The sequence below is a fragment of the Melozone crissalis genome, unplaced genomic scaffold (assembly GCF_028551555.1).
Source record: "Melozone crissalis strain CALT ecotype California unplaced genomic scaffold, PUWL_Pcris_2 ptg000045l_1, whole genome shotgun sequence".
Lineage (NCBI taxonomy): Eukaryota > Metazoa > Chordata > Aves > Passeriformes > Passerellidae > Melozone > Melozone crissalis.
The window spans coordinates 9,307,288-9,570,028 of record NW_026535823.1 but is presented as its reverse complement, the minus strand read 5'-3'; the positions used below and the strand labels follow the sequence as shown (position 1 = coordinate 9,570,028).

Here is a 262,741-nt window from a genome sequence, read left to right as displayed (position 1 = left end):
CCTGCAGAGGAAAACTGATTATAGCAGCACCAGAGGCAACTAAAACACCAAAGTATGTCACCATCTATGTTGTAAGAGCACACCAGTTATCTTCTTCAGGCACCAGCTGGGTTTCTAAAGCCATTGGCATTCCTAGGATTTATTTTATTTTGTCTTTGGACACAGCTTCTGCATATGGAAAGTGATTGTCCAGGAGTTGCTTCAGCTTGGAGTTAAGAGGAAAATAACTGACTTTTAGTTACTTCTGCAGGAATTTTCCATGTCTTTTGCATGAAGGTCTTCTCCAGGTTAAACTTAAGAGTTCCCTGGCAATGAAATAACATCTCAGAGCAGCTTCTTGAGCACAGGATCTTGAGCTGTGTGACAGCTGTGTGGCCAAGGATCACACATTCAGAAGGTGAAGCACAAGAGGTTGTGTTCTTGCATGAGTAGAAGAATGGGAGAGAATCCAAAAAACAAAGGTGGAAATGAAAGACCATTTAAGCTTTGCTATCCCTGGGACTACAGTGGGTGTTTCTGTGGCTGTGGAGCTTGATGCTAGTTTGGCCAAATGTGCTGGGAGGCAGAATGATCCCACAGGGAGTCCTGCACACCCTTGGAGGAGGTGTGTCACTGTCACATGGAGCTCTGCAGGACACCTTTATCCCAGTACAGCCAGGGGAGACTCAGCACCTGTGGGTTTCAGTCATGGAGAAAAAGAATTTTTCTTTGTCTTTCTTAGCATTGTCCCCTCATGGAGGAAACCCTTGGCTTTACCCTTCATTTTATTATTTCTGTGCACAGAAAGAGGAGCCTCATAACTTGAGCCTCCTTTTCTATACACTGAAAACTGCTGACCCAGGCTCCCCAGGTCAAATTGGGGAAACTGTGTCTGAAGGCTTTGATTTGTTTCTTCTTGTGTCCCACTGAGAAATGATTTTATAGGCCTTTTTCCAGCCTCCTTAGATTGTGGTGATTCTTTATTTCTGAGGGAAGAAAAACAGAGAAGAACTAATAATATCACAGCACTGTTTGTCCCATAGGTATTACAGTGTAAACACAGGGATGTTAAATAAGCTTGGAGCCAGCTGTGCTGCTCCTTTACATTCCACTGAAGTATTTCTCTCTGTCAAGTCAACAACACACAGACTGAAGCCTCTGGTCTTCCAGGCACTGAATAAAGATGGGAAGAGACTTCCCACAGAAGTCTATCAGTTCAGAGCAGTAGCTCATTAACATTCCTGAATCCATAGCATCCTGGTCCTGTGCCCAAAGTGCTCAAGCATAACTCTGCTTTAAGTGTTTGTGATACATCGTGGAAGTGTGAGCCATGGCACTGCTGCCAATCCAGCACTTATTTCAGCCCAGAAGATTTTGCAGGCTCCGTACTGCTATCTTTTAGAGTTTTTTGGGTTTTATTTACCAAGCACAGCTTGATAAGTTTCACTGAATGCCCCTGACCAACAGCAGGTGTTTAAAATCTGGAGAGTATCATTTTGCAGTAGGTTATTGTTGCAAGCCTCTCCTCTCTGCAGAGGGATGTTTGCATTGACGCTTCCCCACCGAGTCAAGGATGACAGAAAAGCAAAGGGCTGTTTTGGCCCGGCTTTGACAGCAGACTCTTACATAAGGGAGCCCTTGCTCATGCACACTGTGTCTCCTTGAGGCACTGCTGGCACCATCTCCCAGCTCTCCCAGTGCAGCCTCACTGTTTGCAGCACACACAGAATGTTTTATGCAAAGAAATGCTGGTGGGGAGGCAGGAGAGCCCTGTTGGGTCCATGAGGAGGAGCTGTGCTTGCCAGCAGTGGCCAGGAGAGCTCCCACAGCCCTTTGTGAGCCCACTCTGAGCCCAGGGGGCTGTTTGGGCAGCAGCTGCTCCCCTGGGAGTCTCCCAGGGCTCTGGGGCACTGCAGGAATCTCTGGCTCAGCATTGTCTCTGCTTCCTGGGCATGCTGGCATGGCAGTGAGGACAGGCCAGGAAAAGGGGTGTTGCTTCCACATCTTAGGCACAATCCCACTCCCTAGAAAGTGGCCCTCAGCATCTCTACAAAACACTTGAGTTTCTCAGAAATCACTAGAAGGAAGTTGTGGGTTCTTGCAACCCATCCTTGATCTTGGCACAGTTTCCACAGGATCTCTTGCTGGGACCCAGCAGTTAGATAATAACACTGCTACTGCTAAAGCCAAGCCATCTTTATCTTCCTCTTTTCTGTCAGCAAAAGCTTTTTTGTTTAAAACGGTTTTTTCCTAATAAAGAATCCATATGAATTTATTAATGGACCTACTAGTGTTGCAGAGCTATAGGAATTAGATGTTTAATAGCTTGTCCAAGAAGTTTTCAGCAGATTTCAGTAGAATCTAACTAGCCTGCAAGCCATGTCCTGTGTACATGGACAACTTGTTAACCTTCTCTAGTCCTCCAGGGCCAGGACCCAAGGGAAGGCTGGAGATCAGGGAAAGGCTCTTCCCCAGAGGGTGCTGGGCACTGCCCAGGCTCCCCAGGGAATGGGCACAGCCCCAAGGCTGCCACAGCTCCAGGAGGGTTTGGACAATGCTGCCAGGGATGCACAGGGTGTCCTGAGCCAGGAGTTGGACTGCATGACTGATCCTTGTGACTCCCTTCCCACTCAGGATATTTCATGCTTCTAAAAATAGCTGCAGCTGCAGCTCATATTTCAGAGTATCCAGGGAGCTGATGGCTTTTCTGTTTCATTCCCTCATTTCTCAGATGCTCCCACTGAGACCCCAGATCCCTGCCTGCAGCAGACCTCACTGAATTAATGATGCTCTGATTCCTGCTCAGCTCCATGCTGGGTGTTGTGTTTGCAGCACCTGACAGACAGAATCCATTGCCTGATGCCTCGTTAGTCATTCTTTGCACCCCCACCTGGCTGCATGTTTCTCCTCATGTATCTTGCCTGGCCATTGAGCTCTCAGTGCCAATCTAGAATGGCTCTGCTGATCTTTTTCACTGCTTTTTTATTTCCCCTCTTTCTCACTGCTGTAGTTATCTCAGCAAATTTCTTACTATTGTTCACTGCCCTCTTGGCCCACATTTCATACCCTTAGTTACCTTCAAATTTATCTTTCCATGCTATCTGGAAATGCCTCTTTCTTTCCAAGCTTCCTGTCTTCTGCTGGGGTGCCTGGATGTTCTATGAAGAGCCATCTATGCCTTTGCTCTAATCCAGGTACTAGCTGATCCTCTCAATTCCACCAGACCCATTCCATTTACCATTAAAAATTAGGGTAAATTCTGCAGCAAGTCTTGTGCCAATGTCCAGCCAACAGAGATTCACAGGATATCCTGAGCTGGAAGGGACCCTCAGGATCATCCAGCCCAACCCTGTCCCTGCCCAGACACCCCAACAATCCCACCCTGTGCATCCCTGGCAGCATTGTCCAAACCCTCCTGGAGCTCTGGCAGCCTTGGGGCTGTGCCCATTCCCTGGGGAGCCTGGGCAGTGCCAGCACCCTCTGGGGAAGAGCCTTTCCTTGATACCCATCCCAATCCCCTGACACAGCTCCAGCCATTCCCTGGGTGCTGTCCCTGTCACAGAGAGCAGAGATCCAAAGGCTGTCTCTCCTGGAGAGCGCTGCCTTCACAGGGCAGGGTGGCTGTCACCCCCCTTTCCATAACCCCAAACTGCCCCATTAACATCCGGCATGGATGTTCTGGATAAATCCCCGGGCAGAGCTGGCTGGAGCTGCTGGCTGTGTCTGCACCAGAGGGCGCTTGGAGACTGCCAAGCCGGAGTCTTCCTCCCCTGGGAGTGCTGGAGCTTTGCAGAGCTTCCCTTGCACACCTCACCTGCTTCTCCTAAACAAAAGGAGGGGGTAAACTCTGTCAGCAGAAACACCTGCCAGGGCAATTCTTCCTACCTGAAGGAAATTGTATTACTTAAACCTTCCCGGAGAGGGACTTTGGGCAAGGGAATGTTGTGACAGGACAAGGGGAGTGGCTTTAAGCTGACAGAGGGCAGGTCAGATAGGATATAGGGAAGGAATTGTTCCCTGTGAGGGTGGGCAGGCCCTGGCACAGGGTGCCCAGAGAAGCTGTGGCTGCCCCGGGATCCCTGGCAGTGCCCAAGGCCAGGCTGGATGGGGCTGGGAGCAACCTGGGACAGTGGGAGATGTCCCTGCCCATGGCAGGGGTGGAATGAGATTGTCCCAAAGGTCCCTTCCAACCCAAACCATTCTGGGATGCTGTGATTCTAGGAAAAAATCTGAGATGGAACAAATCCAGCAGAAAAGCAGCGTGGAGCAGTGGGTGGAGTCCTCCTCTGTTGCTGCCCCTTTCCCCCTGCAGCACCCAGGCAGGATTTGGCATGGCCTGAGCAGCCAAGCAGCTTTGAAGTGCTGGTTTTCATCCTTGGAGTCCTGCCAGACACACAGACTTCCCATAACAGAACCATGGAAGCATTTACACTGGAAAATCCCTGTAAGATCACTGAAATCAACCATCCCCCAGCACTGACAGGGCCGTCACCAGCCCACATCCCCAAGTGCCACATATACACAGCTTTTAGATCCCTCCAGGGATGGGGACTCCACCCCTGCCCTGGGCAGCTGTGCCAGGCTGGACAACCATTTGGATGAAGGATTTTTTCCTAATATCCAGTTTAAACCTCCCCTGATACAACTGTGGTGGCTGTAAAGAGCAGCAGGGATGTCTCCTCAAGCAAGGCCCTCCTTGGGTTTGGTACCACAGAACATGAGGGAATTTGGGTCTGTTATGGGGAGTTTCAGGGCTGCAAAGCCTGGCACTAGGAGATCCCAGAATTCAGGGTGCTTGTGCATCCTGAACCTGGTCTTGTCATCCTGGACTTGATCTTCTTGTGGATAAGTGCTGAAAAGTCCTTTGCTGTAGGTTTTAATACTTATTTTTCCATTTGGTAAATGTGGAGTCATTCAAAAGTCTTTCTTCTCCTTCTCATTAGCATGTTACTTTATAAGTTATTAATCAAAGGGTGTCTGGATGTGACACTGAACACAGAAGTCCTGCCTTTGGGGTGTTCCACCGGAATCTCAAACAAAGCATAAATATTAGTGAGCTGCCAGCTCTGTAATCCTGTGTAATTAGATGAGGAAATTAGACAGGGGTGATGCTGCTTCCTTTTGCAGACAGAGATCTGAGGAACAGAGATTAAGACTGTAAGTGTCTACTAATTTCCAGTGTTCAGTTTCAGATAAGGAGAACTTAATTTTTAAATTTAATTTAATTACTCATGCCCAGTAATTCTACTGCCCTTTACTAGATCAACCTGCTGTGGATGCAATAGCTAAACCATAAAGTCTTCACAACTTCAACAAAACTTCACTTTTGGGGACTAAACTGGCATCTAAGGATGTTTTTCCCCTTCCCAGAGTAAATTTGCAATTTCCCTTGTATTGTGATGTCAGTGATTTGCTTACCTCCATGCTGGATCCAGACCAACTTTTCCACGTTGGTTATTGGCTGTTAAAAAGCAAAACAGAGACAACTGACGCATGTGCTGAGCCCCAGCCCTGCTGCTGGCATCTCTGGGGTGATAACACCACATCCACCTTCCACTGCTTCTTTGCCTTGGGGGAATCAGCCCCCAAAATCAGCATTTGGCAAACATGCTGCTGTAACCAAGGGATTTTTCATGGCAGGGGGAACAGGTTGAACACCTCCAAGGATGGCAAAATTAGGAGCCCTATGGAAGAGCAGCTCACTTGTGTGTTCTGCAGCTCTGGTCTCTGCTCCCTGCGCCCGGAGACAGGACCCAGGAAGGGCTGGAGCTGTGCCAGCTCTACCATGGCCAGCAGCTCCTCCATCCCACCTTGTCCTGGCAGGGAATGAGGGGTTCTTCTTTCCCTGCCTGTGGTTTTGGACTGAGGGCTGCAGCTCCTCCATTGGCCAGGCTATATTTAGCTGCTGTGTAGTAGCATTTCCAGCTTCCTATTTTTGTAAATCCTCACTTCCCAGGAAAGAGGCTGAGCCCCAGGGGACAGGAGATGTGTTTCTTCTGTGTGACGGCACCTGTGCCAGTGCTGGAGCTGGTGCCTACAGCTCTGCCAGTGGGATCTGATGCCCATCCCGCAGCCATTCCTCCTTCCCTTGCAGTGCCTGCAGAGGTTTTCCCCCTCTGTGCCTGCATCTCCCCATTGCAATCACACATGGAACAATTTTCTTTCTCCTCATCCTCCCTGCTGCCATCCCTGCTAAAGCCAGGGCACTTCAGGGCTTGATCCTGGGTCACACTGCATTGCTTTCTGCCCACATGGGGTTGCACAGAGGTAGATGCATAAATGTAGTATATAAATGGCATGATAGATGGTATATAAGAAGCACAGCAAGGTGGCAGGAAAATAACAGCAAATAAATTCAGTGTGGGGACATCTGTACAAAAAGTTCTTTGAGTTCCCTTCTTGGTGGACAAAGAGTTTTAGCCTGTGCAAGGTTATTCCTTAGACACCTTAAAAACCATGTGCTGGCAGCAGTGTCCCCTGGAAAGACCATGTGCTTGTGGGGGGACCCTGGGTATGAGATGCATGAGATGGGGAATTGGGATAATTTCCCCAGGGAAGCACTGGGCACCTTTCCAGCTCTCTGTGATGGTAGTTTTTCAGCGCTCTCCCCAGGAAATGACTCCAACATTTATTGGGTTTTCTTTAGTGAGAAGGGCCCTTTCATGTCCAGGTGATGTGCCAGCCCAATACAGCCCTGAAATGCATCACAGCACGCTTGGCTGGTCCTTCAGTCTGGGAAAGGAACCTGAATCTCCCATTTATTTCCATGTCTTTCATGCAAAGCTTTTCAAAGGCTTTGCTGTGAGAGGTATCAGGATGGACCCAGACCCCGTGAGGCTCCTGCAAAGTCAAGAGAGGAAAGGGAGAAAACTGATGTTCAAAGCACAAACACTCTTTGTGGGGTCCTTGTGGGGTTTCTCTCTAGTGCAGCATCTCCTTGGCCTGAGAATAACCTCACAGGTCTTTGAACTTGTGGTCAATGGGCTCTGGCCAAATAAATAGAGTACCCAGGAGAGCCTCTCATTAGTGCTGAAGGGAATCTCAAGTTTTCCTTTCTCAGTGCTCCTGAAAGAGCACCTCAGGCTAAAGCTGTTCTAGGTTGGCACAGCTTTTTGTGCAGTCAGAGGTATTCATAAGTATTCCTAAATATTAGATATGCCAGTGTAAGCCATGGAATTGAGGAAAGAGGAGGAGGCTTTGGGTTGGTGACTTGGTTTTGCCAGTGCTGGGTCTCAGCAGGGTGGGGTAATTCAGCCCTGCAATGAATAACTCACACAAAGCTTGGATTGCAGAGGGGCTGTATGGCTCAGGCTTGAAACCTGGAGGAGCCTAACACTGAAAATACAGCTCAGTGATTACTCCAAGCCCTCTTGAGCTGATGGGGACAGCACATAATGACAAGCCACCCACCACCTGATGGCCATCATCATCCAGACAAAGCAGAGGGCAGAACACACCCAGCTGGATCAGAGCATACAGGTCTGTTTTCAACAGCTTGTATATTTTTTGTACCTGGCAGTGTCAGCTCATCCACACAAACAGTACACTGAAGATGAGCAGCTTAACCCAGCTCTTTCCTGAAGCTGTATTTAGTTTTTATGCTGTTTTCCACATGAGGAGGTGCTCAGGAGGCCCAGCAGTTTGCTAGTTGAGTTTACAGTCATTTCAGAAGCTGCAGTTCTTGTAATCTGATTTACCTGCAGTGAAAAATGGAGGTGGGGAGGAGTGAGCAAGTTCTGCCCTGGATTTTTCCTTCTTCTTTGCAATAAACTGTACATTCTGCTTCCAAACTGATGTGTTATGATATCCTTTTCAATTGCACTCTGAGGTCAGCGCTCCATGGTGTACACACCATTGAAGCATTCCTGAAGTCCATCTCTCATTTGCTTTGATGCTTTTTTCCTTCTTAAATTATACTCCATGGGTTTATGACACAATGGGGTTGCTGAACAGTTCCAATATGGGGATAGAGCAGATACAAGTGTAGTTACCTTGTTCTGTGCTTATAATAGACATCTGAGCCCATAAATGATGATATTTATTATATAATCTGACCCAATAAGTTATTGTTGTTTCCTGCACCCACCACAAGCTCCACTTGTCCACCTCTCCATTGCTCACAAGCCTCTCAGCTGGGAGAGGTTGTTCCTTCTCAACCCCAGTGAGCAACACATGGAAAAGCCAGAAACCACCTCAGGATTTAAAACTGGTGGGTCCATTGTACCTTCCTCTGCCCAGATAAATTTCTTTTAGCCCTTCTGCTTCTCCTCAGACAACATTTCTTCTGATGTTGTTCCAGGGCTGATACCAGCCTCCTTTGATGCACTGAAATTCTCCAAAGAACAATACCCAACACTTATCTGCATGTATATATATTCCTTTTCTCTGCCTCCAAGGAATACTTTCCTATGATCTTCCAATGTTTATTTAGGTCATTTTTGTCTCAATCCAGGTTTCTCTTTGGAGAAGAAAGCCTATGTGTTTCTTCAGATGTCACTCTCACTCTGTACAGTCGCCGTAAATATGCAGCTGTGAAGTCTTTCCTCTGTGTAAACATTAAAATATAGAGAAAGTATCCAAATTATCTCCAGGATTTACCCTTGGGGTACCCCTTCCCCTTGAAGTCTGTATTAGCTTTGAACACTTCACTTAGAAGCATTAACCCAACACCAAGGCAATTTCCAAAGCCTCCACCCAACCTTCTTCTACCAGGGTTTGCTTCTCCCAAAGCTCCCAAGACAAATTCTGCACATTTCATGCTAGTGCAGCAATTCATTGTATCCACAGGACCTTAAAGGACACTTTTTGCAGATCTGATTTCAGCTAATTTCTGGGAATGAAACTGTCTGAGAGCAGGAGTGGCCCCAGTCAGGAGGCAGCCCTGTGCTGCCTCTCCCTGGGTGAGGTGCCCTTGCCTTGGTGCCCAGCTGGCCAGCTACTACAGCCACCATGAGGCTGCAGAAGAGGAAAACAAGGCTGGTTTTGTGTCTAGTTATCAGACAGTGAAAGGTGTTTTGAGGCTGCCAAGCCAGCATTAGAGGTATTTGCTGAATTTCTGCTGGTTCCTGCGATTTGCCATGGCCCAGGTACCACTGGCACACTCAGAACCAGTTTGTCCTGCAGTAAAACAGCCTCCACAGCACCCAGCTCAGCAGGAGCAGGGCTTGCTCACTGCCTTCCTGGCTCCCAGGGCAGAGGGACTGGAGCAGAATGGGTCTGGAGCCAGCTTTTCCCACGAGGGACAAAGAGCACAAATGAGCATCGGCACCGCTCGGCCCCAGGGTTTTGGGAGATGCTAAATGTCTGCCCAGGGCTGCTGCTGCTCTTTTGTGGGCACTAATCTGCTGACATGGCAACTGGATCCACTGGGGTGGATCCTGGATAAGCGCAAATTTCCGTGGCAGGAGACTGCATGGGCAAAGAACAAAAGGCCCTTGGTGCCAGCAGAGCCAGGTGCCAAATTCTGCTGGCTGTAATCTCTCGGTGAAACCGCTTATCTGAAAAGGCAGGAGGAAGCTGGCTCCAGTCCTTTGCATAATTAAAGGCCTGGTGCTCTGGGCACGTATCTTTGGAGTAGAAATCTTATTATCCCACTTCTCAGCTGCCAAGGAAACATGGTTTAGCTGGAGTGACTTTGGGATGTATAGGATCAGGATCTATAGCCCTTGCTTGCCATCTGATGGGTCCAGAGCCAGCTCCAAACCAGGTGGGAGCACACCTGATATTTCAGGCATGGGTATGAGCCTGGGAGATGAGTATTTACATCTCATCATGTGATTTAAAAGCTGCTTTAATTTTTGGGAATAAATAGTTATGTATTCATACATACATATCTGTGTGTGGGTGTGTGTAAAAACACACAGGGGTAGGTGAGAGAGGGGGCTATTTATCTCAAAAGCAGAATTGGTAAGGAAAAAAAGTATTTCTGAGTGTCTGGGAATGTGTCAGTATTGGCCTCTCAATGCCTTGTCCGCTGGGAGTTTTTTCTGACAGATTTTACTGAGAAGTTCATTTATTCACTCAGAGAAAAGCATTTATTTAACCAAACTCCTGGCAAAGAATAAAGGTTGGACTGTCCTACTTACATCAAATAATTTGGGTTTAAAGGTTTTTTTATTCCTCTGGTGGACACGAGCGGTCAAGTTTAATAATCTTTTTTAACCTCTATTTATAACTTGTCAGAGCAAGGTGAGCAAAGGTCTTTTTGTGCTCCTGTGGAGAGCGATGCAAACTTGAAGGAACAATATCCCATCGCTCTGTTATGGTTCTGCTTTCTGCTCCAGCAGCTGTGTGACACAGGCTCCTGGCTTGTTCCTCACCATTAGTTTTACTACTCATGGTCCCTGTTTTTTTTTTCATGGCTGTTCCCCTAAAGGGGACATTCCTGTGCTTTTTACCCCCTATCCATAGTTTTTTGCCTGGAACCTTTCCCTACAACACCTGCCCAGGAGCACAACGCATTCCTGTAAGGCTGGGATGGGAAAGGCAGAAGTTATAATCAAATATAGTGCCAAATTGTGGAGGGGAGCTTTGAAAAGAGAGAATCACAGGATGCCAGGAGGGTTTAGGCTGGAAGGGACCTTAAAGATCACCCAGTCCTACCTGCCCTGCCATGGGCAGGGACACATCTCACCAGACTTCCAGCACGGAGCTTTTCCACAAGAGCTGGAATTCCACCACTGAGGTGAGGACCAGCATCTTCAAGACTTATCTGTGTGGTCCTACCCCTATGAGTGCTAAAACTCAAGCTGTTTCAATGTCCTCAAAATGCTAGACCAGCTGTAAATCTGGTGGATGACCCCATCCAAAGCAGCAAATCTGGATGTGCTCTGGCTCTGGCTGGAGCAGGGTGAGGAAGCTGCTGATGGGCCAACACGTGGGCTCCTTCACATGGCTCTGAGCTCCACAAGGAGGTGGGTTTGGATCTCTGGAAAGGCAGATATTGCTGAGCTGCTTCCCAGCTGCTGCTGGTTACAGGCTGAGGAGCAGCCCTCACATGCTCACTCATTCAGACAAGCTATTTTTGCATGAGTAACCCCGAAACTCTGCATTGAAATCTGGTGATAAGAAGGTTGTGTTCTGCATCCAAATGCAGTTATAATTTTGCTGCTGGGTAGTTTGTATTCAGGCACTGTTGCTTAAGGACGTAGCTGTAGAATCAATGATCTTAACATAGCAGCAAATTAACCAACAACTCATTTATAATGTCAATTCTGTCTGGAAAAGTGACTATTACTGCTGGGGCTGGAACAAGCCTGATTGTTCAAGGGGGTAGAAATGCATCTCCTGTGTCCTTTGGTGGCACAAAGGTGACACCTCAACTGACAATTGATTTCATTTTAGACTGGCTTGTCTTATAACTGAGGGCTCATCTTTGGACTCTGTAGGTGCATTCAGGTCTTCATTTTTCATTTAAAGTTATGTTCATGAGCAGAGATTGCTTTGCAACAAACTGACTGAAGGTCCAGCATGGCTGATGCTGTCAGTACACCAGCTTGGGGTGGGGTGAACGAAGCCTTGGCACTTGTGGGTGGTTCTGGTCCTTCCCTTGGTCCCTTCCTGCTCTGTTGTGCTGATATTTTGCAGACAATAAACAGAAATACTTGCAGGGTGACTCTTTCCACTGACATGCACCTCTCAGGTGCTCAACTAAAGTCCCAATCCCAAATCCCTGTTAGAGCAGAAGAAATCTGCTCCTCAACACTCTCCTCCATAAATCTGGCTGCTTCTGTGGTGCCTTGCAAGGTTTTACCCCACAGGTCTGGGAGACACCTCTGACATATACAGTGGATCTACTTTGATTTCAAAATAAATCCCCTGCCTTGAGCAGGGCTGTTTTCCAAGATGGGGTTTTCACATGTCAATATCAATGCTCTCAGCATGGATATCTAAAACCATTGTTTTAGAGTTCATCCAAGATAAATAGAAGGAGAAGGTAATAGTATAACTGATGCTTTAAGTTTTAGCTTTCATATTTTTTAGATTCTGTACTGCCTTAGTGTGTGACTCTGAGCTGCATATAAAGTGTTAGCAAGTTCTCTTCACAGTTTAGTTAGACAAAACAATCCTTTTCCAGCTGAGAACCAAGGACAGTGTTGCAGTTTCAGGCTCAAGAAGTACAAACAACAGTGAATTGAGGAGAGCAATCTGAAAGGATAGGACTGCATAACCTGAAGCTGTAATTGGACAATTGACCCCACTATGGAAATGGACCAAAACTTACAAAAGTGGGAAAATTTGTGACTGGTCATCCATTTTGCATCCTTCTTGGGCAGAACCATGACCAGGCTCTTATATTGACCAAGGTGTGTCCTTTGAAAGCCTTTTAATAAATTCCTCCTTTATTCCTTTATTCCTTTAGCTCTGTCTAGCCTCTGTTCCAGGGCATCACAACAAGGCAGCTCCTACTGGCTTCAGAGGGAGCATGGATGCAATCCAAGAGTGTTTCAGTCCCACAGAGCTCCTTCCCTCTGACTCCAACAGCCTGTGCATGCCTTGCTGACCAATGCACTGTGGTGCATTACTGCACTGGAGCTGCTGATCTCCAGCTGCACCGTTTGTGAGCTCCAAGGTGCTGAGCAGAACCAGCCCTGGTGACAGTCCCAGGATGGGAGATCCCAGGGGCAGGTGCCTGTCCCAGCTCTGGGATGCCATTGCTGGGTGCCCATCCTTCAGCAGAAGGGAGCAGCAGGAAGTGTGTGGTGCCCAGCATCCCCTTGCAGCCATTGGGATGGGAACAGCTCCAAGAGGGAATGCTCAGCAGATGAGAGATGTTTGTTTCCAACGTCATCCAGCTCAGCTGAGCTAATTCCTTTTGTCATCCCTCAGACCCAGGAGTGGCTGTGTGATGAGGCCTGACAGGGAAGCTGTCAGAACAACAGGGAGAGCAGAGCACTGCTGTCAAACACTTGACTCCTCGGTCCCCCTAGGTCTCTGTTAATTCTCCATTATGCACTTGGGCCATCAGTCTAAAGAGCGGTGACTGGAGTGTCCAGCATGTGAGCAGGTTTGAGTGAAGCCTGTCCTGGGCATTCTCTGTCAGATCAGCAATCCCTCATGGAATATGGATCTTCTTGCAGACCTTCTAGCCCACAGCCCTGTGTGTCAGCAGCCAGCATGAGCTGCTGTGCGTGGGGGCACAGCTCTGGGACACAGCTCCCCAGAGGTGGAAACACAAAATGGTGTTTGCTCCAGGAAAATGGAAAAGGAACCTGCCCACTCCAACCTGGCAGTGAGTTTCCAGGTCACAATTCCTTCTTTTACTGGTACTGAATTACAGAAAAGTCCGCAAAGTAAATTTAACCAACAATAAAGATTTTGTGTACCCACCTGCCCAGCTGGTTCTACCCATGGGGGAGCTGAAGTTCCTAACCAGTCCCCAGGGCTTTTTCACCACCACTGAAGCACAAATCCAATGGGGAGCAGCTGAGGGAGCTGGGAAGGGGCTCAGCCTGGAGAAAAGGAGGCTCAGAGGGACCTTCTGGCTCTGCACAGCTCCTGACAGGAGGGGACAGCCGGGAAGGATCAGACTGTGCTCCCAGGGAACAGGGACAGGATGAGAAGGAACAGCCTCGAGCTGTGGCAGGTGAAGTTCAGGTTGGATACCAAGAAAATTTCTCCATGGAAAGGCGTGTCCAGGCCTGGCACAGGCCGTGCAGGGTAGTGGTGAAGGCTCCATCCCTGGAGGTATCTAAAAGCTGTGTAGATGTGCACTTGGGGACATGGATCAGTGGTGGCCTTGGCAGTGCTGAGAGAACAGCTGGAGTTGATCTCAGAGGTCTTTTTCAGCCTAAGAAGTTCTATGATTCCATGACTTTTCAGTCTGGAGTGTTGCTTACCTTGACTCAGGTTTCTGAGGGCTTTCATAATAACCTCACTCTTGGGTACATACCGTATCTGGGGACCAAAGAAAGAGACACATTCCCAAAGCTGGCCACAAAACCCAGAGCAACATCTGCCTTGAACATGTGCCTAAGATGTCCCTGTTCTGTGCAGGACAGAGGTTGATGTGACACCCATTCCCACCCAAGAGACATAAGCTGGGACCAGATTTAATCCACTTCTGTAGCCTGAGAAATCCATGGATGAGGTTAGGATCTGATGCAGAGCGAGCCATCTTACTGCCCCTTGCAGAAAGGATGAAAATTTAAGGTTTTTGTTATTCCATTCCCTTGTTGTGTCAGGGCAGAAAGCACTCATCCTTTCTTTTTCCTAGTGGATATTCCAGTAGGAACTCTGACACTCCAGAGCAAGCCACCATGAAAAATTAATGGATGTCTTACATCTGACAGTGAAGATATTTGTTCCATGTTCTACACTGATGCACAACAATGTGTTAGACAGACCCTGCTGGTTCACCCTCCCCTCAGGATGCCCTGGCTGAAGCCTGTGTTTCAGAGGTGGGAAGACATTCTCTCCACAAGTTTCAAGCACAACAGAGTGGTAGGTCCAGTCTAACAAGCCCTGTAAAAGCTCTGAGGGCTTCCTCCTGCCCTAGACCAGCTGTGCAGAAACATCTTCCTAAGAGAAGTGCATTTTTACTTTGATTATGTTTTGGTTTAAATAGCCTTTGAGGCCTCAGTTTGCCTCTGAGCCAGGTATTCCTGCAGGCTCAGTAACCCCACCTACAAAGAAAGAAATATCCTAAACAGCTTCTGTATAGGATGAGATTCCCAATTCATGAGCAAACAAGGAGAAGTAAAAGAAACTTAGAAAAACCCACTGTTTATATTGAAGCAAAACCTTTCTGGGACTTAAAACCTATTTTAATGGCCTAATGGGGGATTACCTTATTAGCTCTGGTGATGGGGGATGCAGAGGATACTCTGCAGGTGACTTTATTTTATCATTTGACTCAGCTTTTTTTGGATGCACGCATTGGCAGCACAGGAATTGGAGGCCAACTTGGCTTTGAAAGAAATGCTGTGTTCTTCATCTCAGCACTTCATCACTACAGCAGGTACACAAGAGAGCCTGGGAAATGTGGAAAGCCAGAGTTTGCCCTGCTGAAGCCACACAAGCTCAGAATCAATGCTGGGGAAACCAAAGGGGATGATGTGTGCATTTTTCATCACAAGGATGGACACATCCCAGGGCACATGGCATCCAGGAGCAAGGGCTTGTCTTCAACTCCTTGCTCACACAAGCTTCTCTCAGCTCCAAAAAACTCATCAAAGCCCATGAGATCATGGCTGGAACCTGAGCACTAAAAAGCTATCAGCAGTGATAGTGCTTAAAGAATAAACTTCCAAAGGGCAGGTGGGGAGAATGGAAATGAGGCAAGATTTCCTTCTGACCCCTGATGTCATGGACAGCATCACCCTGCAACGTGTCTGCTTCTGCAGCCTCCAAAGCAGGGCTGGGGAAGAGCAGGGCTGGAAATCATTTATCTGAACTCTCAGCAGCTGCTCAGTTCAGCCACGCTTGAACCTCTCACTTATTCTTTGCAAGCCATCTGTAAACAGCCAGGGAAAGGGTTTTTTGTTCTCACAAAACATTTGGGAAGTGCCTCTGTGTGCTAAATATCCAGAATTGTGCACATACAAAAATCTGTTTGTTCTTCCATTGACAGAACCTCCCAAACATCATTCATAAATAGCAGCTGCCATGACTGTGTGCTTTGAGAACTGCTGAAAATGGGTTTTAATAGTTCCTATCTTCATGCTTACAGAAAGAAAAACATTCCAAAAACTAAGAGGAAATCTGTGAAATAAGGGATTTTTTTTGGTGCTTTGTACAGCTGCCAGATACTACGTGCAAAAAAACCCCAAACCAGTTTGAGGTTCCCTGTGAGGGTAATTCAAAGTTCATGTGCTTGTGGGGGCAATTTAACAAACTCCTCAGCTAATGTCCAGCTCCAGCAAGTCCCCCTATGGCTGCACCTTTGTCCATGCCTGCTGAACCCAGTTTAGCTGAACCCAATTTATTCTGACTGACAGAGCAGCCGTGGTGCCCATTCAGAAACCCATGCCTGTTTTTGGAACCCAGTCATGTAGGACATCCCCCTGCATTCCCTGCCAAAGCAATTGCCCACTGCAGCACCACTGGGATTGCCAGGGGTGCTCCCAGCCCACCATTGCTGTGGAGTGGTTTGAGTGATGAAAACAGGCTGCAAAAACCCAGAAATGCTGCAGAACAGCAACAAAAAAATCAGTTTATCCACATTTGTGCTTCATTATTGCCTGCCTAGTGCAAAGATTCCCTTCTCCCCACATTTTAGGGCGTGCTGCTCCACAGCCTCATCTCTTCTCATGCAAATAAGAGCTCCCTGTGCATGAATAAGCAAAGAAGTTTGTGTTTCCCTCCTGCTTTAGAGAATTCAGCCCGTCTAGAAGCAGGAATGATGTTACTTAGGTGATGGCACAGGGCAGGAGGAAGGAATAGCAGCGGCAATGGAGACGTGTCTGATGCTGAAGGAATACATCCAAACTACTTCACAAGCACTTAAATACTAATTAGCAAGTCAAGATGCATCAAGGACGGCAGTTCTAATTAAACAAATAATTTGTCTGCTGAGGCTGCAGGGCTTGTTGTAGTACAAGCAGTGCCTTTTCATGGCACCAGACAGGAAATCTGCATTCACATCCATCCTCACTCTCCTTCCAGCTCCCTCCAAGCCATGGGAGCAACTGTTTGCTTCCAGGGTTTTCCACCTTTTTGTGCAAGAAGGAGAAGGGAGGGGAGCTGCAGGTGGGCTTGGGCTGGCATCCAGCTGGGCTCTGTACCCTGAGGTGGCAGCAGGATGTGGGGCCACTGCAAACAGGGAGGATGCACTTGGGACACAGATCCTGCCTGGCCCCACTGCTGCTGTGTTTCCTCTGAGGTGCCATTCACTGCTCCTCTGCATTGGCCTCATTTTCACTGAGGAGGCCAGCAAGGACAGCACTTTGCCTTATTTCCATGCAGAGGACCCTGTTTGGTGTCCCCTTCTTCCAATTTCCTTATCCTTGGGCCAGGGATACCCACAGCGCACATCCCCGGTTGCTTGTCTTTACAGGAAACCATTTGGTAATGAAATCCAGCATTTGGCACCTCTGATTGATGGGGTGAATCCCTCCTGTCTCCTTCAGTGTGGTGGCACCTACCCAGCTCCTTTTTCCTGGTTTCCTTCTAAATGCTTCACACAAGCTGGTGTTTGCCTGGTCAGGTCTGGTAAACTCTCCTGAGGGACATCTGACAATGAACAGGCAGCTTCCAGGAGCGGGTCCTTCCTTCTCCTCCCAAAGGTGAGGAAATGTGCAGGACACTGCCCCTGGGGCATCCCTGGCACCATGGGAGCTAATCCAGAGGGTCTGGAATTGAGGGAACTCAGTTTGATGGTGGCCCTTTGACACTGAGCTTGCAGTAGCCACCCTGCTCCAGGAGATGTTGCTGTGCTTTCAGCTAAAGGCCTGGAGGAGAAGCAAACAGAGCATGGGGATTGCACAGAGGCAGGGAAAACATTCTGAGAGTGCTCTTGGAGCAAGTAGAGCTGGGCACTGTGACAGGACGAGTGAAAGCTGTGTTTGGAGCTGTGTTTGGGGCAGTTCTGCACTCCCCAGGAGTGGAGATGAAGGAGGCATCTAGTAAAAGGCAGATGGGTGTTGGCATCAAGGGTTGGGTCCCTGTTTTTGGGTTTCTTTCACATCTCAGATGCTGCTTTTCCATACTTGCTGGTCTGATGCCATGCAGGAGGCAGATCCCTGCCTTGAATAAAAAACCCAGTTCTTCCCAATTTCCTTTTGACCTACAGCAGGAAAAACATCCCACTGCATGGCCAACTAAACACAACTCTCTAGAGAACAAAACAACAAAAGGGGCAAACACTTCACCCAAGCATTTAAACAAAAGTCTGCATCTTGTGATAGCACCAAGGCTGTGAGGACATCCCTGCAGTGAGGAGAACCTCAGAGCTTGGCACTGCTTCAAGCACTGTCTCCAACCCTGTGTTGAAGGAGCCACTTCCCTGAGCCATGGCTTCGTCCAAACAGGAGCCAAAATCCCTGTGAGAGCAATGGAAAGAGTGTTTGGGGTAATTAAACCACTCTGTTTGAGTCGTGCTCCCTGCCCCAAGGAAATTGCCATCTCATCAGGGACAAACACAGATGTCACAGCAAGAACTACGGGATGATGATAACAGGCAGGGACACAGGGCTGCTCAGAGGGTTGAGTCAGCATCCATTTGCCCTCAGCAGCACAGGGGATAGGAATGCTGAAATAGCTCTTTGTGAGGCCAGCAGCCCTCCAGTGCCTAATGCCTGTAAAACTCCACTCCATCTGCACTGCTCCCAGGTGAGTGCATACCTGCAGGGAGGGGGATCCAGGCTCTGAGGGTCCTCTTCATCCATCCACTTGTGTGCAGAGTTATGCACATGTCCAGCTCAGAACCTGAGGAACCCACTGAATGCTGTTATTCTTAGCAAGGGTCTGAGTGTACAACGCTAATGACAAAAAGCCAATAGTGTCTAGACACAGGTCTGGTCACAGCAGCTCTCTGTTCTGCTCAAGGCTGCTGTGGAGGGGACAGGATGTGTCAGGAGCACAAGATGCTGTTTGTGCCCATGAAACTCCTTGCTGCAGATGGGAGACAGTGCCTGAAAAATTCAGGGCACCTCCATGCTTGGCACAGAGCTCTGATCCCCAAATGGAAATCACTCCTTGGAACTGAGCCTTGCTGCTGCTGCCTCCCTGCCCAGCCTCTAACCTTCCAGGTTTTACTAACAATATGTAAAAAATAGGCTAGAAATACAACCAGGATATATCAAAAAGACTGGAGAGGAGGGAAAAATGTGCTGGTTTTTAAGTATTCTGCTTTCCTTACTGAAGGCAGCTGTGGGCACAAGGGATTGGATGCTGAGCAACATAGAGAATTGAAATCTCCATTTGCCATCAATTCTGCCCATCCTGATGTCTCCACCTGGGGACATGGACTAGTGTAGGAGGAGCAGCTGGCTCCAGAAGCATGGCATGAGAAGGATTAATGGAAATATATCCTTTGTGGTCACCTCTGTGTTGGCAAGCTCTGAAAAGCACAACATGGACAGAGTGGTGGACAGACACTGGGTCAGCCAGGCTTGAGCAGCTAGGGTGCAGGTGGGTATCTGGATTGGGAAATTCATTTGAAAAGTGTTTGCATTCACTGACGTGTCCCAGAGTTCCAAACAGCCTCCAGGATGCTGCAGCATTGCAGCTGGGGCTCCAGAGGCTCCCAGTCTGTCCTAGACCAATTAGCTCTGCGGGAACAGCTCTGAGCAACCTGGTCTGGTGGAAAGTGTCCCTGCCCATGGCAGGGGGTTGGAATCAAATAATCTTTAAGGCCCTTTCAAGCCAAGCCATTGCAGGATTCTATGAAACAGGGACTGTTTGATCTTTAGTGATGCTGAGGTCTCAGCTTGCACCAAATATTGCTTTTCCAAGCAGCATATGAGAGAGCGGGAGCCCCAGGCTCACCCCAGAAGGCATCTTTTTCCTTTGTCCACGAAAAAATGGAGCTGATCCATGCAAAAGCATGCAGGGGTTTCCAGGTGTGGCCATCCTGGCCCCACAGACAGGCAGCAGAGGCCTGAGGCAGAGCTGAGTTTACACCATGACATTTAACATGCGTGGGCAAAAACAGGAGTTGAGCATCAGTTGTTAAGATTAGATCCCAACGTCAAAGAGTTTGGAATTAGAAGCACAGGCAAAAGGCAAAGCAGCTCTACCTCACAGCAAGCTCCTGTTTCATTCTTGAGACACTCTAATTGCTGCTATTTTTAATTGCATATTTATACCACTGGCTGTTTCTTTCCCTTTAACGAGACAGGAGTGAAATCAGCTTACAATGTTTCTACGTCTTTGCATGAAGGTGTTGAAGGAACTGCCTGCTCATTTTCACTTTTTTAGGGCTGCAGGAAAAGGGAATTGATAATTGCCAAAGGAATGGAAAGTCAGAGTTCCTTCCCAGCTGGGAGAGGGGGTCCAGGTCTGAACCCATGGCCACTTCTCCAAAACAGGTTTTGACAGAGTTAAGGAAACAGCTTCAGGACACCTTGGGTGTAAAAAACATCCTGGTGCTCCCAGGCCAGGGGGTTGGTGAGAAGGCTGGGACCAGTTTTCCGGTAGGTGGAAGTTCAAGTGGGAAGGCATGGCAAGAGAGGTGGTGCTGCCTCTCCTCCTCTGTGGCTGGTCCAGATGTTCACCTCCCAGATGTTTCAGGGTGGATAAGGTGAGGGGAAGAAGGCAAGGCAGGAGGAAGCTCCCTCCAGCTCATAACTCTTAGTGCATGTAGGAGTAATGAAATGGAATGAGGAAAAACACCCCAACCTAATATTTTAGCTTCCAAATTTTAATTTGTTTAACTAAAAATACAGAAAATCCAAGTTTTCACCATTTGTGCAAACAGCTGTAAATTTTGTTGAATCTTTTAAAGCTGAACTGTTACACTGGAGATGCCCAATTGCATTCAGGAGGGCAGGCAGAGAGACAAGGAAGAAACTTGTTTGAAGGGGTGCCTTGGGGATAAAATACATTCTGGGGGTGGCCTTTTTAGGGAATTGGCTAAGGCAGGTGGATAAAATACCCAGTGTGGCCTGTAGAGTGGTAAAGCAAATGAATGGATATGTTTGAGATTATTTGGAGTGGTTTTTGTGTGTTTGGGGGTTTTGCGTCTGTGTTTTTTTGGGTTTTATTTGTGTATATGTGATGGAGTTTTGTTAAGGCCTTATAGGACCAGCCCAGCTCCTGGCCCTGCACTCTCCCTGAGCAGTGGGATTAAAGGGAAAAGCACTTTAAGGTTGTAAGTCAGGCTGTCAAGAATCAGCTACAGAAGCTCCCAGCCACAGGAGCCACTTGGAAGTTACAAGGAGCAAACTGAACTTCAGGGTAACAAAAGCTGAACAGCAACAAAAAGTGCCCCAAGATATAACAAACCCTACAAGCAAACAGCAAAACCCAAAGAAAACCTCACTCCAGAAAAGCCGGCCTGTATAAATAATTCACAAATGGTCAAGAAAACAAAACAGGGAACCACCCACTTCCCCAGACTGTCAGAAATGGAGGGAAAACACAACAACAGAGTCAACAGCCATCCAAACAAACGGCCCCAAACCCCCAGGAACAATAATCCCCTCCCTCCCCAACCTGCTGAAAAGACCCACAGCAGTAATGTTCCCTGCTTAAAAGCAGTCCAGAAAAAAAAAAAAATAATAAAGAACAAAATAAAGACAGAAGCCAAACAATAGTTTGTTGGTTTCTTGGAAATATTTATGAACAATATTCAGAGGAAATGTTCTCAAGGGGAAGTCACGTAACCAAGTGCAGAACCCAGGCAGAGATTGGGAAAACAGATGGATCTTGCTCTCCAGAGGGGATTTCTGATGCCTGACCAGTCCAAAGCTCCATTCCTACCACATACATACATCAAGGCTCTGAGAAAGAACCACCTTGTACCTTACTGGCACTCCTGGTCAGACACAAGGCTGGCAAAGCTTTGATTTATCAGCCCCAGAGATGACTGATGCCAGCAGTGTCTTCCACTTTTTCAGAGGGTTTTCCAATCAATTTCCTTTTTTCAGCTGAAAATTTCAAATGTTCTTCAACTAAATACCCACTGGATGATTTGCTGTTAATGGTCCTTGCAAGAGAGAATTTTGCACCAGAGGAGATGATTTTTGCACAGAAAGTAACAGACCACAAGACAGGCATCGATAAGTTTGAATAAAATAAGGCAATAGTGATGAGTTCTGGTCCATGAAAAGAGATCTTTGTCATTTAGCGTCCATTTGAAGAAAATGTAATTAAGCACTGAGTTCATATGAAGATTTTAGTATTGTGTTGCTTTCATGTTTTGTTTGACCACAGGTAGAAAAGAATTATTCAGAGGATATCGCATTAGAGCACCTCATCATAAAATCCATGTTCCTAATCAATACTGACATTGAAAACCTCTCTGGGAGCTTCTGAGCAAGCAGGGACCTCACTCCAAATGTCTACTGGGGAAATAATAAATGAACAAATTCCACCAGGAATAAAACATCAGCCTCAATGAAGTCTCTGTTGACACCCACACAGCTTCCCATGTATTGCTCAGTAGTGGTGCATCTCCCGGCCACAGAAGACAATTTATTTGGAGGTATAATTGCCATCTTTAGCACTTGTAATTGTCTCTTCCCCCCAAATTTTGGCAGCTGAGGTGATGAGTGGCCACCCCCTGTTTTGCATCCCCCTGGGGCTGTGCAGGTGAGACCCCAGGGTGGTTTCACACCCAGCTGGGGCAGGACACTGTGACAGTGTTCACAGGGGTCTGAGGATGAGGGAAGAGACAAGGATCTGACTCCATGTTTCAGAAGGCTTGATTTATTACTTTATGATATATATTATATTAAAACTATACTAAAAGAATAGAAGAAAGGATTTCATCAGAAGGCTAGCTAAGAATAGAAAAAGAAAGGATGATAACAAAGCTTGTGTCTCGGACTCTCTGTCCGAGCCAGCTGACTGTGGTTGGCCATTAATTAGAAACGACCACATGAGACCAATCACAGATGCACCTGTTGCATTCCACAGCAGCAGATAACCATTGTGTGTACATTTTGTTCCTGAGGCCTGTCAGCTTCTCAGGAGGAGAAATCCTAAGGAAAGGATTTTTCATAAAACATGTCTGTGACAGGGCAGTGTCCCACTGCACGAACGTGGGCTGAGCTCCTCCTGCACTGCTCTGTGCCCACCAGGCTGAGCTTGCTCCTGGGTGTCTCCAATTGCTGCCCCAGCAAAGCCCCAGCAATGATTGCTCAGCATCCCAGGGTGTCCTCCTGCCCCCACTCACAGCAAACAGGGCAAACAATTCTTCTTGTAGCTGTGCCTGGAAACCCTCTGCTGGTTCTCCTTAAAATGTGGCTCCAGAGAGGCCTCACCAGACTGGGGTCCTTGTCCCCTCGTGTCCCTGCCCCTGCAGGGTCTGGGACATGTTCCATGTCCCAGAGTGAGGGATCTGCTTACAGGACACCCCAGATCATGTGACACAGCTCTGGGCACTTGTTTACAGTGAGCAAACGCAGCAGACCTGTTGGGACATTTATAATTGTGTCACCAGGCTATGTGAGCCCTGTCCCAGAGCAGGACAGGCTGTCCTCTGCCCTTCCCAGCCTCTGACCCACAGAACTTAACTGGAGGGTGATATCACTGCTTTGCCCTATTCTTCACCAAGAGAATGGCATGTTTGCATCCGGCACAAATGCATGGAGCAAACGTGCTGATTGTCACAAGTAATATTTGATTTGGGACTTTCAGCCTCAAGAAAGTCACATGATCTCCAAGGAAATTTAAATTAATTCCAGGCAAGTCTCCACATACACAGCCAGCCAGTACTCATCAATCTTAGGAGCCATTTAAAAGTTCTGCAAGAATAAAAATCTGATTTTATGAACGTTTTAAATACACTGTACGTTTGATATCCTGCATTAAGTTTCCAGGAGACGTTCCCGCATTGTTAAAAATCTTTTATCTCTAAGTAATTCTCATTTTTCATTCACAAGTTACAGTACTACTGAGTCTCTTACAGTGCATTTTTCTTAAGCTCCCCAAGTGTCTAAGCCAGGGAAGAAGGGAAGGTCAAAAGAAACTAAGCAACTTGCTGAAGGTCCCTAAAAAAAATAAGAAGAAGCAAGAAAAACCAGGTGTCTCCACATTGGCTCAGCACTCTTATAAACAGATTCATTTTGCTGCCCTTCAGAGGTCAAAGCCAAAAGGAGATTGCAAGGAGACAACAAAAATACATGTACACAGAAAATTTTGCACACCACACCTAGAGTTCTGCAGATATTTTAAAAGCCTGAATAAAAGCACTATCACTTGTTGACCATCAGAGCTCAGAGCCCTCGTGTTTTTGGAAACACAGATCCCTTCTAGGTGCCTCCACAAGACTTGGTGTTGTACAATGGCTGAGAGCAGAAATATCCCACCCTCCTCTTGAGTAGTACCAAAATCATTCTTTTTGTCAAGTTGCACAAGAGGCAATCCTGTTGGTGCTCGAGCAGGGAGTCTCAGGCACCAGAGTCAAGCCTTGGCCACCAGAAATAAGCATGGAGCCTCAGCACCTCTAAGCTTCCAAAGGATTGCCATCTTCCTGAAGAGTTTGTTTTCCTGAAGAAATAAGAAGTTCGACTCCTTTGCTAAGATAAAAACCCAGAGAACAAAAGCCAAAACCCAGTGCTGAGTCAGAAATCTCCTGTAACTCTGTGCTGGAGAGATCCCAAGGGTCTGCACATCCCTGCTCACATTGATACCTGTGAGGCAGCACAGGAGCAGAGGGCAGGAGGAAAATCAGAGCACTTTAAAGACCCAGCAGTCAATGACTCAGCCTGCTGTGACATGGCAGCAGCCAAATTCTCTGATACCCAGCAGCCCAACCTCCCCAGCAGCAGATGAGAGCTGGGAGAGCTCTCATCCCAGATGGTACACTCTCATGTGCCCTCCACCATCTCCCGAGTTCCCAAAAAGCCCATGCAATTTTATTCTGAGCTTTATCACACTTTAGGCCAGGCTAACAGAGCTTCCATTATTATACCTCCCCTCCATGCCCTTTCTCTGTGTCCCCTGGCAGAATGGGAACACCTCCCATGGCAGGGAGCATTCCCAGCCCCTTGGAACACCCACACTCACAGCAATGGGAGCCCCTGCACAAAGCCAGTACAGCTGCTTGAGTCAGAGCTTGGCTTTCTGGATGAAAGCTTCCCACAGGCTCTAATTCCACTCTCCTTGGCCCAGCTCCTTAGAGCCTCACAGCCCAGCAAGGCTCAGCCCTCCCCAAAAGCTGCAGGAATTTGTGAGAGCAGGAACCTGCCGCCGCTGGGAGTTTTACAAGCCCTGGGCTGCAACACTCAGGGCAGCTGATTCTCACAGCCTGATCCTATTCCTAAAGCTGTCCCAGCCCTGAGGAGCACCACAGCTGAGTGCTGGGGAGCTTTCCCTCTGGGAGAAGGCAAAGGCAGCTCCTGGTCTTTGGTGACATGACTGGCACTGGGTGTTTGAGGTCTCCTGGAGCAGAGGTTGAGCTGTAACCCAGTTCATCAGCCAGCTGCCTCCAAGCCACCAGGTCCTGCTGGCAGGGACACGTTCCAGGAAGGGACACTCAGTTTGGATGGGTAAACAGCAACGGTTGCCAGCAGGAGAGATTAAGTGCTGAGGTGGAAAGGTTGTGAGCAGAGCTGTGCTGAATGTTCCCAGTGCAACCTGAACCCCAGACACTGCCCTGCCAGCCCAGGTGAGCACAGGAGGAAGCACAGCCCAGTTTGGTTTGGAGATGCCCCATTTCCTCACAAACAGGGACGTGGTTTGGAGAGACCTGCTTTGACATCAAATGCTCAACAGCAAGTGAGATTCATGCTGAAACAGACAAAGTGTTGGATGGTTAAATGCAGCTGATGAACTTGAGCCAACATCACATCTAGACAAGTGCTACATACCTTCCTCAGAAGCCACTTTGCAACCCCAAAATTCCCGCAATTAAGGACATACAGGGCAGCATTTCACAGAAATGGGTAACTTTTGAAAGACTTCTTCTGCTTTGTTGTCTTCCAAGGGTGAAGGACACAGGCTGGATAGCTGTTGGTTTCCATTATGAAACTTTCCTATATGTGAAGTTTGAGTCCTCTATATGTGCTGGCTTTTCCCACTGCAGCTGATCACACACCTCAATATCTGAGCTGAACACCATCCCTGGGTGCTTGCTGCTCTTGCCACCACCCTCCTGGCAGAGCAATGGGATCAGTCCAAGGAGTCAGATGTGGGAGCTGGAGGAGGGAAGAGTGAATGGGAACAGATGCAGCATAATTCACATGGCTAAAATGTACCCATACGTTTGCCATGCTTGCCTTCCTTTATATATAAATATATATATATGAAATAAAGCTTGGCAGCAGTTCAGACCTAAGATTAAAATAATCTCGTTGTGTCATCCTAAAGCGAGAGCAGAGGGCACATCTGTGCTTTGCCAGCTTCTCTGCCCCTGCTGCCAGCACAGACTGTGCAGCCTCCAGCTCCTCCTGGACAAGCAGGAGCCAAGAAAGTTCCTTTTTCACAGTCATTATTTGGAGATATGCACAGAATCAGAGGATCCAGAATGGTTTGGGTTGGAAGGAACCTTAAAGTTCCTTCAGTTCCACCCCAACATGGGCAGGGACACCCTCCACTATCCCAGGTTGCTCCAAGCCCTGTCCCGCCTCACCTTGAACATTTCATCCAGCCCACAGATTCAAGCTCTTCCCTCAGGTGTTCCTTGCTCCACTGGGAAGGGTCAGTTTGGGAGATTTTTAAAACCAGCTACCAGTTCCTAAGCTCAGGGGTGACAACCTGCACTACACCCAAGTCCAGAGGGAGAAGATCCACCTCAGGTGGTGGCAATAACCTGCAGGGGTGTTCAGTTCACCCCAGGAGAGTTATGAAACATGCTGTCAGCTTCTCTAGACTTGCTATTGCCAGAGAATCTGACTTTTCATTTGGAAATAGATTTATTTCCACAACTATGAGGGCCTGAGTGTTTGAGAACAAGAACTCAATGTTTACACACCAGTAAGCAAAGAAAGACCCTGAGGTTTCATTGTATTAAAGAGACAAAAAAAAAAAAAAAAAGGAAAAAGGAAAAAAGAAGTTATGATGAGGCCTGATTTGTAATTTTCAAATTCCTAGAGGCAGCAAACTTAGTATTCTGTAGTCTCTTGTAGATTGGGTTGTTCATGAGTTTCCCTGTGCGTAGCTGACAGAAGTTTCACACAAGACTTTCAACCCCATTGCCCTGCTCCATGGAAATCTGTTCCATTGAATGCAGTCCAGGAAAACTGGTCTGTGACTTCCACAGGAGATGCTCATGAATAATACATCTAGCTGCTTTCAGCAAATCCAAACCTCTGATGAAAAGCAGAGGCCTATTCCCAGTTTGAGCCCCACTGAGCACCAGATCAGACCCTGGTGATGCAAATCCACGGCCAGGGGCAGAATGCAGAGCTTCAGCCTGCCTTAACCCTGAGCACAAAGCCAAAGGCTTCTCTTTAAATGTGCTGCTTCACCTTTTAGAACAGGGGTTTATAGATATTGGCTTATACAATTGGATGTTCTCTCCAGCACAATCAGCACAGAGATTTTTATTTGCATGCACTGCTGCATAAAGATTTTGTAAGCAAGGTTTTTTAAATGCATTTTTAATGCATATAATTATAGGATCACTGACTGGTTTGGGTTGGAAGGGGCCTTAGAGATCATCTTGTTCCATTCCCTGCCATGGGCAGTGACACCTTTCATTATCTGGCTGCTCCAAGCCCTGTCCAACCTGGCCTTTGACCACTTCCAGGCATGGGATGTAAATTTTTTTTTATACATATACAAAATACTTTTTATCTCCACTGCTGCCCCATGTCAAACACCTGAGGCCATGCAGTGGTTTAGCAACAGGAGTCTAGAGGAGTTTCTGACTTCCAGAGGCCCCAGGATGTCCCTACCTGAAGCCTGACACCACAGCAGCCTCTCAGCACTGGCTCAGCCCTGTCACACATGGCTCAGCAGGCTGGGTTTAGGGGTCTCTGTTTTAGAATCAGGGCTGAGAGCTTTGCTTTGCCCCAGGATCTCTGCTTCCTGCCCAGCTGTTATTCCAGGTCCTGCTGGGGTCCTGCATCCCCACTGCCCAGCCCTCTCCAGAGCCCTGCAAGTTGATAAGGCTGCTTCATGATCTATGGCTGCTGGTTTTAATTAAAGCTGCCTCCTCTGCATCACTCCCAGCCTTGTGCAGACAGCAGCACAAATGATTTCAGCCTCTGAGCCACCAGATGCCAAGCTCTTCGTTACAAGCTGACATTATTCAGGAAAAATCTCCCCCTGCTCCCCCTGGCTCAAGGGAAGTTAGAAGCAGAAAACTGAGGGGAAGGTGCACAGTGATGGCAAATAACCTCCATGTCACCTTCAAACCTGCCCTCCTGGAGAGGAGATGAGGAGTCAGCCCAAGTGAGCCCTCTCTCACAGCCTCCTTCAGGGATGCAGCAGTGCTGACAGGTCCCAGTCAGGAGAGCACAGTGTTTCCTACCTGTGAGACTCCATCCTGAGTCCCCACTGACACACTCTGGGAGTGGGGTGCAGGTTAGGGCTCCACTTACACCTGGAGTCACTCCTGGGGTTGTCATTCCCTCATTCCCCAGCTTGGGGCTGGGGGCATGAATGGGCTGTGAGTGCCCTGACCACCCCTCGCTGGCACCCACAACTCCCTGCCCTCACAAAGGCAGGCCCAGAGAGCTTTCCATGGGCTGTCCTCACCCTCATGCTGCTTCTACAGCATATGAGGGTCAGGCAAGACATTTTCTCTTCCTGGTGGAGGGGGAAAAAGGAAAATCCACAGAATCCTGACCCTGCATTCAGGTGGGGATGTCCAGCACTTGGACCTTGCTTTGAGGAACACCCTTGGCAGAGACAGTGCTTAAATTCTGCAGTACCAGACCATTGACAGATAATCTTGTTTGCAGAGTGGGAGGTTGTGCTCTTGCCTGTGATAATCAGGAGAGCAGAAGACAGGGCTGCCACCAGCTCATTCCTCACAGGCTCCCTTCACCTCAGGGCTCCTAAAACTGGGATCAGAGGGACCACAGCTACAGCCAGCTCAAGACTTGCTGTTGAAAGTCTTGGAGGGAGATGTCAGGCTCAGGTGCTGTGCACCAAGACACCTGAGTCATGCAAATAAACACAAATATTAATTGATGAGAGGGCTTTATGGTCACTGCAGGATTGCAGGCAGCTTCAGCTCTTTCCTGTGTGGGATGTGCAGTGTCTTATTTCCCTCATGTTTCCAGTGTTGTCATAGAAGCAAGCAACATATTTTCTGGTACACAGATCTACTCTGGTACATCCCAACTGGTACATTCTGTGCTTTGTTTGTGTCTCCAGAGGACAAGAGGAGCCATCCTGAACCTATGGGAGCTCTTTGAGGATGCTGCAGCATGCTGGGTGTTTTCAAAGGGCCTGTGGTACCCATCTGCAGGAAACAGCTTGCCATGGCAGGGGGTGAGTGGTGGTACCAGAGAATGATGCTGCTCCACTGTTAATGCACAAGTGAAACAATTTGTGTGAAAATGCCAAATGTTTTTAGAAATTATTTGTACATTCAGCCTTTGATAGAGGTGGAGGAGAAAGATGTTTCACGACTACAATTGATGAGGAATTTGACTCCAATGAAGAAGCTGAACAAACCTAAATTCACACTTAGAATTTATTTAAGTTAAACAAAAATGGGTGCAGCTCTGAAATATTTTCCCATCATGGAAGTGGTTCAAATCCAGTTAATTCCGGGGTTCTGCAGCCAGTTTGCTCCCACTTGTGGCACTCAGGGATCCCACAGAAGCACAATTCAAAGCTGGGTGCTGACCCAGGGCCCTGAGCTCCAGCTGTGCTTCACAGGGAAGCCTGCTAAGAAGGGGGCTCTGCAGACACAAGGCACCTGGGAGGGTATTACACCCACCACAGGGTCCCTGTGCTGCAGCTGGGGCCAGCAGCCCAGCCTTTGCTCCAAGCTGGATGCTGTGGTGGCTCAAATGAGCATTTCTGCCTGTGGTCTAGCAGAGCTGCACACTGTGCTGCTCTCTCTCTGTGTGTCCTAGCTGAGGAAATGCCTCCCATAACAGACGGAGCTCCAATCTATGTTTATAATAAGGGATGTCACTCTGGAGCACAGCACTTCCCCCCATGCCACAGAGAAAACAGCCACCCAGGAGATGAAGTGCTACTCAGAGCTATCTCAGAAGCAAATGGTTTTCTTCTCAGTGAAATGGAAATGCAGCAGGATTAGGACTGCTAGCCTGAACACAGAGCTCTGTGTGAAATTCATACAAATTTGGTTTCCTGGGTCCTTTCCTTCCTTCTTACTTGTACAAAAGCATCAAAGCACAGTGAGCAGCACCCAGCTGATCCAGCCCCTTCACCAGGAAAATCCCTTCATCCTGCAGAGCTTGGAAAGTGATGGCTAGAGATGCTGGCCCTCTCTGGGGGCAAGCAGGCTTTTGCTCTGAGCTCTGCCTGGCCAGATATTTGCAGCTCTCTGGTACCTTCAAAAAGACCCTGATTCCCCTGTCACACCTCTGCTCACACTCATGGTGACTCTGCAGGTACTTATCAAGCTGTGCCATCCCTCCATGGGCTCAGCCTGGGAAGAGCTTCCCTCTATTCTGGCAGGAGTCCTTGGGAGTTCTGCTTTTTGCTCTCCCTCCTCTGCACCTCCCCGGGGCCATGCTGGTTCCACATGGCCCTGAGATCACCCACTGCCCCAAATCACCTTTTCCTGGCTGAAAAGAACATCCTCCTGCCCTTGGAGGGTGCCAGCAGTCTCCTGTCCCCAGCCACAGCCTGGGATCTCCTCCATCTGCAGCAGCTTTGGGTGAATCCAAACTTGGGAAAAGTGCTCTTGCGTTTCCCAGGAGAAAGTTCTGTTGCTTCCCTCTGACATAAAAGATGATGGCTGGGGCTCTTCTGGAGTCACAGATGATCCTAATACAGTTACAGCTCCTGTTTTAGCAAAATTAACCATGGTTCTCCACATAAATCCTCCTCAGGTCCAACCTTCATGTTCATCTTCCATGAGGAAACTTTGCTTGTGTCTCTGTCCTACCTAAAAACAGATGGAAAGGGGTAAAGATGAATTAGGGTCTTCTCAGTGGTGCCAGGACAAGAGGCAACAGGCACAAAGTGAAAAGTGTGAAATTCCACCTAAAAATAATGAGAACTTGTTTGTTGTGAAGGTGGGTGGACAAAGCACCAGGTTGTGAACTATGCAGCCCTGGAGCACTGCCTGGATGCAGCCCTGGGCAAGCTGGTCCAGCTTTGTGGAGGGCTGGATTAGACACCTCCAGAAATACCTGGAGAGGTCCTAACCTCAAGTGTTCTGTGATCCAGTCACCTATCACTGTAACTTCATACTTCCCAGCCTTCTGGGGAAAAGCTTGGCTCTCCAAGGGGACACCATAGCTGTGCCCCTTGCCCTTAAGCAAAGTCCTCTCTAAACAGAAATCTAGATCATAGTTTAATTTTTTATCTCATGAAATAATGTCCCAATATTTTTTTTCCCATTTTCTGCATGTGGCAGAAGGCAGAAATCAGGGAGAATGAAATCCAAACATGGGAGAACTGGGAAGCAGCTTCAGAGCCACTGAGTTACCTCGGGGTTGCTGTCAAATCCATTATTATTCATTCCAGTAACCTCCTGCAGACTAATGGACATGTGTCCTATTAGTCCTGCAGTCACCCTTGGTAAAATAAAAAGCTTTGGACAGTTCCAGGAAAGGTCTCAATTTTAAGCCAATTTTATATCACAGCCTATTTTTGGTCGGTGCTGCTCACTTGGGTCCTCCTCAGAGCTGCTGTTATGGGAACAGAGTTTTTTCCTTAGAGATCAACATCTCTTTCCTTACAGTCAACATCTCTTGTTGACTGTAGCTCTGGGTGATAAAACTGCAGGGACTTGTATCAGAGTCAGGCTGGAATCCAGACCTGAGCCCTGGTGAATTCAATGGGGCCAGAGCTACCTAGGTGGCTCTTCAAACAAAAATATGTATTTGGGAAATTTTATTCAATATTTTATTCTATTCAAAACTTTATTCAAAATATGTATTTGGAAAATTTTATTCATTCAATTTTTTATTTATTTTTATTGTATTATTATTTATACATTCCATCATGTTTCAACATTGGACATAATTAATTTTTATATTTATTTTAGTTTATATTTATTGTACACTATCTATTTTTTCTTAGAAAATAATTTTTTAGCAGAAAACATGTCATTGTTCTGCAAAGCTTGCTGACCTTGTGCTAATTAAGCACACTGGTGGGCACACAGCACAACCTCATGCTAAGCTAAACAATGAGCAGCCTATAAATAAAAAAGACCTACTGCTAAATTTCACATGTTTGGCTTTAAACTCAAAGACTTCCAAGGGGGTTGGAGGTCGCCTCACTCTATATTTATCTCTTTAAAATTAACAGAAAGGAAAAAATAGGCCCCTTTGCCCTCGGACTGGAACATAAGGTCAGGATGACAAGTGGCATGGGCAGGGCTGGGGGAGTCACCACGGATGCTCAACACTCTGCATCCATCAGGAAATGGTATTCCCCTCGTGTCCTGAGTCACTGCCCTGAGATTTTACACCCACCACATGCTAAAAAAAAATAGCATGCTCAGTCTTTCCTGCCAGTTCCTGGCATGTACTTGCTAAAAAGATCAGGGGAAAAATACTTTCCATTTGTTTCCAGAAGCCCTGGGGAACGAAGATGTGAAACCTGGGAGTGGCTCTTGGGCTCTCCTAGGAAATGGCCCTTGTCACACAGGCAGATATTCCACAGGGAGTGGTGGTGAGGGGACAGGCATTCCCAGCCCTGAGCTGTGTTGGGGTGTCCGTGCTCTCCTGTCCCTGCCGTGCTTGGCCGTGCTGGGAGCTGTCCTTGGGTGGAGGGAACAGAGACCCTCAGGCTCTCCTGGTGTCCCTGCTCTCCTCTGCTCCTCCTGTGGCCCTGCTTGGCTCCAGCCAGGCTGCTGAGGGACCATCTCCTCAGGGAACCTGGCACAGAACCTGCCAGAACGTGGGCATGGATGCTGAACTGGGCCTGCCCTGAGCTGGTGGTGCCTCAAATGCCATTCCAAGGCAATGCTTCATCTTGGATTTCTAAACTAGGAACCTAGGCCTCCAAAAATAGCTATTTTTGTCTCTCTAATGGGGTGGAGAGGCCCTGACACAGGGTGCCCAGAGAAGATGTGGCTGCCTCATTCCTGGCAGTGTCCAAGGCCAGGTTAGACAGGGCTTGGAGCAACCTGGGATAGTGGAAGGTGTTCCTGCCCATGTTGGGGTAGGATGGGCTTTGAGGTCTCTTGCAACCCAAACCATTTCATGATTTTATGACATTTGGACACTGAAGTGTCCCAAATGCTTGAGCAACTGACAGAGAAATCATTAGAAAGTGGATCCTGTTTTGATAAACTGATTTTGGTGTTAAATCATTCTTCACCTGTAAACTTTGACTCAATCTCAGTTGCAAATCCAAGGTAGCAGGTCACTGGTAAAACAGGGGAAGAGAGGATGGATGTGGAATGAGGGTTCTTTGACACTAGTCAGAAACACAAGTGAAGGCAAACACAGAAGACAGTGACTTTGACAATCTCAATCCTGAGAGGAGACAAAGGGCAGCAGGGACCCTCACCACAAGTCTCACATCTGTTGATGGAAAATTGCATGGCAGGATTTTTCCAGAAGCATCCCAGGTTAGTCTTCCTGCCTGCAGGAGCCTGTGGTCATCCTGCTGTTCCTGCAGGAGCCTGTGGTCATCCTGCTGTGCCCAGGAGCCTGTGGTCATCCTGCTGTGCCTGCAGCAATGTGAAGCCCTTGAGAACCCAGCCATGAACCCCTGGTCAGTTCCTCTCACCTGCTGAGCTCAGCGACAGGGAAGATGAGAACACTGAGGATTATCTGATGAACACTGAGCACCAACTGCATTCTTTGATCACCTTTGGCATGGCTAACACCCATGGCACAATGTAAATTGCTGAAGATACAGCCACACTGCCTGGATCTGTCCCAGGGACTGAGGAACTCGAGGACACTGCTTTTTTTGTCCCTCTCTTGCTCATCAAGTAATGCTTGGTGTGCTGGGCAGATGTACAACATCACTGCAGTGCCTCAGGCACCCAGCTCCAGTGGAAAAACCCAAGAAGTTCATATCCATGTCATGCTGAGCTCTTTCCGCCTGTAAATGGCCCTGGAGCACCCAGGGGAATGGGAAATAATAAATATTCCTTCCCCTGGACACTGCTGGGCTAAAATGCATCATCCAAAGGCCCCAGTGCAGGGTGAGATTCCCCCAAGGGGCTGCAGATGAGGATGCTGGGTTTGAGGCTGCTGATTGGCATTTGGAAGGAATTTGTTCCACCACTGGAAACTTTTGTGGCTGAAGAAGTTAGAGGGGGAAAAGCCAGTTAAACTTTGGCCTTTTTCTATGGAGAGTAAACTTAGAAACATGACTTAGATGCATAATTTAGAAAACCAAGATAAAAGCCAAGCCAGCTGCTTCCCCCAGAGCTGTTTTTATGATTGCTGCTTACCAGGCTTAGCCACAGGGACAAAGTGCCATGTTTGGAGTGCAGACTCTTCTGGCTGGTAGCCATGAAACCCACCACGTGTAATTTTTGACCATGTAATTCATCCTCCCTGAACAGATTCAAAACCTAGTGAAGCAGGAAGGAATAGGATGTGAATTGCAAAGCATCTTTGTGCACTCAGCCTTTGGTGACCAGTGATACCCTTGTTGTGGTGTGATTAAATTTGCCAAGGGGTTTTCTGGTGAGACAATATCAGTGGATGATAAAGCTGAAAGCCTTGACACATCAGTGGAGCCGTCTTTGTGTATGGACAGTGAAAATAGATTTGCCACTCATTTTGTCTTGGTCTAAACTACACCAAAATTAATGCCACGGCCTCATCTCACCCTAGATTGGCTTCTAGTTAACAGCTCTGAATAATTCAGGAGAAAGTCTCTCTCTCCTGCCAATTACTGCTGCAGACAGCACCTCCAGCCCCTTCAGTGTGCACAGCCCCAGCTCTTCTCCCCTTGGCAGACACTGCCTACCCTGGGCAGGGTGTAAAAATGAGATTTCTGTCTGCTGCATTGTTAGACACTTCCGCATGATAAAGGGAAAAGGGAAATTCCAGCTCTTCTTCATCATGTTAGGAATAAACTGTTGGTGAGTGCCTTGTGTAGCTTTAATAAATTCATAGCTGCAGTCTCAAATCTCTCCTACTGAGTGAGGTTGTGGTTAACAGGACAAATTACAAAAATCTGTGCATTCCCACAGATGCAAATCAATAGTGGGACACTCTCCTGCTCCATGTTGCTCCTTGAGCACCTCTTGTGACAAAGAAGTTTTCTGCAAACAGAGTGGGAAGGGCATATTGGGACGTACTGAAATATCCTCAGTCAAGTTTTGTACTGGTGCCTGACAACTTTTTAGACATTTCATCCTGCTCTCTCACACTGTCCCAATAGTGTGAGAGAAAATGTTGAAACCCTGGTTCTTTCCAGACCTCTATAGGCATTGAGAAATCGATCTCCCCAGGATTCTGGGCACTGTAATTAATTTGTTCTCTTTCTAATGTTAAAAACTTTCTTTGTGATTTCACTGTCCCAGACAGACATCATGGAAAAAAGGGTGTATGTCCCATCTCTTAGTGCATTAAAATAGACTTGAAGGTACAAGGTAGGAACAGAAGGCTGTGAATCAGATCATGCACAAGTTCTGCAGGTTTCCATTTCCTTTAGCAGAAGCCTGAGTCCCTTCCAGAGCACAAAAAACTTCATGCCAAGCCCTTGAAATGACTGTTTTAACATCTTTCCATGGTGATTTGCACAAATCCAGGCAGCTAGAGCTGTGGGCAGGCAGGTGCCACCTGCTCCCCTCACTGGGACTCCAGCAGGGCACCCCTGCCAGGCTCTGGGGAAGCCAGGGAAGGATTCTGTCAGGCTGTTTGCCAACTGGCCCCCAGCACCTTCTTGTGCCTGGAGTTGTTGCTCCAGAGGGGCAGGACCTTGTACTTCTTGTTGAAATTTGGGTGGCTCCAGCCAACCCATTTCTCCAGGCTGCTGAGATGCCCATGGAGGGCACATCCATTCCTCCCAGGTTTGTGTCACCTGCAAACTTGCTGAGATGCTCTCTGCCCCATCATCCATCACTCAGGGCATTAAGGCAGAGGTCTGGGCAGCACATGGAAGGATTTCAGCCACCTTGGTAGCCCAGGTTGGTTCTGATGGACTCAGGGTGGGATTTCTGGACACAGTCAGGAGCTCATCTTCCTTTTAAAAAGCCTGAACATTTGCAAACTTTGGTGTTAAACAGGGTCTGTTAGATTTGCAAGTACAAGCACTTCAGAAGTGCCAGCATTAAAGTTTCATATCCAGCTTAAATCAGTTCTCTCAGCTGCTGTTCCCTGGCTCACAGACACTTTTCCCTGGAGCAGACAGAGCTCAGGAACGTGGGGTTAGCGTGTGCTTTGACATGACACTGCCTTCTGCTGCAGAAGTGGAAAATGGGCCCAAAACCGCTATCACCAGCTAGTCAAGGACTTCCTCTGGACCACAGAGTCTTGTCCCCAAGTGGTGCCAGCAAAGCTCTTGGTAAGGCCAGGCTATCAGATCAGTTGTGGACATTGCCTGGTTTAAAATGTGTGACGAGGAAGAAGCAGCCTCCTGTGTTGACTTGGCATTAAGTGCTCCTCTAAAGATTAAAGCAAGGGTTCCACTTAAAAACTGGATGAACTTGCAAGGGAACTGAAGCTGAAATGAAGTTGTGACAAGCCATGCCCTTGTCTAACTTTTGAATGAGTGACTTGTTTTTGGAGCTACTAATGAAAATAAGTCCAATGGCCTGTGGCTTACTTTTGGTGACTCCTCTGCATTTTGGGAGCAGTTAGTAACGGATCAATGTAAGGAGAAGCCAGCATGTGTCATTGCCAGACACTTCATCCCCATGGAGATCTCCTGCCAACACCTTGTTTGCAGTGAGATCAATGACCTGGCAGCTCACCTTTAGGCTCCATGGGAAAGTAATTTCAGGAGGAAGAGTGGGAAGGTCTGCCTTTGTCAGGCAGGCTCTGGCAGATTGTCAAACTGGCAGCCTCCAAGTGCAGGTGAGGAGAAGGCTCTTAACCTGGTTTCCTGTGGAATTGAGGCTGCTACCATCAGCCTGTGATCAGCTTAATCAAGGGAGTAACCAGGCTGCAGCACAGAGCTTAAAAAAAATAAAGTCCTCTAAACTTCAAAGAATAGAGAAGCACATAGAGAAAAGAGATGTTGTTGGTGCTGCCACAGAGGGAATGACAGGGGCGACTTTCCTTCTGGAGATTGCCTTCAGCAAATGCTGCTGGCCATGGATGTACTCACCAACTAATCTATAGGAATGAAACTGAAGGGAACTGCTTGTGCAGTCATCTGGCTGGGTGAAGAGAAAACATTTTCTGTGCTGGTCATTGGTGACATGAGAGAGGAGCTGATGAAATAAAAGATCCAGGAGAAGAGGAGAGCAGAACTGAAGCTGTTTTGAAAAGAGCACTGGTCTATGATTGTGCATTGTAGGAGGTTTGCTGGACCTGGGGCTACAGCAGTGCAAGAGGTGCAGCAGTCTGCAAGAAACCAGGATACATGAGTTCTTTTTAATAATTTTGATAGCTTCCACAGTAACTTTAGTGCCATGGATTAATGTTTTTGCAGAGGAAAGGATCTGAAAGCTGGGTGACTGGTTCATGGGCCTTCCTGCATCAGCAGAAATACATCTCACATTCAGCCCCACTTGGCAAACCAAGTTGTGTTTAGCTTGTAGCTAGAAATGTTTATAATTTGTTTTAATATTTGTAATTTGTCCCTGAAAACTGCACTGAGCATGTCATCAGGCTGGAAAGTGTTCAGCTGGTGTCAGCTGAATTAAGGGAGATGGGCAATTATCTTGCAAGGAGTCTGTGGATTCAGGTATTAAAGCGCCCACCCCTGCTGCAGTGTGGCCCATGTGAAAGGCTCAGCTGCTTTGCAGTCTATTTTTACAGCTCCTTGGGGTCAAATCATCTCTGCAAAGGAAAGATTTAATGGGGAGGACTGACCCGTTTTACTCCTCCTGCTATTCAACAATGACATTTTACCCAGCTTGTCTTCTCCTCAGAAGACAAACCACTCCTCAGGCCCATTTTGTATCATGGGTATTTCCATGAGATGGCTATGGGGGTTCCAAAGGCCTCTCAAGGAGAAGGATTTGCCTGGCACTGGTGTTTCCTGACTAGCCAGCCTTGTCCCACAATGGCATCGGTGCAACCAGGCATCAGCCACCCTGCTCTGCCTCAGGAGCCTGTGGCAGGAGAGGAGAGCAGACACATTTCTCCCAGAAAAACACGTCCAACCCAGCAAGTTCCCTGTGGCAGCTCCTCAGGATCCCCACAAGACAGCTCACTCTGAAACCCAGCCATCCAAAATCCCGGGAGGAGTGAGAACGTGCAGGCAGTGTCAGTCTGATCTCACCAGTGCCCTGAGACTTGCTCTGAGGGCTCCGTGGCACCTCTTGCAGCCAAGCATTTTCAGCCACCACAGGAAAGGGATGGGGAGAAACAGGCTGTAATTCCTGCAAGTCCATGAGCTCCTCCAGTCAACTACAGCACCTTTGGAGCATCTTTGACTTGAAGCTCTGAGCATCTGGAGGTATCCCTCCTTCTCCTACCAGGAGAAAGAAATGTTCTTGCTAAAAATGGGGGCTGGGGTGGGGTACATAGAACCACAAAATCTTAGAATCGTTTAGGTTGGAAAAGACCTCTGAGCCCATGGAATCCAACAGCTGCCCCAGCACAACCACAGCCACAACTAAAACATGTCCACAAGAGCCACATGGCTTTGAAATCTCTCCAGGGATGGGGACACACTCAATAACTGCCCTGGGCACACTGTACCAGTGCTTGACAACCTTTTGGACAAAGAAAATTTTCCAATATCCAACCTACAACGCTCCTGGTGCAACATGATCTATTTTCTCTTGTCCTGTTGCTTGTTACTTAGGAGAAGAGACCAACATCCCCAAACCTGCCCCTAAGCACCTTCTAGCCTCTCAGGACACTTGCATTTGAACCTCAGCTGCATCTTGAGTTAGAAGGAGGATGCCCAGCATAAACCTTAAAGCAGCTTGGCCAGGTCTGTGCTCCTCCTCCCTCAAACCCTGAGCTGCATTTTCCTGCAACTGTGACTGTGCCATCAGATGGTGGTGGCAGCTCTCCATTTCAAATAGTTACTTTTGCTTTATGAGATCAATCCCTTCAGTAATTTGTTTTCTGCCATTACTCCAGACAGCAATGATCAGAATATTTAAAATATTGGACTGCAGCTTTTCTGTAGTGGCCAACAAAAAGTAAATCTAGAATACCAGAAGGTAATGGCAAGGTGACTGGATACTAGGGTATTTCTGTGGTAGGCAGAGTTCATATTCCTGGCCTTGATTTGGTTTATATTAGGCAGGGAAAATGAAGTTTTAATTTAAAATTTGAAGGACTTGTGGTCCTGAAAGCAGAAAAGTTTCTTCTAACTCCATCTACCCTGAGAAAAGATATTCTCCCCCAGTGTTTTGTGTTCCCTGTCCAAGCAGACAAATCTGAAGTTACCCAGACCGTGATCTTTGTAACTGCCTGTGGCAGCAGATGGCAGCCCAAAAGCAATGCTCATCCAGGGAGATGCACCTGAATAATTTCATTTTCTTTGGTACTATCTTTACATTGCAAAATTATCCAGTCTTGTCTATTTGTGGTCTAGGGCTTAACATGGCCCAGGTTTATATCATCTGAGTAATTACCAGGATTTGCTCTGTGAAGCAGAGGAGTTCTGGGCAGACATTTTAATTTCCATCAGCTGTCATACCCTGGGAAGATAATTAAACACTCTTCATTTTCCATTTTAAATGATATACAAACGCCGGACATTAAACCCAGAGAGCTCTCCAAAAGGGAGCATGTGGGTAGCTTCAAACTTTCCTTTGGCACCCAGCCACCAGAGAGGGTCAGCCCAAGTTCACCATTTCCCATTGTGTAAGGCTATTTGTTTAACATTTCTTTTGTCTGAAGTGGCCTTGTCAAATGAGATCTCCACATAATTTTCATTTGGCCCTTCACTCACATCTGAGCTGTCACTCCCATGGATGCAGTCTGACTTTGAGCTTAACAGGAATGCAGGCATAAGTAGACAAAGCTTTAAGAAATTAATATAAATTTTCAGCTTAACCATAAAGGGATCCCTAAAAAAAAGGAGTAGGCAGCTTCAGAATCTCATGGTGTAAAAATCCAAATACACTTCCAAGCACCAAGTCTCAATAACTTGGTTCATTCTGCTGTTGTAGACAGGCTGGCCCAGGTTTGCAGCCAAATTTCAGTCTCTGTATTTTGACTAGATTAAAAAAATAAGCCTCACACTGTTCTGAGTGGGGGACACATCCTCCTTCACATCCTGTCCTGCATGGCACTGCTGAGCAGGGCTGAGGGCTGCCCCTCCTGCAGCGTGAGGCCACCACGTGTCACAGGTGCACGTCATCCCCGTGCCCTCGGGGTCCCTGTGACACACCGCATCCATGTGTTTGCTCCCTGCGATGCAAGGACATCCCCTGGAACAAATTAATGTCATCTCCTGGCCGGTCTGTGCTCCAGGTTTTAGCTGGGGGCTGGAGCTGCAGTCGCTGTTGCTGTTCTGGTTAATCCTCCTGGGCTGCAGTTGTGTTCCAGGATTTCCAGCTGGGCTCATACCTGCTCAGGTACTTGCTCACCAAGCTGCTACTGAACAGGAATGGTGGCAGTTTCTCTTGTTTTAAATCTAAATTGAACACAATATGGAAAGGGATGCTGCTGAGCACTTTTATAATTACAGGTGATATCGCCGAACGCTGTACAGATCCACCTCTAGTGGTATTTGATGTGCAGATGAAAGAGACCACGTTGCTGTTGGCACAGAAACACAGGGGTTGTGAGGGGCCTCCAGAGGACCTCTACTCCCTCCCAGTTCCTCATCAGTGCAGGTACAGAGAGCTGCTTAGAACCATGTCCAGTTAAATTTTGGATATCTCCAAAGATGGAGCTTTTACAGCCTCTCTGAGCAACTGAAGTCAGGTTTTCTCTACCCTCATGGTAGAAAATTTTCTTCTACAGAGCTGGAATTTTAACCTGACATGTACAGCAAGAGGAAAAAACATCAGCTCTAGCTGCAGCTAGAGGCTACACTAATTTCTAGAGTGGTTTGTAAACCCCTCAAAATTTCTGCTTCCTCCTTAGCATTTTCCCACTGCTAACAAAATAACATTTCTCTAATCATCTCCATTGTCCATGAGCTCCATTTGTGTCCTGGAAACTGCCAAGGTTGTGTCTCATTTCAATTTCTTGATGGCCTTGCTCAAAGGCCAGTTGCCATTGTATGGAAGTCCAGTATATTTAAAATAATCAATTAGAGAAAATGACACAGTTCCAGCTGCCTTCCAGAAAGCTCCTTTGGCAGGAGCTAAACACTGCAGCAGGAGCACATACAGGGCTGCCTTCTCATGGGTAAATGCATACAAATATGAGAGTTAAATCAGGAATATGTATTATTTCAGTGAGATTTTTAAAAGACTTTTTTTAGTTAATCATGGCATTGTGGAGGAGCTTTGAACAATCCCTTCCCCCCTCCAAATCCCAATCACATCTTCCAAACATGATGTGGAGTAACAAGGATGATTCAGATTTAAAACATCTGAAATTATTATTGAAAAGGAAAGGTTTTATTCTTCACTTTTTTTAATGCGGAGAATAAAATACTATGCTAAAGCAAACCTTTAATGCAGCACATTTTTCATTTAACAAGAAAAAGCAGGCAATAATTTCCACCCCAGTGGAAGAAGGGCAGCTCTTTGCACGGTGTTCTCAAGCAGGCTCCCTCGGTGTTAGCATGCACCACAAGCTGTAGCTATTTTGATGGTTTTTAGCTTCAGCATTCCTACATGTCATTGAAAACATCCGGCTTTCCCCTAAACAAATCTGTACTTTATTGAGGTATCTGCCTAGAATACATATTTCTTCCCATGCTATCAGATAGGAAGTTTGCAAATGGAACAATAAAATACACACAACCCATTCCAAAGATGAACATCCTGCCTCCATGGTACAAGGCTCTGCTTATGCCCAGTGTGGCAAACTGTTCCTTCTCTTTCCACAGTTGTTTTATTACTGTCTGCCTTTTTTCAGGGCTGATCATAAAATCTGATCACTTCCCTGGTTCTCTATCTATGTGACTTTGCCTTGGGGCTGTGCCTATTCCCTGGGAGCCTGGGCAGTGCCTGCCCAGTGAGGGACTGCAAAGATACCTGGGCATTTACAGCATCATTCAAGATTTCGAACTCTGCAGCAATAGACCAGCTCAATGTGTAATTTTATGAAGAAATTCTCTCTTCAGGTCTCAATATGTGTATGTCTCTGCCAGTTCTTCTCTTCTTTGCAAATGAAATTTTTATCTTTGCATCAGTTTCTCCCACAGTCGGGTTGCAAAGAAGGATGCTCAGTTATCTAAACACTGAAGCTGGTTTGGGCGCTTGCCAGCTTCAAAGGCATCGTCTTCACTACCCACTGGACTGCTTTGAAGGATGCCTTTCTTCTAAAATACTACACCCTTTAGAGGTATATTTTATTTATATTTTATTGCGTCTTTATTTCTTGAAGTTTCTTCAAGACTCTCACTGGCATCCAGAGGAAATTTTGTGTCAGGGATGAGGTAAATTAAAACCAGCTATCAGAAGGGAAGGGTTATTTCTGCTAATGAAATCAGCAAATGCCTTTGTCAGGAAGACGTGGATCCCAGGAAGGACAGTTGCTTCCCATCAAGCAGGAATACTGGGTTTCCTTAGCACATTTTAATCCTTGGGCAGTGGTCACAAGAGATGCCAGTGGACAATAACAGGGAGGGCTCAGGACATTTCTGGTCTGGCCCAGAGGAGATGCAGCATCCTGGGGTCATGGGAGGCAACACTTCCTTGTTTTCCCTTTCAGCTGAAGATCAGGAAGCAGCAGCACATTGCAGCCCCAAGGTGTGCACAAGCAGGAGCTGCAGAAACACAGGCAGCCCCCTCACACCATGGACACAACTGAGAGTTCATCCACTGCAGGGCTGCCAGGGGAACTGCTCGAGCCAGCCCACCAGAGCCAACCCACCAGCCTTCCCTGAAAATGAGCCAGAGCTGCTCTCCAGACTCAGCTGCCTGAGGTGCCCTGCCCTGAGGATTTACATTTGCCTCATGTTCTGCAGCTCAGAAGAGGTGCTGTGAAAGCATCCCTGCTCCCAGCCTGCAGCCCACGTGGGGACAGGAGCTGTCAGAGCTGTCCGCAGGGAAAATGCACCTGCTCACATTTCACTGGGCTCTGCTCATTCCTGTGGAGTCCCTGCTCCTCTGGGCACTGCTCTGCACCAAGGTGTCTGCTCTGCCAGCAGCTGGAAGGAAGGCATGGGTAAATTCTTCCAGCGCTGGGTGATGCAAGCCTGCAAGTTTATTCACACTCTGCAATATTTCTTCACTAAGAGCACCGTGAAATCCTGAAGCCAGGGAGATAACAGTTGCTGAACTAAGTCATTCCGAACAGGAAATTTTCACCTTGTGCCTAAGACATGGTTTTTCTTTATTTTAGGAATAAAGTTTTTCACTACGTTGTGTTTTTCACTAGTTTTTTCACTATGTTGTTCACTATGATGTCTTTCATGACATCAGTGTGGATTACAGAACCTAAGGACACAGTCTCAAGATGTGCCAAGAGAAATATAGGCTGGATATTAGGAAGAAGTTTTTTACAGCAAGGGTGATAATGTTCTGCAATGGTTTCCCCGGGGAGGTGGTGGAGTCACCATCCCTGGATGTGTTTAAAAAAAGCCTGGATGTGGCACTCAGTGCTATGGTCTAGTTGAGGCCTTGGGGCATGGGTTGGACTTGATGATCTTTAAGGTCTCTTCCAACCCAGTCATTCTGTGAAGTCTGTGAATTATCAAAGAACTGAGTAGAAGCATCAGATGATGCAGAGGTCAAAGTGTGTTTTGGTGGTTGAATAGAAAGATTGGAGTTAAGAGTTGAAATAATCTTCCTGGGAATTTTTTGCCTGGGAAATATTGGAAAAGTGAAAAACTACCATAGATGATTGATAGACTTGGTCCAGTGTAGATTAAGTTTCTGAAATTCATATGAATAATTTGTGTCTGTAGTTTTAGATTTCACCTAAATCTCTGTCACTATGCAAAAAACTCTGAATGATAAAAATGCTTAGAAGCATGATAGAGGACTATTTTGCCATGACTTTTAAAGATAGAAAATATTAAAATATGTGAAGTAACATGAACTTAATCCCAGTAACATACAACAGACAGAAACTGGCAATGGTTACTGGCTAGAAATGGAGAATTTTCAGTAGTAGAAGAACAAGTTCTTTCTTGTGACCCTGTCTAGCAACCTCTGCTGTGAACAGAACTATTGATCCAGGGAGGGTGTTTTGCTCAGAGGCTGGAATTCAGCCTCTCTGTGTGCAGGCAGCTCTGCTCCCAGCCTGCTGCCCAGCAGGGCTCCAGCCAAGTGGAGATGACCTTGCAGTTCAGTCTCTGTTTTCTGACTGATAAACCCAGGCCCAGCCCAGGCACTGGTTTCCCTTTCAGCTGCACATGCACAGGGCCTTTCTTCTGCATCGTTTCAGAAATGCAGCTCCTCTCTCTCACATTGATCCAGATTTCAGGCCAGTTTTCACTTGCATTTCAACCTTCCCGTCATCTGCAGCTGAGTCATCTCCCACGTTTCCTGTAGTCTGGATTAATCCCTTCTTTGGCAGATGGGATTTCCACTCCCACTCTTCCTCCACAGACAACTCCTTGTTGAGCAAGTCATCTTGCTTTTCTGCCTTGGCTTTTCCATCTCTAGCATGGGAATCAGGATGCTTTCCTTCCTTGGACCAATTCTGAGAACAAATCCACTTCTGTCTACAGAGTGCTGTGATGACTGCCCCTGAAAACTGCAGCGTAATCAGCGTCATCCATAATGTGCTTTCACAAGGGTAGCCACGAATAAAGAAATCCACTGTATTCCTCCTCCCAGCTAACCACACCCTAGGAATGGAGAATTACAGTCACAACTGTGTTATTATAGCACAGATGCTGAAGGACAAGTATCAATTGTACCACAGACAGGGGCGGTGTGGCAGGAAAAGGACAAAAATGGAATTCTCCATGTGGAGCTGAGGATTTGTGGGGCTCAACCTGAGCCCACAGAGAAGAAGGAGGAAGAGAAGAAGCTTAATGGACCAAGCAGAGACATCTGGTTTCTGGGACAGAAGCAACAGTGATGCAGAATAAAGCTTGGAGAGCCATTTAACATCATTGAGGAAACAACCTGAGATTTTAGTAGGCAGCCCTATAAGTGCCCTTCCTCCACAGCCTTGGTCACACTCTGGTGACAGAAAACAGTCTCCTGGGGAAATCCACGGAGCTGGAGAGCGCTGAAGTTAATGAAAACATCATCCAGCTCTCCACCTGTCAATATTGACCAAATTGCTGATGATGTTAAATAGACTCCCTCTCATTTGAAATGCAAACAGGTAAATATTAGTGCTACCTCTAATGAGACTTGGAAAATGTACACACCAACCCCTGCTCATTACCCTTAGGCACAGCCTGGAGGGTACAGAGCAAGGGAGAGGCTGTGCTCTGTCACAGCTCACTTAGACCCAGGTGCAAGAAAGCTAAAAGCAGAAAGAGCACTCAGATTATACTGGACACAAGCCTGTGCATTGGAAATTATTCCAGATTGCTCTGTATTCATGTTTCATCTGTATTTTCTCAGCTCAGAGTAAGGCCTGAACAACTCCTCCTGCAGTCAGAGGGGTGTGAGGACGCTGCAGGATGGACGTGCCTGAGGGATCTCCCCGTCCCTCCCGTGGAGAGTGGGACCAAAGGACACCTGAACTCCCTTCGCTTCCTGTAATGCTCCAATTTGTTTTCACAGCCACACCAAACCAAAGAAAACACAGCCCTGCACACCCTTTGTATACATTCCTTGGACTCCTTCTTTGGAGAGTAAATAAAATATTTACAGTCTATAAATCTAGGAAAATCGTTTCTCTTTCAGCAGCAGATTGACTTCCCTGGTCTGCTGCAGGGCAAATTGTGTACCAGTCTCCAACTCATCTCCTTGCCCGCAAGATTTATGTATTTTTAGAGCATCTTGGAAAAGATTCTTGTGATTTACATATGATTTTTTTTTTTTGCCAGAGAGGATACTAGGGGCTTGTCGTACAATACAAATTATATTCTGCAACAATTGTTATGAGAGTCTTTTGCAACACAACTTTGTAGGATGCAGACTTTCTTTTACTGGCTTTATTTACATCTGCTGTGTTTTATGGGCTCTGCAGCACTCATTGATTTCTGAATCACTTGCATTGTTCCTCATACCCTTTTGGCTGAGAGCAGTGCTGGGTTTTACACAGCACTTTATAAGCAGGACATGCATGTTGAAACAAATCATAATGCTTGGGATTTTTATCCTAAAAGTCCTCTTCAAATACAGACAAATCCAGCTTTGCACCATTGGGTAGGGAACCAAGAAGAGTTTATTGCTGTTTCAGTGGAAATTGAGTGGCCAAAGTGACACTGTGTCCCCACAAACCCAATATGTGCCCAGGTGGGACATCAGTGCTGGCCCCCACCATGCTGAGGGAAGAACAGGCTCCTTTTATTTTGGAAATGGTCAGTCACACTCAAAGGAGACCTAATGCTCTTTTGGACCATAGAAACACAAGCTTTGGTGTATTTCCATGCAGTCTCAGAAGTTACTGGGCTGATTTCCTCCCTGTCCGACACCACAGAGTTGGGCAAGGCTGAACCTCCTTCAGTGCTTCTCTGGTTGTACACACAAACACATAATGAGATTATGCATGGTGTGCAGGCTCCTCTCTGGTCACAGTACACAAAATATAGATAACACTTAATCCAGTTAAATGGAATAAGATTAATGGGGCAGTTATTTTCCAAAAGGAAGTACAGGAGTGCAGGTGGTTGCAGAGATGAATCCAATAGTCTCATTCCCCAGCTACTGGGATGTGTTTTAGGACATTTAGGAGTCTGATTTGATCCTCATTGAAACAAAAACAGAAAAACAGTCATCCTCTGTGTTTTGATAACTGGGATGTGCTCAATCTCTTAGTTGCTCTGTTTTTTCCTTCATTTAACTGCTCCACCACCAGCTAAAGTCACAAGCATGGGCATGTGCTAAAAGAGTAAAATAGGTAAGGCTTCTTCCTCCACCTTCTGCACGTTAAATGAACTAATGAAATGCGAGGTCCTGCTCATCCAGACACCGCAAAGCCTGACAAGGAGTAAGGAAAATGTCTGAGGGCAGACCAGACTGACACCTGCTATGACAGTAAATGCCACGGCCACTGCTGACAGATGCCTCTAGACCCTGTGTTTTCAGCTGGTCTTTACCTTTCATATTCAATCAGGCTTTGCACACCACTCAGACATATCTGGAAAGGAGATGTACAAGGAACTATGAGAAAGGTTTCCAACAAAGCTGATGGTACAGTGTTCTTCCATTTGTGAAAGCTTTGCTGGACAGACACTGGGTACTGAGAACTGCCTTCCTCTTTTTGGTTGAGGGCACAAGTCACAAATAGCATGAGCTTATGTTCAGGTTTGTCCCACACTGGGGCAAGGCCAACAGCAGGTCACAGAGGCAAGCACAGCCCCAAGGCCACCAAGGGAGGCAACAACACTTTGCATTTCCTTACCATAGCTGTGCAAAGGTGGGAAATCTCCCTTTACCATGGCATGGATGATGAAAATCAAGGGTTTTTAGAAGCCAGATGAAGTGGTCCATCCCTGAACATTAGCAGAGACTTGTTTAAGGATCTTTAAAGTGTTTTCTTTTAGTGTGGTTCAATCCAACTTTTCTTTAGCATGGCACCTGGGCCTGTGAGTCACAGTGAGCTCCAGAGACTGGCAGTTCTTTCCTTCCCTAAAAAGCGCGCACACACACACACACACACACACAGACAGACTCAAAACAAACAACAAACCAGTAACAGGTGTTTGCATGGTCTCAGATGTAGCATACCCATAAAAAATGACACTGCCACAGTCCTTGGAGGCAGGTTAATATTTAGTTTGGCTTACAGTTCCTTCAGACTCCCAGGGCAAGAGTAACCTTAGGGGAGATGCCTCCATAATTTTTGGAGCCTGAAGCACCACATCTCAGCAGCAGCAGACTGCAGATGCTGTTGGAGCTGATGCAGAAGGGTTCCAGCTTTCCTTTCTTCTCCTGTAGCACTGTCAGTAAGACTTACATCTCTTACCCCCAGCCAGAAAATGCTGCATTATCTCTGTATTTATCTGAGTGGGTGTTAATACACAGTCATGTACCCAACTCCTGCCTCTGCTGTGGCTCAGCAATTTAGGGAAGTTGTTAGTGACCCTCAGCTGTTTTGTAAAACTACAATTAACATGGACTGTCACAGGCTCAGTCTGTGCAGGAAATGTCTCTCTTTTATTCCTAAGATCAGATTCCCTTCCAGTCCCCATGGTCACTGGTGACTGACATTCTCCTGGGTATCCATTGTCTTTTTGTCATGAAAAGCACCATTTGACCCACAGGCAGATTTGCATCTCTCCTCCTTGCAGAAATGTTTTCTGAAGGGGGTGACAGGAGATTGGCACCCCACCCAATCCATTTGGGACCCTGCTCAGGGATAAGGGACATCTGTGGATTTTCTGTGCAGTTCTTCAGAGACAGGTTTTACCAAAGCAGACTCAGGCAGGGCTGGGCAAGATGTTCAGTCTTCTCCAGATCATCCTGTGAACCTGTCCTGGCTTTCCCCTCAGCTCTCCTTATTGTTCAGCAACAGAAGAAGCTGGTGAGAAGACCCCACTTCACAGAGGTCTTTGGACTTCAAAGAAATAAAATATAGTTGAATTTTGTGATAACAAATAACACAGAACTGCATATTGTTACTGCCTTTCACTGGTTTGATAGGGTCCAGAATGTTTTAATATCATTTTTAACCAAATAGCCTCTATCTCTCTCTCTGGGATGTATAAATCTTTGAAATGGACATTGAATCTGAATTTCTCAGTCCACAATGGTCTGCATTGTCCAGACATTATGATGGAAAGCACATTTTTCATTCTGCTTAAACATGCATAAATAACACCCAAACAATGTGTCATATATGAACACATTTCAATTTAAACACTTATTCTGACATGTCCCTAAACCAACTAAACTTACCTGGAATGAACTCTTAAGTGATTTGCAACTTTAAATCACCTTGATTTTCTATTATGACTTAGTGGAATACTTGCCTTTCAATGCCTCCTATTGCCATCCCAGTTCCTCTCTCTGTGTCTAACCTACAGAAATGATAAAGACAAAACTGCTGGCGATACCATCGCTGCCTTTTTGTAAGGAACATGCTTCTCTACTAACTTTTTCTTTCTTCCTCACAGACAGAACCTTTTGAGCAGCCTAGGGAGCAAGGGAGTTTGTTTTGATGATGAATTGAAACCCCTTTTTTCAGTAGCTACTGCTGAAGTGGGAGCATTTTCACAGATCTGCAAGTTGAAAATGACAAGGAGGAAGAAGGATAGATAGACACTAAAAATGTAGGGGAGAAACAAAGGCAAGATTTTTGATATGTTTATTGAGGGGAAGCTCCCAAAAAATGATGAGGAAATTATTGCCTTCCTAAACACCATCAAATTGCCCACGAGTGGATTCACCTTACATGGCTCAGACATCAGGATGTGGGTGTCTGTGCTCATGCCAGTTATCCCAGCAAAACACAAGGCTCTGGGAGGTCATTCACTTCTTTTCAGCACCAACCAGCCTTTGGAGGTCCTTGTTTCCCTTCATTGACTCTAAAGGATCATGGAGGAGTTGCTGCAGCACAGGTATCTCACCCTGAGATGTCAGGAGAAGGCAGGAACTCCTAACCCACAGCTCTGTATCATCACCTGTATGTAAAAGCTATGATGAAAGTGCATTTGTGATTAATCACATATCCTTACAAGCTGGGGATTTCCATGGAATAGTTCCCTTATGAACCATAACACACACTTCCTGTCAGCTTAATGTTTTCTCCAAAGGTGTGCAGCAACAATTGCTCCAGAAGAGCTCAGTGTTTTGGACCAAGTTACAGTTTCTAAGGGAATCATAACTTCGCCTTGATTTGAATGCAATTAAATTCTCTGCCATAATAGCAGCACAACGACAAGAATATTTTTTCTTTATTTCCTCAGCTTGGAAATTAAAAGGGAATAACACACATTGGTGCACAAGGAAATAGACCTTCAATTCCATACAGACAGCAGGATTCTCAAGTAAGTGTGTTCTCCTTTCTGCTATGGAAAGGGATGCAGGAAAACCCAATTATATATTTCCTTTTAATGCCCACATCCTGTGCATGAGAAGGGGGAAGTTGTGCCAGCAGTTAGAACACGGACTCAGCCATGGCTTCTAGCTTTTCTTCTCAGCCCACTCTGGCCTTTAGGCTACTTGTTGAATCCCTGTTTGCCAGCCTGAGATGTTGAGACCTGAGACTTGATCTGATAAAGGCTGTGTACAGGTTTAAGTTTGCACATGGCACACAGTCCCTTGCTGTGATGATGATAAATGCCCTGGGTAAAGCACAAATGATGACTCCACCCATGTCAGTTCTACTGCTCAAAGCCATCCTTCAACTAGTTATAAACTTAGAATGTTGTTTGTTGGAGTTTTGTTTGTTTGGGATTCTTTTTGTGTATAAAATGCATGAAAAAATCCCCAAATTTTCCATTACTGTTATAGTCACCTGTTTTTGCTTTATGTTCTTGCAAGCAGTGTTTTTATGGCCCCCTGAAAGACTGATTTACATAAAATTTAACAGTGTTTACCTTCTAATGTAGGAGATACAGTTGAGATCACAAGAAGTAAACTGCTTTTATTGTTATAGGTTTTCTTTTTGTCACTTAAAACTCTAACTTAAAACTGTGCTTTAACTTAAAGTTGCATATATTCCTGAAGGAGGTGAGGAGTGGGAGTGGTTCTGGGCTTTGCAAACGGCTGTGCCAGAGAAGAAATCACCAGTGGGCAGTGTCCCTCCCAAAAGGAGATGTGCACCTCTCCCCAGGAGGAGGTAGAATAGCTCACACAAGTGTTCTCTGTATCATTTAGTGTCAGAATGAGCTGTGCTAAAGCATAAGAGGCTCAAAGAGAAAGTCATGCAAGCCTAACTGGTACTGAGAAACAAAATGTGCAGCCTAGAAGAAAATGTTCTTGGCTTTCTTGGTGCTAACTCAGTAAGGAGCAGAACTCAGCCTGTGCTTTGCATCCAATTCTGCACCTTGAAAGGCAGAGGCACCTTCTGCTGGTGACCCGAACAGGACCCCAGCACCCAATGCTCACCTGCCACTCCTTCCCTGGGTTTTCAGACCATATATTGACTGTGTTTAGAGAAATGCCAAAATAAAAGGGGGAGGGGTTCTGGTGAACTGGACCTTCAGGCACACAAATAAAAGTTGATCTTGGGAGCTGGATTTGGTGATCCTTGTGGGTATTGCATGATTCTGTGATTCTGTGATCTTCACTGATTTATCTTATTCTAGCACAGGCGCATGGCCTATGATTGCAATCCCAGCACGAAGCACTCTCCAGGCTAAAACCTCAGTGTATGACTTTGGCAGTATCTGTGCTGCATCCAAATGTTGAACAGCTAACAACTAAAGTCCCTGCTTAGTCTTTCCTCTCTCAGCCCTTGCCTGAAATTAACAGACAGTTTTGCTAAACTGCTAATCTGGAATTAGAACCTCAGGATTGGATGCTCTGCCACAGACCTTTTCTTCTTGTTTATACAGCTTCCAAAATGTGGGTGGTTTACTGGAGGGTTTATCTACCTATTTTGTCTTATCTTTCCTAATTGCAAGCTCAAGTATAAACAGAATAATTGAATCTGCAGAGTAAATAAACAAGCACTGCACACAGAACTGGGATCAGTAAAGATTGCCTGAAAATTCCCAGATGTATCTGTAGGTTTCTCCTACAGCTGGGCTTGCTTTGTGTCCCAGGGGTTTGATGTAGGCTCTGCTCTGTGATGATGAAGTTGTAAAACAGAAAACTCTGGAGAATTATTCAGCCTTAAGTGACGCAGAACAATCTTTCACTCTTTTAAAGTATTTCATTCTCCTTTTTGCCCTCTGAACAGGTGTAGTGTTGGGTGAGGTGAATGAGAGCAGTTCCTACTTCCAAGGGCATTATTTCATCAGAGATAATTTTTTATTGGTTAAAATGCATTCTCTTATATGCCCAGAATTTGCAGTCCATGTTTTTCTGTATTGCAGATTAACATCCATTTCCATTTTAATAATGACAGTGAATGCAACAAGCAGGGCCAGACTGTGCAAAACAAATGTCTGCTAATTTGTAGTCTTTTAAATATGTAAAGCTAGTCTTTGATGTTAATACACCATTAAAAAGGAGCTGGGAAGTTCACAAGTCTGTTCCTGTGTCGCTTGTCAAGCAGCAGAACAGCTCAAAGAGCAGCTTGCTGGTTTGCAGCATCAAACTCACCTCAATGACTTTAGCATCCTATAAAAAATTTTGGTACCTGACATCCTAAAATTTTATAGAACATGCAAGGTTCATGGGAGGAGGCTGCATCTGCAGGGCTCATGCCTTTCTGTATCCTTCATGCTTTTCTCCAGCAGCAACAGCAATGTGAGCCATGACTTGGCTTCTCCATGTGAGCCTGACTTGGCTTCTCCAGTAGTCCTGGGGGATGGAGGAATAGCCACACCACCCTGGCAGTCAGAGTCCATGCATGGTGACCATACTTTCCAGCCCTGGGGATTATGTTTACAAAAATTCTAGAATATCAACACAGTTAGGAAATACTTCAATGTTTTGGGACTACAATACTTGAAGGGAAAATGAATCTGTCATTGTAAGGTTTACTATAGCCAGGGTCGAGGTGATAACAATTAATAAAAATCCTTAAACTGTTTCTGGCAGCAGCTTGTGCAGCATTTTAGTTTTTCTTCTGAACTCCTGTTAATTGGGAAAAATGTGCAGCAATTTCACTTATTCTTTTATAAGGTGAGCCATGATTGCTCTCATTTCTCCCATTTCTGAAGGGAAGGGCTTCACTGAAGTATCAGGAAATCATCAGAAAATAAACAGGGTAACTTAGGCATTTGAAACAGTTTTCAGCTTGAAAAACAGACAGTTGTGCTGATAGCAGCTACCTGATCCAAGAAATGGTCTATTTTTCACCCATAACAAGTAGGACACAGGTACAATGCATATACTTTGGGCATAAACAATGACCTGCATTCCCATTTTTAGGGGAAGACAGACAGAGTCTCATTAGCATTGCTGTATTGATATAACTGAGACAACATGCAAGGCATGCACACACTGATTGCACTGCAGTACTGTGATGAAAGCCAAATCTTTTTTCCTCTCATAAATAGGCCAAATTGGTGCTTCTACACCACTGTTTTACCTGCTATCTTAAGAGGCTTGTTCTTTTCTTTTGGCACAGAGGTGGAGCTGCTTTCAAAAGGAGACAACCAGGTACAAGTCATTGACATTCCATACTCAAATATATTCCTCATCTTTCATCTTTCCAAGAGTTTTGAGGGGCTTATTATTATAAAAATAATGATAATTTCATCTTTGCAAATATTTGTCTCTGCCTACTTTTAGTCCATGACTCTCCCAGATCTGAGTCAATTCATTCCCACAGCAGGAGAACTGAAGAAGGAAAGCCAATTTCTGTTCTCATGTACAAAAAAGTCAGGATGAAATTTGTCCTCCTCCTGCAGGAACAACCCCCAGCACTTTGTTTTAATGTTAAACCCGTAATTTATTTGTGAGTTAACCAACTAATACCTGGTTTGAGCATCACTAGGCAGGGACAGAGCACAGGCCCAGCTGATGGTACTCTTAGTACCAAAATTGTCCTAGCTATCAGAAATTGTTTACACTGTTTATAATTTTTCAGCTTCTAAAAATAGCTCTCCAGTATGCACTATCTCATCTCAGAAATGAGTAAAACAAACACCAGAAATCAGGGAAATAACTATTTTCTGCTTTTAAACATATTGTTGACTACACGAGAGTGGCAGACAAAGACTCCATCAACAAATTTGTGCATAAGGAAATGGATTTTCATGTAAATAATTATTATGAATGTTAACTAGCTGCACACATCATCAGGAAAACATCAGGGAGGTTCGTTTGTGGAAGCTAAACAAAATATGTTTGCTTCCTGCTGTTCTTTTATGGGTATTTTTATTGGAAGCAGAGTTTATAGAGGCATAGCAATCATATATGTTTCACTGTAAAAGCATCACTTTTCTTTGGAAACAGTATCAGGCTCCCTGCAGAAAAACAAAGTTGGCCAAACTTCACAGTTATCAACCTAGAGTTGAAAATATTCCTTCTTCTGGAATGTCTTGATGTTGTTTATGTGCACCTTTCTGGTAGTGATTTCAAGCGCAGCAAAAAATAATTAATTGCTAGAAAGTTGAAGGTAGAAATTACTTCAAATGGGATTTTGCCAAGGATTTGGCAAACAAACTGTTATTTATTTCAGCATTTTCATCCTGGTGAAGGAAAAATGTCCTTAGATGAAAACTTATCTGCCTGGTTTATTGGATGATACTAAAACTGTAAGTGATGAAAAGGATGTAGGCTTGCTGGAGTCTTTCTAGTTCACATGGTAGCACTTCCTGGCAGGAATAGTCTGAGACAGCTTTTATAACCCAGTCTTCAAAGAGGCCTCACCTCCATCTCCAGCTTTTCAGTTGTTTTCATGAAAAACTCTGCCTCTGTGAACAGAAGAACATAGGTTTCCAGTGAAAGTTTGGGTGCATGGTGCCATAGATCTGATAGGCATTGCATTCCTGGGAAAACAACTTCCATGCTAAGGAAGAGAAGCACTCTGCTGTTCTCCTACTGAGTGGGGCATGGACACCAAAGGCACAGGGGGCTGTGTCTGAGAGCCACATAAATATCCCAGAGGCAGGTGCCAAGAGGATGCCAGACTCTTTTTGGTGGTGCTCAGTGACAGGATGAGGAGCAATGGACAAAAACTAAAACACAAGTTTAACAACATGGAACCATGGAATATCCAGAGTTGGAAGGACTCACATGGTCATCCAGTGCAGCCCCTGTGCCTGTTCAGACACCCCCACAATCCCACCCTGTGCATCCCTGGCAGCATTGTCCAAACCCTCCTGGGGCTCTGGCAGCCTTGGGGCTGTGCCCATTCCCTGGGGAGCCTGGGCAGTGCCCAGCACCCTCTGGGGAAGAGCCTTTCCTGATCTCCAGCCTGACCCTGCCCTGACACAGCTCCAGCCATTCCCTGGGTGCTGTCCCTGGGCACAGAGATTGGAGCTTACCCTCCACTTCCATGGGGAAGAACTTCTTTGCATGGAGGGTGGCAGAACCCTGGAACAGCTGTCCAGGGAAGGTGTGGCATCTCCAACTCTGAAATATCCCAAACCCACCTGTTTCACCTGCTCCGGGTTACCCTGCCTTGGGGGAATTTGAACTGCACCATCTCCAGAGGTCCCTCCTTCCTCCACCGATTCCATTATTCCGCATTTGTGCATCGTGACCTCACCGGGCACCTGCTTCCTCCCGGCTCAGAGCCCCTGCCCCGCGACACCGCGGATCTGAGTGCGGGAGGAGCCGTGCCGGTACTCCAGGGTGCGAGCGCGGGATGAGCATTCCCGGTACTCCGGGATCTGTGTGCGGGATGGGCAATCCCGGTACCCCGGGGTCCGAGTGCGGGATGAGGATTCCCGGTACCCCGGGGTCCGAGTGCGGGATAAGCACTCCCGGTACTCCGGGATCCGTGTGCGGGATGGGCACTCCCGGTACCCCGGGGTCCGAGTGCGGGATGAGCATTCCCGGTACCCCGGGGTCCGAGTGCGGGCTAAGCACTCCCGGTACTCCGGGATCTGTGTGCGGGATGGGCACTCCCGGTACCCGGGGTCCGAGTGCGGGATGAGGATTCCCGGTACCCCGGGGTCCGAGTGCGGGATAGGCACTCCCGGTACCCCGGGGTCCGAGTGCGGGATGAGCGGTGCCGGTACTCCGGGATCTGTGTGCGGGATGGGCACTCCCGGTACCCCGCAGCCCGCGGGCGGCTCCTCCCCGCGGTGACGGCCCCGCTCCGCCCCGCCCCGCCCGCTCCGCCCCGCCCGCTCCCCGAGAGGCCGCTCGGCTCCGCTCGGCTCGGCTCAGCTCCCCGCCGCCGCCGCACACCGCCCGGGAGCCGCAGCCGCCCGCGCCCGCCGCCCGCTCCGGCCCGGGGGAGCCGCTCCGAGCGCGGCTGCCGAGGTGAGCGCCCGGGGCCGGGGCAGCGCGGGTCAGGGGCGGGGTGGAGTCCCCCATCCTCCGCTCCCCTTTCCATTCCCTTATTTCTCGTATGCCGACCCCCCTGGCCGCCGCCTCCGGGCGATGTTTTATTCATGGCCCGGCGGGCTTTGTGCGGAGCGGGCTCGCCGGGAGCGCCGGACCCGCGGCCGCGGCGGGGAAATGGCTGCGGGTGGGCGGCTCGGAGCCCCCCCGGCGCTGCCGGGCCGGAGCCGTCGCCACCGGGGGGCTCGGCTGCGGCTGCACGGCCGGGGCGGGAGCGAGCCCTGCCAGCCGCTCTCCGGCGGGTTTGTGCGTATAGCTGCGTGTCCACATCCGTGTCTATTTACGTTCTTTTTCGATGCTCGGCAGCAGAGTATTGCAACACCGGGCGCACCGTGCGCCGGGCGGCACTTACACCATCGCCGAGTTAACTGTAGATGTCAGACTGTGCTTGCTCTGGGGTGATGTCAGATTGGTAATAACGCGCAGAAATGGGGATTCGGTGCGGGCAGAGCGTGATGGAGCCGGCACGGACCCAGCTGGCGCGGACAGAGCCGTCGGAGCCGCTCCGCTCCCGGCGCACGGCCTGCTGCGGGGGCAGTGCCCCGGCGCGGGCGGAGCGTGGGGGCACGGCGATAATTGGCAATTATTTGTGGGGAGCTGCGGACTCGGAGGAGCAGATATTTATGCCTGGAGCGGAGATACTTGGCTGGTTTTGCCTTACAAAGGTATTCAGGCGTGTTTTGGTTAGAGAGTCGGCTGATGCCTGTCTTGTCTGCCAGTTGTGCCATAAGGCAGCCTCCTCGGCTATCATCAGTCCAGAGGAGGAATTCTGTTGTGTGCTGTGGAAAGCTGGCTGTGATCAATAGGCAGTGTAATGTTAGCTCCTGATACCGCCTCTTGATTTCTCCCAAGCTGATCGTGGACCAGTGAACTAAAGCTGAGAGATGCTGAAACACATCCCTTACCTTAGTCAGTTCCCCATTCGCTTGCCCTTCACTTTCCCTACACCCTGGTTGGTTGGATTTCAATGGAAAGATTCTGATTCTGGGCCTGTTCAAAGAAATCCATGTGTTTTGATTTTGCTTGTCTAACTTGCTGTTTAATAATAGCTGTGAGGCTGAAGATCCCCGTGCCCAGGGGCTGTGGGGGTATTTGTCCTTCCGTACAAGTGAAGTTAACCAATACTGCTTGATGCTGCTTAACCTTGTATTATCTTAGGTGTCATATGATGAGGCAGCTTGATTTGTTTAAGGCTTTGTGATGATGCAATGCAATAATAATTATAAATCTTCTCATTGTCTGAAGAATCTTTAAATGCTACTCTGTCTTGGGAGGTACTTCATGTGTGTTTATTTCCAAGAGGCATGGGCATGGACGAGCAGATGATATTAATCACGTTCATTTCGGGGTGGGAGCAGTTTGGCACAGGTGCTTTAAGTTGTAATTTATGGGTGTGATGTCATGTGCTAGATAAGCTTTCATAGGATCTTGCCGTGTAAATTACAGCCTTTGTTTATATACGTGCAATTTCATGTTTTGGAAATCCACGCTGTATGGCTTGCTCGCGAGCCTGCGCCGAGCTGTGAGCAAGCTCCAGCAGAATGTGCTTCAGTTGCGCAGTGGAGCTCAGGGCTTGGCAACATTTTGCTTTGCCTTGTGCTCCCAGCCCGCTCCAGGTGTGAATGTGCCCCGTGGCATCTGCGTGCAGTGATGTGTCTGGTGGTTGGCTGAGAAAGCAGTGGCCAGGTACTTGTTTTGTTTTCTTCTTTCTCCATGATCTGGTCTGGTCCGTTTTTGAGAAGAAGCAGGGTGCTGAAATTACTGACTTCAACTAATGTGTGCGGGAGAGAGCAGCTTGGTTATTTCAGGCTGCTGTGGTTTGTTATGCAATCAGATTAACAAAGGTTGAAATGATCATTCAGCCTTGGGTAAACACGATCTATAGAACAGTGTGGATTAGGGTAGCTGTTTACATCGGGCAGATCTGCTGCACTTGGCGTGTTGCAAATACTGGGTGGAAACACAATGAGTGGACACAGTAATGTACTAAACAAATTTTCAGCAATCTCTTTGGGATTATGATGTATTTACTATCGATTGTCAGTGCTCCAGGAGCTTCTGCAGCGCCTTAGGTGCTGCCTGCATGCATGGGCAAACTTACTTTTGGCTTCATTTAGTTGACAACCCAAGGCCTCGTGGAAATCTTTGTGCACAGCCGCTGGTGCCTGAGGTGCTGTGCAGCCTCTGGACTACTGCAGTCCAGGGCTTGGGTCAAGCAAGCTGACTGATGCTCAACTGGAAGCTTCCTGAACTAAACAAAAAATACCATTCCAGCCATGTTTGCTGAAGCTGGCAGCCCCTCAACTGGTCCATTATTAGTTGGCTGTTTCTTGTCGCAGTTGTGGCGGTGGCATTGCTGCAGGAGAGGTTCTCAGGGCTTGTCTCCCTGAATCTGCTCAGCGAGCAGGCAATGACACGCAGGCATTGCCACCGTGCTGGAGGTGGCAGGAGCTGAGAGGGGAAGGGGCAGGCTGGGATGTGGGGGAAATACCTGGAACTGGGGAGGAGAGGGAGGTGTTGATCAGCATGGACCTCTCCATAGGTGTGTGCTGGGACCCCCATCTGCAGCTGCACTGCAGTGGGCTCGCCTGGGCTCTGCTGCTCCAGGAGGGCAACTTGTTCTGAAAATACAGGATGTGATGGCATTGAATGTTTGGGGGAAAGGAGGAGTAAGCAACTCCTGCAGTCAGTTTTCCAGAGGCCTTTGTGTTGGTGTGAAGCCTGAGCCTTCCAATCTTCCCCTCATTCAGGGAAAGGTAAGGGACCCTCGAGGATGTTGCTTTTCCATCCTCTAATCTAGCAGGGGATGGAACAGGGCTACATTTTGAATACATGCCCAAAAATACTCCAGAGTTTGTTATTATTGTTATTTATTTCCTTGCTGGCTGTGTTTAATTCTATATAACCAGGTATGTAATTGCAAAGGGCTTTCACAGGCACTTGCAAATGTCTATCACTGTGCCACTGGCTACTCTGTGTGCTGCATAACATTTGTGATAAATGTACCCAGGCACATTCTGGGTATACTGGAATCCAAAGAGGTACTTCAGGGAATAGGTAATGCTATTAACGCTGTGTTGTAGGATGTTCAGAGGAGGCAGTGTGGAATGTGATATGCAGTCAGTCATGTTAAGGCTATTTCTTTTACTGGTACAAGTTTACTTCAGCTCTGATTTATTAACAGGTTGCTCTCCTGTCATCTTCAATCTTGTGAATGAAGTAAGAGCAGTTAGTCTCTGTCAGACCAGAGGTCTGTCTGGCTCGGTAGCTCCTCTGATGGGACCACTCCCACGTGCATAGAAAAACTGGAACAGTGCAGTTCTCCTCCTGCTAAACCCTTGTAGCAGTCACCACCCTAGGAAACCTTTGGGGTGGCAGCTCCAGGGAGGAATTAAACTGTGTTTAATAGCTGCTGGTGGATTGTCTTCTCTAAAAAGATGTCTTAATTAGTTTTGAAAAACTTCATGGCATTAGTGTTCACAACCTTCTGTGCTGGGGAACCCAGTCTGAAAAGGATTTTTTATTTTCATTTTACAGTTTCATCTGAATTCTAGAAGAATATATTTCTTTTTATATTTTCACACAAAAATTAGCTCTATGTGGGGATGCTAATGATCTTAGAAGGTGAGTGAAGATGACTGCTTTATATTTGCGGTGAGATATAATCCCAGCCCTGTTTGCAGTCACATTTCATGCATAGGTACCATTATGGCTGTCATATTTAGGTGACTGCATGCAAAAAATGTTCAAATACAAGAAGTGATTTCTGCAGCTGTGCATCCTTGACATAGATTGGGGTGAGTCTCGGCTCAGAAATGCTCAGATGACAAAAGAGTTGCTGCAAGCTAAGGAGGGACTTCAGCAACATTGTTGGAAGATTTACCAAAGTAAATCTTAGCAAGGGATCTGGTGCCACATTTTAGGACATGAGTGAGAATGCAGAGAACAGAATTTAATAGTTGTATTAAAGAGCTTGAAGCTAAGTAATACAGATTCCACTAAGTGCTGCATGATGCAGAAAAAGCAGTAACTCAGTCTCTGAACTGTTCTATAGGTTGGCTTCTACCACACCATCCTCTAACATTTCAAGAATAGATGGGTGGTAACAAAGTTATGGTTTAAATTCCACTTTTTCTTTGTGTGGCACAGAAGCAGGATCCCTTGGCTGTTAATTGACCTACAGTATTTATTTTTGTGCTTGTGGTTCAGGAGTCTGTCTGGGTTGCAGGAGTCCTCTGGGTCACAGACTTCTGGATACTGGTGGTAAAGTTGTGTTTGGCTTATTAAAATAAGCTCTTCAAAGGTTGGTAATTTATTCAGAATCATACAAAGGGTATCCTGAGCTGGAAGGGACCCATCAGGAGCATGGAGTCCAACCCTGTCCCTGCACAGATACCCCTCCAGTCCCTGTGCATCCCTGGGAGCCTTGTTTAAACCCTCCTGGAGCTCTGGCAGCCTTGGGGCTGTGCCCTTTCCCTGGGAAGCTTGGGCAGTGCCCTTATTGTGGTGGCTTCTGAAATCCTGTTGATAAAAAAGGGTAGAATTTTCATGTTTCTAAAGCAAATATAAATTCTTGATCTTGTCATTTCTACTACTTTTCCACCCTTAAGCCTGTAAACTTATGATTGAAGTGGGTGGAATTTCAGCCTGATGGTTTACAGGGTGGGATAATAGTAGAGACTGACCAGACGAATGTTTTGTTTTAAAAATAGAGAGGCTTACATAATGATGCTATACACAACAACAGTGTATGGATATGGATAAGATCTCTGGAGCAGTGTTAATCCAACAGCATCCCTTGCCTACATGTCTGCTGTTGCTTGCTTCAAAGGAAGGTAATTCTGGAGAGAAGAGATGCCAGTGCCAAGTGATTTAACTGCAGTATTGATCCAGTCCTGAGCAGACTTCAGGCAAGGCTCTGGGTTAGAAGTTTGGAGAAACAGGTTTTTAAACCATTGTGAGCTCCTAATTTGTCACCTGAATGAGAGAAAATGATTCTTCCTCTTTTTTTTTGTGGAGCCCTGTCTGTCTCTTGGTGTTTTGAGTTGTTTACAGAGATTCACGTTTTAATGTGTGGCATGTGCTTAGGAAATCTGAGGCCCTGTTTTGGAGAATAAAAAAAAACCAAACCAGTGAATGTGTCTGAAAGGATGGGCTTACAGACTTTCCTCTTGCTATGAAAGTGGCCTCAGTTTCTTCTTCTTGTCTCTGTATCTCTAGGAGAAAGGCACAGGCTTTATCTGTCAAGTTTGGAAAAAGATAAAGAGCAAGTTCACTTGAAACATGTATTTAATAGGGAAAATTTCCCAGGATCTATATATACAGGTGGGCATTTTCCGAAAAGTATGTTAGGTGTTGAGGCCATAAAAATGTTGCTGCTAACCAAAATTCTAGCCCTGAATGTATCTATAAATATCACAGCCTCACCCCTTTGGCTCTGTGAAATTATATGTAGCTGGAATAATTTCATACATCAGGACATAAAAGGACCTTGGTGAACTTGTGCTTTTATAATAAACAAGAAGAAGTTTATCTAGGTTGCCCAGTTTATTCACACAAAGACAGCTCTTTACTCGGGGAGGGGGAGGTACTTACCTCTTAGACTTTCCTCCTTAGGATTTTTATCTCATCCTGTCCCAAGATTTTATTAATAAGAGCAAAACAACTTTAATGTTTATGCATTTGGACAGACAGAGCTCTGCGTTTTGGAGTCATGGCTAATTAGATTTGTGGAGCCTGTGCAGTTTTGGATGTTGGGCAGGGAGGTTGTTTTTGCAGGAAGACACAGAGGAAGGAACGCGTTGCTTGTGTTCCCTTTCTTACAGCGGCAGCAGCACTTTCCATGCCCTGTGCACTTTCATGATGTCGATGTGCTGTTCCTGGGGGAAGCAGGCTTGGTGAAGTTCACCTCTGTGTTTGAAGAATTCCTTTTAAATTGCTGTTCAGTAAAGCTCTGAGTAGCAGACATTTGCACTTCTCCAGTGGAAAACAGTCTGAGGGAAGAATCGGCTGGTAAACCAAAACAAATGCTGTCTTTCTAAGGGCTGGCAATGGGCTGTAAGCCCATTCTGCTTCAACTTGGAGGGATGACTAAGATGTTTCTCTGCTCTGGCAATATCCACTTAGGATCCTGCTGCTTCATTTCATATACAGGCCTGCTCACTCCAGCTGCATCTTGAAGGGAGCACAGCTGACGTGCAGCAAATGCACTGCCAGGCTGACTGCAGTAAATGCACTGACAGTGTGCAGGAGCTGCTCTTTTGTTAGCAGTGGCTGTGCCCAGCTCCAGGGCGTTCTCTGAGCTGGGCTGTTTCAGGCTGTGGTTTGGGCTGCTGAGCATGGCCAGCCATGTGATGCTGAAGGACAGGCTGCTGCTCCTCTCCTCCCAGTGCAGCCTATGTGCGTGCAGTAGTTGTGGTCTGGTGGATGCCCAGGGGCTCAGCTTTCCCTTCTGAGCCTTTATTTTTTGCAGGAATCTGAAATAGCAGAGCTGAAGCTGCTGAATAAGCCAGACTGAATCCAGGGGAGCCGATCTGGCTCTCCCCTTCGTCTGCCACAGAAATGTGGAGAGGAGAAACTCCTGCGAGTACTTCAGGGAATTGTTTGATTAGTGGGTGAAGGGAAAGCCAGCCAGGGTTTTCTAATCCCATCTCTATTCTTTTTACCATTCGAAACTCTAATGGATATAATTGTTTTTTCTTATGATTTATGTTATTAAATTGTTCCCTAGTTTTCAGGTGTGGGAGTCTATCAGCCAGGGCTGCTGAAATTAAAATCAAAACCTCATGATGAACAAGCTCCTGAGATGATCTCGTTTAATAGTAAGAGGGAGCTGTATTCTTTCTGCTTTGGTCATGTTGGATAAGATGTACCTTTGAGATTAAAAAGTCCTGATGCTCATGGGAGGAGGGGGAGTGCTTCCTTCTTTTGTCTCCAGCATTGCAGCAGAGATGCTAATTAAGTACCAAACAAATTGGATTTGGGCAAGTTTGCCTTTGCAATGGCAGTGAAAATGTTTTGTTTGGTAGAGCTGCGCAAATTACACCGCAGGCATTCACACAGAGATAAATCAGCCCCTGGCTGCCCCAAATCATCCTGCTTCAGTCGGCAGGAACATGCCAGAGGAGCTTTGGGGATGGCAGGAGTCAGTGAGCATGTTTTGGAGCAGATTGTGTAGGGGCACAGCCCTGAGCAAAGACATCACAGTGAGGAGTGACTGTGCTGCCAGCACAGAGAGCCTCTGTCAGCGGGACAGGCAGCTCCAAATGGGGGGCTGCTCTTCCCCAACAACAGGGCTCGGAGCTGGGTTTTCCTGGAACTACCATTCTGAGCTGTTTTCTGAAAAAATCAGATATTAAAACATGGAATAAGAGACCTCAGGCTCAGTAACGACGTTTAGGAGAATAAGGAACGCTCAGCCTCGTGAAGCTGCATTTAGTTGTACATTTATTTGGGGATTTTTTACAAGCATAATGGAAAATTATGCACTCGACTTTCTCAGAGTTGCCGTGGGATTCAGGGGACCTAATTTCCCTAAGACTATGAAAATCCCAGGCTTTGCCATGTAATTTTTGTTTGCCTTTACACTTCTGCGCTAGTCTTTGAGCCTTCTTTCATCCACAGCAAATGCTTGGGTGCCGCAACAGAAATGGTTTGAAAGTCAATGATTTGAGAGAAAAAGGGCTGGAGCTTCTTAGATGTCTGGGGACTGGATGAAGTAGGATTAATCTGGCATTAAGACAGAAATTTGTGAGAGAAGCGTGGTCAAGTGACTGACTGGAGAGAGGGGGGATTCATGAAGTCAAAGTCACTTCTTCAGCCAGAGGGGGGATCAGGCTGATACATTTCTGATGGGGTGTTTTGCCTGGCCTTTCCCACAGACTCTGGGTAGCTGTCACATACTTTCTCTGCAATTATTTGGCATTCTGAGAGATCATGCCTTAAAAAAAGACTCTCAGAGTGAGCAGCTTTCCAGAAGGTCATTGGAAATTTAATGCTACAGTGTAATGAGGTTTGTGAGTTACCTGTAACACAAATAACAGTGCTGACGAGTTGCTTTTCAATTATTAATTCTTGTACAGTAAGCTGTGGCCATTAAGATGGGTTGTCTATGCAAAGTGGTTCCATAAAATGCAAATTATTAGCTTCTATGTGGGTCAGAAAACATTGCATACTTGGTGTAACTTGTAGTTAAATAGTCTCCTTTGCTAAGCAAATAATTTAAGCACTGGTTACTCTCAGCATCGTCAAAAACATACATGAGTTCTTGCTGAGTGTAAATAAAAGGGTTTCAGCTTTGAATGATGACTGCAGGATTTGGCTTAAAAGCTATTTTTGGGCCATGGGCGCAGCCCAAAGCCGGGGGACGTATGTGGCTCTGCTCCTGGAATGGCGTCAGGATGGAGGATGACTAAGTCACCCCTGCAACTTCCTGCTTGCTCCAGAAAGGTGGTGATTTATTGCAGCTCTGTGTCAGCAGTAAATCGCTGTCCACCCGCGCTGATTCAGCCACCCAACTTAGCTGGGAGTTAGGGCTGTGCCCCGGCTCCTTCCACCCAGCAGCTGCTGGGTGGGGACGAGGCCATCGCCCTTCCTGCCCTGTGTCCATCAGGGCCAACCAGGCCCTGACTCCTGTCCTGGTGCAAATGCGGGATTGGGATGGTGTTCCTGCCCAGTCAGGGAAGATTGGCTGGGCAAAGCCTCAGGGTCTTGGGCTTCTGAAGGTGCTGAGGTTGAAGCAATAGCAAATGTGGCTCCTTCCCACCCCGCAGCTGCCATTGCCCTTCCTGTCCCATGTCTGTCAGGGCCAACCAGACCCTGACTCCTGTCCTGGTGCAGATGTGGGATTGGGATGGTGTTCCTGCCCACTGAGGGAAGATTGGCTGGGCAAAGCCTCGAGGCTTTGGGCTTCTGAAGGTGCTGAGGTTGAAGCAATAGCAAATGTGGCTCTCTCCTGGCTCCTTCCCACCTAGCAGCTGCTGGGGTGGGGACGAGGCCATTGCCCTTCCTCCCCCGTGTCCATCAGGGCCAACCAGGCCCTGACTCCTGTCCTAGTGCAGACATGGGATTGGGGTGGTGTTCCTGCCCAGTCAGGGAAGATGGGCTGGGCAAAGCCTTGAGGCTTTGGGCTTCTGAAGGTGCTGAGGTTGAAGCAATAGCAAATGTGGCAGAATCAGCACATAGCGATGTTGCTGCTTGGGGAAAAATTGTTCCAAACCCTTCCAGGCCCTGCCCTGGCTTTCCTTTGTAGGCAGAACAGGTTGGGCAGCAGCACAGGGCTAGGGAGGCTACACAAAACAAGGGGAGTTCACTGAAGATGTTCATTAGATGTATCATGTTGAGGGCTCCTGTTTTTCTGAGGTTTACAATGCCTCTAGTGCATAAGGACAGATTTCTCTGCTCCTGTTGTAGATGAGTAAGGCAAGTAGTTGTTCTACTGCTGCCTTTTCCCTCCTACCTGCCCTCCAAAACAAACCCAAGGTGCAAACCCCCACCAGTCTAAAGACCTGGTTTTGAAATAAAACACTTCATTTGAGGTACAGGAATGATCTGGCTGTGATGAAGACTGATGGCAATGCCTCCTCTCTTCTCTTCCACCCTGCTCTCCCAAGAGCTGCTGCTATCCTGGGAAAGCACATGAAGAACCCACTTGCTCGCTCTTGTTGTCACAGCCCTTATCTCTTTAGTGGAGTGTAAATAACCAGGATAATTGTTGTGTTCCTGTATGTTTTATGCCCTAAGCCAAATGCAGAAGAAACAACTCTTTTCTGGGGCGTTTTTGCATCATCCTGTGCTTTGAAAAGGCACAAGCAGGCTGTTGTTGGCCACAATCAGTGTCATCTGCTTCCCGACGTGTCTCTGGCCAAGGCAAGTTTTGATGCAGTCCTGGGAAGAGGCAGAGGTGGGAGGGAAGATCCCAGGTGAATTAACTATGCCATAAGGATAAGGAAATTATCCCCCAAAATCTCTGAGCTTTCCTAGAGTATGAGGTCAGCTCTGCTTTTGATCTTGGTTGTGACTGAATATCCTCAGGAATAAAAACTGCAGGTAAGAGTGGAGGCAGCTCTGAAGACTTTTGGTTTTCTGTTTCATGGTTGCTACCTGGTGAATGGTGCTGTCTGGTTTGCTGATGGATTCTTTTAATTGGTAACCTCTCTGCTTTCTGAAGTGTTCAATTTCCCATTCTTCTTTTCCTCATCTATAATTTTCCATTCCTTACCTGCTACCATCTCCCCTGACATGTCATGAACATGCCTGAATTTTTGTGTTGAAATGGTTTTATTGCTTTCAAAATACTGAGTGTGACTGGGTGTAAAAATGAAAGTAACGTGTGAGCTTTAGACTGCTGCTTCAGTGTCAGTGAAACCAAACTCTGTGAGCTAGCACCCATATCCATAAGGTTTTTTCCAGGTGCAGACTGAGCTGTGGTGCTGACTGTGGGAATGCTGACCAATGTTGAGGGGGAAGAACCCAAGCACTGGAGGAGTGCAGGGACCTTTCTGTATCATCAGACTGCAGGACTGGTTCTGGGCCTTGATTTAAATGGCAAAGGAGTGATGGAAAGCGGAAGATGGGAATGACTTTGGCCCTTAAGGCACAGTATGCCTGTTGGTGGTAAGGGTTGGAAGCTGTCTCCAGTCTCCTGTTCCTCATCCCTACCTGGTCATTAGCCACCAGGCTGAGTAGGTTGAAAGATTTGAGGTGCTCTAGAATTAAGTTTAAAACTGATGGAAATTACCATGGGCTCAGGGGCAGTGCCTTGGACCTTCAGTTGTTTGTGGTTACCTGGAAATGTAGGAGTGCTGTGTGCATCTGTCTTTGGCAGTTCCCCTGGTTTCTCTCCTGTTTGCTGCTTTGTTCTAGGGAAAACTGAGGAAAAAAGAGAACAAGCATGCACTGGTAAAAGAGCTTCAAAGCCTGTGATAAGGGGGAGAACATATATGTGCTTCCAGATATTGCTGGAATAGGAGAAAAACGACATGGGGTAGGGAATGGTGTCCTGGGATGGGAGTTGGGAGACCACAGCTTGTTTTCCCAGGGGGCTGTGGAGCTGCTGTGGTGGGAGTTGCCCGACCAGGCTCTCTGCAGCCACAACAGTGTCTTTGTGGTAAGGCTCTGAGCTTGTTCTGTGCTTTGCTATCACAAAAATAAAAACTGGTTCTTTTTCTCGCTTTTGAAGTGTTTTTGTTTGGTTTTTTTTTGATCCAGAGTAAAATCTGGATTATTTTTCAAAATCCTTTGATCAACTTGAACCTCAGTATCTTAATTCTGTTCTCATTATAGATTTGCTTGTCAAATACTATTTTTAAGGTCAGAATTACGACAGAGAGTATTTCTTCTTGCGGTGTATGACAAGTACTAATGCTCAGAGTGCAGTCCTGGGGCTGGGGTGTGCATCCCTATTTCCTGATGTTTTCTGAAGCTTCACCTGCCTCCGCAGGGTGAAGGCAGTGCTGATGGACTGCAGGGTTGCATTGCTAATAGCTGTAAACAGCAATTCTGACTCACTGGTCTTGGAAGACAGAAGTACAGTCATATATTGTGGCTATGTTAATTTGTTTACAAATAGGAAAATTTGTATAGATGAAGTTTAGCACATGTCTTTGTGGTTGCTCTCTTTAGAAGGTGTATGGCTCCCCTGAACATCTGGTGTTTAGTTGTCCTCCAACTTCAGCTCCCACCACCCTTCTGCAGTCCCTACCTACCTCATACAGACTGGAATCTTTAGGTACCTTGGGCTCAGCATGCATTAAAAATAAACTTCTAGGAAGAAGTTCAGTGTAACGGTTGGCCACCATGATGCCCAGCAAAGAAGATTTCCCAGATGTTCATAGCATGGCCTGGGTTGGAAGGCGCCTTAAAGATTATATCATTCCAACCCCTGGAATGACAGGGACACCTTCTGCTAGACCAGGTTGTTCCAAGCCTCATCTGGCCTGGCCTTGGGTATTTCATTTTGGCTGACTCTTCATTTTGGGGTTAAGGCAGAGCCTGAGCATGTTGTGTTTGGGTTGTCACCATCCAGAGCTGGTGTCAGTAACCAGAAAAATGACAGGGAGAGTGGGAGTATAATGTTCATAAATGTAATGAACAAGGAGGTGGCAAGGTGGAGTGCTAAGATGGAATGTGAAGAGCTAAACAGCTGATGGCATGAGGCTGGAAATGTGAGCAGGAGAAACTGAGGCACGGCCTAGCAAAGCCAGAAGGAGGCACTTGGTGTTGGAAAGGACATTGTGTAAGGGCTCACGTGTGCTTTGCATTGCTGTCCCAAGGTGTGTGGTCAGGGGCAGAAATGATCTAATGCTTCTTCCTCCTATCCTTTATATGGTGTGTGTTATGAAGGAAAACTTTCTGAGTGAGTGCTCAGGGCCAGAGCTGATTTCTGTAGGCTGCCATGGCTTTGTGTTGGTTTTCTTCATAGTGCACTCTTCTCTTCTAATGGGTGACATAGAGTTGGTCTGGATCCAGACAGAAAATTTGTCACTGGAATCATGCTGAGCAGCACCACTAGGTATGGGTGAGGCAGAAGAGGAAAGATTCAGTCAGGATTTTTCTTCAATTCTGCAATACTAAAGATCAGCCAAAAAGCTTGTAAATATTCCAGTTGTGAACTGCAGTGATTCTGCTTAATGTGCTTTACTGATCTTCCTGTCATCTCTTCCATAGGGAAATGTTAATATTCCACTTAGGAGCAGTATTTCTTTTGATCTCTGACTGCACCCCTTGTTTGCTCCCTAAACCATCTCTCTTTCTACCACAAACCACTTAGATAACTGGTGTTACAGCAAAATAATCACCACTTGTGTTAGTTCCCTGATTCTCAGTGGTGCTGCTTTGTATTCTGGGATTTGATTGCAAGACAGACAAGTGGATAAGTAAGTAAAAGGCAAAGCAACAGCAGCAAGAAGAAAAAGAAACTGCATTTGATTAAAATCCATTTTACTGTGGTACCTTAAATGTAGCTAATTGAGTGTGTGTTTTTGGGGGAGAAGTGAGGGTATAGGTGAAATTTAATGGATAAGCTCACTTGTTAAACTTGGGATGGGGTTGATGGAAGAAATCAGTGTCATTGTGGGCACACTGTTGGGAAAGGGGAATACAGAGATTTGTGATTCCAATAGCTTTGCCTGGTTAAAGGCCCTGCTCTGTAGATGGAGGCTTTGGTATTTCTGTTTTTTGTCCCCACCCGTGCTGTGTGGTGTTGCAGTGACCTGCAAAAGCCAGAGCAGCACCAATTCTCCTGCAGTTTCATGTTGCCACTTGTGCTGGCACACGGGATGTTTGACAGGAGAGGTACTGGCAGGACACCAAGGAACAAGAGCTGGCTTGTCAGCAGAGGTAGTGGAGGGAAGGCACAGAGGTAAGGGAGGTGCAGCAGGGCCTGGTGTCCAGGACAAAGAGCTCCAGTGCTGGTTTTGGGCAGGGAACCTCATGTATGTGCTATCTGCAGTCTTAGGCAACATAAAGTTGTTCTATGGGGGTCTTCTTTATTAGCTTAAAACTTTAAGTTGTTTCTAAAAAGCTCTTAAGAAATTCTTTGGTTAATTTTGCTTCCAAGCCAAAAAGCTGTTCTTATGCAGTTTCCTCTCTCCAGCACTGGCACCATTTCCCATTTCCTCTTCTTAAATTTCCCCCTACCACATTACCAGTTGTGTTATGTTGGTGCTAGGAGACCCCAGATGAGATGAGGTGTTGTTCTGGGAAGTGCAGAACAGCACTTTCAGCAAGGAGTTTGGTTTTCCAAAGCTCACAAGGTGGTGAAGAGGGGAGGAATGAGGAAATGGACAGGAGAGCCCAATAGACGTGGTGGTCAGTCCACACTGACTTGCTGCTTTGCGCTTCCTACAACTTTAGTTACTCTTTGAGGAGAGAAGAATTGCCCCTGTACTTGATTTGGGGTAGGAGGGAGTGTTACTACCTGATGGTTTTGTATTCTGCACCCCATTTCCCACCTATCTGCTTTTGGTTTCCCTTGGGTGCTGGATGAAATGGACTTTATAGACTGGATGTAGTTGTTGGGAATAACTGTACTGTCTACTCACCTTTAAAGTCTTGGGTGAGCTTGTGTGGTCAGTGTAGGATGGCTGGGGGCATTGGGGGATTCCACTGAAGGCTTCCTAAGGAAGGAATTGCTTCTTTCTTTGTTTCTCTGCATCCCCAGCTGTTTTTGGGATGACAACAGTTTGGGAAAGCAGAGGAATATAATGAAAGTTTGCCATCAAATTTGAAAATGAAAAAGACTGTCTCTTCCATGGATATAAGAGCAGAGGGATGGAAAGGTGGAACTTTCTTTTGCCTCTGCTGTGCTACTTGCCCTTGGCTTTCCTGTCTGTGAAATGGTGTCAAAATGCCAACCAGCTCTGCTCAGCACAGGGGAATGAAGGTGTAAAGTGCATTCCCCATTGATGAAAAGGAGCAACTGTTCTGTTGGCTTTGGAGTGGGGGGGTTGCCTGTCTTTAATTTCTTTTACATTGTTTTCTCATCTTCCTCTCCGTTGAGTGCTGAAGGAAGTGCTGGTATTCCTGCAGTCTCTGAGGAGTGATGGATTATCATCTGTTAAGGGACTGACAGTCCAATCCAAGTGGTGAATTTTGAGCACACTGTGAGTGCACTTGTTCCTTGTGTGCTGTTACTCAGTGTCTCTGGTGTACAAATGTTTGCTAGTGACAAAACTCACTTTCATGTTTATAGACTTAAAGATTTGTTTTGGTGAAACTCCCTTAATTTAGTCTCTTTGAAGCCAGTAGAAAAATTCATTTACTTTCAGAGTTGGTCACTTTTTTTAAGATTGCATTTTTCCTCATGTTTTCTGCCTACTCAACTATGCACAGCCAATCAGAATGTTTTTAGTCCTACTATAATTTGTACGGTAAATAAGCAGTTTATTCTATTCTGCATCAGATTCCAGTATAAAATGGCTGAAGTGATTGGGCAGTGACCCTAAGAACAAAGGGTTTGCCATGTCCAGTCTGCTGAAGTGCCTCTGTGCAGATGTGGAAGCAGGGATGGTAGGAATGTACCTGTTCCTCCAGAGCAACTCTAATAAACGGTGCAAGTGTCCCTAACTGAAGGTATATTTGTAACATTGATAATAATCTATATTGTAGCTTTTAAGTACAATTTTGGAGTCATTAAAGTTTAAAAAGATCTCTGAGATTGAGTCCTGCTGTTCCCCCAGCACTGCCAAGCCCACCACTAACCCATGCACCCAAGGGCCACATCTGCATGTCTTGTGAATGCCCCCAGGGATGGTGACTCCATCCCTGCCCTGGGCAGCCTGTTCCAGGGCCTGACTGCCCTTTGAATGAAGAAATTTCCCTGATATTCAATCCAGTATTCCCAATGTAAACCTTCCCTGGCACAGTTTGAGGCCATTTTTTCTTGTCCCATCCCTGTTCCCTGGGATCAGAGCCCAACCTGTCAGGGAGCTGTGCAGTGCCAGAAGGTAATATGGATAAATAAGAAAGTAATAGGGATAAATAAAAAGGTAATAGGGATAAATGAGTAGCAGGAGACATGCAGAGACAATGAGGCAGATTGCAGCATAGGGCAGCTGACCAGGTAAGCACCCAGTGTCCCCTGATGACCCTGAGATTAGCATTGGTGACAGACAGGGACATTATCTGTGACTCTGGGTTGGGTACCTTCTGCGTGTTCTGAGTTAATTAGTGATCTGTGTGCAGATTGGATTGGGTGGCAGTAATTACTGTGGTGCCTGTACCCACTGAGAGTGTACAGGTCTGTCAGGATTTTGGGAGGGTGGATGTGGAGACAGACCATGGCAGCAGGAAGCTCTGGGTTTAGGTTGAATTTTCTGCTGACTGCTTGGCACCAAAGCCTCACTAACCCCTACCTTTCACTCCCTTCCCATTTTCCATGTGTTAATTGGCTTTAGCCAAAAGATGTTCCTGCTGAACTTGTTACAAATGGAAGGCAATCTAAACCACGTTGTAGCATTGTACATATTCAGGCAGTAGCAAATGTGCTGGGGCTTTGTCTGGAGGTGTGGAAATCTGTCCTGGCTGTGGGTTTGGAGTCAGCAGTCAGCTGCTCCTGGTGGCTTTCCATTCTCCTTTGTCAGCTTTGGGAGGAAGCAAACTTGAAGCGGGAGGAGAAGGTAAGCAGAGACTAAAATTAATATTAAGCACTTCTAGATTAATTTCACTGACAAAATCTCTGCTTGATTTCTGTGGGAGGAGCGTTTGCCAGAACCTTGCCAAATTATCCCAGAAAGCAGCTAGAGAATGTTAAGCAGAAACCCCACAGCATTTCACAGGAGTTTATTCTGTTGTTTCAGTAGTGACTCATCTGCAGAATGATCCATCCTTTTTGCTGTGTACACGTGGGGGGGGGGGGAAAAACCCACTTACAAAGGTCTCAGAGCCATCTCAGAGCTATACAAAATGCAGTGTCCTGTTCAGTTATTAGTTAAAGCATCTGGGTGTCTCAAGCCCTTAGGCAATTTTGAGAGTTATCCTGGCAAAAGATGTTTGCAGTCAAACCTGGTTCACTTTTTGTTAAACATCCTGAATTTTCTTAAGAGTGTGGAATGAGACAGAAGTGGTAGGTATAGACAGAGGAAAAAGTGCTAGGTATGATTCTCTGAATGGACAGAATTGTTGTTTTTGAAACCTCAAGGATTTTTAGAACATCACTTTTTCCTTTCTGTATGTCATGTTTTTAGCTAAATGATCGGAAAATTAAAGATCAGCATTCCAGTGTGTTTGTTAAATGCTTTGCTTCCTGAGGCTGCTGTTCCGAAAGCTGAGGGCTCTCCTCTCGATTTTTCATCCTGCCCCTGCTCAGCATCCTCAAAAGGCAGCAGTGAGTACAAAAACAGGAAAAGGGAATGATAAAGTGTGGGAATCAAGGGAATGCTGAGTTAGCAGTGCCAGGAGGAAACAGCCCTAACCACAGCCTTGCTGCTGGTGAAAAATAAATGGAAGTGAACTGACTTAAAATACTTCTGAAAATGGAGTTCTCTTTCTTGTCACATTTTTCTGTGACGACTTCTAACAATTTTTAATGCAATAAAGTAGAAAGCAAACCTGTTGTAGTGACTGGATGCTGGCATTAGTGTTTTAGCAAACACCTACACAGCATATATATGGACTAAATTATCTAAAGGGCTTGTTAGCATATCATCTGCATGCAGAAGAAAGTGATGGTGGTGATGCATGCTGCTTAGAAATCTTGTGAAGGATTCGAGCTCCTTCTTGCTTTCCTTTTCCTTTTCATTGTTCTCTCCACAATAAAAATGTCCACTGCGTTTGGAGAGGACTTTTTCTCATTGTCATCATTTTTTGTTGTTGTTTTGAAGGCCTTGAGACATTTCCCCCTATTTTATCATAGAGAAATTTTGTAAGGTATACAGACAGTGCTTTTGTGAAGTTCATAGAGCACATGAAATAGTGGAGAGCAAAACCATCTGCCAGTGACAGTGTTTGATCTACAGAACAAGCTATTTCTGAGGGAAGTTGAGTAATGCTTGACTTGGTGTTGTTTTGTTTTGCTTTGGTTTCTTGGCTTCCAAATCAGTGTTGAAAAATACCTGCCAACTGTAATTATTTTACTGGAAGTTTAATGCAAGGTCTAATTTTACTGGAAGCCTGGAGGAGAGGAGGAGACTGAGCTGGAGAATGGCATCTGATGTGGAGCAATGGTGATGTCAGGCATATTTAAGATAAGTGAGCTTGCTGTTAATAAAATAAACACACAATGCTGCTTTTGGCCCACTATGGGCCATGGAAGTACTTGTGGCAAGCTGGGCACTTCACTATGGGACCAAAAGTCTTGGCTGGTGGTTTTGGTTGTCTTTCACCAGACCCTCTTGGCATATGTGTAACTTTGAGCCCTCAAGCTTGCTGTGATTGAAGTATGTGTGTGTTTGAAGTGCTTTGGCTGAAAAGAAAATCACTACTATTCTGATAAGGAGATGAGAAATATTAAATTGCTTAAAATACTAGCTTTTCTCATGGGATTCAGGTTTTCTGTTAAAAACTCACTATTATGCTGATATTTCTTCATCAGGGGACCTTTGAAGCAGTTTCAGCATTTTGAGATAGGTCTGCTAAAACCTTCCTTGTCCAGCTTTTCTTTTAAGAAGGACAAAAAGTAAAGAGAAGAGAGAAAAAAGTGAATTTTCAGAGGGAATCAACATAAAGAATGAGCTGTGTGGGGAGAATCCAATTTCTTCCACATGATGTGATGCTCCATGGCAGAGATTCCCAGATGTGCAAGCACTGATGTATAGCTGGTGTGAGACAGGTGAGTTACACCTGGTGGCTTTGCATCCAGCAGAAACCCAGGGATTTGTCTTTGGTCCCAGAAGGAAGGATTTCAGAGGAAACATCTGTTGCTCTTAGAACTTGAGGCTTTTTGATACAATCCTGGTCATCCCTCTGGAGTTCTCTCCCTGCATTCATCTTGTGGGTCACTTATTTATTTTTTATTTATTGAAACATCAAACCCCCTTTTCAGACCCCCCAAATCTTTCCTTTAACTTTACTTAGCAGATTATGTAGCATACCACTGACTTCTGGTTTTGCTGCCCATTACAAAAGTGTGTGAGGAGTTTTAACTGCAGAACTGATGCATTTCTGAAATTGGAGAGGTGATAAAGGATTGGTGGTTCAGATGTGCTTTGTGGGAAGTGTTTACAGAGCTCAAGGGTTGTGGCAGGAGCAGTTAACGTTGCCTTTTAATAATTTAGGCAAAGTGTTTGGGAGGAAAGCATTGGGAAACTATTTTCATGTTGTTCTGAAAGGGAAAATAGAATCCATCCTGTGAGCATTGGGCAGGACAGTGACAGTGCTGGGCACAATGCAGTTTTGTAGTTCACTATGAAAATGAAGGGGAAGGATGTAGGGAGAGGGGATTTTCCTCCCTCACCTACTTTTTCTTCAGGGAAAAAACCCAGACCTATAGGTTTTCTCAATTTACTCATTGAGAATAAACTTTCAAAGGTGTTTATAAACCACAGGGTTTGTGTGATTTGTCTGGTTAAGCAAATCAGCAGAATCTGCTTAGGCAAGGAGGCAGGGAAGGTATTGCTGGCTTTCTTTTAAATTTCAGGTAGAACCTTAAAATTAGAGGTTGCTACAAGTCCCTCCAGCGTGTTTCATATAATTTGATATTTACACACTGAAAGCTTGTCTAGACTCTTCCCAGTTGTGTTTGTTATGTACAGCATCAATCACTGCGTGTCTGTCCTTGTCAGTTTGTGTGTATGAGATTCATCCTGCTCTCTCTCCATCTCCCTTTCCCCCATAAAACTCCTCCCAAAAGGCTTTATTCCCATTTTCCCATAGAACTGCTCCTGTCAGGAGCCCAGCAGTGTCCTGAGCTTTGGGTCAGTCTATGAGCATGGAATCCAAATCTCAGCACTGCACCAGCTACTAGGGAGGAAATGAAATCTCTCCCGGCCTCAGCCAGGACACCATCCTCTAAGCTGAGGGTGATTCATTGTGTTCACAGGCTGAGGGCTGGTCTATTTTAATCTGGAACCCACTGCAATTATGTTTAGGTGTCTCTTTGCACCTATGTAAGATGATAATTGTGGTACCTCCATCTTCTGTGTGGTACCCACCATACTCTGAAAGCTTGGCCTGGTGGCTGGAATGAGCAGCGTTTTATAGGGGCTGGGTGATAGTAGTTGAAGTGTTTATTGTTAAACCCAGTTTGAGTTTTTTGTGTATATAGAAGTAAAATTAATTTGAGTAGGACTTGCAAATTGTCTTCTATGTGACCTTGTGTTAGTGTTTATCTTCTGTTTTATGCTTTAATCACAGGCTTTCTGGGGGAGCCTGCCCTTGCTCCATTTTACAGTGTCCAGCGCAGAGGGATTCTTTCTCATGCTGCTCCCACATACCACAGAAGTTGAAGTAATCATGAAATTGCATGCAGCTCTCTTTCCTCTCCTCCACAAACTGCTTTAAATTGTTCAACTCCTCCTTTCTTATCTGCAGGCCTGTGAATTGTGCCTAGAATTGTTCTGAGCTTGTCACAGCTCCCTGCTGCCTGTTTGGTAACAAGGGACACTCTTACATGGCAGTAAACCCTTTCTGTTAAACAGGAGCAGAAGCTGTTTGCTGTGTTCTGAGGAATTCAAGAAATCTTGAACAACAAACAGTTTTTCCTGTTTCTTTTCTAAATGCCGAAATATTTACTTCTTGTCTTAATCTTGCAGTGACATCCTTCACAGAACATGTGTTTAAAAAAGAAGCAAATCTGAAATTTGTAGACAGGAGATTAGAAAGTCAAATCCCAGTTTGGAAGGTAGATATATTTATTCTCTGTGTTCACACTTGTTTACAGTAGATGCAGCATTTGGTTTTATTTTGTTGGGTTTTTTTCCTATCCCTTGCTGCTTCTGCAAGAATTTTGCATATTTAATTAACAGCTTCACATTTGAATTAATCCCCACCAAATTTTTGCGTCCCATTATCAGTCTCTTCCCTTCTGCTGTCACCTGAAACAGTTCTTTCAAGTACAAGAATTGAGGAAATGCTGGAGCTCCTGTTTCTGCTGAGGTGTGTGGATGCAGCCTTGAGAGCATTAAAGGGCAGAAGAAGTGCACAGAGTTCCTTGTGAATAATTGTGAATGCTGGTCCTTCTGGTGCTGCAGGACAGAGCATCTTGTCCTGCACATCTGCAGAGAGCCCTGGCAAAGAGCTCCTCCCATTTCAGGTCTCACTGACCTGCCTGGCAGAGCTTCTTGTCTGTAGGATTGAAATGAAATCCCTTATTGCCAGATTGCCAGTGCATTCCTGTTGTAAGAATTTGGGTTTTGAGAGTGGCTGAAAACGTAGCCTGATACTGAGAACTAAATCAGTTCATTTTCTCATTTAATGGAATTGTCTTCCTTCCTTTATGTACAAAGAAAACACATGCACATGGAAGGGGAAGATTTCATTGGCTGTTTGGAAGCTGGAATCCTACCAAAGCAGTGATAATTTCTTTTATTGACTTGTTTTCAATTGATTGGAAGCAACACAATTTTTTTCCCCCCTGACTATGTTCACACCCTGACCCATGGTAGAGCAGATATTTCTGCTGCTGGATGTTTTCCCTGGTCTGTTCTGCCTTGCTCTGTCCCAGCCTTGGTGCAGTTTTCCTGTTCCTTGGTGCCTTTGAGGGTCCTGGTTCCATCTGTGCAGTACAGGTGGTTTTTGGTAGCTATTCCTGTTTATGCCAGGGTCAGGATGCTTGGAGCATGAATCCATGGTCCCAGCTAGTCTGGAATTGAGACTTCCAAGTGCAGAGTGATAAATGTGTCATTGTGACCTAGATGTGCATCTCTGCATCTTCACCTGGAGTCACAGCTCATGAAACTGAACTCATTTGTTTAAAAAAAATTTTTAAAAATGTATGGAGTGAGAAGTTGGTAAGGGATCCAACAAGATATTTCCCCACCTCCCTGCAGGGAAGGCATCTTCACAGTTGTGGAAAAGGTCTTGGTCAAAGCTGCCTTGTGTTTCTAGAGAAAAAAAATCCTGCTGAAGATGCAGAAACCTTCTAATCCAGATCATCAGGATTCTGGATTGTTATTGTTATTTATCAACAGGAACACCCTGCAGTAAAATTCTTCTGTAGATTTTAAGTTCATTTAAGGCAGACCACAGAGTTAAGACTGGTGGGGTTTTCTCCTCCCTTGGATTTTAATGTTGCTGAATAATAATGGTATCCATTTTTAAACCTGCTTTTGCAGGCTGCAGCCAGTTTTTTTCATTGAATTTCATGCAGGTAGACTACATATAAATGCAATATTGTAATTAGTGATATGAGTGGTGTCCTAAATATCCTCATCCATGGTGTTTGCATGGTAAAAATGGTTCACCTTCATTTCAGAGGTCTGATGTTTCTTCAGCAAGAAGATAATTGAATAGTAGAGGAACATGCTCCTGCTAAACACTGAATGTTGCCCTGTTGTAAGAGAAACTCGAGTGCATGTTAAACAACTGTAGGCTGATCTATTTTGTAATTTAATAGAGGAGCTCATTTGAATGTTTTCCTGAGGGAATGCCACTTCAGTGAGCGTGTTGGTTGGCTTGTAAGTACTAAACCACTTGCATGAGAAGTGAAGCCCTGTGGGATGTCGTGTTGAGAGGGGATGTTGAACAGGGTGAGTATTTGAATTTTTGGGATATGGTTTTGCTGTCGCAATGAAGTTTTGGATGAGGCAGAAAATGAAAGTAATCCTTGGTTCAGGACCAAAACCCCTCTCCAGCTCCCCTGTAGCCCCTTTAGGCACTGGGAGGCACCTTTTCCACAGAACTTTTTCTTTTCTTGCCTTCTCTGAGCATTTAGGATACAGGAAATACTGGACACCAAAATGTGTTTTTCTTTTTTTAAAGCAAGTTGGAAAGTTCTTAGCATTTTGCCCCTGTGCTTTGTTCCCCAAGCCCTGTTCCTGCTGGCAGTGGGCACCTCTGGCTTGTGCCTGGAATCCAAATTCTTCCAGCTCCTACCCCAGATTTGAAGCTGGCTTCAGGAATCTGAGAAGATGTTAAATTTGCTATTTCAATTATCATTGTCTGTACAGAGCTTTTATTCTCTAGTCTGTCTAGCTATTAAATGCTTACTTTTTACAATTTGAACACCTCTGGCTCTGCAGTTGAAGTTAAGGCTGTTTGGTAAAGGAGGGGGGAGTTGGTTTTGTTTTGCCTTTTCTCCTGAAATACAAATTATTTTAAAAAGTGGATAATGTGCTGAAAAGTGCTTCTATGCCTCATGTACAATTTCATCTGTATATAGGGCAGGTTAGTAATGTTTGCAGAATAACAGCTCTGAAATCATTGTTGTTTCCTGTAAAAGTGCTTTTTTATTCCATTAAGAGGTTGTGCCCCTTATGTGTCAGCAGTGACCACCCTTTAGGTCATTGCACTCCTGGCAATTGTTGACTACATAATCTCATACCTTTTGGTTTATGAGAGATTATTCATGAAGCTATCATTGATGCCTGGCAAATATAATTTTTTTAAGATGCAGTGTTAAGATGCATTTTAGTGAGTCTGCTAAAATTTCTTTTTGTAAGGGTTTAGTATTTGCATTGCAATAGCATTAAAACCTTTAATGCTCCTCAACTCTTTGCCTGCCTTCAGGAATACTCAGGATTTTGCAAACTGAATAGGACATGATGCTTTTCTCCTGAAAAAATTTTTGCTACAAGCTTTTTTTCTTGGCAGACAGCCAGCTTTTTCTTAAAAATTATACCTGCACTTAAACAGTGAAAAAAGGCAACAAATTTTTCTTGATCTTTTTGTCCAAGTACTAATTATATGATTTGTGTAAAACCCTCAGACTTCAAATGCAGCATATCTCCATTTTGAAGGATAAACCTCAGGTACTGTTTTTCCAAATGCCATTAAAAAAAAGCCAGAAGTGAAGGTGTCTAACAGACACACAGTTCTGTAAGAACACCATTCCAAGGATAACCAAATCCCTGAAGCTTTAAGCTTCTCTTTGATGCCAGGGATTAGTGGAGGTTTCTGCTTTTGCATGGCAGATTTTTGGGCTGTTAGAGATGCCCAGAGGAGCTGTGTTTTCCAGGGAGATGAGTCAGGTAGGATCAATATTGCTCCCAGTCCCCCTCCAGTGCTTGGAAGAGCAGCTCCAGATGGGTTTGAATATTCCCCCTGTGCTTTGTTAAAGCCAGGGATTTGTGATGCAGCTGTTGATGGGGTCAGGGACAGTCAGACACATTCAGGTGGCATTGCCACACCAGCCTCATGTTACAGGCTGGGAGCAGAGGCTCTCTGAGAAAGACAAAGTTCTTCTTCACCTTGGGTGAAACACTTGCATTCTTTTTGGGTAATAGAAGACAGTCCATGGGGAATGTTGAAGTCCTGGTGGAATGATTCTCTTGCCCATGCAGTAATAACAAATAATAACATAATAACTCATGCTTGGGTAGGTGTGGTTGGTCTCACCTGTGAGGATGTTTCTAGAACAGGCTGATGATGAGGGAAGGTTGTAGAGACACCAGAAGGGGATTTTCAGGTGCAAGGAGAAAGCTCTAAGGTGAATAATAAGAGATATTCATGATATTTAGAAGATGATAGATGTTCTTTAGGCCAGCAATATCTGTATGCAAAAGAAGGACTGCTTTGTATCATCCATTTACAGTCTAAAATTAGTATTTACAGTATAAATACTGTAATGTGCTTGTAGCACCTCTTGTGGTGACAATCCTGAGCAATGCAGGAATCCTGTTGAATGGAGCCAGGGTTCAGCTGTCTGGGTGAACTGAGGCTTCTCTCAGGCCAGAATATTACAAATTTAAACCTTAACAATGAAACAGCATCAGGCTTAAGAAATGCTCAAATAAAGAATGGAAACTGTCTCAAAGGATTATCAAAACCGTCATGTGGTGCTGTCCTCAGTCCTTCAAGAGCTTCAGGAGCAGCGTGGATGTGGTCAGCTGTGGCAGGGCTGTGGTGCCAGGCTGGCTCCTTCCTCCTGGGGTGACTGTGTGGGGGATGAGCCAGGTGGGTCTGGCTACACAGGAGTTTAATTTGGTCTCACTTTGGTACAGTCACTCTTCATCTTTACTGCTCACCCCAACTCAGCACCCTTGGTTTGGCTACACAGGAGTTTAATTTGGTCTCACTCAGTGGTACAGTCACTCTTCATCTTTACTGCTCACCCCCAGCTCAGCATCCTTGGTCAGATGCTCACTGGTGCTGTACCTGGTGAAATGAGACAAGTTCCTTTGGCAGCTGTGCTTGTTCAAACCCAATTTTGTGAATAATTCACCTCTAGCAGGGCCTTACAGGCTGAGCAGCTGCAGGTAGGAATTGAGGAGGCCCTTGATGAATTTTTCATCATTTTTTGGAAGGGCTGTTTTTGGCTGGAACTAAAGCAAGGGAATTCAAGTTTGTAAAATATGTGCAGTCAGAGACAAATGTTTTTGGGTGTAGAGAGAGGTCGTGTGACAGCATCCTATCAAACTCCCAAGTGTGCTTTTGTTATCTAAATCAAGAAAACAAGATTCTTCCCAGCAGATGAGAGTAAAATTCAAAGCTGGGGTAAAGCCAAACAAGCAGGAGACTTTTAATACCTTTTTTATGATTTAAAGTTGTATCATTCTCCTGCTGTTTTGATGGAATTATCTGTTTCTTGGTTTATCTTCTGCAGGGGATAGGATACACCATGTTTATGAATGGCAGGAGCAATTTTTAAAATTTATTTTATTTTATTTTTCATGTCTGTTGTTTCCCATCACTGTACTGTGAAGCTCTAACAATAGAAGGCTACAATTGAGAAAGGATATTATTAGTATCTGAAGGTTTCTGACACTGTTCTTTATTGTAGGTTTGTCAACATTTATATTTGTCCTTGTCTCCTCCTTTCAAGTGTTTAGTAGTGTACAGCATGAAAAGCTTTGTTTTGCATAATAAGAATATTGTCAGTATATAACAGCTGTATTGTTTTTAGTGAAAAGCCCCAAACCCACCCTGAACAAAACAATTTCCAAGTGATGTACTTTCATAGCAGCTACCAAACTGATACTCCTGGAGAGCTGTGTTTTAATTAAAACCTGTATTATTATTATTATTTGTTGCAACCAGAGATGTTTGCTCTGTTGCAAGACACTTTGCTTTGTCCTGTGAATCTGCTGCTCAGCCAGGCACTGAAAGTCTGAACAATCCTTTATATTTGTCATCTCATGTTTGGGAAGCCATGGAGAGCAGAGCCTTTTCTTTGCTTGGCATCTGGAATTGTGCTGTGATTTCATGGCTTATTCTTAACCTGAGCCATCAGAGCACAGCTCAGCAGAGGCTGCTGGCTGTTGCTTGGCATCGAGGAGAAATTACATAAATCTGGAGGCTGGGGCTGTTTGTGACAGGAATGAGGGCTCCCAGCATTACTGGAAATTCATCTGGAGTTGTTGGGAGTGCCTTGGCTTGGGGAGCTTGACATGCACGTGTCACAGGGGTTATGGGCCCTTCCTCCCCACCCCATCCTTCCTCTCTCCTGCAGGCAGTTCTTCCCTGCTCCTTGGAGGAGAGCTGCATAGTCCCAGAATACACTTGATTTTAATTGAGAGCTTCCATACAGTGCTGTTATTTAGAGGGGGAGGTCTCATTTGGATTAATATTAATCAACACTATTTGAGGTTTAGGTTAAAGGCAATAAATAAATGCAGCTTTTATAATCAGGGGAAGTATTTGCAATGGTTTTGGAAAATGTTTTAAAAGCCAGTGTTGGGATAATTAACCGGAAAGTAGTTTTAAAGCTTGCTTTGCAGCCCCTCTGGAAAGCAGTTCTGATGTTTAAGAGGATGAAGGATGCTTTCTGTCCTGGATACTGGTTGGCAGAAGCTCTGGCACAAAGTGCTCTTAAATCTGTTTGAGCTGAGAGAGCCTGGCACCATGGGGCGAGGAGGAGGAGGAAGTAAGGACTGGCATTTTTAGGAATCCTGATTTTGAAGTGCAAAGATGTGTGTATTGGTGCCTTCTAGATGCTTTGTTTGCCTTTATAGGATATACACACATATATTTATATATATGTGTGTGTGTGTGTGTACACATACTTTTTATATATATCTGTATGGGCAGATACACCTTTGTGACATTTTCATGCCAGAGGGGAAGATGTAGGGGAGAACAGGAACACCTATTCAGAGGTACCCTCAGCTGCTGCTCACTTGCTCATTCATGACTTGTCCTAGATTTGCTCTTTTACCTTGGGGAGTTGGAAGATACAAATTTTGCTCTCTGAACCAAGAGGATATCTAGAGGAGCTGAAGGTGGCTGGGCTTTTCTCTGTAGCCAGCAGCAATTTGTTTGAAACATCTAATGAAGTTTCATAAAATGTCTAAGGAGAGAGGGGGAAAAAAAAAGTTCATGTAGGGTTTTACTCCAGAGGTAAAAAAGCAGTCCAAAATATATTATGGCAGCCCCAGCTGCACTGTGACAAAAATACTCCCTGAAAAAAAGGAAATTCAAGTAACTCTTAGTGTGAGACGAGTGAAAATGTACGGACTGGGTGTGTGGGACCAACAGGAAATGATCCAAGTGGGAAGAGTGCATTGCCCTCAGTCTGGGGAAGTGGGAGGAAATGTGCCAGCCAGGATTGTTTTTCAGCTCTCCTTCTCTGCTATTTTGACTGAGCCTCCTTGTACAAAATACTGTGCTTCTTTCCAGGGAGGGAAACATCCATTGACAGGGCAGCTGATGGAATGGGATGCTCAGGGCTGAGCTGAAGGCTCAATGAAGGGCTGTTGGCAAGGAGCTGTCTGGGAGCATGAGCTGCCTGTGATGCTGCTCTGGAATACAAATGCCTCCCTCTTAGGGAAGGCACTGAGGGCTGCATGTGGAGTCTCTCATGCTGAGCATGAAAATTTAATCTGGGTAAACAACATCCCCTGGCTGGTGGAAATGAGGGAAGAGGAGCTGCAGCTCATGGGTCTGCTGAAGGAGTCCCAGCAGTGAGGGGCTCATGGGGCTCTCACCAGAGATTGTTTGAGACAGGCATAGTCTGCAAGAAGTGCCTGGTGTGTTCTGATGCCACATCATGACACCTCTCCAGAGTGTTTTCCTGACTAGAACTTGCTGTGAAATGGTGCTGCGCCTTCAAGAGGGCTTTTTAGAATTTGTGAGAGATCTACTGAATTACAGTCTATCAGGGTGAAGCCTTCTGCTGGTGAGACCAGTTGACTGTTGATGTGCATAAACAGAGTCTGTGTGGGGATGATTGTGAGATATAATCCTGATCACCAAAATAAAATGTGAGTGTCTGTTACAGCTCATCTCGTTACACAAATCAGTACAAATGTTTTGCTGTAGTTTTTAAAAAGTATTTTAACTCAGTATTCAGAATATCCTACGATAAATAGTGAAATGAAGGCAAAAACCAAAATACCACAGTGCTGATCTAGCTTTGTGTTGTTTTTTATCAGTTTTTCACTGCGTTTTCTGAATCCCAATGAAACATTGTTATTAGTTGTCTACAGTAACACCCTCATCACAGTTGTACATTATTCCTTCTAATCTGTGTTACCTTGTGCTTGTCAAGATAAGTTTATTTCAAGTTCAGGCAGTTTAATTGTCTGCCTGTTCTCTGGTCCCTTGGGATTTTGCCAGTTTCTCTAGTCTGGATGAATTTGCAGTTTAGCACCACCCATGATATTCAGCTGTTCCTTGGCCACTCCTTGCAGGAAATGTGTTTTAGCCCATATCTGTATTCAAGATATGGGCTAAATGCTGCTCTGGGGTTTTGGGGTGGTTTTTTGTCACCGAAGTTGATTGGAGTGGGAATAATGAGGACTAGGGAGGTGATAGGGCCACTCACCAGGCCCAGATCAGGCTCTGGAGTGTGCCCAGAGGAATTCCTTGTTCACACTGACATTCAGTGAAGCCTCTTGAGGGTGAAGATGTCTCTCTTCTATTCCCTCTGGCAGGCCAGGTAACATTCTGGGGTTCCTTCCAAGCCAGATGTCTCCAGTAAAGCTCCTTCTAGTCACTGTCCCTGGCTTTTGAATGTTCAAGTAACATGATATTTTCTTTATTCTAAAAAACCAAGCACACTGACTTCTCTGACTGAAGCTTAACATTTCTTGGTTTAACATCTTCCTCTAGTTGTTTTCAAACACTATCATTAATTAATTCTGATTTCAGACAACTTGTAAAGCTGATCAGTCTATATTTTTCGAGACCTTTCCAGAGTGTTTCCCACTCTAGTTGGTTGGATGGGAAATGGGATGTTTTTCCCAGGTAAATTGTGAGTAAATCGATAATTTATGGCTTTATATCAGCCAATCAAGCAGGGAGGTGTCAGTGGCGCACCATGCACCTGGAGCTCTGCCTTAATGCACCCATTAACAACTCCCTGTGCAGTGAGAAGGGACCAGGGCAGTGTATTTACCTCGTGTCTTTAGTTTGATTTGCTGAAATAAACAGATTTTATTGCTGCACTGTGCTGCCTGTTCTGGAGCCCCTGGTTTGGTTCCCAGTTGTCCCATCCCATGTCATTGGTATTCTGTGAGGGTGTGTGGCAGCTTGCAGGGAGAGAAAGAAGTGCTGGGGGCTCAGGGGGAAATTGCCAGCCTGGGCTGGCTTTTCACTCTAAAACCATTAAGGAAAGCTAAGTGCCATGGTAAAAATACAAAAGTTTGGGATTTTATCATGTAAAATTGGATTACCTACTCCTCTCCTTATGAATAAGTCTGCTGTGCTCTGAAATACCTGTCTTGGTTTTTATACACTGATAAAAAATCTGTTTATGTCCCTCTCTGAGGCTGTACTTTGGCTTATATAAAATCAGATCCTTCCCTCCTCCCCCCTCATAAGGCACTTAAACAACCCTAAATTAAGATTAATGTTCCATTACACTTTTATCAGTTATATTATAGACTGAAATGCACCCGTCACATGCAGATTGATCTTCTGTGTCAAATAATAGCAAAAATCAATACTTTTATTTTTCTTTTTAAACCGCTGTAGCTACAGAAACACTCATTTGCATCAAGTTCTGTTGGATCTCAGCTGGGGGATCTGTGTATTGCCCAGGCTGAAGCTGCTGGAAAGCCCAGCTTTGAGCCCTGGGAGCTGTGGGCACCCACATCATTCCTCCTGCCACATTTTAACTGAAATTATCATTTGTTCTTGGAATGCAGAGGCCTCTACAAGATATTTTCATGGACTAAAAAGAGAGGATTAACTGAGCTGTTGGGGTTACAGCCTCCGTTCCAGCTGGTGCTGGCTGGCAAATGCCCCATCCTGGTTTGGCATCTTGGCTGTATTTAAAGTTTGATCTCTGGTGCTTGCTCAGAAACTCACTTTTTGGGCTGCTTGGGAGGAAGCTGTTGGCATTTGGGTATGGAAATCCAAGTGGCTGCTTTGTGTAGATCCTGATGCTGATCAAGTCTGCCTTTCCAAGGTTTCTGCTGCTTTATTTCTTCACTGGGTAGCTGCTGATTCCTGTTATTTTTGCCCTGTATCCACAACTGGCACAGGCTGATTTAGCCCATCAAAAACCATCTGAGTAATGTGACTCAGGTCAGCTGAGGGCTTTGGAGGAAACAAAGTTTCTATGTTTAATTCCTTTATCTTTTTGACTTCTTTCATCCAACTGGCTGCCAGAATAAGAGAGTTGCTAAGCAACTTCTTGCCTTCTTCCCATGGCATTTCTCTCCTTCCCTGGTGTTTTGGTGGACTGTAGAGGGTCTCTTCCATCTCAGTAGGCAGTCACTTATCCCACTGGGAGGGGGCAGGATGGTACTGGTGCAACACAAAGCTGATTTCACCTAATTCCTTATCAGGACTGCTTCTCTTGCTGCTTGGATTCCTTGTGGGCTCCTGTGGTAGGTTCCAGCCAAGCCCTGGGTCTGGCTGTGTTGAAAAGCCCTTCCAGGGGTGGTGGTGGTGCTGTCATAAATAGGAAGGGCTCAGGTGTTACCACACAGCAAAGGAGATGAGGGAGTGGTGAATTACAGAAAGCTGCCTATCAGAAAGCAAAGTGAAATGATTTCTGGGCAGAATGTCCTGAGGTTTTTTTTTTTATTTTTGGTTTTAAACAGCATTTTTTGTAAACCTGACCACTTAGACTTTGTTTCTCTTTAAGCGATGGGGAAGTAAGAAAAAAAAATAGGAAAACAGAATTTTTAGTTTTTATTTCAACATCTTTTAAAACCTGTCATAGAATCCTAGAATATTTTGAGTTGGGAGGGATCCCATCTCATTCTACCCACTGCCATGGGAGGGACATCTTTCACTAGCCCAAGTTGTTCCAAGCCCTGTCCAGCCTGGCCTTGAACAGAAACTGGTTGTTCTTGATGAACCAGAGACAATGTTTCTATCCTTGTTGTTTTTTAGCTTCAAGCTCTCACAGTGACATTCTGGATTTATCCTTAGGAGTTTTGAGAATGTCAACTTCACCTGGATGCAGTAAGGGGTTTTTATGAGCATATGTGTTAAATGATTCACTGGAGATGAGAAAATAGTGGCTCTCGGTCATGTGATTTTTAGTTATAAAACATGCAACTGAAGAGAAACAAAGTCAGGAGAGAAGAATCCAGTTATTATTTCTGGGGCGGATGCTTCTCTGCTGTTGCTGTCTTGAGGATGTGTTTTGCAGTGGGATAAAGGCACCTTTAAATAGTCTGTTTAAAATATCATTTGGAAGTGCTCAGCTACAGTATTATAATTCAGTTGCACAGAATTTGCTTATGACATGGGGATGGAAAAATACAGTAATAGTGAGAAGGATTTATGGTGTTTTGGTGCATATTGCTCTGGACGCTGATTTTCCTGAGCCTGGCTTTATCAGTTGTCTGGCAGTGGGTGATTTACAGGTGCTATAAATGACACCAGCATTTACAGTTATGTTGTTTTGAGTTAAAGGCTGTTCCAGGGAACTGGACTCAGTTAAATGGTTTTTCTTGCAAATAACATTGAATCAGCTTCCAGCTACAGGCTCCTTGCACAGCCATGACCATCCCAGCATGGGTTTGGGAGGGAGGTGCTCAGTCTGCAGGACCTTGCACATTGCACTATTGGCTCTCCCATTTTCCTTTTTTCCCCCTCCTTCTTCTTTTTAATATCCAATTCAATGTTTTTGGAATTTAGTCTCAATACTGCTTTCCTAACATGATAAAAGTGTATCTAAGAGAGCCAGCCTGATTCAGCCTTCATAAACTTATCTCTTTTTCTAATTTTAAAAAGGAATCCTCCTCACACTTGACCCTAAAAGAGAGAGAGAAAGCCCATAAAGGGATTGCAGAATTGACTCTCAGGAAAGCAGCTGCTATTTTCATGTGCAGAAGGCTAAATGTGGGAGTGAAGGGGCCTTTGAGCTCGACAGTTCCCAGCTGCTGGGTGGCTGGCTGCCTTTTAACAGGGGATGCAGCTGTGTCCAAGTGTCTCTGTCATGGGGATCCACAGGCCCTGGACAGTGGAATGGTCCTGCTGGACCTGCAGAGCTGGACACGGAGACCTCGGGTTACTGCACTTAGTCCTTGCTGGACACAGGGAGGGAAATAACAACAAAACAATGAACAAAATATAAATGGACATTAAGCAACACTGCATCACTTCCCAAATTAATAAACGTGACAGGGTTAAAAAAAGGTTTAGAGATAAGTCCCTGGGGAAGATTATAAAACCTTGACAACCTTTTTGAGAGGCTTTCAAAAATACTGAGCTGATGCTATGCTGCTGAATCACAAAATCCCAGAACAGTTTGTATTAGAAAGGACCTTAAAGCTCCTCTCATTCCATGCCCTGCCATGTGCAGGGACACCTTCCACTAGACCAGGTTACTCAGAGCCCCATCCAGCCTGGCCTTGGACACTTGAGTATAAGCACCTTTGAAATGTGATGGTTTTCTGCCCAAATAATCAGCAGGTCAAAGTCCATAAGGTTTGAAGGCTGTTGCAGGTGAATTCTTTATGGCTGTGTGGGCAGCTCACAGAGGTACATGTTCCTTGGCCCCTTACCCTGTGACATTATGTAATAACTGACACTATAGAATAACTAATTGAATTGGAAAAGAAGCAGTATTTGAACATTTGAATAATGAAGTAATTGTAAGGAGAATCCTTGTGGGCAGAAGGAGAAGGACTCAACTCCTAGAGGAGCTCAGTTGATCCCCAAGCTCAGTTGATCCCCACAAAAAAGGAGATCTGCTTGGAGTACAGTGGAAGAACTTGGGGAATACTTTTGAGACAGTGTTGTCCTCAAGATGATGAAAGCAGTATGGTGGGTGAAATTTTCACTGGCCTGTGGATGTGTCCTCTGCTCTCAGGTGTGAGTGAGGGTCCCAGTGTGGCCAGCCTGGAGGATGCATTTACACTCTCAGAGCCAGTCCCTGCTCTGTCCCTCCTCAAGCCGAGCAGACTGTGCACTCACATTGTCCTTGCTTTTCAAAGTTGCCTCAGTCTTTTGCAATCCATATTTCTGATTTCTTCAGGGGCCTTGTATTATTTTGTTCCACTGTCACAAATTGAACAGTTGCATTGACTCTTCCCCCCCATCAGTTTTCTCTTCATGAGAAAACTGCAGGAGCATCTGCAGAGCTTTGGCGTGTTTGGATGCCTGCTCTGGCCTATTTTGACCTGGGTTTTCCACATGAATTATGATCCTGTAGCCATTTGTATTGTTCTGACACTACAATTCTTAAAAAAAATCCTATTACGTTTCAATTCCTACTGATTGTATTCAATAGTCTTTGGAAGCCTTTTCAATTATTTATTATACATTTTTTCTCGGTTCTTACAGCTGAGCAGAATTTGTATTTTTTCCCTGCTCTGTATGGGTTTTCTCCTTGCTTTAACTGCTCTGAGGCTCTTTCCAGCTGGGCTCTTCCCCCTCCTCTATTCATGTGCTGATTTGGCAGGAAAATGCCACTGTGGTCTGGCCACAGTGTGGCTGTGAGGGGGCGTGGGAGAACGCTCCATTTGTTCTGTGCTTTCAGGGTTGTTTCCTCCAGCCTGCCCCTGCTCAGGGACAGACCTTTCACAACTGCAGGACACCAGCCAGCACTTCATCTCCCTGCATCCAGAAGCTGGACTGACATGGGATCCCCTGCTCCTTCCTCAATGGGTTACTCTCTATGTGCTGCCTAAAGGGAGTTGGAAGCAGGACCCAAAATAATTTTGGGTGGCTCCTGCTTGCCAGATCAGCTCCAGATTCAGTTTTTGGTGGTGAACAGCACAGATAAGTTTATACCCTTCACTGTTCCTGCACAGATGTGAAGGCACACACACACTTTGCAGTGATGACTTACATTATTTAATGCCTTGTGCCGTCCCTGCATCCATGCTGTGCATGCAGGAAGCCCTGGCATGGTGTTTGCATGCATTGGGGCTGAATCTAACTCAATATCTAACCAATATCTTACAGACCTTTCCAGAAACATGCTGTGTCCCTTTGCTGCATGGGTTTTGCTGAGCTCAGACTCATGGGTGAGATGTAAATACTTTCAGGGTGGTTCTTAAACCTCTTTATGTACCAAAAGTTGCTTCATCATTACTATTCTGCATGGTATTTGGTTTCAATAAATTCAAATGGTATCCAGGAAAGGTTTACACCGTCAATCAGAAAGTTGTGCTTTATACACAGTTGGTTTTAAATGGTGGTTTTTGAGTTCAAATAGGTGCTTAAACTCTGGCTCAAAGCTGAAGAGCACTATGCAGGTGTATGAAATGCAGAAGAGGGCCCAGCTCCCTATACACATAAAATTATCACTTTTAGGAAATGTAACATTAAGTCAAAATACAGAAACAGGATGTTTCCAACTGGAATAAGACGTAGGGAGTTAAAAAAAGACAGAAGCTGGTTTCTGTGTTTTAAATCCTTGTGAGGGCTGTTGCTCTCTTAGCTGCTCCTTGTCATCAGTGGGAGGAGAGATCTGCAGCCCTCCCTGCTCCTGTGCCACTGATCCAGTTCTGCCCTGCCTGGTTGTGTTTGAGTTATCACTGTGTTAACATGAACTGAAAATACTGCAATTGGTTTGGCTAGTCTGCTGCTCATTTATTTATGTCATAGGCTGAAACATGGTTTAGATGTTATTTTGTGAACATCTAGGCTTGGTTATGGATGTATCCATTCAGCTTCTCACCATGGAACAGTAACTGATGATGTTCTAAGATTTTTTTTTTAAATAAAAGAGAGAAAAAGAGGAGAAAGCTGGGACTGGAGTAAACTCCTAAATCTGTGTTGAAGGAAATGTTTTTCCTCCATCAGGGTTGTGGAGTACCAGCTCCTGTGCCTGGTACTGCATGGAGGGTGTGATGAAAGTAGGGAACAGATCACAACAGGTTTTACAGGAGCAGAACCTGGTTCCTCTCTCACCTGTGTTTTTCCAGCTCCTTGTTCTGGGCTGGAGGTTTCGAAAGCTCTGCTGCTCTCAGAGCAGCTTTCTCAGCTCCCCTCCCAGCTGGGGATTCTCAGGGATAACCTGTGGGATAGGGTATGAGATTGAGCAGCATATGGCATAGGGCTCTTGGATCAAACCATACCAGCACAAATATTCAGGCACTGTGTCCTTCAGCACCAAAAATCCTGTGTTCTCCTTGATGCTGAGGACTTATCCTGCAAAGCAGGAGGGAGCAGTCAGTAGTGTCATTTTGGGAATGCAGATTGCTGTGTGCATCCCTTTCATTCCTGCTTGTGCCATTTCCACGGGACTACAGCTAGGAAATCATAAAAAAAAAACCAAAAAAAACACCCCAGGAGAAATACTATGCAGTTGTTCAGAAGAGCTAAGAATGAAGTGAACTGCTTTGTTAGCTCTTATCCTGAATTTTACCTCCTGATTTTTAGTGAGATTGCAGCTGCTGGTTGAGCCATGGAGGAGGCAGACGTGCATGGAATGGGTGCCTGTGCTGGGATTGCTCTCAGCAGCCGGGATGAGTCACCTCCTGTGGTTTTGAGCAGCATCTCTGCACTTATTCTGTCATTTAAGTGTTATCAGGTTAGTGAAGAAAAATTTCTTATTTCTCTAGCTCATCTGCCAGAAGAGGAAGCCCCTTGAAGCTGTTCCATCCCCTAATTGCACAGCAGCAGCAGTAGCAGACGTGCATATGGCAAATGTTTCCTTGCTGACACATTGGCAGCAGGTCCCCAGCATCTCAGCCCCTTCAGTTGTCCTGTGTTGTGTTTATCCTCAGTGGCACATAAAGTAGCTCCTGCTGTAGCTCTTGGGATGAAAAATGCCTTGGAAGTGAGCTGGGGGGTGGGTTGTGGGCTCTGTGTGGGTGCAGACACATCCAGGGACATCCAGCCACCCCTCTCCAGCTGCAGCTGCTTTGCTCTTCCTCTGTGGGCAGCAATTGGGCCCGGATATATTGTACCAGCATGCAAGGAAAGGTCTCCATGTGGAAGCTGGAAGCTCACAGCATAACTGGAGAGTGTATATTCAAGGCAGAGTCAAAGCAGTTTTGTGAGGTGGGGTAATTCTGTGCTGGATTTTTGAGCAGAGACATGACTTGCTGCTGTGTATGAATTCATCATTCATTGATGGAGCTGGAGATGCCAGGGTCTGTCATCACATTTGTGAATATTTTAAAGAATTTTCTAGGGGGTAACCAGTCAACTGACTGTGGGGCTTTTTGTTGTAGAGCTGTTATGATAAATCAGTGGGTCTAAAGGGAGGTGAGACCCTGCAAATGTGCAATTATAGATAATTGCATTAGGACCCATCTCAGTGTGGTTATTTCTACCTTCATGGTGGCACACAGAAAAGATTAAGAAGTAGTTTGGGAAGGAAATCAAAGTGTGAAAGAACAAGAAATGAAAATCAGACATTCAAGTCTTAAAATTCCAAGTCTTTGCTACCACACTACTGGGTGGTATTAGGTCCTTGATGCTTTTCCTGTTGAAATGAAGAAGTATGTGCTTCACATTTTTAGGAACTTGTTAAACCACTGCTTTTTGTGGGAGAGGGGCAGTCCTTAAAAGAGCTGAGCTCCAGGCCAGAGTCAGTGTTGACATTTGGAGATTGATCCCTCAGCCCTGGTGGGAAGATGAGAGGAATTCAGGAGAACAAGGCTGTTTTTAGAGTGTGGTAATTATCCCTCAAGGTTTTCCTCCAAAGCAGCAGGGTCTTGTTGATGAAGTGACTGCAGATTCTACATCAATTATTTTAGTGTGGTTTGACATGATGGTGGTGACTGCCTAGATGTAATGGCTGCATCTTTAAATTATTTTATTAAGGCAGAGCAAGGGGAGTGAGTCTTCAAGAGGGAGATGATGCCCAGACCTGTGCTTGGAGCGTATTAAATATTGTATAAATCTCTGTTCCTGTACCTCAGGGCCTTTTACTGTGTCCTGCTCAGTAAAGCATCTTAAACCTCTTAAACCATGAAGACAGAAATAAAATTAAATGGGAGAGCTTATTGCTTGCTTTTTTTATACTTTAGAGGTGCTTGAGCTACCTTCCCATTACGGTAAATGCTGGAGATTATTCTTAGATACACAAGAAAGTCACGTACTGAAAATGGAACCTGGCTTTTCTGCAGTCCTGCCTAGTGTCACATCACATCAGCCCAGGGTGCCACCACCAGCACTGCATTTTCAAAATCCCTTTGGAAATAAATCACAAAGCAATCTTTGTTTCATGACACTGGAGGTTCAGGAAATGACCTCGAGCCAGCCAAGTCAGTGGAAAGGTCTTGTTGCTTTTAATCAGATCCCTCATGGTGGTTGCTGGTGGGTTTTTAGTTATCTGGTGTTGACTGTAGTCATTTTTAGTGAGGGTTAGATGGGATATTGGGAAAAAGTTCCTCCCTGTGAGGGTGGGCAGGCGCTGGCACAGGGTGCCCAGAGAAGCTGTGGCTGCCCCTGGATCCCTGGCAGTGCCCAAGGCCAGGGTGGATGAGGCTTGGAGCAACCTGGAATTGTGGAAGATGTCTGTCATGGCAGGAGTAGGATGGTATGGGCTTTAAGGTCCCTTCCAACCCAATCTATTCCATGATTCTGTGAACATCTCTCTGTCATGTCCGTCTAATAACCATCTCTGCTGTAGAAGCAGGAAATGTTTAGGTGTTTTCTGCATATTGTCATATAGTCTTATTTTTTTATGAAAAGTTCCTGTTTATTTCTGAAAACATTGAGGGTAAATGTCCTGAATCTTTGGAAATCTGGTTGAGTAGTACCTGCTTCTGTGTTAAAGGCAAGCTCTGGAACTGCTACTGGTTTGGAAGAGGTTGTGCAGATGGAATATGTTGGAAAAGTTTGGGTTCTCACCTGAAACAGGCCATCTCTGTGTGCAAACTAAAACTTGCCAGCCAGTTAAATCTCATCTCTCTTCAAAATTTTGTCTATTAATTCTCATAGAGGGGGGAAAGTTATTAAATATTAGAACTGCATTCTGTAATGGTGGTGGTAATCTTTGTATCACTACTCCTAAAGTATTTCAGGGTAAAAGAAATTCAGAATGAAATGTAATTAATTTTCTTTGGAAAAATGGTAAGTTATCTGACTGACATCTCATGTGCTGCTGGGCTTTTCACACTGATTTTACTTTAACTTCCCCCTGTGTGAATGAAGAGGATGATTGCAATGCAATTCCCTTTCCCTTCCATATTTGTATTTTACTCTGTGATGTTTGAAATCTTTTTCCATGGCTTTACTAGTGGTGTTTCTCCTTAAGAGTCTGAGCAAGGAGAAGATGCTCCCAGGAAGTATCAAGATGCTGTTGGGAGCTTTTCTATTTGGAAATCACTTGTTGCTTTAATATATCAAAACCCCATGTACCGGATCAGCAGAAATCCTGATTGCAAGCAAAAGAAAATAAGATCAGCAAATTTTGCTGAAATTGCAATAAACACAGGAGCATGACAGGGGCAAACCTTTCACTGAAGGGCAGAAAATGCTTCATTTCCTGGCTGTTTGTACCAGTGGCTGAGGGCAGCACATTCTGTCCATGGCTCCCAAGGAGCAGAAGTCACCACTCACTTTGACTTTTCTTTTCCCCCTCGTGCCACTGGAAGGTGTTCTCTAGAATGTTTGCACCACTCATTCTGCTGTTCATTTAGAACTGCTTATTTAGCAAGTCAGTGGGTTAATTTTCAATATAACTGCACTATTCATGACAATTTGAATAATTTGAAGAAGGAGAAAGAGACCTTATATGAATGTTTTTTTAATTTTTTTTTTTCCTTCCCTCCTTAGGCAATTGGTGCACTTCAAAGGAAAAATATCTTTTTAGCTCCTAAAATGCCTTTTGGCTGTTGAATAAAACCCAAAAAGTCATCTTTTGTGGTGGAAGGTAGCTGAGGAAGAGGGATGTTGCAGTGGAGAAGTCCCAGGTGCTAACTGGGACCTGGGACCTCTTGTGTAGGACAAATTCAGAATTCATTTGTGCTTTCTTCTTCTTGGGGGGAAAAAAAAAAAATGGAAATCAAACAGGCCCATTTCTTATAGAAAATAAATGTAATTAGTAGCAGTAAGTGAAATCCTCAAGTTCTGCCTGAAACAGGTTGTTTCATAGGAAAAGCCAAGGGTGGCTTTTGTAGCTTGGGGGTTTTTCATGGTTGCATTGTCGCTTTGATCTCTTGAGCACTGTGAAATTTTAACCTGATTTCCTGTGTGGTCAGCACGGAAAGAAACTTGTGGATGTATCTGCAGCCTGAAGATGATGCAAGATCAGTTATCTCAATGCAATAAAGATGAAAACAAATACACCTGTTGTAATAGAAGAATTAACATGCATTTGTTGTAAAACATTGGAAGTCCTCCATTTGTATGAAGTGTTTGTGGAAGCAAAATGTGTTTAGTCAAGGTTGCAGACTTTGACCATCAGAAATAAGAGGTGAGGGCGTATTGAGTGGATTAATGAAGTGTTGAAAGAGTTGGTAAAAGAAAAAAAGACATCATAGACATTGCTCAGAAGAAAGAAAAAAGGAATTGCTGAAGGTTTCCAAAGGTGTTCTCTATTCTATGAGTTGAGCTCCTCCATTTTTAGCTCAGAAGAAACCTGGGGTACAAAGCAAGCATCTGAGAGTGCTTCTGGTCTTCTTCTGACCCACGTGTAAGATGTTAATCCTCAACCTGCTGCATTTCATTTGGGGGTGGTGTGGACCCTTTTGATCTGCCTGAGAGATTTTTCTCACCAGCGTTTTGCAGATTGGAGCCTGCAAATTGCCTCTCAAATCTTGATAATTAGTGATGGTGGGTGGTGAACATGAACTGCAAATGGTTTGAGGTTTTCTTCTTCTTTTTATTTTTGGCTTCTGAAAATCTGTGTGCCCCCAAAATGCTCTGGAAGACAAAAGGGAAGATTACATTTGTGCAGAAGTGGGGGAGGAGGAGGAGGAGCGGATGTGTTGTTCTGGTGCCCTGTGAAGTGCTGTGTTTCACATCCCCAAAGCTTTGCCAGCCATCCCACTGAGTGAGGACCAGCACCTCACTTCTGAGTGATTCCCACACCTCATTCCTGAGGGCTCTGGTCCTCAGGCAGGGGAGGTTTCCCAAGTAGGGGGAGCATCCTGCTGCCCTGTACTGTGGATTTCATCCTCTGTGAAATTAATGCTGCTTTCCTCCCACTCTGTTCTTGCTATTAATCCTTTACTATCCCCAAGTTGTGTTTAGTTACCTGTGTCTCACAGCATTATGTTAACAGCAGCCCAAGGAACATGCCTGGAACTGTGTGTTAGACTCACCTTGGATGTCATTTTTCAGTAGCTTTCTCAGCCCAGTTTATTGGCACCAGGAGAAGTTTGCCTCCATAACCCAAGTATTAATTGAATGGCTTTTTCAGGTGCTGCTGTGATTGCTGTTCTTTCATGTAAAAGGTGAAACTTCCAGTTCTTGTATCCCCATCTGTTTCCTTTAATCACAGTATGCCTTCAAATGTGACCATATTTTTAGAGGTTGATGTGTGCTACCAAAATGCTGCAGGAGAGATTTGACAGTGGATATTTTTTCCTTTTCTCCCCCAAAGAGCTTTATCCTTCTGCATTCCTGTTCTGTATCCCCTTGCTCCTGATTGTTCATGTAGCTCAGTGGTCCTGGGACCATCACCATCCTGGGCACTAATCAGTAATTAAGTATTTTGCAATTTGTTGTACTGCATGCTGGCTGTATAAAGCTTCATAAAAAATCTCCTTCCTAAACCCAACCCACTGCTCCTTTGTGAAATACATTTGGGGTTTATTACTAAGCAGCTGTTTTCCCTTTTGTAAATGGTCCCTGCTGAGAGGCAGAAAAGGAAGCAGGAAAAATAATTGAATAAGGCAGGAGCATAATTCATTCAACAGGTACTTCTGTGCCTGCAGTTCTGCTGCTCAGAGAGGCTGAGCTGTGGTGGGCAGTGCTTCCCCCACGACAGCCTCCTACCCAGGTCTCACCTCCACATCCTTTCCAGGGTTACACCAAGCCTTCCCTTGCTCCTTTTCCTATAGCTGGCCACCCTTTTCACTGGAATAATGCTACTGGTTGTATTTTAAACCAGAAGTCAGTTGGTCAGTCACACAGCCAGACTCTGTTGGTCATGTTTACCCCCTCATTTGTTTCAGCTGGTCCATTAAAAGCTCTTGTCTTTAACCAAATTTATGTCCTCTGGGAAGATAAGTCCCCGTTTCATTTCCAGTCCAGGTAGCAGTTCCCTCTCCCAGTCTGCTGTTTCTCCTCCATCTCCTACACCCCTGTGTTTACCTATCTCCAAGCACAGCCTGGCTGATGCTTTAAATCCCTTTGGATCCCTGTTTCCCCCAGCAGTGAGATGAAGACCTTAGTGCAGGCTGTCACTTGGACACAGGAGAGGGTGAACTGTCAGCTGTGATCCTCCCTGAACTGCAAAAACTGAGGGACTTCCCTGGCTTTATAGTGACTTTTCCTGTAAAATCTAGGTTTTCTGGGATGGGGGAAGTTATGTAACCATATAGGGTTTTAAAATAGCTGGAGAGGGGTTTGCTCACTCCCTTCCACTAACAGCAACAATGCCTGGTGTTAGTTGCCCAAAACATTGGCTGCCCCTGGATTCCTGGCAGTGTCCAAGGCCAGGTTGGATGGGGCCTGGAGCAGCCTGGGCTAGAGGATGGTGTCCCTGCCCACGGCAGAGGTTGCAATGAGATGAGCTTAAAGTCCCTCCCGACCCCAACTTTTCTGTGAGCCTATAAAATCCTGTGTTTTGGGGCGAGTAATTAGCTTTGTCTAGGGGGAAGAGAAGGGTGGGGCAATGAGAAATTCAGGCTCAAGTGTGCCTGTGTAAGAGAAGGAAAAAAGGAACAGAGCATGTAGGGGGATGTACTGAAATAAAACTAGGGAAGGGTGGCTGCTGGGAGCAGGGGTTAGCAGATGCACATTGTGTGTTCTGGAATGCCCTTGCCAAGTGGAGGAGAAGCACTGCTCTGTGCAGGGAAGGGGGAAGCTGCCTGTGAGTAGGAGTTAGAGGTGGTTCTGCATCCAGAGTCCTTCCCCTTGCTTGCTGGACGCCATGGTCTGATGAATGGAATCACTCTGAGCCTGGCTGCCCCATCCTCATGTCTGTGACTGTGGGGATGGGCAGGAAAATCCCTGCAGAGGCAGGAGCAGAGACCTCCTATTCCATGTGCTGGTGTGTCACTGAGCTGCCCAGTGCTGAGTGCTCAGGGAGAGGAAAGTCACCTTTTCCCTTGGGATTATCCATTTCTGCTGGAATGGATACTGCTGTGTCACAGAATGCTTTGGGTTGGAAGGGACCTTAAAGATCATCTCACCCAGCTCTCCCTAGGTAAGAGTACTAGTCTGATGTTACACATGAACTTGTGGTCAGCATGGAGCAAAATGAGCCACAGCCTTGTAAAGTGCATGCTCAGAAGTAATGAATTAAGAAATGGTGTGTATGATCTTATGCTATAGCTGAGCTGAAAAACTTGGCAAAAGGGAGAGTTTCTGACTTTTCTTTCTTTGGAAAGGTTTGGCAGGTGGAAAGGCAAACCAGGTCATCTCACCAAACTTTGAGGTAGCTTTTGTTCCGGTGCAGAACCATTTAGCAATAAACAGTTCATTAATTTGAATTTCTTTTTAACCTAAAGCATTACAGTTCTGGATTTGATTTTTCTTTTCCCTTTTGTTTTATGTGACATCTGGACTGTTCAGGGGGTGTTATTCCATCCTAAAATGGGGCTGGTTGTCTTTTTGAGCGATGGAGGTTTTATGGATTGAGCAGAATAATGAACATGTAGAGAAAAGATAATACAGCTGACTATCGCCTTTCACATCTGGGAACATAAGATCTTTAATTGATTTAGAGGGCTATTTTGTCCCAACACTTGCAATTAGCAGCTCTTAATCAGTAAAATGCTTTTAAGAAATCTGGCTCGATGGGTAGGTTGGTAAAAGGAGCAGGATGAGCAGATATTGATGGTTTCTTATCTCCTCTCCCAAAACCCTCTGTGTTCTGTGAGAATAGCTGCCTGGGTGGGAAACAGAGCTGCATGTTGCTTTCTTCAAGCCATGGATTAAAGAATCAGGCTGGAGGAGGCTTTAAGTTCAACTGCTCTGTCCCAGGGCAGGCTGGAGGCACCTTTATCATGACCAACTGTTTTGGAATATGGTTTTGGCAGCCTGAAGCTGTGCCCTTGTGCTCCTCCTCACAAACTCCACGTTTTATCTCCTTGAAGCTCACCATGTGGAGGGTGCTGTGTGTGAACATTTTCCTCTCTCTCTGCCGTGTTTAGGTGGAAGGCACGTGGGAGCCGTGCGGGGAGGTGGATTCCTCCTGCCAGGATGAGCGGGCGTCGCTAGAGATGATCTGTGGTTCGGTGCAGCTGGAGCTGTCTGAATGAAGCTATGGGCTGTGCCTCCGCCAAGCATGTGTCCACTGTTCAAAACGAAGAGGAAACTCAGAAGGGCAAGAACTACCAGAACGGAGATGTGTTTGGGGGTGAGTGTCATGGGATTGTCTTTGTCCCCGCACTGTGAGTCCACCAAAACCATCCTGGAAGGTGTACGAGGGAGTCTTAACCTTTCACCAAACACAAAGCAAAATGCCTGTTCAAATATGCCACAACGGCGGAGCAGTTGGCCCATCCAGGGGAGGGTACCATGACACTTGAAACGGGTGAAATCCTTAGTGAAAAAATAACATTTTAAGTGATGTACAGTGCTACACTGTCTTTACCTCCACAAGTCCTGGAATAGCTCAAAGACAACAAATTGCACGACCCCCTCATGTAAATATATATGTATTTATACATATTTTATATGTATTTATATATATATTAATATATATTTATATAAGTATATTTATATAAGTATATTTATATATGTATTTGTGTATATATTTGTATATGCATTTATATATATTTATATAAGTATATTTATATCTGCATTTATATATGTATTTATATATATTTATATATGTATTTATATATGTGTCTCTGTTATATGTTTATATGCTATTGGGTAATAACATAGTTGACTCATTTCCTAAAAATTGAAAATCCGTTTGGTAGGAAAAGTAATTCCTTGCTTCTGCAAAGCAATAAAACATTAGTTCTGAAGTCCTGTAGCAAAGAGGGTTTGAAGGTAAAGTGGAACTAGAAACTGAGGGATTTAGTGGTACTGGGAATGTGGGAGGAAAACATCTGGTTCACTGTGAAGACTGATCTGTGATCCAGGTCTGTGCATCAGGAGAGGTAAAGTGATAGGAGATAAAATCATAGTCAGCTTCATGGTTTTTTGGGTTTTTTTTGCCCCAGGTTCTGTCAGTATACACAAAGTTTTTTTTAGATAAAGATGTAAATCTTTAAATACAGATTTTAAAATGTCAGGAATTATCTGAGAGCCTGTTCAGAAATGAAATTTCTAGATCTGCCTGGATACCTGCCTGAAAGTTAAGCTGTGAGTAAGTTGCCTTAGTACTTTTATTCTTAAAACAAGTGCCTTGGTAATGAGTACACCAAACCTCCCTGGTGTTTTTTCCAGCCTTTCTGAGGGCTGGCTTGGTCTCCCAGTGGATCTCAGAGTAAGAATTCCTAGGGGTGTTCCCTGAAGAGAAAGCAGTTGTTGAACAAACTTCAGGGCTGTTCAGTCCTCTTTCTCATCCCTGGGAGATGCTGGGTTTGGAATTGTCAGCTCAGTACATTGCTTTTGTTTAAAATAGGCTTTAAGTGCTGTCATAAACAGAAAATTCTATCAGTTGCTCAAAGGAATTTGAGTTTAGATTTTAGCTTATACTTAGTGAGGGAGCAGTTTTTGGCCAAATGTGAGTCTCAGTCTTTTTCTTTTTTTTTTGGTGGTGGCTTAACCACATGCTGTGGGCCAAAGATCATAACTTCAACGCAGGAAACTTAAAGTAGCTTCTGGAGTCAGAGGATCAAGAAGATTGAAGGGATTTTAAAAAGCTCCCATTTATAGAGCTGGACTGGTGTCAGCAGTATCATTTAGGTATTCTGGGATCCATTTGAGGGCTGTAAGTCCTTCTGTATTTTACTGTCAGGAGTACTACCCACTCTTAACCATTTCCTGGCCCATGCTTTAGGTGTGGGATTTGTCATTCCTAAAGACCTGAGTCCGTGACTGATTCCTTCTTAACAGAGCTGGAGTCTGACTTAACTCATTGAATGGTAACCACAAAAGTCACATTTTCCCCTTGCTGTTGAAAGACAGCTTCTAGGTCAGGAGCTGGGTGCAGGAGGAGCTTGAGCTGGAGTTTTACAGATCATCCAGTGCCACCCCTGCCATGGGCAGGGACACCTCCCACTGCCCTAGGGTGCTCTAAAGCGCTGTCCAGCCTGGCCTTGGACACTTCCAGGGATCCAGGGGCAGCCACAGCTGCTCTGGGCACCCTGTGCCAGGGCCTGCCCACCCTGATGCTTCCTTTCTTATTTCTGGGAAGTGTCTCACCCAGCCAGTGGCCACGAGCAGAGTATCTGTGCTGCCTGTAGGGATTGAAAATCCCCTGCAGTATGAATAGGCAGAGCTAAACCAAGGTGAGTGGTAGGGAAATGAGGAGCCAGGAGGTGATGGAGAGGAAATTAGAGGTTAGTTCTTGGCTAGGAGGCTGGAAAGTAAAGGAAGCAGAAGTCAGGTGGGGTTGGAAGGTGGCTGATATGTCAGTAACCCCCTGAGAACATCAGTGAGCATGAGCCATGCTGTGCAGGGACAGGGAGCACAGGCAGGGTTGGCACCTGGGGACCAAGGTGACATCAGGTGCCTGTGCAGAAGCAGCAGGGATGAGCCTCATGGCTGTGATGGCCACAGTGCCTCAGATGTTTCACTAGGGGAGCAAGTCCCAAGGGATTTGTACAGCACTGATAGGATTAAAGGGAAAGAGCAGAGTGCTGGTGCTGCCATCCCTGGGCAGGCAGTGGGCTCTGAGGGATGTGGCTGACAGGACACTGCCCCTCACTGTGTGACTGCACCCACTGGGAGCAGCTCACCTTCCTTCCTCTAGCACCTGCCCCAGACAAGCTGCAGGCAGGAGGAGTCAATAGTAAGGATTGTACTTTCCAGTTAAGCAGTGTTTGGATTTTTTTTCCTAATGAGTAGTTTTTACTTGACTGACATTGAATCTGGAGAGAATTTTCTGAGCTTCTCAGAGTGGTGCAGTTCTGCTTTGGCTCTTCCTCAGAACCTCTGGATCTTTTTCTGCTTTCATGGTGGGATTGGTTGCAGTCAGGTCTATTGACTATTGGGAGACCGTGGCTTCTGAGAGATTTCTTTTTTTTTAGCTTTAAAAGTCACTGCAAGTTAATATTGATCTCCAGTACCCTATTTCTTCCCCAGCTTTTAATATATTATTTTAGCTGAGCAGACACATTGAGCCAGGTGCTCACTTTGAATTTGAAATCCTGGTGCTCAAAACCAAGAAACCCATCATGAAACCCATGAATTCTGTAAGGACAAATCCTGGTAAATGAAACCAAAACATAAAAAATTTCCACCCTGTCCCAGGCTGTAGGAGTCATGCTGCATTTTGCAATAATATATATTTAAATAATTGAGTTAGCAGGCCTATCAAAGGAGATGTTCTAGAGAAGATTGAATATAATATGATTATTATGTCTGTTGGTCTCTAATGACTTTAAAATCCCTCTAATAAGGATAGTAATAATAAATCTTCATTTATTCATCATTCCACTTCAAAGCTGATTTCCAGGGCAATACATAAGAACTGTAACATGTAAATACCAATGAAGGACAAAATGCCATGATAGAGCCTTGAGCATTGTTGATTTCAGCATATGTTTTAATAATATAACATCTCCTGTAGATTTATTTTATTTGTGCCTTTATAAAAAATTATGGGATGTTCCGTTGAGGAGGAGATTATTGAAATAATTCTTTCTGTAAGAAAGTAAGTGATAATGTGATTTGGGGAAAAAAAAATGTTCTAGAATGTGTTCGTTAGTCTGAGAGGCTTAATCCAGATGTTTCCATGGAGCTCTTGGGTGATTTGCAAAAGGGGGAGTGAACATGTCAGGTCAGAATTTCCTGACAAAATGGGAATATCATGGTGGGATTTCTGTTACTAAGAGCAGCTCCTGTTGCTAAACCTGTCTAAATAAAGCTGAACCCAAAGCACAATAGTTTATAAAGCTGTTTATCTCAGAACAGCTGAGAGAAAGCTAGGAAAAGGAAATCTTCTGCAGTAAAGTATTGTAATGAGATTGAAAAATTGATTAATGCACAAGGCCAGGCTGGATGGGGCTTGGAGCAAGTGGATAGTAGAAGGTGTCTGTGCCCATGGCAGGTGTAGGATAATCTTTAAGGTCCTTTCCAACCCAAACCATTCTGTGGTTCTGTGATTCTCTTTCCTTGCCTTGTTTAGCAATTTGTTGATAGCCTGCTTCTTACCTAAGTAAACAGGGGGCAGCTCTAAACACGTGCTTCAGGAAGTAGAAATAGGACCAAACCCTACCTGCCCTGGTTATATTCATGTGGGAAATGTAACAAAATTGCATGTGTTATCTAGGTTTATGATGTATTTATCATGTATTTGTGTAACTCTGAGAACACCCTTGGTAAGTCAATAATTTACTATTTTATTACCATGAGGAAGCAACAGAGTCTAAAGAAAATCAAAACAAAACCAAACCGCACCCTCAGGTTTTGTCTATTTATGTTTTCATGATCAATATGTGCAAAAAAAGTGTTTTCCACATGAATGAAAACTGTATTTTCACATTTTATGTACAGAAGTGGCTCATCTTTATAGCTCTTGGGAAAAGTGCTGCTTTTGCAGAAGAGGGAAGAGGCTGCTCTGGACTATGGGTTGGCTCTGAGTGGTAACGAAACAAGCTCTTCCTCCCTCTCCAGCACAGAAATACAGATATATAAAAGTTACAAAAAGAGCAGTCCCAGGCATGACAATGAACCAGATCCAGGGAATGCAGTGAGGAGCGCCAGGAGATGAGGCTGGAGACAAGGAAAGGAGAGATGGGAGAGAAGATACCTACAGTGTGGGGCTGAAGTGCCTCCAGGAGATGGGACCAGAGGCAGGATTAGAGGCATGCAGACCTGCTCTGGCAGGGACTGGAGGCCCAGGTCTCAGCAGAAACAGAGCTCCTGGATCCCTGGAGATGCAGGTGGGCTCTCAAGGGGTTGGTTCTGGCCTTTTAGTGCACTCAGGACTGACAGCAGCTGTTCATTAATTGTGGTCTGTGTGTAATGATGGTGGTTGAAATAGTTCTCCCTTCTCCTACTCTTCTCCCCATTTTTTCCCCTTTGGAAGTGCACAAACACTGATCTGGTGTTCTTTGGGATGACATCCAGGTCTGTAGAAAGGTTCCTGTGGGCTCCAAGAAGGTACCATGCCTTTCTTGGCAACATTAGTTTTCAGTGTCTATTTTCACCAATCCAGCAGAGAAGAAAACCAGTTCAGAAGTGATGGGAGAGCAGCTTTTTAGATATCTGGGTGCTGGAAAATTACTTAGCTGTAAATGGTCCAGGCAGTAGAGTAACAGTGTTTGAAGATATTTCTCGGTGCCTATTTGAAAAAAATAATCAGAAAGACCCAAAAAGAGATGTCTTTCCTGAATGGATAGAAGATCTTTGCCATGGAAACATTGCTGAGGTTTTCCTACCTGAAAGAGAGCTGGACTTAGAACAGGTATCCATAAATTAGTTAGACAGCCCTCACACTCTGTAGTGACCTTCTTCTGGTGGTTAATCTTCTTGGACTGTTTTTACAGCCCCTTGTCATGGTGTTAGATGAGGGAATATTCTGCACAGCCATTCTCCTCAGTGGAAGGGAGCTGTTTTACCCAGATCTTTGCAGTGCTGGGTTTGGAGCGATGCACACACAGTTGGACTTGCCACTTCCAGTGGGGATTTACAGCACAGAGACAGAAGGTGAGCCAAGGTGGGCAAACAGTTGATATCCCTGTTTTAGGAGCAGAATTTAATCACAGGCAGTCTCAGGATCTCTAGCTGGTCAGAGCCACCCCAAGATGCATTAGAAAGTCTCTTTTCCCAGCCTGGCACTCGAAGGAGTCAGATCTCTTAACTTCTTGGTCTCAAGGTTGTTTATTGTATCTTATCTATAAAATTCTTTCTCCTGACCTGCCAAGGTCCGCTCAGCAGGACAGTCAGAGGCACTCTTGCCTGCCCCTGGGGCAGTCTTATGTTTTTATATAAAAAACTACATATACAATATTTACAATAACTTTCCAATACCTGTCACCTATGTTAGACAGTGAGCTTCTACTCCAAACCAATCTCTAAGTGCCAACATCACAGCAGAAGATGGAGGCCAAGTAGTAGAAGGAGAAAGGCTGGACATGCCCAGATCCCTCCATCTTGCCTCCTGAACCCCCATTCTGAAAACCCCAAAATCTATTTTTCACCCCGTGATAAATTCACTATTATTCTACTTAAACTGTTGTGGCTTGCAGACCTTCATATAAGGTTGGTAACTTGCTCCATGGGTCATAATCAAAACCACAGGCATGCTGGGCTCTGTGCCAGGGTTTCTGAGCCCCCTGGCAGTGATCTTGGCAGTCCAGGACAGCCAGAGGGATGTCCTGAATTCCGACAAGGCAGGTCATCACTTCCTTGCTGCTTATTTTCATGTGAGCTTTCCCCTTTTGCAAGCTCTCCATCAGCATCAGAGCACCCTGAGGGCTCCCAGGGACCCTGAGTCTCTGCAGTCCCTGGAGGGTGGGCAGAGAGAATGGGGTGTTATTCTAGGCAGTGTGACCTTTCCTCCAAGCTGCTTAGCCCCATGGAGAGTGCAGTCCCAGCCCATAGAAATGGAGGGCAAGGGGTGTGCATTTCACAATTGCATTAGTGGACTATAAATAGGGCCATACATCCACCTCTGGAGCTGACTAGGAAGGAGCCAGGATGTGTTTTCTGGCAGCCTTGGTGCTAAAGGAAATCCGTTTATTTTATGGTACAGACACACTTAGTTTTTCACTTAATCTTTTCAAGACGATCTCTGGCATTCATTGCCTACCTGGACATGCAAACAAGGAAAAATCCTGGTAAAAATGCCATTTACTTTCAGTTACTGCAGTGTTCCTTTAGCCATTTTCCAAGTGTTTTATTACTGGGCCTCAAATTTGGAGAACTAAAAAAACCAAAGCCTGGAATTTGGGCAGAAAAGACTCACTCTGGGGAATAATTCCCAATTCCCCGGGTAAGCCTGGTGTAGCTGCATGGGTGTGTATTCATTTCAGCAACACAAAACTGAATTTTTTAAGGCTGTAATTTTATAGTACGAAATATCTGCTGGTAGAAATAGCTGTTAAATACAAAGAAAAGGTACCTAACCAATAAGTATTTGTGCATCTTTGGCATACACAGCCAGAGGTGCCTTTATAGGACAGAGGAACATAGAAGGCATTTTCTCAGTGGGTAATTCTCAAAAACACTGTGCCATCATGGGTATTTTAAATAAATATTACAACCAAGTGGTCTCATGTTCTCCTTGGTCAGAGGCCCAAGACTGACAGTGCTCTGCCTTGAGCTAGCACCAGAGAAAAATCGGAGCAAAATGGGAAATATTAAGACTTCTGCCTCATGTGCTTGTGAGAAACAAAGCCTGGCTTCTGCTGAGGGGTGTCATTATGCCCTGCCAGGCACTTTTTCTTCTTACCTGTGTGAGTGGGGGCTCTGGCAGAAAGCATCAGGGTTAGGGTGCTTTTAAATTCTGTTTTTCCTTTCTGCTCTTGCCACAGGAGCTCTGCAGGGGCTGTTCAGGCAGCTCGGGTGCAGAGCACTTTGTGTTCTGTGGTGCTGGGAAGGAGCGTGCAGTCACCTTTGTTCCAGGAGTTATGGCTCTATGAATGATCTCAAGCTATTCAGAGGGAAAAAAGGGGGTGTAGTGGGTTGGTTTTTTTCCACTGAAGTCTCCTGAATTGTGTAATGGTTGTAGTTGTTACATTTGCATGCATGTTATCCCCTGTATTTTGTTGTTAAGTGGTCACAGCCCCCAAGGCTGCCAGAGCTCCAGGAGGGTTTGGACAACACTTCCAGGGATGCACAGGGTGGAATTGGTTGTTTTTTTAGCCATTACTAAACTCTTTTCTTTCAGACATCAGTATTTTGCTTTCTTTTAAAAAGCGTTGCCCAAAGGGAAGGGAAGAAGGCCTGGAAAATCTGTAACCAGAGTAAAATATTAATCTTTCCAATAGGTTACTTTTGGAGCTGCTAGATGATCTGTAAGTAAAATAATGTAATTAACTTCTGCATCTTTTGCATCTGGAAATGTGTGCTGTATTTTGTAAATCAAGTTTTCATTAGATCTCCCCTCTTGGTTTAAAGAAGTACTGACAGTGAGGAGATGTTACTGGTTCTGAGTATTTATTCAGTCCCTTCCATATTGGAATTAATAAAAATGAAATAGCTGCTGATTTACAAACACTCTTGGAGGCCCATGAGCATGGAAAATTTGATAGCTCAATATTAATAGAGAAAAGTTACTATCCCAGGAAGGGTATGAAAATCCATTTCAAGTCATTTGTTGCGGGGCAACAATCTCATTTAATAGCTGACTGATTGAGAATGGCACTGCTTGTTAAGGAAAGAGGAATTGGCTTTTTTATTGACAAGGAAACTGAAGGCACCTCATCCTGTGTTTGCAATAATAGGAGGTGTGTAATTTCGAGGGTGTGGAGTGGTAATGACTTATTTTCCAGGGAATGCTTGGGGCAGCTCTGTTCAGGAGTGCTTTGGGTGGGTGGATAGCTTAGAGAGGCTGTGAAAGGCACAGCCTGCAGTGCTGCATGAGGGATGCTCACAGAAATGGTCAGTTAGGTGTTTTTCCTGGAACTGAATAGTCCCTGACATGTTCTGTGCCAAAGTGAGGAATGTTCCGTGGAGTACATAGACTGATGGGGGTGAAGGGAGGGTCAGCAGGGACTGGGAGTTTCATTAATGACATTGAAAAACCTGAAAAGAATTAAGTGTTTTGTGCTTGGTGGTTTTTTTAAACTTACTGAGGGAGAATTTCAAACCAGAGCAGTGAAATGGAGTTGAAGGAGCCTTTCCAAGCTGGCTGTGCTGTGTTCAAGGCAGCCTGGATCCAAACACCCACCTGGGGACTTCATATGAACAGTCATGTTTTCAAGGCACAGACTCTTTGTTTTCCTCTTGTCCATTCCTTTAATTAATCTCTCTGCTGCTTGTTCCCCCTCCTGCTTTCATTTCTCAATTTCATCTTTTTAGTGGGCTAGATAATTGCATTTACTGGGTATCCTTCCTGCCAAGCACTGTGGCTGTAATCTCCTCTACCTGAGAAATGGTTTCCTTTAAAAACCTGGTGTCTGCCTCAAAGTTGTGTTAATTAAATGAAAACAAAAAGGTAAAAAAAAGTCTGTATATATATATATATGTGTGTGTGTGTATATATGAATTATATAGTTTCAACAAGCAGAAATCTGAGTAGCTGAAAGAGAGTTATGAGTGCACACCACCAGCACTCTTCTTTGGCTTTGTAATTACAGAGGAGTGCACAAAAGTCTTTAATTATATGATCACATGGCAGGTTTTTTCAATACCATCTCACATATGGTGTTTCCTCAGATCCTGAACATAAAGACAGTGGGAGCAAGGCAGAGATTGTGTGTTTAGCATTAACTGGATTTGGGGATGTTGAGGTTGTATTTAAAATCTTCCCAGAGATAATGAAATGGCCTCTGAGGCTGTGGTTCCTCTGACCCACCTCGAGCTAAGGCAGAGCTGGCAGATACAGAGCAGTGGGCCTGTGCCCCTGGTGTAAGGTTAGTTAAAACAATCCTTAACTCATAATGTGATGGAAAATTGCATGTACAACTCCAGGTTTCACAGGGCTTGCACTAGATGACAGCTCAAAACATAGAGTAGCCTTGGGGACTTTCTGACCAAGAAAAACCAAGTGGTGAAAGGAACCAAGAAGGAAAAACAAGTAGAGGGAGCTAAGAAGGAAGCAAGTGAAGGTGGGAGGCAAGTAAACCCCTCCTTGATTTGTCTGCACATCTCCTGCTGTGACAGCTGACGTACAGTGGTTTGTTTCTGTGAGTCACGTGCCAAATCTGAGAATTAAAGCTATAGATTTAAACTGGGAGCTGAATTATGGCTTCATCATCAGCTGCCACCTTTAAACTGGGGGGAAAGTAATCAGAAAATGCAGGATACACAAACTGAGGCACCCAAGGAGCAGCAGCAGTGCAGGGGTTGGTACAGCACCTTCTGCCACAGGCATCAGGTTGGGAGAGGGCAGAGCTGCCAAGGGATGGAGAGCTGTGAGCCGCTCTTGGAACTGCTGACAGCACTGGGGAGGGGTGGGCTCATACAGAAACATGAGGGGTTGAGCTTCTCCAGCAGCAAGGACCAAGATCGTGTCCAGGACAGTTAATGGAGCTGTGTTCTGTCAGAGCTGTTGGCCTTAAAGAATAAGGCAGACAGGTCTCATCCCTTTGCTGCTGAAAGATGTCATGGCTTGGGCCTGCAGAGGGAGGTTTGGTGAAGTCGACGGGAAGTTGCTAAATTTCTTCAGGTGGGCATCACCCTTGAGGGAGTTAATGTGTCATGAAGCACTGGATATGCCACAGGGCTGCTGGATAGCTTAGGAAAGAGCTGCCCCTGTCTTGCTGAATGTCCTTCCAGTTCTGCAGGAATCCTCCGCTTAGGGACTGGCTTTTGTTACACCGAGTGTCTCAATCCCCTTTTTTCCTCCAAAAACCCAGCCCTAGTGGTCACATCTGCCATGTGCAGAGGCAGTTGTTGGCATTCCTTGGGTACGTGTCAGGGTTGTGTAGGAGGAAGGAAAAGTGCTTGAGGGTGGTCTTTGCAGATGTGCTGCAGTCTGTGTGGTGTGTTGATTTTTAAAGAGCTGTTCTGTCAGAGGATTTGGGTTTTGTTGGCAGAATTGGTGTGTTGCTCATGCACCTGTTCTCTGTTTAGTATCTTCTGGTGTCCACTGCCTCGCCTCCCAGCAGTGACTGTATTTTTAGATTGGATTAGGGTAAGGTAAATTAATTTGGGAAATTTGAATGAGCATTTTCAGATAATCCTCTGAGAAAAATGGGTTGGCTTATTTCCTAAGCTATTTTTATTATTCTATTCATGTTAGTAAAACCATGATCACTTGGATCAGGAATTGCCTGTGAATTGATAGCTTTGAGGGTTGGTGATGAGGAAAACAACAGGCTGCTCACCCAATACTGGTTGATCTCCAATGAAATTTCACTCCCAGCCCACATCCAAGTGGATCAGAAACCCACCCCCACAGCTGAGCAAATGCTTTAACCCTTTAGACTCAAATGAACCATAGAGCTGCTGCTTTCTGCGAGTGCTTGAAGCAGGACCTAAGAGGATAACTTAGATATCCTCCATTTCTTAATAATTAGTCCCAGAAATATTAATTTGCAAGATTTTTTCAACTACTTTCTCTGACTGTTGACTTTTTTGGGGATTTTTGGGATCCACGCAGTTGATACCCAGATGCATAACAGGGTTGGAATAACCTGAGTAGCTCCTCTCACCCTTCCAGTCCTCCAGACCAGATGCACATGAGCCTGTGGCACTCAAGGCTGATGACTCAGGTGCTGGAAGCTGCAGCCACCCAGGCCATCTCATTCTGCTCCTTGACTGTCCTGGTGCTCTGTGATTTTGTTTTTTCCCCTGATGCGTAGCCTGGCTCTCTCTAGAGCTGGGCCCACCACTGCTGGTGTCCTCCCAGTGCAGCTGTGGATCTTGGAGTGTTCCTCCTTCCCAGTGGCACAGGGATGGGCTCCAGGAGAGCTCATCCAGCTCCAGCATCCCAGCACAGGGAGCTCTTGGAGCCAGTCCAGGGGAGGCCATCAGTATGATCAGAGGGATGGAGCAGCTTTGCTGTGAGGGAGGGCTGGGAGAATTGGATTGTTCAGCCTGGAGAAGAGAAGCTTCAGGCCTTCCAGTCACCTTGCAGTGCCTGTAGGGAGATGACAAAAAAGATGGAGTGACTGTTTACAAAGGGTGGAGTGACAGGACAAGGGGGAATGGCTTCTCGCTGCCAGAGGGCAGGGTTAGATGGGATATTAGGCAGGAACTGTTCCCTGTGAGGGTGGGCAGGCCCTGGCACAGGGTGCCCAGAGAAGCTGTGGCTGCCCCTGGATCCCTGGCAGTGTCCAAGGCTGGGTTTGGATGGGGCTTGGAGCAACCTGGGATAGTGGAAGGTGTCCCTACCCATGGCAGGAATGGGACTGGATGATTTTTAAGGTCCCTTCCCACCCAAACCATTCTGGGATGTTTGGCATGTTCTGTGCTCAGCATCTAAGTGGCTCGCCTGCTGCTCCGTGTTTCAGTTAAATTGCATCAAAATCTCTTACGGTTCTTAACAAATATTTTTAGAGAAAGCAATTCAGTCCTTTATCTAAATATAGCCTTGAGCTTTCAAGCCTTTGGGAGAGGGGAGCACGTGGAGCTTTGATCTGTGGCATTCACAGCAGTAGGAGCACTTTCTGCACCTGGCAGGACCAATTGCAGTGCAGAGGAATTTGTTAGACAGAAAGCTCCTATTTTACAGAGCAGACCTGTGGTTTAGCAGGGATGGAGGATAAAACCTGGCATGTCGTGTGATAGAAAGGCAAGAGAAACTGCAGAAAAATATGTGGCACAGGAAGATAGATGAAGGTGTGTTTAGAAACTTCCCTCTTGGTGGTATCACTGAAGTACCACTCACCTCCTGCCTGATACTTGATATTGTGCTAAAAATAGACAAGAGGCTCACCCATCGTCCCTCTTGATGACAGTGGAACCAAATCTGTTTGTCCTTAGATGTCTGAAATGGGAATCAGTGTAAATCAGCATTCTATTCATTTAATTTTTTAAAGGCTTGCTGTTTAACCAAGTATTTCTCTGAAAGTCACAGTGACTCTAGATATATTTGACAAAGTTATGCTTTTTTCTGGTGTTGCTCTTTTTTTTAAACTGAGCTGGAATTGATGTCATTGCCCATATTCCTGTGGTAAAGGCACTTAGAGCCATGTCTGGAAGTGCTGAAGACATTTTTCTCATGGGAACCACCACAGTTTTGTGCCCCCCACCCAGTAATTGTTTCAATATTCTAAGTTGATATGCTCATTTATCACTGAAATTGTTATTAATGAGTGCTGTTTTTCTTTGTCACATTGCCATGGCAACTGGGTGACATGTTTGAGTGGAATTATCTGTTTCCAGATGGAGATCTTCATTCATAAGATTTGCCTGCTGAGAATTTTTGCAGCATATTCAACTTCAAAATTCTTCCTCCCTGTGCCTTTCCACAGTTTGGAGCTAGAAGCATTTCTGCTTTCTGGTTTATATCCTGTGATTTTGTGGTGGGTGTTGTGCTTGCAATATTTCTGTCTTTTGTGGTTCATTTATGTTGTTTTTCTTTTGATTTAATTGAGTTGCTTCTCTTCAACTCAGGATTTGCTGTGACAGTCCTGTAAAGCCATTCCTCCCCCATATGAGTTATTGGAAATTTTCTCATTTTATGTAATACACCACACAATGGAAGAGAGAGGACTTGATTTTGTTTTTACTCCTGAAAAGGAGCATAAGGATGCATGATATATCACATTCTGAGTGATAGTGTCCTTATTTTTTTTTATCATATTCACTACTTGATTTTTAGCTCTATGCAAGGAAGAAGCATGAACATGTTTCACTTTTCTTTTTGGTATAAAACTGTATTTATGGAAAAGACTAAGGTAAATACACATAGAGTACAGATTTTCTTGATCCTGAATGTCTTACAGCTTTAAAGGTCTTGTTGGCTGCCAGACTTAAGGAGGCCCTGCTGGATCTCAGTCAACATTTCAGGATTTCTCTGGATTTGTTTCTGATCACTCACATCAAAATACCTGAAAATGTGTTTGCTTCAGTGGAAATCAGAAGGTAAAACTGAGAAGATGGCTTTTATCATCCTTTACTTCTTCAACTCCAGGTCACTCTTAACTTAGTGAACAAAACCAGGTTAGCAGTTTTTTGCACATACCTACAGGAAAGGCATTAAGGGCCCATTCATCCAACCTGTCTTTAATGTAATTTTCATATTCACCTCAAACTATTAATGACCATACACCTCATGATCTGCTTCCAGGTCTGTGTGTTGTGTAAACATCCCTTTTGCACTTGCAGAGCTTTCATCCTGACAGTAGGTTTAGAACAAGAACAAGCTCATAAATAGCTCAGAATCTGTAGCTTCTGAACACCTTGCCTTATGTGTAAAGTAACTATAGAAGACAAATTTTGTCTTCACCTAGTCAAAAGAAGTCTATATATCATTGAAAACAACATAGTGCAGTGCAAGACCCATCTTCTGAAAATAATAATTTTATTTCGTATATTAAATATATTTTAAATAAAGGATGTTGTCTTACCTGTGAATAAGACTCTCTTACACCAGCAAGCAGTGTCCTCCCTAGCTGTATAATTCTGTATAATTACTCAGCTGTTCCTTTCCCTTGCAAAGTGAAATCATATCTATTCATACCTCCCTCCAGCAAGAGACTACTCAATGCTAACAGATATTTCCAATGCATAATACCAGTGCTCCTTGTTTTAAGGAAGGGATTTTGCTTGTGATTGGGAACTAGGAGAGCTTATGAGTAATGATGTTGCTTCAAACGTAGCAAATCTCTGATCTGCTCCCTTCATTTCTGTGTGTAGCTGATAAAACAGTTGTTATGGCTCAGTTATTAACCACAATGAAGTTGATCCCTGCCTTTCCACAGGCCAGTGCTGCATTTGCCTTTTGGTCTCACCAGGGTGTGTGCAGAGAGCTCCTGGATTGCTGGAGCTGCCCAGAGCTCTGGGCTGTTCATCCCTCCTTGAGCCACCAGGGCCTGAGTGCCCACCCCTCAACCCCTTCCCCAGTGGGTCTCATCCCAGCAGATAATCTCTTGGCCTTTAAGGCAGATCCTCAGCTTTAGATTGTGTCAAAGCTGTGTTGCTTTTTGAGATACAAGCAGAGATTTCTTCTGCTCAAACACACACCATCTATTAGGGCCAGGACATTTATATTAATTTTGTAAGACACTTTCTATTACTAGGCTGATTCTACCAACATCTGCAGGGGCTTTCTGATTTTTATCTGTATCCACAGAATCACAGAATGGTTTGGATTGGAAGGGATCTTGGAGCCCATCCAGTGCCACCCCTGCCGTGGGCAGGGACACCTTCCACTGTCCCAGCTTGCTCCAAGCCCTGTCCAGCCTGGCCTTGGACACTGCCAGGGATCCAGGGGTCAGCCACAGCTTCTCTGGGCACCCTGTGCCAGGGCCTCTCCACCCTCACAGGGAACAATTCCTTTCCAATATCCCATCTAACCCTGCCCTCTGGCAGTGTGAAGCCATTCTCCTAAGGAGAAGTTGGATTTCTCCAGAGTAAGACTTGCTGTTTGCTGTGGGGCATTCCACTTGTCCAGAAAATGTTATGAAAAATTACTGGTTTATTTTTCAAAGCTTTCTTACTGCTGCATACCTTGGGTGTAAATTATCCAGTTGTCTGCACTTCTGCAGTTGGTAGGATGGAGGGGACAATAACACCAGCTGTGCCAGAGACAATTGAATACTTATTGTATCATCAGGAAAGTATTGAAGTTTACTAACACTGTTGGAAATAGCTCTGGAAATATCATAAGAAATGTGTGCAAGGTTTTCTGCCACCAGTTCAGAGCTACTTGGTGCATATGGCAAATGATGCAGCATTTGAAGGATCTGTGCCCATATCTGTTGTGAATTTAAAATTTTTGATCTCTAGGGAGACTCTGTCCTGTGCAGGTGTATCAGAATTTCACATGTCAGTCTGATTATCCTGGCTATCAGTCAGGGACTCCTTGGTGCCCTGCTTGACTTGCTCCAAGGGATGATGTGTCCAAGGAAGCACCATCCCCACAGGATCAGCTGCTGCCTGGATATGTGTTTAATCACAATTAATCTCTTGGAATAAGCAGCAGACACATTTCAGGGTTATTTTTGTCATGGAACATCAGCCCCTCCGTACCTTCCTCGTTTTCCACAAGGCTGGGCTGAACTTCCTCTCTCCTCCAGTGCCCCTGGACTGGCTGTGGGTTGGGAAATGTCCTTTGTGCTGCTTTCTCTTGCTCATCTGTTTCCCCATTCAGATCCCTGCGTGCCTCTGTGGGAGTTTGATGCTTTTTCTGCGTGTGGGTTTTATTGCTAATCACAACACAGAGCACTGAGGCAGAGAGGAAAATGTAAGTTAGATAATTGCAGTCAATCAACTATTTCCAATTCTTAGGTTTTATTGTGTTCAGCCTTTTTGGGCTTATGAATTGTCATCTCCAGACTAGCTGAATTACACTGGGGAAAAAAGAATAAAAGTAAAAAAACCCTCAGAGTTGTTCACATTTACCAATCTAATAATATTGTCTTAAATTCTTCCATCTGATTTGAGGTTCTGTGTCTCGGATGCTTCTATTTGATAGATTCAGTTTCTTTGAACTCTGTAATAAAGAAAATGTATAGATGTGGACTAGACCAAATGCAAAACCAAGATTGTTTTTTGAAACAAGTTTATTTTTAAACTAAGCCTTACTTTTCAGAGCAAGGCTTATTTAACTTCTAGACTCGTGGTTAAGTTTCTTGAAAACAACTTTGTCCAAATAATATTGATTCTTTTTTTTAACAGTATAGTAACCCAGAAAAATCTATTTGTGCTTTGTTTTTCCCTTAGTATACGTGAGAGAAATTGCTTGAAAACCCAAAGAAAAAGAGGGAAGTTTGTGCAGTGTTTTCTAATTTGCCATGGTTTTGCCCTTTATTCCAAGTGAACTGTGTCTCATTTCACTTTGTATTAATATTTTCCACCTTTGTGGGATGGAGTTTCTCTTCTGCATTGTTTTTCCTGGATGGAGGAGGGTGGATGCACAACTCTGGGTGGTTTTTCCAATAGACTCACATGCGGCAAAGATAAGCAGAGCAAAAAGTAACTGAGCAAGGGCAGTGTTGGTCCTGCAAGAACTGGATTCACAGGCTGCAGGGAAGAATCATTCTTCCTGAAATCCCATCTTATCCTACCAAGGGAAAAAAATCCGTTGTTGGAGCTTTGGGTTTACTGTGGTATAGCACCTGTATGTTAGGTAACATTTCCATACTGGCACTAGAACTGGGAATTCTAGTACTTGAAAAGCTGATAAATATTAAGGATGAACCAAGAATCTTACTTTTTCACTTATTTTCAGGCTGAATTTCTGTCTGGGTAACATTTGTGTGCAGGAAAAATGGTGGTTGATGGGGGAAGTGGGAAGAGGAAGATGGTCAGCATGGGGCCTTTTCTCCAGAAATCACTCTATGACTGTGGATTGTGTCAGTAGGAAAAACAGAATTTAAAAAAGGACAAAATGGTTATGGTGTGGGTTGGCTTTTTTCCAGCTTTTAACATACATTTTCAGTATCCTCCATCAGCTTTGCTGTGCAGGGAACACCCATGAGCAGCCTTCTCTTGAGTAGCCACTGTCCATGGCTTGTTGGTCCAGTGAGAATGAATATCCAGGGAGAGTGCAGGAGCAAAGAACTTGTATGTATTGACCATATTAAACAGAAAACTAAAGATTTGGGAGAGACTACACACCAAACATCCCTGTTTCCTGGTGCCATGGCTATACTAGACCAGAGAGCTACTGAAATTCTTACTGAAGCTTTAGGCAGGAGAAACTTCCTTTGTATTAGTTACATGTAAGCCTTTGAAAAGATATACATGTAATTTTTAGTTGCTTTGCTTAACTAGGGTCTATTCTAGTCAGCTGTTTTTAGTTTGGTTTTTATCCCAGCTGCTGAACTACACTGGTTCAATTTTTTTTTTCTTTTTTTTTTTTCTTGGTGCTCAGATGAGTATAGGATCAAACCAGTGGAAGAGGTCAAATACATGAAAAATGGGGGAGAAGATGATCAGAAAATAGCAGCCAGGAACCAAGAAAACTTGGTAAGGATTGAACTTATCACTTCTCTAATGAACTAACGTGGCTCTGCTTTTGTAATGGAATATGCAGCACCCTCCAGCTCCGGCTTGTGCACGGCAAGAGGATTTTCTCCAGAATGTCACAGCTCCCTGCAAAGCTCGCATGGAAGGTGCAAAATGCAACTTTTTCCTGCTTGTCTTTCTGAATTAGACTCTACCTGATCTTGGAGTGAGTGCCTCCATGATTTTAAGTCACTCCCCTTCCTTGCAGATCCGAAAATACTCTTTATTTGGAAATATGTGTGTCTGTGTTACAAACAAACTGGAGTAAAACAGCACTTCTCTGCCATTAAGAAAATGACCTACTTATGTAGATACTTGCTGGTTTTCTGTATTTTAAAATTCCCAGGGAAGGCAATTTGGAACAGAAAAAAACAATATATTCATAACACAGCAGTCACAAAAATCATGTGTGTTTCTTTTGCCCCGATTTGAGCACTTTGCCAGCTTGTAGTTCCATTAAGGGAAGGCAATCACAGGCAGACTCTTAGGACTACTTGAAATAACTAAGATGCTGTTGAAGCAGCTTAAAAATCACAGTTGAGTCACTTCTGGCATTTCTGAGAAGTTTGCTTCTCTTCCAAAGCTGGAGGACTGTTGGTTTTGTTGTTGGCTGGCTGGGGCTTTGACCAGTCGAAGTTTTCAATGACATCCCACAGTTCTTGTAGCTGGGTGCAAGTTTTCCCATCTGGTTCCACTCATTCAGTGCAGCTTTTATTCACATAGAATGGTTGGGCTTTCCCCCCTCCATCTGCAGGTCCAGAGGGGAAACAGCAGCAGCAGATTCCAGTGGAACGATCACCATTATCACCGGCTGAGGATTTGCCTTTTGCTATTATTGGGCAGCTGTAGAAAATGCCACTGTTTGGGATTTTTTACTTTTGATGAAAATGTGAGCTCCAGCAATTTGGCTACTTTATATTTCCTCTCCTAGACACGCATACATTACACAACTACAGGCGCATTCCTGTAGCAAATGGAGTTTATTTTGCTGCCCTGTCCTGTGACTGAGCTGCAGACAATATTCTTTCTTCTTCAACCTCCAGATCAGCCATTTGCTACCTGCAATTTTGCATAGCTGGTGCTCCAATGGGTGGTGCAGCTTCAGCTTGGAGCAGGATTTAGAGGTTTTTAACAGATTGTTGGAGAGTCCTCTGCAGGGCTGGGAGTTGGAGTCAGTGATCCCTGTGAGTCCCTTCCAGCTCTGGATATACTCTGATTCTGTGTTAGATTTTACACTGGCCTACAGCTGTAGTTAAATGAGAATATTTGCAGAAGGTCCCATGTCAGTGCAATGACAGCAGGGAAGGGCTCAGGAAAGCTCAGGTCTGCTGTGGTGACACACTTGCTGAATGTCCACTCAAAACTAGCTCGAGCTATTTTGCACTTTGGTTGGTGCTAGCTGTCTTGTAGCACCCAAGTGTTCACCTGATTGAATGTAGGAACAGCACAGTGCTGCTTATTTTGTTATTGGTGGGTCAGGTTTGATGGGAGCAGTGAGTTTGTTGGAAAATGGAACAGTAAGGATTTGGAAGGCTGGTGTAGGTCTTCTGTCATGTTTATCAGGAGAAAAAAAAAAGAGCAATAACACAAGAAAGTCTTCAGCCAGACAGGATGGATATGCCTTAAAACAAAAACTGTCTTGCTCACCAAAAAGGCTTTATTTTCCTTTTCCTCTTCTTACTGTAAGGAGATTACCTTGTCTGTAATATATGCAGCTTTTTAATCCTGGGAATTGTCAAGTCCTCATCACTTCTGGTTTTTTTAAAGGGGTTTCACTATTGGAGTTCTCCTTAGTAAACATGTTTTAGCTCACTGCTTAGAGGATGGGTTAAGCTACCCATCACTGAGGCTTTAATTTCCTTGGTGTGTGAGAAGTTGGCAAGCACTTACATAATCCCATCTTCTCAGCAGCCATTTCCAGGCAACTGAAATTTTAGGAACAAGAAAAGGTGGTGGGAGAATTGGCTGGCCCTTTTTCCTCCTCTCTTCTTTCTTAACCCGAATTTCTTTATTGTCATGGGGCTGCAAATTCACATTCCCTTCAGGAACACAGCCCAGATGAGATGTGTAACCTCAGTGTCTGGGAACTGCTCTGGATGGGTTATCTTATCCCCTGATTCTGGTGCTTGAATTGTGTTATTCAGATGCCATGGAATTTTTTGATCCCATTATCATCTCTGTTACTTTTTTAAGGTATTTTGAAGTCTTGCTTAAAAAAAAAAACCTCAGCTCAAGTGAAAATAAACCTGCTTGCCTTGTATCTTAGGCTCTTTGATGTGCTGCCATCTCTGCCTTTGGTGCTGCAGCATTTCTGAGTCAGGGGGAAAGGAGGTCACATGAGCAGATGAAGAGAATGGGAGGGCATGGCAGTCGTCAGGGAGGCTGTCATTCCACACTGGGTGCTGTGGCCAGACTCCCAGCTTTGATTCTGCTTGAGGAAGAGCCAGAGAGGGGCTGATACCAGTGTGGGTATCTGTGGGAGAGCTGAGGCTCTGTCAGTGAGTCACCACCTTCTCAGCTTCAACCTGAGGCTTAAGCAGGCTCCACACTGGGGCAGGTCTGGCACAGTGGAGCAGAAATGCTCCCAAGACACAGTGCCAGCAGGAATGGCTGTGCTGGGGCTGTCTGCCAGGGGAAACACAAGATGCTCCATGGGAAGACATTTTCTGCCCCTTTGGATTAAAATGTAGGCTTTTGACAAGGGGGAGAAAAAACAAGAAAATATAAACTAAGCTTGTTTTCCTGCTGCTCCTTTGTATCCATAGGCCTGATTCACTTCTTTAGTCAGGTTGTTTCTCCAGTTCTCCACCTGCCACTGGGATCTCACTGCTCCTGGTTTCATTCCAGGTCCCTCTGACACCTTCCAGAGCATCTCCACCTTCAAAACAAAGCCAGAGTCATTGCACTGTAGCTGGCAGTCCCACATCCCAGCCTGCAGGGTGGGAATGGGGTATAGCAGGATCAGGCACTGCAGAACTGGGGCTGCACTGGATGCTGTCACTGCACCACGTGCTTTGGTGGCTGCTCAGCTAAACCAGGGATGTTTGGAGTCAGAACAGTGAAGAATTAGCAGATAGGTTGAAGACAGAAGTAATTTGTACTGCATATTGTGTGTGTTTTTAAATCACAAGCGTTGCTTTGTGCATATATATACATATATTTATTTTTTTTTACCCACATGTAAGAAAACATGAGAACTGTGCTAATTTTCATGTGAGATGATACATGGAAGGTAATGTGTGTGCTGTGCTATTTATTATTCCTGGAGGTCAATGAGCTGCTAAGATGGTTATTTGTCAGTTCAGAAGCAGAAGGCCTGCCTGGGATGGTTTGTTGGGATGCTGGGCTTTGTCTCCATGCCCAGCTTGGTGCCAGGGTGCCACATGTGGTGCTGAACTCCAGCTTGTGTTAAAACTCAACTTCAGCTCCCCAGGACTACACAGGGGCTCTACAAAACCTCTCCTGCATTTCTCCATCTTCTTGGGGGAAGATTTTATGCTAAGCCTTCTCCAAAACAATGGGAGTTTTGCCACTCAGCAAATCTGGATGGGGTTTTTTTGGCCCTAAAGCTGAGGGTGGATTTGTCACTGTGAAAGCTAAAATGCCCAAACTCAGGCAATATTAATATTTTACAAGCAGGTATGACCAAAATAAATAACATATTAATAAAGAGCTATTAGCTTTTTCTTTAGAGGGGACTGTTTAGCTCTTACACCATCATGTTAGATACACAGAGTACAATTACATAACAGCCTTTTTAATACTCATCATAGGGCAGTTTTAATTGTCCTCATTTCCATACTCTCACAGCACTCCTGGCTTTCCATTGTAAAATATTACTGCCAGAAGAGGTAAAATGAGAAGGTGTGTGGTGTTCCTGCAGCTTAGCATTGCTTTGGCAAACTTCAGGAGCTGGATCAATTTTCCTGTGAACTGGGCTGTCATAGTACAGATATTCCCTGAAAATAGCAAATCCCTAAAGCTGCATTTCTTTTCTGTTGGTTAGTTATCTTGATATTTATTGTAGCTCAGGTTTTGGATGTTTTTATAACTTTTATTCATCATTTTCTGGGCTGTACTGGCACAAAAGGCCACTTACTGGGATTTTTATGCTTTGTTATCCAAACCCCTAAAACAATTAGATATAATCCTGTGTTTCATCCTGGAGTTCAGTGGTGAAATTGCATGTTAGAGCTTGAGATGAATTCCTGCTGGAGCTGGGAGAAAATTGCCTCTCTGTTGCTCTTGCTACCTCTCACTCCACCTTTAATAACAATGTTTTGCTTTTTGTTTTACCCAATTTCCACAAATTTCCACTCCACTTACCTGCAAATGTGATTTTTGTCTCTCTTGAGCTTCTCAGCCCAGCTGCTGTTCTCCATTGATCACCCAGCTCCATATTACTTGGAATTGCAAACCCCCTGCCTCCCTGACTCTGTATTCAACACCAGTTGTCATTTTCTGTAGTGATTTGTATAAAGTAGGCAGTAATATCTGATAGATGAAGTGTGTGAAATTAAAAACCTGGCAGAAAATGCAGAATGAAACACCTTAATAACCATATCAAATGTAATATGTGAAAGGGAAGACCCCTATTTAAATATATATATTACACTCAAGATGTAAAATGCATTTTATAGATGCATTAATCATAAATTTTTTTGATGTGCAGTGCCAAGATTGGTGTATGTTGAATTCCACATCAGTTTAGGAAAATACATTTTTATTCTATTACCAACCTGCCCAATCTAGGTGCTAAAAAAACTAAATAGAAATAAGCCAGCTAAAAGAAATAGAATAGCCACCACTGAGTTTATTGGGGGTATTTGTGGTGTTTTCCTTTCTACAGATGTAAAATACAACAAGGGCAAATTTAAGCATGGAAATAGAATTAATTTGGTACTTTAAAATACTTAAAGCCAGTGCTGCTTATTATTGCTAGGTAAGCTTTGAATTGCAGTGTTGTAAATGCATAACTGCATTTTTATTTCAGCACTGGTGCAGCACATTGGTGAAGAGCTTTTTAAAAACTGAAGTTAGCAGATATTAATGCATATTCCAGTGTGAGGGTTTCTTTCTCTAATGTCCTTATTATTTATTTCAAACCACTGTGCCGTGGCAGTGTTTCAGAACACACCATTTCAGGATAGAACTTGCTCATGCTCTGCTTATAAGGGGAAAGAAACCAAAAATGCCTGAGAGCCTTCAAGGCCTTAGAAAGAAGAGGTTTTCCTGGGTTTTGTCCATCCTGAAGAGTTTGGGTGTGTTAAATCCTGTGCTGGCCCCTCATTTGCTTTCCTTGCTGCTGATGACATTCTCCAGGGGCCCTGTTCCACCAGCACAGGGTCAGCTCCAGTTCAAGTGTTGGGAAAACTTCATCCTGTTAGTTCATTATCCTCTCTAAAGGATGGATATCTAGAAATGTATCTTATATATATATATATATATATATATATATATATATATATATGAGAGGCTATTAATTGCTCTGCATCTTGCCCCCCTTATTTTCCTGTCTGCTTTCAGATCACAGAATCCCAGGTTGGTTTAGGTTGGAAGGAGCTTAAAGCTCATCCAGTGCCACCCCCTGCCATTGCCAGGGACACCTTCCACTGTCCCAGGTTGCTCCAGGCCCCATCCAAGCTGGCCTTGGGCACTTCCAGGGATCCAGAGGCCTCCCCACCCTCACAGAGAGAAGTCTCTGCTCAGTAAGCCACCTAACCCTGCCCTCTGTGAGTTTGAAGCCATTTCCCCTTGTCCTGTCGCTCCAGACCCTTGTCCAAATTCTCTCTTGGAGCCTCTTGAGGTATGGAATGCCAGTACTTATAGATGTAGCATAAATATGTGTGTGTATATATATACATCTATACATATAGGTATATGTATATAGGCTCAGCTTAATGAAAATCTTGGAGATGATGCTGGTTCTTGTGTTGGAGTCCAGGCAGGGTGAAACCCACAAAAGACCACAGCAAAATGCAGCTTGGGTCGTTGTGGGAGGTAAAAAAGCAATTGAAACACCCTTTTTCTTTGGGTCCTGGGGCATAGGAGTGCTGAACGGACAAAGTGAGCATCAGCAGATGTGCCTGGGGTTGGGATAATGTGCAGAAGTTCCTGTGGTGTTCATCCATGCAGCTTCTGTGCTGCTGGGAGTTGGAGAGAGCAGGAATGGAGGGCTCCAGAGCCAGCCTGCTCCCCAGCACGGTTTCCCACAGGGACAGGCATCCACTTTGCCCAGGTACTGTGTCAGCCAAAGCCCAGGGCCCGGGGCAGCTCTGTGGGAACAGGTCCCACAGGTTCCTCAGAGCCCAGCATGGAGCTGCTCCACATCTGGACTCTCCTCCCTCCACCCAAAGAAACAAACCACAAAACAAAAGCTGCCGTTGCAAAAGTGCAGCTCCAAAATCAGTGAGCAAAGGGAAGCCAGGCATGAAAATTCAAAAGTAAGGAGGTGCAGGAGGGAGGGGTGTGATACCAAGCTCCTTCTGCCCGAGGTGCAGGGTTCACCCTGGGATAGAGGAGGTGGGTGGGCACCCCTGCCCCGGCACCTGCAGGGGCAAAAGTGGGGATTCCTCCAGCCAGAGCTGCTCTGAGCAGTGCTGGGACACAGAGGGCAAAGCAGGGCTGGGCTCCACTGGGGAAAGGTGCATTCCAGACCCAGGGAGGAAAACACCTTCACAGTTCTGGAAGTGTCCAAGGCCAGGTTGGATGGGACTTGGGGCAACTGGTGATAGTGGAAAGTGTCCCTGCCCATGGCAGGGAGTGGGACTGGGATGAGCTTTAAGGTCCCTTCCAAGCCAAACCTTTGTAGGATACTAAGAGAAATTTGGCATTCTACTTTCATTAGCTGATATCTAAAAGACTCCCTGGGAATATACAGTATTTTCCTCCAGTCTTTGTTGACAGGGCCTGAGTTGGCACATTTTGCACACTATGCCATCTGAGGTTCCCTTTCTCAGAGAAATGAGAATTACAGAATCATCCTTTGGATTTCTTTTTTTCCCCAGAGCCTAAATGAATGCTGCCCTATCACTATCAGTGCTAAGTAATTACAGCATTTCAATTTTCATAACCCAGCCTCTCCAGTGTTTTTTGCAGCTGAAATAGAAATGCACAGAAAAGACATTGCTACTGGAGCCAGTTATTTTAAACGCTGTGCAATTAGCTCATTTCCATATTGCTCATTTCATTTCAAATTTGCATTGATATTCTTCAAAGAATGGTTTCTCATAATGAATTTATGACAGTTTTAGCTCATTCCACTTACGGGTCACTACATATTACAGAGACATCAAAGTAAACGATTGCACTGGGTATTAATATTCTTCTTCTGGATTCCATTAAAATGGTTCTGGTGAGGAAGTATTCATTTTTTCCTCCAGTATTTAATTTTGAAAATTTAGAAGATAAATGAATATCATTAATAAATATTTTTAGCAAGTCAGAAAATCATAAAAAAGTCATTGAGCTCCAGGTGCTTTGCTTCAGACCAGACCTTGTTTCCTTCTTCCCCCTTTGTTGAATAAATCTGCACAGGGCCCTGTGGAGAGGTAGAATGATAGGATTTTCAAGTTCTTGATGAATGTGATTTAAAATAGAAAGCTTAAAAATATGTCATTCTATTTCTTTCAAAGTGAGCTAAAATAACAGTGACCAGGAGCAACATGTAATTGTGGGCTTGATGGTGGAGAAAATCCATCAGTGATGGGCAGCTCTCAGGAACATGGTTCAGGACCAGCCCACATTGTTGGTGATAAGGATTCTTGCAAAACCTGCAGAGACATTCCCACTGTCAATTGTGGAAGCAGATAATTTTCCATACAGCTTCTGTTGTTTCCATTCCTGTATCATTTTAACAGGTGAGTTTATGCCTGGGATTTCCCCCCCCGATTTGGGAAAGCTTCTGCTTTTGAGTAGGATGGACACAGGGCTATTGGTGAAACAGTCAGCAGTCATGGCAAGGTGTCAAGTTCTTGATTTAAGAGTTTCTTCCACGATTATGAGTTCCAGGAACCTTCAGATTCATTTTTATTCTTCTTATTTTTTTTAAAGAACATGAGCATCTCCACATTTGCAGAACTGAAGCTTTAAGAAAGATGAGCTGTAGGATTTTGCAAGCTGTCAGCAAGAGGATAAAGAAGCTCTCTGTATCCTCTGTTTTGGTACTTGCTATTCAGCAATTGCCTAGTAGCAATTGCCTAGTAGGTGTTAATTATTAACTCTGCTGTTTGGGAACAGAGCATAAGGCGAGATACAGGCAGAATGGATCGTGCAGAAATACCTAAAATCATCAGAAGTCACTGACAGAGACTAAAGCTGTAACTGCAGGCAGCTGCTGTGGCCTGAGAGGCTGAGTGTGGAGCACTCCTGGCCAGTGGTGAGCTGGGATCTCCTGACCTCCTTGTGGTAGTGGCAAAGTAACTCAGCCTTTCATCTGTTCACCTTTAATTACAGATATCATGTGGTCTGCTCACACTTGCTTTTCAGGGACTCCTAGAGTCAAAGTGGTTGTGGTGGAAATGTAGGGTCTGGGATTTCCATGTCTGGTGAGGTGCTAATTCCAGACTGTAGTAGAGCATGGAGATAACAACAAATTCATCCCTAGGTGCTTCATTAGGTGTTTACCCCTCCAGCCTTTGTGATCTCTCAGTTTCGGTAGTCACTGCTTTGGTTAACTTTCCATCTATTATGCAATTTTATGCTCACATCATCCTTGAGCAGGAACATTCCCACCACTGCAAGCTGGAGTTTTGTGTTTGCTTGTTCCATGTTTTGGTTGTGCTTCACCACTAGATGTGAGCAAAGGTGGGAAGTGTTTCACATTTGTAGTGGAGAAAATGATGTTTTGCTCAAAATTACTTGAAACTGTGGTGAACATTTTTGAGTGGACTTCTTTTCTTCTTAATTCTACCAGGGAAATGCAGGGGCTGGGCTAATGCTGAGGCTGTTTGGGATGTGAGGGCACACATCAGCAGGAAAGATCTTGATTTAATGGTGTCTTCTCTAGAGAAAGGGAAAGAGAGCTGCTGGGGAAGCTCATTAGCTGCATTAACAGGTCCTAAAGCTCTTTAGCCTTAATTGCTGTGTGCTCAGGGTGACAGGGTTGGCAGGTCCAGGTTTCCCCAGGAGCTGGTGTGAACTTGGGATATGTTGTGGGAGCTCTGGGAAGGGCGCAGCAGCCTCACCACAGCCTGGCAGGGCTGCAGCCATGGCATGACCCAGGATGGGGGATTTATCCCTGGTGGTGGATTAAAGCAGGATGGGTGTGCAGCCCCCCAGGAAAAAGGATCTGAGCTGCCTCCAGTTGAGCTAGAAGTGCTTCAGCCACCTCCAGGAATAAGAGTGAGTGTGTCCATCCTTCTGCACTGTGTATTCCTGCACCAGGGCTGGAAGGAGCTCAGCCTCGTCTGTTTTTCACTATAATTGAGCTTTTGGACTTTGGTTGTTTCCCTTTGATTTTGTGGATAGCCAAGACCAGCTGCTCTGCAGGCAGCTGGGAGACTCAAATGTATTTTGGAAGGGATTTCTGAATTTCAGCTGATGGAAAAAAGAGTAAGAAATTGGACGGGGAGGAGGGGAAACAATGTAAGAATATAACATTCAAGAGTTCAGGATTTTTTTTAAGTAAGAAAAAGTCAGGGATGGAAAGAAAATCTCTATGGAAATAAGTTGATGCCAGTAAAGGCAAGTACTTCAGTATTCTGAAAAAGCTGAGCAGATAATTCAGACTCTTGTGTGTACAGAGTTTGGATTTACATGTAGGTATGTTAAAAAATCTCCTGAATAATTCATGAATAATTTCTGATAGAAAGCAGTGGTTAATACAGATATCAAAGTAATACTGGCCTAAGTTAATATGGAGGAGCTTCATGTTTGTTCTCACTGAGAAGAAAATCCTTTTTTTTTTTTTTTTTTGCTTTAAATTGTTTGTTCCTTGCTCCTGGAAGAAGCAGTGTTGGAGCTCAAACAGAGCTCTGAGTGCTCTGCTTTCATCTCCCACATTTGGTCTGTGTGGACCATGTGCTACTCTATCTAATATGTAATCTTTCCATGGGATACCATCAAAGACAGGCAGCTTTAAAAAAAAAAAAATTAAGCCAACAGATAATCTCTGCATGGGTACACAAAGCCAGTGCTTCTTAACAAGGTAATCATAGTATAATTGTGTGTGTGTGTTTGTATGTATTTAAATGTAGTTTGTATTGCAGCAGCACCTGAAGGCAAGCGTTGGGAACCAGAAGCAGCTGCTGTGCCTGCAAACACAGCAAGAATGGGCCTGCGTATTACCATATTACCAGTTCTTCCCCAGAATTTCATCCAAACTAGTACTTTTATTCCAAAACCCTTGTACTTCCAGGGCAGTGAGCTTGGGGGAGTTTCCAAAGCCAAGGATGTTAAAAACAAAGGCACAGCCTGGTGAGGGGAAAGTTCTGTGCCACAGGGGTGTTGTGCTGTCCTCTTCCCCCAGTATGGGCCTACAAGAGAGAGGCACTGGCACTAGGGTCTGGAGTGACACAGCTGAGGGGGAATAGCCTTAAACTGCCAGAGGGCAGAGTTGGATTGGATAGTTGGAAGAAATTCTTCCTGGCACAGGGTGCCCAGAGTAGCTGTGGCTGCCCCTGGATCCCTGGAAGTGTCCAAGGCTACGTTGGATGGGAATTGGAGCACTCTGGGAGAGTGGAAGGTGTCCCTACCCATGGAGGGGTGTGGAATGAGGTGGATTTTAAGGTGTCTTCCAACCCAAACTCTGTGATTCTGTGGATATTTGGATGTTGGGCTCCATGGCGTGGAGGGGCAGTTTGGGAGGGAGTGCCATCAGGCTGCCCTTTTCCCTTGGTTTTCTTCTCTCCTTTAGCCTTTCAAAGGAGCAAAGCTGCTTTGGGAGAGAGGAGGGGCAGATTTGGCTTTCAGGTGTGATGGAACACAGAGTGTGTTTTGGTTGGAGCAATGCTGGTAGTGTGGCACTTCTGCTGAAATGCTGTGGGTTTGCCACATTGCCCTTTCCTTTTCATGGAATCATGGAATCACAGACTGGTTTGGGTGGGAAAGGTTGTATAGTCCTGCCCCCTGCCATGGGCAGGGACACCTCCTGCTATCCCAGTTTGCTCCAAGCCCTGTCTAAGCTGGCCTTGGGCACTTCCAGGGATCCAGGGGTGTCAGCAACTTCTCTGGCATCAGCAAGTTCTTTGTAGAGTTGGAGAGCTCATTTCCTTAGACAAGCAGTCACCTGAGCTAGGCACAGGAAATCTCAGCCATCTCAGCTGACTGCTGGGGCTCTGCAATAACCAGCTTCAAGTTGCTTCACAGCGTCTAAGAGTGAGTCAAGGTCAAAACGTGCCTTACTTTTTTTTGTACGGGCTTGGCTGCATTCACAAGTTTAGCAGCTTGTATATTTGTGGGATTTGTTGCTGCTGGAGATCTCCTGGCTCTCTAGGCCACTGCATCCTGCCCAGCTTTTCCAAAGAATAACATCCGTATGGGAACGCTGCCTCTGAAGTGTTTACACTCATTTCCTTCCCGGGGAAAACATTCAGCCCCAAAACAGGCCTTGGGTGACGGCAAGGAGATGGTGGCACATCTTTCCAGAGTACAGCTCGTTCTTAGCTGCTTGTGTATGGAGTTCTCTGCATCCTCTTTTCCTCTTCTTCATTAGGAAAGCAAGCAGAAATCTCTCCCCGAGCTAAGGCATCGCTCAGCCTTGCAGCAAACCCAGCCAGGGCTGGCCACCGGCCAAGCCTTTGCTCACTGCAACCTGCACACCATGGAACTCCTCTAAGAATAGCCCTGGTGATCTTAAAAAAAAAAATCGCAACATCAAAAAAAGGCTATTTTAGCAATGTATTATCTTCATCCCTTCCGTGAAGCAGTGGAGTTTGGAGGGGATTTTTTCCCCCCCACGCCCGTGTCTGTTGTTCCTCCCGCAATGAGCTGTTGCTAATGCCGAGAAATATTTTCGGACTTAATGCAGTGAGTCAGGGCTTAGCTGTAAATTGGTCATGGGATGGGAGGGATTCAGATTGTCTGTTAGCCAGGGTCTGCTTTCAGCCATTTCAGTAACATGAGCAGTGTCTCAACTGACGGTAATTATACTCATAACTCTCTCTGAGATGATTTAAGGCAAGGATTAATTATAAAAGTTTCTCGGTGTTAGAACATGTTTCTTTAGTTAAAGTTTGGCATGCTTTCGTTTTATGATGGGCCTAAAAGAATGTTCCTGTACTTAAAATCTCTAAATACACCATTCTGTCATGCTATGTAAATACCCATATTTGTGAGTTTATCTAAACAAATCTCTTAAATGGGAAAAATACATAGAAGGGCCAAGAGCCAATTCAAGGGCTCGTGGAGTAGACTTGCATATTCCTTGTGGGCCTGCTTGGGTTTTGGTAACTTTTTCTGGCTGTGCTTTATTTCTTACTAAAATAAACAAAATATAGTAGTTTTTTCTATCTTCGTTAAAAGATAAGTGACCTAAGTGCCCTGATGTGCTTGTCCTTTGTCTCCATAGACAAAGGACTTTGCCAGGGCCAGCTCAGTGGGTTCTTGATGGAGCTGGGGATCCAGTAGTCCCATGTTAAACTGCCTCCTTTGGTTGTATTGCCTTAAAAAAATATGTAAAATTGTCAGGTGTGAAAAGAGCCAGTTCACATCAACCTCGTCAGTCTGCCTTTTAGAAAACCTAAATAAAAGTGGTTGGATGGGATTATGGAAGGCTTGACTTTACTTGATGGCGTAGATTCACTAAAGGCTAGATGGTATGACACATCTTTTCTATGTTCCTTGTTTTCCTGGGGGTAAATTCCAGCTGATTCTCACAGCATAATAACAGAGTATTCCCAGTTAATATTTGAAAAACTTGTCCAAGTTTTCATTTTGTTCACTTTTTTACTTCATAAACCTGTTTTCATATGATTAAGTCACATAGCTAAATAGTGATGTCATTTTTTTTTCTTTTTGCTATTCTACTTCTGTGAGTACTTTTAAAAGATAAGATATCCATATCTGGCTCCTTGGCTGCTGTGTTTGAAGTCTGTTTTTCTAGAAAAACATTGTGTTATTAGCCTGTCCTTAAGCTCCGGGAACAGAAAGTTGTTGAGGGGTTTTTGCTTGTAATAAATTTAGACTTAGATTCATATCATATGTTAATGTTTTTAATAACCTGACACTCCAGATTTCCCTTGCTTTATGGCCTGCACTTATGACTCCTGCATTATGGATGCTGATGATTACTATGAGCATATAAGTTATTGAATTGATTTTATGAATGGTAGCATAGAGCATGAAGCCGAGTTCACTTAAGGAAATAAAACAAGGCAAACAGACTAAAATATTAACAGTGTGTTTTGTGTTGTGGTGGGTGGCTTGTAATTCATTGAAACCCTTTTGTGAAGTGGTGCTTCAGCATCACTCACCCTCCAGACCCCAGTGTCCTCAGACTCGGCCCAGTTACCTCTGAGACCAAATGTATTTGATCCACTTTGAGTTTACAAGTGGTGACAGATTAATTTGGAAAGACAGATTGCAAACATGCATCATGGGCCCGGCCGGAGTCATAAAAATGTAATGTATGGCTGGTGCAGAATGATAAAAATTCATGTCAGGGGAACAGCTTAATTAACTATTCTTGATTAAAGTAATACAGTGTGTGAATTTAATAGCTTGCCTTCAAAAGCAGAATGTGAAATCACTTATTACTTTGGTGTATCTTGCTGGCAAATAGGGAGCTGCCAGCGGTTCTTCGTGATTAATTGAGTTTAGAGGAACTTAACTCTGGGGTGGGAGATACCAAATAATTATTCTGCTCTTGCTTCAAGCTCATTGCCTTACATGAATAAAGAAGTTGTCAGGAACAAAGTTGTGGGAGTGGACTAGGAAAAGAATCGAGAATGCATGAAATGGGATTGATAGCTAGGAATAGGATTGATAGAGGAGGGAAGGCATGTTGGGATTGTGAAGAATACAGAGCAAGGGCTGGAGTTCTGCCACCACAGTAATAGTTAAACACTTTGCCATCCAGATCCCCGTGTTGCTGACCCATTTGTTGGTCCTTGGGGTGGTGGTAGCTATGGAGAGCAGGAGAACATTGTGAGTCACTGCTGTCACCTTGGAGGCTGAGGAGCTCTGGTTCGTGGGGTGTTTTCTCCACTTCGTGTGGAGCCATTGTCATTCTTGCTCTTTGACACCTTCCTGGTGGCTGTAGCCAAGTCACTCATTCTGCAGCCATCCCAGCTTTTAGAGGCATCAGGAGGAGGCCTGGCTTGGTTTCAAGAGCAGGATACTGATGGCTGGTGTCCAGCAAGCTTCTAGATCCTGACCAGCACAGCTACTGCAAAAGCTAGTGCTTCCATGTTGGTTGTTTTATTATTGATGTATCAATGTGTTACTGTATCCCATTGGTTATTTCTGCCAGTGTACTACCTTGGACTTGGCCCTTGTTGGAATGATCGCCTGACTTTTTCAGGACATCTCTCCAAGTTGCCAAGATAACTTAGAGTCCTGCAAAACCGAGCCTTTCCTGGCTTGGTGCTCTCTGGGGTTTTGGAAAGCAGTTTCAGTCTCCAGTTCATTATTATCCCAGTCCCTAGTGAAAATCCAGCTGCAGGACAGATACCAGCAAAATCCACCTTGATGTATTCGTCCATTTAAACAATGTTCCATTGTAAAGTACCTTCTTCTCAGCCAGCTTTGCGCTTTGGTATTAGTCACAGCTTAGATTCAGCCACTCGGATCAATTAGCACAGACATGTAAGTAGTGAACTTTTGACATCATCATATTATGTCAGAATGAGCTTGGAGAAGGGTTTTCTTATCCTCTTTAAAATAGTGCACATATCCTGCTTTACATTTCTTCCAGAGTCAGTACCTTTAATATATTTACACATGAACTCATCTGAAGAACTTTCCTGATTCCAGTCATTGATAGTTTTCAGGGCATTTTTTCACTTTAAGTAGGTAAATATTCTAGTTGGACAGCTGAGCATTGCTGATGCTTTACAGTAGAGTGGGTGAAAACAGGGTCTTAGAGCAGCTTTCCTGGTTGGAGGCTGGGCATCTGCACACCTGTGACTGAGCCAAGATGCAGAATTTGGGTTTGGTCCTAATTTTTTCCTGATCCAAGGTGAAGAAATAGGGTTCCTAATGTTGTCCTCATTTGTTAGAGTTGTACATGGGATTTACCTTGACTAGTGTTACTGAATGTCTGGGTTCTGAGTTACACAGCAAAGAGGTCTCCTTGGGAGACGCTCATTCCTGTTGGTGTCTTTCTCCTGGGAGCAGGGCTCACTGCAGCAGGTGGGCTGGCTGAAATGAGAAGGACTGCCTGTGGCTGAAGATATTGTACCTGACAGTAAGGGAATATAAAGCCCAAACTTCTTAAGGGCACGTCTGTGTCAACACATTCTCCTTGGAGACACACGTGTTGCAGAAGCTGCTGCTGCAATTACACCTCATTACAGGACACCATGTTTTTTGTATTTTATGAGTGCTTTGAAAAAATTAGCAAAGTCCATTAATGACATGGCCAGTGAACTCAAATTGCCTGACGATGCTGTTCTGTGCACACAGTGGAAAAATCGATCACTTTAATCCAAGGTAAAGCTGTCTGGCTCTCCAGAGGAGGAGGCTGCCTCGGTTGCTGAGGGCTGGAAATCATTGCCTCACGCTAATTGAGCAACATCCAGCAATTGTGAAGCTGAATCTTCCAGACTGCTTTGACTCACAGGGGCTGAGTATCTAAATGAAGTGTATTTGTCATGCTGCAGTCCTACAGGATTAAGAGTACTTGGATTCGTTTGATCTGATGCATTCCAACAATATTAAGTAAGTCCATTTTTTATTGTCCTTTGCGCCTTGTATTTTTCTGGCTGTAAAAGTCCAGCATCTTACTTTTTGGAAACTGAGCTGTGATACGACAAATATTTCTGGGTAGTATTTGTAGTCCTGGCAGGGCTTGAAGAATTCTTGGCTGGCTTTTACACTAGGCTGATAGCTGAGACCAGATATAACAAGAAGCAGAGTACTGCATGTAGAATTAAATCATATTACTAATTATTTTATTAGTTTTCTTGTCTTGAAATTATTCACTGTTCTCTGGTTTTTGTGATAAATAGTAACTCTACAGTATTTAAAGCTGTACTTTGATGTTAAAGAATTTTAAACAACACTTTGAGAGATCCTTTTGTCTTTCAGCAAGATAATTATGCTGCAGAATTTGCTTTCCAAATTCATTTGGGAAGTCCAGCTTATTGAATGTTTGGAATGAAGGACTTAGTCCTGATACATCTATGGCTTCTCCTCTGCAGTCTTCTTTGTTTAGTGTCAGACCTCAGTCAAATGGCCATGAATTGTGGCTGCTCCACCCCTGGCAGTGTCCAAGGCCAGGTTGGAGAGGGCTTGGAGCAACCTGGGACAGTGGAAGGTGTCCCTGCCCATGGCAGGGGATGGAACAGAATGAGCTTTAAGGTCCCTTCCAACCCAAACCATGATTCCAAACTGACTGTGAAGTTGTATACTCTTAATGAAAGAGGGTCCTGCTGAGAGGAAAATAAATACCTTTAGATATTGAAAAATATTCTCAGAACACATACTGTGTTATTAATGCTGGCCAGAGTTTCTGGTCAGTTCAGGAGAGCATGTGCTGAGTGTCCGTGGGGGTGGCTGTAGGGCCCAATGTGCCTGGTATTAAAATTAATTGAAAGCAGTTTTAAGCCCCAGGAATTTGGGGCTTAAACTAAACTCTGAATTTGAGGATTATGGAAAGACTGGCTAATCATCTAAGCACTTGTCTTCCCAGATAAGCCTTGACAACATCCTGAGCATTCCCTGCACCCCAGCTGCTGAGTGAGCTGTGTGATGTGCCCTTTCAGAAGTGAGGGGATGGGAAAGAGAGCTGAGAACTATCCCAGTCTGGCACTGCATGATCACACATTGCTCACTTGGTGCTGCCAAAGCTGCAGGAAGGTGCATGGGAAGGCTGGAGAAGAGAGTCCATGGGTGCAGGAGCTCAGGTTTGAGGCAGGAACTTGGGTGAGCAGCACATAGCAAGGCCTTGCAGTGGCTGAGGCAAAGCAGCAAGCCCTGTGTGCATGGTAACAGAAAGGATTTAATGACCCTAGAACTTAATTAGGACAGTGCAGTGTTACCACCTGCTTTTTTATAGCTGTAAGTTTAGACCATGTGTGACTCTTCACTTAGAAAAAAAAGAGTACAGGAGCCTTGGCTAAAAGGAACGAATTTCCTTCTGCTCATTAGACTCAGATGATCACTGTTGTTTAAGTGAAGTTTAAACATCATAAAATGTGCCCTCATCTTGTGATCCCCATCTGCTGCTCGCCCTTCCTTTCCCTGCTGAAGGTTATTTCAGCAATTTTGCCCGTGGCACAGGATGCTGTTCCTGGGGTGGGTTGTTCTCTCATCTTCCCCCTCAGCCTTCCCTCCCTGCAGGCCTTACCCAGCTGTTCTAAACAGTCCTTCCGGCATGGAGTCATTCCTCTTATCATCCTGTTTAATACCTGCAAGATAACTCTTCAGCACATGCTGGAGGACTCGTGCAGGCCGTGCTTCAGGAGAGCAGCAAATGGGCCTGTGCGCCATTGACCTTCAGGGGATTTAGGCGCCTCCATGTTTAGGGACATTTAAGGACCTTTGGGCCTTTGAGTGCTTTGCAGATCCAGGAGCAAAGTGTTGAAGTTCACATCAGGAAAACTGTTAGCAGTGAGTTTAGGCACGTTTTGTTAAGGACATACTCCACTGCATCCCAAAGCCTTGGTGATGTGGAAGGCTGTGCTCTTGTTGAGCAGTCAGGGAATTAGAGCAGTTCTGCCTTTCACTGCTGGGGGAAACACATGATCCTCACACATTTCGTGCCTCTGTTTGTTTCAAAACTGCGTTTGCAATCCTTCAGATTGGGAAGTTTAGGATTTGTCAGATTGTTAGGTTTGGCTGCTATGAGCCAAGCATGATGTTTCCAGTTATCTTTGTAGAGTTATGTGATCTGTTTTTTGTTGGTGTTTCTCATGGAGTTGAAGAGCCTTCTGGAAGGTTAGGTGAGCTCCTTGCTGGATTTTGATGTTCTGGGTTTGGTAGGTCCCTAGTCTGGTTTTGAGTGTTTATGAAGTGTGAGGCATGGAAGGGCCAAGAGAGGGATTCATATCATGGGGTCTCTGCTGTGGGTTGTTCAAAAGGTGAAAGTTTTGTCAGAATGAATGATCTAACCAGGTGCTTGAACATACATACAGAGTCTCCAGAGAGCCTCGATCACCATCTCTGCTGCTCTTCAGTTTGCAGTTAGATGAACAAGTGAGAACTATTAATCGCAGCCAACTGATTTTGATTTCAAAATAGATTTTGTTAATCTTTATAGTGGCAATCAGGAAAGATTCTTGTTCTGATGCATCTGCTGTGCTTTTGTATGAATCACAGTGTTATAAAAAGAAGACGAATTATGGGGCTTGGGTGACTTAAATAAAATCTATTTTTGCTATTAGGATCATAGCATTGACATGGTATATGGTTTGAATTAAAGTTCTCATTATCACATTAAGACTCAACAAGGAGTTAATTAAGTGTAGGGAAGTAATTGAATGCTAATAGTACAACATTGCAGTGAAAAATGAGGCCATATCTCCATACTAAACTCTAGTTTTCTCCTCATTGTAAGTAGTATGCCTATGACCATGCATTGGAATTAATTTCTGACTCAGGCAGAGAGCTTTCTTGTTTGGGACATGCTGGTCCATCCCTTTTCAACATTCCTGTGATGGCACAACCCTGTTAAATTTTAGAGGTGCTTATCTTTTCACTCACCTTACTTGAAAAGAAAATAGACCTTATGTTAAAACTTGGTGTCTGCAAATGGCTGGAAATCAACTATAGACTTGGAAGCCAGTTTTGCTTAGATAGCAAAATTGGAATTATTTAAGAACACCTGTTTTGCATGTTACATGTGATTCTGGTTAATTTTAAGGAGACCTGATCATGTGTGAGTCATAGAATATGTGGATTTTTTACCTCCTCATATTTCTGTTAGCACCAAATTGTTTTGTTTAATATTTCAAGCATTGAGGCAGGAAGACAGACCATCCCCACCAACTTTTTTGGTGTGAGAGAACATCTTGAGCCCTGTACCACAAATGTTTTGTAGCCATTAGAGAAGGTGAGCTTATTTCTCTTTCAACATTCTTTTACCTTAGGCTTTTTTCAGTATGAATGCATAGTTTCCAGGTGCACCCTGTATCTTTTGTAGGTCAACCTTGCTTGTTTGAGGTAATGAATTAAAAACAGGAATAAAAAAAATACATATAGCAATGCATGTGATCCATCCTGACTTCAGAGGGGCTTTAAATAATGTGGCTGAAATTGGAAATGTGCTCTGTAGAAAAGATGTGGCCAAATGGGGAAGAGCCAGAGGGGGATGACAAGAATAGGACACTTAGTAAACATAAGCTGTAATGGAAGATGGAAGGAATTGATTTGTTTAGCCTAAAAATACAGAAGGAAACGAGTCATCCAGTATAGGAAAGGTTGCTTTAAAAGGCACCACAATTGTATTTTCTCCATGAGAGAGGCAGGAAGGCACCAGGCAAGGATTAAAGCTGGGTAGTAGGTTAAACGTTTGAACTTTCAGGGAAGTGGTGAAATGAAAGACAGCCTCTTGGGAAAACCTGTGGGATGGGAGTTTGGAGAACAGGTTAGACAGAAATCTGTTGAAGTGGTTTGGGTCCATGCCCTGGGGTGGTGCAGTTGGGTGGTATTTTGAAATATCTTACTTTTGTGATGGTTGATACCAGGTGAAGATCTGAGGAGACTGATCTTGTAGGGTTTCACTGTGCTATTTCATGTTCTGATCAAGAGAGACATTGAAATTCTGTGGGTGAAGGATGGATCCATCCCTGCTTGCCTGATCTTGCACAGCATGGTGTCTCCTTTTCCATGGCTGGTCGCTCCCAAGGGAGCTGACACCTCATTCTGAGCCTTTCCTGGAGGAAAGATTTGCTGCCTTCTGGAAGAGGAGGGCAGAGCTCATTTTGAGTCTCCTCCATGTCCTCTCCCACCTACAAGGAGTGGTTTTGGGAAGAGGGGATGAGGTGAGAGGATGGAAAAGCAGAGTGGGTATTAAAGGCTGTAACAGGCATACAGTCATTTTGGGACTCTGAAGTACAGGTCATCTTAGGTTGAAAGAATCATAGAATTGCTAAGGTTGGAAAAGGCCTCTAAGATCATTGAATCTAACCATTAATGTCCTAAATGATGGGCTTGAGTATTTCCAGGCCTGTAGTTGTATTTTAGGCTAGTTCTTCTTCCAGTATTGGTTTGGATATCATCTAACCTGCACCACCCTGAGCATCAGAGATTTCTGCATCCTCATTGGAATATATTGGTGCCTCATTTTGCCAGCATTTAAGAGTTACACTTATTTATCTGCTCTTCTTCCAAGGAGACTTAGAGGAGATAAACACTTAAAACCCAGCCTCCATTACTGATTTAAATGGCTTATAAAATTTTTAAACCGTTTATGATTGTCTTCCATTCTGATGTATATGGTTTCTCTTCTCAGTATTGCTCTCAGATAAATGTGTTGGGAGAATCCAGGCAAAATCCATGCTTATACAGCTGAGGATTGGAAATGCAGTAAGTAAGCAGGCCACTGTAGTCTTTGAAACAATAATGGTTCTTTCTGCTGTGGAAAAGTAGCTGCTAACTAAAACAAGGAGAAGGTGGTACAAAATACACAGATCAGATGTAAGGCTTCTCCTGCAGTCCTAATGTTTCTCGTGTGTGTCATAGTACATATGTGATACTTAATAATATTCCAACTATTACATCCTTTAAAATACACATTTTACCCAGGCGTGCTGGAATTTGCCATGTAGCAAGAGCTGTTATTCATTCTCTTGGGTCTTAAATCTTATGCCTGGTGCAAATTTGAGAATTAATGCAAATAAAACAGACGTTGAGAGGAGCAAAATACAGACATTGAAAATATGTTCCAGCAATGGCATTTACATAATTGCAATTACTGAAAATCTCAAAATTAGAGCCTTGAGCCTTGGACAGTGCTGGGAGAATGAGAGCTTATTGTAGGGAATTCTTGCTGGTTTGGAACACACAAACCCTTCCTGAAGTTAATGTATGTGTATTGCTGAGTAGCACCACTCTTGGTTTTCTGTTATCTCACTTCTCAGGGTTACATCATTCCTAATTTCTTGCTACCGTTTCACTCTGCTTACCTATGTTGTAACAGTGTCTTTTCATTTGCACCACATCGTTAATTAATTTGAGTTTTCCTCTTAACCGTAGGCAACAAACCCAGGACTTGGTCTTTGATTTCCCTTGTTCCGTCCTTTGTAAATCCCAGGTTAGAACAAGATGGGGGAAAGTATCTTCATAGGATCATAGAGTGGTTTGGGTTGAAGGAACCCTTAAGCTCATCTCATCCCACCCCTGCTCTGGGCAGTGACAGGATGTTCCACTGTCCCAGGTTGCTCCAAGTCCTGTCCAGCCTGGCCTTGCACACTGCCAGGGATCCAGGGGTCAGCCACAGCTTCTCTGGGCACCCTGTGCCAGGGCCTGCCCACCCTCACAGGGAACAATTCCTTCCCAATATCCCATCTGACCCTGCCCTCTGGCAGTGGGAAGCCATTCCCCTTGTCCTGGCACTCCATTTCTTGTAAACAGTCCCTCTCCATGTTTCCTTTTGGCTCCTTCAGGCACTGAAGGCCACAGTTAGGTCACCCTGAAGCTTCTCATCTCCAGGCTGAACAATCCCAATTCTCTCAGCCTTTCCTCACAGCTGAGCTGCTCCATCTTACATGTATCCTACTAAATTCCCTCTTAAGACTTGGTTATTGTCAGTGCACTTTATGGAACTGCTTGGATGTAATAAGAAAAATGTAATAAGCTTAGTCAGCCCAAACCTGCAGTTGACAGATGAAAGCCAGTGACCACCCTAACTCCAGAGGAAGCACCATCACCATGCTCTTGTTTTCAGGTGGGGGGAACCAACTGCTATTTTTACCACCTCCTCAGTGTGGCTGTTTGGTGGTCACCATCATTTCCATGAGCCCATCCTACAGTGTAACCCTAAATGTTGTATTTAGGCAGTGAGGGAGGAGCTGTGTGCATCTGCATCAGTCCTGTTTGGTTTTGACAGCACAGGATGATCTCAGGAGGCTTTTCTTGCATGAGAAGGCATCTCTCAGGAAACTGATTTTACAGAGGGTTAAAGTAGAGCATGTTCCAAAAACAGGTTGAAAAAGACCAGTTTGGCTCTAGAAAAGCAGCTTAAGAATTCACTACAGCTGCTGAAAATGTAGACCCAGCTATTTAACCACGGCACACACCTTTCTCCAGCTATGTTCTCTCATATAGGTTTGAAGGCCATAAACCTCTTTAAAAAACTCTTCCTGCCATTCCAGCAAGGAGCCTTCATGGAGCACGAATACCCTGACACCCCAACTCCCTCTCACACCATTTGTCCCTGGCTGTCAATGTTCCACAGACTTTATCCAGTCCTGTTGTTTCATGCTCATTGCCAGCTCTTTCTGTGCTGCTGCACTTGGTGGAAAAAGGCCTTCAGGAGACACGCATGAGGAACTGGGACCATGAGTAATATCTGCATTTACTATAAATAAGTGTATTTCTATAAAAGCTGGTTCAGCCAGAGAGACAGAATAGTTGATGGCACAGAGAATTATTAAGCAGAAAATTAATTTTTGAGCCAGGTTTTATTGTCTAGGGTGGCTCTAGATAACAATCCAGAAGGGCAACATACCTGCAGAAGTGCAAGGTTGCCAAGTGCTTTTTGTTGCCAAATGTTCTCTGAGGTTTCCTCAAGAGTCAGCCTGGTCTTCCACGTCATCAGCAATGGAGTTTTAAACTTTTTTCTATCTGTTTTTTATTTGATAGATAAAAGTTTCACCCAGTCTGATGTACCCAAGCCATTGAAGATCAGGTATATTAATGAGAGCTGGAGAGCAGGTCTCCTTCCTGCCCTTCTGCATTTTGTTTGCAGTATTTTGGATATATTTTGATGCCACTGTTCCTTGTGCTCTAAGGCACCTTGCCACCTGGATTTCTGGGGCATACAGCAGTGAGGGACAGATTTCAGCCTCCTGCCAAGGAGAGGGGATGTTCCCCATCTTTATTTTGCAAATCCCCTCCTGCTGGCAGTCCTGCAGACGTATCCCTTCCTCTGCTTCCTGCCCGTGCTCTCTGGGGTTATTACATGGATGAGCAGGGCTCCTTGCAGGAGCAAGGCAATTTCCCATGTGACCTGAAACTTCATGCACCTTTGGAGACAATGTTCTGGCTTTATTTATCTCTGCTGTGCTCATTTTCTTATCCTGGCTGACCTTTTGGAGTGCTGAAGGAACCAGAAAACCCTGATTGTCAGGGCAGCATAATCCTCATATTTCACAACAGAGGCATTTCACCAGTGATTACACCTCTTGTTTTCTCTAGGGGACACCTTGAGGTCTATCAGAAAGGAACTTTGAGATAGAAATCCAGATTTTATTTTTCTGGACCTTGGTGTTCCAAGCTATAAAGAACCCCAAGGATTCACCCATGTGGGTTGATAAAAGCTCAGAGCTCTGAAAGGGAGCAGGATGGCAAGGTGCAGGGCAGAGTTTCCCTGCAGCATTTATTGGTAGGACTTATTTATCATTTATGTGCCTTATTTGTAATTTCTTCTGTTTACCTGCCCTAATTCTCTGTCATCAGGCCAGCTGCTGCTCCCATGTCTGCTTTTCACACAAAGCTCTGGTGTTTGGCTGCTACTCGACAGAATTAACTGGAATTACTGTAACTAATTAGCCCAGACTTTCTAATATTGCCTGGGAGAAAAGATGATGAGGATGTGTAGAAAGTTGTAGCCATTAGACTTAGTAAATACATGCTCTGTGAAAACCATTCAGTGCTGGGAATTGCCCTCCTTTTTTTATCTCCTGCTCTTCAATGATGTCCTCCATCAAAGCTCAAAGGCCACTGACTTGGGCTGAGGGTGAGCTGTATTTAGGTACTGCAGGAGAAGCCCTGCAACTCACTCCAGAGGTGAGCTTTTCCCTTCATCTTCCTTTGTTTTCTTCTTTATTTTTCCCCTCACTTTATATTTTTGGCTGGATTTTTCTGATTTTTGAGCTCTTGTAGCTTGAGTTGAGTGTAAAGAGGGTGTTAGATGTTCTTCTGAAAATAATCCCTTCACAGTTTTTAACATCTTAGAAGCATTTAAAAAGAATTATCAATGTGTTACTGCCCCACTCACCGTGTGTGCCCCTCTGCATGACTGGTGAATAAACACTGAAAGCAGCATTCACTGTCTTCACAGCAATGGAGGCCTTTTGGTGGCCTGTAGGAAGCTGCTCAGGATTTACACATTTCTCTTTTTTTTAACCTGTTTTTATCCCATTTTGAGTAAAGGTTTGGGGTTTTTTTGGGGCTTTACGAACCCTGCTTTTCCATATTGCATTCCAGGAGCTGGAGTTCCTACAGCAGAATTTCCCAGCAGTTTCCCTGGGAAGGAGGAGCTCCATTGAGTGGCTGGTTTCAGGATGAGGTTTGCCCTCTGGAAGACGTTTTGGATCCCTGATGAAAGCACAGGAATTTTCCCTGCCAAGCCTGGGTTGCACTCCCTGTGTCAGTGCAGACTCACTGCGTGGTGCTGGCTGGGTTTGCAGAATCAAGGTTTTTTTCCTAAAATTAATGCCAGGCACTGTGGCTGCTGCTGCATGCTTGAATGGCCTCAGTCTCTCCCACTGCTGCTTGGGGATAAAACTCAACAAACCTACTCAAAAGGGGGTTTTTCCTATCTCTGATTATACTTTATCATGGAACTAAAGGCTGGATGAGGTTGGAAGAGATCTCTGGATGTCCATGGTCCAGCCCCGTGACTCAAGCAGGGCCAGCTAGAACCTCCTGCCCAGGGGCAAGTCCAGGCAGCTTTTAGACATCTCCAAGGATGGGGATACTGACAGGGGTGGGGCATCATGTGGAGCTCCTTCATGCTGGGCTGAGGAGACACTGACCTGGCACAGCAGAAGTATTTAATAAAGCATTCTGTTTCTGACACCGTCCTGGACTGGATGGCTGTACACATTCTGGCAGGGCTAATGTGATTCCTCTGATGAAATTGCATCCAAGAATAATCTCCTTTGACTAGTACCTGAGATTTTTCCATATTTGATTTGCCCCTTTGTTATAAAGTTACCCTAAATAATGTTTTCAGGTGGTTTTGCTTCTAGGTAGGTAGAGAAAAGAAGAGAGGCTCTCTTCCTGCCAAAGGATAGCAGAAAAAATGAGCCCTTAAGTACATATAAAGCAAGGAAACTTGAGTAAATCTCATGGGTCAGTGCTTCTCCCTTGTTCATCCTGATGGATGCAGACAGCCCATGAGAGATATTACTACCTGAGCCTGGTGCTCATGACTGAGTGAGGTTAAAAATTGCTGGGCTGGCATATTGAAATTCAACATCTCATCATTCAGTCCGTTTCTAACTGATGCATTTGGTTCCTCCTTTTCAAAAACAATTATTTTTAAGAATATTTTATGGCATAAAGAGAAAACAAATGCTTCATTTTTCCTCTAACTGACTTTAATGATGATTTGCTCAGGTCCAGAAAGCAGCTGAAGATGCTGTTGGCTCCTTTGAAGGAAAGTGTCATCTTGATATAAATCAGGAATATTATTTTACAAGGACTGTTAGCAGCTTACCTGAGTCAATCTGTGGCAGCCTTATGAAGAAAAGCAAAATACTTCAAATGAAGTTCACATGTCTCTAGAAGTGGGCTCGTCAGAGGGGAGGCATCAAGGGAAATGTTGACAGATATTTAATTATAATGGCAGTAGTGGCTGTTGCTGTGTTAATAGCATCTGGCAGCAGAGTCACTGCCATCTGTTAGTGCCCTGAAATCCTGGAGATGGTGCATCCTTTATGGAGGAATTAACAATAATTAACAAATCTATCACATGAAATCACCTTGATTGGATGACAGCCCTACCTTGATAATGATTAATTGCAAAATAGTGTGGAATAAAATGTCCACTATTCTCCTTTTTTGCTACTGCTGCTGTACAAATGCAGCATGCTGGGGGATTTCCTTTCAAGCCTGTGGTGTGGGGCAGCATTTGCTGCATTTATTGTAAATAATCCTTATAAGCAGAGCTAGATTAAAACCAAGCTTCTGCATATTCATTTCAGCTTGCAATAGATTAGGTCTCAAAAACCAGTTATGGTTCTTTTGGTGCATGGTAACTTACTTAATGTTAAATAAGGGAGAAAATGGTAACTTACTCAATGTTAAATAAGGGAGAAAATGAGGTTGGACTGCCAGAAGTGACCCTTCAGCCAAAGTCAAGTCATTCTGGAAGAACAATCTGACTGCATTAAAGCATTTCAAGGTGTTTTTGTTAGCTTGGTATTAGAAGCCAAGCCATTAATTTCTGATGAGTCAGTTTGTCTTCAGAGCTATGAGGAAAAAATATTGTATTTGTTTGCATTTGGAAGAATTATTTTTGAATATCTATTTTTATCCAAGCCAATATTTCGATCAGTGCTGTAATGAAATATCACTGCTGTAAATAAGAGTTATAAACAAAGCAATGAGCCAATTTGAGACCTGCTTGGGTTTTATTTTTCTCTTAACTCTTCCTTTTCTGTCTGTTCCTGCTGAGCAACAGATGGAAAAGGTAACATACTCTGCTTAAATAGGAGAATTGTAGTAGATAATTGAGGTGTGGTAATTAACAGGAGCAATAGGAGGGAAAGAGTAAACTCTGGAATCTTGAAGTCAACTAAACAGGAATTTTATTTCTCTTTTCCCATGCGTGTCAGTTAATATTCTGAATATTGCTCTGGGACCCACAGTGAGAAGGCAACATGCAGTTTTCTTGTGTCTTTCTATTTGTTGCTAAGTGCCAGAAGTTTCTTTAGGCTGGGGTTTGGACTGACTCCAGCTCCTGATGGAGCTGCACTGACACCAAGCCACAAGCAGAGATGTGGAAAGCTGAGTTTGTGCTGCCTTGATTTATCACAGCTTCCAACACAGGAGCTGTAGATCAGAGTCTTCCCTTCCCTTTCCCATCCCATGGAGTGGATCTGAGGATGAAGGCTCAGGAGGCTGGGGCTCAGCTGATTTATGGCTTTGTTCTCTTCTCCATGAGACCCCATTCCTCTCTTTTTGTTCTGCTCTGACAGCCATGTGAGTCAGACATGAGCTCATGGGTTGTGTGTCTGTGTACACGCATGTGTTCATCACACACCACATGTACATGTCACACCCTCCTAGCCCTGTTGAGATTGGAAGATGCTTTGAAAAAAGGGATTTTGTTTTTTGTTCTGCTGCTCTGGCGTGATATCACAGGATGCTGAGCAGGCAGTGACTGGTGGGGTGTAGCAAACACTGACACCCTTGTTAAGGCCTGGAAGAAGGGCTTGTTTCTCTCTCACTGCTATTTTCATGCAAGGCACTGTTCCCTGGTTAGGAGGATTAGAAGAAATGCATTAAACAGTGTTAAATATGCTGAGGCAGTTGATGTTTACAGCCCTTGTAGAATTATTCATTAAAATGTTAACTGCTAGACAGCCTTTTTTTTTTTTTTTTTTTTGTAATTCAGTGATTTAGTAGCCCCTTTCCAAAATCTTGTGTGATTCAGACATTCAGAGACTAAATAAGGCTAAATAAAACCACCAAAATTACCCACAAAAACACTGATTCTTGGGTTTATGTTTCTTAAATTGCCATGGGTGTGACGTGCTTAAGGAATTCAGAGGGATTTGTGGAGAGAGTGAGCTCTGAGATTTGACTCAGACCTCTCCCATCTTCAGCAGCAGCTTTCCCTAACACATGGCACTGGGGAGATCTGGAAGGGGCTGTATCCCTCTGAAGGATTTTGGAGATAAGAGATAGATGTTTGCACTAATTTTGGGTTACAGAAGCTCATGACATGATGAGGAGGTCTTACCAAGCAGTGCTGCCTCTCAACTCTCCCCTCCCAGGCCTTTTTAAAGATGTTTTTAATGGTTCTGGTCCTCTGCAAAGGACAGGGTTGTGTTCTTGTCTATAAACACAGATGGTTTGTCGTGGAAGGAACCTTAAACCCATGCAGTCCCATCCCCTGCCATGGGCAGGGACACCTTCCACTATCCCAGAGTGCTCCAAGCCCTGTCCAGCCTGACCTTGGACACTGCCAGGGATCCAGGGGCAGCCACAGCTTCTCTGGGCACCCTGTGCCAGGGCCTGCCCACCCTCACAGGGAGCAATTCCTTCCCAATAGCCCATCTGTCCCTGCCCTCTGGCAGTGGGAAGCCATTTCCCCTTGTCTTTTTCCCTCCCTCCCTTGTCCCAGGTCCCTCTCCAGCTCTCCTGGAGCCCCTTTAGGCACTGGAAAGGGCTGTAATGTCTCCCTGGAGCTTTTTCTCCAAGTGAGCACCCCCAGCTCTCCCAGCCTGGCTCCAGAGCAGAGGGACTCCAGCCCTTGGAGCATTTCTGTGGCCTTCCCTGGAGTCTCTCCAGCATCCCCACATCCTTATTTTTGGGATCTCCAGAGCTGATTTGCTTCCTTGGGCCCCTTGTGCCCAGTTTCGTGCAGTTGCTGCTCTTTCCCAGCACATCTGACCTGTGCTTCCTCCTGCAGACATTCCTTGCTGCTGATGTTTCCCCACTCTGCTCTGAGCCAGCCTGGGGTGCTGGCTGACTCTGGGACTGCCTTCCCAGTGCTCTGCCTTGCTCTGGGGAAGCTGGAGCCTGCTGTTGCTATTGATTTATATGAGCACCCCCATTTTCCATGGCCCACTGGAGAGTTACCGGCCAGCCTGGAGTTTATCCCTGGATTTCATCAGTGACCCAGAGGCAATTCCACATGCCACTGAGCCCAGGGTGTTTAAAAATTGCCCACCTGGGGTCATTTCATCTCTTGTGTTACCTTTAATTTCATTTTTGCTGAGCTTTTCTCATTCAGCTGAGCCTGGACGCAGCCAAGTGCGACACCCTGATGACAAATGCCTGTCACCTTTGTGTGCTTCATAAATACTGATGCTGTTGTGTGCTCTTTGTGTGTTTCAGGAAAAAAGTGCCAGTTCAAATTCAAGACTTAAATCTAATAAAGAGATCCCAGGATTAGTACATCAACCCAGAGCAAAGTAAGTTCAATTTCTGTTGTTTAAATCAAAATACAGATAAACACAAGCAGTGTCTGTGAGGTTCACAATTACTGCCTAGGCAAAGACCAAATGACCCAGCAGCCCTAAAGTCATGCTGAGCACTAGAGGTAAGATCAGCTGTCTCCCAAGGCTGGGAAGCATCCTCTCCTTTGCACAGCAAAGATGCAGGACTTGAAAAAAAGGTGAGATGCATCCTGTTGTGCCCAAGAGAAGACCCTGTGCTATTTCTCAGCTTTCTATACAACTTACACAGAACAAACTTCTCTATATCCACTAGTGTTCCTAAATACAGCTGAGTCAGTCCCAGGGAGGTTTTTGCTAGCTCCTGGTTTAGATTAGCAGCTGATCTGCTTGGGACTGGGAATGGTCAGGTTGTTAAAATGAACTTGTTCTGTAGCTGCTTGGTTGGCAGTTCCATGCCCATGCTCTGCCTGGGGTCAGTCAGTGTTACATGAAATATTTGCCTCCTGTGGCAGAGCTGGTTATTGATAGTAGTAACTCATTTCTTTTCTAACTCAGTGTTACATTTTAATCACTAATTGGCTGAGGAATAACTGATTACACAGAGCCACATATCGGGTGTGCGAAGAACAAGTGATAAAGGTTTGTGATTTGGGTTTTGGACAGCAGTGGAAATGCTGTTCCTTGTGCCCTGTCCTCAGGGCACTTACTAACCTAAACTTGCTGCCTCTCAAGTGCCTTGAACACGATTTCAAGTCTGGAAACTTCAGTTATTTCCTAATCAGCTGACAGTGTAATTCAGCCTCTTTTGAAAGGGAAAAGCCAAGTGCTATGGATGTAATTGCAAAGAAATTCATGGTAGGGAGGTGGAGGTAGAAGCACTCTTCAGCAAAGCTGTGCTTCATTATTGTGGCTCAGTCCTTCCCAGCAGGGTCAGAGATGTATTCAAGATGCTCTAACATGAGGTTAATTACTCTGGGATAGAAAAGGGCTGTTCTTTCATTGGGTCATCTTTTGGTACATCCACGGCAGAGGAATTGCATGGGGCCATGGCTTCCATTCCTTCAGAAAACTCTAATTTGAAAAGTCCCTGCAGAAATCAGAACTGACCAAAAAGCCTGGTTTTTACATTGCATTGAGAGAGATAAATATTTCTATCACAGACATGCAAAAATAAGGAAACCTCCCAGAGAGGTGCAGAATGTAACATAAGGTTGTTGGGTAGAACCTCCAGTGTTTGCCCAAGGCTCTGCTGTTTGCCCAACCTACCACTGCATTTCTGTTTAGTAATAAAGTGGCCACATGTGTTTGAGTTGCTAATTGCCAAGTCAGCAAACAGCTGTTCTGATGTACAATTTTTATTTTAATGTTTATCATCTAAAAGCCATGACAATTCTGACTGCAGGGTGGGGTGGCATTGGGTGGAAAAGATCCACTCAGCTGGAAGAGCAGAAATTAATAGATAGATCATTAGATGCATCATAGATCATTAGTACTGTTCTGGTGCAATGGATGTTACTTCTAAACAACACATGGACTAAGTACCAAATTATAAATTTGGTGATTAACAATTCTTTTACAATATTTTGATGTCAGCTGAAGTGTAAGATTGTGAGGGCTCTTCCCCCTGCAGGAGGATTTAGATTTTTCCATCCAGAGCCCTGGACTCTAAAACCAGGGGATGTAGGGAGCTAGCAGTAGCTTTATGGGGGTCTTTGGCAGAGGGAGAAGGGTTGGTCCTTCCTCTTCACACCCAGTCCTGGTACCTGCCACACCTTCCCCTGCACTCTGCTCTGACCTCACAGACACTTGTTCTCTCTTTTCATCGCCAAACTCACTCCCTGACACCTTGAATGATCAGACACAGCCACCAAGTACCCTGGGACAGGTTCATAACCCAGGGACTGACAGCAGCCTGAAGCATCAAATGGAAGTGGTTATTTCAGACCACTTTTACCCTGCCAGATCACAAACTCTCAGAATGGTTTGGGTTGGCACATGGAAAATCAGCTAACCCAACCTCCCTGTCATGGGCAGGGACACCTTCCACTGGAGCTGATCTGTAGGATTATCCTGTGGGAATTTTCAGGGATATGACTGAAAATACATACACAATACTCCTTTTTTTCCCCTGCCTTCTTTTAGTTCTCTTATGAATTATGGCTGGGGTGAGTCACTACAGTATTATCTCATTTTATTAGAAACTGGATTTATGATGTTGTAAAGGCAAGACCATTTTTCAAGCACTTACCTACTCAGAAAGGGCTGCACTGCCCTAAAATCCCTCTGCAAGGCACCTGAATGTGCAGGTGATGGGGTCAGCTGTCCCAAAAAGAGCATCGCTTCCCCATCTGAGGAGGAGGTGGGAACCTGAGGAACAGGCAGACAGCTGGGGACAGGAACTCCCTCAGCCACTGAAAGGTGAATTGTTCCTGCTCCTGAATCACCAGCTTTAGGTTTTAATGCCATTTCTGAGCCCTCCTGGTGTGAACTGAGCTCCATTTATGTCCCACATAAGCAGATCTTTGTATACGTTCAGCCCATAGCAGGGAGGGCTCAATGCTTAGCTTTGTGGGGAAGTGCAGCCCCGTTGTTGGGCACTCAGGGAGAGCATTAACTCATTACAGCTGAAAGGATCCCTCTGAGGAAGAGGGGATGGGTGGGAATTCAGCAAGCCAAGCCAGCCGTGTGTTCTGGGGAACGGCTCCAAGAGCTGTGTGTCCTTCTGACCGTTTGGCATCATTGTCACCGCTGGCTCCGGTCCCCATCCTCCCCTCTCTGCATCTTTTTGTGCTGCACATGGAGTCCCTGGCACATTTCCCTGGGGGCCCACTGCTCCTCCCTGCTGCTGCTCCAGAGGATGCTCCAGCCTCACCTTCCTGCAGGAGGGAGGCTCTCACCATCCCCTAGCATAGATAAACACCCCAAAACCCCATAAACACCTGCCCCATAAATAAACACCTGCCATCCATCCTCACCCTTTCTGTGTCTCCTCATCCTGTCTGGGTTTTTAGCTTGCAGGTTCCCTATGGGGAAGTACCTGTGGTCTTGAGTGACCATCAGCATTTTATAGACAATGAAAAAAGAGTGTTTTCCAGCCCTCTTTACTAATGCAAAATCATGTCACTGAGCCTCTTGGTGCTGAAGAATTGGTAGAAGTGAAGGGTCTGGAGCACCAGGAGGGGCTGAGGGAGCTGGGAAGGGGCTCAGCCTGGAGAAAAGGAGGCTCAGGGGGGATCTTTTGGCTCTGCACAACTCCTGACAGGAGGGGACAGCAGTTGTCAGTCTTTTCTCCCCCATTACAAGTGGCAGGATAAGAGGACAGAGTCTTTAACCTCATGTTGTGGGTGTCTCATTCTGTGGTGGTGAGGTTGGCAGTCCTGGAAACCTCCTGTCCTGAAGGAGAGGGTCACTCTCCCTCTCAACTTCCTGCAGTCAGCCAGGAACAGTCTTCTCTGGATGTATGAGGATCCCAGATACCACCCCATGTGTTGCACATGTACACAGAACTAAATGCAGTAATGTTTTGTGGGCAAACAAAGAACAGGGGGAAAAAGACTAAAAATTGGCATTGTAGATGAAAGCATAAAGTGATTTATTTTTCACAGTGGTGGAAGCTGGCAGCTGGTCCCCCCAACAACCCTGGGCTGTTCTGTAATGGAATAAATGCTGTTGGTATTGATACTGTTCCTTTGCCTTCCAGCATGCACATCTCTGAAAGCCAACAAGAATTCTTCAGAATGCTTGATGAAAAAATTGAAAAGGTAAGGCACAGGAATGTGAGCATCCAGTGTCCCTCAAGATGCATGGGGAGGACAGTGCCCTGCCTGCTGCAGCTCTCTGTGTCCTCCGTGGTTTGGAGGGGTCTGGCCCAAGATTTCCCCTCCAGCTCCTAGGTTAGATAGCTCAAGTGCAAAGAGGACCAGGAAGGTGAAGAGTTTGCAGGGGGTTCTGAGAGAATCCTTTGTTTTGGGGGAATGTCACCAGTCTGGGATTCATGGCAGGGTAACTCATGTTCAGGACATACATGCTGGGTAAAAGTGTGGTTTTACATCATTGCTGATTTGATGTTTCATCACAACTGGAGTGTTAATGCTGTAGTGGCTGGAATAGCCCAGGAATTATTGCTGAATCTCCTCAAAACAGCCACTGGCTCCAAGGGATGGTGTGGCTGTGAGTGTTCCCCAGGGCTGTGCCAGTGAAATAATGGTGCTGGAGATGTTTGGAAAAAGAGAATGAATAATTCTTTGCATATCTCAGCTGTCCTGAGAGCAGCTTTTGTGTTTCAGAAAGCTTTTAAATGACACGTTTGGCTCCTTTGTGAGACAGCAGTGCAGGAGCTGGAGCACAGCTCATCCTGGGAGTATGAGGGAGGGAGATGGGGGAGCTGATGTTCACACACCAATTTACTCTTCACACTGCCTGTTTGGGAGTTGTGCATCTTGTTTAAATACTTTATATTAAATATTTGCTTCCTCAGTAGCAGTACACTGAGGAGCTAATTTGTTCTGAGCACAGTACACTGAGTACTAATTTGTACTCCCAGTTTCAGACTGGATATTTCAGACTGGATTCCTTTATGGAAAGGGAAGTCAGACACTGGGACAGGCTTCCCAGAGAGCTGCTGGATGCCCCAGGCCTGTCAGTGTTTGAGACATTTGGGAAATGCCCTTAACAGCACGCTGTAATTTCTGGTCAGCCCTGAAGTGCCCAGGCAGTTGATGATTGTAGGTCCCCTCCAGATGAAATACTTCTAGTCTAGTCTAGTCTACTCTTCTGCTCTTTTCTGTTCTTTTCTATTCTATTCTATTAAGTTGTCATGTTGGGTTGTGGAGTAGAAGGAAATTTTTGCTTGCATGGCTCTGAACTTGTGCCTTTTTTGCCAGCACTCCTGGTCCCAGGAGTCAGAATGCTCCAGTGGGTGCATCTTGTATTTGTCCCAAGAGAAACACATTTGTTACTTTCCTCTCAAAGAATAAAAATTATAAAAACAAAAGAAGACATAAAAGGGGAAGAGTAAAAGTGAGGAGTTCATAGATTCCTGAGAAGAATATTTCTGTACCCAGTGTTTCACAGGGGTGAGATTTTATGTAACCTAATGCATTTAAAATGAGAGTTTCTACATATCCATTATACAGCTTTATCTCCTTTGAATAAATGCATCACCCTATGAATATTCAGGTTGCTTTTCCTGGACATCATCACCTTCCAGAAGGTTGAGCACAGAATCTCCAGTAAAATGGGTTTTCCAAAGATGTGTCTTATCTGCAGACCAGACAAGGCCATTAGGCTGTGTCTAATTATGAATTTTGGTTAATTTTTGTTCTTGAGGTCGGGGCACTAACACCTTCATTCCCCAGCTGCCACACTGAGGTGCAGCTGACCCTGTCCCCTGTGCTTGGAGCTGTTTGGATCCTCTTTGAGCTGTTCCCAGGTGATCTCCAGGGCTAATTTATCTTGGGGATACTTTATCCTGGGGATCAGGAGATTGTCTGTTCAGAGGAAATCCACAGTTTATCTGTCAAAGAGACCAAGTTGCTGACAGCTGATGGGATTGGCAGGAGTTAATGTGCAGCTGAATGTGGGATTTGTGTTCCCTGGGGACCTCCTGTGCCTGAGGAAATAATCTTCATTGGAGAACTTTTGGGGTTTTTAATTAATCTTTGCTCAGAACACGTTTTTTTTTCCTAAGTGTTGTCACAAATGCCAAAAAAGATTGGAAAATATGAGGGGCTTTGTCTGATCCTTAAATAGCATTTTCAGTGCCTTCTGCAGGGAGATGGAGGGCAGCAGCAGACACTGAGCAGGATTGTATCAGCTGGAAAGGTCTGTGGAGCTGTGGGGAGTGTTGCCTGTGCCTGATGAGGTCCCAACCCTTGTGGTGTTCCTGTGGGTACCAGGGCTGTTGGATGTGTGATGGAGACTCCAGTCAGGAGCAAAAAAACACCCTCATCTCCACTGAGATCCCCAGGGGTGCTGGGTCACCAAATCCAAGTGCCCAGCAGCAGCTCTGAAGTGTGAGCACTGGGCAGGGGGGGGCTTGGAGCTGGCACAGCCATTGTGTGGAATAAAACTCTGCAGCCAGGGTGGGAAATGGAAAGAACAGAGGCTGGTGTTCTGTCAGCTGCACACAGGAAGTGTTTGAGAGTCCTGGAGATCAAAAAAAGCCTTATTGAAACAGTCTGGGGAGCTTCTGCCCCCAGCAGTGCTTTCCTGGCTGCCCCTACAAAGCTGCACTGCCTCCTGCAAATGTCACCCGAAGGTAAAAAACAGAATGTCATGAAGCACGGAGCTTCTGTCTACCAAAATTCAGTGTCAAAACACTGTGAGGCGTTCAGAGGGGGACATCTGCTCTGTCTCTGAGTGAGTCTGTCCCCGCTTCCGGAGCTGGGCCTGAGCTGGCACGTACAGAGCTGCCTGTGGTGGTGGTAATGCCATTCTGGAAGGAAGGAGGAAATTCTGGGATGAGGGCTGGGGTAGGACTGGCTGGGAATGTGGAAGTCAGGCTCCAGTGTAGGCTTGCATATTGGTTCTGCTGGAGTCAGCCCAGTCCTTTCAGAAACAGGAGGATTTGAGGTAAAAATACTCCCAAGCCAGAGTTAGAGGTTAGAGGGGAGCAGCTGGAGAGGGCTGAGCAGAGGACAGCACAAGAAGCTGAAGTTACTGTACTGCTGTAGCTGTAGTTAGAATATCCTGAGCTGGCAGAGACCCACAGGGACCACAGAGTCCAACTCACAGGACAAGCCCAAGAATCCCACCATGTTCCTAAAAACCTTGTCCAAACACTTTCTGACCTGTGGCAGAGCATGGGGAGGAGAGCAGAGGGAACACCAAGGAGCTGTGTGCAGCACAAGGCCCTGAGAGGTGGCAGGGCAGGCTCAGAAATGTTCCCAACATCTGGCAGCAGCTGCAGTGAGTCCTCCTGGGGCTTCCCACTCACTGGGGTTATTGGGAACAGAGTCACAGGCTTTGCTTTGGGAGACAAAAAGCACCTGTGATCCAGAGTTCAGGGGAAAATGGAACAGAGACAGGCAGTGGGAAGGAGGCAGCTCATCTGCTGTCAGCATTATCATCATTTATTGAAAATTAGCCTGAAATCACAGAAATATATTCCAGTGGAGGATGAGCAACAGGTAATAGCAGCAATTAAGCTTGAGGAGAGCATTCCCCAGAGTAAATTAGAAAGATGTGGGTCAGGAGTACAAGTGATTTGCTTGACCTGAGAGTGAAGGCAGAAATACACAGAAATGTGGCTTTGGAGAGCAGAGAAGGAGGCAGAGAGTGACTGAACAGCCCTCATAAAGGGAACTCTGCTGGATAAATCTGAGATGTGCTGTGCCCAGCAGAGCAGAAATGGGCTCCACTGGCTGCAGCCAGGACTGGGACAATCACTGCACTCCTGTGGTGGGATAAATCTGGTGTTGAACTATCAGCTCCGATTCAGAAGATAGAAACATGGCCTGATAAGAAATCCATGTTTGGTGAAGCTTAGGCTGAATCCCCTGGCATCAGGCCATTTGTGTTGGTATTCAGCCAAGTGAATGAATGACCTGGGTTCTCTCCTGGTTCAGCTAGGTCTTGAGCACCAGCACTTGTATTGGGGTGGATGTGCAGGGATTTCTGCACCAATGCACTCACCTGGAGCTGGTGGCAGAGCACCCATCCTGTGAGAAGGATGGCTGGCAGCAGCTCCTGCATCCCTGGTCAGTGATGGCGTAGGGAGGGGGCATAGAGCAGCTCCCTGTGTGGGATGGAGGGAAGGGAGTGCCCTTGGGAGAGGGCTGCCAGCCCCACGTAGCACCCAGGGCACGGTGATTAGGCTGAAACTCATTAGCAAAGTGGATTGCTCTTAATGACTCCATTGATTTTTCCCAACAAAATGAGAAAGGGACAGAAATGAGTACGCGGTGATTTAGTGCCGCCTCCCGGCATTTTCCCGCCGTCCTTTCTGGGAGCTGTAAACAAAACCAGCCTGGTGAAAAGGGTTCCCAGAGTGGGCCCTCAAAGGGGGCACTGTGTCCTCAGCCCACAGGAGACAGGGCTGATGCAGGCCCTCTCCATCTCTCCCTCCCTTCCTTCTCTCCCTCCCCTGCATCCTCTCCCTCCTCTTCCTCCTGTCCCTCCCTGCCTGCCCACTCCTCAGGCACAAGGGGCCATTGAGCCAGGTTGTTTATTGGCCTGTCACCCACACAATGGGGGAAAGGCCTTTTTCCTGCGAGTTTTTTCTTTCTCTTTTTTATTCCCTTAAAGGATACCATGAGCATCCCCTGGAGGGGCATCAGGAGGGGGGCACTTGGGAGGTGCAGCAAGGGGAGAGATGGGGATGAGCCCCTCTGGTTTGGGAGCAGGCAGCAGGAAAAGAACATCAGGCTGCTTTTTAATTCACCTTAAATTCACTCACTCATTTAGAAACACTCCTGGTGTTCTGTGGACATCCACAGAAGCTGACAGTTGTATTTTGAAACTGCAGAGGTGGGAGATGGGATTCCTCAGGGATTAGCTGGACTTGGAGGCACCTATTACAGTTCTCATCTTCCCCAACATAGTTCATTTACACTTTCAATCATTGAAACTTCTCAGAAACCACAGAATTGGAAGGGACCCACAAGAATCATTGAGGCCAACTTTGAAGTGAATGGCCCATGCAGATTGACCCCACAACTTGATTGGTTCATGGGTGGCCCATACATTCCTTTAGTAGCCACCTGCCCCGTGCCTCTGGCCCCTCTGGATGCAGCAGCCTGCTCCCCCAGACAGAATTTGACTGCCAGCCATGGAATTGTAGAATCAGAGAGAGGTTTGGGTTGGAAGGGACCTTTGAAGGCCACCTGGTCCAGCCCCTGCAGCCAGCAGGGACATTTCCACTGGAGCAGGGTGGTTTCTGCCAGCTCTGAGCTGACCATTTCCCATCAGGTGTTCCCAGGCCCATCTCAGGCACTGCAGCCTCTCAGTGACCAAGGGATCATCTCCTCCAGCATCTGGGAGGCATCCTCTGAAACAACCCACAGGCCAAAAATGGACATTTTAGAGTATTTCACTGGATTGTGGCTGAGGCTGCCTTCCCTCTGCCATCCCCTCCCAAGGAGCACCAAGGGCACAGCCCTTGTCTTGCATTTCTGGTGCAGTGGGGAGGGCTGTGCCAACAGGGCACTTTATTCCTTCTCTGATCTCCCTGAGCAATGCTGACCCCTCTGATCTCCCCAGCAATGCTGGCACTTCTGCTAATGTCGCTTTATGGAATCTGCTTTTGGGTCCTGGTACTGCTGGGCAGCTCTCCTTTTTCAGGTTGAAATCTCTTTCTGTTTAGTTTAATTCTGTAGGAGTTCGGGGAAGGGGAGACAAGAAATATAGGGATGGCTTTGGAAGGCACCTTATTTGCTTTGCTGACCTTGTTGTTACTGACAGAAATGCATTTGGGGAGTGACATTTGTACCAAAGCTCTGTTGGGCACCACTGGGACTCACTGCAGTCTGGGCATCACCTGGGCTGGTTGGGCCACCAGAAAGTGCGTGTGATGATGTGTCCCCATGCCCAGCAGAGTGCAGGTGGATGTGATGAGTCTGGAAGGACCAGCCCAGCTCCTGGTGGCCTCCAGGCCTTGCTGGGAGCTGCTGTGTCTGTGCCATGGCCAGTGCTGGCTCAGCACCTTGGTTTGGAGCAGTTCTTGGTGTCCATTTGAGAACTGGTGCCCTTGGCAGCCAGGGAGCACACCCAGAAGCAGGAGGAGTAGGAGGGGAAAGTGCAGGATGGCTTTTCCTCTGTCAGATTTGGGTCTGCTCCAGGCTTTAATAGCAGTGATGGCCTCCAGTGGGGAGTGCTGGGCCATGGGGGTCCCTCTTGAGTGAAGGGATGTCCTGAAGATGCTCTGAGCTCTATTCCAGTGTAAAGAGTCACTGCTGCTGCCTTTCACAGCTCTGAAGCGTTTTGGACAAAGCCTTCATCACCACCAGCTGAGTCTCCTGGATTTATCCAAATGTGCTCCCTACCCTAGAGAAAACTGAGAGATTTGAGCTTTACTGCAAAGAATGTCAGTGTTCCTTCTTTTTGAGTCACAGCTTTTAGTTCAAAAAAATGTAATTTTTCCCCTTTCGTTCTGGGTCAGTGATGGCTGAGTTGGAACTTGGGCTGATGAGTCTCTTGGGGGCTATTTTACTGTACTTAGAAAACCCTTCTGCTCTCAGTGCTGGGCCACTGGGAGCTGTCAGAGCCCTGCACATTGCTGGGTCTGGGCTCCAGCAAAGCCCAGAGTTCCACCATTGGCACTGGGACTGCAGAGACGTTTGGGAGCCTCTGTTCCAGGTGTGTGTCCCAAATCAGCTGATCACTCCTACCAAACATCTCTCCTTTTTTTTGTGTGTCTTTCTGGCTCTCCTCCTCCAGGTGCTCAGGTGATGCACCCAGGAGCAATGGGGAATGGTGCAGAGGTGCAGATGTTGGGTCCTGCACTTGAGGCACTTTGATGGAAGATGCCCTGTGTGGCCTGTGCTGAGCAGCTCAGCTCCAGCTGGTTTTGTGCAGGGCAGCAGGGACAGTGGCTCCCACTGGTCCTTTCCTTTGCTGCTGCTCTGCAGGAGCTGGTAGGGAGGGATGGGATGGGATGTGCCTGCTCCAGGCCATCCCAAGGGGAATAAATGCCCAGAGAGATGCTGCTCCACACCTGTGTTTGAAGGCATTACATGGCTGGCCTGATAAGAAATCCATGTTTGGTGAAGCTTAGGCTGAATCCCCTGTAGTACAAGCTTCATTTCAATACCAATGGCATCTTTGCTCTGGGGTTAAACTTCTGCTGGGGTTATCAGATGAGGGATTCTTGTTCTCAGCAGCTGCCTTGTGCTGCTCATAGGATTATGTGCTTTGTTGCTTTTGCCTCAGAGATTATCCTTTCACAACAAATCTCAGGGCTGTGTCCATCAAGGTGGATCTTTGCATAAAGCTGGTTTGTGAATCAGTTTGTTGGAGCCCCCCCCTGCAATTCACTATGTGGGGGATGATGTTTATGAGACTAATAGTGACAGAAAGGGAAGTGTCTCCTCTCCTGGTTTCCTGCCAATTCCCTGTGTCTGAGGTTTCTGCCCAGCTCTGAATTTAAACCCCCCAGGTTCAGAGCACTGCTCTCAGCAAGTGTTGCCTGGATTTATTGCTGTGTGCTTCTCCAAGTACCAACTGCCTGGCCTTTGTCCCTGCAGGGTCGTGACTACTGTTCAGAGGAGGAGGATGTCACATAGTGCCAGCTCTGCCCTCGCCCCGGAGCACCTCCAGTGTAAATAGATCCAACCCAGCCTTCTGGATACAACCTTTGGGACGTCTGCTCGAGTGAACAGCACTCCATAAACAGAAGAAGACCATTTCCACATTATATGCTCCATTCAGTTACAGTGTTTCCTAATGAACACATGAGGAATATTGCTAAGAACTCGTAAGGAACTGTTTTTGTTGCTGCTAGTTAAAACTTGTTGCAACTTCTCACTTTTTTCTGTGTCCAGATACGCAGCAAATCCTTAAAAGTTAATCCAAAAGACGTTGTTGATTTTATTGAGGCTTCTGGCCTGTTTTCTATCAGATGAGGTAGTGTTATACCAAGCTTCCATAAGTGACCATCCAAGCATCTAAGAAACACCCCCGAGCTGTGTGTCCGTCCGTGTTGGGGCCAGAGTGCTTGTTAGTGCTGGTGATTCCAAGCTTTGGAGATGGGATGTTTTTGCCATGGCAGGCCTTGTTTCTCAGCTGGGAAGAAGCTGAGAAACTATTATCCATTAAAAGCATGTTATCACTGAAATACTGGAAGTGATACAGGAGCAGGAACTTGTATTTTAAGAGGAAAAAAAGGTTTCATTTAAAAGGTATCTTAATCAAGGACTAAGCTTGCAGTATTGGCTTTGCTGAGCACGAATGGGAGTGTGATCACAATCATTTTGAATCTCTTTTTTTCTAAGAAAATAAACATTTTACTGTTTTTATGTATTCTTGTCTTTTACCATTCCTACAACACGATGTTTTAAGAGTCTGGGGACAAGGAAGACCAAGCCTCTCCTCTGCCTTGATGTGTCCCGTGGATCTGATCTCTTAAAGCAGCTCTGTGCCAACTGGGGGGGATGTGTTGTGTGTCCTGTAGAGTTTATTTTTCCATATTAAATGGAGAGGATATTACCTTCTCAAAAGCAGATGTAATATTTTTAACAAATGCTGTCATGAGTTAAAAAAAAAAAAAGGAAAAAAATACAGCTTTTGTATTTATTATTTCAAAGAAGATTGTTACCTGTGCTGATATTTCTTCCAGCTTTGATGCCATGTGGGGGCAGGGTTTGCACTGCATGCAGTGGAGAAGCTTTGCCAGTGTAGTTTGCTGTCACTGTGTTGATTCCATTTGTGGGATGGGTGTGGACCAGACTGGAGATGCATTAACAGCATCTCCTGGGGTGTGGCTGACACTGGAGTGGGGCACTCAGCCCAAATATTGGCCATTTTTCACTGGGCTTTCTGAAAATCAGATCCCTCTAAAGGGTCTGAGTCCCTCAAAGATCACCTGTGACCTCTGCAGATCTCTGAGTTACTGCTGAGTTTCCTGACTAAAGAGGTTTCCCTGAATGTGGGCTCTGAGTGGGGCTGGACAGTCCACATCAGAAAATTTAATTCCCCACCAGTACTGTACCTGGAATATCTCCAGAAACCCCCAGCTCCCTCTGCTGCCATCCCTGCACTGGATTTACCTCTGGATTTTGGGGATGAGCAGTGGGGACAGACCTGGCAGCTGCTGCTAAGGGCTGGGTGTGAGCCCATCCAGCAGCAGCAGCTGTGAGGCTGCAAACCAACCTGTTTGTAAAGGTTTGTGAGGCTGCAAATCAGCCTGTTTCTAAAGGTAGAAGCTCCTTCTGGGCTCTGCAGGCTCCCCAGGCTGCCTCAGCCTGAGCCCAGTGGTTGCTGTTCCAGGATTCAGACAACCCAAGAGCTTCAGCAGCTTCCCCTACAAAAGCTCAGTGTCAGGGTCCTCTATGGTGTATTCAGCTGTTTCCTTTTAGTGGTCAAAAGCCACCAGCCAGCTCTGATTTCCCTAAATTCTTGCTCATTTCAGCAGCTGCATTGGCCAGGCAGCCCCTCCCAAGTATCCTGACCCCTCTGGAGACAAAGTTTCTCTGCCTCCCTCCCATCCCATGGCTGTTCTGGGGCTGTGGCATCTCTCAGTGTTACAGAGGCGTTGGATTTTGGGATGAATTCTTCAAGGTGATGTCTCTCTCCTCCTGGATATGATTTTTTTCCATAATTTATGTCAGCTCTTGAGCAGGTGACTACGCTTGGGAGAGCTGAGAGATTGTGCATTTCAATTATTTAAAACACTTTAATTAATAAAGAGTCCTGGGGCTTGGTCCCACAAACCCTTCTCTGCAAAGCACTTTGGAAAAGCTTTCACAGTCGTGCAGGAGTGATGGGGTTGGGTCTGTTGTTTTGGAACATCTTGTGTGTAAATGTCCCACACAAACACTGTGTTAGACACGTTCTGGTCCTTCCTTCAGCCACCTCTTAGTTTTAATAATTATTTTATTTAACATTTTCCTTGCTGCTGCTGCTGGCACTGGAGACCTGCGCTTCGCTGGACATTTTGGGAGAGAGGAGAAGCAATTCCCATCTTACCTGTGCTCGTTTTCCAGCCAGCAGCAGGTGCTTCAGACTTGTGGATGAGTCAAAGCCTCCCTGCTGGAGCTGTAGATGGCAATATTTGGGAAGGCCTGGGTGGGCTGTGGTGCTGGGAGGCACTGGGGTGGGCAGGAAGTTTGGAATTCTTCCACCTTTGCAAAATCTCCTGGGGTTCTGGGATTCTTCCACCTTTGCAAAACCCTGGCAGATTTTGTTAGAAGTCTAAATATATGTGGCAGCTGAAGGTCTGTAATAATACAAGCAGATTACTCTGGCTGGAAATGCATCTCTCCTTGGAGCTCTACCTCCCCATTGCTTTGCTCTGCTCAAATACATTCAGCAGTGTGGAAAAGAGAAGGCTGGGAAGGGAAGGAGAACTTGCTGCTGTTTGGTATGTTGTGCTGGGCTGTAAATGGGATTTCAAGGTTCCTCTCAAAATGCCAAGGAAGGGATTTGAGCCCCAGTCTTCTCTTCAGGAGGCCGATGCAGTATTTCCTGAGCTCCACGTCATATTCTGGGATCTTGGAGAGAATGGTGGTGGAGGGGTTTTGCAATCAACCTTGTCCCTCGAAGTGCATTTTCCTTTGTCCAGAGCCCTTTGAGTGGTGCTGGTTTTCCTCCTTGGAGCCTCCCCCAAGCATTGGGAGGGGAACTGAGGAGCTGCTGCCCAGCCCAAGCCCAGTCCTGGGCCTTGTTGTATCTCTTGTTTAATTACTGGCAGTTCCACTTCACCTGTGCCCCCTCCCAGCCCCTTCCACCCCCAATTAACATCCATTTCTTCCCTTGCATTCAGAGGTTTGGTTCTTCTGAATTAGGTCTCCCTGCTGGGATCCAGCAGAGCCATTTCTGTGTCCTGCCCTGCCACAAGCTCCAGGCTGGCTCAGTGCCCCTCTCCATGCCCTGTAAACAGCAGGAGCAGCAGGGCTTCAGCAATCCCAGGATTTTTTGCAGCATGCCTCTTTCCTGGTGTGACAACACCCAGGCTGGTGAGTGCCCCAGAGTACAGCAAGATTTAAACTCTGGATGATGAGCTGGGAGCACAGGGATCCATGAAGCACCAGGGAGTCGTGTTTGAACTCCAAAGACATCGCTGTCATCGCATGAGAATGGGCCTGGAGAGAAATATTCTGTTCCCAGCTATTTTGGTTTTACCAGGTCTGTAAAACAGTAATTTCCTGTCACTTCCATTTGGAGTCAGCAATGACTCAACTCCAGATCAGCCTGGCTGACACACCAGGCCTTCAGGATAGGAGAGGCTGGGTGAGGTGTGTGTCTGTCAAAGAGCAGATGTCACATGGGCTTTGCACAAAAGGGTGGTTTCCAGTTCCACCTTGGTGGTGGGACACTGGCACAGGGTGCCCAGAGAAGCTGTGGCTGCCCCTGAATCCCTGGAAGTGCCCAAGGCCAGGCTGGACAGGGCTTGGAGCACCCTAGGCTTGGGCTAGTGGAAGGTGTCCCTGCCCATGCCTTGTTCCAGGATGCCAGTGGAACAAGATGATTTTTAAGGTTCCTTCCAGTCCAAAGCATTCTGGGATTCCATGACTGTAAAACCAGTGCCCTGACTCAATTCCTTTGTGGGATATTGGGGAGTCTGAGCAACATCCCCTGTGCTAAAGAAGCTTTAACCTGTCTGGGCAGCCCCAGCCCAGGGGGAGAAGTAATGGCGCTTGCACTCTGGAAAATCAAAAGCTTTGATCTCAGCCACACTGTGTGGTACAGGCAATTTTTAGGGTGTTCACTGAGTAACCACAGATTTGTGGCACTTCTGCTAATGTCGCTTTATGGAATCTGCTTTTGGGTCCTGGTACTGCTGGGCAGCTCTCCTTTTCCAGGTTGAAATCTCTTTCTGTTTAGTTTAATTCTGTAGGAGTTCGGGGAAGGGGAGACAAGAAATATAGGGATGGCTTTGGAAGGCACCTTATTTGCTTTGTTTTTGGGGAGATGAGACATCCAAAAAGTTGGGTAAGCCCTGATTGAAATTCCTAATGTTGTTACTGTGCTGTTGTAGCAAAGGGAAAGAAGCCCCAGTTCAGGGTCCTTCAAGATGGGAGAGTTGATAGAACTCAAAGATGTTCATGTCTTTGCTTTATAAAAAAATAACATTTTCTTTCAATTTAGCTGCACACATCTACCCATGACATCCAGGGAAATGCTCACTGAGTTTGAAGATGGGAGAGTCACCATCATCATCCTCAGGATCATCATCTTCATCATCAACACATGTCGGACTGTGGGACCTCCTTCACAGAAGCCAACTCCAGCACCAGCCCCATGGACACGCATGGCAGCAAAAGGAGAAGCCCGTGATTCTTCCCTCTTGGAATGACTCCCTTTCTCCACCCTGCCATCCCAGATGGAGCCTGGCACCCTGGAGCACCCATCCTTCATCCCTGCAGAACAGCCCCTGCCAAAGCCTCCGAGGTGCGAGCTCAACGGAACATTTGTACATTTAATTCTTTTAATGTAGCTGTATATTGAATTAAATTCTGAGACAAAAAGTTCTCAAGAGCAGTTGCTGCAAGAAGCTAGAAAGCTCCATGTGGGAACAGAGCATATTCCTGGGGTTTTGGCATTCTGCTTTTGTGTCTATTAATAATCCCCCGGAGTGAGTCATATGGAGCTGCATTTATTCACTGACTCGGAGAGAGCTGCTACCCAAAATAGCAGCTCTGTAATTTTTTATGATGCTGTAATGCCAGTGCAGTGAAGATTGACATCATTTGAGGGAGATGCTCCAGCCTGGCAGCCAGAGAACCCGTGTCCAGCCCCACAAGGAACGTGGGGAGCCACGTGCTCCATTACATAAAAGCGCCGGAGAGCCAGCACGGGGCGGAGATGCCTTTTCTGTCCTCACCTGAGCATCTTTTCCCCAGATTCTTCATCTATTTTAGGCGTTTCTAAGCCTTTTTTGCTCATTTTCTTCAATCACCAGGAGCACTGGGCCAGAGGATGATGAGGAAATGGCTTTTGCTGCGGAGGGGAGCCTCAAGCACGTCTCAAACCATCAACCTGCCTGCCAGGAGGTCCATGGGGAAATCTTGAAATGCATCAAATTCAGCATCTCCAGCTCATCCTTTTTCTCACCCACATTGCTGCTCTGTGTCCCTCCCTGAATCCCTGGGCCCAAAATCTGCCAGCTCCTTCCCAGCCCCGTGTTGCTGAGCGATGGCAGCCCCAGGCAAAGGGCAGAGAAACGCTGGGGCAGGGTTTGGGCTGGGCTTTTTAAGGATCAATCTGGATTTCTGGATTGCTTCTCATTCTCTGCCCTGCACTGCTGCCATCAGGTCTGTCCTGGAGTGGCAGCCAGTGGGGCATCCAAGACATCCTGGGGTGGCCCCACTGCTCCCCAAAAACACCTGCGGGTACCACACAGGCTTCTTGGCACAATTCTGGCTAAAATTCCTCTGCAGGGGCCCCAGCCCATCACTCTGTGCTCTCCACCAAAGCATTAGGTGAGATGAATTTGCCAGTGCTGGGCATTAATAGCCTGGGTGAACTTTTGCAGCTAACAGGGTTTTACAGGCTCCATTCCAGCTGGATATGTTTATTAACATTACCTTTTCATGGAGCACCTGGGGAGAAAATGGAACTCCTGCCACAGCAGCTTTGAGCCACTGGGACTGATGGGATGAGCAGCAGCTGTGGCTGAATTTTGGTCAGAGCAGCTCAAGTGCTCTGGGTGAAGGGTGGCACACCTGCATGGAAAATGGAAATATGACAGTTGAGCTACAGGCCTTCAATACATCCACTGGCATAAATTAATAAATACAGTTTTAATAAGAGGAGTGAGGACCTGGTGTCCCCTGTTTCTTGAAGGGGGAAGAAAGGGCCTGTGCTCCAAAACACTCCAGTCCCAAAGCCCTGATGTTCCCAGAAAATGGGGAACAGTAGGCTGAAGGAATTTGGCACTTTCCTAGCAAGGCTGGCAATGCTTTCTACTTCATATCACAAACACTGCTCAGCACTTGAATAAAGACTTGAATTTAGGACTCCTGCATCTTAATCATAATTTTCTTAATCCTAACTTCCAGAGAGCAAAAATTTACAGGAATAGAGGTGGTGGAGGAGAGCTCATAACAGAGGGAGGATGAGGGATACACCCCTCAAAGACTCACCTTGTCAGGCCCAAGTGAAACCTGGTTTTTTCATTCTAAATAAAACAGGTGCAGCAGTCAAAACGAACTTTTGAGGGTCTGGATTCTGGATCTTAAACATAAAACAATAATGCCCAAGTCATAAAGAAAAGAGGTTGAAATAGTCCCATTAGATCTGGTTGCTGAGAGCCTGTCCAGTTTCAGTTCTAGACTTTCAAAAGTGGTGTTTTGGTTATTACAATACCTCTGGGTTCAGCCAACTTCCCAGGCAAAAATTCCAGGCTTTTCCAGCACTGAGGCTGCCAGTGAAGGACTGGTGTGACTGCCCTGCTGAAAGTGACAGCCAACAGCAATGCAGAAATGAGCATCAGTTCAGCACAGCTTGACCAGAATATTTACATTTTATTCAATCTTTACAATCAGCAGTTATAATCAAGTACACAATTATGTACACGGATTATGTACATTTTAGCCCAGACTTTTACATCACAGTACATAGTTGCCCTTAGAAATATTGGGTACATTTATCACCAGAGAGTAAAACCCAACAATAGTGTTACAGCACCTGTTATTAGACATCTTCCATAAGAAAATATACGGCTGTAAATTGGTCTGGCTAAAAAAAAAACAAACCAAAAATCTTATAAAATCTGAACATACAATTTTCATTCACAGAATGGTTTGTTTTCTATGTTCTGACTGATGCCTGTTGCATAAGATGTCCTGTTTTTCACCTCTCAACACACACTCATTGGTGCCTACTCAGGGACACTGGCAGGAGGAGGAGAACCAGAGCTGGGCTCATTCTCAAACTTCATTAAGAAACAATAAATGTAAACAATTAAGAAGATTCCTCTAAGATCAAATGAGAAATTAATTGGCTGATCTGAATTACATGGCATGGAATAAGTGCTAGTTGCAGCTGTGATTCCTGAATTCTTCAGTTTTCAATACCATACAAAGAAATGTACAATGCTATACACTAAGGGTGATTCCTGATTAATGATGAGCAAAATTACATATGCAGGGAGCAGACTTCCAAACATTTGGGAAAAACACTCTCTCCCCTTTCCAAAAGGGTTTTTCTTTTTTATGAATACATTCTTTTTGCTTTTTAAGATGATAGTAACAGAAAACTGAATTCTTTCCAGAATGATATGAACAGGTTAAACCAAAGCCTATGTCCTCATAAGGAGATACAAAGTGAAAATAACCTGAATAAAACTGTCCCCCCAATTTAATTCCTCTTTCCCAAAAGGTCAACCTTGCCTGATTCAGGTCTGTAAACAAAGCTATGGCTCTTGTGATGGTTTCAAAGGTGAAGCAGAACTAAATGAAACAAAAACCACTTCACAAGGAAGGAGGCAACAGTAATCTGAGGTAGGCCACCACCAAAATGCTGCCCCCTAAATCCACATGGAGTTCTGGGATCCCTGAAAGGTAATGCCTGCTGCTCTAATAACAGGTGGAGAAAGCAGTTACTAAAAATGAGCTGGTGATGGCAAGGAAAGTTAACCTTTTAATAACATTTGACATCTACACCTAAATCTGCAAGTAAAAAAAAAGAAAACCTTTAGCTGCTATTTTGAGATAGTAATGACCAGAGGCCTCTAGGATATAAAAATAATTCTATTTCCACCAAAAGAGCTACCAAGAAGGAAGATGATGTCCATGTCAGAAAGCATGGGAACAAAGATGCTCCTTTTGTGGCACTGAGCACTGACAGATCAATGAAATTCTCTGAGTGAAAACGTTTGATCTGCACCTCATGGTTTGATCCTGCACTTGGCTGTGTCCTGGCACTCCCAGGAACCAAGGACACTTACAAGGCTCCCATGGTCAAATGCCTTCTATGAACTCATGTAACAAAACCCATAAATAAAAACATTCCCAACTGAAAACCCCCAGCTGCTTCAAGTCCAAGCCTCCAGACAGTTACTTGTGCAAAGGAATGACAACTCCATTTAAGAGCTAATTTCTTTCAAAGGACACTTATTCACTATTTCTCCTCAAATTCCCTCCTACCCTGGTGATTTAAAGTTCTGGATGATACTTAGATGGACTGCCATGCTCTCAAAAGGTGCCTGTGCATTTTGAGGCTTTTGAAAGCAAGTGTGGCTGAGTACATGGATCCAACATGCCTGGGATTGCCCTGCTCACTGTACAGACTATAAATACAGAGTATGGCTGTGCTAATTAACAGTTGCATATTCAGCACGTGTCATTTCACCAGCTAAATCAAAGGTGCAGTCCAGAGTGGGGCTTCCTCTCTATTTACTCCATTGCAAAGATGAACATAAACCTGCATTTTTTAGCCTGGTGCAGCATATAGGCAGTGTTCATTCTGTCTTTAATATAAAACCATTTTTTGAACCACAAGTCACTAAAAGCAGTTTATATAAATCAAGTTAATTAGTTTTTGGCAGTTTCTTTGGACACAGTCAAAATGCCTCTATGTTGTTTAAACCTCCCCATTTTTACTTCAATATAATGTGGATAACAAATTTGGACTCCCACTTACCTGTAACAAACTCCAGAGCCTGGGATAACTCCCCTGGACCCTGAACTATCCACCCAACAGCCAGAATTGTTGCTCTTCCTCACTGGCCCTGGCCTCCCTGCCTGAAACACCACACACACAAATTGGATATAAAAAGAACATGGAGTCAAGCTGCTAGAAGTCAAACTTGTAGAAAAAGGTTTTGCTACAGCTGATGGAGCTGTGTCCTTTCAGAGACTGTTCCAGATTTTGGGGCAGGCTGGAGTTTTTCCACCTGGGAGGCCAAGGGAAACAACCTGGGACTCAACACCTGCCTTGGGTGCTTCCCACAGCTTTCCCCAGTGGCCCCATGGCTGGCCCAGCCGCCCTGACAGGACCTGCTCACACTCTGGCTTTGGTTTGGACATTCCTGCAGCTGGAAGCAGAGCAGGAGGGGAACTCCCAGGTCCCCTTGTGGTTCCTCGTGGCAAGGGGTGCAAGGAGTGAAGAGCAGCACTGTGATATGTCAGACAAAAGCAGACTGCTTCCAGCTGTGCAAACACCTGGAAACAATTCCCCTGCTGCTGTAAGGAAGGCTTTCAGCTGGGGATGGTGGGTGCCCCATCAAGAACCATTCCATGGTGTGTCACCCCACCCTGCTCAGCTGCTTCCCAGAGCCCCAGAGTCCCCTCAGAGCCTGGAAGGCAGGAGTCAGGCTCGTCCCTACCTGGGGCACAGCACCAGCCACGGGGCCACCCAAATGCTTTGATTGCACGTTCCCATTTTTAAACAGGAAAAATTAAAACATACAAAGAGCCTGTGCTGGAATTCTGTGTTGTTTTCCAGGTGACACCTGGTTGCTCATCCCAATACTGAATATGTTTTCTTGGATATCAGGGCCTCACTTCTACCCAAAGAGGTCTCCATTTGTTTATTAACAAATAAGTTATTATTACAAGTCATAGCTCATCCTTTTCCATCATTTCAAATGCTTCTATATCTTCATTCCAGTCTGCTAATATGGATTCCATAGGCTGGACTTTGCTATCCCAGTGAGCTTTGGAAGTGGCCTCTGTCTGGGTGTTTTGTTCCTGAGGCTGGCTGTCCCCTGGTGTGCATGCTGGCTCTGGAGCACTGGCCTCTGCAGATCCAGAGGTGTGGGGATCCTCCTGTGCCATGGAAACACTGGCACTGGCTGTGCTGGCAGCAGACAAAGGATCAGGGTCACCAACAGCAGAGCTCTCTCCTCCTCCTTCGGGCTCCTCACCGACTGCTCCAGCATCCTGAGAGTCTGAAGGAGCTTCCTCGGAATTTGGTTTGTGTGCATCACTTTCTGATGATTTCTGGTCCATATTCTCCATTTCCAAGTCTTTGAAAGGGAAGGAAAAAAAGAAAAAAAAAGTTAAAACAACCATAGGAATGCAACATTTTATTATGTATTTGAAAATCAAGGTCACTTCCCTTGGCCTTATTTCTTCAAGGAAGAGCAAACTTTCCAGTGATATGAAAATTTAATGGTACTGAAGAATGTGTTTTACAGAGGGATAGGAGGGAAGCCTTTTAAAAACATTTTAAAGGAGGGCAAACAATACATTGAGGCTCATTTTGGTTCCTCAAACTTCAGGCATGACTTGTGGGTCAGTGCCAGTTACCCTCCTTCAGCTTTAAGCAAATAATCACTGCGTGCACTGAACTTTAATGCTGGATTTTAAAGCACTCCCAGATCCTCCAGGATCCCACATCTGAGCACTTGGGAGCTGGACAGAGTTTCCTAGGTTTGCTGAACTGTGCATTTGAGAGAGCCAAAGCCAGAGCCTCCCCACTCAAAGCAAGTAACACACGTCTCCCATGTCCCAGCTCAGCTCCCAACAACTGCCCAATTTAGTCATGCACATTTCCCTGGGTTTGATGCTTATGGCTATAAGAAGGACACTGATATTTCAGGATTTTCTGGGAATTTAACTGCACATGCCACTGCTGACATGGGATACTTACTGCTATCAATAATGTAGTTTGGAATCATTTTACCTTTAAAGATTGTTGCTGGGATTCCAAACGGAAGCACGAGGAGGGGGAAGAAGCAGACATGGATTACAAACTCTCAAAGGCAGAGCTATCCTCTATTCAGCATTTTGTCACAGCACTAAGCATAGTTATAAACAGGAGGGATTTGTAAAAAACAAGACAAGATTTTGGCATATTGGCATATCCCCTTTGCAAATAGGCTGACTTTCTGGATACTTGTTCTTACCTACTCTGCTTGGACACAGCAGTGCTACAAGGAAGGCTTACAAGAGGAAAATCTGGATTTTTCTGCTGCATTCAAACATTTCAACTGGGAATGTATTAGCTTGCAATTTTCTTGCATTATACAAGAACATCCACGAAACATCTGAGGTCAGCAGCCTTATTTCTCATGTTTACCACTTCTCCTTAGATAGGCAAAATGGTTCCAGCACTTGTCTCTCTCCTTTTGGGTCCCAGGAATGTCACTAGGGATCTTGCTGAGGGAGGGATGCTCACAATGTAGGGCACTGGAAACATGCTGTTCCTGATGCTGCTTCAAAGCAGCTGATGACAAAAAGGGTTCAAAAGGAATCCAAAAGGCTGCATTTTCTCCTAAGCCAAAGTGACATTTAGGAACAGCATTTCTGGACGTTACCTTGTGGGGGAGTGGATATCAATGATATCTCTCAGAAAAAAAAAATTAATAAAAATCTAATTTCAGTGTCAAACAGAAAACCACAGCACCTCTGGGCTGCAGTGCAAATCATTCCTGTCCATTTTCCACTCTGCCACAGCACAGAGGGGAGCTAGATTTACATAAATCACCTCAAACCTTACCTCTGTCTTTTGCTTTATCAGAAAGGAGCACCTCCACAGCCTCATACTCCCGGATGGCATCCAGGATGATGTTCCCTTCCTTGTTGAAGAGGAATAGCATGGGAATGGTGATGTCATCTGTGTTCTTGCCATCCCCAGCCATTTGGAAGAGAGGGGCTGTGTCACTGCTGCTGCCCTCGTTGTCATCTAGGCAGAGAGCACCAGGGAAAGGGCAAACTTCTGTTAGATCAGCTGAACTTGCAACAGCCTCCCCTGTGTTTTCCTCCACTTTTCATTTCTATCCCAATTATTCCTCAGGAGTTAGTACTGACAGCACCCTGCAATCCTTAAAGTAACAACTTTTAGTCTGCAAAAACATTGACAACCCCTCATCCCAATTTGTGTCTGCACAGAACCTGACAAACCCCAAACATCTCTTCATCTTCTGAAAGCACAATTACTGTGCTTCTCAGCTTAAAGCTTGTCAGCTTTCCTGTATCTTCAAATCTGTAAAATTAGGTTACATTTACACAAATTAAGAACTTGGAATTGTATTTACCAATGACAATGCCTCCTATTGCTCCAGCTTTCTGAATGTTTCGTGCCTTTTCAGCAAACATGCACTGGCCTCTCTGCATCAAAGCAATTTTCTCTTTCACTGCCTCAGGATTAGTGATCTCTGAGCATCCATTATATGGCTTAATGGTTGCAACGAATCCTCTTGTCTGTTTGGAAAAAACAAAAATAGAGAATTAGAGCACTATGGTCATGCTTGTGAAAGATTCCCATGTATTTCTGTTCCTTCAGTCATTCTACTGCATTTAGTGTTGTCTTGTGTCAGTGCAGACAATCTGTGCCTTGAAAGTGGAGCTCTAGAAGCAAAGAATGACTGAATAATTCTCATAATAAAATAATTCTCATAATCAGTGTGGTTTGTCTACACCTGGGAAGTGTTGTCTCTGGAAATTTTTTGTCCTATGAACTGCAAAAGTCTGGAACTCTTCTTTGGGGCTGCAACATGGGTTTTCCTACTGCTTCCCACAGGGACCCCTGCCTCTGTGGATTGCCCTCTTCCATCTACACAGAGCCTTCTAGAAAAGCTTTCCTTAGAACAACTTGCTCTAACTCTAAAAAGCTTCTGCCAGCTCCTGGCTGACATGAGAGGGAAACTTCTCCTAAATCACCATCCTCTTAGCTGTGCACTGCAGACTGGATGAGCTTGCTTTGCAACTCATGCTGTGCATGTGTTTTAAATCCTAAAGCATGGCTGCTGACTCAGGAGCGGAGCACAGACAGATAAGCCACTCACCCCACTACTGTAACCCCTGTCACTGTCACCACTGGGCCTGTCATTTTAACCCTGTAATTAACGGATCACCTGGAGGATCAGCTGGAGTCCTCAAACAACAGCAGCACTGTAGAGCTGAGGCTTGTGCAACAGAGAGAGGAACAGACACACCCACATCTCACATACCCCTGCTTTGTGCTTGGACAAGTCCATCCCAAACTGTGCTGGCCCAGCAGTCAAGACTACCCTGCCAAAGAAGGGATGGGAAACAATCTGGACAGCTCGAGGAGGGAGCTGCTGCTCCTTCTGCTGCTGGCTGGAGAGCTCAATCATTTCCTGCATGAACCTTAAGCCATCCTCAGCATCCAGGGAACTTGCTGCCTGCAGAGAAAGCAATCAATAAACAATTTTATCTTAAATGTTTGAGGAATTTCGGGGAAAAGAAGCTGAAGTTGTGCTTGCTTGGACCACTGCTACAAAGAATTGTACACACAGGGTGGATGCTCACTTCCACTCAAGCATCATTTCACAAAAGGTTTAGCACCTGCACCACCCAGGAAACTGAAAATATACAAATATATAGACCTCATAAAGAGATGGAAGTATCTCACACTGAAAGCAGTGTTTTCAGCCAAGATGCTGTTGGCCACATCACTTCAATCTGAGCAGCCTCTACCTAATTTACTGGAAGATTAGTTAAAAGTGTTGTTGAGAAAAATATTAACAAGCATCAGCCTGCTAAATATAGCTACAATATCCAGTTCATGTGCCTCCTTCCACAGGGTGGCTGCCCCTCCTGAAGCTCCAGGTGTCAAGTATCATTGCTGGGAGGACTTTGCTGAGAGCTCTAAAAAATAAAACCCTGCCAGGTCATCTTACTTGCACTGCATGCTGCACTAGCTGTACTCGTCCATCTTTCAGGTGGATCAAACTGACTCCCATCTTCTTCAGGATCTCCAGGTGCTCAGGATTACTGGCCATGAAGTCTCTGGCTCTCAGTGGTGGTTTTGGTCCACTTCCCAAACTCTCCTCTCTGCCAAAAGACATCAGAGATCAAAGCTTTAAAAATCAGATTATCCTCGAAACAGAACTCTAGTGTTCTAGAGTGCTCTGCCATCACAAGATTGGAATTCTTTGTACACTGAGTGCAAGCTTCAGTGGAATGCAACGTCTCAATCAAGTTATCTTTTATGTAAAGTTGTCTTTATATAAGCAATAATTTTATAGTGCAAAACCTCCCTCCCAAGTACTGATAACAAAACTGCTATATACTCTCTCATTTGTAAATAGTCTGCATTATTGCAACACTGACCAAACCCAGCTTGCCCCATAAAGTTCCAACTCAGTTTTATTCATGAAATACAAATATAGAAGAGGTGGTCAGGAGGATAAACTTCCTCAGCCTTAATACTGCCCTAAATTCCTCAAAACGGGTGCAGTTATGTGTGGCAGCATCATTTCTTACTACAAAGAGGACTTCCAGAATTGTTCAGGAGACTGCAGAAAGTATTTTACAAATAGAGACACTCTCTGCAATACTCCAAGAGGGAGCTGTAGCCAAGGTAAGCAGCTCATTCAGCTCCTTTTGCTTTGAAAGACTTGCTAATTCCACCTGGAAACAAGCTGAGTTTTGCTGGGAGAAATCCAAAGCGATTTTTTCCTGTGACCAGGAATCATCCCTTTGGCCCATCCCAGGACTGCCAGCTCCAGCACACCTCATGGCTCTCCTTCCCTGCAGAGCAGGGCCTGTTCCACTCAGTCCTGAGCTAACAAAGAGAGGAAACATCCATCTTACGCTCTGGAAATGCCCCGGGGACAGCTCTTATCCACCACGTTCTTCAGAGGCTCGCGGATGCTCTGGGCAAACATGGGGTCATTTGGGAAGAGGATCTGCGTGTTTGGACAGGTCCAGTCAAAGTTGCTGTCATCCAGCTCTGTGTACTCTGTGCTCTAAAATCAAAGATACAGAGTAAACAAAATGCAGGTTCTGTTTTTACATAAAGAACATCAATAACTTAAGTTATCTGTGTTCTGGGGACATCTGGCAGCAACAGGGGGGAGCCAGTGCACTGCAGCCCCTTGGACAGATGAATACAACACTCATTCTCATTTGTAATTTACTAAATTTATATACAGTTTCTAGATTTTTTTTTTCAGAAACAGCTAATCCTCTGCTAGTAGACAGTCCTTGTCAAGCCTGCTCATGACAAAGCCAGTGCCCTGTATTTTATGTGCTGGACAAGCAAAGGCAGTAGTTCTGGTTTCACCTGATACCGGCTTTACAGTGAGTAACCAGCTGCAGGCTTTAGGTCATTCTTACTAAAAATGTCACATCTTTTCATGTGAACAAAAGATTCTCCTCCTCAGGAGCCACACAGACTTGCAAGTCTGGATGAGCAAGGATGAATCTCTATATAATTCAAACAATTTCTATTTTCAGGAACGATGGCAGAGTGAACATCTGCACAAACTGCTGGTTTGTAACATGTGAAGCCATGTGGAACATGTCTGGTGGTTTGGAGCCACATTTACCATGTCTTTAGCTTAGCAAATAACTGGCTATAGATAACTGGCAAGCTCATTTCATAACCCATAAAAATTTATGTAGCATTCATCTACCTAAAAAGACTGACCCCTCCTGTTTGTAACATACTGGCCAATGAAAAATCAAGGATTTCAAGGCTCCCTAAAACCCAAGACCTAAAGGGCTGTTACTAAGACATGACCTTTCTTGTTTATGAGAGCAAATACAAACAGGATGTTGGGTTGATAGCACCAAGTATCTCTCTCACAGTTTGTTTTAATAGCACTGTATTTATGTTAAAAATCATTTACACATTCCATCTGTTCAGATAAAATTCCATAAAAGAGGAACACCCAACATCACAGCCTTTCAGCCACCTGACACCATTTTCAATGGGTTTTGCTTACTTGGATTATGCCCATTTGCAGCTTTGACTCAAAGAGCTTAAAAAAGTGCATTTGAGCAATTTATTCTATCCTCTCTACTGGCTTTTCATTAACATTTGCAGTTCTCAATAGAACAAACTAAGTTAGGCCAGCACTTAGAACAGCACTAGCTGTGAGAACCCTGCCTGTCTCAAAGGTATTAAATTCTTATATTGGGAACAAAAGTTACATAAAATGCTCTTTCAGACCCTTCAGAAAACTTCTTGCTTAGTGCAGAAACCAGCCTGTTTCCAAAACTCAAGGAAGAAAGATAAATCACAGGGAAGGAACATTTCAGAGAGGGTGTGGGATTTCCACCCTGAAGGAACATTTAACACCAAATCCATGATCCATTAAAACATAACCAGTGTTTGACATTAAGATGAAATAACTGAAAATTTGTCACTGCTTAATGCTAAAGTCCATCAAACAGTGATTTTTCCAGGATATATGGCTTGACACACAATATAAGCCTTTTCCTCTGATCCAGGCATTATTCTAAAACTCTTAGAAAATGCTAAAAATAGAAGCACAAATAAGGGAATTTGTATCCTCGATGTCTCAGACATCATTTTCTCTTTCTCTTCTTCCTTTTTCTTATTGCCTTACAGACAAATTATGTCACCTTGTTGACCACAAAATCAAAAAAAGGTGAAGATTTATTATGTTTCATGGCACAGTTGTATCACTCCAGGTTATTTTGGAAGGTTAAGTGATTTATAAACCCACAACTGTTCTCATATTTATGCAATAGGTGCCTACTGCATGGACCAAAGTGATTAAACATCCCTAATCTGTCTGTAGCTCTGTATCTTGTCAAATTAATTCCACAGCTGTCTCAAAAACCTTTCAAAATTTGTTCACAAGAACAAACAAGAAAACCTTAGGTTTTAGAAGAAATAATAAAAAAAATAAAGATGGGTACAAATTATCCTACTGTATTATCTTCCAATTTATACAGAAGTGGGGAATGATTTTCTTTTAAAATCTTGCTAATAATTCCTATCTTGTATCTCAAGGTTCAGCAGTGCAGAATCCACTCATTATTCCTACTCTTGTGACTGTTAATATGATGAAATAGTGCCTATTAAACAACGTGTTCAAACTGGTGCACTTCCTCAGACTATGATCTTTCCTGATTTTATTTCCATTTCTCCTCAAAAAAAGGAAGTGTACCACAGAAACTGATTTAGACTGGAGCTGTTACATACTGTATTTTTTTTAGAGATGGTTTGGTTTGTTGTGGAGAGCCAGAGTGGCAACAGATGAGCTTCTGTGGTGAAGATATAATCTTCAATGTCAAAAATCATGTCCTCCTTATCAGCAAACAGCAGGTACAGATATTTAAACATCTCAGCCAGGAAGAATGAGTCCATCCTGTGGAGAAAAAGGGGATATCCTTTAGGGAGAGCTCATTTCCAGAACATCAGTAGAATAAATATTCCTAGTTCTCCATCTCTGAAGACTTCATGACTATCACTGCTGGACATAATTCCATTAGCATTCCTTCTGCTTGGAAGAAGCTGTGTTCGGAGGGAAATGATTCAGCACATTCAGTACAAAAGAGCATTACAGAAAAAAAACAAATAAACCTCCTGACAAACTTACAGATTTGAAGTATATTTAGCTTGAAAGTAATTAATCTATTGCTCTCAGACAAATGAAAGGTTATTAAACTGAAAATATTCTTCTAGAGCAACCTGTAACCCTACTGAAACAGTGCACAGCTTGTTTCAATGCATTCACAGTTCAATGCAATTACAAACAGGTAATTCAAGGCTTGTTTATCAGAGTGAAGACAGACAGGTCCTCAAATCCTAATTCAATTACACAGGGAAATTTGATTTTTTTCTGTGTTTTTGTACTTTAAAAGATAATTGTACAAACTTTACCTGTCTTCATGACTTCCTGTACGAACATCCTTCATTGCAGCAAACCCACAGGGAACTCTGGCATACTTGTTCAAGTTTTCAATGAGGGTTTTTCCTACTTCTAGGTAGTAAGGGTCTCCTGTAGCCTATGAAATAAAACAAAAAAAATTTATAACCTTACATCTTGTTTATATCCTAAACTGGCTCCAGTGGATAAGTTAAGATGGAGATATGCCACTCAATTCTGTATTGAAATAAAACAGCAACAAAACTCCAGGTGCAAGAAAAAGTGCTCAAAAGTCAGAGGAGTGGATGTGACTGTACCTTATACAAGAAGTAGGTGCTTTCAGCAAATTCAGGCCTCAGAGGATGCTGAGCCCAGTGAACTCTGAAGTCTGTTGTGAATGCCTGAGGATGAAAAAGAACGAACCAAAATAAAATAAATGCAGGAATGCAAACCAAACACAGGTTTACTTGAACAGCCTAGCTTTGCTAAACACCATTTTTGCAAACATACCTACCACCTGACACCTCCAGTGCAGTCAAGTGTCACTGCACACTGACAGATGGTTAAGCAGCTGTTTCTAAATTAATACCACAGGCTAGATGTCAGATATCTAAAAATTTCCTAGTCTACCTATTCACTCTTAATGAGCACTGGGAAAAGCCACTTCTGTCATATATTCACAACTATTTCACACTAAGATTTAAACCAAGTCTTTGCTTAGGGGGTGGTCTGTTGGCTTAAATATAACTACCTGATCTTTTAAAGTTTCCTTCATAAGTACAAAACACAAAAAATACAACAAAAAACCCATAGAGAGCCAAATTACACCATTTTAAAGGCCCTCAAAAGTCATTCCCTCAAAAGTGCTTAGAATTCTTTGCTCTCAATAACCACACTAGGTGAATGTGATGTTAATTAAAATGTTCTCTAAGAGAAATAAGCTTACACTAGAGGAAAGTCAGAATTAAACCCAGAGTCAGTAGCTTTCAAATATAATCTGAGTCATCACAGATTAAAGACACACACTTCAGCAGGTAAACAAGCTTTTCTGTGCACAATGGACTTGCTCAAAGACTTGCAGCATCTGCAGTAAGTTTGTGTGCCGACTTTCAAAGTCATTATACAAAATTTCAGAACATCCTCTCAGCTGTCAGACCTGCAGAACTGCAAATCACATAAGAATGCTGTGGAAATGAAGCTCTGATTTTAATAACATATATACCTGCTAGTTTTTCAAATGGGCATCTGCAACTGCTCAAATTGATGTAAGAATTGTAAGAATCAGTTTACACAATCAAAAATACAAATTTTTGATTTACAAAATCAAAAAACTACTACCTTACCTCTGGAAGGAAGTTATGCTTTTTTATAACCTGATACAGCATCTCATGTGTTTCAATAGCAGGTCTAATATCACCCTTCAACACCTAAAATTAAATAATAAAAAGTATCATTAATTCACCAAGCATAGGGCTAATACTCAAGGTTAAAAACACTCATGGTGTGTTCATGTAAAGCTACAGAGCAGTCACTACATATTGTAATTATTAATCCCTATCAGTGTAAGTCACAGCTACTCCTTAAGAGTTTTTTAAGCAAAATCACTGAACTCATTAAAATTATTGCCCATGTAGAACAAGGACTTCTGACATTTACAGAGAACTTGAAAATGTCATTTAGGTTATCTTAAAGATGTCAATGGCACACAAAGTAGAAAACCAGTTACTAGTACAAAGGCAGCTTAATTGGAGTATTTTCATGACTAGGAGTGAAGGAAGCAAATTACAGGAACACACTTGTCCTGATACTTAACATAGCCAGCAAAGCACATGAACTTGTATCATGGCATTGAAGTGACTCTACAGAAGACTAAGTACAGAAATCATGGAATCAGAAAGGTTTGGGTTGGAAAGGACCTTACAGCCCATCCAGTGCCACCCCCTGCCATGGGCAGGGACACCTTCCTCCAGCCCAGGGTGCTCCAAGCTCTGTCCAGCCTGGCCCTGGACACTGCCAGGGATGTTCCCTCAGTATTTCTGAAAATCAAATTACTACACTTGGCTTGAAAATCATATATCCAACCCAGTTAATAATTTCTTTGTTATTAAAACCATCTGTACATGGGTTTTACACCTTACCTGCAATCCAGGGAAGAAAGCAAGCAGAGAATCCATCCAGGTCCGAGCATTTAGCATTGGTTTGTGAATGTGAACATCAAGGAGAAGAGGTGGCTGGCTGATGTATCTCATTATGGCATCATAGTGCTGCCAAACATCAGGAAAAGCAGAGTTTGTATCAATTCATTCCCCAAAAGAGAGACAGATGACCAGACTGGCATTGCATTTGGATGGAAAAGCCAGTACTACATCTCCAATCATTATTACATTTGGCAGTGCCTCTCATCTCTAGTTTTGCAAACTAAAACCAAGTGTAGTAAATACTGAAAAGCTCCACATTACTACACTTGCAAAGCTTACCACGTTTCCAAGGAATACACATACACAAAAGTACATCCAGCAGCCATGTGATAAACCAGGAATATCACAGTTAAGGCACATTTGTTTTGGCTGAATTTTAAAGCACACTCTAAAGAAAGCTGAAATTGCTTTTTCTGAACAACAGAATTCCAAAGCATATGGATCTCAGGAGGAAAAGGAGGTTAAAAAACCCACACAAAGCAGTTAGACTGCGTGGCTCAGAAGAACTTCTAAACCCACTAGGTCACTTGCCACGTTGCTGACTTCCAATCCCAAACTTTGTTTTCAGAAGGTGCAATCCTGAGCACATCAGCCAAACTGACAGGAAACACTTACCAGATGTAGCTCAAGGAAAATGTAACACTTAGGACCATGAAATCATCATTACACCTAAAGTATTACAACTTTAATGATGGAATTATTCACTTCTAATAAAAAAATCATGCTATATGATGTAAAATAATTTTATGATTTAAGATGTTTTTAATGGATATTGCTATTTTCAAAATAAATAATGCATTTATGAAAGAATTATGATGCTGACCAAAGCTGCTCAGTAATTTGTGAATTAAAAAAAAACTGAGTATGGTTTTCAGCTTGTATACTTAAATGCATCCTGGGCCTGAAGATCTGCAGTGCAAAGCAAGATTCACACTTTGCTTTTTTTTGGTGCTCAAGGACAGAATGAAATTGTACAATGGTTTGGAAGAAGAGGTCCTTATGTTCTTTTACAGAAACATTTGCAGTATTGGTCTGGAAATACAGCTTCTCCCACACTGGGAACATGGATAAAGGCCTACAAGGCTCTGAGTTTTACTGGACAGGGTTAAAATAACTGCTCATGTGACAGCTAATCACCCAAGATTAGCAAAAACCCTCAGTAAAAAGAGCTGGCACTGAACACAGCAGAAGTCACAGAAATTCTACTAAAGATCCCTTCTCAGGCTAACAGCTGACAACACAATTACTCTGAAATTTGTATTGCAGAAGGCACAAACCTGAGCAAGGTGTTAACTTACCGTGTTAAATCTTTCCAGGAAACTGTCATCTCCCAGCAAGACATAGGCTTTTAATAAATATTCATAGTATGAATCTATTCCTGCTCCAACTCCACTGTCTAGGAACAGGTGAAAATAAAAAGGTGGGTTTACTTTATGTAGCAATATGGGTATTTTCCACATTTTCCCACTTTAAAGGCTCTTCCAGTGAAAGGAAAAGCCTTCTTTCACTGGAATTAAGGCACATTAAGATGGAAGCAGAGACACAATACTGTGTGTCTATGCCAAAGGCTTTGCGGAATGAATGCACATAATAACATGGACAGACATGCATTAAAAGACACTTATTTCACAGGACATCACTTCTCCCATCCTATTTATATTTCTCCCATGTATTTATAGCAGTCTCTGAAAATTCATCCCAAGGCACTTCTCTCTTGGTATTAAAGAGGATCAGGGAACACTTTGCCATGAATAAAACCACTTTCTCTACCAGAGCCAGGCTTTGGGGCAGCATGTTCCTCCACTGCCCATCCCATTAACATCTTTCAGCAGCCCAGGTAAGCCTGCTGGGGGTGGGTGAGACCCCCCTGGCTGTGGTTCAGCCCCACCTTTGCGGACCCAGTCCCCAGTGTGGATGTTGATGGTGACCCCCACTAAGTTGCTGCTGCGCTGCCTCTTCTCCCAAATAAAATCCAGCGCCTTCCGGGCATATTCCTGCAACAACAACAGCAACAGGGAATTGGGAAACATAGACACTCAACTCTCTGATTCTTCTGACTATTTCAATTAAGATGCCAGGAAAGGAATAGGATGTTTCATGTCTAACTATTTCAGAACTCCTTCTGATCTTCAGAATATTTATTTGGTTTACTTCTGTATTACTCTAACTAGTTTCAACCAAAATTATTTCCTGTGATTTAAAAAATGATTGGAAAAAAATCAAACCTTGGAAGAAAACCCACAAACACTACAAATCTCAACATATACAAAAGTTTTTGTGCAGCACAGCTAAGACATGCATTTAGTGAACTCAGAATTCTTTTTCCAAAATTACAAACTGTAAACACTACGCTAAGGCAAAAAATAAGATATCATGGAAAGCAAACCTCAAATATAGATGTTCCTGTGAATCTGCTTAAAGCTGCAAACTCAAGGATCAAGGTACCAGCACAAGCTGTGCAGGTATCAGTTTCTGTTCCTGTTCGTGCTTCTGGATGTCTTACACCAAATTTTAAGTTAACCTAGAGAAAAATAGAGGTTAATATATTTATTTTTCCTAGCTGAAAGAGTTTCCATTCCTAAGAATGTATAGCAAGTATATAATCTATGCTCTTTCTAAAGACAAGGAAAAACAATCTCTTTGGTTTTGCTCTGCCAACCTAGACATGCACAGAGAACTATCCACAAATACTCAACATCTCAACCCTCCCAAACAAGATCCTATTGCCTGGTTCACTAGACACTTGACTAAGAGAATACACTCTAAAAGTGTAACCTGAACAATTTTTTTAGCAACAAATCAGGAACTCAGAACATCACAAGTGCTCCTGGAAATTTAGTTTTGTAAATATCTCACTACTCTTGGCTCTTAGAGTACCTGCAATTTATAAGCTTTCAATTTTCTTGCCACTTAATAAATACAGAAATGATTTTGGAAACAGATATAAAATCAAAACAGCAGAAGTCATGATTACAGTATAATCCTGCATTACAGAAACAGAACTTACTCTTGGATAAGGGAGACCACTAGTGGTGTTAAAAGCAGGTAAAAGCTTGTAGCCCAGTTCCTTGGCCATGTGCAGGAGTTCACCATTGTACCACTGCATATATTCACCTTTTTCCTTCAGCATAATTGCCACTGAGTGCCCACCTAGGAGACCTCTAAACACAAGAGAAATGATCCACATCTCAAAAGGTTTGTTCATCTGAACAGCAAGGACAGCTCTCTACAATTAGATGACATGTACATAACTGTGACCCTAGGTTTTAGACTGCTGATCCAATTCCCATTATAATCAAGGTTTGCTATCAGGATTTGGGAAGCAATTCTTCTTGTTTATCATTGGATTCATAGATTCATCAATATTAGACAGGAATAGCAACCAAGATCTCCAAAATGTCATATAATAACTTAAAATTACATGCTCTGATCCAGCATTGAGCCCCAGAGGTCCCTTCCAAGCTGAAATAATCTATGACCCCAGGTATCAAAAGGTGGTAAATCAAGTATTGAACAGAGACATTTGCAAACCTGTTTTTCCAAAGCAATCCCCCTGCTCCCTCAGCATGCTCATGGGGTTCTTAATCAGCAGAGCTGTGCCTGCAGCAGTGAGATGGGGCAGCTTGATCCAGTACCACTGCAGCAAGTCCTGCCTTGCATTTTAAAACCACTCTCAGGCAAACTGACAAAGGCACAACTCTTTCAAACAGGTGGAATAGCACAGAAGAGTGTCTTAAAGACACTGCCTAAAATCCCCATTTTTAGGAGTTTTGAAAACAAAAGTTACTCACCCAAGGACTCTTATGTTGGTTTCAAAGACAGACACAACTATGTCATTATCTAAATTAACATCCTTTATTACTTTTTTTACAGCCTCTTCAAACTCTTTGGTTTTATTTAACACCTGGAATACAACAGTGAGCAGGTGTTCAGTTCCAGTACAGCTAATGCAGTCACAGTGTATTTGCATACAGGATATTTCAGTGCACACAAAGTTACCCAAGAAATATGAACATACAATTTAAACCAGAAATACATCAGCAGTTATTAAGAGGTGCCCACCACTAACTGAGTCTCTTGCTTTAGACTATAACTCTTTTGTGTTAAGTTAGAGCCAAAATAAAAGCAATATAAAAAAGTATCACTGAAATGTGAAGGAGCTGCTGTAGTGGTTACAACCAACTCCAATTCTCACAGCACTTCAAAGTTCCCACAAGCAACAGTCACTTCAAACAGAGCCAGAGATCAACAGCCATGAAAAAGAAATCTAAAAATAAGTCTGAGCATCAGAAAACAATCTCTCTGTTTTATCAAAGCTTATCAACAGATTAAGCTTACCACAAGAGTGTCCAAGGTATCAATTAAGGTCAGTGAAAACCTATGAAAGAAAATTTAAAACAGATTTACTATAGATCTGTATCTGTAGGAATTAAGTGATTTTTAATAGTAACTGATACCAGGGAAGAAACTAAATTCTCACAGACCACCAGCTGCAAAACAATCAGCAGTACTTAACATGTTTAATATCAAAACCTCTAAGTTTCTCCCCTTTGCTAGTGACCAGAATAGGAGCTGACAAAGAGGCTATGCTTACAGATATATTTATTTACTGCAATGCTTTCTTAATTCTGGTAAATAAATTTAATTTTTATTTCTTGTCTCCAATCAAATCTATTAAGAAATCCAGCATAAAAGTTTAAGTGGTTTTCCAGCCTTTGTTTCATTTGGTTTTTCAAAAAAAAGGAAAAATGTTGAGATCACAAGCCATTCCAAGCTAAATTTCTCATACCAGAAACTGTTCCAACACTAGCAAGTGGTAGGCTTAAAATAAAGAACTACTTTATTTATTCTAAAATAAAGAACTATTTTAGCAGTGCCCAAGGCCAGGTTGGACAGGGCTTGGAGCAACCTGGGCTGGTGGAAGGTGTCCCTGCCCATGGCACTGGATGGGCTTTAAGGGCTCTTCCAACCCAAACCAAGCTGGGATTCTGTGATTATTCCATAAAAAGAGAGCATCAAGTCAGCTCCACAGTGCCTGAAACAAGAAGATCCTAATGAGGATCAGAGGTTTTCTCCAGAGCTGTTCCAGTGCATCCAGAGCTGAGAGGACCTTTCCTCATCCCAGGAATTATATCTATTATTCTATCATAAATATGTCTAATTCCAACAGCTGCTCCTATGCTAAGACACACCCACAACACAGAGTAGAATTTACAGAACACGATGGTGTTAAAACTGAACACTGTGGAACAGTTAAAATTGCCTACTGAGGAGCACACACCAAGGATTTCAATAAGTGCCCAGTGTTTGAAACCTTGCAGGCAACATGTGACACCAAAGTTCTAATTAAGAGTTCCTATATTATAATTCTCTTGAATTTGTAAAGACATAAGGGCATTTTGTAAGTGCTGTTTTACAGGAGACAGAGATTAACTAATGACTGCGCACAACTGCCTAACAAATTCACAACTTTTTCTGTACAAGAGGAGAGAAATTATGCCTTTCACATCTATATGGAAGGCTCCTAAGTTCTCCAGGGAAACAGAACTGACCCAGCTCCCTCGCCCTGTCATTCTGTGATTGCAAAGACTGGCAGAGAACACAACTGATGAGGCAGCTGGCAAGAAATAGGAATTAGATAAGAAATCTGCTACATAATACTGTAACTAATTGTAAGGTACAGAATAAAGCCTGTATACAGAAAAATAATAAATACATACAATAATTTAATGCATCTAAGGGTAGAGAGCAGGGGGGAAGGTATTTCTACTCAAATGGGCTGGAAGGTATGTTTACTCAAATGCTAGAATGTTACTTCTAAAAAAGGTCATTAAAAAGAATGGATTCAAAATACATTTTCATTACATTTTTCATCTGCTGTATCTTTGGATACCTTCAAGGCAGCAGGATTATATGGAAATCTCTAGACTAAAAAACATTTCTACATAACAAAACATAGCCAAAATAACATGCTCAATATCCTACAGACAATTAGAAGCACTATTTAAGAGAAGGATTTCAGCTTTGATTAACATTACTGTGCTTAAAGACATTAAACAGTGATATTAAAAAAAAAATCAGCTGTTTGTTATTAAAGAATTTGATCTATAAACTGCACATATTCAAAGGTATCAATTACAAATGCATTTAGAATAGGTCAATTTTGCCTTTGATTATTCCATTTAACATGGAAAAAACCAGTCCTTAAATTTACATTCTGCTAGTCAAAGGATCAGTATTTTGTACTATCAACTCCCTTGAAAGAAAGAACAGAAAATATGTCTGAAATAATGTTTTATACTTCAGCAAAGGCCTCAGGCTATCATACACATGATAATCATTGGACTGCTTGTTTTCAGAAAACTTTCTACTTTAAAAAAGCACTTTAAATATCACTTATTAGGCCAGCATCATGGGTAAGAGTTTACTGTTATGTTCAGCACAACATTAACCCTTATAACCTGGACTACTAATACCATAAATGTCAGCACACATTTGGAAGGCTTTCCTATGGAAAATACTTGGGAGGACCATTAAAAAATTATTTTTGGATTTCATTCACTGGTCAATTCTCTTCTTCTAATTAAGGTACAATTTCACATGAGTTAACTTTATAATAATAAAGACACAAGTGTAAGTTAACTTCATAACAACAAAAACACTTCCTACAAGTGTAAGTTTCTGGCCAAATCAACTGAACAAACAAGTTTTATGGGCTGCCAATTGTACTTCTATTCCTAGATGTTTACAGTGACCATTTCAGACACTAACTTTCCCAAGGCATCATCCACATCCCCTCGACTTGGCTCCTGACCCCGCACTCGTCCACGACAAGTTAAAGGCATGAGTTCATCAGCTGGATACGCATGCTCCTGTTGGGAACAAAACAGGGGAATCAGTTACAGTGCTCACTGCCACCCTTGGGAGCCTGCAAAAGGAATCCTCATGGTGCTGCTCTTCAGAAAACCTGCATGGCCACCACAGAGCCCTGCAGCTGGGAAGGGACCTCCAGAGTTCATCTTTTGCAAGCCCTCTGCTCAAGAAGGGTCACCCAGACCCAGCTGCCCTGTACCATGTCCAGGTAACTCCTGAGCATCTGCAAGGGGGAGTCCATGGGCTCTCTGGGCACCCTGTGTCAGTACCGGGTCAACTCCATACGGAAAAAGTGTTTCCTCCTGTTCAGAGGGAACCTGCAGTGGTTCAGTTTATGCCCATTTCCTCTCAGCACTCCTGACAAGAGCCTGGCTCTGTCTTCTTGACAGCCTCCCTTGTTAAACTTCCTGGAGCTTTCCCTTCTCCAGGCTGAACAGCCCCAACTCTCTCCTGTTAAATTCCTTGGAGCCTTCCCTTCTCCAGGCTGAACAGCCCCAACTCTCTCCTGTTAAATTCCCTGGAGCGTTCCCTTCTCCAGGCTGAACAGCCCCAGCTCACCCTTGTTAAATTCCTTGGAGCTTTCCCTTCTCCAGGCTGAACAGCCCCAGCTCTCCCTTGTTAAATTCCCTGGAGCTTTCCCTTCTCCAGGCTGAACAGCCCCAGCTCTCCCTTGTTAAATTCCTTGGAGCTTTCCCTTCTCCAGGCTGAACAGCCCCAGCTCTCCCTTGTTAAATTCCCCGGAGCTTTCCCTTCTCCAGGCTGAACAGCCCCAGCTCTCTCCCTTGTTAAATTCCTTGGAGCTTTCCCTTCTCCAGGCTGAACAGCCCCAGCTCTCCCTTGTTAAATTCCTTGGAGCTTTCCCTTCTCCAGGCTGAACAGCCCCAGCTCTCCCTTGTTAAACTCCCCGGAGCTTTCCCTTCTCCAGGCTGAACCGCACCAGCTCCCTCAGCCTTTCTTTACAGGGAAGATGCTCCAGCCTCTCCATCACCTTGATGGCCTTCACTGGACTCTGCAAAATGAACTCCCCTGGCTGAGGGTGACAATCAGTGACAGGTAAGAGAACTCAGAAGTTCAAACAAAACACTGATGAATTACTACACAAGACATAAAAGATAACATTCACCAAAAAAAACCACCAAAACTTAACAAGACTGAGCCTTTTACAAATATTACAAATATAAGACTGACATCAATGACAATGAATCTTAAATATATCTAATTCAAATAAACATGAAATTGCCTCCTTTAGAAGCTTAATACAAGTGGTTTGGGACAGAGCTTTTCTCTTTATTTCAGCAGGAAACTGGCTGCTGTACTGAGGTCTCCAGTTTGACTTCTAGTGGAGAACTAACATGTGGCAGGAGAAAAAACTTCAATTGCTGCACTGAAACTGCAAGTAAACACATGCAAAATCTTTCCAAATATATGGTACAAAAATAATCTGTATTCAAGCATAAAATAAAAATAAAAAAGAAACATTCCTCTATAAATAAACAGCTCTTACAGCAACTTCTTTTGAAACTGATGGTTTGTTTCCCTGTATACCACCTTCCTGAGTGTTTTGGTCTTTGCTCAAGTCTTTGTTCTCCTCAAGTTTAACTACAAAAGGCAGAATCTAGATCATTTTAGTACAGCTTAGATGTTTCTGAATACCTCTGCAAAGTATTCAGAAAAACAGATTAAAGAAGTACACAACAAAAACAATGTCACAACTGAGATCTTTGGCTTAAATTTTGGATAAGAGAAGTGATAAAAAATCTGGAAAAATAAACTTTTAGCTTTACAAATAAAGAACTTGAAGCATTTTGAAAAATAAAAGTTCACTTATTCTCTGCCTACAGCAGAGAATAAGCAGCTATTGCACTGAGTTATTTCCCAACTTGTCACTGGCCTCAAGTGACTGACATGTCATTTTCACATGTTCTGACAGCCAAGAAGAGAAATATCCCCATTATTACAAATGTAGTTCAAGGACTGAAAAAACCCAGCAGCTTTTTCTAAGCTTCTGTTAACAACTTTAAAAAGAAAAAAAAAAGGCAAGGGAATTTCCCCTGCAATCAAACACGAATTTTCAGTCTTCTAAATACAAATGTCTAAAATATGTATTAATAGAAACAGAAAATCAAAACTTTTCAGCTGGCTGCTTCAAAAACACCTGCAAAAACACTTCATTCTCCTGTTGTCAGAATCAAGTCTGATACTCTAATCTTTTCTTCAGCTTTAAACAAGCAAGACACATTTCTCTGTTTGTTTAGTGCTCCAGCATACGTGGCAAATAAATATCCTTTTGGCTTCAAAGTCTCCAGGATAGCTGAAGTTTTCTCTCTCCTTCAGACAGAAGTTTCTTGCTTCAGATGTGGCAAGACCCCCACCAGTTGCCAATTTATCACACAATGAACAGTAGAAGCACAGCTCCTTGTAATATTTTGTCCAATTTTGCCAAACACATAAGTTTTCCATTGAGGAAATCCAAGCCAAGTGTTTTTCATGGAACCAGATTACAAAAATTACAACCAAAAAGCCTTGATGTTTAACTGCTAAAGGTTTCAAAAGTCCAGAGCTTAAGTTAAAAGGAGAAACTGCACCCCTTTGAAAATCCTCTTGGCTTAGCTTTCTGTCCACTCTACAGTCCTGTCTCTCCCATGCTGTATAAAGTTATAACTCCTGAGATTTTAAGTTTGAATTACATATTAAAGTTTAACCCATAACACAGAACCTGAGACATGTGGCAAGATGCTGCAAGGAAACAGCAGTTTGTGCTGCAGGAACTGATGCAACTTCAGAGGGGTTTCTGTAACAGCCACAAAGAATGTGCAAGAATGTTCACATGAAGCCAGTAAGAATTAATCTTTTATATTTATCTTAGTCAAATCCACACTGTCTCCTCAGAAGTGTATTACTTATAGAATATTTTAAAGTAACTTTTACTTGAGGAAGTGCACTCCAAGTAACCATTTATTGTTAAGCTTTTGTAAACAAAGCCAGAGCAGGGTGTGTGGGATGGCTCAGAGATCCAGAACAGGAGGATACCTGCACAGGAATCACAAGTCAGAGCAAAAGAAACCACAGCCAGCATGGCCCATGGTCATATGACAGTCACACCCTGGGATATGGCACCAGATTCCCTTTCTCTTCTGCAAACAGTCTGGAGAACGCCCAAACTGCATCTGACATGGCTTACCACTGAAGAAATATTAAATGTCATTTTTACCTACAAAGTAAGTAAGATCAATTTGTGTTCTTCAGAGTCTAATGCCCATAGACAGCTCTCCCAAAGATCCTTTTCCTGGAGTTTCAAACCAAATTCTTTACTGTTGATAGCCTGACATGAGATGAACTGGTTTGGGAAAGCTGTCAGGCATGGATTAGGAGAGTTACCACAAGCAATTCTTAGTTAGCACTCTAAAGGCCTTCACAACCCTCCTGAAAGTAACACTTGTGGTCTTTTTAAAGGCTTTACAGGTGCTGTTATTTATTTTAGCTCTGTTTTCACCTCTCCTTCCCAGATGTTTCTATAGAATGTCATGTACTGTAGGTTGTTTTCTCCCCTAGGTCAGCAACAACTCCTCTGAAAAACACCAAACAAGTATTTCACTTACCATATAATTGCTATATGCATGATCAAACATTTCAAGCACTTGATTTCTAAAAAAGAAAAAAGGAAAAGCATTAGTGTCTGTCTCCCAATGGCCTTTAACACACCATCTTACATGTATCACACTTTAATATCTGAATGTCAGGCACAGGTCCTCCACTAACATACTCTACTCAAGTAAAGGAAATACAGAATAATAATTTTTCTTGATTCAGCTACTCTTGTCCACTCCAGAAAGGAAAGACTCTTTCTTCACCTAACACGAAATTATTTGGGGATCTCTTGGCAAGCAAAAACTAAAGAAAATCCTTACTTTTGTTTCATATGTCTGAAAGAACAGAAATACTTCCACACATAAAAACTCCCAAAAAAACACATTGTTTTTTAAGACACACCACTACTTGTGATCATTCCTAACTGTTTCACTAAGGAGCCCTGCAAGGAAAAAAGGATGCTAATTTCTACCATCAACATAATTCACAATCTCTGCTGATAAGACAGAACATAAAGGAGCCAGGAACGCCACAATTATATTGTAAATATCCAATTTAGTTCAATGACTTGGAAATTCAAGAAGTAGTTTTAACTCTAGTGCATTAAGGCATCAAAAGAGCAGAGGATGGTGCTTTTCCCAGGTGCCTCTCAGGTTGCAGCAGGCAAAAAACCCAAGATAAACACACCGAGCTGCTGGGTGATGCAGCACACAGACAACTGCTTAAAACTTACATTTACAGGCAAACACAAACCCCAGCAGGACATGGCCTGCACATGCCTGGGGTATCAGATGATATTTTAAGTGCAATGCAAAAATTTTAAAACAAATTGGGGGATGAAATTTCAATTCCTTGTGTAGCCTCGTGAAGAAAACATATAAAAGATTGCACAAATTATCCTGAGAACCCATGATGGAAAATCCCAGTAACTGTAAACACTGGAGTTAAATATCAACTTATACATGACAGCTGGACTTGATGATCTTGGAGGCCTTTTCCAACCTTAACAACTGTGAGAGCATCCACACTGCTTCTCCAGCAGACTTTTTGCATTATTGCTCTGTACAACTGACCACCGGATGGGAAGAGGCCGATGAAACTGCCCCCAGAAGCATACTAACACAAAATACTCTTGATTGCAAATTTGTTTTAACAAGTCCCGCTCCATGCAGGAAAATGCATTTCTAGATATGTTGTAATATTTACCCTCCAGCTAAAAACTGCGATAAAAAATCAGCGTCTTACACGTACGTGCACGGGGACGGAGCAGTTTAGCTTACATACAGGAACTGGGCAGAACACACGTCAACATTTACCTTTTTTATGACTCCCGCACTCTCCCGGCCACAATTAAGCCAACCGAGCGGGGATTTGCTCTTACCTTTGCTCACTTTCACCCCCAGCCCCTTTTCAGCAAGCCCTGCCAGGAGCTCCAAGGCGAGCTCCATGTTCCCAGAGCGCACGGCTCGATCCCGGAGCGGAGCCGGGGCCGCGTGTGCCCCGCAGCCGGCGGAGCTGGCCCGGACACGGCCAGGCTCCGGCACACAGGGCCCCAGCACGGCCGGCACCGGCACCGCGCGGCCCCCGGAGCGTTCGGGGGCGGACGGACGGACGGACAGGGGACGCCGTCCCGAAGCTCTGCAGTCACCGATCCCAGCCCATCCCAGCCCCGGGGGCAGCGCACACGCCGGCCCGGCCCCGGCCCGCCGTCCGTCCCTCCCTCCGTCCGTCCGTCCCTGCGCTCACCCCAGCCGGCGCTTCTCCTCCCTGCTCATGGCCTCGGCGCCCGGGGCGGCCGCCAGCACGGAGGAGGCGGAGAGCAGGCCAAGGGCCAGGAGCTTCCAGGGCCTCCTCCAGCGGGGCCCCCGCTCCCCGGCGCGGCAGCCCGGAGCTGCGCTGAGGGCCATGGCGGCCGGCCGGGTGCCCGCTAGTCCCGCTGCGGGCCCATCGCCGCTCCCGCGGCTCCCGGGGCAGGAAGGGCCCGGCCCGGCCCCTCCGCGCGCGCCCGCGGGGGCGTAGCCAAGGAAACGGCCTCGCGCCGCCGCCGCTTCCGGCACCGCCCCTCCTCTAGCGCGCGCCGCTGGGCCAATGAGAGAGTGCGGCGCGCGGGTCACGTGAGCAGGCAGGGAAGGCTTAACGAGAGGGTCGACGTGGACAAAGGGTGGGGAACCACAGCTCCCAGCGTGCCCCGCGCCCTGACAGCACACAGCTCCCGGCGTGCCCCGCGCACCGCCCCGCCCCGCCCGCCGCGCTGCCGCAGGCGCTGCCCGGAGCGGCTCCGGACGGAAGGGGCCGTGCGGAGCAGCCCATGGTGGGCAGGGACGTACTCAGAGCCTCGTCCAGCCTGGCCTTGCACTCTCCCACGGATGGGGCAGCCACAGCTTCTCTGGGCACCCTGTGACGGGGCCTCACCACCCTCGCGGCGAAGAACTTCCTCCTAAATACCCAATCCAACGCTCAGTTTGAAGCCGTTCCCCCTCACGCTGTCACTCCCTGCTCCCCTCAAAACTCCCCTCTCCGTGCTGGGAACACCGCCGTCACTTCCAGCTGCCTGAGGAACGTTTCTTTAATAAAATCACCCTCACAAAAGCAGCCTCCCAGCAATGGAAGGGAAGAGCGTCTTTATTTCCGCGACAAGCGTTTGTACAAAGTTCCAAGCAAATACAAATACATGTGTTTCATATTCTGGCCCTGAACAGGGGGAGCCCCGTGGAACTCCACATCCCAGCCCGCTCCCCTCAAGGCACCCGACTCTCGGCCGTGGGCCGTGAAAAGCGATTTATTTATTAAAGTTCACGGCTTGAGAAGGAAACTGCAAGAAAGCAACAAAAACAACGGAACGGCTGCATTATTATCATTTCTGATCAGTGGTCCCACGTAACCTTGCAGATTGCTGCGCTCTTCTAACCAAGCTGTCGCTGCTAACCAGTTGTGGCAGACTAGAAAAGCACTACTTTATCCATTTGCAAATGGGCAGAAGAAAATGCCCAAAACCAGCAAAAAAAGTCCCATGGCCACGAGGAACTGCAATTTAAATTATACAAACTGAATCTCCCCCATCCTTACCCATCTCTCTGGTGAAAAACATCTGAGCATCTGCATTCAGCAATGCAACACGTATCACAGGAAAATATTAGCCAGATCTAGGCCTGCCACAGAAATAACTCCAAAATTACCATTATGGAAATACTTATGCAAAATGCTCTCTGTACAGATGTATCTGATTCATATTAGAATGAATTAGTTTCCTTTTGCAGGAGGCTGAAGTATTTTTTGCTGCCATGCTGTCTTTCATAGAAAAAAGTACTAAAACCCCATAATGTCCCCTAATTTTAGCATAAAAGGGCTGCTTGCTGCTGCCTAACACTAGAGCACTTTATAAATTTGAAATCACATAACACTCAGTACCAATTTAAAATAGTTAATGATTTGTAAAAGTGAAGCAGCTGACAGTGAAATAACCAATGATTCGTAAAAAAAAAAAAAATAATATGCTGGCAGTGGTTTGTATGTTTCCAAATCAGTATTTCTGCATGAAATAGAAGGAGGAAACGAGTCAAAGTACTTCTGCAAGGAAAACGTCTGTGACCTTCACTTTTCCATACCACAGTACAGCTTCTAGAATAAATAGGAACTGCATTTATTTTACTGTAGTGACAGAGTAGTTAATCCAGTTACTCAGCAAGGTTCCTTCCTCACACAGTAATATTTGCCTGTTCCTCTAGTGTCAATTTTCTGTTAATAATAAAGAATATTTTGATAGCATTAAAAGACTTTGCACAGTTTGCTGAAGTTAAATGCTAACACGTATTATGCTCCCTGGACTTTGTTATTTCTTTCTGTGTCTTTATGGGACATAAATCCTGCAGTCCTTGCTGCAATTATAATTAATCTTTGCTGTCCTGCACTGTATGACATTCAGAAACAGGCTCCAAACACCGGGCCAGAATTTCTTAAGTGCCTTAAACTGACCTCTAGAGTGATGTCTTGCATTTGAAAGGCCAATTTACTAAAATACTGGGTTTCATCTCCAAGCTTTTCTGTGCAAACCGAGATGCAAAAAACACATTTAAGTAACTCTGTGCCAAGATCATGGCTTGATATAGATCGTTTGTATGAAAGCAACTGTCTCATTTTAATAACTGCTTCTGTAATGTGATTCTGCTCTCCAAAATCTAAGCACATGAAAAACAACCTCTGGCTGCCTGTCACTTCAGTTAATATCTGCATTAGAAATTAGATGCAATGATTCTGGTATTTCACAATTGTTACCACTTATTACATGATTTCCACACCTAAAAAGGTCTACAGACCTGAGTAACTCAGTGGGAATGGGAATGGCAGGACTATTTATTCTCTATGAAATAGTTGTAAGTGAATCTATTTTATGGTGGGATTTACACCAGAGAAATGCTGCCTAATGGTTATAGTTATTGTAAACGTTCTCTTCTCTCCCTTCCATAAAACAAAATGAAACAAAATAGCCATAAAGTGCTCTGGAAGGCTAAATAACCCCGAAGTGCAGAGTGGGACTGAGAAACCTGCTCCCATACTTTCCCCTTTTTAAATACAGCAATAAGAAAAAAAAATTAAACATCAGAATATTTGCTTGTCTTTCATATCTTCCAAAACTTGAAAATAATTACGTAATCAGTTTGCAGATTTTGCACGGTGTGGCTTTTCAGCAATCTACTAAATCAGCTATTTGGTTCTGTTTACTACTAAAAATGTTTTTATTTCCTGTATGCTGCATGCAAACACTAAAAGCATCCTTGAGTACCAACCACCAGAATCAGAGTGGTACCTGTCAAAACCATGCATTTAAAAATCAAGAGGATCCCTAAGAACAGCTAAGTTGTTAAAATAGGTTGATAATAGTTGGGCGTTTGAAGCATTCAGTGGTCACATTTCCAGACTTTTTCTCTAGTTTTAAAAGGGAGCAGATTTGAAGTGACAGATGAGATTCCTCAGCAGTAATCTGGTTTTAACCAGAACAAAACCCATCACCCATCCCTCAGGAAGGGATTTGTGGAAAACCTGCAGGAGCTGGGGACACCACAACAAAGCGCATTTCCTCCAGCCCCGACCTGAACAAATATTCAAAACGGAACAGGGATTACTGGAGCGAATAGGTCCTGCAGGGTTGGGCTGAAAGCTGCTCTTTACTCCTCAGAGTTTTGCTGTGCAGGACCATCTTCTCGGTGCTCTTCTGGGAGAATCGCTTTTCCTGCGTGTGAGGAGGATTGATCTCCCGGCTCCCCGTGTGGCCGCCCCGGCTCTGTGTCTGCCGGGCGCTCTGCCCTGGGCTGCTCCCGGCGCTGCTGCGGCTCCAGGCACACGGGCTCCAGCAGTCCTGGGTTGGCTCTATCCAGGATGGGCACGTCCCTCGTGGCTGCATCTGCAGCAGGGCTCGGAAAGGGGTTCTGTGTCCCACCGTCCTCCGGGACAGCGTGGCTGTTCCCTGTTCCTTCCTCCCCACACATCGCAATTCCCGCCTGTTCCTCTGGCTGCAGCCTCTCACCTCCTGCACCCGCGTACCGCACACCTGGTTTGCTCTCCGCCTGTGCCTTTGCCTCCTGAGGCGGAGCCCAGCTCTCCACCAGCCACGGTGCTTGTGCCCCCCTGGGCACGCTCTCTACCCTTGTACCATCTGTCCCCAGGCTGGCTGAGGACGGTCGCTCCTCCTTGAACTCCACACATTCCGCTGCATCTTCACTCTTCATCTTCTGGCTCACCTGAATTTCTGCCACAGCCACTTCGCTCAACTCGTAGATCCCATTATGGTGCTCCTGCAACTTCAGCAGCTCGCCCTCGCAGACCTCCTTTATGTTCTCAGCTGGAGTATCTGCTGGGATCTCAACTGTCAGCGTCAGCAAACTCCTTATCTCATTCACATCATCGGGGGATTTACAACTCTTTTCTTCTGACTGGCTGTCTTTTTTAGGACTATCCCCAAACTCTGCTTTCCCTGTCTTTTCATCTTGGGAGACAATCTTTGTCTCAGTACTCTCACCACTTTCTTTTTTACCATCCCTTTCAAACCCTGTTCCTACTGCATTTTCACTTTGAGATAATTTTCCCATAGTTTCATTTTCTATATTACTTTTCTTTTCTGCACTCGCTAAAATCTCTGTATCTGCTACACTCTCAGGTGGGAAAATAAGCATTATCTCAGACACATTTTCCTGTGCTGTGCTTGCTTTCTCAGTGCTGCTGGCAGACACACCAGCTGTTACTGTTTGACTCCCTGAAGTCACCTCTTCTTCCACGGCTCCTTCAGGTACCTTCAGTTCTTTTTTAGGGCTAGCTTCAAAATTTTTTACTGCAGTGTCAGTCCCAGAAGCTACTTTTTCCTCCACAGCTTTTTGTTGTGCCTTGAGTTCTCCCTCAGTGCTCACTACACACTCTGATACATTCTCCAATGCACTTTTTCCCTCTCCAGCTCCTTGTTTAGTGTGGCCAGCCGAAGGGGACTCCTGTTTGTCACCAACGTCTGTAACAGCCACTGCTTCCCTCCTGCTGGCCTGATCACCAGCTGCACCAGCAGAGGCGCCTGCCTCTCTGTCTGGTGACTTTCCCTCCTCAGCATCCTTCTCCCAGACGATTTTCCCTGTCACAACGAGCGTTTCGTCCCCGTGGCTCTCGGTGTCCGAGCCCTCGGCGCGGGGAGCTGCGGGAGCCTTGGCAGGGGTGCCCTGTGCTGATCCCACGGGGGTCCTCAGCTCCGTCAGGCTGGACACGCTCTCGCAGGGCACGTTCAGGTTATCCTCAAACAGGTTGTGCTTCCTCAAAACGGCAGCTTCGTTGATCACTGAATAAAACAGAAACACCAAACTGGTTTGGGAAAGGCTGACAGAGGCGCAGGGAAGAACATACAGTGCTTTTCCAAATTTATATTGTACATTTTGATATTAAAGACAACACTAATGTTCATTTTCAGCTTCCTTTTAGTTCACATTTCTTTTCTGGGGACGGGGATTTTGTTATTTGAATAATGGCACTTTAGTATTGACCCAAGCCTTTCTGAACCAGAGGACCCACAATGCACAAGGGTAATGCTTCAGTGCAGAAGAATTTACATTGAATATGCCAATAAAAGTCTGCTGGTTACAATTATTATACTGCTCTTTTGGAATGGGAGTGCCTATGGCCTGTGAAAACATCCTGTGCAGTACATCTGCTTGTCTGTTATCCAGGGTATAGACAGACAGGCACATATAGAGAAATACAAGTAAAGTATTTATTTATATATATCTATATATTTATGTAGATATATATGTAGTATTTATTAAGAATAGTCTCGTTTTCTGACACAGAAGCAGAGAGATCTGCAAGGAGTACTGCACTGGCATCAGTGAGTACTGGAAACTGAATCCAGCAGTTCATTTCATTTGAGGAAATTGATCTCTGTTACCATTAGTCTTTGCAATTCTCTTAGTCTTGCAATTGGCATAGTCTTGCCATTTAGTCATCACCAAATCTGCACAAGTAAGGACAGAATCCCCCTCCTTGGCCCAGGGAATCGAGATAAAGTGAAGTTGCCATAATTACATTTTGTCAGAAAAAGGCTTGTGCCAAGCCATCACTCTTAAGTTCCATGGATTTAGTAAAGCTGCCCCATAAATCAGATTTTAGGGCTTGCAACACATCTTCAGTGAGCCAAATAAAAAACACTGTGGGGACGTAACCACCAGTGTTGGAGAAAGCGGGACAGGAGCAGCCAGGTGAAGGCTCAGGGAAGCTCTGAAGGAACAGCTCATGGGCCACAGGCTGCAATGTTATCCCTGTCACCTCAGAAATGTTCTCACCTTTCAGGGCCTCTTCAAGCAGTGTCTGATGTAAAATCTCTTCGTACACGTTCTCTACTTGGATCACGCTTGTGTAATCAGCAAAAATGTACTGCTCATATCTCTGCAGCTCCTGTGCAGGTAGGGAAGAAAGGAACAGATGGAGAAAACTGAGGGATTCTGAGTCCTACTGCAGCCAAACAGCTCAGAGATGCCATGGAGCAGGTCTTGCCACACCCCATGACAGCTCCTGGGGTGCACTGTTTGAACTATGACTCCATGAGCTACGTGTGTCCACAATCAATTATGTACTTACCACACAGTGTTCCTGCAGTGCAACCACAGGTAAAAGCACTGCAGAGCACTGCCTGCTGAAACAAACAGCTGCTGAGGAAATGCCTCACAACTTGTTTGTCCAAGGAGGCAAATCCACGGTGCATGGGAGATGCGGGGTTTGGTTTTGTTTTTCTAATAGGTGTGTAACACTTTGAGCTCCCTGATTTATACCCATCTGTCTAAGTGAATCACTATCATCAAGCAGCTGCTTGTTGGTGTATAAAAAAGTAAATTAAGTGACCTCTGCCCGTTTCTAGAAAAGGCACCTAAATAAATCACCTGGAGGTTTTCAAGTAAAAGGTCAGGACTTGGCGAGGCCTGTCAGCTGTGCCACACTTTGGCTTCTAGAGCTGGCTGCTCATTTCTGCAGAGGCACAAATACAAAAGGCTGGTGGGAAACTAAACAGGAAGGGCTTGTGGAGGTTTGCTGCACCACTGCTTCCTCTGTGACAAAGACATGAGGTGTCTGCACGCATATACCAGGTGATAAAATGCTTGTCCCTGTGCTCCACACCTACCCAACCCATGAAGTGGCACATCTAAGCACTGAGCAGGCAGGAAATCTGCCTCTGAGAGAAAACAGCCTGACAGTTTTAAGGAATTACTGCCAAGGTGCTGTTCCTCCCCTGCCTTCCCTTATTGTTTTTTGAGGTTTTTAGTCCCAGACACCTACTGGTTTGCATGTTGAAGCCAGTGTCTTCTGCATTGTGGGCAAGGTAATCTGCACCAGTGCCTCCTGGAATATCTTCTTGCGGATGGTGCTGCTGTCGTAGTCATATTGCTGCCAAAACACACCAGAGAGAAACAAGCCCACACGTGCCTGGGTTATTCACCACTCCCACAGGGAACTGCTTCCTGCCAGCCTGCAGCTGCTGCATCACAGGTGCACAGGGTTGGGATGGCCATGCAGGTTAGTCCAGCTCCTACAAAATCACTCTAAAATCTCCTGTTCTGGGATCTCTTTTGCTTCTTTTAACTCTTAGGCTAGAAACAGCCCCTGATTGCCCTCCCTGGGTGTTTCAGCACTGACCTTTCTGAGAGAAACCAATCCCACTGGCAGGCTACTTATAAAGTTAATTAAAATTATTTATCCAGATACACAGCATATTAATAATCTGATTTACCTACAATTAAAGGGACTGCACATGCAAATACTTCTATAAGTGTCTGCCCAGAACTAGGTTTTATCCCCCAAAACGGGCAGCTTTGCTAAGTGGCACTAAATCAATATTTTCAGCTTATCCTCTTTCAAATACTGAGGTACATTCATATAAAATATAAATATATATTTTTATATATATATAATTATATATAGTTAAATAATATATATTTATGTATATATAAAAAATATATTCTGTTTCCAGAAAGGCAGCCTGCAAATGTGCTATATGACATTTACCTTCAGCACTCTCAGCTTGACTTTTTCAATGGTTGTTGCAACTTTGGCTGAGTCTGCCTGGTGGCTTGGAGAGAACAACTGCTCAAATGTATAAACTGCATTTTCCATCAGCTAAAAACAGTAATTAAAAAAAAATGTTAAAGCCCAGTAACATCAAATTCCTGCAAACATGATACGTGCAACTCTTAATTTAAATTGTGTTTCTGAGAAGGTGGTCTGAAGAGCACTGAAATGCTGCAATAAATAAATAAAATTAAAGCTGTGGTACCATTATCATGCTGTCCCAGCTTTCTTGTACAGATTTGATCTCATGTCCCCACCCAAACTGATGGTAGCAGAGCCAAAATGTAGAATTGATTATCTGCGTATACAGACCACAGTCAAAACTCATTATCCCTAATAAGAAGATTCCCATTGACTTCTATCATTAATCATTAATAAACAGTATTTAATCATACTGCACATCATTTTCGGTAGCTTTCATTATAATACAAATAAATAATCAGCAAAAATCACACAGAGTGTAATCATTTCTCACAGAATTATGCTAAGCTGGCATTTACCATATTTTCAGCTTATCATTAAGAATATTATGCCCCTACTCTGAAGATATTTCAGACAAACAGTTCTGCAAGTGGTAATTGAGTCTATTTAATGAGGCTTTGCCTTTTCTTTAGCTGTTCCCATTCAAATTTTAACGTTTTCTTATTGGAGAGGTACCGGGAGATATGCAGGGGGGCATTCCTTCAGCCAGCTCCCAGATTTCCTGAAATTGGCCACTAGAGGATGCCAGGCTCCCGAGGCAAGGAATCCTGCTCCACCCTCCACCCGAGGTACATTTTAGCCAAAATACTACACTAACACAGACATGTCTGATTTCACTTATTTATGAAATAAACGTCCACGGACAAAAAGGGAAACTACACAATATATTTATGAGGAAAATACCAGCCTCTTAAAGAGGAAGATGCAGTAACAGCATGTTTTGAACAACTCCTGTTATAATTTAACTTATTTCTTGTTAATTTTGACTCATGTCCTGTTCAGAAAAAAATGACCTCTTGGTTTATATGAGATTTATTTTCTGTCTACTTCATTGTCTTGACTCATGATCTTCACTCGATGAAAGACACTTTATTTGGCAGCATTTTGGAATAATCCCCCCTGAAAGACCCAGACATGAAATCAGAATTTTATTTCTGAGTAATTCCTTGGCTGCTGGTCCTGGCTGTACTCAGAAGAGCTGCTTGTAGGAAAACCCTATCCCAGCACTGTCCTAGACACTTGTTTTCCATATTCATAACTTCCACTCCATAGATCTGGACCAGCTCCATTTCACAAGATTACTGAGCAGATTAGTAAATTTCCCAAATACAGATTAAAATCACAGGGTTCAATTTAGAGCTCCAAGGCCAAATTTGCCTTGTAATCTGGCAACTGAAATCAGTCTGCTGGCCAGCTCCTCAGACACTTCTGGCCAGGCATCCAGGAGGAATCCAGACAAAGCAGAGTTATAATCTGTACCAACACACACAAAGAGGTGGAGTTCAGTTTTCATCTGGAATGATATTGTCACCTCCACCAATCCCCTGAAAAGTGTGGCTGGATAAAGCACCTACATCCTGAAACATCTGGCTCTCAGTTTCTAACATGAATTGCTTTACTTTGTATTAGTGAGAAAATCAACTACCAAGGAGGAGGCATTCCATTTTGGTAAAACACATTTAATACCCTTCCTGAAAAACCAAGCCTTGAGAAAGGGAATCAGGTGAATTTTAGCCACCCCACTAGTTACACAACCTTCTTGGGTGCTGAGACACTGGGAATTCAGAATCTGAAAGTTCAGGGGAACAGATGATCCATGCAAAATTTTCATGCCTTGCTGAACAACTCACACACACAGAGTCTCACAAATACAAGTGTCAAACAGCTTCTAGCTGGCTTTCTCAGGTTTTGTTACTTGTTCCTTGCCTGAGAGACACTCTGAGGCTCTTTCACAGCTGTTATCAAGATTCCTTTGAAGCAGATTAGCAGGACAAACCTAACCTGTTCTCCCAGGAGGAAAAACTGGATCTTACAGTACCTCTTGCATGAAGTTCTGTGTCCTCTGAATCACAAAATCGATGTGATAGACCTTGAAGCGACTCTTGAGGTCCTGCAGGAGCTCCTGGAGCAGGTTCACTTTCAGATAGCAGGGCTCCATTTTCACTGAGTTGAAGGGCAGGGTCATGAGCTGATCCACATTCTGCATTCCCATGCAGGTTGAAAGAAAGCAACCAGAGGTGAATTTTTAATAGACAATGTAACAATTTGGCTTTAACTCAAATTCTGGTATCTGCACTCCAGTTGCACAAATACCACAAGACTTTCTAAATGACAAAACCAGGTGCTCACGTGCTTCCACCTGGGAAAGCAAATCCTGCTGCCAGCCAAGGCCTAGCCCAGAACATCCTTGTGCTGGTACAAAGGCTCCAGCTCTGTTTTGTCTTACCTCCTTTAGCCTGGTCATGTCATTGGTCTTCTGGAAGTCCTGGATGATTTCATTCACTTCCTTGTCAAAAAGCGCGCGCACTTCCGTGAATCCGGAACTGACGGGGCCCATGAGCTCCTCCAGGATGGAGGCGAGGAATGGCTGGATGTTCTCTGTGCAGCACTTCTGGGCAGGCTCAGAAACACTAGCTGGAGGGTCACACAGGACAACAGTTGCATTTAGAGACAGTGAAAAAAGTAGTTGGAACTTACCTCTTTACAATTAATTCAATGGTTTTTGTATTTTTCCCTGGAGTGACACCTCCACAGAGGTGATGAGAGTGTGAAAGGAGTTCACAGTTGTATGAGTGACAATGAAAACTCTTGTCCCAAGCCTCACCTAAGCAAACACTGCAACTGGGGGCACAGTGAGGGCAGAGAAATGGGCAGCTCTGAGTATGATTACCAGCTATTTATTTATTTATTTGACAGCTTAAGCAACACCTACAACATTTTGCCTGCTCTTTACATTCCTTTTTATACTCATAACAAAATTATGATTACTTGACATTAAATAAAAAACACCAAAGAAGCCCTTTGGCTTAAATATTCTTTGAAAGCCCATGGACTTGTCACATAACCAGAACCTGGTTTTGTGGTGCATTCCTAGAGATCAGGTCTTTTAATTATGCTCACGTGACCTGTATCTTCACTACCTAAGACTGTGCAAGTAAAAATGAAAGCAGAAGGAACAACTTTTGAGTATCTGATCAGGATACTCAAAACCTGTCAGCTCCAATTTGAGAAGATCTGATATTTTCACAGACACAGTGGCCACAGGTATCAGTTGCCACCAAAGGCAGCAGAGCCTCGTTTGTGTTCTGAAAATTGGTGTCTCCAGTTGGATTTCTCAAAACACACAAGGATTTCAAAACAAGCACATCTGGTAATTTGAGCAACACAATGGGAAACACTGGAGAATTGCTCAAAGCACAGCTGTTCCTCCACTAACCTTTGATTTTTCCAGCTAAGAAGTTCTTGGAGTTCAGAATCTGATCCATGTCTGAACGAATGGTCCCTTCAAGAGTTTTTGCAAATTCTCTGCATTCTTCTTTCAAGGTATTTAATCCTTCTGCCACCTGCTGCTGGACTAAGCCATAGGTTTCCTCTACGATCTGGACCCAAATCAAATTGAGAAGCAGAGATCAGAATCAGCACCCACAGAGAGCTGCCATGAGCAACAGCTACTCTGCAAGTGTCAGTCCTTACCCCAAACCAGGCCCGTTTCCTGTCATTCCTCTTTCCCTTCATTTTAGGCAGGATCATTGTCTGCAGGTTAGGCAGCAGTTCCTCCATCACCAGGTTGCTCAGGATCTGTATGGTCAGGAGATGAAAATGCCAAGTTCACACCCTGTTCTTTACCTGAAGCACAGAGTGATGTGTGCAGGCAGTGGCTCAGCTCTCCCTCCCTCCCAGCTGCCAGGAGTTACCCACAGAGGCTCTGCACTCTCTCTGCCTAGATTTGAACTGCAACTCCTTCCTTACCTGTCCCACTCAAATGCACCAAATAAATATGCAAGACTTCATAAACATCTGATTTTGGGAGTCTAGGCCTCCCTCTCCATGTTTTTATTTATGGACACTGTCTCTGGCCTGAGAAAGCTGCACCAACAGCCTACATTCAGGATCCCATCCCTGCTGTACCCAGCTGCTGGCTGAGCCAATACAGAGTGCAAAAACACCCCTCAACTTTCTATTTTCATCCATTTTCAGTGCTTTTTTCACTCATGTCTGTGCTCCCAGACACTGCACCTCATGTATTACAGCTGCCAGAGGGATCTGAGGCATGCACCAACACCAGCAGAGGGAACTGGCAGAAACTAGAGCAGCACAAGTAAAGAAGGACTCTGACTGCAGCCCACTGTAAAACAGGGCATAAACAGCCACTATAGAAATACAACACACAATACCTGCTGTAATATACCTCTAATATGCAATACACTTTTACTGGAGTTTCATTTAGGTACTTAAAGATAATGACACAGCAGCACTTCATATTCAGCACTGCTGACTCAAATGTCTGTCAAAAGCAATTCACTAATTCAGGTCCTAAACTAATGGCTCCCTTAAAAAAGATCTCATGAACAACCCAAACTATCACAAATAATAAACGTGAGAACAGATCAGATGGATTTAAGAGCCAAGGGAAGGGCATGAAGCTGTGTCAGGGCAGGGTTAGGTTGGCTGTCAGGGAAAGGCTCTTCCCCAGAGGGTGCTGGGCACTGCCCAGGCTCCCCAGGGAATGGGCACAGCCCCAAGGCTGCCAGAGCTCCAGGAGGGTTTGGACAATGCTGCCAGGGATGCACAGGGTGGGATTGTTGGGGTGTCTGGGCAGGGACAGGGGCTGGACTGAATGATCCCTGTGAGTCCCTTCCAGCTCAGGATATTCTGTGATTCCACAATTTTATATTGTGAAGAATCTTGAGTTCTCTGGGAACATTTTTAAGGCATTGGTGGATCTTCCCTCAGGTGCCTGGGCTCATGCTCCCACTCCAGCCATGCTGCAGCTCCAGTGCAAGCTGACACTGTGGGGACTCAGCCACCACAAATAAGTGTCAGCAAATACATTTCTTGGCATTCTTCAGGGACTTGTACAGCAACAAATTTCAGCCTGCTTGCTCCAAACCACTCACTTAGCTTGGATATTTGCCTAAAATAATTATTATGTTTGGTCCAAGCAGGCCATGAGAACACACTATACTTACAGAATGAATTATTGCTACGAAGATAATAGTGGAACTAGGCTGGATGTCTTCTGATTACAGCTCTCTTGAGACATATGGGCTATGAGTAAGATGTTGGCAAGCAATAGGAAAAATAAAACATGAAATGAAACTAGCACTATAATAGCCCCATAATATGAAGGAGGAAGGGAGAACAGAAAACCCCTCATGTAACTCCTTAAAGTAAAGAATTTATTATGAGATGTTAGCAGGGAACTTCAATCACTGACATGATGGCAACAGGAAAGACACTGTTTATAGATTTTTTTCTCCAGATTCCACATTTCTCAGCATTTCAAAGGTAGGCTTCTTCTAAAACAATAATCTGCTTCCTAAAAACAAACCATTCTCCTTAAGGTTTTTTCCGTTTTTCCAAGGGAAGCCAGATTTCATCAAGGAAAACAGCCAGCAGCTGGCACTAAAGTAAACAAGTAAACATTTGCTGCTGAGTGCTCAATGTTTGGGAAAAAACCCTATGAATCAGGGTGTAAATAATGCCCTAAAAGCCATGTGGAGTGATGCCAGTGGGGTTGTGGGGTAATCTCAGCTACCTAGAGTGCTCCAAAGCCAGGTGCCCAAGTATGGACGCAAACTCTGGCCTTAGAATTTCTTTTCTGAAGAACTGAAGTACACAGATTTTTGGTGTTACTCTACAAGACTCTGATTTAGAAGTTTTTATTAAAATAGAATTATCACTTACATATGAGTAAGAGAGGTCTTAAAATCGCAGGTATTTCTATCTATGAAATTTTCTTTTTTAAGGTGCCCTTTTTGCTAAGAGAATTTATAATCTTCACTGTCCTCAGAGCTACAATACCCAAAGCCAAAACCCCATCAGAAATATATTCTTTTACCTCTTTTTCATTGCCAGTTATCATCTCCCACGTGCCATAGTGGCCTTTCTCCTGCCGGAAGAACTGGATGGCCTCTAAGAACGCCTCCACTTCATACGTGGTCTGTTTGAGAAAGTCTGGAGAGAAGAAAAAGTAACATAAAGGATTTACCCAGAAATAATCTTTAAAAATAACCATCCTTTTCTGAGCCATTTTCCACTCCACGTGCACCTAGTAGTAATATTTTTAAATAATTTACTAAGCCTGGATGCCTGGAGACCCTGGGTGTTCACTGAGATTTAGAAGTGCATTAACATAGGAAAACTCATTCCTTGCCTTTACACCTGTGAGCAATGTGAGGTGGCACACAGAGAGACTGACAGCATGTGGCAGGGCCAACAGTTGGGAATTCTTCTTCTTTAGTTCACAATAATGACAGGCAGCTCATTGAATAAATTGCTAAATCCCAAGTTAACACTCCCCAATAACTTTCTGTTTTGTTAAGAAACTGAGGATCAAGATGGTTTTTCATTGATATACAACAAAACAGACCTCAACAAAGAAAGCACCATGCTTGTACCAGTTAAGAACAAAACCTCCTGACAAGATCATGCTGATTTCCCTAAATATTTCAGGAATGTTCAACCAGAGCTCTGGAATATCTGGTTATTGTGCAAGGCCACTTCTGCCAGATGGGAGCTCTTCCTGAGAACACTGTGGTGGCCTGGGGACAAGTTCGCCTCAAGACATGAAGCAGAGTGGCTGCTTGGCAAACCTGAGTGACAAAACCATCCCCAAACACTTCAGTGATTGAAGTGCTGTGTCTTCACTATCAGAGAGTCAGGATTACTGTCTTGTGGGTAAACAAAGCCACAAAGGCTTATTGTCCCCTCTCCAAGATTGTCTGCTGCAGCCTTGAGCAGCTGAAGTCCTGTTGTGCACTCTGAGAACAAAGGAGGGAAGAACAAGAATGTTGATTCTCTCAAAGGGAATTATGCTGCTTTAGAAGGCACTGATACATACAAATAATTGTGATGAGAAGACTCAGGAGGAAGTCCTCAAGCCTTGCTTGTCAAGCAACACTTCTTTGGGTTTGTTCATGAGACTGCTTGAGACAGAAGCTTTACAGGAGCCTTGCATAAATGCCAAGGGCAATGCAGGGATTAGAGAAATTATGGGAAACATGGAGGATTAATACCACAGTAATGCCTGAAATATCTCCTCCATGCACTTAACAAAAACAAAAGCTACAGAAACCTATAATTAACTTAATCAGGGCTTTATCCTTGAAACTTGAAAACTGCTTGAAAACAGCATGGTTTCAGATCTGCTCAGAGCCCAAATGTCAAAATTTGCCTTTTCAGAGTTTCACCTGGCTGCAATGACTGCAGGAAGGTTTGTTAAACACACTGAGGGGCAATAAACACTCTCTCAGTGCCTCTCTTGATACTGTTCTTCACATGCAGATATTTGGAGATCCAAAGACATAACACAAAATCTCCCAAGCTCATACAATGATCAAACAAAAAAAAAAAAAAAAAAAAGAAAAATCAGCCAGGTAAAATCCCAACCCTACCTTCACTGCTGCCTCCAGGATTTATAGCATTTGTCATGGCAAGTCACAAACCAGTATTAGTTGTAAATCAGGCTGTTCAGTGCTGAGAGAACATCCTCTGATCACAGTTTCAATGAAAGAAGGGAGTGTTCCACCTGAGCAACTGAGGTGGAACATTGCATTCAAAAACTTTTGTCCTCCCAAAATAAAACTGAAAAGATTTTGATGAGAAGAGGGCCTGGTTTGGCTGCAGGGAAGGAAAACTGCAGCTCCCACAGCCCTCCAATCATGACTCACATGTTTTCCTCCTTCACAGCTGTGCTCCCTCCTAACCCAAAGGGACAACAGACCATCCAAGAGGCTGGATCTTGGAGCTGCTGAGATGGTGATGCACCAGGGCTGACAGGAGTCTGCCCTCTAAGACCACCAAGTTTTAAATCCATGCTCAGGGGAGTATTCTCTCTCTGTTCTGAGTGTCCCCAAGCCTGTACTGCAGTGGGAAGAAGGTGCTAAAAATCCAAGAGTGATTCATCTGAATAGCTCATGGGAAAAACATTGAGCTGCAAGTGCCATAAAATCCCAATCCCACATTCTTTCCTATGCCAGTAAACACAGGACACAAACACAATCATGGCAGTCTTGCTACAAAAACAACTCCAAGCAGAAAGAAAGCTTTATCCTTCAAGGCTGCTGCAATTGCTAAATTTAGGCAATTTCATCCTCACTTTCCATAGGAGGAAAAGATTGCCTCAGTGATAAGGCTTTGAACAAGCAGATCCATCCAGTGCCGGGCTGTGCAGAAGCTGCTGGCGAGGCACACGGGACAGAAGCACATTCATGGACAGGGCTCAAGAAAAGGGAATTGTACCCAGCTGAAAGGAGCTGCCATGCACATTCTGCCAGAGTTCTGCCCATCCCATGCAGCAGTCCATGGAAGGGCTGGAGGAGGGGGTGGCTTGGCAGCCACAGCAAGGCCAGGGAAACAAGGGCTGGGCTGTTGGGGAGCCGCGCTGGCGTGCGAGGGAGCAGCTGGGCCTGGGCCATGGCAGCAGAGCTGCAGCTGCAAACGGGGCAGCTGGCAAAGCCCAGTGGTGCCAGGGACGAGTGCTCACCAGGGGAAAGCACGATGGGTGCTCCCCTCTCCTGAAGCCCTCACAGGGGCTTCCCTCAGCCATCCTGTCCTGAGTGATCCACGTGTCCTGCTGGTTGTACAGAGGGGAGCAGCTTAGGGCAGCTTGGTGCAGTGCTGGCTGCAGCATTCCTCACCCAAATCTCACACAAAGCCAGGAAGGTTGCTGAGTGTTCTGCAGCAAAAGGCCAGCGAGGCTTTACAGGCACCTAGACTGATACTGTGTGCTTAATGCAGGATGCCTTGCACTTGGAAAATCACCCAAGCATCTTCTCCAGCTGCTAATGAACAAAACATCCCTTATGTGTGGAGATTGTAACAAAATTCTGTTTGTTCTGTTTAATTTTTAAAAAAAGAAAACCTACCTAGAGACTCTACATATCCAAGCATAGAGCCCAGATATTGCTAACCACAAATTCCTTTTATAAATGCAAGAGTAACATCTATAAAGCTCCCTTTGACTTTGGGAGATGGAAGGACAACTGGAAGCACTATAACTTTATAAATCTTCCCAGACTTGCTCATGTCTCAATGGTACGGCTCAGTTAGTTCAGGACTGCAGAAAGCAAAGGAGCTTCCATGCAGTGAACTCCTCTTTTGAAAAACATAATTATGTCAAACCTCATCAAAATGACACCAAGAGGACCAGGCTACTGGACATCCTCTGAGAGCACCTGCACGTGGTGCAGAAGGGTTAATTTAGAGGGTCCTGTTCCCAGTCTCAGCTGTCTCCCATGTAAGGGCCGCCCTGGGAATAGCAGCCTTCTAACAGGGTGCCCAAGGCTATGAGCTGCTCCTTCCTTGGCAGGCGAATGTTTGGGGAGTGATGAGCAAATCTCCATTCCCAAGGTCCTGTGGGCCCTCCCAGCCCTGTCCATGCAGGACAGCTGCACCCTTGGAGATGGACATGGCTCCAGCCCCTCAGGACAAGCTGTCCATTTGTGCCTCCCCAACACTTCCCGTGCGTCCGATGACAGCAGCAGGAATGAACTGCCCTCATGGATTTGGTCTCAGCCACAGATCAACTGCTCTTACACTGGAGAGCTCTGTGCAAGAACTTCTGCAGATGGGCCTTGTTACCAGAGAGGATGAGTGTTCCAGCTGCCTCTGGCTCAAACTGGATTGCCAGCAAACCCAGATAATATGAGATCTGCATTTGAACATTCCAGTTCAAACTGTGCATCTGCAGTACTGCACACCACTGCCTTGGGGCTGCTGGTGAGGAGGTTTAATCACTCAAATGATGATTTTTCTTAGTTACAAGCAAAAGAAGATGCCTTCATAGCATTGGCATAGCTGTTAAAAAGCGATTCTTTCCATGTCCCATTTGAACTGTCCCTCTGAACAGTAACTGTCACTAATGGCACTTGGGGACACAGTTTAGTGGTGAGTTAATGGTGGAACTCGGCTGCAATCCTGTAACAGTGAAGGAGTCTATTGACTGTGGGTAAAGTGCTTCACCAAAGGGAGCTCCACCATGAAGAATAACCTCAGCCTTTTGGCTGACATTTCACACAAGGCTGAGGCCCAAAGACACAGCTGAACAAGTGTTAAGCCAGAATCCAGAAGTCTGAGCTCACAGAGCACAAGTTTTAATTAAAGAAATGCTGACTCTGACATAACTTCATGTAACCACCAAAACTCAGGAGCAATCCACCCTGGCTTCATCTGCTCCCTGCAGCATCCCAGCCAGATTCTGCACTCAGGGAATAAAATTTATATGATACTGGAATTCTTCCTGCAGGTAACTAATTGATATTAGCAATGTGGTACCCAGTGATGGCTGGTTTGTAGGAGATGAACATGTCAGAGCCCACAGGCCTTGCCAGCCCCAGGAACTGCAGCTCTCTCTTCCCAACACAAGACATTCACAACCAATACAAAAACTCATTGTTTGGTTCCCTCATAAAAGACAGCAGGGCCCACAAATATCCTCTCAAATCATTCAAAGCAACAGGATAAAGACTGGAGAAGGCAGGAGAACAATCACTGGAAGGAGATGAAGATGACCAAGGAGTCCAGTCTGGTGGCCTTTCACTGAGGAGGAGAATGTCACTTATTATTAATATTTGGAATATGATAAATGAGTAAAAAACTGCATTTGATTTTAGGTGATCTCACAATATTATTTCCTTGCTTCCTCATCTATTTGATGGAGAGCTGGCTCTGGTAAAGGCAGTGCCAAAGCATCTCTCATGACTCCTTCTTGTTGGTCACTTTATAGAGCTTTTTCCGGGGACACAAAAAAATCTCAGTACAGGTGTTGGTGCAGGGCCTTCTTGTGATGTTACAAATAGATAGTAAGAAGCAGATAAAGAAGTATTTGGAATTTTAAGTGCAGTCTCAAAAGCTGGTGCTTCCACCCCTTCTTATTTTCACTAGACACTGTTGCTCTCAAGAGAATAGATTTCATGCTAATAAATGCAAATTACATTTTCCCAATTTTCTCAGCTTTCCAAGTCATTCCCCTCTCAACCTTGTCATCTGTTTCTTTTGTATATATTTAGACTTGCTTTTCCCTGATTTCCACTATACACACTCTGTAATTTAAAAAATAATAATTTCTGGGTTTTTAAATTTAGTTATTTTAAAGCAAAAGCTGGTAGGAAAAAAAAGGAAAATACACAACCCCAAACCAACTAAAGAGACAGGACAGTGATACTGACACCTCAAAGACAGTGCTCCCACTCCTCCAGCCCCCAAGGATTTGGGGTGGATGCAGCTGGAGACCATAAGGGAACAAGAGGCCTTCCTGCAGGGAAGGAATCACTCTGCCAGCCTTCCAGCACCACAATTAGGGAACGCCCTTCAAATAAAAATAAATGAGCATGATAAAAAATTATTTCCCTTTTTAAGAGCTCACATGAGCTCCAGCATGTTTTAAGAGCTGCTGCGTTTAGGTACCACAGATAGCTGGTGAAAAAAGCCATGGCCATCAACCCCAACACAATTAAACTGTGGAAATTCTGTCTCCAAAAAAATAAGCAATGGTCCCAACCCACTGGGATGGCAGCTAAGAAAAGGAACATGCTTTGAACCTGGGGAGATGAGGAAAGCTCAGGAACTGCACCTCAGGAAAAGGGAGTTTACCTGGGGCTTGGGACATGGCTCAAGCACAGCTGAAAATGACCCTCTAAGTAAAAGGACACACATTTTACCCTCACAAAATGCTGTCCTGTGTTGTTAGCATCCAAACTGAGAACAAAGTGAGATATATATGGTGCTCTGGGGCTGAGAGGCATGCACCCCCCAGCTCTGGGGATTTCCTGTGAGCAGTGTGCTGTCACATCATCCACAGAGCCTGTGGTGTGAAGCTGCTAACCACCAACAGAAGCGAGATGAGGTCACTTCCAAACATGATACAGCCCTGAAAGAATACTCTGTACTTATAGCAAATAGGGCTTTGCAGCACAAGTTCCTTCCGTGGCCACCAAACCAACACCGAGCAGGGTTAACTGTTCGCTTATCAGCACACAGCACCCAGATTGAAGCTGTTCAAAGCAGCACCAGACAGGGCACAATCAACCTCCAGTGGGAAGCCCAGCAGGTGTGGGTTTCCTAGTCTAAAAAATTAATGAGCACTGCATAAACACACATAAAAGATCACAGTATCACTTATTTCTGACATTTTCCAAGTGCTTTCCAAACCAGCTACTGTATTCCTGGAGCAGGTGGGAATTTGGAGAAGAAATGGCTCTAGGGTGACTTTATTGTGGCCTTTCAGTACCTACAGGGGCTCCAGGAGAGCTGGAGAGGGACTCTGGACAAGGGATGGAGGGACAGGACACAGGGAATGGCTTCCCACTGACACAGGGCAGGGTTAGATGGGATGTTTGGAAGGAATTGTTCCCTGTGAGGGTGGGCAGGCCCTGGCACAGGGTGTCCAGAGAAACTGTGGCTGCCCCTGGATCCCTGGAAGTGCCCAAGGCCAGGCTGGACAGGGTTGGGAGCAAACTGGGACAGTGGAAGGTGTCCCTGCCCATGGCAGGAGGTTCCTTCCCACCCAAATCATTCCATAATTCTCTGATTTCTCTGCTTCAAAGCTGGAGCCTGAACACCACCTTACTCTGCACAAATGAGTCTTCACAGCTCCTAAAACAGGCTGGGGTGGTGGGCTCAGGGCAGTGGCTCCCCTGCACCACCCACACTTGGCAGTCTGTAAGAAGAAAATAATCTGCCTGACATGGGAGGGATGGGAAGAACGTAATGGCAATTATGAATTTAGCACATTCATCATCTTGCTGTTTCAGAATGAATGTCACTCCTACAGACTGAAAATCCTCACCACAGTGTAGGAAACCAGGCTGGCAGGAAAGGCAAAAGCCATGCTTGCTGACTGAATGAACTCATGCTGCAGAGGAAAAACATCCTAGAAAGAGGAGAAATAGTCTTATTTCAAGCAAAATACCCTAAATTATACAAAAAAAAAACCCCTCTACATAATGTCCTGAAAATTGTAGTGAGTTTTTTTAACACCCCACAAGCCTCATCAAAGGTATTTCTAGTGAAATGGACTAGTGAAAGAACAGCCACAGCCTCAGCCACTCATGTGGATCACAGGTGGTCTAATCTTATTAACCAAAAAGGGATTTAATTAACCCAAGTACAGCAGCTGCTTGAGAGGAGCCAAGAAACAAGTCTTGGTAGATGAAGGGGTAAATATTACTTTTTCCCACCCCAAATTACCACACAAACTTTCCAAAAGGCTTCACTTTCATTCCAGTGAACAAAAACATTTCTCTTTAATGTCATAAAAAGCAATTTCCTCCTCAGCTCTCCTTTAACTGCTCCCTCCACATCCATTGGAAACAGGCAACAAGAAAATCCTTCCCTTCATCTCCCTCTCCAGGGAGGAGAGGCCGCCCTGTTTGTGGCATGAAGCCTCAGAAACCCTTCCAAAGTGGTCTCTGGACTCCTGACAGCTGCTCTGCTCTGTACATAGAGATATATGGACACATCCATCCCTCAGCTCAAGGATTTCATGTCAGCTTCTCAACCTTTACCAGTGCTCCCAGAATTATTCTGAATTCTGGGCCAAGAGTTGGTAAGTCCTATACAGGTACTATGGACATGTGACACAGGAAATTCAGAAATAACTATGAGGAAAACATCTGTCAGATGAATTCAGAGCTGAAAAAAGAAATGCAAACACCAATAATGGGCAACCCTGAAGGTCAGAGATGGAGGAAAAAAATCTGCCCTCCACAAGCTTTTGCCTTTCTCTCTTGCCTAATGTATTTCTTTATTATACTTCTTTAATATATGTATTGCTCAAAATAATTTCTGTTGTTGTTTCTTTTGAAACTGGAGATGACAGGATATGGTTTTGAAAGTCCCTCAGCTTCCTGTGTCAGGAGGGTGATTGTCAAGATGTGGATGTGAAATCAAACCAGACGAAAAAAACTAAAATCATGAAGTGAAACTCTGTGTCTCCCAGAATGAGCTAGTTGTCATTTCCTTCCCATCATGCAGACTTCCCTCTATCCCAGCACCAAGTGGTCAGGGTTCCCCACTTCCAACAGCAAATACTGAATGAAACTCAAATAGGAAGCAAGAAGACCTAAAAAAACAAGTAATTTAAGAAGTACTCAGAAGAAACTTCAGTGTGATTTTCAAGGCATGCAAACATAAAGGATCAAAACCTGAGGAATAGCTAATATTAGAGCCCTGTGAATATTATGAGCCTTTCCCTCGCTGTTGCCATTGTGGGACTGGTAGAACATCCCCACTGGGGCTAGGTGGCCATTTCAGCAGCAGATTCCCCCCAAATTTGAGGTGTGCACTTCTCAGCATTTCACTAAGGAAACAGGGAGCAAGGTGGAACCAGGTGAGTCCAGGCTGTGGATCATGGAGCTAAGGCAAACCAAAGAATCACACGCTGCCATCCCCCCATCTAACCTGGTGGGAGCAGCTTAGAAAATCAGAGGAAAATGCTAAACCACTTCCTCCACACTCCACCTGAACTCAAGCACAGTTTTAAACTTTAGAAAGCTAAAAATCCTGCACTGCTGTAGGTGTGACACTTGGGAAGCACAGGCTGCCCAGAAGCAGCAGAGAAGAGCCAGCAGTGCCCACCAGGGACCCCCTGCACCCACCAGGCTGCTGGGGCTCCTCTGCTGCTCCCTGGGTACTTGCCTTCTCACTGACTAGCCCTAATCACACCACCTCACACATTAAAACCCAAAAAGCATTTGATCTTCATGTTCCATTGCTGCTGAAGGAGATCATTGTCTCCTCAAACCACCAAGCCCTCATCAATGAGTATAAAGGGCAAAGACAAGGGGAAAGTCAAGATGGGAGCAACACAACAACTCACACTCCAAACATCTGAATGCCATTTCCCAGTGGTACTCACTAAATCCCCATGCTTTTGCTCTGCCCAGAAATCCCAGAAACACAGGCTGGGCTGGGCATTTGTACCAGAGGGGGACAGGAAGGAGCTGAATAGCCAGGGCGGCTCCCAGCGCTGGTTCACTCCAGCTTTCCCTGTTTAACTCTCTTCCTGGGAGAAAGAAAACACATTGTAGCCACGAACTCCTCCAAGTCCTTGGCCAAAGCCCAGTGCAATACACTCCTTTCCAGGAGTGGCAGATCACAGCAGGGACAGAAAGGCTACCTCTGATCAAACATGACATCTGTCTTTGTCCTGTCCTTGCCTAATCTGCCCTGGTAAATGGGAGCTCGGCACTTTGGGAAGAGGTGGAGTGAGTATTGCCCTGGTCCATGCTCCTTATCCCACTAAATTATATTTCATAATCAAACATGAAGGATTTCTCACAGTTCTTTCCTCTTTTCAACTATTTTTTAATATAAGAGCACAGTCAAATTTTCTACCGCAATCCTTACTGGCCATCGTTGTGCTGCTCATAGCTGTAACTTTGTAAGATTGCTCAGACACCTGTTTTTCTCAGCAGAAGTGTTTGCAAAAAAGACTTAAAGAAGTATTAATAAACTAATATTTTTCAGTGATGTGCAAATGAATAGGAATCAATATGAAGCCCTTGGGAAAAAAAATTCTCTCCAAGGGCAGAGTTCAGGTTACTGAGGTGCTTGTCAGTGATCATTTTTCCACTTGCAGCACCCAGATCTCCAGGGGATAACTCCAAGAAATGCACACAAAAGGGACTCCTGCTTCCTTGATAGCTGTTGAAACTCATTTCCTGGCTCAACAGGAGATCCTAATCCAGACTGTCTTTATCTGTTTCTCACCCCGTTGGGCAGAAGTAAGGATGAGCCTTGAGGAATTGTCTGTCAGATAAAAACAGGAGCACAGGAAAAGCTGAGGGATAAATCCTGGAACAGATGCCTAAATGAGCAATAGCTAAAATATATGAAATATAATGAAGTGCAGACTCACAGGCTTTGGAGATGGAAAAGACCTCTTAGGTCATCCTAACACGGCCTCTGCCAGTTCAGGATTGGCCCCTAGAGTGATGTGCTGAACTTTAAGAAAAAACCAGGCAGCCAAAAGCTTTGTCAAACCCATTACACTTGTTCCAGAAGAGAAATGAAAATCCCCAAACATCATGAACAGGCTTCAAGTCATGGAGTGCCAGGAAAACTTGATTGTGTCCCATCTCCCCACCAAACCTCAGTGAGGAGCCAAGTCCAGAGTGTCAGGGCACTCTACACCACCTGGATAGCTGGGAAAGGGGACTGCACACCACCTGGATAGCACTGGGAATGCAACTGGGGATTGTACAGCACCTGGGCAGCATTGGGACCAGCAATGGGGAGTGTGCACCACCTGGGATAGCATCAAGATTGGGAATCTCACCTTTCCTGTGAAGAACACTCCTGAAACCAGCCAGCCCTGAGCATCACACAAGTAACTGCACATCTTAGGAAACCACCTAGAAATGCAGTCATGTGTGTTTTCCTCATGGGAATGGAGTCCTAAAGGAAACCTAAAGGAATGTCTTTGGCAGTGGAGACAGGGAAAAGAGATGGTAGTTGAGAATGATCCAGGGAGGACAGCAGGAGAAAGCTGACTGAGGGCAATGGGATGAAGCTGATAACCAGGAGACTAAAGTGACAGCTAAAAAAATATTCACCAGGAGCCACTTCTGTAAATAAAAGAGACTTTTCACACCCTACACACACAGTTCATTTACCCACAAGACTGGGTTCAGACCCAAGCAGCTGAGTTCAGTGGAGAAGTTGCTGAGTGTTCCAATTTCCCACCAAGGGCAGCAGGAGCAGATGGGACTCCAAAGTGAACTAAAGACATCGAAGACCCTGGAGACCAGTGGGGAACTGAGGGCATCTTGGGGGATAAAAAATGTCATCTGAAAATCAGGAAAGCATTTCTTTTTCTGAAGGATCCAACTCATAAATGATCTTCCAATTTCATGGGAGCAAAGCTGTTTTTATAAACCTAGCAAGTCACAAATTGGGGTTTTTTTTGAAGTTTTCTAGGCTAACCTACTCAGAAAGTGACATTTATAATTTATCTTTGTGCAGACAATCAATACTGTGTCCTACACACCATTCATGGACCAGCTACAAGGCTTAACCATGGCTGGGGCTTGAGCTGCCATGGAAACATCTGCAGAAAGGCCAAATGTTTGATCAGGAGAGATGTGTGTGTAACAACACGGGAATGTACTGGGGGACTGCACTCCCTCCATGTTGTACACACCTGGTCTCCTGCATGGCACAGGGTGGGATTCTTGGGATTGTCTGTGCAGGGCCATGAGTTGGATTCCATGATCCTTGTGGGTCCCTTCCAATTCAGGATGTTCCATGATTCCTGATTCTATAGCTGTGATGCGTTAGCCAGCTTGCAAACACAGGTGAGGGTTTGCTGTGCCTTAGTAATGAACACCTCTTACGGATTTTGGATCATTACACAACTTCCAAAGCAATTCCCATGTTTTCTCCCCAAGCTCACACCCACTGCATCCCAAACCCTACCAAACTGTGTTCCCAGCACAGCAAGCAGCAGGGCTGTGTTGATTCATTCCTCGGGGTGCTGAAGCCAAGCACCTTTCATGAATGACTTGCATTTTCCCACAAATGTTCCAGCATTCCTGGGTGGGTGACACTGTCCCAGGCTGAGCCCTTCCTGAAATATCCCACACAGTCCCTTCCCGCACTCACCATGGTTGGAATGCCACACACAGTCCCATCCCTCACTCACCGTGGTTGGAATGTGCCACACGATCCCATCCCTCACTCACCGTGGCTGGAACGTCCCACAGGATCCCATCCCTCACTCACTGTGGTTGGAATGTCCCACAGGATCCCATCACTCACTCCCCATCCCGCACTCACCGTGGTTGGAATGTCCCACACGTCCCCATCCCGCACTCACCGTGGTTGGAATGTCCCACACGTCCCCATCCCGCACTCACCATGGTTGGAATGTCCCACACGTCCCCATCCCGCACTCACCGTGGTTGGAATGTCCCCATCCCGCACTCACCGTGGTTGGAATGTCCCACACGTCCCCATCCCGCACTCACCGTGGTTGGAATGTCCCACACGTCCCCATCCCGCACTCACCATGGTTGGAATGTCCCACACGTCCCCATCCCGCACTCACCGTGGTTGGAATGTCCCCATCCCGCACTCACCGTGGTTGGAATGTCCCACACGTCCCCATCCCGCACTCACCGTGGTTGGAATGGCGCACGCAGTCTGCCAGCACGGCGCTGAAGCGTTGCTGTGCCCCTGGCTCCGGGAAGCAGTAGTAGCTGTGCCGGCAGAAGGGCTGCCACAGGTACACCGGGAACTCCTTCGGGAGCGGCACAAAGGCTGCGGTCGTCTCCTCGCTCGAGCCTGCACAGAAACACCTCTTTTTGAGAGCTGCTCATTTCCTCAGGGCTGGCTCTGTGCCACAGCTTTGCCAGACCTTTCCCAGTCCAGGAGACTGGGCACAGAGGCCAGGGGGACACAGCTGGGATGGGCACACTCAGCTGGCATCAACCACCCCTCTGGCCTCTTGCTTTGTCTTCAAGGTGGCAAAAATCTAGTTTTGGTAAAATTTCAAAGAAACCATTCCACTGGATTGCAGCTGGTAGGGAAATGGTTTTCATGGCAGATAAGTAAATTACTGGGGCGCTCTGGTCTGTTTCACATCAAGACCATTTAGGAGCACATTTACTTTCCTATAGAAATAAGCTGCATTAAATAAACCATGTTGGAACAGCAGTATGTTTCCTGGTTCCAGGACTTCCACACACAATTGCCCTTAAAAACTCTCACTTCAAGCCCTTGCAGGTGATGTGAAGAAAGCACCAAGTACCTCCAGCTCCCAACTGCCCTGAATCCCTGCACACAGGGGATGCTGGACAGCACTTTTAGGGATGACCAAACCTAATCTGGAGACACTGACATGCACTGAGAGCCCAGACACACGAGGTTCACCTTGGAGGGCCTTCAGCACCACACAGATGGAGAGTAGTGCCATAAAGATGAAGTGATGATGTTTCTGAAGGGAGAGCCATGGGAAGTCCACAAGCACCCTTGGGGTGTTCCACATCACTCAACCCCACCTGCTGCAGAGCTGTGGTGACACACACAGGACACCTCCAAGCCCTCTGACCACCCTGTGCCTTGGGAAAGGGTGTGACAGGACACCTAACTTTTAAATCCTAGGGATTTAAAGGACTCGAAAAACAAATCCTTGTCTTCAAGTTGCCCTTATCCCTTTTGTTATGTGGCATCCCATTCTCCAAATCTGACTCTGCAATGTGAGACCCGCTTCCACAAAGCCTGAATTTTCTCCATCTTGGTGGAGCGGGGGCAGGCAGGACCACAGCAGTTCCTGGCCCAGAAACAACAAACTCAGAAGCAGCCACCTTCCTGCCCTCTCTGTGGGACTTATTATCAGCTGTGAGTCAACACAGACAGCTGGCATCTAAAAATGGAAACAAATAAACCAGGAATATTAACAAAGCCCGGGAACAATGGTGCTGTGGTTCCTGCCCTGCTTCTGCACAGCTTCCAGCAGCTTTGTGCCGGTGTGCTGGGAAGAAAGGGAGCCAGCACTTCTCTGAATGTTGGCTTACAGCATCTGCTTTGTTCATCCATTCTGGAGCTGTGCTTGAACTTGGGAAAAGGGCTGTGGGCATCCTCTGCTACCCCATTTTAAACTGGAGCCTGAAAGCCTTCCCAGGACAGAGTAAGGAACAGAGCCTGGGCTTTGGCAGTTCAGCTTTGAACAGGACTTACCAACAGGGTCTGGAAAATGTTTATCAGAAAGCAAATTGTAATCTTCTTCTGAAGTCAGGACTTTGCCTCCTGCAGGAAGAATGTGATATTTAGGGCTAGCTCCCTTCTGGTAGGCCTGGAAAATCAATAGAGAGGAAGTATTGTCAAATAGAGATTTAAGGAGAGAGAAAAAACAAAATACACAATTCACTGACGAAGCCAGGAGCTGACTTCATGATCCTTGTGGGTCACTTCCAACTCAGGATATTCTATTATTCTAATGCATGGGAATATTGCACAAAGGGAGAATCTTTTTGTCAGGCTGAATTTTGGAAATGTTCCCTAGGCATGTCAAATCTAAAACAAATCAAATCTCTCAGTGCTTATCTGCTGTGGTGAGGAGTCAGGGGTGGAAGGGAGGGAAAAAGGATGAGATTTTCTCCAAAGCCCAGTTAGTTGGATTTGTCAGCCAGGACTAGCTTGACTAATGCAGCTTCCAGGCAAAAACCTCCACTGTAGCCAGCCTGGAGCCACCCAAACCTGCAGGAGCACAGGGATGTATTACAGGGATGTAGAGGTGAGAAGTGCTCTGGGACAGGCACAGGAAGGTTCAAGTGCTGTTAAAAGGATTTGTTCGTTCTTGCTGACGTATCTGGCCAAGGAATGTCCCATTTGTTAGTTCTGGCCAAGGCAGGGCACTTGACTGTACCCTCAGCCATCCCACTGGAGCCACCCTAACGAGGACAAGGTTTCACCTCCTACTGCTGAAGGCAAGGCAGCAGCAAATCCACTTGCTGTTGGTTTATTTGGGAATGCACAAGTAGATCCACGGAAGCAGCACTCACCTCCTTGGTCTCAAAGCAATTCACAGTGTAGTCATTTTTGATCACGACGTATCTGTCCTTCCACTTCTTCAGGTCCTCAGCGAAGTGCAGCAGCTCTGCTTCGTACAGAACTGTCCCAGCTTCCCCTGCAGGCTACAGGGACAATTGGTGACATTTGAGACCCCTCTGCACCACTGACCATCCTGAAGCTTTTATTTCTACATTTCCATAATGCTGCTCTGAGGGCTTTGGAGCCTTCAAATGCAATTTGGAGTCATAAGCATCTCTGATTTCAGAAGGTTCTACAGACACAAGCAAATTCTTGTAGCCGAGGTGAGGAGGCAGCAGAAAGCTCTGCCTTCCAAAACACTGCCAGATTTCTGAGACAGAGGTTTATCCACCTTTCAGCTGGCAGGCTGAATGCAACATCAGAGAATCCTGCAGTGGTTTGGGTTGGAAGGGACCTTAAAGATATCTAGTTCCAACCCCTGCAGGACGACTTGGAGTTCACCACCTCCCATTTTCCAATACATAATATAAATATTTCATTGATATGAAAAACAGGGTTTCATTATAATATAGTAAATTGCTTCCCATTTCTTTGTAATGCTTTTGCATCTGTGCTGCAGTAACTGATATCCGCCTTCTGAAAGACACAGATCTTCTATTATCCCACCTCACTGCTTTACTTACTCATTTCAAGAGCATTGGAAATCCATCATTTCCAGTATGTTCTTAAATTTTTATCTTCTTAATCTTGAAGGGTGGTTCTCTGCATTTTCCTCTAACAAAGAGACTTTTGTCTCTCTTTTTCTCCCCCCTCTAATAAAAGCCAGCTTTCCATGGTTCACTCCACAGAGGCAATTATTGCCATCTTCTTTAAGGAACCCTGAGCCATGGATGACAGGATTAATTACATTTCCTACATAATCTCTTCCCTGGAAGTATGATATCTGTCCCTAGATTTTGCAGAACCTTGCAACCAGCAGGAAGGAACCAGTTTTGTCCAAATGTCCAACTCCTTGTACCAGAAACTCATGTCATGGTTCTCCTTGTGCCATGATAAACAACTAAACAAGACCAAAATAAAGATGAATTTTCAAAAATTAAACTTCAAACCTGCACCCATATGCAACTTTTGCATCCCAAGCCAAAATGACCCAAATCCAACATGGGTCCCAGACAGGAAAATGAGTGTCCTCCTACCCTGGTTTTCAGGAAGCGGGACTGGGAGTGGCGGTGCTGCTCCAGCTCCTCCTGCACGTGCCTGCAGAAAGCCACGGCGTACTGCCGGCGGTAGTGGGGGCTGAAGTTCTTGATGGTGGCCTCTGTTTTCCCTGAGGTGGAACAGAGATTTAAAGGTATTTAATGTACATGGCTTCACAGTCTGTAACACAGAACCAAGGCACTTCTCACCAGTGACCCAAATTCTTCTCTTTGGAGAAGAGGCAGCTCCAGGGTCACCCAACAGTGACCTTCCAGTACCTGAAGGGAGCTCACAGGAAAGATGGAGAGACACTCTGGACGAGGGATGGAGTGACAGGACACAGGGAATGGCTTCCCACTGACAGGAGGCTTAGATTGGATATTGGGAATGAATTGCTCCCTTGAGGCTGGTGAGGCCCTGGCACAGGGTGCCCAGAGAAGCTGTGGCTGCCCCTGGATCCCTGAAAGTGCCCAAGGCTGGGCTGGACAGGGCTTGGAGCAACCTGGGATAATGAAATGTGTCCCTGCCCAGAGCAGGGAGTGGAACTGGATGGGCTTTAAGGTCCATCTAACCCAAACCATTCCATGATTCCATAAGAAGACCTCCTGAGTGTACCAAGGGCCACTTGCTGCACAGATCAGGAAACCCTTGGAGATGCATTCAGAGGGAATTTGTCCAGGAAAATATTGGCTTTGAGACTTTGTTTTTTCTTCTAAGATCAAGCACAGAATTCCCCAAATCCATTTCTCTAAGGAAAGATGCTTTCTGCCTTTCCTTGGGGCACGCTGCCCCAGAGCCAGGGATGGTCAAGGGGTGAAAGGGTTTTCAAAGATAACCAGTGACACTGACTAATGTTCAGCCATAGGAGCCAATTTTATCACTTACTGAGATTTGAAAGATGACTCAACGCTCTACAAAAGATTTTTCTAGGCTTGGGCACTACAGCCTCATCTTTGTTTTAATTTAAACATATCCTCAGTCATGCTGCAATAAACACTAATCTGGTATTGTCTCACTGTGATCAAGATCTCATAGGTAACAGCAATAAACACACTGAGGTCTCACTTCTGAGAATCTTAAAACAATTTACAAGCAATTAACCCATTAACCCTACCACAGAAATAATGGTGCTTTGCAGACAGGGAAGTGAAGCTGAAATTAAAGGCATGTGCATTTATGTGACTGAAAGAGTCTGTAGCAATGCAAAAAACAGAACCGGGCCCATGATCTAGAGAGCATCCCAAACACCCTGGATCCTGGAGAGATCCCTTTCTTCTTGGTATTAGGGAGCTCCATGCCAAAGGGCATTTCTGAGCATACAACAGAGAAATACAATTTCACATCTCCAGCAATTTTGATGCTTTCAAAATTTCATTTTGTTCTGCTCGGTGGGGAACAAACATAATATTTTCTGTATGAGAAAAAAAAAAGGTAATTCTCAAACTAAGACTTATTAATGCCTTTAGATGGACTCCTAGACCAGGACTGCCACACAGTATTCCTGAAATGGAATTCATGGAAGTGTTCAAGGCCAGGGGCAAGGAGCAATCTGGTTTAGTAGAAGGTGTCACTGCCCAAGGCAAGGTGTGGGACTGGATGGGTTTGAAGATCCCTCCAACCCAAACCATTGTGGGATTCTGGGAATTATTCCCTAATTTCCTAACACAGATGTGCATGAGAAGACAAACCTACATTCTAGCTCCTCTCCTTTGCAGTATGGTGCAGAATAAGATGCACCCCCAAGTTCAGGGGCAATGCCAACACTGCTGTTCCATGACACCACCTTTCATTCCAGCCTCTCCTGTGTCACCAGCTCAGAGGGGTGAGCTGCAGCCTTCTCCTCCATAAGCACCAATGTGATTGCTGCCCTCCACTGAACTGAAAGCCCCTCTTGCCCCACTGCTGTCCCACTCCAATCCCACACCAGCCCTGGGAGACAGACCTGACACCCTGGAGCCCTCTCCAGGCACACAGAGGAGCTGGCTCAGCACTGGCACAGCCATCCCACTCAGCTGGAGGGATGTCAGAAGCAGAGTCAGTTCACCACTCATGTAAGGCTTTCACAGAGTTACTGTGGGACAGCACCCTGTGACAATCTGGACTCCAAATCTTCAGCTTTAAGATGGATTTTTGGAGACATACTGATTATAGGATGTGCTTGGGTATAATAGCAGGATATGGTACTGCTAAAGCAGAAAATCCCAGCCCTATAAAAACTAGCCTGCTTTGGGCAGAGGCATAGACTTAGTCTCCAAATAAGGACAAAGTTTCCCAAAACCTTCCTTAGAGCATTTTTTTCCCTCCTGGGCCCAGCCAGCAGTAGGATGTTGTTGGCCCCAGCCCCAGCAGTTTCCTGCTCAGGGTTTGCCCCTGTTTTGCACTGTGGCTTTTTCTTTTCCAGCTCGCATCATCCTCTCAATTTGTTAGAGAGGGCTTTGGGACACTGCACCTCACTTGGCTACTGCCTGCATCCTGCAGTAAAAGTTTGTAGAGGAAGTGGGACAAAGAATAAAATTCTGGTGTTGGGAAGAAAGCTGCAACAATCACAGGAAATACCTGTAATTTTGGCAAAGTCTCTCAATTAAGGCTAAATGGCCTCAGAAGTGTCATTCTTCACTGTCAGTACTGCTTAGATCAGCTTAAAGCACAATGACTGAAGAGAAAGAAAATCTGCAGATCACAACATACACGTCAGAAATGGGACATTGATGATGTAATTTTTATGTGCAGACTATATTTATGACAAACCAAGACAAGAATCAAGAGGCAAATGTTTCTGGTTACTTCTTCCCATCTTCACACTACTTGTTGCAAAGGACCTCTGCTTTAAAAATCCTCCTCCTTCTTAAAATTAGAAGAAAAGTTTATTTAAGGAGATTGTGAGTGGCACCATTTGAGGGTCTGGCCTTGCAGGGCTCAGCTGAACAGGAATTTCAGTGCTACCTGAAGGTGGGAAGAGAAGCAGACAGACCATTGACCCATTATTCCTCAATGGATATTTAAACTCTTTTGGTTTACAGAAAATAAAAATATGCTATCTGAAAATAAACATGATGGAAACAGTCCTGAGTAACAGAAACTCCTCCCATGAAAAGATAACATGGGGCAACTGGAGATAAAATACTCCAGGGCAGTTGAAAAATGAGTTCCCCTAATTCTTTTCCAAATTTAGTGTGGCTGGCTTCGTCAGAGCTGTTTATATGGAGCACAGCCAATGCTCCCACTTGGCTGGTCTGGCAGTGGCACAGCTCCAGCCCATATAAATGGGACTTGGAGCCCAGCAGCTGGGATGTTTATCCTGGGAGAATGAGGAGTCTGATCAGCTCCAGGAGGAGCTGCATGCAACCTCCTGCTCCTGTGCTGGAGATGGACTCCATGACTGATCCCTGTGGGTTCCTTCCAACTTGGGATATTCTGTGATTCCATGGACCAAAATTACCAACAGGAAAAGACAACTGTGATGGAGGTGGAAGGATTTCCATCAAATTAACATGGAATTCCTCCTTTGCTGAGGGTTTAGATCCTACTCTAGAATAAACTTTGCTAATACTTCATGATGCACCTCCTGCTCTGCAGAACTGCCCCTGCACATGACCACAAACTTTAGCATGAGTTGTGATACCTCTTTTAAGAATTAAAACAAATGTCACTGCACTGAGAAACAAGAAACATCTACCTGTTGCTCCCCTGGAAATCAGTAATCATTCCCAAATCTTTTTTCCATGCTTTCCCCCTGCCTTTGACCTTCTTAATTGTGTGCCCAATGTTGGACACTTGTATGTAACTCCAAGCCCACAGAATGGCCTCAAATACCCAATTTTATAGTGGCAGTTTCCCTGCTTTTATTGAAATAACTGACATTCAGCTTTTCCAAACAAGGGCACTCTTCAGCAAGTTCTCCCAGGAATGAATTCCTGCTGGTCTGGCTCCCATTGCAGCCTATCCAGCTCTCCCTGCCACGTCTCCCTGCTCTCAACAACGTTGCCACGTGGCCAGTCCAGGTGCAGGTCAGGAAAGCTCAGGAAAAAAGGTCAGAAAACAATAACTTCTTGGCTGTCATACAAGAGAGTCATTGCTCACACTCCCAGAACTTCAGCCATTTGGAAGTGAAGAATGGAAAGAGGGAAGGACTTGCCATAAAAGCTATTTCACTTAAATATTGGTGTTTGGCAGTAAGATGACCCTTCCACGAGCAGGGAAATGTTCACAATCCCCCTCCACAGCACAATTGCCTGCACTCAGCACCTTTTGGAAAGGGTTTTCCAAATACACCATGACCAGTGATATCAATCTCTTTGGAGGTCTGGAGGCTGATGCATGTTCTTACACCATATAAGCCCCAGAGGACATAAAAGTAAAGGAAGTAGATTATTTGCTGTATTAAAACAAATCCTGGACAAAATAAAGCCTAAAAGAAATAGGCACTGTGTGTGCTTAATGTCAGTACACCCAGCACTTCAAACAAGTAAAGCAGTGAGACAGAACAGGAACAAATCACTTTGTCTTATTTCCTCCACTAGGCCATGAGAAAAGCTGTCAGAAAACAATCTAAAATGCTCAGCTGATCATACCCACACAGTGCTCCACAAGCCAGGATGGAGCCCACAACTGGGGGCAAACTTTTAAATTATAAACTAAAAACCAGTTAATCTAGATGTACGGTATGCCTAAATGCAAATTGAGCTTTAAAATTACTACTGTCCATCCATCCATCCATCCATCCAGTCTTATTCTCACAGCCCATCATGGTAGCAGCAAAATGAGCTAACAAAATAATTCCAGTGTTCAGCTCTTGGGCCAACTTCATCCCAAGTCCCAGAAAAGCACAACTCTGATTGAGGTACATGTCTGAAACTGCAGATGCTCTATGTAAGCCCTGAAAGCTGGATGTCAGTACTGGCACCTCTAACATGGTCTGGATGCTCAAGGGGAAGAGAAGGAAGCAGAAACTCCCCATAAAAACTGCTTTTCCTCAGATCACCCTTCACTGCAAACATCATTATCAGTTGTTAAATGCATCTGGTAGCCAGAAAATCTGTGAAAGTGATTCTGTTTGGCACATCCTGACAGTGCCCATCACCTTCCAGTGCTCTGGGGTATAGAACAGATGGGTTACAAGTGATTCCCTCTTTCCTTTTACAAGTAGTGGGATTTACAAGTGATTCCCTCTTCCCTACACTCTTCTTCCTTGTGCAGTATTTACAATACCACCCAGGAAGTGTTTAAGGTCAAGTGCTCCCAGACTTGATCTAGGAAGGCAATGTAAACTACTCTCATTGTTGTTGAAAGCACAGCTCATTTTGATCTTTATTTGTAGAAATAGTATTTCAATTAATCTGAGTCATGACTTAATACCTGTTAGGACAAAAAGGGATGGCAGACTCAAAGGTTCTGATCTGGCTGGATCACCTCTCACAGGTTTTGTTTGCACTCAGCCAAACCCAGCAGCTCTGGTTGGTGGAGCCACCCCTCTTTTCCATGCAGGAGCATGTGGTTTGCACCTGGTAAAATACTGAAGCCAATTATTTATCCCAGCCTTGGTTTATATTAATAGAGACTGCTCTCAATAAAACCTTACAATTCTGTGACTCCAGTGGTGTGCACACACCCTCAAATCACCAGTTTGCCATGCTGGCAAAATCCCTGTTAGTCACCCAAAACTCGGTGCAGAGCAGTGGGTAATACCCATCACACCTCGGATCAGCCTCTCCTCTCATCTCAGCATACAGCACTCCTCAGGTGCTTAGTCCATCTTCTCTATAGGAAAAAACTGATGCTGTCTTGTGAAAAAAACAGATTTTTTCACAAGTTTTGCAGCTGAGACCAGTGGGTGTGATATTTGTTCTCCACCAGAAGCGAAGCTTTTGTTTCACAGCAAGCCAAACAAACACGTTTGTAAGGTCACCTAGACATGATCCCTGACAAAAGAGGTGCCAAAAGTAACAGGGTCCATTCCAACCTTGCAGATCTTCCTTTCTACAATTTGGCCCCAATACTTTGCTCTTCCTCAAGTGCTCTGCTACACAAGGCTGTATTTTGTACTGAGATGTTCAATTATCCCATAGATTTCCAAAGGTTTCCATCCTTATGTTGTTCCCAGGCAGCTTCAGGAGCATCTCACATTCAGAGGGAGCAGATTGAGCTCAGTGAGACCTCATGCACTCTATAAAAAATGCTTGTTTTGTGAAGAGAAGCTTGTGATCTAACTGTGGAGCTTGCTGGTTTAAGTTAATCCTGAATGATGAATGATTATTGAAAATGAAGAACAAACAGCACAGATCCTGCACAAACAGAGTGGCTCTTGGGTCCAACTCAGAGACTCATTCCTGCAGCTCATTCCCCCACTCCCACTGCTCAATCCTTATTTATGGGAGAAGGAAGATTTCACAAATTGCCTTTGCACTTCTGTCAGGCTAAAAATTCCTAATAATAATGATTTACATAAAGGCCAGTGCTTGTGGTTGATCAGGCTGGAACAAGCCAAGGGTTTGATTAACACTGTGTCAGATAAGCTTATCTCAAAGGCTGCTAAAATCCAACCTTTCTTGGTAATGGGGTGAGAAGCAGCAACCCTGTCTAGAAACAATTACTCATGGTCAGATTCAACTAGAATAAGGTCTGACAATATAAATAAGCTTCTTTCACAGCACCAGAAGGACTTGGGATTTAATAACCAAATGAACCCAATCTAATTCCTGGGAGGGTCACATGAAACTAAACTATGATCTGTGATAAATAAATTTGGTGAAGGTCAATGATTTTCAAGTTTTGGGGTTTTCTTCAACGCCCTGAGCCGCAAGTTGAGCCACTCCTGGGGACACAGACAGCAGGCATGCCTTGAGCAGCTTTCTCCAATCCAGATCTCAGCACCACGTTACACATCACTGGAGGTCACACAAAAATGTTTCTTGGGAACATTTAAACAGCATTCCAAAAATGTAAGCCAATGCTGCATCACCCCTTAAATCAGGATGATGTATTCCCCCTGCCCTCCCTTTCGGGTGACAGTTACCTCACTGCCCAGCCATCCACTAGACTAAATGACAAAAACGCACAGAGACACAGATAACAGAAATAACCACCTTCATTACATTAGTTGAAGCTTTTTTCTGAATATATATATTTTTATCTATTTATGTATTTATATATATTATATATATATATATTAAAAATATATAAATAATTTATACAGACACACACACACCTTCAAAATATTATTTTCATGCTTGGCATATGCTCATACAAATCTGGGAGATTTTTTTACTAATTTCTTTTTTCTTAATTACTTTGCCAAATTGTACCACTCTACATGGCTCTATCACAAAATCACTCCAGGGAGTACATGACATTGGCCAAAGCTATGAGTACACACACATCTTTCCATGAGGAGCTTCATTTATGCTGAGATTTCCTTACCTAAATTCCCTTTATTCCCTCACCATTCCAACTCCTGTCACCATCAGCCCAGATGGACTCCTCAGAGTACTGTATTTCCCACAAAGTTATCACTTTTTAAGCACTGCAGCAGAAGGCCATTATTCCATGGCAGGATTTTATTCCACTTCTCTCCAACAAACACACAAACTGCACAAAACAGAGTAGCAAAATGAGAATCATGGTAACACTGGAGCCTCTTTTCTTACCATTTCCCTCATCAATTCTAAGGCATTTGCTTCACTTTTGGCTGCTGTATACACTAAAAATGAGTAAATACCATGATTTCCAAAGGATTTTCAGCTAAGTCTATGTGCAAGAAGGGTAAAACAAAGACTAATCTCTAAACTAAACAGAGGTCTCAAATCAAGGACGTTTACTTTAATGATCTCCCAACACAACCACACAACTTGATTTTACCACAGGAAATAATTTCAGCCTCAGAGCCCCTTCTTGCCACTCTGAACCCCACAAGAACACCTGGGTGAATATACAGATTTAACCCAAACAAGCACCATTCAGTTTTGAAGCCCAAGGCCATACCCATGTCACAGTTGTGCCAGCTGGGACCATTTCCCAGTTTCCTGGTTTGCTTTGCTTGTGCCAACACCTCCTTGCCTTGGTCCTCTGCAGGGCAGAAACTGTGAAAGGGCATTTTGAGGGGGACAAAGAGCCAACTTCTTGTGAAAATCAATAATTGGTTTTATTCCGCTTCCTCCTCTTTTCAAAAGGACAAAAATTTATACATAAATATATGTATGTATATAATATTAAGCTTCTAATAAGACTTTATAACACAGGAAGAGGAGTACGTAATATGCAATTCACATTCCAAAGAATTTAAATTTTTTTTTACCTGACTTCCCACTTTACATTCAGCTTGAACAATAAAAATGGAAACATTTTTCCTTTGCAGTGCATATTTAGTCATTTGTTCAGGCTCTCACTAGTTTCAGGTTATAATACTGGAATATGACTGCAGGAACATATAACTTGTGAGAGCAAAACATTGGGCAGAGGATGGGAGAACTCACTTTATAAAACTAAAAAGTTCGAGTGAAGCTTATAAAATCTCTTTAATGTGTCATTGTATTTTGTTGTTACAAAGCTTATAAAATCTCTTTGATCTGTTGTATATTTTGTTGTTACACAGCAGGGTGATACAATGGGATGCCTTTCTGGCCTCACATGGGCTTTGTTGGTGATGCAGATGCTACAGCATTGGAATTGTTCAAGGAATTGTTCAAGGCTGACACAACCTACAAGACAAAAATGTTCTACTATACTGTGGTCAATCCTTCAAAGGCTTAGCTAAGACAAACTAGACAAACTCTCCTTGCAGGTAGTCTGTTCTCATGTTTAGAGCTATGATGTTATTTTTCTGAAAACGTTTGCTAAATCTTCAGGGATAACCTGATTTAAAAAGAGGATTGCATTCATTCCTTTGCAAGGAATACTGCCAGGCATTTAAAGGGTCTGTACCCCTGCAACTGAAGGTCTCCCCTTTCACAAACAAACCCTTCCCTACCCTTCCATGGATGGTAGTGTCCCTCAGGAAATCCTCACAGTTTGCTTTTCACTCTGCACGAGACACAGGAGGAAGCGCTGGCGCCTCATCCTGTGGGAAAGGTTTCTTCACAGGACTGCTAAAAAGCATCAATTAAGGCAGAGTTTAGAAGACAAGTGTATAATTATTACATGGAGCTGCTCACCCAACCCTGTGTAAGACAGTTTTTTCTGTGCTTACTACAGACGGGGAAGGGAAACTACAGCTCTGTGATGCAACAGATTGGCTTTATAATTCAAATTAGTGCAGAAGTGGCACCAGAGCATCAGCCCCTGATCCAGGAGATCCCCTGATCTCCTTCAAGAAAGGGTGGCACAAAGGGAGCAAGATGCACTGAGGCTGCTGGAAAGGGAGACCTTGACCACATCTCCTGTCACTCCTCAGTCTTGGTCTGGTTCTCTCACTCACACTTCGCTCTGACTCTCCCATAGCAGCTGTGGCTGCCCCAAAGTCCCACTTCAGGATGGGCCACAGCCTTTTGCTCTCTTCCAGCTGTGAAATGGGCGCAAAAGGAACAGAATTTGCCTCTTCCCTTGTGAAACCAATGAAACCACTCCAAAAGCCCCTACTAAGTCTGGTCCAGGGACAATTCAAGGGAAGAAGCAGAGAAGATGAGGCAAATGAAAACAAAATGAATGGGAAAGGACAACCAGAAGATGGGAGATGGCTGTCTGGCAGCCTGGGAGTGCTCAACATGGGAGACCTGCCAGTGGCCTCCTTTCCCCTGTTTTCTCCCATTCAAAGTTGAACACGGGCATAATCAAGATCCCAGTATTTCCAAAGCACTGTAAAAGAATAAAACAAAGTGATCTAAATATTTTGGGGTTTTTCTCTGGCTAAAAGGACCCATTAAACTTCAATAATCATTCCTTACTTGGCAGAATTCATGCCTTTGATTCCTTCTGAATTAAAGCTGGGACCTCACTAATAAAAATACACCTTCTGCTACCAAATCAGGAATAATTCCTGAAATTTTATACTGAAAAGAGGTCAAGTAAAAATCCAAACAACCTCTAACTTTCTGCAGCAGTATCAAAGATGAAGAATCACCTTTATAGTCCCCAGGTTTGCTGTTCCTACAGCCCATATCACCAGAGGCAGAAACACTCCCAGGTGACAAGGGCACAGGTCAGGGGAATTTAAGGAAAAAGGGAAACCAAAGAACTGTGTTCAGAAAGGATTTGTTGTGAATGCCACAGAGGACACACACAAAGGAACACTCCTTTCACAGTCTCTCCTGTGCAGACGTGGGGGTTTAAGGCCTCTCTGTTCCGGCACACTGTTCAAAAGTATATTTTCTTTTTCAGGCTGCTATTTTTAACCATAACTCAGAGACAGGCCAGAGTCCAACAGAGTGTCTGCCTGCACTCCCAGACAGACAGGCACAGCCACAGTGTCACTTGCTGTGACAGGAAGGTGGTGACACATAGCTCTGCAGGTCCCAGTTGCCTTGTTTCCTCCATGGGGCTGGTTTCACCAAAGCCCCCTTTTATTCAGAGAAATCAGCTCAGAGGGGTTCCATCCAGCCACCTGGCATGCCAAGTGCTGTGCATTATTCTTCTTCCTCCTAGACCACTTTCAGATCCTCAAACACTCATGAAAGCATCGCTGGGAGGACAATAGTTACCACTGGTGTTTGTTTTCTCCATTTCTAAGAGGACTTCCCAGAAGGAAGCTCCACTCAGCCATAGCCCCTCTCACTAAGCCTGTGCTTGAGGCTCCTTGGCTCTTCCACCCCAATGCTTCAATGCTCCTTCCTTCTTAAAAAAAAAAAAAAAAAAAAAAGGGAGATAAGGTGCCTCATTTCCTCTCCATTTATCTTTCACGTTCAAAAGGGCTTGTGCCAACATGACTTGAAAGGAAAAAATCCAAATCCAAACCACCTTTTCCCTGTGCTGTGTTTGTACAGTGGGGCCACATGAGGTCTGGGCTCAGAAAGGCAGATGGGCAGGTTGTTATTAAGGAAAGGAAATTTGTTCCTGAGCATTTATTGGGAAATGGTTGGTGAGAGCTCTCCTGCTGTTCACATGGACCCTGTGCCTCTGGAGGCCTTCATGGCCCTCCATGGACAGACACACCAAACCCTCCTGCCTGCACACCAGGACCTGGGGCTACACAGAACCACCCAGAAGGTGTTCAAGGCCTGGGTTTATATCCATGCTTCAGCCAGTGCATTTAACAGTTTGCTTTCATCTCTCACACCTTTGTATGACTGGTTATGCAGCTCCAGTTTTCTACATCTCAGCTCTTCCATCAAAGGTCTCTATGAAGTTCTCCCCATCAATCCAATCTGAGCTCCTGCCACTGTGGATGCTGATACATTCTCTCTTTCTGGAGAAGAGCATGTTTCACTTGTCTGTATCAAAACTTAAATTCTTCATCCTTCTGTGTTTTGCAAAATTTATGGCACCAAGAAAAGAGCAGGCCTAAGAATGCAGTATGCAAGAGCTGTGCTGTAAGGGTTTTATTTGGCAAATTTATGTATATCAGATCACATTTTCACTTTGTGAATGCAGAAGTAATCACTACTAATGTGACTTTAAACATATTTAGCCCCTAACAATGCTCATTCTGAGTCTCATCCAAACCTGAATTCCTCCAAAACCTGCCTGCATTTCCTCACTAGAGCTACATTTCAAGCCATGTTTGCATTCTTCAGGGGTGCCTTAAAGGCAAGTCTGTGGCTTTCTGAGAAACAAATGCAGGGAAAACCACACAAACCCATTTTCTATCTTCATTTGGGCTGATGGGACTTCGTCAGCCTGATGAGGTGAGAGATGAGCCCTGAATTTCTACAAAATATTTTCTCACTTAACAGCACCCAGTGTGGCTTCAAAACACCCTGAATAGCTCCAAAATCCACAACAACACTTCAGAGACTTTCCCCCCCCCTTATTACTACTCCCAAAGACCTTTACTATACAATCAATCACCCCTGCCAATGAGATGCTACTCCTGCAGCAGCAGAAATTTTGCTGCCCTGAGACACTGCTTTTCTGCTATTTGCCCTTTCAAGCATCCCTGAGCCAGCCGTTTCACCACAGCTTTTGCATAAACCCAGCAGCTTCACACAAACAGGCAGGCTCTTGATTAAGGAAAAAGCAGAGCAGGGAAAAGTGTAATAGAACAAGAATTCTGGAAAAGTATATTCAGGTTTGGGCTTCAATGGAGTCAGGACCTTTTCTTTGCCAGTCTCAGAAATGCTGAGGTCAGGACAACAAAACACAGATTTAACATCCTGGTTTCCAATTCTGTTCCCTCTGAGGGACACGTGCCTTAGCCAACAGTCACAAATCCATTGTTCAGGAGATGACACTCTTCTTACAACCCCTTCTGAACAAGAAATGAGGTCAGGTCCTTCTGTTGTAATTACTTCCCCTTTAGAAGCACCCCTGGCACTAAGAAGACACAGACACTGAAAATTCAAAGGCGTTTTTTTCAAAGTTACTTTTGCTGCCCCTGGTGTGAGGCAACTCCTCCTGTTTCCAGAACAGCTGGTACCAACCACCAGTTGCCAGGTGGGTGCTCAGTGCCTCTGAAGCCAAGCTGAAGCTCTAAATGCCAGCTGGAGTTCTAAAAATTACAATTTTTGTTTGGGTATATTAAAAATATCTGCTTAGTGTGCTTAAGAAGAAGCTGCTGAGAGAAACATGAAAGCATCAGGTCTTATCTCATTCAAGAATGCCTAGTACAGAGCAACACCAACCAAGTCAGAGGAGATCATGCAGCCCTGGCTTCCAGACTGAGCAGATACCCTGATAAGCTTTTTAAACTCCTGATCTCTGAGGGTTCCTCTGATTTGTAAAACAGCATGTCTTGAAATTGAAATAAAATACAGAAATGTAGTCAAGACACCCACCACACAGAAGTAAAACTTTCCTGAGGCAGCAAACATGATTTGTTTTTTTTAAAAAGGCATTAAAAAGAAAATAGAAATCTCTTAAGGGCATTAGATCCACTTTTATTGCAAATCTGCTCTGGCAAACTAATTTTTTAAACATACACTCTTCTTTGCTTACCTACTGTATATAAATTGCATATATTCAGATTAACATTATTCAACTCAAAATAATTACATATCAGAGAGATGCCTAATAAGCTCATCTTTAAACTCTGCAGAACTAAGAAAAAATCCCAAGCTTATTTTATGAATATAGGATGGCATCACCTGACAAATATATGGCACAATCCATTTTATTGTGGTTGCAAACAAGCACCACATGAATGAATGTTATGGGGCTTGTTTTGCATTATTCAATATGATAGGACTTCTGAAGGAAAATAAAAGTGTGTTCTGGAATTGTGAGACTGTGAAGATAAAAGAAAATTAGTCGCACACAATATGGTAAAGAAAACACACAAAATAAGCAAAACTGCATTTTACCAGCAGCAGGCACTTCACTGGAAGATTCCATAAGGTTTTCTGAATCAAACAGCTGCTACAAGAAGTAGCAATGAATCAAAACACTTCGGATTTATAACGAGAATTGACAAAGAAATATTTTCAGTTACTGTAACCATATTGTTTTAGACTTACTTCAGACAAAAGCTATTTCAACAGGAAAACCTGTCTTAGCCAACAGCTGGAAAGCTCATAGCCTTATTCTGGAAGGAAGGGGGCCTGTTACTTTTTGCAGATGTCTCCATTCTCATCATCCAAGCAGAGCTAAACCTCTGAACAGAGAGATGGGCCCCATCTGAAATGCAGCTCTCACATCCTCCCAAGGCTGTGCACACTTCAGCCAAGGCACCAAACTCAACAGCCACAGAAACTCAGCCCTGGGCAATTGCCACTCACAGTCAGCCTGGGTTTTGGGGCAGCCCCTCACCAGCAGAACTGCAGACACTCAGCTGTCAGAGAGGCTGGGTTTTATTTAAAGCAGCTCTTCTGCAGATGGTAACAATCAAACCCAGCCAGTGCTTCCTCCAGTGCTCAGCCCCAGCACCCTGGGAGATCCAGGTTTAGGAGCACCCCCAAGGGAAGCGCGAATTTGGTTTATGGTCACAAAAGTAACACCTGCCAATGCCAAGCGCTACAGAAAGAGCAACTTTTCAGTTGACCACACTTCCTGCTGCCTGCACATTCAAGGCACGCGAAGAAAAGGCCGTGTAGCAAGAGATGAGTAACTAACAAACCACAAGCTCTTGCTCAAAATTACCACGTAGTATTTTACACTCGGTGGTGTGGGACATTTGTTTACTCTGGTAACTCCTCTGTCTCCCAGTGTGGTACCAGCTTTAGTCACCCCCATTCTCGTATGGGATGTGATGAGCTGCTTTGTGTTTTTTCCAGTTGTAAGGGAAGTTGGTGCTCAGTTCAGATGGGGCCTTCCTCCTTCATTCACTCAGAACTCAGCTTCCTCCTTGTACAAACCCAGTGCTGCCTCAGATTCTGATGTCACCACTATGTGGCCACAGCTCCTAAGGGATCACCTTGAACACACCAAGCCCAGGCTCCTAAGTCTCCCCCAGAAGCTTCTTTTGTCTCAGCTCTCAGGTGTGTGTCACACCAAATACAGCCTCAGTTTTGTTCTGGGCATCCTTCCTCCCCATTGCTTCCCTTGGGTTTGGTAGGACACGATGGAAACACAGAATACTAGAATCATTCAGGTTGGAAACCCTCCCAGACCATCAAATCCAACCTGTGCCTGGTGCCCACCATGTCACCAGCCCAGAGCACTGAGTGCCATGTCCAGACAGATGGAGCACAAGCAGCAGTAATTAAAGCTACTTTCCTTTACAATCACACCTAAAAAAACCCAACTTCTACCTCATATGTACCTGTCCCATTCATTGCAGAGCTCTGAAAGTTTGTGGCACAGTGAGCTGGAAATAGCAGGAACTTGATTTATATCTAAAAGCAGGTAAACACCACTCCAGAGAAGCAGATCTGTTTCTACTGCAGAATGTAAATCTGGACAAAACCACATGGCACTTACAGGAGAAGCTCACACATGGCTCCTGCCACCTTCTTTTCCTGATATACAGAAGTGCTGAGTGCCTGAGCACAGCAAGAACCTGGCTGGAAACTTGGGGAGAGCATCAAAATGGTCAGTTCCCCAAAAAAATTAGGCACCAGGTTTGCCCAGACCCAAATTAACAGCCATAACTCCTCGTGCATGAAATCAAACAGGACCAAGATCAGCTAAGCAAAGGCTGCACAGCTCTTTGCAGCTTGGCAGGTGCACAGGAAATCCCAGAAGGAAAGAAAAAAAAACCAAGCAATGAATCTGGGGTTTCCTACTGAATGAGGCAGTAGAAAAACTACACCAAAAATAAGCATTTGCACCCTGGTCTCCTTCAAGCATCAGCAATGAGTTCAGGGCTTCAGATCCATGGAGCTTTTCCACTCCCCCTTAAGCCTGTGAGGTACAAAGCTGTGTTGGCTTTGCCCATGGCTGTGAACAGCTGCTGGGAGCTGCTGTGGCAGCTTTTTCCTAGCCTGCACCAAGGACAAAGATGCAAACAGCAGGGTTTAGTCCAGCAGGAAAACATGGGCAGTGGCTGGAAACCTTTCCCACTCACCTCCAGTTTCCCTCATTCTACCTCTATGGCCCCCAAACCCTTCCCTTGCCTGCAGACCATGCCTGATCTGCTCAAAAGAAGAGGAAAGCATGGTTTCTTTAGCTTAATTCACAAAACAACCCCAAAACCTCCCCAAAACCCCCCCAAAACAAACAAACCAAGACCAACCAATCAACCAAAAAACCCAAATGAAAAAAAAAAAAAAACACCTCATCCATTTTAGCTGCAGTTTTCTCAAAATGGCTATTTCAGGCAGATCCTCAGCATGGAAACTTCAGTCTGGACAGCTGAAGGCTGGCAAAGCCTCATCTGCAACTGCAAACACTGGAAAGTGTCTGGCAGACTAAATTACAGTGATATTACTTTACAGAATAACCTTAAAAAACAAAAAAGCCTTTTTGTCCTTTCTTTTGCACAGACCCAACCATTAAATCTTTGCCTGGGGATGATGAAAACTTGCCTTTCCTCTTGTGTGACCACTGCAATATTGGAATATCAAGTGAAAATACATAAAGATCCTCTGAATCACGCTCAGTAAAAGCAAGCTGGTCTTTAGAGTGTTCACCCAAGGTATTTAACATCCCAAATCCTGCTCCAAGAGCGGTGTCTCCAACTTCACAACAACGCCCTGCAGAGAATCACAGCACAAACAGCCACTGTGGTTTCATGCAGAGGAAGGGAAATACCACGTAGAGCTTTAGAAATGCCTTCCTGAGACAGGAGATGAGAGGGGCTGAGTGAGATGGATACTGAGTGGGATGGAACTGGCATCTTCTGGAAGTTTGAGGCAGCAACACGCATGTACATCCTTGGCAGGCAGAAAATTTCCAGATACAGCACGTGAGGGTATTGTTTTTAGCTGAGGTCCCAAGCACAACGAACCAAAAATCAGTAGTGAATGGGCTATCCCAGGAAAGGAGCAGGGATCTGGCATGCATGGCCAGAGTGGCCTCTGAGCCCTGCAAAACCTGCAGCTCCCTGAACATAAACCTCCAGGGGAAACCCCAGATGGATTTATTACATACAGAAGCTGTAGGTATTTCTTTCTAAATCTAAGGCTGGATGTGAAAGCATTTAGTGACAGGCTGGGAGCTGGGACTGTTCTGCCTGGAGAAGAGAAGGCTTCAGGGAGACCTTGTTGAAGCCTTTCAGAACTTCAGGGGAGCTCATAAAAAATGAAGGACAGGGTAGATAGTGACAGAACAAGGAGGAGTGATTTTAAACTGCCAGAGGGCAGGGAGAGATGGCATGAAATTCTTCCTTGTGAGAGTGGTGAGGCCCTGGCACAGGGTGCCCAGAGAAGCTGTGGCTGCCCCTGGACAGGCAGTGTCCAAGGCCAGGTTGGGCAGGGCTTGGAGCACCCTGGGATAGTGGAAGGTGTCCCTGCCCATGGCAGGGGTTGGAACTGAATGAGCTTTAAGGTCTCTTCCCATGGAATGAACCTGGATAAACACCAGCATTTTGGGGAGCTATGAACAAGGAATGAACCTGGTAAAACACCAGCATTTTGGGGAGCTACGAACAAGGAATGAACTTGGAAAAACACCAGCATTTTGGGGAGCTATGAACAAGACTGTCTTACAGCATTATCAAAGATCTCCTTACAAGCTCTCTGTGGTTTGAAAAGGCATCACTGGTGCTGAGGTGCTGGGGAGAGGCCACAGCCTGCCAGGCACTGCTGTGGGAGGCTTTTCTCTGCAGAAACCACTAACAGGAGGATGCTTCACATGTCCTTCAGCAGTGATGCATAAAAAGCCCAGCCTGGAGATCAGCTGACACATTCACTGTGGAAAAAGCTCCAAAGCAGAATTCCTTCTGGAGGACAGATCATGGCTTGCTCCTGGCACGGTACAGAAAATGGCCAGCAAGCCAAAACCCTGCTGCTCTTTTCCACCAAGGAGTGGAGTGGCTGCAGCTGGGACAGCCCTGCAGCAGCTTGGTTTGAGGCATCCTACACCCAAGGGAGGCACAGCCCAGGTCCCTCTGAGCACGACCAGGCACCTGCAGCAGCACCTATCTCTCCCCAATGGTTACAGGGGTGTCTCACCCACTCACACCCCAAAAACCACCTGGGAGACCCTGGGCTGGTGGGCTCCCAGCCAGGAGTGCACAACAGCACTGATGGTCACACAGCAGCCTGGGTGTCACCCCTGGCACTGCCCACTCCTACATGGCACAGCTACAGGCTTAGAACCAATCTCATCACAAACAGCACCCAAAAGGTCACTCGAATCACCAGTTTTGGCTTTAAATATTTACTTAGAAAATAACTGCTCTACTCCTGCTCTCACTCGTTTCCTAAAAGAATTTCAACCATACAAAAACTATCCACATACTTTAGCAAAGCGTACTGCTTTTAACCTCTTACTCATGTACTCAGAAAAGCCCAAGAGTCAGCCTTGCTTTTGTTTTCTGCTTCCTGCACTGCAGCTAAGACAACTCCCTAGCTTTAAAAACATGCAATAAAAAAGATGCACTAACTACATAACAACTTTGGTAGTACTACAATGACCCAAATATTTTGTCTTAAAGCTTCTGTGCTAGCCAAAGTGTAACAGCAACTACTTGGTCAGACCTATTAACAAATACCACAAAAGCATGAAAATTAAAGGCTTGTGAATTCAAGATATAACACTTAATTAAATATTCAGAGAAACAAAGTCACTAAAATCTCAGGTTATCCATAACAAAATAAGCTTCAGTGCAGAGTCAGCAGCAAACTTATTTTTATATATATATATGACTACTAGAAAGACACAGGACAAAGTTTTCAGGAGACCCAGGCAGGAGAACCCTTTCTTCACAGAAGTTTGAGCCATTTGCACAAGCTTTAATCTTGCTTTGATGTAAGAGCTGGCCTTGTTTCATTACTGTCCTTTAACTGCAAAAGCAAGTCAAACGCTGGCAAGTATGATCAAAAACTAGAAACAACTTTTAATTGTTCTCCACGTGTGAAGAGAACAGCATGGTTGTTCCATGCAAAGGAGAAAGCTGTACTTTAAAAGCACATTCCTTATGAATATCACCCTTCCCCACCTAGACACGGGCTCTGCAGCTGCCACTGCCCAAAGGCACCACCAACAAAGATGCTTTCATCATCTCAGAGCTTGCTTTTTCTCCCTTTCATACCAATAAAATGTCTATCAGATGCAAAGTGTGTCTTACAATTTGTGGCCAAGCTGCACTAATTTAAGAACTTCCAGTATTCAAGATTGTGGAAAACATCAAGTACAAAGGCACAGCACACCTACAGTGTGTCTCTCAATTACAGATTTGGGGCAAGGATGAGCCTGTTTCTCACTTTTTCTATTGAGATATTCTTTCCACTGACCCCTGTGCCTAATTCAGCATTGTACCTAGTTTCTTCTACAGTGACAAGAAAAGCATGAAAAATACCACATGCCTTCCCCTACAACCCTGTGGTTTCCCTCCCCTCACACTACCCAAAAAAAAGACCAGAGAAAAGCCACCTTTCCTCTTCCAGACCCAGTGATGCTGCACATCATCTTCAAGGGTACTTCCTGTATGTGGGTTGCTGTGATGCAGGGCCTTGAGATGATCCTGCTGAACAGGCACAGAGCCTAATGCAGCTCTGGGACACAAATGGGCAACTGGGATTTCTGGGATTAGGGAAACCTCAAGCCACATACAGAAGGCAAATAGGGTGTGATCACAGACAATACTTCTACTGACCAATGAAGGAAACTCAAACATTTCACCTGCTTTGATTAGGGAAATTTTGACCATGCCTGTTGCAAGATAACATGGTTGGAAACTTCCAAATTGCTCGTGGAGCTTTTGAGAGAAGTTAATAATGGACAGTTTGAGCAATGGAAATGCTCAAATTGTCCATTATATACCTTCTGTTATATCCTTCCTTAGTCTCCCAGAGCTGAACCTGAAAGTTACCAAGGACAGTAAATTCTGTCCACGTGGGTGGCAAAAACCTTTTCCACCAATCACATCCCTGGATGCCTTTTGCTTGCATTCAGTCAAAAGTAAGAAAAAGCACTTGCCCCCTTGAATTAAAGGCCATAAAACCCAAAGGGAAGCTTCCTCTCCTTCCCAGCACATTTATTAAAACTATGGGATGAAAATCTGCTACTGGCTCCAAAAGCAACAATCTCTCTGAGCACTAAAACTTCTCAGAAAATAAGGAAAGCCAGAAGGATTTTCCTTTAAAACACTCATTTTTTACAGTCTTCAAGAACTTGGAAACTTTGCAAGGTGCATATAATAGAATCTTACATGCTTATTGAAATCTGAATTTCCTGTGTGCTTTACCTCACTTCTTCCTTCCGTGGGTATTTATCCCTGTTTGGATTGGATTAGATGGTACTACCATGAATTCTGGATTTAATACAAGCTTCTGAATAAAAATATTATTCTGCCTCTTCCTTAGACTTTGGGAGTTGCAGGCAAATCCAATCAGTTTTTAACATAAACCTCACCAGGTGAAAAGGAAAAGCAGCCTCTAAGATGCTGTTAAATCCAGAGAGACCCCACTTGTAGAATTTGGTTGGAATGACCCTAAAGCCCATCTCATTCCACCCCTGCCAGGAGCAGGGACACCTTCCACTAGACCAGGAAGGTGCTCCAGGCCTTGTCCAACCTGGCCTTGGCCACTTCCAGGGATGGGGCACTCCTGCTCTGCATGATGTCCCAGCCATGCTCACCTACAGAAAATGAATAGAGAATTTCTGTAACACAGAACAACCCAGCTTGGAACAGGCTGAAAGCAAAGGCAGGGAGTGCAGCAAGACTTGTACAGAGCCCTGCTGTACTTGCAGTCACACACCAAATTAAAACCAGAAGGATAAGGGACAGTTTAAAGCAGAAAATCCAACATCCAGCCCAAGTGCCTGTCCAAAAAAAGGCCAGCTTTTCCACAGTTAATTCCAAGTCATTCCTCCATCCTGCAGCCCTCCTCCTGCCAGCTCTGTGCACCCTGGCTGAGGCTTTCACTCCAGAGCTGTGTCAGGGTTCTGTCCCTCTGAGCTGGTGGGACTCATCTCTGTACCACCACTGGAATTTATTCAACAGGTTTCCTGGAAAGCTGACAACCATTTCCTATCTTCTCTTTCAAGACAGGCTGAGGCTCCTCTTCAGCCTCTAAAGTGGGACAGAACAGGAGTCTCTGCTTTTTCAAGTATGCTGCATCTGGTAGGATCACACCTACAGTGTGTGATCATTGTGCAAAATCCCGACTAAATTACCACCACACTGAAATTCCTAAGTAAAACAAATGGCTAGAAAGAAGTTTCTTACAGACATTCAGTAATAGCTTTCACTGTCACCTCAAAAGAACAACAAAGGTCTGCCTGGAAAAGCTTCCGAAACAATGAGGAAATCCACAGGGTGAATCCTGGGTGCCACAGAGTCAAATAATCAAATATTCACTGTCCCACCTGCCTGGGGGAGGAAAGAGATGGAAGAGAAGGAAAGGAAGAATCTGCATTTGAACAAACAAATCCAAAGCAAATGACTACAAAGCCTCTGGAGAGATGTCTCTTAATAGAAATGGGTAGCCAGGATAGGGTCAAGCATACTAAGTATCTTTATGAAAAAACAGAGAAATTCAATTTTTTTTTCATATGCTGAGCTGTTTTGGAGATGCACCTGTTGAAATTACTGGTGTTAGGTGCTTGAAATCTTTCCACTTCTTCAAATTTAAAAAAAATTGTCCTGACACACAACTCGTGGCAGAGCAGAGCTTGGTCACCTACTACTTCTGCTGCTGGGATTGCAGAAATGGAAAATCACCAACACTTTGGGGGCATTTCCATCTGTGCCAGCTGCAAGATCCTCATCCTTGATTGCTGCCTGTCTGCTGGCAGGGACACTAAACAACACCTTTCCCGCAGCAGTGATGATCCCTCTGGCACCCTCTCTCAGTGGAAGCTCTCAGGACACAGCACTGGGCTGCCTCAGCAGGCACTGTGAGCTGATTCCTGAATCTCACGACTGCACCCCGAGCCCAGAACTCCCCAGCACCGCCCTGGGCCGCTCCCTCCTGGGTGTAGCACTGCTCAAGCATCATTAGACAATTCACCCAACAAACAACTCCCATCACAAGGTTAGCCCATGCCTCAGCAAACTGAGAGCATGAATTTTTTTAATAAACTCTTTTCACATGACCAATTCCCAGTCCCCTAACTATTACTGCCATGTTTTAAACTCTGTTTTACTCACATCCTGAATAATCCCCATGTAGTCCCACCAAAATCCCACAAAGCAGGATTATCTCTGCCACAAGTCATCTTTTTCAAGGCCTCAGTCCAAGACCTAGAGGAATTACTATAAAATTTTCTTTTAATTTTGGAGGGCTTTAAATCATTTTACTGCTTACAATGTGTGTGTATGTAAAATATCTTATGGATTTAAATAGGTGGAAAAATGTATTTTTCCATAGCTCTGGTTAGAAAAACAGACCTGTGCTGCACAGCACAGAAAAACACCTTTGAAACTGCTACGGTTTCTAGACTAGTAATGCCGCAGTGCATGTGGTCTGGCTTTCTCCCACTTCCCCCTAAATATCTCCGCACACCTTCTCCTAGAGGACACAAACTGTCCCCACTGCTCACAGGAGTCCCTGCTGACTCATCTTTCCAGTATTTCATTCATTTCCTTCAGGTAGGAGTAAGGAATATCAATTCCTGATATTTTATTCATGAGTTCATCCCCCAACAACGACCAATTTTTGTTCATTTCTACTTGACAGACAAAAGATGTTGCAATGGCTTGCAAACTGTAACTTCACAAGATATAAACACATACAGAGATTTTCTGAGTGCAAAAATTGCTTTGCAAAGCATTTTCATCCCCAACTAAGTGTTTAGGCAGTTGATTCAAACTTCACAAGGAAGATCCCTGCCCTTGCAGCTTCAAACACAGCCTCAATTTCCCTGTGAAGGCCGCCTGGAAAGTCACCCATTGGCATTGTCTGTTCTCTTCTTAGGCATTGTTTGAGGCAGGGCATGCACATTACCAGGTCACTAATTACATTTGCTACCTTTCATGTCATGATATTGCCTAAGTATTGTCCCTTGTACAACCACACACAGCTGTGTGTGTTGGCTGGTTCAGTCCTACCCCATTTTCCCTAAGAGCATGGAAGCTGGAAGCAGTTTTAGGTGCAAATCCCAGGCTTTGCATTCAGTAACTGAGACTCTGCGTGGGATGCCTTCCTGGTTTTCTCTGGGATTCGTTTCTCCAGCTGGTCTGACAAGGCTCACCCCATTCACCAGGGAAAGCACAGGAAGCAAAGCCGCTCCCAGGCCCTACCTGGGGGTGCCTGTGCTGAGGGCAGGCTCCTGAGGGGGTACACAGGCACCTGGCTGACTGGGTTTGCATATTCCCAACACAATTTTACATCTCACGTAATTCCTGTCCTCATTTGGTTCTCCTCTCATCCCACATCAACGTGAGCAGACTGTCAGAAGTCAGAAAACCTGTAGAACTGTAGCTGTGTTGATGCAGAAGCTGTAACATGGAACTGTGGAACAGACCCACAAGAATCATCAAGTCCAACTCCTGCCCTGCACAGGACATGCACTGCCTTTAATGCTCAGCCCCTCATTTCCATTCATTACATTGTGCTTTAGCTTAAATGATGTCTGAGTAAACTACAAGGCTTTACAATCCATTTAATTCCAGACAAATTAAATTATCATTACGGCAACAAGAAATTAAATTACACCATCACGAAAACAACTATGAACTACACCAAGCTCTCACTTGAAGTAATACTCAAGATTTCCTGTCTTGAGGCTACTGCTATTTGGGCCAGTATGAGGGAGCATCCCAAAATGCACAAAGTTTGGAGAGTGTTACTGGCTTGCTGTCTCCCCATCTCCCTCCCTCACCAGTGCTGTCCCATTCCAGCACCTATGGACTGACAATTCTGCTGACAAAAACCAAGTCTCTCCCTTTCCTTTTTACTGAGGTCACCCCTGCATCACCTGTGGAGGAAAAGCACCCCAAAAGCTGCCATCCCACTAGAAAAACCCACCCAAACTTCACGAAGCCAGCTGAAAAACATACTGCTTATTGAAGCTACAGACTCAGTGCTTGCACATGGTTCTTCTTCATCACAGAGCTCCCTGCAAATAAATCACACCCAGGTGTGTAGGACAGACAGCAAAGCCTGACTCTCACAGACTCCAGCCTAATATCAGCAGTAGGTTTGGTGAGCTGGCTCCATCTCTGTTTCCACTTAAGATGCTCTTTACAATTCTTTTTCCTCCTTGGAAGTGCTGATTCACAGGCAGCCTCTGTATAAAGTGCTTCATTAATTATTTTCCCAACCAGGAGCTTTGAGTGGGGGATTCTCGCAGCACCAAGAGCAGATGTGAGCCAGGGGATGAGCACAGATTTAATTCCTTCTTCCACAGTGACTTCCCTCTGGCTCTTGCCTGTGCAAAGCTGTGATGGGCAAACAAGAACTGTGTCTGGAGTGCTGCAGAGCTCTCAGCATGACCAAGGTACCCACCCTGTGAGCAGCAGAAAAATTGAATGCTGAACTGTGAAAATGCAATTTTGGCTGCAGCGTGGGGATGAATGTACAGAAAAACAGAAATCCAGGGGACTGCACCCTCATGGCTCTGATGGGACTTGAAGCCACCCTCAATGGGGCAGGAAGAACTGACAGTACTGACAGGAGGGCTCGTTTGAAAAATCTCAGTGTGTGAGGCCAGTAGCTCCGCTGACTGCTTTTGGGTAAAAGCCATTTACTAACTGAATATCCTTCCCAATATGGGAATCTCTTGAAAGACCCACTGTGATTTCAAAGGAGTCCTAAGAGAGCAGCAGCTGAATGTTTGCACTCCCTCTGCACCACACAAATGTCCCAAAGCAAAGAAACCCAAGGACAAGCTGGGCTGTGGGCATCACCCAGGCGTTCCCCTCCAGCCCAAATCCTCAGCACAGAGGTTCATCTCCAAGAGAGGGCTCTCCCAGGCTCTGCATGCATCACACATCAAGTGCTAGAACTGGGCTTTCTTTTCTCATGCAAACTTTTACCCCACTGGTAAATCTTCAGCCTTAAAATTTGCTTTGCAAATACTCTACCTGCTGGCTGAGCGATAAGCAGCACAGGTAAGAGTCAGCTGGGTTCATACCAAACCACTCAAGTAACAAAAAACCACCCCAAACCCCAGAATTACACTTTTCCTTCATAGTTTAACAGCAATATACATAACTTAAAGCCTATTTTTTTGTTTGCTCTCTCTTCTAACATTTTAATGGATAAAGAACTGCCCTTACACAGTCAGACTGTGTAAGGTACCCACCTTTTTTACCTCGGTACCCACCCAGCAGCGTTGCCACTGCCTCCAGCGGGCTTGGCAAAGCATCAGCCCGTACGGTGCTGGTTGGGTTCACCCCGGCAAAGCCCAGAATCTGCCGGGTCTGGAGAGCCGGGCTCCGTCACACGGGCAGGCTCAGCCGCGTTGCTCCACACTCTCTCAAGTTTCACCCTCTGCTTACAACTAACTCCCGCAGTGGAAACTCCTAAAGCATCGCCCTTGAGAAACTCCTCCAAATTCCATGGGACGCTGAGAATCGGCTCAACCCGCGCTGTCCCACCGGCTGCCGGCGCTGCCCAGGATACCCCGGGGCGCTCCTGAAGGCTTTCCCGATCCCGGGGATACCCGGGGCGCCCCCGGCGGCTTTCCTGATGCCCCGGACACCCGGAGCGCTCCCGGCGGTACTCAAGGCCCGGGGATACCCGGGGCGCTCCCGGCGGCTTTCCCGAGCTCCGGGGTACCGGGACGCTTCCAGAGGCTTTCCCGATCCCGGGGACACCCGGAGCGCTCCCGGCGGTCCCCCAGCCGGGATACCCGGCCTGCTGCCCCAGCCCGTACCTCGGATGTAGGCGCACTTGCTGTCGTCCAGCGGCGCGGAGGCAGAGGCGCCCATGGCTGGGTGCGGAGCTGCGGCAGCACCGCGGTCCCGCCGAGCCCGGACCGCTCCCGCCGCTTCCTCCGCAGGCGCCGCCCCCGGCCCGGCCGCGCCCCGCCCCGCCCCGCCCCGCCCGGCACAGCACGGACCGAAGGGGGACCAACAGGGACCCGCGGTGCCTCTGGGCTCAGGCACGCTCGTCCCCGGCCGCTCGTTGTGCCCCCACTCCGCTCTGCCCCGCTGTCACCGCAAAATCCACATCCCCACCGAGACACGGCTGCAGTTTCTGTCCGGAGTTTCTCCAGAGGCCACGTTAAAGACCGTGTCGCAGTAAAAACACGGTTAAACCAGGACCAAAATGCCTCTCCTGGAGGTGTCCAGGAGGCAGCGGGGTCTGGCGCTGGGTGGTGTGTGCGTTGGTTTAGGGGTGACAGCGACAGTGCTGAGGTGATGTTTGAACTCCATGAGTTTATAGGACTCTTCCAGCCTTGATGATTCTGTGATAAAGGTGGTAGCACAGATGCCCAGAGAAGCTGTGGCTGCCCCTGGATCCCTGGCAGTGTCCAAGGCCAGGCTGGACAGGGCTTGGAGCAACCTGGGACAGTGGAAAGTGTCCCTGCCCATGGCAGGGGGTGGGATGAGATGATTTTAAGGTCCCTTCCAACCCATCCCATTCCATCCTTCTGTGATTCTGTGATTTATGGCTCAGTCTTCAGGGCCATATTGTCCCACTCTTCCCATGAATATTGCAAATTGCTATTGTATGTTTCATTCCAAGATGAACAATAAACCTACACAAGCAGGCACTAAAATACACATCACTTCAGTAAATATTGTCCAGGCATTGAAAAAACTTCCTAAATCAGGCAAGCACACCAGTCTGCAGATCCTCAGCACAGCAATGTAAGGCAGTATGGAACAGATATCTGAATTCTCCTGTCCCTGAACAATAATTTCACATCATACCCAGATGTGACTTTCTAAGGTACTTCCTTCTTTTTTTGGTGTTTTTATAACATTAATCCAGCTGACTGGCCTTGGGCAGGGTGCCATCCCTTATTGGGCCTCATATGTTTTGTATGGAGCTGATGAGTTGCAATGAATGTGGATTTTGCTGACATGCTGGAGGCTCACAGTGACTGGAAGTTACTCATTTTACCATTAAATACTTCTCATTCAGCTTGTACACATTTGCCACTCACTGTGAAATTGCTTTCACATATTTCTGCTTTGCTGACGTGGGCTGTGGGGTGGGGAGGTTTATCCTATGCCACTCAGCTGATCACAGAACAGGTTGGGGTTGAATAAACCAACCACCTTGGGGTTGAATAAACCAACCATTTTGGGGTTTTTAAACCAACACTGAACTTGATCAGATTTGAAATACGGCAGATGATATGTGACATCAAGTTCAGTATTGTGCTAAACAATCTCTTTCCTTCCAAAATTCATGTTCTCTGGTTGTATCTAAGTGTGATGGAGCAATTGCTTCACTACCTTGAGGAGGGCAGGCTCATCCAGAGCATCACTGAGCCGGTCACAAGTATATTGAAACCTCAGCTGAGCTAAAACATTAAATCAGCAGCACTTCCAGAGGTCAAATGTGAAGCAGGCTCTGTTTTAAATATATTTGAGAGCTCTCAGCAAGGTGGCTGCTGTGGTTTTCTCACTGGATCTCTGTGAGCTGTGTGAGCAGACACCAGTGAGGAAATACTGGTTGCTCAGTTAATGCTTTTGAAGGCATTAACTGAGAGGAGAATTCAGGCTCTGCTCAGTGCAGTGTATAGTTTATCAAATGTAGCTGAGGAGGTTTTCATCACATGAAATGGGCACATCAGCTCCAGGAGTCTGGAGAGATAAACCTTGGAGAATTCATGAGCCATGAAGTGGATTGCAGTTCTGTCCCATCATTTAGCAGATGAAATTATGCCAAATCCCAGAAGCTTCACATCCCACAACAGATGACAGAACGTGCACTGAGTGGGAAACCTCCCTGACTAATTACAGCTTGGGTAAAAACAAAATGAGAACTGAGGAGTTTATCTAGTTATAACATTCTATACTTTGCTACTACCTGATCCCAAGATCCCCAGGCATTTCATAAATGCTTGTTAATTAAAGGCTGTGATTTCCTTTTTAAGATAGGGAAATGCTGTGTTTTACTGGTAAAGCTTGTGTCTTTATCTTCTTAAAAAGACACCATGAGAAACATGAGCCAAATCAAGAACAAAGATAAATGAGCCTATTTATGTACTGCTTAAAACAAAAACCATCCTCAAGATAAGAAATTTGCCACATTAAATTTTAAGCTGATGTGACACACCTGCACTGCAGCTAGCCATGATAAAGTAATACAATCAAAACAAGTATTTTCCCACTTTTTCTCCTATGAAATCTTGATCTTTAAGGGTTGTGTTTAACTTTACACACCCCAAAAATCTTTCTCTAAACACCTGTTTTGTACTGTATCCTAAAGGCTGTGTTATATCCTGGAGGGCAAAATGAAAGTGAATTCCTGAGTGAAGAGGATCAGGAGAAACCCTTCTTTCCAAACAAAGGGATGAAGATCTGCCTCTGCTGCCTCTGTGAGTTCACTTGTGGCACAGTGACATGGAGGGAGGTGGTTTCTTACATCACCACAGTCTTCCTCATGCTCTGGACCCATGAGGCAGCCAGTGGAGTACGGGGAGCTCTGGTACCCAAAAAGTGCAGTGCACTGTCACTGCCAAAATCTGCTTGGGGAGGGTGGGAGGGAGGCAAGGAAGGAAGGGAGAGAGGGAGAAAGGGAAAGAAGGAAGGGAGAGAGGGAGGGAGAAGGAGGCTGTCTCCACAATCTCATCTATTTGATCTCCCTGTAATGGATCCCTGATGTGCCCCAGACATGACAAGATCCACTCCCAGCCCCACAGGCACACCATGGAATGAGCTCCCAGGGGCTGTCAGTGAAACACACAGTCCTTAACACAACCACAGGGCTGACAGCCTGCAGAGGTGTCCTCAGAGGCACTGATAACATCTTGGCCACCTTGCTGGCTGCTCCTCCTTGTGTGATGGAAAGGGGCCCTGCCAAGGAACCAGCTTGTTTGCCAAGCTGCACAGGAGCACTGGCTGTGCCCTTTGTTCCAGAGGGAGGGCAGGTTCACCCTGTGTGTGCTCCCCCACAGCCCTCCTGGTTGCCTCAGAGACATGGTTTGTTACCAAACAGAGGCACTAAAGTGAAAGGTGTGTGAAATCCATTGGGAGAGATGATTCATTATCCAAAAGAACCTTCTAGGATTTCTCCAAGGGAGAGGAACCATTTTAAGGCTGCTGGCTTTGTAGGCAGGATAACAATGTGCTGTTGACACAGCCAGCTGCAAAGGTAATGAAACTGTAATGAATAAATAATAATCATCTATTGCTAGAGGAAACTCTTAATCATTATTGTCTGAAAGTCAAAATCAGTTTGCAGACAGTGTGAGAGATGTATGACAAAATAAAACCAGCCCTTTTCTCAGGACAGACTGTTGGCTGAAGTATATTCTGAATCCTTTCCCTGTAAGTAAAAGAAAAATGTTATTCTTATGAGTTATTTTGAAAAGGTCAGAAGGAGGTCTTAAAATCTAGCTACAGAAGATACTCTAAGAGAATCACAGCTGTTCTGTCTGGAAAAGCAAAAATAACATTTTGATAAAATAGCTTTAAAAAAAAAAAGTTAAGAGTTGGTTGTGCTTTAGCTGCTGCCCTAATTCTGAGAGACCAACCAGCGTGGAGCACTGAAAACCCACACACAGGAGAGTGGATTTTGACAAGTTCCTAATCCCAGAATCATGGAGCAGCCCAGGTTTGGAAGGCACTTCAAAAGTTTCTCAAACCTCTCCTGGGAAGGGAGTCTAAGGAAATTATCTAACACCCCTTGCCATTGCACCTTGAGAACTTCAGCCTGAGGAGGTTGTGCCAGTGAATTGCTGATCTTGCTAGAGAAAGTATCGTTCTTACACCAAGATAAAATGGAACAGCATGGTCTGGAGAGAGTGTGTGATGTGCTGCTTCATTTATGAACTGAATGTTCCAGGAAAGAAGTAAAAATTATGTTTATGGTCATTATTCAAATGAAGGAATCAGATAAAACCCCTTACTTTTGTAACTCAAAAGTATGGATGACAGTCTGAACCACTCATGAAGGAGGGAAGGCAAGGCAAAGGAATATTTGAGTAGCAAATGGTGGTGAAATTATATAACTATATCTGTAGTTCTACCTTTCAAAGATTATGTAGATCAAAATGTAATCAAGCTGCTGAGTGCACAGTTCAAAGCAGGAGGAGGCTTTGCTGGTTGCCTTTCTCACTCCTTATTTTCTGCCCAATTATGTTTTATTATGTTGCTCACATTCAACATGTGAACAACATTCATTGGAAAACTCATTGAAAAACAGTGCTCATAAAAAAACAAATTACAAATTACACTCATTATTCTACCCTGCTTGGTTGCAAATTGTTTAGGTATGTCAATTTTGCCCACAGAATTGAACGGGACACATAATCTGATAGGTTTTTGAAACTCCTGCAATAGAATGTTCTGATAATGCATTCATGGTGACATGGCAGAGTTCTGTAGTTCTCTATAAATTTAATAAATTTATATACACACAAACATAGCCCTAGCCCATAGCAGGGCTCAGCTAGATACCAGTATTGCTATAAATTGAGCATTTCCACCCTCAATATCCAAACATCTTCTTCCTCAAACACTAAATACTTTTGAGTGGAAAGGTAGAAAACTCGAGGTTAAAAAACCTCTCTTTTCTTTGTGGTCCAAGAGTGTGGTGGGGTGGGGTGATGAGAACTTCCCAGTAATGACAACGAGAAGCTTCTCTCTTTTCTGACCCCTGAGGTTCTGGAGTTGGAAGATTCCAGCAGCTGGGCCTTTAAGACACCAGGTCAGCCCCACAAAAGAATGCTGCTCCCCTAGAATTCCTTCTCAGAGCACAGTGCTCGTGGTGCTCACTGCAGAGAGCTCTGCTCTTTTGGTTTCTGTCCACAAGGGCCCTTCAGTGGCTCTCGGGTTCCCAGTTCTCATGGAGTACGACCAAACCCTTGCAAATCCATCCTGAGCGAATGATACTCCTTAAAATCAAGCACACAATCTGTTAGTGCTTAGGGCACATTACCAACTGCCATGTCAAGACTGCTTTTTAAAACAGTCTAAAATTGATTTATTGCAAATAAACAGATTGTCCCAAGTACAGCTCCAGGCAGCAGCTGTGGAGAGGGGAAGGCACTGCACACCTGGAGTGAAAAAAATCCTCTCAAATCAGTAACCCCACAAGAACGGAGACTCTGTCTTACCTTAATGTGAAGCAATTTCTCTGTCTTACCTTAATGTGAAGCAATTTCTCTTTCAGCCCTTTGGTGAAAAGTTGTCTCCTCCCCTCCCGTTTTCCTGGGGCAGTGCTGCTGGCCCTGTCATTGCCATGTCAGGAACCTGATGGGAGCACTGTTTCAAGATTGTTTGGTGTTCTTTTGATGTCAGCCCTGTGGCTCTTTGAAGTTGGAGTCTCCCTCTGGAAGGCTGGGGGGCAATGCTGGATCTAGAAGAACAGGAAAGGAAAGAGGTGCAGCAAACCCAGCATCCCTGGGAATGGGTAAGGGAGTGAAATGGAGTGTGAGGACATGCCATGGGACTGAGGGACAGGAATAAACATCTGGGACAGGAATAAAAACCCTGAATAGGGATGCAAAACTCAGAAACTGGAAGATATGGTTCTGGATTTTATTTCCTATAAAGTAAGGAATCCTAGAGTTAAGAATCACCTCCAGCTGTGGTACACTCCATTTGCCTGCCCCACTGGCCAAGAAATGGCATGGTTTTGTGTAAATGTAAATTAAAATAAAATACATGGTGTTGAACTTTCCTGTTTTTTAAATACACAAAACATATTTGGTAAATTCAAACACCATTTCCTTCTCTGCTTAGTCACTAGTTATGAAATCTGTTAAATGACAAATGAGGTGATCATTCCTGCTCAGCTGCCATTAGAGGCTGTAATTTAATTAGTTGGGACATTCATGTCAAAACAACTAATGCACAGGCCCTCACAGATCCATTGTTGGAGTTCCCTCGTTGTCAAACAAGACCCATGGGTTTGTTCCCTCACATGAAAACAGAGGTGGTGCTCAGGAACAGAGAATAAAGCACAGCTCAGTGCCCTGCCCACTGCCCGCTGCTCCCACGGCTGCAGAGCAGCAAACTCTGCCCAATCTGCTGATCTCAGCAGAACATCCAGAATAAAATCCATCTGGTGGAGATCCACTGGGTTCTTTACTGCTTCAAGTGGCAGCCACACCTGCCTGGGAAGACCAAAACCTTCTGAATGGAAGGAATAAGTTTATAGGGAGGTTTTTGTAGGAGGCAGCCTGGTAAGAAGGGAAGGCTGAGGCGTCTCACTGCCTCTGAACAGAGTTTAGTGAGGCAAGATGCCAAATCCAGAAATTAAACCTGTCATTTTCCCATCTTAACTAAGGAAATCATAGTGACACTGCATAGAGGAGTAAAAAATTCTACTTCCATTTGATTATCAAAGATGTGACTGAAACTTTCTTCCCAAGTGAGCTGCTGTTCCTGTATTATTAACAGCCCCTCAAAGTCCAGCAGGCGTAGGCTGCAGCAGCTGAATGATCCTGCAGACATGATTAATGAAGGAGAGGGATAAATCCCCACCACATCTGGATTTGCTTCTTCTGGCCACAGATGGTTTTGGTTGCTTTTTATTCCAAGTATATTCGTTAGGCCCAAGCATGGGGTTTAAACACAGCTTTCCTGTTCCAAGTCTCCATTTTCCATGGAGGAGCTTCTCCTCAGGACCCTATCCAGGGAGGCATGTGTAACAAATAAAGTGGGATTTGCTAAACCATCCTGCACACTGAAGGGGCTGCAAAAGTTCAAAAGGAGACACACAAAGGAAAGCAGAATAGTTTGGATTTTTGATGTATTTCCCCCTCTCTGAAGTGATTGTCTCGTCTGCTTCATTTTCATTCCAGATGATTTTATAAAAAACTTATCCCTCTGAGGTTTTAAACTTACAGTAGATGGATCACAAAGTGTTTACAAGTTTTTCTGTTCACTTAGTGTAGATGCTAAGAGCACAAGGCTGCTGGGCTGGGAAAGCCACCCAGCGAGCAGCCTGACAGCAATCCCACACTGATCCATCCCATCAGTGGGTGAGGCACCCCCATCCCTGGGATCCTGTCAGCCCCTGCTCCTCTCCAGCTCACCTGCACGCACCCAAAGTGTGCCTGGACAGAAGGACATCACCTCCTCTGCAGCACCAGCATATCCTCATGGTGGAGCAGCAAAAATCTTTCCAATTAATTATTACTCTGACTTATTTGTGTGATAAAACCTGGGCACAAGGCCTTTCAGCATCCTTTAGGAGTGCAGATGTAGTTAACTAGTGTGCTAGTAATTTTCTCACACTCTGTTGCTTCTCTAGTTGTTAACATGGGTAACAATTAATCTGCTTTTCTAACCCAGTACCTGCCTTGGGTTCACTCTTGCCTCTCTAACAACCAACAGAAGAAACAGCAGTGGCCTTGATTGTGTAGCAATGATCTACTTAGAATTGATAAACTCTATCACATCTCTAGTACTATTGAAAATCGATAGAGTTGATAAACTCTATCAAATTACTCTAGTAATTCTGTGGTTTTTTTCAAAGCATTTTAAATGCCAGTGCTTATTTGGCTGTTATAGGAAAGCATAATACTGATTTCAAAACTTGCTTGCTTTCAGACACATCCACCATCACAGTCCCAGCTGTTTTGCTGTGCAGTACTGAACACACTGTCATATTTACTGCATTAAAACCTCTCTCTGCAGATCAAAACAGATGATTTTATTGCTTTTTTTGATGGTGTTTAGCAGAAACCTATGTTCTCCTGGTTACCTACCCTGTTCAGCTTTACCAGACTGGTTTTGACCACAGTCAGTTGCACTAATGTTTGTAAGTGAAATGCAACTATTGCTTTTCCTTCCTTTGCTATTTCATAATAAAGTCAGTATTTCCGTGGACACTGGAACCCTCATTTTCCTTACATGAGAGAAAATAACAGCATTCTTCTGTTATCCCAACTTTGAAACATGATGATTAAAAGTATTATCATAGATCACAGAAAAATCCACTTTGGAAGGGACTTCTGGAGCCCATCTGCTCCAAACTTCTGCTGGAAGCAGGACCCTTGTGTTAGGCTGTCCAGGGCTCTGTCAAGCCAAACCTTGAATATTTCCAGTGAGGGAAATTTTACCACTTCCCTGGCAACCCAGTGCAATGTTTAATTGTTCTCACAGTGATTTTCTTCCACTTAAACCCAGACAGAATTTCTCCTTAGGGCAAGTTGTTTGTATTAGCCTTAATGTGTTTTCCCTTGATGTGTTCAGATGCACAAATGAGCTCTTGCCTGTGTAAATAACCAGCAGAAGAAGCAGCAGTGGCCTTGCTCCATTTCTGATGGCACACTGGATGTCCAGCAGTTGAGCTACCCTAAGCCTGGCTTTTACCACATCTTGCTGGATAGAACTGGGGGGGGTCTTGCATTCCTCTGTCAAGGACCAGAGAGCCCAGGAACACAGAAGTGGGCAGGAGGCTGAAATTGGGGGTGTTAGGTTCAGCCCATTTGAAAATGAAGCTTTCTGAGCATTTTGTGTTACAGAATAATTGAGCTGTAAGGATCCCTGCTGTGGACTGAAAGCAGCACGAAAAGCAAACCTCGGAGCCTTGCCAACAATTACCTTTCACTTGGCACGCTGCCCAGAATTGAAACCTTGCAAAATTCTAGTCTCCATTTCTCTGGTATATTTCTGTAGCTATTTAAACAACCAATAAAATAAAGGAAAAAAAAACCCAAAAAAAGAGATTAGAAAAATGTGCAGATTATGGACTAAGCACACATAATGGTCTGGCTTTGGTTCCCTTCTCTTTCCCCAAATACCTAAAGAATAACAAGAGGAAATACGAAAAAGAACCAGCAATTTAAACAAAAGCTGTGAGGTCAAACTCTCCCTTGGTCCTCCTTCCCTCTCTTTATCTCTGCTCTCCACTTGGCTCCTGGCTCCCAGCTGAAGGCACTGCCTGCATTGTTAGTCCCCGGACAAGAACAATGCACCACAACAAAGCTTGGGGAGCTCACTTGAGCCTTTCCAGAGTTCTGCCTTGTGCAAAGCGAAAATTCTCTGAAAAGAAGGAGAAATGAACTGAAATTTGTGTGGAATCATAGAAACACGGGATGGTTTGGGCAGTGAGCCCATCCAGTTCCACCCGTGCCATGGACAGGGACACTTTCCACTATTCCAGGTTGCTCCCAGCCCTGTCCAGGCTGGCCTTGGACACTTCCAGGAATGGAGAGAATTTCTGCCCAATATCCCATCTGTCCCTGACCTCTGGCAATGGGAAGCCATCCCCTGTGTCCTGCCCCTCCATCCCTTGTTCCAAGTCCCTCTCCAGCTCTCTTGGAGCCCCTTTAGGCACTGGAAGGGGCTCTAAGGTATCCCCAGAGCCTCCTTTTCTTCAGATGAACTCCCCCAGCTCTCCCAGCCTGAGGGGCTTCAGCCTGGGAGCATCTCTGTGGCCTCCTCAGGCTCCACATCTTCCCTGAGCTGTGCTCCCAGAGCTGGATGCAGCTCTCCAGGTGGAGCCCACAAAGCACCAGCCCCAAGTGTGGTCACAACAGATGACAAGTGTCACTAGAATGAGCTGCCCCAACCACAGCTGTGTATGTATGAGGTATATCTGCAAAGGAGGATAAGGAGAAGCAACTTGGCAGGGCTGTGAGTGCAGCTGTGGGAGAGGCAGCAGTGCAGAGAGGCACCAAGAGGGGCTATGGACCTTCTCACTGGTGAGGCACAGGGCTCTGCTTGCCAGTGAGCTCTCACAGCAGTGAAACAGGGTTGGAGTTTGAATTTTCAGTTTAAAGAGAGACCAGTGGCAGCTTGGCCTCAAGTGAGCACCTGCAGCAGGTGGGAAAGTGCTTAGGAAGAAAGAACACTGTGTTTGAGGACAGCATGAGTAGAAGTAGCTGCCACTCAGCGCAGCTCCCATAAATGCTGGATTTGCCATGGAAAAAGGACATAGTAGATCCTGACAGTGCTCCAGTGTCCAGGCTTCTGAATGTTTGTGCTGTCTGCAGAAGCCTTGCATGGCTACAGCCCTGAAAACAAACACAGCCCAAGCTGAAAGCTCATCCAGCATTCTGGGAGCACAGGCAACCAACACCAAGGGCAGCAATGTGGAGGCTTTGTAAGGGGATTTTCTGGTTTAACAAGGAACCAGCTCACTGTGGTGTCCACGGCTGGGATTGAGGTAGTGCTGTGACACGAGAAATAAAGGAAGCTGTACACTTCCTACCCAGTGTTCTCACACGTCTAATTAGAGAGGACTGTAAAGATTAAACTCCTCACTGACTGAAGGCTGGAGTTGCTGACACGAGTGGCAGCAATCAGATTTTCACTCCTGTTGAATGCACTAGCTACCAAACCCACGGATGCTCAGTTGGCCGCTCTGACTCTCGGAGGTTATGCAAAACATAACCTCAACCAAACCTTTAAACCAGCTGTTCTGTCCCTTTTAATGAGGTGTTTTCACACCAGAAATTACTCCTTGCTGTCGGGCGCCCTCTCCTGCACGTTCACCTCTGTCGCTGTTCTGGTGACAGAGTATCCTTCTTCCTCTTCTTCCTCTTCCTCCGGTAAAATCCTTCCACACAAAAGCCCCTCCTGACCCCGCACACCTCCCTGGTTTTCAGATACCCAACTTGTGGCCGCTCCCTACACTCCAGAAAGCTCCCAGGCAATCTTAGTTTTGCCAATAAAGAGTTACCAGGCAATTAGTTTTCTTTACAAAGCAAATTCCAAGTGTCCTCAGCTTAAAATCATAGAATCCCAGACTGGTTTGGGTTGGGAGGGACCTTTAGGATCATCTTATTCCACCCTGTACCACGGGCAGGGACACCTTCTGCTGGAGTCAGGTTGCTCCAATACTTGAACACTTCCTCCTCTCACGGGCTGATTACCAAACCACTTTCTCTCCTGCTTCCTGCCTTCTTCTGGTCTTTTTCACACTCTGTCAAGTTGTTCACATGGCTTCCTCATCCCCACTCTCTGTTCCAAGACTTCTCTTTATCATATTTTCCTAGTTTATCACCAAAAAACTGCCAGAAACGAAGAGAAATTATGTCCTAGAGAACGCCAGAGAGATCTTTGACTTTTGGCCAATGCTCTGCTGCAACATTTATGCTATTTGATGCACATGTTTTAGAGGACTTTTTATTGTAGGTTGGGGATGAAGAGTAGATGCCTGTTTTCTGTAAAATTTCATAGATACTCACTGTTCATGGTCTGTAGGTGCCTTTGACAAATCCTTCTGCAGGGTGGCCTGTTTGAGTCTTCTCTGATGAAGGGCTACACAGCACTGCTGTCATTTATTTCACAAGAAAGGACATAAAAAATCTGGGTTTGGTTGCTTTGTGAAATCAGGTGTGTACTCCACAGTTTCATTGTCCAACAGCTCTGTATCCCTGACTTGTTCAGGCACAGATTATTTTCTTTCCTCTGTTCCAGCTGGAGATGTTCAGGACGAGGATACGTGCCAGGCCTGAAGTTTGTGAAAGTTGTTCCTCCACTTGTGGATTTAGGTCTCCCTTCCCCATGCACACCAACCCACCAGACTTCTGCAAAATCAACCACTGAAAGCAGTGGGAAAAGGAACCCACCAGGTTTCATGAATTGAAACTGCCTTCTGTGAGATTTACTTCAGCATACCTGTTCCTGGAACACAACATGGAGTTCTCTAAAGAACTTTGTTCCACAGAAGTGTGGAACAAAGCTCCCAAAAATGCCTACATTTTTATGGTAGACAAAGCTATTGACAGTTTCATCCCACTGCCCCTTACCTTATCACTAGAGATGCCCGGAACCCCTTTCAAACAGTACTACTTAAATTGCTTCCAAAGTTTCAAGTAGGCTTGTTTTAATTTGTTTTTTCAAGGTAGTGTTTTCTGTTGTTGCTAAATTAACACCAACATTCTGATTTTTTTTTAAGCTCCTGGAAAAACGAAGACATTTAGATTGAATTTAAAAAGAAGTTTTTTTCAATGGGGGTGGTGAAGCCCTGGCACAGGGTGCCCAGAGAAGCTGTGGCTGCCCCTGGATCCCTGGCAGTGTCCAGCCAGGTTGGATGGGGCTTGGAGCAACCTGGGACAGTGGAAGGTGTCCCTGCCCATGGCAGGGGGTGGCACTGGGATAACTTTAAGGTCTCCCACCCCAAACCAGTCTGGGATTCTCTGACCAGAGCTATTGTGCCAGCTGAGCCAGTTCAGAGAACAGAGAAGGCAGTGCAGAACACCTGGAGTGGGTGCTCAGAGCAGACAGCAGACAGTGTAGGAAAAAAAAATAAACCTCAGCTTAATGTCACAAGTACAAAAAAGGGTTTCTTTGAGCAGTAGTCACCCTTTAACATCCTCCTGTTGTGCACTCTTTGTAATGTCTGTCATTCCCAGTCACACCAGCCACATAATAGAGTTCTTCAGTGCTTCTAATTTTTATTGTCATTGTGCTCCCACTGTTATGTTAATTAGATTAAACCAGACTCCCACTGAGGCTGTAACAATGATAAACATTGTAGTAATCTGTCAGCTCTCTCTGAAACCACTTTCCACAGCTTTGGAAACGTGCTGCTCCAACAGACCACACTGCTGTGTATTGTAAATAATCTGCTTTGATCACACTTGCTCACATACATTGTAATAATCAACACTGAAAAATAAGCTGCTAATGACTCACAACCTGAGGCACATTATTGATCTTTCCAATCAGCTGCCATGAAGGTGCTCATGGAAGCAGAATGTATTAATGCTGCCATTTTTAACAACACAAGACAAATATTGTGGGGAGAGGGGTCCTGACAGAAATCTAAAATGACCACACATTAATACTCGTAATTTTCTTTGTCTGGAAAACAATTGGCTTATTCCATCTTTCCCTCTTTGCCTGAAATAGGTTCTATCCTTTCCACTAATGGTTTTAAAGACAGCACTAAATTCTGACAGCTTTTTACATAGACACTCAGTTCTGTGGGATTTTACTTCCAGGCCATTAACTCCTAAATCCATATTCTGACAGATTTCTTCTGAGGAACAAAAGACAGTGTAGAAATAAGACCCAAACAGCTTTCTTTGTCTTACTGTGCAGAGACACTCAGCAACAAAGCTCTCCTCATTATAGAACCTGGGGAGAATTAGGACTTCACAAATCCAGGTTCCTTACAAGTGCTGTGGAAACCATTATTACAGATGGTTCTGTACTTCTTGCCAGCCCTGTGCCTCATTGCAGTGAATCCCAAAAGGTTACATCTTCTTTATTCAGAGTGTCTGTGTGCTGATGTATGGACTGTGTCCATCAACCAGCACTGCACATCCCATTTCTCCTCCTGCTGCAAATCTGAACCAGATGTCTGAAGCTACAGAAAATAGGTGTAAGCTGTATTTCTCCAAACTACGTTCTTGCTGCTGTTTAGAAGACAGCAATTTGCCAAATAGCAGAACCAGAGACTTTAGAAGCAAGTAACAACATACAGCCACAATCTCACTTTTGCATCCCTTGGCCTGAAAATAATCAAAGAGTGGAAGTAGAACCCAAAAAGAGAAATTATTTATTTTTTAGACTTCTACCCTAATATGATGCCTGTCCCTAGTACCTACCAAGTTCACTGCAGATCCCTAATTCATAAGACTGGCAACTGTGATCTTGGAAAGAAGCTCCAAATGCAAAGTCCTACCTAATATGCAGGGCTGAAATGTGTGTTCAGTAGGCTCCAGCACCCCAAATAAATCAGATCTCAGATCTACAGAAGCCAAGGGCTGTCCAGGCTGGAGCAGCAAGTCAGGGAACTCCCAGCATTTGGAGAGCAGAGCTGTGTTCTGAAGAAATGGGCACAGCTGCTCTGGTGAGTCACATGTGGGTTTGGAGCGAGGACCCAGCTGGCAAACACCTATTTTCCAGCCTTTCTTGAGGTCACTGCTGAAGTTCAAGTAATGGAAAAACCAGATGAGTTAAAAGCAACCCCCCCAAGCTATATTTGAAACACACAGCTCAGGGACAGCCTTGCACAATTTAAGCAGCCTCTGGACAGTGTGGCACAATCATCCCCTGAGCTCCTCCACTCAAACAGTTGGGTTGAGGATTGCAGGCTTTGCACAGCTACAAAACAAGGTAAGTCTGTGCTACAGGAAATCTTCTAAAATAAAGTATCAAATAGAGAAGGCATAGTCATTCATTTCCTGTAGCAGATGCTTAATCAAAAAATCATTAAAACATATCCTGATTTTTTTCTCAGTATTTTTTCCCCTTTTTATAATCTTCCTGCCCTCTTGCCTTTTTGCCTTCTCCTTATCCTTGTCTCTTTAAAAATATACTTTTGGTCACTGCTTTTTAAATTTTGGTCACTACTGTAAAGATCCTCACACTTACTTACCTTTTGCATGATTTTAAGTGCAAGCACAAGCCTTCGAAGATTTCAGCAAAGGTTCTTGGTTGGGCCATTCGCTGGAAGAAAAATAAATCTGTCTTTTCAAGACAAAAAAAAAAAAGTCCGATTATATCTGTCTCGTGCTCCACTAGAGGGCACCCGATAATTATCTTAAATATCAGCCAGGCGGCTGTTGTGTACAGGCTGTTAATTGCACCTAATTAGCGATGAGTTAGATGTATTAATCATCTACTTGTCAGGCCTCAATACAGCAACACTCAATGGCACTGTTTCCATCTACAGCCTCCAGCTCTTGTTTGGGTCCCAAGAAGTTGTGTGCAGGTATTGCTTCTCCCTCCCAATATTCTCCTGTTTCTAACCCTGCTGCTGTGTTGTCATACGTCATATACCTAAAATACTGCACTTATTTAAAATATTGCCCACAGCCCTAGGATGAGAACAGCCTAACAGTGCTAAATTTGTTTTCCAGGGCACAGCACATTCTTTTCACCTCAATGAAAAGTTCATCAGCGCAAGGAACAGCTTTACTGTGGGTTAGTCTCAGCCTGTAGTTCATCCCACAAACACCTTATACACCTCATAAATCTTTGACTTCATCTTTGCAACACTTTCTATGTAGTTATTTCTTTAAAAACTATTTCCAAACATTGTATACAGAACCTCCCTTCATTTGGCAGGCTTTAAACACCCTTTTTTCCTTACTGCAGAGAGAAGGATGTTGTTTGCTGAATGACAGATTAAAAAGTTGTGAACAGGGTTTAATCATGTCCCTATTTCAGTTCAAACCATCTCTGCTAGGCACCAGAGCTGGAGCATTCTTTCTTTGCCCTGACACTACTTAGACCCTTCTGAAAGGATGTGCAAAATCTTCTGAGGAAGCAAGGTAAAAAACAAGATTTCTTTCCCTTCAATCCACATACAATAATAAAAGTAGTAAACAAAGTTACAAGGAAAACCAGTTTGATATCAAAGCTGGGTTCTGTCTTACTCACTGCCCCCTTTGCAGAGCACAGAAACAACATTTTCTTGCTCTCCCCAAGTTACTTATAATGAGATCCCACTCTTTGGCCTTTACCTCTGGGCCCTGGATTTCTGGGAATGGAAGAAATTAGGTTATCTTTTGCAGCCTGAATTTGGAACATGCACTGGCTACAAGGGACAGACCATACACACAGCACCCCTCAGGGAGAAGGCAGCCCCGTGCTCAGTGTGCTATTCCCACCCTGTGGGACAAGCTGCCCATATTTCATGGCTGGGAAGTCCCACCTGTGTTTTGTAGTGGCTGAACAACAAGTTTTAGATGAGTGGAATTAATTCTCTTGCTGCATTAAAGGGATATATAAGTAAAGCCTAAAATAAAAATCTCGACAAATGAAAATATTTGTAATAAGCTAATTATCTGATTAAGTGATTACATGCTCTGTCATCCTACAGCTGTTAAATACACTATTGTAAATATCAAATACAGAATTAATACCAGGCATTAAATGCATGCTACCCCTCTCCAAAAGCCCAATTAAGCATATGTTTACAAATGATGCCACTAATTATCCACCTCTTCTATTTCAGTCAAATGTCTCAATGTGCCTTGGAGACATTTCAAAGCTAAGGAGATGTAATAGATCTTCTCAAAGAACCATACTCTGAAAACATAGTGCATTTCTGAGGTAAGCCCTAAGGCTATAGATTTTCTAAACATGTTTTTTTTCAGTCTAAGTGAGTTTGGGGTTTTCCCTCATGAATGTTGAAGAATGTGAATTTCAGATGCTTTTTCAGTTACATAGCCGTTTCTGTGATTTGAGGATGTGCTACTTGGAACTATCCTTCATTTATTGAACTGGCAAAACCCTTTGATCACTGCCTGAAACTTCACTTTATGAAACAGATAATAGTATCTTGCAGCTACTCCTCCAATTCTTGGCCAGTTTTGACCTCTGTTTTTATTTTGCTGATACAATCACTTTCTGAACCATGCAGTTGAATGCTGCTATGAAAACACTTCTGAATTACTACCAGTCACTGATAGCAGTGTCCTGCTGTTGTTCCCCAGCTGTGGTTGTGGGATTATTATTATTATTGTTATTATTATTATCATCATCATCCTTCTGTTTTGTTATATTACAAGTTTGGAGTTGAGATATTTGAGATATCTATTTCCCTATTTGCATCAGAGAACTTTGCCTGGCACTGTTCCCATCAAAGGTGGAAGATTTGGTGTCCCTGCTTGCTCACTGCCTGAGCAGTGCATTTCTCCACTAAAGCTCTACTGGGATCAAGTACATGGAAATATTTGGGATACACTGGAGGGGTAAAAATAAGTCTTTGACACTTCCTAAATGAGATCCACTCTTTTACTACCTGCTCCTATCTCTTCCACTCCCAGCTCATTCTGGATTTACCAGCTGCTGTTTTTAGCCGTATCTTTTCCTCTAGTGTCAAATGCTGGCTACAAAATACTGATTTTAAATTACTTTTTTGAAAGCAAATACTTAATAATGGCAGGGCCTCAATACTGAAGAGCCTGTAATGTCTCATGCCAAGCTTCTTTTCCAGAGGAATACAGCCAATAGAATCCCTAATTTGTACATCTTGATCCTTGAACAACATGGATTCTGTTACCATTTGCCTTTATTCAAGTTACCTCTGTGAGTAGTTAATTGGCCCCAACTCTCTCCCTCTCACTTATTTTGTCTACAAGCCTCAAAATAAAGCCACAATCTGCAAAGTTCTGCAGATATATCACTGGGGTATTATCTTGCAGGTCTCTTATGATCCAGAAAAGGGCTTTTCCCCTTGACTGCCACTGGACATACTGACCAGCCTGCTACAGCTCTGGCAGGAGGAAGAGGCACATCACAGTTACCACACAATACCAATCTGTGCTGAGCAATCTTGGTTAATTTCCCTTTTTTCCCATTAATAACATCAAATATTTTTCACTAAAGATCACACAGCTTGCTTGCTCTGCTTTATTTTTTAAAAGAATCTAAATCTTAAACTGTAGCAAAGCCATTGGTCCTGAGCCAGAGTTGATTCAGAACCTCAGTGCCTTTTCCTCCTGCCCCACTGTACCTGAGCTGATCCTGAGCAAAGCTGCTCTGCACACAGTTTGCACCCTGCACAAAGGGTAAATGCCTCAGAAATCCCTCCTGCTCTGTCTGGCATGGGAAAAGGATTATTTTACTACTGCTAGGGCAGACCTTACCTCATCCTGCCAATGCCCATTTAGTTTTCCTTTGCTATAATTTATTTATACCTTTATCTTGCTTTACTATAATGTACTGTAATGTTACAGTGGAGTAATGCACCAACATGGACATTTTCTCCTGATTTTCCCCATTTTTTGCCTCCTATTTACAGTTCTCTCCCTCCAGATTTTTCCAACATGACTATTTTCTCTTCCTTCCCTCTCTATGCTGGTTTCTGAAAGGAAATGAACAGGTGACCTTCAATCACTTTAACAGGTAATAAATATTTTACCTGAAAGGATGACATGGAAACAACATGTCTCAGTTGACTGGAGTAATTTTCTTTACTATTATTTTCCTGCTGCAAGGAGCAGAAGAATTGTTTCCATTACAGCAGGAACAGTGGAAAGCAGGAGCTGATGAAAGCTCTCTCAGCTCTCATGCTGC

At 44.9% G+C, this 262,741-nt stretch overlaps 3 protein-coding genes across 6 annotated transcripts; 1 reads left to right on the top strand and 2 right to left on the bottom strand.

Annotated features, from left to right (window-relative positions):
* Window positions 1–55,817: 55,817 nt before the first annotated feature.
* Window positions 55,818–157,848, top strand: CUNH1orf21 (chromosome unknown C1orf21 homolog). The gene is made up of 6 exons (XM_054285822.1): window positions 55,818–55,879; window positions 99,070–99,275; window positions 116,637–116,731; window positions 145,829–145,905; window positions 149,591–149,651; window positions 157,074–157,848. Exons 2-6 carry the CDS (start codon window positions 99,182–99,184, stop codon window positions 157,110–157,112), a joined length of 366 nt encoding a protein of 121 aa, XP_054141797.1. The 5' UTR covers window positions 55,818–55,879; window positions 99,070–99,181; the 3' UTR covers window positions 157,113–157,848.
* A 6,154-nt stretch (window positions 157,849–164,002) lies between these two features.
* On the bottom strand, window positions 164,003–189,611 carry EDEM3 (ER degradation enhancing alpha-mannosidase like protein 3). 4 transcript variants are annotated; one of them, XM_054285687.1, is made up of 21 exons: window positions 189,433–189,611; window positions 187,698–187,743; window positions 183,997–184,097; window positions 181,564–181,603; window positions 181,017–181,129; window positions 180,233–180,386; window positions 179,612–179,746; window positions 179,114–179,219; window positions 178,524–178,621; window positions 177,166–177,291; window positions 176,371–176,454; window positions 175,345–175,428; window positions 175,042–175,166; window positions 174,361–174,526; window positions 171,996–172,150; window positions 171,080–171,233; window positions 170,387–170,581; window positions 169,472–169,637; window positions 168,934–169,119; window positions 168,085–168,132; window positions 164,003–167,458 (listed from the first exon to the last, which is right to left on the bottom strand). In XM_054285687.1, exons 1-21 carry the CDS (start codon window positions 189,591–189,593, stop codon window positions 167,049–167,051), a joined length of 2,853 nt encoding a protein of 950 aa, XP_054141662.1. In that variant the 5' UTR covers window positions 189,594–189,611; the 3' UTR covers window positions 164,003–167,048. The 4 variants fall into 4 exon arrangements, with proteins under 4 accessions (XP_054141662.1, XP_054141663.1, XP_054141664.1 ...); XM_054285688.1 differs by having other exon boundaries at window positions 168,118–168,132; XM_054285689.1 differs by lacking the exon at window positions 168,085–168,132.
* Window positions 189,612–190,312: 701 nt separating this feature from the next.
* On the bottom strand, window positions 190,313–244,627 carry NIBAN1 (niban apoptosis regulator 1). Its single transcript, XM_054285752.1, has 14 exons — window positions 244,555–244,627; window positions 219,165–219,295; window positions 217,980–218,111; window positions 217,156–217,270; window positions 215,596–215,760; window positions 203,315–203,430; window positions 200,947–201,051; window positions 200,690–200,852; window positions 199,700–199,887; window positions 199,292–199,453; window positions 197,209–197,319; window positions 196,483–196,590; window positions 195,495–195,606; window positions 190,313–194,497 (listed from the first exon to the last, which is right to left on the bottom strand). The coding sequence occupies exons 1-14, from the start codon at window positions 244,607–244,609 to the stop codon at window positions 192,849–192,851; spliced, it is 3,312 nt and encodes a 1,103-aa protein (XP_054141727.1). The 5' UTR covers window positions 244,610–244,627; the 3' UTR covers window positions 190,313–192,848.
* Window positions 244,628–262,741: the final 18,114 nt, after the last annotated feature.

Excerpts from the sequence above, each read along its gene's own strand:
- EDEM3 (XM_054285687.1), bottom strand. The coding sequence starts at position 189,593 with ATGGCCCTCAGCGCAGCTCCGGGCTGCCGCGCCGGGGAGCGGGGGCCC. Across the intron at positions 175,429-176,370 it reads AGCATAACTTCCTTCCAGAG|GCATTCACAACAGACTTCAG; the intron begins GTAAGGTAGTAG and ends TTTCATCCTCAG. Across the intron at positions 174,527-175,041 it reads ACAGGAAGTCATGAAGACAG|GATGGACTCATTCTTCCTGG; the intron begins GTAAAGTTTGTA and ends TTTTCTCCACAG.
- NIBAN1 (XM_054285752.1), bottom strand. The coding sequence starts at position 244,609 with ATGGGCGCCTCTGCCTCCGCGCCGCTGGACGACAGCAAGTGCGCCTAC. Across the intron at positions 196,591-197,208 it reads TCAAGCTGAGAGTGCTGAAG|CAATATGACTACGACAGCAG; the intron begins GTAAATGTCATA and ends GTGTTTTGGCAG. Across the intron at positions 194,498-195,494 it reads GCTTGAAGAGGCCCTGAAAG|TGATCAACGAAGCTGCCGTT; the intron begins GTGAGAACATTT and ends TGTTTTATTCAG.
- CUNH1orf21 (XM_054285822.1), top strand. The coding sequence starts at position 99,182 with ATGGGCTGTGCCTCCGCCAAGCATGTGTCCACTGTTCAAAACGAAGAG. Across the intron at positions 99,276-116,636 it reads GAACGGAGATGTGTTTGGGG|ATGAGTATAGGATCAAACCA; the intron begins GTGAGTGTCATG and ends CTTGGTGCTCAG. Across the intron at positions 145,906-149,590 it reads GTACATCAACCCAGAGCAAA|CATGCACATCTCTGAAAGCC; the intron begins GTAAGTTCAATT and ends TTTGCCTTCCAG.